The 288,358-nt window shown below is 40.2% G+C and overlaps 12 protein-coding genes and 2 long non-coding RNA genes across 21 annotated transcripts; 10 read left to right on the top strand and 4 right to left on the bottom strand.

Annotated features, from left to right (window-relative positions):
- The first annotated feature begins 1,440 nt into the window (after positions 1-1,440).
- LOC120720230 (odorant receptor 131-2-like) lies at positions 1,441-3,052 on the top strand. The gene is made up of 4 exons (XM_040009875.1): positions 1,441-1,714; positions 1,896-2,036; positions 2,320-2,584; positions 2,663-3,052. Exons 1-4 carry the CDS (start codon positions 1,569-1,571, stop codon positions 3,050-3,052), a joined length of 942 nt encoding a protein of 313 aa, XP_039865809.1. The 5' UTR covers positions 1,441-1,568.
- Positions 3,053-7,587: 4,535 nt separating this feature from the next.
- On the top strand, positions 7,588-14,930 carry LOC120720224 (odorant receptor 131-2-like). The gene is made up of 7 exons (XM_040009862.1): positions 7,588-7,861; positions 8,044-8,184; positions 8,467-8,738; positions 8,810-9,139; positions 14,102-14,288; positions 14,471-14,611; positions 14,894-14,930. Exons 1-7 carry the CDS (start codon positions 7,716-7,718, stop codon positions 14,928-14,930), a joined length of 1,254 nt encoding a protein of 417 aa, XP_039865796.1. The 5' UTR covers positions 7,588-7,715.
- An 11,306-nt stretch (positions 14,931-26,236) lies between these two features.
- Positions 26,237-48,070, top strand: si:dkey-43k4.5 (potassium voltage-gated channel subfamily S member 2). Of its 3 annotated transcripts, XM_040009695.1 has the most exons (10): positions 26,237-26,638; positions 34,417-34,598; positions 34,727-34,860; positions 35,739-35,903; positions 35,984-36,155; positions 36,782-36,865; positions 38,572-38,733; positions 40,070-40,153; positions 45,930-46,022; positions 46,848-48,069. In XM_040009695.1, exons 2-10 carry the CDS (start codon positions 34,428-34,430, stop codon positions 47,295-47,297), a joined length of 1,515 nt encoding a protein of 504 aa, XP_039865629.1. In that variant the 5' UTR covers positions 26,237-26,638; positions 34,417-34,427; the 3' UTR covers positions 47,298-48,069. The 3 variants fall into 3 exon arrangements, with proteins under 3 accessions (XP_039865629.1, XP_039865621.1, XP_039865640.1); XM_040009687.1 differs by lacking the exon at positions 26,237-26,638 and having other exon boundaries at positions 30,381-34,598; positions 46,848-48,070; XM_040009706.1 differs by lacking the exons at positions 26,237-26,638; positions 38,572-38,733 and having other exon boundaries at positions 30,381-34,598; positions 46,848-48,070.
- A 6,771-nt stretch (positions 48,071-54,841) lies between these two features.
- Positions 54,842-99,672, bottom strand: LOC120720051 (serine/threonine-protein kinase 4-like). The gene is made up of 11 exons (XM_040009661.1): positions 99,183-99,672; positions 89,342-89,422; positions 87,623-87,751; positions 86,469-86,583; positions 86,054-86,218; positions 85,681-85,848; positions 84,053-84,190; positions 83,420-83,548; positions 82,945-83,170; positions 67,174-67,334; positions 54,842-59,300 (listed from the first exon to the last, which is right to left on the bottom strand). Exons 1-11 carry the CDS (start codon positions 99,224-99,226, stop codon positions 59,142-59,144), a joined length of 1,515 nt encoding a protein of 504 aa, XP_039865595.1. The 5' UTR covers positions 99,227-99,672; the 3' UTR covers positions 54,842-59,141.
- Positions 99,673-100,646: 974 nt separating this feature from the next.
- Positions 100,647-105,916, bottom strand: LOC120720059 (cytochrome c oxidase subunit 6C-1). Its single transcript, XM_040009674.1, has 4 exons — positions 105,794-105,916; positions 103,312-103,426; positions 102,723-102,855; positions 100,647-100,760 (listed from the first exon to the last, which is right to left on the bottom strand). The coding sequence occupies exons 2-3, from the start codon at positions 103,414-103,416 to the stop codon at positions 102,730-102,732; spliced, it is 231 nt and encodes a 76-aa protein (XP_039865608.1). The 5' UTR covers positions 103,417-103,426; positions 105,794-105,916; the 3' UTR covers positions 100,647-100,760; positions 102,723-102,729.
- A 1,790-nt stretch (positions 105,917-107,706) lies between these two features.
- Positions 107,707-177,825, bottom strand: angpt4 (angiopoietin 4). 3 transcript variants are annotated; one of them, XM_040009633.1, is made up of 10 exons: positions 176,336-177,825; positions 122,443-122,598; positions 122,245-122,366; positions 116,324-116,408; positions 115,905-116,052; positions 115,705-115,814; positions 115,293-115,394; positions 115,040-115,206; positions 114,173-114,306; positions 107,707-112,081 (listed from the first exon to the last, which is right to left on the bottom strand). In XM_040009633.1, exons 1-10 carry the CDS (start codon positions 176,708-176,710, stop codon positions 111,921-111,923), a joined length of 1,560 nt encoding a protein of 519 aa, XP_039865567.1. In that variant the 5' UTR covers positions 176,711-177,825; the 3' UTR covers positions 107,707-111,920. The 3 variants fall into 3 exon arrangements, with proteins under 3 accessions (XP_039865567.1, XP_039865561.1, XP_039865576.1); XM_040009627.1 differs by having other exon boundaries at positions 115,705-115,817; positions 176,336-177,824; XM_040009642.1 differs by lacking the exon at positions 176,336-177,825 and adding an exon at positions 122,826-122,944 and having other exon boundaries at positions 115,705-115,817.
- On the bottom strand, positions 161,024-170,027 carry LOC120720044. Its single transcript, XR_005692778.1, has 2 exons — positions 168,747-170,027; positions 161,024-168,628 (listed from the first exon to the last, which is right to left on the bottom strand). It is a non-coding gene; the product is annotated as an uncharacterized LOC120720044 (long non-coding RNA).
- Positions 177,826-196,257: 18,432 nt separating the features above from the next.
- LOC120720013 (CMRF35-like molecule 8) lies at positions 196,258-202,420 on the top strand. Of its 3 annotated transcripts, none has more exons than XM_040009611.1 (7): positions 196,258-196,366; positions 197,512-197,844; positions 198,261-198,569; positions 199,457-199,564; positions 199,709-199,795; positions 200,415-200,464; positions 202,037-202,420. In XM_040009611.1, exons 1-7 carry the CDS (start codon positions 196,330-196,332, stop codon positions 202,325-202,327), a joined length of 1,215 nt encoding a protein of 404 aa, XP_039865545.1. In that variant the 5' UTR covers positions 196,258-196,329; the 3' UTR covers positions 202,328-202,420. The 3 variants fall into 3 exon arrangements, with proteins under 3 accessions (XP_039865545.1, XP_039865534.1, XP_039865551.1); XM_040009600.1 differs by having other exon boundaries at positions 199,457-199,570; XM_040009617.1 differs by having other exon boundaries at positions 199,457-199,570; positions 201,863-202,154.
- A 2,904-nt stretch (positions 202,421-205,324) lies between these two features.
- LOC120720005 lies at positions 205,325-211,361 on the top strand. Its single transcript, XM_040009589.1, has 8 exons — positions 205,325-205,722; positions 206,295-206,486; positions 206,826-207,125; positions 208,348-208,644; positions 209,771-209,857; positions 210,001-210,081; positions 210,286-210,341; positions 211,032-211,361. Exons 1-8 carry the CDS (start codon positions 205,620-205,622, stop codon positions 211,323-211,325), a joined length of 1,410 nt encoding a protein of 469 aa, XP_039865523.1. The 5' UTR covers positions 205,325-205,619; the 3' UTR covers positions 211,326-211,361.
- An 11,789-nt stretch (positions 211,362-223,150) lies between these two features.
- On the top strand, positions 223,151-229,761 carry LOC120719997. Its single transcript, XM_040009576.1, has 9 exons — positions 223,151-223,360; positions 224,019-224,318; positions 224,606-224,908; positions 224,998-225,306; positions 227,035-227,082; positions 227,207-227,278; positions 227,745-227,800; positions 228,377-228,692; positions 229,385-229,761. Exons 1-8 carry the CDS (start codon positions 223,327-223,329, stop codon positions 228,689-228,691), a joined length of 1,437 nt encoding a protein of 478 aa, XP_039865510.1. The 5' UTR covers positions 223,151-223,326; the 3' UTR covers position 228,692; positions 229,385-229,761.
- Positions 229,762-233,600: 3,839 nt separating this feature from the next.
- On the top strand, positions 233,601-246,464 carry LOC120719989. 2 transcript variants are annotated; one of them, XM_040009562.1, is made up of 8 exons: positions 233,601-233,815; positions 234,892-235,167; positions 235,489-235,706; positions 235,805-236,104; positions 242,876-242,920; positions 243,175-243,261; positions 243,556-243,611; positions 244,466-246,464. In XM_040009562.1, exons 4-8 carry the CDS (start codon positions 235,966-235,968, stop codon positions 244,727-244,729), a joined length of 591 nt encoding a protein of 196 aa, XP_039865496.1. In that variant the 5' UTR covers positions 233,601-233,815; positions 234,892-235,167; positions 235,489-235,706; positions 235,805-235,965; the 3' UTR covers positions 244,730-246,464. The 2 variants fall into 2 exon arrangements, with proteins under 2 accessions (XP_039865496.1, XP_039865487.1); XM_040009553.1 differs by having other exon boundaries at positions 235,389-235,706.
- Positions 246,465-250,792: 4,328 nt separating this feature from the next.
- Positions 250,793-260,892, top strand: LOC120719981 (polymeric immunoglobulin receptor-like). Its single transcript, XM_040009540.1, has 9 exons — positions 250,793-250,970; positions 251,217-251,522; positions 251,678-251,980; positions 252,070-252,378; positions 252,655-252,696; positions 252,907-252,978; positions 253,305-253,360; positions 259,125-259,151; positions 259,641-260,892. The coding sequence occupies exons 1-9, from the start codon at positions 250,931-250,933 to the stop codon at positions 259,710-259,712; spliced, it is 1,227 nt and encodes a 408-aa protein (XP_039865474.1). The 5' UTR covers positions 250,793-250,930; the 3' UTR covers positions 259,713-260,892.
- Positions 260,893-264,899: 4,007 nt separating this feature from the next.
- Positions 264,900-272,601, top strand: LOC120719970. The gene is made up of 8 exons (XM_040009531.1): positions 264,900-265,494; positions 268,599-268,790; positions 268,959-269,276; positions 269,361-269,675; positions 270,497-270,523; positions 270,721-270,798; positions 271,093-271,148; positions 271,577-272,601. The coding sequence occupies exons 1-8, from the start codon at positions 265,455-265,457 to the stop codon at positions 271,886-271,888; spliced, it is 1,338 nt and encodes a 445-aa protein (XP_039865465.1). The 5' UTR covers positions 264,900-265,454; the 3' UTR covers positions 271,889-272,601.
- A 14,569-nt stretch (positions 272,602-287,170) lies between these two features.
- LOC120714404 lies at positions 287,171-288,124 on the top strand. The gene is made up of 3 exons (XR_005691408.1): positions 287,171-287,255; positions 287,547-287,602; positions 288,026-288,124. It is a non-coding gene; the product is annotated as an uncharacterized LOC120714404 (long non-coding RNA).
- Positions 288,125-288,358: the final 234 nt, after the last annotated feature.

The following is a 288,358-nucleotide window of genomic DNA, read 5'->3' as shown; positions in this document are numbered from 1 at the left end:
ACGTCTGTCTGTTTAATGTCTTTGCACATCGCTCTGTGATTGCCATCTCTTTCTATCAAAGCTTCAGGATACATTAATGCAATATTTAAAATATGAATATTTCCTATTTTGTTGGTTTGTAAAGGCTGAAAGTTGTAAAAAGGCTTTTCTTCTGTTCATTTGTATATTTTCTCTGATGATATTAACATATAAAATGTGAATGTTGATGTATCAGCAGTGAAACAGAATGATTTTTAAATCTAATCATCTCTCTTTTCTTAGTGTGTGCATATGAACATAGTTTATGTTGTGTTTGAGTTACTCACAAAAACAATGTTCCTGCACTCCTAAATCTTTTATTTGTTTTTTTATAAGAGAGAACAGATTAGAAATGACCTCTGACCTTACTGTAAAGAGCAGATCTGAGCACAGGTGTGTGAAGGCTAACATGTTATTATAGAGTTGCCTTTTTCACTATAATACTTGTGCTAATAATAATAATAATAATAATAATAATGGATTGGATTTATATAGCGCTTTTCAAGGCACCCACCCTGAAGTTTTGAATTTTTTTGTGAAAACATATGAATGGTGATCTTTTTCAGAATAATGAACAAATACCAACAAGTTTTTGGACTTTAGAGATGAAGTGGTGTTTATGGCAGGATATTTAAAATTTTCGGGGCATCTGAAACTGCAGAGTGACTAAAAAGTGCTTATTACTCTTTTTGTTTCACTTATTTTCAGTCCAGTCCTTGAACCTAACGATTTCAGAGAAAGCTTTTGTTCTTTTCTTAAGCATCATGACACTGACCTATGAACTGTTCACGCATTATATAAAAAATCCTAACTCAAGTGATGAACCAGTGTTGTGTCTGTGCACAACAGACTTTAGACACTAGGACTTGAATGAAAAAGAAACATGAATCCAAATGTCACATTTGTCATCAGGATCTATGGAGGAGGTCAGCAGACGTGAGAGTCTGCAGCCATTTGTAAATCACAGCGGAGACGCTCTCATGGCTCTGAATTTTAACCAGTAGTGTTGGAAGATTTTTCAAAATTGATGAAATTATGACGCAGAATAGTATTAATAATATAGTATTAATAATTAATCATATTAATCTGGAAATCAATAGCTTAATTTCTCCATAGAAGACAATGATCCCAAACACATGATAAATATTGACTTATACAGTCATAATGTACTTCCATTGTCTCATTGTTTTTTACATGTTTTGTTTTTGGTGATATTTCAGCAAAATTCACCAAACTACATCTTATTAACATGTAACACAATGTTTGTTTTGATTTTTCTTTTGTCTGTTTTTCTTAAAATGAAATTCTTCCTTTTGTCATTTCTTTTAGTTTCATTCAAATCATGATTCTTGTTCATGATTTGAAAAAGAATCATGAACAACAGAATCAAGTTTCTGCTAAAAACATGTTTTATTTGTCTCAGTGGTTGCAATGAGTGAAAAACACCACTTGAACCTTGTGCTATTTGTGGAGTTGTTTCTCTGAGTTTCATCTTTCGTTCTGTTTTAGGTGAGTTCGGTTTGTCGTGTCCGAGCAGGACGAGGTGTGACATGAACACAACCAAACGCCAGGACAGCTTCAATGACGCCTTCACAAAGAACTTTGTCTCCTTTGCTCTCGGCTTCATCATCAACTACATTAATGGGATGTTTGTCTATACCTATTTTAAGAGTGTTGTCTTCCGGCAAGACCCCAGGTGTATCATTTCCTTCTACAAGATTTCTATCACATCAATTTCAATAATAAATCAAAGAAAACTGAGAGCAGGATGAAGTTTGTTATTATAATTTGATATTTCTGCTACCTAACATTGGGACTGTTTTTTGCATCTGTTGCCTCGTTTGCTCTTTGGTCCTCTCCTGTCCCGTCTCCTGCAGGTACGTGCTTTACATCCACCTGGTCATCAATGACATGATTATGCTGACAGTTACTGTGATGCTGCAGATCCTCACCTACACCGTCCCCCTGAGCTTTGCTCCCTGCTGTGTTATAATACTCATCTCAATGACAACCAACAAGTAAGTATCTGTGCGAGAGACAGTATAAACAGTTTGTACATAGCCACTGACCATATTATTAGGTACACCTGAAAACTGTTAACATACATGAAGCGTGGGTGACAAAATATTCACTACGCTTTTAAATGAAATGCAGTATTCTGCTATTATTTGTTCAATTAAAGTGGACAGTCAATGTGCACTTTAAGACAGTCTGAGCTGTACTCAGACTGTAGGGAGAAAGAGCGAATCACAGACGTCATAAACAAATATAAACCTGTGTGTTCTAACTGTCTTCATGCAGGAACAGTCCTCTGAATCTGGCCGGCATGGCGGTTGAACGCTACATTGCTGTTTGCCGGCCTCTCCATCACTCTCAGCTCTGCACGGTGCAGCGAGCGTACGCTCTGATCGCACTGATCTGGGCTGTCTCCTTCATCCCCTCCATCTCAGATGTCATCATCCTCCTCCTCGTCCAGCCCCTCTCTGTCTTCACGAAGAACGTCATCTGTTACCCCTCCTTTTTGTACAACACACCGTACCATGAGACACAAAGTCTGGTCGTCCAGGTGACATGTTCGTTTTCTACGTTTATGGCTCAGTTTAAATGATTGGTGGATCAAATGAACTTGAATTCTCTCCCTCAGGTCCTCCTGTTTTCTTTTGTCTTCCTCACTTTGATCGTCACCTACATGAAGGTCCTCTATGCTGCTCGGGCAGTTTCTTCTTCTAACCAGGCCTCTGCCAAAAATGCTCACAACACTATCCTGCTGCATGGAGTCCAGCTCCTCATCTGCATGCTGTCATACATTTCTCCCTTGATCAACCTCATTTTAGTCACAGCCTGGCCCCATAAGAGGACCATAATCATATTCACCACCTTTCTGTTCACCAACCTGCTTCCACGTCTGCTCAGTCCACTCATCTATGGTGTCAGAGACCAGAAGCTCAGCAGCCACTTCAGGGTTCACTTTGGCTGTAAAGGTTTTAAATCTAGAGGGAAGAGCAGGAAGCGCAGGGTGCCAGAGAAGCACTGACTCTAAACACACACTATACCTAAAAAAGTGTGGTTTGACCCGATTTATCCAGTGAGCACAGACGTTGATTTTGGTCTGAATCAGGTTTGTCCAACTCCAGGCCTCGAGGGCCGGGTCCTGCAGGTTTTAAATCTCACCCTGGGTCAACGCACCTGATTCAAATGATTAGCTCATTACCAGGCCTCTGGAGAACTTCAAGACATGTTGAGGAGGTGATTTAGCAATTTCAGTCAGCTGTGATGGATCAAGGACACATCTAAAACCTGCAGGACACCGGCCCTCGAGGCCTGGAGTCGGACACCTCTGGTCTAAATGAAACAAATTAATTGACATTATGCACATTTTTATGTAGGTGCAGTCAGAATCAAATCAAAAAATCAAATCAAAATTTATTTATATAGCACATACTAAAACAACAGTGTTGACCATAGTGCTTCACAGTCAATAAAAACATGAGACAGTTAAAACAAACAATAGAGGAGGACAACAAACAATAGGTAACAACGCAACAAGCTAAAACAGCCAACTAGACAGAATCAAAAGCCAAAGTAAAAAAATAAGTTTTAAGACGTAATTTAAAAGACTGGATAGACTCGGCAGTGCGAATATGAACGGGGAGGTTATTCCAGAGTCTGGGTGCCACGGATGCAAAGGCCCGGTCGCCTCTCGACTTCATTCGAGTCCTAGGTTGTGCTAGGAGCCTATGGTTGGATGATCCAAGTGCCCTGTTGGGATTGTATGAATGGAGTAAATCAGAAAGATAACTGGGCGCTAAATTATTCAAAATATTAAAAGTGAACAAAAGAATTTTAAAATCTATACGATATTTAATAACAGGGAGCCAATGTAATTTGGCTAAAATTGGAGTTATGTGTTCATGAATTCTCGTACCTGTTAAAAGACGCGCCGCTGCATTTTGAATTAACTGGAGCCGGCAAAGAGAGGAGTGTTGGAGGCCCGAGTAGAGGGAGTTACAGTAGTCCAATCTGGATGTAATAAATGCGTGGATAAGCTTTTCAAGATCTTTTAAAGGAAGGAACGGCTTTGCTTTGGAAATCTGACGCAACTGGTAAAAGCTGTTTTTTACCACAGTGGACACCTGTTTCTCGAGTTTAAAAGAGCCATCCAGGAACACTCCGAGGTTTCTTACAGTGGACGAAAGATGGCTAGCGAGAGGGCCTAGGGCATCAGCTAACTGGTCTAGCGGAGTGTGACTACCAAAGACTATGATTTCGGTCTTATTCTCGTTCAATGTAAGAAAATTATGTGATAACCAAATTTTAACTCCATGCAAACAGTTGAACAGAGGTTGCAAAGAAGCAGTCACATCGGATTTCAAAGGTAAATAAATCTGGATATCATCGGCATAACAGTGAAAGGAGATGTTGTGTTTTCTAAAAATTAATCCCAACGGCAACATGTACAAAGAGAAAAGAGCAGGACCGAGCACGGACCCTTGAGGCACACCACAATAAATAGGGGCAGAAGCCGAGGAGTGTTGCCCCATAGCAACAGAGAACGACCTCTCTGAGAGATAGGATTTAAACCAAGATAAAACCGTACCTTTGAGACCAACAACATGTTCCAATCTTGATAGAAGAATGTTGTGATTAACCGTGTCAAAAGCAGCAGACAAGTCAAGTAAAACTAAGACCACAGAATATCCAGAATCAACAGTTAAAAGAAGATGATTAAAGAGTCAGAAGAGTTTGGGGCTAAAACTTGCCTACAGTATAGATTTGTACATGTACCCTGTCAGGCACACAGCTCTGTCAGCTCTGGCTGCAAACGCAGAAGCCCCACTTGCTAATCAAACATTCTGATTAAGAGGGGCAGCCAATCAGAAGAAAGAAAGCGGGATGAGACAAATGATGAACTGAGTGTAGGGTAGGATTTGTTTTGAACTTTGAATCATGTGAAGTTGCTCAAGTAGAATCTGTGAATAACAGTGTGGTGACAGAAGCATTACAGCAGGTTAGGTGTTCCAGTTATCAGAGAAGATGACAGAATTTCTTATTGCACCGCACGTAAAATTCTGAAAAATGTTTATGAACAAAATAAAAAGAGAAGCAAAGACGTCCATCGACCCAGACTGAGCTGTAAAACTTCATCATGCACACTAGATGCACACTCACATCCTGGGCCTGGTTCTTTTGGAGCTTTGTTCCTGTTAAAAGAGAGTTTTTCCTTCCCACTGTCACCAAAGCGTTTGCTCACAGGGTGTGGGTTTTCTGAATTGTAAATACCTGATCATGCTGTTTGAATAAAACCTCATTTAGATCTGTCATAATATTCTTGCACAAGATTTCTGATAAACAAACTCTGTGTTCACAACTACACACAGTTTTCAAAACATAAATGATAATCCACCCTCTGGCCTGCAGCTCCCCACCTCTCCAGGATCATCTCACATCACTACGGCAGCGAAATCTATATAACCACACGTCTTCCTGTTCCTCTCACTTCTCACACGCAGCTGCACAGCCCGTTACATCAGCACAGGCCAGAACGGTGTCGTGTCGAAGTAAGTCGTTTTTGCTTAAAGACTTAAGAGTAGGAAGAAGTGACTTACATCTGCTGTCTGCTGTCTTTTAATGCTGAAGTTTTGAATTTTTTTGTGAAAACATATGAATGGTGATCATTTTAAGAATAATGAACAAATACCAACAAGTTTTTGGACTTTAGAGATGAAGTGGTGTTTATGGCAGGATATTTAAAATTTTTCGGGGCATCTGAAGCTGCAGAGTGACTAAAAAGTGCTTATTACTCTTTTTGTTTCACTTATTTTCAGTCCAGTCCTTATCATTAGTCTCTGGAGAAAAGTTCAAAATGTTAATTTTCAGTGAAGCTTTTAAGGGTTGTATCATGATGTAGGTTAAATGATCGAAATGAAAGGTCTGAATTTAATCTGCATTTGGACCCAGACATGATTTCTTTTTGTGACAAAATAATTTCCAGCATTTCCATCTTGGTGTGGTTTTTCCTGACTTTATGGTCTTCAGCATTTTTAAATCTAATCATCTCTCTTTTCTTAGTGTGTGTATATGAACATAGTTTATGTTGTGTTTGAGTTACTCACAAAAACAATGTTCCTGCACTCCTAAATGTTTTGTTTGTTTTTTAGAAGAGAGAACAGAATTAGAAATGACCTCTGACCTTACTGTAAAGAGCAGATCTGTGCACAGGTGTGTGAAGGCTAACATGTTATTATAGAGTTGCCTTTTTCACTATAATACTTGTGCTAATAATAATAATAATAATAATAATTATAATGATAATAATATAAAACATATCCATAGCATGTACTTTTACATATTCCAGAAATGTGTCTTTTTTTTTTTTTACTATTGATCAAAGATTTATCATTAATTAAAGATGCAGTGTGTAATTAATAACTGAAGAAGCTCATTAGTAATAATAATAATAATAATATAAAACATATCCATAGCATGTACTTTTACATATTCCAGAAATGTGTCTTTTTTTTTTTTTACTATTGATCAAAGATTTATCATTAATTAAAGATGCAGTGTGTAATTAATAACTGAAGAAGCTCATTAGTAATAATAATAATAATAATAATAATAATGGATTGGATTTACATAGCACTTTTCAAGGCACCCACCCTGAAGTTTTGAATTTTTTTGTGAAAACATATGAATGGTGATCTTTTTCAGAATAATGAACAAATACCAACAAGTTTTTGGACTTTAGAGATGAAGTGGTGTTTATGGCAGGATATTTAAAATTTTTCGCGGCATCTGAAGCTGCAGAGTGACTAAAAAGTGCTTATTACTCTTTTTGTTTCACTTATTTTCAGTCCAGTCCTTGAACCTAACGATTTCAGAGAAAGCTTTTGTTCTTTTCTTAAGCATCATGACACTGACCTATGAACTGTTCACGCATTATATAAAAAATCCTAACTCAAGTGATGAACCAGTGTTGTGTCTGTGCACAACAGACTTTAGACACTAGGACTTGAATGAAAATAGAAACATGAATCCAAATGTCACATTTGTCATCAGGATCTATGGAGGGGGTCAGCAGACGTGAGAGTCTGCAGCCATTTGTAAATCACAGCGGAGACGCTCTCATGGCTCTGAATTTTAACCAGTAGTGTTGGAAGATTTTTCAAAATTGATGAAATTATGACGCAGAATAGTATTAATAATATAGTATTAATAATTAATCATATTAATCTGGAAATCAATAGCTTAATTTCTCCATAGAAGACAATGATCCCAAACACATGATAAATATTGACTTATACAGTCATAATGTACTTCCATTGTCTCATTGTTTTTTACATGTTTTGTTTTTGGTGATATTTCAGCAAAATTCACCAAACTACATCTTATTAACATGTAACACAATGTTTGTTTTGATTTTTCTTTTGTCTGTTTTTCTTAAAATGAAATTCTTCCTTTTGTCATTTCTTTTAGTTTCATTCAAATCATGATTCTTGTTCATGATTTGAAAAAGAATCATGAAGAACAGAATCAAGTTTCTGCTAAAAACACGTTTTATTTGTCTCAGTGGTTGCAATGAGTGAAAAACACCACTTGAACCTTGTGCTATTTGTGGAGTTGTTTCTCTGAGTTTCATCTTTCGTTCTGTTTTAGGTGAGTTCGGTTTGTCGTGTCCGAGCAGGACGAGGTGTGACATGAACACAACCAAACGCCAGGACAGCTTCAATGACGCCTTCACAAAGAACTTTGTCTCCTTTGCTCTCGGCTTCATCATCAACTACATTAATGGGATGTTTGTCTATACCTATTTTAAGAGTGTTGTCTTCCGGCAAGACCCCAGGTGTATCATTTCCTTCTACAAGATTTCTATCACATCAATTTCAATAATAAATCAAAGAAAACTGAGAGCAGGATGAAGTTTGTTATTATAATTTGATATTTCTGCTACCTAACATTGGGACTGTTTTTTGCATCTGTTGCCTCGTTTTGCTCTTTGGTCCTCTCCTGTCCCGTCTCCTGCAGGTACGTGCTTTACATCCACCTGGTCATCAATGACATGATTATGCTGACAGTTACTGTGATGCTGCAGATCCTCACCTACACCGTCCCCCTGAGCTTTGCTCCCTGCTGTGTTATAATGCTCATCTCAGTGACAGCCAACAAGTAAGTATCTGTGCGAGAGACAGTATAACAGTTTGTACATAGCCACTGACCATATTATTAGGTACACCTGAAAACTGTTAACATACATGAAGCGTGGGTGACAAAATATTCACTACGCTTTTAAATGAAATGCAGTATTCTGCTATTATTTGTTCAATTAAAGTGGACAGTCAATGTGCACTTTAAGACAGTCTGAGCTGTACTCAGACTGTAGGGAGAAAGAGCGAATCACAGACGTCATGAACAAATATAAACCTGTGTGTTCTAACTGTCTTCATGCAGGAACAGTCCTCTGAATCTGGCCGGCATGGCGGTTGAACGCTACATTGCTGTTTGCCGGCCTCTCCATCACTCTCAGCTCTGCACGGTGCAGCGAGCGTACGCTCTGATCGCACTGATCTGGGCTGTCTCCTTCATCCCCTCCATCTCAGATGTCATCATCCTCCTCCTCGTCCAGCCCCTCTCTGTCTTCACGAAGAACGTCATCTGTTACCCCTCCTTTTTGTACAACACACCGTACCATGAGACACAAAGTCTGGTCGTCCAGGTGACATGTTCGTTTTCTACGTTTATGGCTCAGTTTAAATGATTGGTGGATCAAATGAACTTGAATTCTCTCCCTCAGGTCCTCCTGTTTTCTTTGTCTTCCTCACTTTGATCGTCACCTACATGAAGGTCCTCTATGCTGCTCGGGCAGTTTCTTCTTCTAACCAGGCCTCTGCCAAAAATGCTCACAACACTATCCTGCTGCATGGAGTCCAGCTCCTCATCTGCATGCTGTCATACATTTCTCCCTTGATCAACCTCATTTTAGTCACAGCCTGGCCCCATAAGAGGACCATAATCATATTCACCACCTTTCTGTTCACCAACCTGCTTCCACGTCTGCTCAGTCCACTCATCTATGGTGTCAGAGACCAGAAGCTCAGCAGCCACTTCAGGGTTCACTTTGGCTGTAAAGGTTTTAAATCTAGAGGGAAGAGCAGGAAGCGCAGGGTGCCAGAGAAGCACTGACTCTAAACACACACTATACCTAAAAAAGTGTGGTTTGACCCGATTTATCCAGTGAGCACAGACGTTGATTTTGGTCTGAATCAGGTTTGTCCAACTCCAGGCCTCGAGGGCCGGGTCCTGCAGGTTTTAGATCTCACCCTGGGTCAACGCACCTGATTCAAATGATTAGCTCATTACCAGGCCTCTGGAGAACTTCAAGACATGTTGAGGAGGTGATTTAGCAATTTCAGTCAGCTGTGATGGATCAAGGACACATCTAAAACCTGCAGGACACCGGCCCTCGAGGCCTGGAGTCGGACACCTCTGGTCTAAATGAAACAAATTAATTGACATTATGCACATTTTTATGTAGGTGCAGTCAGAATCAAATCAAAAAATCAAATCAAAATTTATTTATATAGCACATATTAAAACAACAGTGTTGACCATAGTGCTTCACAGTCAATAAAAACATGAGACAGTTAAAACAAACAATAGAGGAGGACAACAAACAATAGGTAACAACGCAACAAGCTAAAACAGCCAACTAGACAGAATCAAAAGCCAAAGTAAAAAAATAAGTTTTAAGACGTAATTTAAAAGACTGGATAGACTCGGCAGTGCGAATATGAACGGGGAGGTTATTCCAGAGTCTGGGTGCCACGGATGCAAAGGCCCGGTCGCCTCTCGACTTCATTCGAGTCCTAGGTTGTGCTAGGAGCCTATGGTTGGATGATCTAAGTGCCCTGTTGGGATTGTATGAATGGAGTAAATCAGAAAGATAACTGGGCGCTAAATTATTCAAAATATTAAAAGTGAACAAAAGAATTTTAAAATCTATACGATATTTAATAACAGGGAGCCAATGTAATTTGGCTAAAATTGGAGTTATGTGTTCATGAATTCTCGTACCTGTTAAAAGACGCGCCGCTGCATTTTGAATTAACTGGAGCCGGCAAAGAGAGGAGTGTTGGAGGCCCGAGTAGAGGGAGTTACAGTAGTCCAATCTGGATGTAATAAATGCGTGGATAAGCTTTTCAAGATCTTTTAAAGGAAGGAACGGCTTTGCTTTGGAAATCTGACGCAACTGGTAAAAGCTGTTTTTTACCACAGTGGACACCTGTTTCTCGAGTTTAAAAGAGCCATCCAGGAACACTCCGAGGTTTCTTACAGTGGACGAAAGATGGCTAGCGAGAGGGCCTAGGGCATCAGCTAACTGGTCTAGCGGAGTGTGACTACCAAAGACTATGATTTCGGTCTTATTCTCGTTCAATGTAAGAAAATTATGTGATAACCAAATTTTAACTCCATGCAAACAGTTGAACAGAGGTTGCAAAGAAGCAGTCACATCGGATTTCAAAGGTAAATAAATCTGGATATCATCGGCATAACAGTGAAAGGAGATGTTGTGTTTTCTAAAAATTAATCCCAACGGCAACATGTACAAAGAGAAAAGAGCAGGACCGAGCACGGACCCTTGAGGCACACCACAATAAATAGGGGCAGAAGCCGAGGAGTGTTGCCCCATAGCAACAGAGAACGACCTCTCTGAGAGATAGGATTTAAACCAAGATAAAACCGTACCTTTGAGACCAACAACATGTTCCAATCTTGATAGAAGAATGTTGTGATTAACCGTGTCAAAAGCAGCAGACAAGTCAAGTAAAACTAAGACCACAGAATATCCAGAATCAACAGTTAAAAGAAGATGATTAAAGAGTCAGAAGAGTTTGGGGCTAAAACTTGCCTACAGTATAGATTTGTACATGTACCCTGTCAGGCACACAGCTCTGTCAGCTCTGGCTGCAAACGCAGAAGCCCCACTTGCTAATCAAACATTCTGATTAAGAGGGGCAGCCAATCAGAAGAAAGAAAGCGGGATGAGACAAATGATGAACTGAGTGTAGGGTAGGATTTGTTTTGAACTTTGAATCATGTGAAGTTGCTCAAGTAGAATCTGTGAATAACAGTGTGGTGACAGAAGCATTACAGCAGGTTAGGTGTTCCAGTTATCAGAGAAGATGACAGAATTTCTTATTGCACCGCACGTAAAATTCTGAAAAATGTTTATGAACAAAATAAAAAGAGAAGCAAAGACGTCCATCGACCCAGACTGAGCTGTAAAACTTCATCATGCACACTAGATGCACACTCACATCCTGGGCCTGGTTCTTTTGGAGCTTTGTTCCTGTTAAAAGAGAGTTTTTCCTTCCCACTGTCACCAAAGCGTTTGCTCACAGGGTGTGGGTTTTCTGAATTGTAAATACCTGATCATGCTGTTTGAATAAAACCTCATTTAGATCTGTCATAATATTCTTGCACAAGATTTCTGATAAACAAACTCACAGTTACCAACTACACACAGTTTTCAAAACATAAATGATAATCCACCCTCTGGCCTGCAGCTCCCCACCTCTCCAGGATCATCTCACATCACTACGGCAGCGAAATCTATATAACCACACGTCTTCCTGTTCCTCTCACTTCTCACACGCAGCTGCACAGCCCGTTACATCAGCACAGGCCAGAACGGTGTCGTGTTGAAGTAAGTCGTTTTTGCTTAAAGACTTAAGAGTAGGAAGAAGTGACTTACATCTGCTGTCTGCTGTCTTTTAATGCTGAAGTTTTGAATTTTTTTGTGAAAACATATGAATGGTGATCATTTTAAGAATAATGAACAAATACCAACAAGTTTTTGGACTTTAGAGATGAAGTGGTGTTTATGGCAGGATATTTAAAAATTTTCGGGGCATCTGAAGCTGCAGAGTGACTAAAAAGTGCTTATTACTCTTTTTGTTTCACTTATTTTCAGTCCAGTCCTTATCATTAGTCTCTGGAGAAAAGTTCAAAATGTTAATTTTCAGTGAAGCTTTTAAGGGTTGTATCATGATGTAGGTTAAATGATCGAAATGAAAGGTCTGAATTTAATCTGCATTTTGACCCAGACATGATTTCTTTTTGTGACAAAATAATTTCCAGCATTTCCATCTTGGTGTGGTTTTTCCTGACTTTATGGTCTTCAGCAGCTTTGGACATGGATATAATGTCTTTACATTAAACACAGCAACATGTTGTAATTGCCTGGCTGCATGACAACAGTGGTGTCCTGTGGTTTGCACCACTCAAAGCTCCAGTTTTGAAATTAGTAATCTGACATCATCCTGTAGAGGACAGATCATATTTAGGGGGCTTAACAGAGCCAGCAGGCCCAGTCAGGGAGTCAGCAGGTGAGAGGCTCTGACGTCTGTCTGTTTAATGTCTTTGCACATCGCTCTGTGATTGCCATCTCTTTCTATCAAAGCTTCAGGATACATTAATGCAATATTTAAAATATGAATACTTCCTATTTTGTTGGTTTGTAAAGGCTGAAAGTTGTAAAAAGGTTTTTCTTCTGTTCATTTGTATATTTTCTCTGATGATATTAACATATAAATGTGAATGTTGATGTATCAGCAGTGAAACAGAATGATTTTTAAATCTAATCATCTCTCTTTTCTTAGTGTGTGTATATGAACATAGTTTATGTTGTGTTTGAGTTACTCACAAAAACAATGTTCCTGCACTCCTAAATGTTTTGTTTGTTTTTTTATAAGAGAGAACAGATTAGAAATGACCTCTGACCTTACTGTAAAGAGCAGATCTGAGCACAGGTGTGTGAAGGCTAACATGTTATTATAGAGTTGCCTTTTTCACTATAATACTTGTGCTAATAATAATAATAATAATAATAATAATAATAATATAAAACATATCCATAGCATGTACTTTAACATATTCCAGAAATGTGTCTTTTTTTTTTTACTATTGATCAAAGATTTATCATTAATTAAAGATGCAGTGTGTAATTAATAACTGAAGAAGCTCATTAGTAATAATAATAATAATAATAATGGATTGGATTTACATAGCACTTTTCAAGGCACCCACCCTGAAGTTTTGAATTTTTTTGTGAAAACATATGAATGGTGATCTTTTTCAGAATAATGAACAAATACCAACAAGTTTTTGGACTTTAGAGATGAAGTGGTGTTTATGGCAGGATATTTAAAATTTTTCGCGGCATCTGAAACTGCAGAGTGACTAAAAAGTGCTTATTACTCTTTTTGTTTCACTTATTTTCAGTCCAGTCCTTGAACCTAACAATTTCAGAGAAAGCTTTTGTTCTTTTCTTAAGCATCATGACACTGACCTATGAACTGTTCACGCATTATATAAAAAATCCTAACTCAAGTGATGAACCAGTGTTGTGTCTGTGCACAACAGACTTTAGACACTAGGACTTGAATGAAAATAGAAACATCAATCCAAATGTCACATTTGTCATCAGGATCTATGGAGGAGGTCAGCAGACGTGAGAGTCTGCAGCCATTTGTAAATCACAGCGGAGACGCTCTCATGGCTCTGAATTTTAACCAGTAGTGTTGGAAGATTTTTCAAAATTGATGAAATTATGAGGCAGAATAGTATTAATAATATAGTATTAATAATTAATCATATTAATCTGGAAATCAATAGCTTAATTTCTCCATAGAAGACAATGATCCCAAACACATGATAAATATTGACTTATACAGTCATAATGTACTTCCATTGTCTCATTGTTTTTTACATGTTTTGTTTTTGGTGATATTTCAGCAAAATTCACCAAACTACATCTTATTAACATGTAACACAATGTTTGTTTTGATTTTTCTTTTGTCTGTTTTTCTTAAAATGAAATTCTTCCTTTTGTCATTTCTTTTAGTTTCATTCAAATCATGATTCTTGTTCATGATTTGAAAAAGAATCATGAACAACAGAATCAAGTTTCTGCTAAAAACATGTTTTATTTGTCTCAGTGGTTGCAATGAGTGAAAAACACCACTTGAACCTTGTGCTATTTGTGGAGTTGTTTCTCTGAGTTTCATCTTTCGTTCTGTTTTAGGTGAGTTCGGTTTGTCGTGTCCGAGCAGGACGAGGTGTGACATGAACACAACCAAACGCCAGGACAGCTTCAATGACGCCTTCACAAAGAACTTTGTCTCCTTTGCTCTCGGCTTCATCATCAACTACATTAATGGGATGTTTGTCTATACCTATTTTAAGAGTGTTGTCTTCCGGCAAGACCCCAGGTGTATCATTTCCTTCTACAAGATTTCTATCACATCAATTTCAATAATAAATCAAAGAAAACTGAGAGCAGGATGAAGTTTGTTATTATAATTTGATATTTCTGCTACCTAACATTGGGACTGTTTTTTGCATCTGTTGCCTCGTTTTGCTCTTTGGTCCTCTCCTGTCCCGTCTCCTGCAGGTACGTGCTTTACATCCACCTGGTCATCAATGACATGATTATGCTGACAGTTACTGTGATGCTGCAGATCCTCACCTACACCGTCCCCCTGAGCTTTGCTCCCTGCTGTGTTATAATGCTCATCTCAGTGACAGCCAACAAGTAAGTATCTGTGCGAGAGACAGTATAACAGTTTGTACATAGCCACTGACCATATTATTAGGTACACCTGAAAACTGTTAACATACATGAAGCGTGGGTGACAAAATATTCACTACGCTTTTAAATGAAATGCAGTATTCTGCTATTATTTGTTCAATTAAAGTGGACAGTCAATGTGCACTTTAAGACAGTCTGAGCTGTACTCAGACTGTAGGGAGAAAGAGCGAATCACAGACGTCATGAACAAATATAAACCTGTGTGTTCTAACTGTCTTCATGCAGGAACAGTCCTCTGAATCTGGCCGGCATGGCGGTTTGAACGCTACATTGCTGTTTGCCGGCCTCTCCATCACTCTCAGCTCTGCACGGTGCAGCGAGCGTACGCTCTGATCGCACTGATCTGGGCTGTCTCCTTCATCCCCTCCATCTCAGATGTCATCATCCTCCTCCTCGTCCAGCCCCTCTCTGTCTTCACGAAGAACGTCATCTGTTACCCCTCCTTTGTGTACAACACACCGTACCATGAGACACAAAGTGTGGTCGTCCAGGTGACATGTTCGTTTTCTACGTTTATGGCTCAGTTTAAATGATTGGTGGATCAAATGAACTTGAATTCTCTCCCTCAGGTCCTCCTGTTTTCTTTTGTCTTCCTCACTTTGATCGTCACCTACATGAAGGTCCTCTATGCTGCTCGGGCAGTTTCTTCTTCTAACCAGGCCTCTGCCAAAAATGCTCACAACACTATCCTGCTGCATGGAGTCCAGCTCCTCATCTGCATGCTGTCATACATTTCTCCCTTGATCAACCTCATTTTAGTCACAGCCTGGCCCCATAAGAGGACCATAATCATATTCACCACCTTTCTGTTCACCCACCTGCTTCCACGTCTGCTCAGTCCACTCATCTATGGTGCCAGAGACCAGAAGCTCAGCAGCCACTTCAGGGTTCACTTTGGCTGTAAAGGTTTTAAATCTAGAGGGAAGAGCAGGAAGCGCAGGGTGCCAGAGAAGCACTGACTCTAAACACACGCTATACCTAAAAAAGTGTGGTTTGACCTGATTTATCCAGTGAGCACAGACGTTGATTTTGGTCTGAATCAGGTTTGTCCAACTCCAGGCCTCGAGGGCCGGGTCCTGCAGGTTTTAGATCTCACCCTGGGTCAACGCACCTGATTCAAATGATTAGCTCATTACTAGGGGTGCAACGATACACAAAATTCACGGTTCGGTTCGATACTTTGGTGTCACGGTTCGATATTTTTTCGATACAAAAAAATGTTCATGCCTTTTTAATTTGTCATTTATTAAAATTATAAATATATATTTTAACTCAAAAGTACAGTTTTTAAATTTAACCCTAACCCTTGTGCGTGTTTTTTATTTTGACAGCAAATGCGCACCTGCGGACCACTTATGTGCAGCCCTGGTTATTTAGCTCATCATATTGCAGCCACAGAAATTCTTTTGTCCATGAAACCATAAAGCTGCACTTTCTTTTTGCCTTATAGTCTGATTTGTCATAACTTCTCCATTTTGTGGTAAGCTTTTCTTTGGCTGTCACTTCTTCACCCTGACCTGTCTTATTTGGCTCAGCAGAACTGAAATGCTTTTATACACGCACTCACATAAGCTCAGCGATTCTCTGCGCGATCAACCTCTCACATGTTTAAGCTGCGGGAGATTTCACTTGTCATGTTTGCATAGTAAGCTAACGATTAATAAGACGATGTCAGAGGAATTGGTGCACAAATTATCATCACTCACAGATCAGTGCTGTCGCTCACTATACACAGTTCGCACGATTGCAAAGTGAAAGCAAAAAAACAAGCGCAAATTCAAACGCGACTTCAATATGTCACATATTGACAGTGGCTCACCGATGCCAATGACATAATTACCCAGCTACATTTCTGAAAGAATGCAAAAGCATTGACATATATTTTTCCTACAATAGCCCGACGGGCAGGGCAGAGATAGATTTTGGTAGCCCGACTGAAAAAATCGCTAGCTCCGGGACGTCGAGCTAGCGATATTGCAAGCCCTGTATCTGATTGAGGAATCACTCATCTTTGGAAAACAGAGTTTATTACAGAGAAATGGCTCTTTCCAAAATAAAAGCTATACTATCCGCTTCTTCTGGGCTATATTCTCAGCAGCATAAGGAGAATCATGTGCTAACAGCTGTCTAAATGACTCGGCTAAAGTTAGTAGCATGCTTGTTGTTTTTGTCTTTGCACTAGGATGATGTCGGCATAAATGTGCAGTCATATTCGTTGTGTTCCCACTAGTGCTTTCAGGTTAATCTCGTTGAAATGACCTTAACGCCACAACACGGCAAATCTCCGTTAACGAGCTACCGCCGATCGCTCCGTGCATGGGACTAGACGGCAAACACGTTAACGAGCTAATTGCGCTAACACACTAGTTCACACCAATGTAATTGAGCATTGCATGGCACATCCAACATACTGTTTTACTTTAGTCCATGACTCGCTTACCTTCAGGGTCATACGTCACATGAAAACCAAAATAATTCCAAACGCCAGATCTGAATGTTGCAAGTAGAGCTTAACTTCTGTCTCGCTAGCTTGCCCTGCTCTCTTCCTTCTGACTATGCTGTCTGTGTTGAGCGCTCAGTGGATCTGCGCTCGACAGTGCAGCCTAGGCGGAGTAGTCGAACACAGATTCACTGAGCGCTCAACACAGACAGCATCGTCAGAAGGAAAATTGATAAAATAAATTACAAATGTTGTATTGTTCGATACATATGCGTACCGAACCGAAAGCACTGTATCGAACGGTTCAATATCGATACGAATATCGTTGCACCCCTACTCATTACCAGGCCTCTGGAGAACTTCAAGACATGTTGAGGAGGTGATTTAGCAATTTCAGTCAGCTGTGATGGATCAAGGACACATCTAAAACCTGCAGGACACCGGCCCTCGAGGCCTGGAGTCGGACACCTCTGGTCTAAATGAAACAAATTAATTGACATTATGCACATTTTTATGTAGGTGCAGTCAGAATCAAATCAAAAAATCAAATCAAAATTTATTTATATAGCACATATTAAAACAACAGTGTTGACCATAGTGCTTCACAGTCAATAAAAACATGAGACAGTTAAAACAAACAATAGAGGAGGACAACAAACAATAGGTAACAACGCAACAAGCTAAAACAGCCAACTAGACAGAATCAAAAGCCAAAGTAAAAAAATAAGTTTTAAGACGTAATTTAAAAGACTGGATAGACTCGGCAGTGCGAATATGAACGGGGAGGTTATTCCAGAGTCTGGGTGCCACGGATGCAAAGGCCCGGTCGCCTCTCGACTTCATTCGAGTCCTAGGTTGTGCTAGGAGCCTATGGTTGGATGATCTAAGTGCCCTGTTGGGATTGTATGAATGGAGTAAATCAGAAAGATAACTGGGCGCTAAATTATTCAAAATATTAAAAGTGAACAAAAGAATTTTAAAATCTATACGATATTTAATAACAGGGAGCCAATGTAATTTGGCTAAAATTGGAGTTATGTGTTCATGAATTCTCGTACCTGTTAAAAGACGCGCCGCTGCATTTTGAATTAACTGGAGCCGGCAAAGAGAGGAGTGTTGGAGGCCCGAGTAGAGGGAGTTACAGTAGTCCAATCTGGATGTAATAAATGCGTGGATAAGCTTTTCAAGATCTTTTAAAGGAAGGAACGGCTTTGCTTTGGAAATCTGACGCAACTGGTAAAAGCTGTTTTTTACCACAGTGGACACCTGTTTCTCGAGTTTAAAAGAGCCATCCAGGAACACTCCGAGGTTTCTTACAGTGGACGAAAGATGGCTAGCGAGAGGGCCTAGGGCATCAGCTAACTGGTCTAGCGGAGTGTGACTACCAAAGACTATGATTTCGGTCTTATTCTCGTTCAATGTAAGAAAATTATGTGATAACCAAATTTTAACTTCATGCAAACAGTTGAACAGAGGTTGCAAAGAAGCAGTCACATCGGATTTCAAAGGTAAATAAATCTGGATATCATCGGCATAACAGTGAAAGGAGATGTTGTGTTTTCTAAAAATTAATCCCAACGGCAACATGTACAAAGAGAAAAGAGCAGGACCGAGCACGGACCCTTGAGGCACACCACAATAAATAGGGGCAGAAGCCGAGGAGTGTTGCCCCATAGCAACAGAGAACGACCTCTCTGAGAGATAGGATTTAAACCAAGATAAAACCGTACCTTTGAGACCAACAACATGTTCCAATCTTGATAGAAGAATGTTGTGATTAACCGTGTCAAAAGCAGCAGACAAGTCAAGTAAAACTAAGACCACAGAATATCCAGAATCAACAGTTAAAAGAAGATGATTAAAGAGTCAGAAGAGTTTGGGGCTAAAACTTGCCTACAGTATAGATTTGTACATGTACCCTGTCAGGCACACAGCTCTGTCAGCTCTGGCTGCAAACGCAGAAGCCCCACTTGCTAATCAAACATTCTGATTAAGAGGGGCAGCCAATCAGAAGAAAGAAAGCGGGATGAGACAAATGATGAACTGAGTGTAGGGTAGGATTTGTTTTGAACTTTGAATCATGTGAAGTTGCTCAAGTAGAATCTGTGAATAACAGTGTGGTGACAGAAGCATTACAGCAGGTTAGGTGTTCCAGTTATCAGAGAAGATGACAGAATTTCTTATTGCACCGCACGTAAAATTCTGAAAAATGTTTATGAACAAAATAAAAAGAGAAGCAAAGACGTCCATCGACCCAGACTGAGCTGTAAAACTTCATCATGCACACTAGATGCACACTCACATCCTGGGCCTGGTTCTTTTGGAGCTTTGTTCCTGTTAAAAGAGAGTTTTTCCTTCCCACTGTCACCAAAGCGTTTGCTCACAGGGTGTGGGTTTTCTGAATTGTAAATACCTGATCATGCTGTTTGAATAAAACCTCATTTAGATCTGTCATAATATTCTTGCACAAGATTTCTGATAAACAAACTCACAGTTACCAACTACACACAGTTTTCAAAACATAAATGATAATCCACCCTCTGGCCTGCAGCTCCCCACCTCTCCAGGATCATCTCACATCACTACGGCAGCGAAATCTATATAACCACATGTCTTCCTGTTCCTCTCACTTCTCACACGCAGCTGCACAGCCCGTTACATCAGCACAGGCCAGAACGGTGTCGTGTTGAAGTAAGTCGTTTTTGCTTAAAGACTTAAGAGTAGGAAGAAGTGACTTACATCTGCTGTCTGCTGTCTTTTAATGCTGAAGTTTTGAATTTTTTTGTGAAAACATATGAATGGTGATCATTTTAAGAATAATGAACAAATACCAACAAGTTTTTGGACTTTAGAGATGAAGTGGTGTTTATGGCAGGATATTTAAAATTTTTCGGGGCATCTGAAGCTGCAGAGTGACTAAAAAGTGCTTATTACTCTTTTTGTTTCACTTATTTTCAGTCCAGTCCTTATCATTAGTCTCTGGAGAAAAGTTCAAAATGTTAATTTTCAGTGAAGCTTTTAAGGGTTGTATCATGATGTAGGTTAAATGATCGAAATGAAAGGTCTGAATTTAATCTGCATTTGGACCCAGACATGATTTCTTTTTGTGACAAAATAATTTCCAGCATTTCCATCTTGGTGTGGTTTTTCCTGACTTTATGGTCTTCAGCAGCTTTGGACATGGATATAATGTCTTTACATTAAACACAGCAACATGTTGTAATTGCCTGGCTGCATGACAACAGTGGTGTCCTGTGGTTTGCACCACTCAAAGCTCCAGTTTTGAAATTAGTAATCTGACATCATCCTGTAGAGGACGGATCATATTTAGGGGGCTTATCAGAGCCAGCAGGCCCAGTCAGGGAGTCAGCAGGTGAGAGGCTCTGACGTCTGTCTGTTTAATGTCTTTGCACATCGCTCTGTGATTGCCATCTCTTTCTATCAAAGCTTCAGGATACATTAATGTAATATTTAAAATATGAATACTTCCTATTTTGTTGGTTTGTAAAGGCTGAAAGTTGTAAAAAGGTTTTTCTTCTGTTCATTTGTATATTTTCTCTGATGATATTAACATATAAAATGTGAATGTTGATGTATCAGCAGTGAAACAGAATGATTTTTAAATCTAATCATCTGTCTTTTCTTAGTGTGTGTATATGAACATAGTTTATGTTGTGTTTGAGTTACTCACAAAAACAATGTTCCTGCACTCCTAAATCTTTTATTTGTTTTTTTAGAAGAGAGAACAGATTAGAAATGACCTCTGACCTTACTGTAAAGAGCAGATCTGAGCACAGGTGTGTGAAGGCTAACATGTTATTATAGAGTTGCCTTTTTCACTATAATACTTGTGCTAATAATAATAATAATAATAATAATAATAATAATGATAATAATATAAAACATATCCATAGCATGTACTTTTACATATTCCAGAAATGTGTCTTTTTTTTACTATTGATCAAAGATTTATCATTAATTAAAGATGCAGTGTGTAATTAATAACTGAAGAAGCTCATTAGTAATAATATTAATGGATTGGATTTACATAGCGCTTTTCAAGGCACCCACCCTGAAGTTTTGAATTTTTTTGTGAAAACATATGAATGGTGATCTTTTTCAGAATAATGAACAAATACCAACAAGTTTTTGGACTTTAGAGATGAAGTGGTGTTTATGGCAGGATATTTAAAAATTTCGGGGCATCTGAAACTGCAGAGTGACTAAAAAGTGCTTATTACTCTTTTTGTTTCACTTATTTTCAGTCCAGTCCTTGAACCTAACGATTTCAGAGAAAGCTTTTGTTCTTTTCTTAAGCATCATGACACTGACCTATGAACTGTTCACGCATTATATAAAAAATCCTAACTCAAGTGATGAACCAGTGTTGTGTCTGTGCACAACAGACTTTAGACACTAGGACTTGAATGAAAATAGAAACATCAATCCAAATGTCACATTTGTCATCAGGATCTATGGAGGAGGTCAGCAGACGTGAGAGTCTGCAGCCATTTGTAAATCACAGCGGAGACGCTCTCATGGCTCTGAATTTTAACCAGTAGTGTTGGAAGATTTTTCAAAATTGATGAAATTATGAGGCAGAATAGTATTAATAATATAGTATTAATAATTAATCATATTAATCTGGAAATCAATAGCTTAATTTCTCCATAGAAGACAATGATCCCAAACTCATGATAAATATTGACTTATACAGTCATAATGTACTTCCATTGTCTCATTGTTTTTTACATGTTTTGTTTTTGGTGATATTTCAGCAAAATTCACCAAACTACATCTTATTAACATGTAACACAATGTTTGTTTTGATTTTTCTTTTGTCTGTTTTTCTTAAAATGAAATTCTTCCTTTTGTCATTTCTTTTAGTTTCATTCAAATCATGATTCTTGTTCATGATTTGAAAAAGAATCATGAACAACAGAATCAAGTTTCTGCTAAAAACATGTTTTATTTGTCTCAGTGGTTGCAATGAGTGAAAAACACCACTTGAACCTTGTGCTATTTGTGGAGTTGTTTCTCTGAGTTTCATCTTTCGTTCTGTTTTAGGTGAGTTCGGTTTGTCGTGTCCGAGCAGGACGAGGTGTGACATGAACACAACCAAACGCCAGGACAGCTTCAATGACGCCTTCACAAAGAACTTTGTCTCCTTTGCTCTCGGCTTCATCATCAACTACATTAATGGGATGTTTGTCTATACCTATTTTAAGAGTGTTGTCTTCCGGCAAGACCCCAGGTGTATCATTTCCTTCTACAAGATTTCTATCACATCAATTTCAATAATAAATCAAAGAAAACTGAGAGCAGGATGAAGTTTGTTATTATAATTTGATATTTCTGCTACCTAACATTGGGACTGTTTTTTGCATCTGTTGCCTCGTTTTGCTCTTTGGTCCTCTCCTGTCCCGTCTCCTGCAGGTACGTGCTTTACATCCACCTGGTCATCAATGACATGATTATGCTGACAGTTACTGTGATGCTGCAGATCCTCACCTACACCGTCCCCCTGAGCTTTGCTCCCTGCTGTGTTATAATGCTCATCTCAGTGACAGCCAACAAGTAAGTATCTGTGCGAGAGACAGTATAACAGTTTGTACATAGCCACTGACCATATTATTAGGTACACCTGAAAACTGTTAACATACATGAAGCGTGGGTGACAAAATATTCACTACGCTTTTAAATGAAATGCAGTATTCTGCTATTATTTGTTCAATTAAAGTGGACAGTCAATGTGCACTTTAAGACAGTCTGAGCTGTACTCAGACTGTAGGGAGAAAGAGCGAATCACAGACGTCATGAGCAAATATAAACCTGTGTGTTCTAACTGTCTTCATGCAGGAACAGTCCTCTGAATCTGGCCGGCATGGCGGTTGAACGCTACATTGCTGTTTGCCGGCCTCTCCATCACTCTCAGCTCTGCACGGTGCAGCGAGCGTACGCTCTGATCGCACTGATCTGGGCTGTCTCCTTCATCCCCTCCATCTCAGATGTCATCATCCTCCTCCTCGTCCAGCCCCTCTCTGTCTTCACGAAGAACGTCATCTGTTACCCCTCCTTTGTGTACAACACACCGTACCATGAGACACAAAGTGTGGTCGTCCAGGTGACATGTTCGTTTTCTACGTTTATGGCTCAGTTTAAATGATTGGTGGATCAAATGAACTTGAATTCTCTCCCTCAGGTCCTCCTGTTTTCTTTTGTCTTCCTCACTTTGATCGTCACCTACATGAAGGTCCTCTATGCTGCTCGGGCAGTTTCTTCTTCTAACCAGGCCTCTGCCAAAAATGCTCACAACACTATCCTGCTGCATGGAGTCCAGCTCCTCATCTGCATGCTGTCATACATTTCTCCCTTGATCAACCTCATTTTAGTCACAGCCTGGCCCCATAAGAGGACCATAATCATATTCACCACCTTTCTGTTCACCCACCTGCTTCCACGTCTGCTCAGTCCACTCATCTATGGTGCCAGAGACCAGAAGCTCAGCAGCCACTTCAGGGTTCACTTTGGCTGTAAAGGTTTTAAATCTAGAGGGAAGAGCAGGAAGCGCAGGGTGCCTGAGAAGCACTGACTCTAAACACACGCTATACCTAAAAAAGTGTGGTTTGACCTGATTTATCCAGTGAGCACAGACGTTGATTTTGGTCTGAATCAGGTTTGTCCAACTCCAGGCCTCGAGGGCCGGGTCCTGCAGGTTTTAGATCTCACCCTGGGTCAACGCACCTGATTCAAATGATTAGCTCATTACCAGGCCTCTGGAGAACTTCAAGACATGTTGAGGAGGTGATTTAGCAATTTCAGTCAGCTGTGATGGATCAAGGACACATCTAAAACCTGCAGGACACCGGCCCTCGAGGCCTGGAGTCGGACACCTCTGGTCTAAATGAAGCAAATTAATTGACATTATGCACATTTTTATGTAGGTGCAGTCAGAAGATTTTGTGGCTAAAACTTGCTTACAGGATAGATTTGTACATGTACCCTGTCAGGCACACAGCTCTGTCAGCTCTGGCTGCAAACGCAGAAGCCCCACTTGCTAATCAAACATTCTGATTAATTTGTTTAGGATTTGTTTTGAACTTTGAATCATGTGAAGTTGCTCAAGTGGAGTCTGTGATTAACAGTGTGGTGATAGAAGCATTACAGCAGGTTAGGTGTTCCAGTTATCAGAGAAGATGACAGAATTTCTTATTGCACCGCACGTAAAATTCTGAAAAATGTTTATGAACAAAATAAAAAGAGAAGCAAAGACGTCCATCGACCCAGACTGAGCTGTAAAACTTCATCATGCACACTAGATGGAGCCCTCATCACAGACATGCAGGAGCTTTCCAACATGGAATACTTACTGTACAGACTCGCTGTGAGAGATAAGACTTCTGTTTTATTTACTAGCTAAATGTAATTTTTGATTTGAAAATTTCCCTTTGATTGCCTAAATATTGAAATAATGTACTACTCATATACCCTTACAAAGCAAAAATAAAGAACACTCAGTAAACAGGTCAATAACGTTCATAATAAAGTGTAATAGTAATAATGATATGTACTTAATAGTATGGACAGGAAGGTTACCTTTTCACAAATGTTTAAATTATGAAACTGAGTGAAATATCTGTTGTTACAAAACACAATTTTTCCAGTCTGGTATGTCAAAAACCCAGGTCTGCACACACTGCGCTTATTATTTCTCAGGAATGTGTTTTTCCCATGTTTCCTCATAAAAAAAATTTGTGTAATAAAAAGGTAAACAGAACATTTAAAAATATATGAGAAAAAATATAAAAGGAAAGAAGTATGACCCATTATCTCAATGAAATGCTCATTTCTGTATTATAACTCCAGCGTGCAGCAGATCAGTGACATAAAAAGATTGTAGATGTGCAAATGATGAGAACACTTTGTGAACTGGACAGTTTTGCTGAATATTTGAATCAATTTGGAATCTTACTGAATGTCATCATGACTCATATTCCAAATTTCTGTGTGTCACAGCTTGTGCAGAATAAACCTTTGTAATGGTTTACGGCACTCGAATAAACAAATGAACAAATACATCTATTTATAAATTTATTATGAAAGCAATAGAGACTCATGCTCACATGCTGAGATTATGAGGTTGTCAAATGTAGGTAAAGAAACTGATACGAAATGAGCTAAAATTAGTCAAATTCACAAATCAGGATAGTGAGATGATGCAGGAAGGAGGAGAAGAAGCTCAAGATCACATGTGGGAAAAAAAAGTTGCGGAAAAGATGTAAGTGGGCATATAAGCCTGTTACACTGTGGGCCACACACAGCGCACTTTGGTTCAGACCTAAAACAAATCGGTTTTCTGTCAGTATAAAGAAGCTACACATTTAATCCCTGAGATATCTTAATGTAAGAAAAAAGTCCAACTAGGAAACTTACTCTCAGTTTTTCTGCACAACAAAGAAATGTTGCTACAGCAGATAAGAGACATCTGTCAGCACATCACTTTGGGCTTAAACTGCAAGAAATAAATATGTAAAATTATAGAAAGTAGCTCATCACCCAGAAAGTTTTTATTAAATCAGAGATTTTTTTTATGTTTATTTATTACATAATTACTTTGGTGCTGTATGAATAGCCATTGAGAAGGTCTTTATCAGTGCAACGAGTTGTAAACATTTATTAAATTATAGTTCAGATTCAGGTAAACACAATTTTAAATACAGTTTATGCTTTCCTTCACATTTTCCAGTGGACCGGATTGGAGTCTTTCTTGAGGCAGTTATGGCCCCCAACCCTCATGTTTGACACCACTGATTTAAGCAGAATTGAACACGTGACACAGACACTGTTGGCAATACAGTGAGGAAGTGTTTTAAAGTTTATACCTTAATAAGAAAAAAGGTAAGTCAGCTGTTCACAGCTGCAGTGTGTCCCTGCTGGGATATTAAAGCCTTAATGTAGGAAATAAAAGTAAATTAATTAAAAAAAAAAGAAGAAGAAGAAAAAGAAGAAGTGGCATTTGGGACTTTACACGTTTTTATCACACACACACACACACACACACACACACACACACACACACAGCTTACATCCCAGATGTAAGATATAAGAGATATTACGATGACGGTGTTAGAGCCGGTTTAACGCAGCTGCGCTGATTCTCCGCGGACAGATTAAAACTTTAAAAACAGCCTCGCTGAACTCTGAATAACCGCTGAGCGCCGCAAACGCATCATAAAAAGTCTTTCATACAGGAGACGTGTCTCACTCGGAGATCGGCTCTTGTTACGGAATGTGACGGAAAAAGCCGAAGACCGCCTCCGAGAGAGAAGACGGACCGATGAGCGCTTCAGATGGAGGAAAGCTGCGCGCGCACGGCGCACTGTGACAGCCCTGCAGCAGGAGGCTGAAGTTTCCAGCACGAGGAGGTCGCGCGGGTTTTACAAGGTTTCTTGTTTGTTTTCCAGCGATCACATCTTTTTCAGAGGTGGAGGAGTGAAAAACTTCATCATGGGGTGAAGATGACATCACAGGTAAGTCGCATTAAAACACACCAGCATCTTTTTTCGTCGCGTGGTCTTAGTGAAATAGATTTAAAGTGGCAGCTCCAGTTATCCCAGTTTACTCTGGGAAGTTTCGCCCTTTTGTTTGCAGCACTGCTTCTCGCTCACGGAGGGAGTTTGTTGTTGAAGATGCTTTTTCCCCACCGCTGTGATTCCAGGCTGCAGGTGCTGAATTATAGATCAACTTTATTTCTGTATGTGCACCAAAGCAGCTCCCCGGAGAGCTCAGCATGTAATTACAGACACACCGAGGCTCCCAGTGTCTCACTCGTATTTAATGTGGGGGGCAAGAAAATATTTAAAGTATTATTTAAGATTTCATTAACAAGCTGTGGAGCCCTTAGTGGGCCTATTCTGATCTTTGTAAATTTCCTGTGGTGTATACTATTTCAGTGGATGTTCATACTAAATATGTAAAAACTTAAATAATATTCATCCCTGTCAACCACAAGCTCAGACTGTCTGAAACACTGAGGTTTCAGACAGTCTGAGGTTCACTCAGCACTTACATCCCTAAGAACTGTCTCAGGGACAAACCTTCTGTTTGCAAGGGGCAGCCAATCTGAAGAAAGCCATCCTGTACATGACAAATAAGGATTATTTCAAAATCTGAATCATGCAAAGCCACTGTGGTAAAGTCTGAGAATAAACATCTGAAGCTGGAAATGAGCATAATAAGCCCATTTTAATACGACAGATGCAGTGCAGCGGGTAATAAAGAGCTATGTTTGTTTCATTTAGTGAAACAAAATCTAAAAAATGGGTCAGCTCTAGGTCAGTGTTGGTGTCAGAAACAGAGGCTTTGAGGAAATCTATCATTTTAGAGCTGCAGTGGCTGAACAGTGTTTCCAGATAACAAAAACAAACATACTTTAAAGTTATCGTGGGGAGTTTCTTATCCTGAACAAACTCCTTCGAGCTAAAGTCAGTTACTGAGCGTCGGGAGCAGTTTACTCTAACAACAACATAATCCAGGCTCAGTGAAGGCTGTGTGATATGTCTGTGACGGTTCTCAGTCATCCAGGTCATCGTAGTCTAAGGAGCTTGGAAAGAAAAGCGTCTGGACTTCTTTAGGTTGCTTGAAGACGTTTCACCTCTCATCCGAGAAGCTTCTTCAGTTCTAGGGTCAAATGGTGGAGAGTCCCAGATTTAAGCCCTGTGGGAGTTTCCCCCTAAAGAGAGACAAAAGGACCCCCTGATGATCCTCAACCTAATCACATGAGCCAAGGTGTGAAAACGGGTGTGGGTCACAATCAGCCAGGGTTTCAGGTGAGTTCATTGTGAAACCTAGTCCAGGATGTGAGTGGGCATTAAGGCGTCTGGGAAGGGATCTCCCAGACACTCTCTGATACACCGGCTACATCCCCTATGTATCAGAGAAACTCAGGAGAGTTTTCTCCAAGCATGACATCCCAGTGTACTTCAGACCCAGCAACACACTCAGACCGAAACTGGTTCACCCGAAAGACAAAACTCCCAAACACAAACTTCACAATGTGGTGTTTGCTGTACAGTGCAGCGAGGAATGCCCAGACCTCTACATTAGAGAGACCAAACAGCCACTTCACAAGCGCATGGCACAACACAGAAGAGCCACCTCCACAGGACAAGACTCAGCAGTCCATCTGCATCTTAAGGTCAAAGGTCACTCTTTCGAGGATGCCAACGTTCACATTTTGGACAGAGAGGACAGATGGTTTGAAATAGGAGTGAAAGAAGCATCTATGTCCACTGTGAACGACCATCTTTGAACAGAGGCGGTGGCTTACGACACCAACTGTCCGCCATCTATAATCCAGTTTTGAGATCCTTTCCCAGACGCCTTAACGCCCACTCACATCCTGGACCATCTAACCTCAGGAATTCGCATGATAGGGTGGGGCCAGGTTTCACAATGAGCTCACCTGAAACCCTGGCTGACTGTGACCCACACCCGTTTTCACACCTTGGCTCATGTGATTAGGTAGAGGATCATTAGGGGGTCCTTTTGTCCCTCTTTGGGGGGAAACTCCCACGGGGTTTAAATTAGAGATGGACTGATCTGATATTACGTATCGGTATCGGTCCCATACTGACCTAAATTACTGGATCGGATATCGGAGAGAAATAAAAAATGTAATCCGATCCGAAGTATCACAAAATCACCTCACAAAACGCGCTACTTGGCGTAACCCAGCTTGGCGCATCGGAGCAGTATGTGTCACGTGATAGAGCGGCTGTTGTCTGCGACACCTGTCGGCGGTCTGTTGGAGCATTTGGAGCCTCGCTACATGCTTCCTAACCGCGGCATTTCATCTTGGCAAAAACTTTCCCAGAGAAGTAAAGCAAGTGTGTAAGTTCATCCCTGAATGTTTGCAGAGTATTTCCACGTTAAGCTTAACAACTGATATATTGAGCCACAGCTGGACTGACCATCGGAGTTCGATACTGAGGTGAAAAGGAAGCGATTTGTCCTGTATTTCAGCTAGAATTAAAAAATAGACACAAAGCTGGAGTTATTCTGTCTTTGCTGCGCAGTTGCATCTGCTCTCATTCACTCCCCCTTTCTCTCCTGTTATTACTTCAAACATGAAACTGATCAATGATCAGCTGATCGGGTTTTCTGCCGCAAGTCCGTCTTTCTTGTTTGTTTATCGCCCACTTTGCACTAGAAAGAGGAGACCAGCGGATAAACAACAGCAGCACGTTTAAGCGTGATAAGCTGTTGTTAGAATGTATTTATAAAAGCTGCTGGTCATGATGTCGGTTTGGATATGTGGTGAGAGGGAAACATGAAGATGAAACCAGGAGATGTCCTTACTGAACCATCAGAGCTGAACAGGTGATGGAGAAACAGGTTTACCTTTTAGGTGACATGAATGAGTTGAAGGGAAGTTATGAACTGTTTCTGAGAGACAAATAGCACCAGGATCCCTTTCTGTGTCGCTGACAGCTGGTAACTGTGCAGGGGCGGGTCTAGCAAAGTGTTGCCAGGGGGGCAGGTACGGCATTAACAGGGAGAGGGGGGCACAAAGACATACTTTTCTTTGTTATGTCATTTAAAAACTTTGAATAAATAATTATCTGAATCTTTCAACAAAAGAGGTCATCTGATTAAATGTATAGAAATCCATTATTGTATATAGTAACTAATAAGTCTAATATACACCCAGGTAAGCTACAGTACATTTTCCTTTGGTACCATCTGTGCAGTCTGCAATTCTGTTGAAGAAAGATGTTGAATCTATTTAATTATTGTAGAAAAATAATTGATTTCTGTGCATTTGTTTTACATTTGCATTAAATTCAGGTTGATTACATCGATTAAGGGCGGGGGGTGGTTCCCTAACATTTTTGCTGGGAGTTTGCAACCCTATTAGTTAGGTAGGTAACTACTCTTTAAAATACCAGAATAGGGAGGATGGTGTAGGTTTAAATTTATTAGATTGATCAGTGTTGCTAAACTATAAAATGTTTTGTGTGTAGTGTATTTTTTGCATACAGGTATAACAGAATAGCTTCGGTCGCTTGTTTTATAAAGCTTAAGTATGAACTTATACAAAATTGCAGCGAGATATTTATAAAAAACAGTTTTATTGATTACAAAATACGCTATATCGGCTTCATATCGGTATCGGCAGATATCCAAATTTATGATATCAGAATCGGTATCGGATATTAAAAAGTGGTATCGTGCCATCTCTAGTTTAAATCTGGGACTCTCCAGAGGTGAAAAGTCCAGTCGCTTTTCTTTCCAAGCTCCTTACACAAGGCTGTGTGATGAGTTTAAGAGGTCCAGTAAGACACTCCTGAGTTCAGATTATTTTGTAAGTTTTGTTTACATTCAGCTTTTATCACTAGAGGCCGTTTTCAGTGGTTAAATACTCTTGCCTCATCAGTTTAATGCATGGAGGCATTCGGTCGTTGAATCTTTCGAAATGGATTTCTGAACATGCATCAACTTCAGAGAGGGACCGTTAACTCTCGTGGTTTCACAACAATGTATGCATTTACAAGGATGTGCCACAAAGAGAGCATAAACAATTATGAAGGATGAAAAATAACCATAAAACCAACCACATGAAACAAGAAAACACAAGAGAACCACAAAGACCGACCATAAAAAAAACAGACAATGACCATGCAGAGACAAAACATTCACATAAATACGATTAACTAAAAATCACCAAAGAAACCAAACACAGCAAAGAGGAGACCAGAGATTACAGTGAAGTATATCCGAAATATATCAGCTGTGCATTACTGCGTGGCTGGATTCTAATGTTTCAGCAGCTGAATGTAATGTTGGCGTTTTCAGACTGAAATCATATTTCATAAATTATTCATGGACAACTTTTAAATAAACATGTAGCTACACACGAATTCAAAGGGATGTAAAAAAATCTGTTTTTCTGTTAAAAATGTGGTCAAGTGTAAAAGAGCGTTATATAGTAACGTACATGGAAGTATTATTATTATTATTATTATTATTATTATTATTCTTGTCCAGCGCTCTGTGAGTTCTTACACCCGTCTCTGAGTTTGACCCAAACATGCCGCTGACGGATGAAGACAGATTCCAGCTGCGGTGAAGCGAACAGTAGCCAGGACGTGTGACCATAAATCAGTGAGCTGAGCGAAGAGAAACCTGATTAAATACCAGCAGGAAGACAGTGAAAGATTCAGGAGCAGATGAAGTCAGAGCGTCCTGGTTAAAACGCCATTATGTCCACATTAGGTTAACACCTGTCTGCGATTCCTCGGGCGATTTCCTACACTCGGTAATTAGAGGCTGTGTAACCTTGTTACATTACATTATAGCTACACTTTACCTGCAGCGAGGCACTTACTGCAGCCTCACAATGGATGGATGGATGGATGGATGGATGTCCTCGGTCCTGCTAGAGTGAGCACCACATGAGAAGCAACCGTTTGGATATTTACACCTGTGCTGCCTTTGTTTCCCCTGCAGCATCTGCTGCCTGCTCCACTCTGTGTGTCGAGGACGGCCACACAAAGGCTCAGAAATATAAGGAGGGTGTACACTGAGGGAATATCAGTCACAATCCAAACTGGAAGCAGCATTTTCTGTCTGAAGTGCATCTGACCTATTAAAAGTGGCTTAAAATATACACAACAGTTTAGTACTGATGTGACCATGTGACACATGTTTAACCAGATTTCCCCACATAAAAGCAGCCTGACACGTCGTCAGCTCAGACTGATGACTGCAAAAGTCAAAACACAGAAGATGAAGAGGAAATGTGTCTGCGAGTTAGCCCAGCAGGGATACTATTACAAGGAATAACTGAGCATAATTTTTTAAAAGCAACACAGTATGGCCTTAAAGCCTCACATTATTAGACTGCAGTATATATACTGATGGATTTTTGTGTTCCCTTTAAAGACATCAGTGAAAAAAAGAACAAATTGGTGCAGAAACACAAGTTATGAAGTGTCAGGTTCAAAAGTTTTTTGTGGGGGAATCCTCACCAGACGTGCCGTATAATATCCAGCTCTAGTCGTCACATGACGCCAAGTCTCAGCCCTCAGACAGGTCTTTGAAAGAGTGTCACGATAAACTGTTGTGTGGTGTGTTTGGGGGACGGCTGTAAATTGTAGCTCCAAAAACACGAGTTACACTCAGCTCAAACTGGAGATGATGGAGTGAAAATGAAAACAGTGCTGCAGACACCTTCATCCTCACAACCTTTACTTGTTGCTAAGCGATATTAATGCAATTCTTGGCAACTAAACAGGACTGAATTATGTTTTCCTGGCGGTCATGTTACCTTGGTATTGTTAAAAAACATCTTAAATCACAGCAGGAAGATTTGGGAGACGCTGATAGCATCACAGCACTTTCCACAATTTTGGGGGTTTGATGTGAACTTTGTAATTTACTCATCTGTTGTCTGATTTCATTGTGTAGCTTCTTTTTGTTGTGAAAGTATGCGCGCTGTGTGGGTGTTTGCACCGGGAGTACAGTAAATGAGCACGTGTGGGAGTTCTGGCTGCATCGATATATGTTTTTTTTTTGTTTTTTTAAACTTGATGGAGAAAGTTGCAAGAAACCATGAGGTCAGAAGAACCGTTTTAAATCTTCTGCTTCTTGCACAGAAACACTTTGAAAATGTGCAAACTGTGGTTACGCTTAGATTAAGTCTGGCTCTCAGCCAGTGCTCGTTGTGTTTTGTGGTCAACATGAAAATGTCTCTATGTACTTACATATTAGTTTCTGCCCCCCTGGTCTTAAAAGTGCATTTAGAGGAGCAGGTGGAGTTAGAGGAGCTAGAATTTTAAAAAGAAGCTCAAACGTTTGGAGCAGAAAATAAAGCTGAGACTCTTCTTTGTTACACGCTCTTCATGGGGGGTTTGATGAGTGCTGACTCAGCTTGAGATAAAGAAGACGAAGATTAAGAGCGAGAGATGAGTCATGATTCAGTCAGATGCACATTAACTGTCAAACGATCACAGCTTCCATTAAAATGTTGTGTCTGTCATCAAAGGGGTCGTATTCAGCTAATTTCCAGCCCCAAGAATAGCTCTGAGTGATCGCACTTCAAAACAATCCTTGTTTATGTCATGGTGAAACTTCCAGTTCATCCTCTGTCTGAAACCAGACGATTTAGCTCCTCCCAGCTTGTTTCTGATTGGTCGCTCATCACAAACTGAAGGTTTTGGGGAATATATTATTTTCTATCCCCATCCATAATGTCCAGGATGGACATGGGTGGAGATGTCCACTCTTTATGACATCACAAAGACCCAAGAGCAGAAAAAACTGTGTGAATCTGAGTGTTTAGCACAGTCTGAAGCCTGGAACATGTGACTCATAGAAGGAAGGAGGAGAAGGATAAACTGTGCAGGTTTCCTCTACCTGTACATGACGTATAGATGCAAGAACAAGAATAAAACTTGATCGTCAGAGTGAGTGATAGTAGAACAGAGAGGCATTATTTATCATTGTTAGTGATACTGAATCGCAGTACTTACTCCTCACTAGAAGGCTGCGGTTGCCGAATATAAAGCAGCTCTCATGTAACTGAATCTGGACCGTAAAGATCGCGTGTACTCAGAAAACCATGCGTCGATAAATTCCCTTTGAAAAAAAAACGTTGACAAATGCCTCTGAGCTTCGGCCCAGCAGAACCACGGCAGAAAACGCCGATTTAAGTTAGGAAACGTCACTTTGAATTGGCTTTTCCACCTCTGATGTCTTTTCCTTTTAAGATGATTACATTTTAATGCTTGTTTTCTCTCGCTGTCTCACTCATGTGTCTTACTCACAGATTCACATGTGAGACAAGACTCAAGAGGGGGGGTAATGAGAAGTCTTCACAGAAACTGCTGCAGATCTGTGTTTGTGTCCTGTGGAGATTTAATTCAAAGCTGAACTGATTTTTATGTCTGAGCACAGCTTGGCTGTTTGGGTTTTATCCATATACGTTCACAGTTTTTGAAATTAACCAGCAATTTTATCACAAATGACTTACACAAAGGGAAACTGTTGCAGCAGAGACATGCGGGGATGCGGTGAAAGGAAATGAATGGTGACAGATGGTTGAGTATACTGGCATGATGTGGTAAATATGTTGGAAAGGGTATGTTTACAGGACTCAGGCTAACACACTGATAGATCAGACTCACAGTTTCTTTTTTATCTACATCGTGTCTTTTAATAATGTAACCACAAAATGAAATGTCTCTAAAAAGTGTCACAGCGGTGTTTTTCAGTTTGTGTTCATTTCGTTGTCTTTGTGTCTCAGCTGATCTAACCATGGGGAAGGAGAGTCTGCCCAGCTGGGCTCACCAGGACTCTGACGAGGGTCTCGTCCACGTGAACGTCGGAGGTCTGAAGAGGAGCCTCTGTTCCAGCACGCTGAAGAAATTCCCAGACACCAGACTGGGAAAGCTGCTGGCATGTGACTCAGAGGAGGCCATACTGCAGGTGTTTGGGTGTGAGCGGGATACGACTGACACGGGACCTGATGGATTTTTGCTTGACTTGCTAAAAGCCCACCTGCTTCTCTTCTTCTTCACTCTTCCTCTGTCGTATTCCCACCTTTCCTGCTACAGGTGTGTGATGACTATGATGTGCAGGAGAAGGAGTTTTACTTTGATAGGAATCCCGGCCTGTTCCCTTACGTCATCCACTTCTACCAAACTGGAAAACTTCACATCATGGAGGAGCTGTGCGTCTTCTCCTTCAGGTCTGTCTGAGCAACATTCATTTTAACATCCTCATCCTTCTGCATCCCAGAGAACCTTTACACCTGTCATACCAATCCAGCTGTAACTGATTGTAGATGTTTGTGACTCAAACAAAGGTTTTAGTCTGTTCAGTTTTTCTTGGTTTATCTGACCTGTAATCAGACACAGCAGCTGCTAACAGACTTCACTGTTCATTGTTGCTTTGCATGAAAAACTTTAAAGCCTAAAAACATAAACAGTAAAATGAATTCATCAACTCTACACAATCGTGTAAAATTTAAGCAGCTGATCCTTTAAAAAAGTCACAAACCCAAACTACTAAGACTAAGTTGTAACATCTCACCTCTTATTCATGATCTCACACACTGAAGCACTGCTGTTGTGCACAAATGTGACATCATCTACAGTCACTGAGCGTGCAGCGCTGGTGGTGGAGGCTTTGATTGGTCCCGTGTCCTGGACATGAACGCAAAGACTGAGCTCCACGGTTGGATTGTTTTTGTTTTACTTTTCTTTAACTTTTGTTAAACTGAGGTTTGCTCAAAAAGCCTGTTTGGTTACCTTCAGGAACACATCCTGGTTTTCACACCAAAGCAAATCTGCAAATCCTGTAGTGGATCTTCAGGTGTGTCAGTGTTATATTTGTGCTGGAAAGAACAAGCAGAGATTTAACGTGAATTAGGCCTTTGGCCTGCTTGCATATGTCCTTTGTTTATGCAGCATAATTATAGGAGTCATGGATCCATTTAGTGCACTAATAACATTGGAAGCAGATGAAGAAAAAAAACACATGGAAATCATTTTATTTTGATGTAGTTTGTACTTTTCTTTTAATACTGCATAGATAACCTTGATTTGGCTTCTATTCCCCGAACAGCCAGGAGATCGAGTACTGGGGCATCAATGAATTCTTCCTGGACAGTTGCTGTAGTTACCGTTACCACGACCGCAAACTGGAGAGCAGCCGACATCGCAGCTGGGACGATGAGAGCGACGCCAGCAGCGTAGACACATCTGTGGACGAGATATCCGACTTAAACAAGTAAAAGACACACAGCTGCACTTTCTTTCTCCTTTTTTTAAAATAAATTATTAACTCGCTGCCTTTTTCCACCCTCGCAGAGACATGCAGCACTTCCAGGAAGTGCGTTATGGGAACATCAGGAAGTGTTTGTGGTTGACGCTGGAGAACCCGGGATACTCCATCCCCAGCAAGCTCTTCAGTCTGCTCTCCATCGGAGTGGTGCTCACATCCATCTCCACCATGTGTATCAACAGCATGCCAGAGTATCAGGTGGGTACGGCGAGCTGGAAACGTGGAGACCAAACAACACGGTTCAGTCAGCTTTCAGCAGGAAGCATCTGTTGGCTTCATCGGGCTGATTTAGGCTCAGATGAAGACAATTAGAGTATTTAACCCTTTTCATCCACAGTTTCATTAAAACAGTTTATTTGCTCTCAGAGTCAAACTCAGTGAAATCAAATAGACAAACTAATTTTGTGTGACTTACACTCGTCTAATATTACCAAAGATGTCTTTCACAAAGAGCCTTAAATCCGCTCTGAGAAAGACAGAAAAACATGCTTGAAGCAACCTTATGAACTGAAAACAAAGTAAAAAACAGATAATTGTTTGCATTTGCATTTATTACAACAGATCATTTCTGTTTAGCCACCATGTGTCTGTTTCTCTTTTCTTTGGCTCTAAGATCAGCGTTCATGCTGAACTGAGCATTCTACCTTTGATGTCTGTTAAAGCAAATCCTGTCGTTGAAAAGATACATGAATAAAAATTTCTGTTTGTAATTATTTCAAAATAAAAATATCTAATGGGCTCTCAAATTTTAATACATTTGAAATCACTAAATGTTTAATTGAAAAAACTTTTAGAAACTGTCCTCTGTCCTTTTTGTCTCCCAGACTTTTGATTCTGATGGAAAGTTGATTGAAGAGCCGACCATGCAGGCGCTGGAGGTGTTCTGCTCCTGCTGGTTCACCTTCGAGGTGAGGTGATTAAAACTAAGCATGCTGTGAACTGTTTTACTGTGCACTAAAAACTCACTGGGTCTAATATTTGAGGTTGTGTATAAGGGCATTTCCCATGCATGTCAATGAGAAGAAAAAAAGTAATAAACTTAACTGTGTATCAGTTAAGCAAACAATAAAGATAATATGCTTTAAAATGATCATAAATATGTATATGGCAGTTTTAATCTCACGCTGGAGATTTATCAAAGGGAAGATGAAACACAGCACAGAGTTTAATGTCTTTGCAGGGATGAAGGAAAAGGCACTTTAAATACTCCTGAAAGATAGCAACGTGCTACACGGTGAAGGCAGGAAACACAGAACAGAGAGGATCACTCCGAAAATATACGGAGCAGGAAGTGGAAAAAAAACCAGAGAAACAGGTCGTGAAGGAAGACACGGGGACAACTTCACAAAGACTAACAGAGTAAATACAGCAGAGAGAGAAAGGTACACAAGGAGGGAATTAAACTTATGGAAGCCAAGTGAGGAAATACCCTTCAAAATAAAACAGGAAGAACGTCAGTTTGAGGTTTGAGCCCGACCCACGTTCCTTTACTGTGTATCTTTCCCCGCTCTCTCTCCCCTCTTTACTGCTGTCCTATCAAATAAAATACCCGTCACATAAATCTTTAAAATAAAGAAGGAAGTAAAATGAAAGGAAGACAAAGAACATCACACAAAGACGCGGGGAACTCACGAGACACAGAGACGCCGTCTCTCCAGCGCGGGCCCAGACCCGCCGTGTTCCCCAGGAGGAAACAAGCACCAAAGGCGTTTGGAAAGGGAGGGGGGATGAGTGTGTGCATATCAGTGTATATGTATGTGTGTGTGTGTCCAGAGCTCTGCTGAGACAGTGTCCTTCACCCTGCCAGGCTAAGTAAACAGTCTTCCAGCCAACCCAGGTGGCCTTGCATGGGATGGGAAGAACAGTCTAAACACAGTCGTTATCAGGGTGTTTTGTTCGGCTCCAGCCTTGAGCCCACAGCTGGCGCCGAAGGGATAGCTGCGTTATGATGGTGGTTTTTTCTTTTGTGCAAACAACTCATGAGAATTTCAAAGCTGCTCTTTAACACTCCAAAACCGACACTGGCCTCTCAATCTCCGGTTGGAGAGCCGCGAGCTTCTCCATGATGTTATCAAACTTACGCTCCGTGGTGTTGTCATTCTTGTGCTCAAAGAGCAGATTCTGAGAACTCACGACTGCAGTGAGCTGCTCCATGATGTGATCCAATATACGCTCAGAGGTCTTATTCTGAGTATTCATGGCAGCTGTAAGCGTCTCCAAGCTCTTAACCGTGCTGCACTCAGTGAGCCCATTTTGAGAAACTCACGCCTCGTCCCATCGTTTCAATCCCAGCGGGCAGCCTTGGGGGGGTTTGAACAGCCGGTTCTGCTTTCTTAATTATTCGATAAGCCAGGGCCAAGCCAGCTCCGATCAGCAACAACCCTGTTATCATGGTTCTGAATAGGTCGATATCTTCAGCATCCTCGATCAGTTGATCATTCAATTTGTTTGACTTGCATCAGTTTAATTTTATTACTTTGTTTAAACCAAACACAAATTCCAGGCACAGTTAAAATACCTAACCCTAAATATTAGGCCCAAATATGTCAGTGCTGATAGAGACGCTGAACACAGAGGACAGTGACAAACGCTGAGTGTTTGTGATCTCTTTGAGGTCGTCACGCGGCTGCTGCTCGCACCAAACAGGAAGAAGTTCTTCCATCACCCTCTGAACATTATTGACATGGTGTCTGTGGTTCCCATCTACGTCACTCTGCTCTTTGACATGACTCTGGGATCCGAGTCCGAGCTGGGCAACCTGGGACGACTCATACAGGTCTGTGCTGTGGATGTGGACCGCATGCTGCTCTGGTAAAAATGTAATGAAGGATTCGTCACATTTGTCATAATCGCTCAGTAAAGGCTGTGATAGTTTGTATTTATGGTGACAGTGTCTGATATGCAGTGTTAATCTCATCAGTCCCATCAAAGAGCACACTGTTAATATTACATGCACCATCTGTGGAGGTTCTGCTAGCCTCAAACTGTAACGCTGAGACAGTATTAATAACTGCAGACCATGTAGAGTGAGATCACACAAGCAACAACAACCAGTTCTTGGACCACACTCATTTTATATTACACACGATGAAGAGAAATCATAAAGGAAGTCAATGTAAGAGTGTATGCTTACTCACAGGTCTTAATGTCACACTTAAGATTCTCCTGTAGCAGGAGGAAACTAAGGCTTATGGATTGTAGCTCCATTAGTCTGATATATTTCCAGGTCCTGAATGACAGTCTAGCATTTCATGGATCTGTGCGGCTAATTAGTGCACAACTATGATACATGTGTAACTGGAGCTATTTCTCAATCAATATTTCTAAATTGACAAACAGATTCAAATGCCACAACACAAAACCTGCTCTTTATAACAACGACGTTCAGTTCATTTTAAATTTAAAACATCCGGGTCAGGGATTTTTTTAGGGTTTTGTTTCACAATCGAGTAGCTTTTTATGATTCCCAGTTCAAAACAGTTATATTTAATGAGGCGCCTCCGTTCACCCACTGTTCAACCCTTTATCACACCAGTATCATACTGGGCCTGGGCTTATTTTATCATTGTGGCTGTAAAATTATAAAATAATTCTCATCTTTCAGGAACCATTTTTTCTGTAGCCCAGTGTGGTTGAGGAGTTACAGTAATGTGAAGCTGATTTTTCCATGAATGCTTTGTGCTTCCCTGATACCCCAAATATCTCCCTAAAGCTCGTCTTGTCTTCTTTCTGAAACGGATTGAATTTTGTCTCTAGCAGAAGCAGTAACAGAGTTACTGTCATTTAAAGAGCACTAAAAATAAAATGGGCCTGCTGCTGAGCTAATGCTAGGGTCTTCAACACCAACATGTCTTTGATGCAACTTCCTTCCGATTGGCTGTTCCTCGCAAACAAAAGCTTAGAGCACATGGTGGGTGTGGCTTCTGTGCTCATTAGAAAAAAACCCGTCTGAAGCTCGCGGCGATTACGCGTCCGTACACTGACCCCGTTATTTGAAGCTTCGTGACTCCACCGTTGGATCAGTGTAGTGAATGTCTGCAGCTGCTGCCGTGCAGCCAGAGTTCGACTCTTTGTAAAGATTCAGACTCATAGTCCACTCTGTGTCCTCTCAGGTGTTCAGGTTAATGAGGATCTTCAGAGTGTTAAAGTTGGCGCGACACTCGACAGGCCTGCGATCACTGGGAGCAACACTGCGGGTGAGTGGGGACTCTGTCTGCTCACACAGACACACAAAGTTTTGTAATGTGTGGATCCCATACACACAGCGACATTAACCGGCCGTACAAACAACGTGACTGATTTTTATTTTGTAGTTTTGTGACATTTTGTTCTGTTGACCTTTCTGTAGACGCCTCAGATACAGGTTGATGGATTGTGAGCAGATCTCAGCTGATGTGATGCACACTGTTTTGGAGATGACGCACAAAAAAGACAACGGAAGGAAACTTAAGTTTGCATGTGGGCTGCAGTTTTTAACACAAGATCTCACTGATGTTCACTTGTTGAGTTTAGGGGAATTGTCTCAGTGTGTTTGAGATGGAAGAAAAACAACATTAGGAAACACATGACTTAGCAATTCCAATTAGCTAGCATTGCTGTGGATGGTTTATAATTCAAATCATGCTTTCAAGGTATAAGTTGGATTAGCGAGGTCATCTGTAAAAGTCTTGAAGCTAGCACAATTTATGATGGCAACATTTACACTTTAAGTCATGTTTACACATTAATCTGCTCAGAATCTCTTTATGCAACCTTTAACATCTGATGGAAACTTGGTTTAATATTCTAAATCAGTCCAAGCAACCTTTTTGTGTATATTGTGTATGTTTAGTATCATGTGTAATGTATCAATGACACCAGCGGGGAAAATGGACGCACCATCCCAATTCCTAAAAAGTTGGGACGCGGCGTAAAATGTTTTTGTAAACCTCATAGACCCAAAGTTTATTCACCGAGAAGCTCAGAGAGACCGTTTCTAAGAAGTAAAATATTCCAGAATAATGTCTGTGAAGGTTCTCAGTCATCCAGGTCATCGTAGTCTAAGGAGCTTGCAAAGAAAAGCGTCTGGACTTCTTTAAGTTGCTTGAAGACGTTTCACCTCTCATCCGAGAAGCTTCTTCAGTTCTAAGGTCAAATGGTGGAGAGTCCCAGATTTAAACCTAGTGGGAGAATCCCCCCACAGATGGTCGCGTCCATTGTGAGCGACCATCTTTGAACAGAGGCGGTGGTTTACGACACCAACTGTCTGCCATCTATAATCCAGTTTTGAGTTCCCTCCCCAGACGCCTTAACGCCCACTCACATCCTGGGCCATCTGACCTCAGGAATTCGCATGATAAGGTGGGGCCAGGTTTCACAATAAGCTCACCCGAAATCCTGGCTGATTGTGACCCACACCCATTTTCACACCTTGGCTCAGGCGATTAGAGGATCATCAGGGGGTCCTTTTGTCCCTCTGTGGGGGGAAACTCCCACTAGGTTTAAATCTGGGACTCTCCACCATTTGACCTCAGAACTGAAGAAGCTTCTCGGATTAGAGGTGAAACGTCTTCAAGCAACTTAAAGAAGTCCAGACGGCAGGTTAAAGCTCTATCGTGCAAACAAGAAGCCGTATGGGAACGTGATCCCGAAACGCCGCCGTCTCTCATAGCTGATTAAAATTGGACTGAGGCAACGTGAAAAACTGTTCTGAGGTCAGACAAACTGAAATGTGAAATTCTATTTGGAAATCATGGATGCTACGGCCTCTGGACTAAAGAGCAGAGGGAACATCTGGCTTGTTATCAGCACTCAGTTCAGAAACCTGCATCTCTGATGGTATTACATATGCTTCCATCCAGACGACAACTTTTCCAGGGAAGGCCTTCCTATTCCCGCAGCACAGCTCCTTGGATAGAGTCCAAGTGCTGAAGTGGCAGCCTGCAGTCCGGACCGTACACCAACTGAAAATCGCTTCTCGCCTGCTGCACATGCCGTCCATCTGAGGATTAGTGATTAGTTTTAAGACCCGCTCGAGCCAAACCTCTCAGACTGTGATCAGTCAGCATACCTGTTAAGCCACTGACCTGCAACAGACATCTTTCCCAGGATTTCCAAGCTGGTCTGTGTGCACTGAGAAAGGAACTGAGGAAACTTACCTGCCTGTCCACCCGCCACCGCTCCTCCCGTCCCTCCGAGGATGTCAGGATAGTCTAACCACTCCTCTGCTCTGGCTCTGACCGAGTCTTCTCTCCTCTGTTGACAAAACAGCCGGCTGAATCACCGTCCTGTGATTCATCAGCCTCAGGTCCTGCTGCCTTTTAAACCTTGTGTAAATACACTTGTTAAACAGCTCTGTCGGTTGCTGGGTTGTGAATGCAGAGTCCAGAACTTCAGAGTCTCCTTTGACTTATGACAGCTGGTCTCCTGAGTTCCCAGATGTTTATGGACTCATAATGCATGCATGTGGGAATGCACGGCCTGTCCCAGGATCCTGAGATGGACTACTGTCATCAAATTCAAAATGAGCATTTATTTTTCTTAAAATTAGATATTTTGTCAATTCTATTGTGAACATAATCTGATATTATGAAAATCCATGTATTTTGTTTTATTTGACATTTTTTGGAGGTTGGAGTTGTTGATGAAGGATCAGGGACCATGCTGCTCCTCCTGGTTTTCATTACATCTGCACATTGTGTTTCCGTCTCGTCTCCTATACCGTGAGCTTGTTCCTTCCAGCAGAGGATTATTAAAGCCTTTATTAAAGTGCAGCACCACTTTAATAAAGTTCCTGATCCGTGACCGGCATTTGAAATGAAGCACTGAGAGCTTATTTGGTCTCTTTCCTGCATATCAAGTAATGAAAAAGCCTTTAACTCAAAACATTAGTTTAATGTTTAGTTTGATCTTGAAAATGGAAAACAAAACATTTCAGAAGTAAAGCATAATCTAATGAAAAAGCAGTTCTCTGAAAAAAGACCAGCTTCATTGTGAATTGACTTTTACTGCTGCTTATTTGTAGAAATGCTCCATTTCTCAGATAACTCATTTTTTTACTCCACTCACTGTTTTTTGCATACAAAGTTTTTTTTTCTCTTAGATTTGCTTTTCATAGTGCAAAGGATCCACATTTCTTTATTTTTTACACTTCTTTTTCAGCACCATCCTTCTTCATTTTAATATAGCTGACATTTGTTTCCTTTAAAGCAGGGGTGGGGGCCATTTCATTTTTTACAAAGTACCGTGTTACTAAGCCTCATGAGGTTTCATGGCTATTAATGCACTCACCACAAAACTTGCACACATTATTCTGTCTGTCTGTGGTCGTGTGAGAGCTGCTTGTTAAGGACTCAAACTCTGGGGAAGAGCGTTAACGTTGAGCTCTCAGCTCATCATGTTTAGCATGTTTCGAACTGTAATGGCGCCGGCGCCGCGCCACAAACTGGGCACAGCTTGCCTTTCACCTAAACAAAGAAAAACATCAGGTGTCCATTTTTCCTGGAACACGCAGCGTTCTGAATCCACCTTCATTTTCATGACAGCTGCCAGGATTCATCCTTTGTTGTCAATCACGTAATAACGTACAGCACGTGCTGTATTCAATTCAATTCAATTTTATTTATATAGCGCCAAATCACAACAAAAGTTGCCTGAAGGCGCTTCATAGGTACAGAGAAAACCCCATCAATCATATGCCCCCCTATGAGCAAGCACTATGGTGACAGTGGGAAGGAAAAACTCCCTTTTAACAGGAAGAAACCTCCGGCAGAACCAGGCTCAGGGAGGGGCGGGGCCATCTGCTGTGATTGGTTGGGGTGAGAGAAGGAAGACAGGATAAAGACATGCTGTGGAAGAGAGACAGAGGTTAATAACAGACATGATTCAATGCAGAGAGGTCTATTAACACACAGTGAGTGAGAAAGGTGACTGGAGAGGAAAAACTCAGTGCATCATGGGAATCCCCGGCAGCCTACGTCTATTGCAGCATAAGGGAGGATTCAGGGTCACCTGGTCCAGCCCTAACTATATGCTTTAGCAAAAAGGAAAGTTTGAAGCCTAATCTTGAAAGTAGAGATAGTGTCTGTCTCCTGAATCCAAACTGGAAGCTGGTTCCACAGAAGAGGGGCCTGAAAACTGAAGGCTCTGCCTCCCATTCTACTTTTAAATACTCTAGGAACAACAAGTAGGCCTGCAGAGCGAGAGCGAAGTGCTCTAATAGGGTGATATGGTACTACAAGGTCATTGGCTCCCCGTGTGTTTCAGGATCGATTGTAAAGTTCTTTTATTGGTTTTTAAATGTCTTAATGGTCTCGGGCCGTCTTATCTCTCAGATTTGCTTTTACCATATGAACCCTCGCGGACCCTGAGGTCCTCTGGCACTGGCCTTTTGATTGTTCCTAAAGTCAGGACACATGCTCACGGAGAGGCAGCCTTTCAGTGGTATGGTCCTCGTCTGTGGAACAGCCTGCCGGAGGAGCTCAGGGCCGCAGAGAACGTACATGTTTTTAAGAACAGGCTCAAGACCCAGCTTTTTAATTTAGCTTTTATTTAACGTTTATTTATTCTTTCCTGTTATTCTATTTACATTATTAATTTAGGTTTTACCTAATATTTATTGATTTTATTCTTATTCTTTTTTTTTTTTTAACTTCTTACTCTATTTATATTTATATTGTATCTTATTTATTTTATCTTTTTATTCTGTATATACTCTTATTACGTCATATCTCCAGTGTTTCCTCGGAGGGCGCTCTCTGCACCGGGGCTTTGATCGACCGTGGCTGCTGGGGCTCTGGGGGTCCTCCCTCCTGCTGTGTGCCCAGCCTGGTGGCTGCGGTCTGTGACCGGCTCCCGGTGCAGACGGCTCCCTGTTATAGTGTTTCCTCGCCTGGCTCATGTGTGCCCAGCCCAATTTTTACTCTTTAAGTGTGTGTGTGTGTGTGTGTGTGTGTGTGTGTGTGGGGGGGGGTATGTATTCACGATCGTTTATGTTAATGAGAGTGTGGGGAGTGAGTTGGAGGGTGGGGTGGGCTGCTTTTAACCATGTAAAGCACTTTGTGCTACATCTTTGTATGAAAAGTGCTTTATAAATAAAGATTGATTGATTGATTAAGATAAGATGGGGCCTGATTATTTAAGACCTTGTATGTGAGGAGCAGGATTTTGACTTGGACGTAGATAGCCGTCTGTTTTATCTCAGAAAACTAATGACTGTCAGTGTTTTTTTTTCCATATTTTTTTATTCATGCTATAAGTTACATATATAAAATATATGCATGTTATTGCTTTGCGGTCCGATTGAAACGGTCTCGCACGCGACCTGGAGGCCGGACGTTCCCCACCCCTACTTTAATCTGTGTTAAATTCTGCTGTGTTGTCAGATTGTGTTGCTCATTGCTTTCAGTAAGAAGTTCATGTGATTGTTTTCACTGATTGTTGGCAGGATTATAAAAAGTTATGGGCAGAGTTCCCTAAAAACGTTACAGGAGACGGGACACATCGCGTCAAAATGTCATAAATACATATATAACTGAAATAAGAAAATCTCAAGAATGTCAACAGATTATTACAAAGTGATTTCACATCTAGATGTCCTGAAACCAGGAACTGAAGTCATCCATTATATGGAGGACTTTCAGCTTGGTGGAGGAGTGCGGCAGTCGAATACAAACATTTTTAGTTTTCGAAATCAGTATTTCCACATGTTCTCTTCTAGTCTTCTTAGAAAACCTTCTTTTATGAGTTTTTATGAGGAAGTGCAAAACTTTAGAAGTAGAGTCACATTTACAGAGACAAACATTTTGTCAGGCGAGCTGCAGACACAAAGTTCACATCAAGAAAAAACACAGATGAGTGTTTTCTCCCGCTGGGCGGGAGTGGCGGTGGGCGTTTGGCTGTGACGCTGTCACAAACTGAACCTCAGTTATTGGATCGTGACTGATGAGGCTTTGTGCACAAACACATCTCAACCCCTCCATGTTTTATCTGCAGCACAGCTACCGTGAGGTGGGCATCCTGCTGCTCTACCTGGCCGTGGGAGTGTCCGTCTTCTCGGGTATCGCCTACACGGCTGAGTATGAAGAGGTAAAGTTTGACTGACGTGGGGTCGCGTTCCTCACTGGTGGAAATCATTTCACTTTTAGTTTGTGTTCAAATAAATTCTTTGAATTTGCCTTTTAAAAGTTTAACATCTTAGTTTCAGTGATTTCAGTGTCTGTTTGGCGTACGGTTTTACAGCCATCATCAGTTTACAGTTTGAATGTTTCCAAAACTTTCTGAGCAGTTTAAATTCCTCTCAGTATAAATGTCGGAATGCTAACACGGCGATGAACGTAGCAAACATTACATTGCGAAATGTTCGGCGGATGCTACGGTATGAAGACGGAAAACATGGCTACACACTTCAACCAACTACTCAGTTACTTTGTAACAAAGTCTTTGTGTTAATACTCACTCGTGTTCCTCCGGCCAATGAAATCCTTGAGCTGATTTTCATGACATTTGGCTAATTAAAAGGCTTTGGCTCACAGAGTGTTTTACTTTAATTAGTGTCGTTAGACGCTGATAAATCCTTCACAGCGTAATCAAGCTGTTAGCTTTGCTTTGGTCTGTAACAAATAAAAATATCAGTGAGTGAACAGTCGAAGTGGCAGTTTCCTGTTTTTCAGGGATATCTGTGATGTTGGAAGACACACCTGTTGGTGTAATTACTAATGATTCAATTCAAAGAGCACATTAGTCCGTGTGGTCAGAGGTTTGTCTTTATTTAATCTCTTCCTCTTGAAAATTAGAGCTTCAACTTTGTTCTGATAGATTTTATATAAAATCTAAGTATTTTATTATTTAATTGTGTTCTTCACATAATAATATTAATACATCTGAAAATCATCCCTCTGTGTCTGATTCCAGGATGTGGGCCTGGACACCATCCCGGCCTGCTGGTGGTGGGGGACGGTGAGCATGACCACAGTGGGTTATGGGGACGTAGTGCCGGTCACGGTGGTCGGGAAGTTGGCGGCAAGCGGCTGCATCCTGGGTGGCACCCTGGTAGTGGCGCTGCCCATCACCATCATCTTCAACAAGTTCTCCCACTTCTACCGTCGCCAGAAAGCTCTGGAGGCGTCGGTGAGGAACAACAACAGCAAGAAGATGAGGATGAGCTGCGAGAATGTGCCAGAGGAGGATGAAGAGGACGAGGGGTCAGACGGGGACAGCTGCTGCCTGGACGATGATGATATTGATGATATTGAAGAGGACGATATAGATTATGAGGATGAAGGAGGTGTAATAAACTATAGTTATGTGGAGCATCCATCTTACACGTCGATAACGAGGAAGAAGGAGCTGCATCAGCTGTGATGAAGAGCTGATGAAGAGCTGATGAAGAGCTGCTGAAGGCAGGAGATCAAAGCTGTTCAGATTCACTTCCTGCCTCATGCATGACGTGTTCATATGGAAACGATGACTGCATTCATATTTAATCTGGCTTTTATTTAAAACAAGGCAACACAAGAGTGATCTGTACGCTTCAAGTTTGACCTTTGAACTCATCGAGCATAAACAGGAGGACTAAAGTCCAGGAGGGCTGGGATTTGATCAGATTTTGGGGAATTTAAAGAAATCAGGAGTTGGAGGCATCGTGTTGTAAATTGGTTTTAATTATTAGCTTTGGGTTTCCATGACAAACCTACGTGATGGACGGTAGTTTGCTATTATTCGTGCATGTGGGCAGCTTTCAGGGTGGAAATTTGTTCTTTCTGATAATGAAGTTTTTATGTAGCTGTTAAAGATAAAACACCCAAAACAATAAAATTACATAAGGAGAGATTAAACACGAAGGTCTGCTCAAGAACCGAATCAATTGAGCCTTAACTGAGCTGGACTGAAGAGAAATAGCATGCACGTGTATGAAATGAAACGAATAAAAAGATTATGAAAGTCTGAATTGTTATTTTGTTCTTGAAGTAAAATGTATAAAGGTAACATTTGATAAAAAAAAAAAAGTTGGTCAACTTTGTAATTTGAAGCCTCAGTGGGAGCATTTTTGTAGTTTTCTGCAGGTAGAATAAGAAAAGTTAAGCTGTGTTTAGGTTAGCATAAAGACTGGAAAGAGGTCAACGCTAGAGTGACCAACCGTCCTCTTTTCCCCGGACATGTCCACTTTTCATGTTCTGTCCGGTTTTTTTGTTTTTTTTTGAGATGGATGAAAATGTCCGGGTTTTCCTACAGGCCTACAGAGGACTCATACAGGGAGTGCAGAATTATTAGTCAATTTGTATTTTTGAGGAATAATTTTATTATTGAACAACAACCATGTTCTCAATGAACCCAAAAAACTCATTAATATCAAAGCTGAATGTTTTTGGAAGTAGTTTTTAGTTTGTTTTTAGTTTTAGCTATTTTAGGGGGATATCTGTGTGTGCAGGTGGCTATTACTGTGCATAATTATTAGGCAACTTAACAAAAAACAAATATATACCCATTTCAATGATTTATTTTTACCAGTGAAACCAATATAACACCTCCACATTCACAAATATACATTTCTGACATTCAAAAACAAAACAAAAACAAATCAGCGACCAATATAGCCACCTTTCTTTGCAAGGACACTCAAAAGCCTGCCATCCATGGATTCTGTCAGTGTTTTGATCTGTTCACCATCAACATTGCGTGCAGCAGCAACCACAGCCTCCCAGACACTGTTCAGAGAGGTGTACTGTTTTCCCTCCTTGTAAATCTCACATTTGATGATGGACCACAGGTTCTCAATGGGGTTCAGATCAGGTGAACAAGGTGGCCATGTCATTAGTTTTTCTTCTTTTATACCCTTTCTTGCCAGCCACGCTGTGGAGTACTTGGACGTGTGTGATGGAGCATTGTCCTGCATGAAAATCATGTTTTTCTTGAAGGATGCAGACTTCTTCCTGTACCACTGCTTGAAGAAGGTGTCTTCCAGAAACTGGCAGTAGGACTGGGAGTTGAGCTTGACTCCATCCTCAACCCGAAAAGGCCCCACAAGCTCATCTTTGATGATACCAGCCCAAACCAGTACTCCACCTCCACCTTGCTGGCGTCTGAGTGGGACTGGAGCTCTCTGCCCTTTACCAATCCAGCCACGGGCCCATCCATCTGGCCCATCAAGACTCACTCTCATTTCATCAGTCCATAAAACCTTAGAAAAACCAGTCTTGAGATATTTCTTGGCCCAGTCTTGACGTTTCAGCTTGTGTGTCTTGTTCAGTGGTGGTCGTCTTTCAGCCTTTCTTACCTTGGCCATGTCTCTGAGTATTGCACACCTTGTGCTTTTGGGCACTCCAGTGATGTTGCAGCTCTGAAATATGGCCAAACTGGTGGCAAGTGGCATCTTGGCAGCTGCACGCTTGACTTTTCTCAGTTCATGGGCAGTTATTTTGCGCCTTGGTTTTTCCACACGCTTCTTGCGACCCTGTTGACTATTTTGAATGAAACGCTTGATTGTTCGATGATCACGCTTCAGAAGCTTTTCAATTTTGAGACTGCTGCATCCCTCTGCAAGATATCTCACTATTTTTGACTTTTCTGAGCCTGTCAAGTCCTTCTTTTGACCCATTTTGCCAAAGGAAAGGACGTTGCCTAATAATTATGCACACCTGATATAAGGGTGTTGATGTCATTAGACCACACCCCTTCTCATTACAGAGATGCACATCACCTAATATGCTTAACTGGTAGTAGGCTTTCGAGCCTATACAGCTGGGAGTAAGACAACATGCATGAAGAGGATGATGTGGACAAAATACTCATTTGCCTAATAATTCTGCACTCCCTGTATGTGCAACATCATCCCCGAAATGTGGTGTAAGTGGTTGTTCCCCACGCACAGACGGGACAGAGCACGGAGCAGCGCGCTGAAAAGATGCCAAAGCGCAAGTGCATCAAGAAATTTCTCTTGTACCATCCCAGTCGGAATAAATGGGAGGTGGAGTGCACTGTGTGCAGAGCTGGCACAGACATTTGTGTGTCTAACAAAGGTGCCAGAGATCTTGTTGCTCACATGGACACAGAAAAACGTAAAAAGGCTGCGCGAGGCGAAAATTCATCTAGTAAGTTGACTGAGTTCTTTGTTACACCTGGAAAAACGAGGGTGCTTGTATCTGGAGCAGAAGGTGCACTGACATTTTATACTATGAAGCATCACAATAGCTACACATCCATGGATTGCACTAGTGTGTTGCTAAAAAAACAAACAAAAAAACATTTCCAGACTTTAACACAACTAAAAAAGTTCAGCAGTGCCGCACCAAGCCTGAAGCTATTGTCTCTCTTGAAGCTATGAAATCCAGTACGGTGACATTTCTCAGACTTAAGTAACCATGGAACAGAGAAAATATTCCCAATTTGACTGGACGAATGGTGGCGTGCAAACAAAGTTAACTGAGGTTAGAAACGCCAATTTTTTTAATTTTTTTTTTTTTTTGCACTTGTTGACTTGTAAAAGCCTTTATGACATTTTTTATTTCACCATTCATTAACCGCACAGAGAAGGCATCTTTTAAATATGTTAAAATTTTCTTTAAACAAACAGTATTATTAAAATTCTTCATAACTGGGCCAAGTGTCCTCTGTTTTGGAAATCAAAATATGGTCACTCTAGTAAATGCAGTTAGCCCACATGTGTCAAAATCAGTGTGACTGACTGACCTACAGCTTTACTGAGTGTAACGAGAGGCCAGTGTGCACCGTGTCACTGTTATGTTGCTGAGGGTTGTGTTTTAACCCAAACCGCGATCTTTAATAAACCTAATCAGTGACTGAAAGAAGCTGAAAGAAGCGCAACCAAGTCCCAAATGACTCGGACCGCTCAGGTTCTAACAGACTTCGTAAACTGTCTCTGAAACTGGGCCGTTATTTTGTCACATTCAGTTTAAAAAGACACTAAAGCCAAAAGTCACCTTATGATTAACAGTGAGATGCAGGCAGCATCTGAAAAACCAGAATTATCTCTGAGAACTGACTGAAAAATCTCACTGAGGTGTAAAAACCTAAATTGAACACAGATTTTGAGTGTGCTATAATAAACATGGTTGTGGATGTTTATAAAAATCCTTCCAGACGTTTCAGACTGGCTCAAGAAGGTGCACAAGACCCTCTCTGTGAGGAAACACAACTAACCAGACAGATGACGCTTCAGTTCATCTCCTGGAGGGTGATGAGATGCAACGTTTAGGCTCTGACTCAGGACAGCAGCTGAGCTGAAAACCGTAAAATCATAATCTGTTGCACAGAAGAGCAAATACATGAAACTCAAGAATAAATCATTTAAATTTGGGTCATATTCTAAAGATAAATAAAGATATACTGCATCTTACAGTATTTATAGATTCCTACAGGCCTGTTTCAGTTTGAGATGCGTCATTGGTGTTTGTTTAGTCATCACTTTGTGAAACGTCAAACACTTTGTACTCGTAAATGAACCAAACCTGTCAAACTGTCACTAAAAGTCAGTTCTGACGCTGCTGAGAGCATCAAACTCAGCATTCACCTGAGCTAATGTCTCTTTCTTTTTAATTCTACTAAGTCCTTTTCATGTCCATCTACTCTTTACACTCAGTTTATATTCAGTGTCCGTTGGGCACTTTGCTCTCTCCCTCTCTTCCTTTTGTTTTCTTTGTCATCATATCAAATGCAAATCAAATGTCCTTTAAAACTTGTTAGTCATGCAGAACAAATAATGTCAATAAAGTCAAACAGAAGATTAAAAGGCACGTGTTAAAGAGAGAAAGGAAACCTGAAGTGCTGCATTTATAAAAGCACTAAAGATGTTTCTTAAAATGGAGACAAGTTAATAAAAAAGGGAAAATCTGAAAGAGAGCAAAGGAAAACAACAGAAACATTAAACTCATCAAAGAACAAAGTTAAAGACAAGACATTTAATGAGGTGAAAAGATACTTTCACAATAAAAAACAGCAAATGAAGGATAACCAAAACTCTTAAACATGACAGCATGAGCCTCAGTGCATATTTCTTTTATAGTTTTATGTAGCAGACGGTGGACGACAACACTGTTCTGGCTCTGGACTAACTTAAGAAGCTGTTAACAGAAGAACTGGTTTAATATTTAGTTCTATTCTAGTTCCAGTTCACTCACCTCTGGTTTACTTACTATAACAACTTTCTTTCTGAGAGGACTGAAACCGTTAAGACGTCTTAATGAGAATCGGATTTGGGTGAACTGGCCCTTTAAGTGTCACCTCTCTGCCAAAGACAAGCAGGGTGAAATTTCCGCAGGATGAACGACATTAAGATTGTTCTGCAGCTTAGCTTGAGTTTCACATAATGGATGCTTGTGTCGGACGAGTCTCCGGGCAGGATTCCTTCCAGTCTGACAGAGAGCTGATGATCCACAGTTTGAAGCTGTGCCACGTCGAGTTGGGGCTGAACGCTGTTGTCTGTTTGAAAACGTGGAGAGAAACTGAGACAGGTTTTTGTCATCATTTGAAAAAGCCTCGGCACAATGTTTCTCAGCCTAAACACAGTGCAACATCTGCCTTTTCAGCATGATGAGAGTGTGTTCAGGACTTTGGAAGAAAAAGTAACAGATGAACTGTAAAGTTTCAACAGGAAACAATTAAGGGATTAAGGGAACAATCAGTCAGAGCAGTTAAGCATCAAGGACATCTCTCTGTCCAGTTAGGAAGCAAAAACTACTCCCACTCCACTTCAGCTGCTTTGGATCAAAGTGGCATCAGGAGCCCTGGAGAGGCTGGACTCCATTAAAGCAGCACAGGTAGTCCAGCTCCTCTAGGACGGCACGACCATTCAGGTGCCGTCAGGGTTTGTCAGTCTCAGAGAGAGACATCCAGTTCATTTAGTTCAATTCAATTTTAATCATGTAGCTCCCAATCACAGCAACAGTCAGACAAAGGTGGCTTATCCAGTCAACCCCCGGAATTTGTGGGGGTTGCGTTCCTAGAGCCCCTACGTTCCTGGATGTGGTCAATGAAAAGGCCATGAATGCCTATTTCTATAGTTTGAACCCTAAATATGCAGGTGGGCAGCATCTTAGAGCTTTAGGAAGAGCAAAAAGCACAAGAACACTCAGCAACATGCAGCAGGTTGGGGGGGGGGGGGGGGGGGGGGAGGCTCTACAGTGGGGGGGCAGTTGCCCCCTCTTGCTCCCCAGTAGATCTGCCCCTGTGCTGGATGTCCTCTTTCTAGGAAAACTCTCTCTCTCTCTCACACACACACACACACACACACACACACACACACACACACACACTTTCTGTTTATTTTTGTCGGGACAAACAGCACATCTGCAGACAGACTGAAGGAGAGAGAGATCAGATTCGTGACCGGCTGATTAAAAATTCATTTCTGCTATTTTGGCTGACAGTCAAAAGTCTGAACAAGGAGAGGAAACAAGAAAAAGGGGGACGAGGCGTGCCTAAAAAGTTTGGGTGTTTGTGATGGATCTGATAGGACACGAGAAAACTTTCAGAAAGTGCAGAAGGCAGTGAGAGTCCTGCAGCCAAAGCTGATGATGAAGGCAGAGCATGACTGTGCAAACTGGAACATCGGTTATTTCATCAGATATAAAATCCAGTATGGAAATACTGACAGACAGTCACATGTGTACATTTAGCCACGTAGAGTCAAGACGGCCTGCTGAAGCTCCAACTGAGCAGCAGGTCTGAGTAGTTCAGAAACTGCTGATTACAGGGAATGGTTAAAAAAAGAGCAAATATCCAGTGAGCAGAAACTCTGTGTTAATGTTTGATGTCAGAGGTCAGAGTAACAACATTCAGATGGTACGCTCATGCAAACATGAAAGCAAAGACCCATCATGTCTCTTATCAGAGGTTCAGGCTGCTGGTGGGGTGATGTTGGGCATATTTTCTCAGCATACTTTGGGTCCCTTAATACCAACTAAGAATTGTTTAAACACAGCAGCCTACCTGTGAATCGCTGCTTTCAGCAGGATCACACCGTGTCCCAAAGCTCAGACCATCTCAGACTGGTTTCTTGAACATGACGATGACTTCCCTGCAGTCCGGTGACCGCCACAGTCACAAGATCTCCGTCCAGGCGAGCACGTTTGGGATGTGCTGCAACAGGAGAGTTACATGAAGGATGCAGCTGACAAATCTGCAGTTACTTTGTGACGCTGTCATTTCAACATGGAACAAAATCTTTGAGAAGTGTTCTTTATATTTAATCTCTGCCATGAAGAATTGAAGCAGTTCTGAAGGAAAAATGGGGTCCAGCCTGTTACTGCCAAGGTGTACCTAATGAAGCGTCTGCTGCGTGTTTACAGTTACATTTGATTTAATTGGAACTTTAATAAGAATCTATATGTACAAAAGTAAAAGCAGCATCTTTTATTGCTTTAGTTTTTTATTTTCTTTGTTAGACAAGCAAACAACAAAAAACCCACAAAGGACACAAACCAACCAAACACCAGTGATCTCAAACACAAGCTGACTTTAAGGCCGACGCCAACAGGAAGCAAACTCAGATCCTGACATGCTCAAACAGATTTATACAAAAGGCAGAGACACAAGACGGCAGAAAGATTTTCACTTAGATTAACTTCTAAAATAAAAAGTAATCTGGAGTTGCTGAACTAAAGCAACATTTCATGTTTTTCTCTGGTTTTCTTTGTTTTGTTCGTTTGTTCACTTTTTTCCAGGAATCCAATTCTGGTCTTTATTTGACCCAAAAAATGTTTGTGCTTGAATATTGAGGTGAAATTAAACAGCTAGTTATAAAAAACCAGCACGAAACAAAGAGTTAAAGAAAGAAATGTTCACAAAACAAATGTAGAGATTAAAGAGAGCCTCATTTTGAGTGTATGGATTTATCCATGAATCACTCGTTGAGTGAACTGACATGCTGCTCAGTTTTGTTTTGTTTTTTAAACTCAAGCATGTAAATTATATTAAATCAAAGTAAAAATTCAACAGTCTCAAGGCTGAAGAAGTTTGGCTGTACCAAAAATAAACCTGCAAATGCTTTCTGATGTTTGTTGTGGTTTCCATATTCAGCAGTTTATGAAGAATCAGTCAAAGGTTGGGAAATCAAAGAAGCATTTAAAAGTGTCTCTGTTACATTAAAGGAAAAAAAAAAAAAAAAAAAGAGGTTGTCTGGTCTCCAGTGACTTCGACTTAATTTCAGGCAGCAACAAGCAGCTCATGCAAATAATTCAACAACAACAATCAGGCGCCATTATTTTAAATATGTGTCCCCTTTTTCTGAACGTCGAGGGATCAAAACCAGTTTTTATATTCTGACAGCCCCACAGTGCATCCACAGTTGGTAGGACAAGGCAGAAAAAGCTTTGCCTGTAACACAGCAGGAAATGAATTGTGCTCATGAGTCATCATCTTACAGAGAAACACAGGAGACACCAACCAGCTTAAAGGGGCGGTTCAAACAAACTCACAGGTTCTTCCTCCGGCCTGCACTGATATCCATCCACCTTTATCAGTTTGGTCTCAGACATGCCTACAGCTGCTTATTACTGCAAAGTAACAGGCTGATAAAACACGAGCATGTCAATGACTGTAACCACAGACCTGATGGATGATCTGCATCACAAAAAGGCTCAAAAACAGTGTGAACACAGAGAAATGATCCAAATTAGCTGAGCTGTAGACAGACAACGGTCAGCTACAGCTTCCCAAGGTGGACAATTCGAATTTCAAGCCACAATCAAATCCAAACAGACATAAAGGAAAAGTGAACCCACTGTACAGTTCTTATGAAGGATGAAAACAGCCACAGAGGGCAGAAACATTTCTGCAGCAGGCTGTTAACATGTTTATTTCTGCTATGATGCTGCGGACCGAAAGGAAACTGGCCATGTGACTAAAACATGGCTGGTGGATAAAGAGCACCGCAGGCCACAGGAAAATGTGCACATTGTGGATTTGAACCACCCGTTAAATACAGCATTGTGTGATGAAATCCAGCTGAAGGGTTTCCCTCTGGAAGCAGCCGTTCTCACATTTTTTCTAAAGTCCTGTTTTTGACACTGAACTTTTCAGCTGAATGAATCAAAATATACACATGCAGCCGAGTGTTGCTCATATATACAGACGTGACCGTGTATGAAGGAACTCTGAACCATCTACAGCGTTTTCTAATTGGTTCTGCCATTATTTCACAGCCCTGAGGAGTTTTTATGACCTGAGAAGCTCATTTTCATCCGGACACACACACAAACCGTCACCTCGCCGACTGACTGCGTCACCGCTAAACCTACGTAGAAAAATATAAACCGTCCCTTATTTTCTCTTGTGCTGGACCTCCTAAAGGAATGTCAGAAGTTAAGTCTTCTTGGCACTTTTTCAGGAGCGGCCTCGTCGAGTCCGCTGTGCCAGATCAAACCCGGGGGGATAAAAGCTTTGTTGAATCTGCTCCATAAATCTGTCAAACCAGGTCTGTTTTTTTAGAGCTTATTTTAGGAGAGATAAAGAAAAATACTGGATCTGAAATGAAAATCCAAACAATAAGAAGGGCACTGGTGGTTAAACAAAAAGGCAAATGTGCTCATATTTCACATTTTGGTGCAATCAACAATCAGAACATCAAAATCCAGAAGTTTTAGGATCCCAAACTTCATGTTTTACTTACAAACCATCATCTGTGCTTTCAAAAAATGACTTTGTGGAGAGATGGAACAGTTACCAAGTAAACGGATATAAGAAAGATGAGATCTCCTCGTCTATCGTCCACTGTCAAACATTTATAAGGAGACATTAATAAATGGTTCCTAACACACTGTAAGTGCCCACGATACGCTCATTTACAGTTTCATCGTTTCATTTTGCAGCAGACTACGTCTACATGTTTAATGTTAAAGAAAGCAGGATTTTCCTCACAGGCTTCACTGATACAGAACCTCTGGCCCTGCTGTGATTGGTCACCTGTCTCTGCTGTGATTGGTCACTTGGCTAATCGAGAATAAGGCACTGTCAGAGAACGTCTTTGTAGGGAGTCGTGCTGAGACGATCCAAAATGAAGGAGACTTCATTGAGCTGCAGCCAAAAATGTAAAATTTGCAGGGTCAACATTTTTGATAGACGGGCAGGAGAGTGTATATAATTCTACTTTCTCTCTCTAAATATTTTTAAAACAAGCTCAGCTGAAGTAAAATACCTTTTTGTAAGTATTAGAGACGTGACAGGAGCGTGCACCACGAGTACAGCAGCTTTGATTTCAGTCATGAAGCGAGCAGGAGAGATTTTTAGATACAGTCGCCTTCAATCACCACCGGCTGCTTCTGTTTGTGCTGTGGTTCAACCACACTGCTCTGGGAACGGGCATAGTCGAGGAGGCCGTCCTGACCAATCAGCACGTTTTTAGCACAAGGCGAATATTTTAACTCGAAAGAAAAAAAAAAATTAAATGGCCTGAGTGTAATTTTATTTTATCAAAAAACAAACAAACACAAAAAAGTAAAATGAGGGATTTTCTGTGTAGAGCACAATCATTTTAGCCCCCGAGCTCCACACACTCCACTTCACTCAGGAAAATCTGTCTACTGCCCCCTGCTGGACTTTAGGGAGTTTCTCTACAACGAGTTTTGCTTCAGTTTAGCGAGAACAGTGAGCGAAGTTCATCTGAGGACGAGTCAAACCAGCGGCCAGGCGGCCACTGTGCCCCGTGCTACACTCAGAGACCCACTCAAACAAAGGAAACGTATAAAAAAATAAAAAGGGCACTTCATTTAGTCTGCATGTCGACAACAATAACTCCTCCTGTGCTGTAATGACAGGATACTGATGACGTACTGTAACACTGGAGTTATGAATGTCGACACAAACTGGAAACACTTGAAAATGTCTTTTAACTCCTAATTTACAGTGTGTTAGAAACATTTACTAAATATTGACATAGTTCTACAGATTTGTAATTTCATGTAGCCAGATTTCTTTTTTCTTTTCTTTTTGATCATCTCAACCTGTCAGATTCATCTTCTGACCCACAAGCCGACAGACAACCGAAACCCAACCGAACAAACCAATCAGAGAGCAGAATCATCACCTGTGAACTGTAAACACTCCTCATTAACTGGCCCAAGAGCTGAGATGACGATCGCATAATCTTATAAATATATAAAACTGGAAAAAAGTGAAATGATGTGCTCTACAAAGCAAAGAATACGTCTGGTTCACGAACCACACTCTGCACTAACTGATCCCATTTTTCTGTCTTCTTTACTGAAGTAATTCTGCAGGCTGGCTTCATGCTGCAGCTGCAGGAGTGAGAGAAATGTGCTTCAGCCCACAGAAGATCAAAGACAAAAGAAAAGATCTAGTAACAGTTTGGTCGCGAGGCACAAACACAAAGTCCGATATAATGAGTAGGACTTCAATGTAACACCAAGTTATGAAATGTAGAAAACAGAAACGCAGGGACATGTACCAGATTAGAGAGTTTCCTCAAGCAGCTTTGAAAGAAACCTTAGCTTTGGAGTTCAGAGCAAACTGTGTGGAAACACAGAATATGTGCAGCATCTCTCAGATGACCAGTCGAGTGGAAGAGGAGAAAAACTGGTTATCTCCTCTGCTTTTAGCTGTGAATTCAAATTCAGTGATTTGTTGTCTTTTAGAGATCTTTGGAAAAGCAGACGTGCCGACAGAACCCGGTTTTATCCACTGTCCATGTTACATTTTTGTGCATTTTTCAAGAATGAAGATTCATCCTGTTCTATAAAACACCTCGCTGTCAGACGCAGAAACCTAGAAAAGCTCAGCAGCTTCACCAACAATGATGGCAAGAAGTTAAGTAATAGACGAGTACCGAAGTTTAACAGTCAGCAGTTCAAATGATGATGTACCACATGATTACAGACAGGACCTGACGGTCTCCAGGTATGTTCACCTGTTCACCTCCTTAAAGCAACTGTGTGCAAGCTTGAAATAAGCAGAAAGAAACTCGAGTCCAAAACTGCTGCTGATGATACTGAAATGCAAAGAAATGTCACAAACAGAAGGATCATGGATCTCAAGCAGACAAAATAAATGTCAATGATATTCAGCTGAACAGCTTTTCTACAGTTTTTCTTAGACAAAGGTCCAAAAACTCAGCAGGCAGACGTCCAACCGATAATCCTCACTCCCCAAACGTCACATCACGCAGAAACTCCAGCAGCCTCGGTGACGTTCCTCCAAACTGCTGCGGGAAACGTGAGAGAAATCCTTCAGAACTTCTCAGAAGTTCGGCTGCCTTCGTTTTTTGGCCTCGATGGCGTCGAGGATGGGCTGCCTCTTGGCCTGGTAGCGCTGGCGGATCTCCTCGATCTCCTGCTCCATCTGAGGGTCCAGAGAGGCGAGCTTCAGCCGCAGATCCTCCACCGACCACGTGCTTACCTAGAGGAGAACACATTGAACTATGTTAAGGCTGCTGTTCTTATTCATCAGCATCGAGGACCTCGGGTGTGTGAGACGGAAAGTCAGGGCACCTCATTAAGAGCAAACATTTATTTTCCCCGAGTTTGACGAGCGTTGACTTTCAGGCTCCTCTCATGTGGAACCAGCTCACAGTTTGGCTTCAGACTCCCTCCCTGCTCTCACCTCTCTGCTTTAAATTATAGTTCAGGCTCAATGAGGTCACACTGAGTTGGTCACATTTACAAATTTCAGAGAAAAGTCTGAAACATTTCATTATAAATGCGGAAGATTCATTCTCATGAACTAAAAAACAAAAAATAACGGTTATCACGTTACGAGAAACACAAAGTTTTCTGAACACTGAACGTTTGTCATGAGTGAACTCTCACGGTCAGCTTTTGATACACACAACGCGTCACAACGACATTCGAAGCAGGATTTGATGACTTGAGGGTCAAAGATCAACGCGGACGCAGTCCATTAGTGGACGCTGACAAAAACCTTTACCGCGCCCTCAAAGTACGTCACACATGACAGCAATAACCAAAGTGTCTGATGAAAGTATCTATTTTAGCAGCTTTCAAAGGATGAATCTATTGACTTGTATTCAATCCCTCCTCTCTCGGCTGCCGGCCTCAGACAGGGACCTGGTGCTTGCTTTAGCTTTTCCCCAGGGGATTCCCCCTCTCAGCTTTTACCAGCAGCACAACACTCTCAGGCTATTTATTACCCAGAATCAATAGAGCTAAAATAACGCCGCCGTTTGAGTCCACTAGACAGATAACCGTGAACAAGGGAAGGTCCTACAACTGGACTCCAAAAAAGCGGCCAAAAGGACCAAAAGCTCACATCAACATTTGCTGCTGATATGTCCAGTTTATTCAATATATTTACAGTAATCAATCATGAGTATTGCTTACAGGAATCATCCAACTAAAGCATTTAAAAAATGGGACAAGACCTTCTTTGATTTATGGACTCATCAATGAAGAAGTAAAATTAACCAACAAATATATTTTTTATGTCAGAAGCATTTTAACTTTTGGAGAAGGCAGCTTAATTATTAAACTAGCCAATAAATTATTAATCGGTTATTAAACTAGCCAATAAAAAAAATACTCACTTATTGAATAAATGATGAAGTGCATCAAAGCAGCAACGGGAGGTTTTAACTGGAATATTAAGATGTGACCTTCGGAGCTTTATCAGTACTTTTGCTGATCAGCAGGTTCAAACCCAAAGTGAAAGTGTGCTTCACCTAAACACAGACGCACATCACACCTGTGCACCTGCTGCTGTTATTAACAGAAGGATCGCTCGGCTCCTCCCATCACAATCCTCAACACTGAAACCTGCTTGGACTCCAGCGGTCGGTGCGCTCGACTTCACAGCCGACTGAATTCATTCAAACTTCAACACAAATTAAAACTTTGACGACTTCTTCACTTAAACCAATAAAATCACCTGATGCACTTTGACACATTTGACACATCACACTCTTGACTTTGTTGTAAATTTCGATGCCGGGTTTAGGGAGGAGTCCCTCTTTAAGGATGCGGTCATTAAAATGAAAATATGAATTATCCATAATGTTGTTATGAGCGCATTCTTTTCAGCTGCAGCTGTGATGCATTATTTTGTTGAGCAAACAACTACAAAGAAAACACACTTTGGTTATGAAATATTTAGCACCTGAGCTAACTGCTTACAAACCGTCTGCTCTCTCGGCTTTTCCACAGCACGCTGCATAATTTGACCAAAAACACAGAGCCGCCCTCTAAAGGGAACGACATCAAAGCACTCGGTGGCTGTACAAGAAGAATGGGGGTGGGCTTTCCCTCTCCACCTATCCTTATCAAACCGAAGGGTATTTAAGGCTGCTGTGTGTATCTGTAGTTTTCATATTTTGCTGTAGTGGTAAACCCACAGCTGAATTCTCCCTTTTCAGCTCATCTCAGCACTTTTCTGCCATTTTAATTCCCTTTCATGCAGAAACAGTTCTGCGAGATCTCAGCAGCCAAACACGAGTTTGCAAAAACAGTGGAGCATTCAGCAGCTGAAGAGCTAAAGGATTTCACTGTATTGTTGGCTGCAGATACAAAGCTGCTCATCTGTTCTGACATTGTTGCAGCTCGTCCTGCCAGCTCAGAGCTTTCTATGAGTACACAACTTCTTAAGTGTGCGCAGACCACAAACGGGGCTTTGCTTGTAGAAATGGATGTACCGTCACAAGAACTAAAGATTCCATTTCAAACAAACTTCAGTGCAGCTTCAAGAGCAATCAGGCTCACCAACAGCACTATTCTCTCATCTGTTTCAAACTGTTCTAAGCAGGACAGCGTTATAGAGTCAGTCTGCTCAGGAGCAACCAGAAAGAGCACACTGCCCCATCAAGTGTTTCCTCACTTCTTCACTCCGGGACAGATTTTGTTCGATTCACATCTAAACATGAAATAAACAATATGAAAAAGCAGAACAGCTGATTACTGGTAATAATGTAACTCAGTATTTCAGTTCACCACAGAACTAATGTAACAGTGTTACCAGATTACTTATTCTCAGTAAAGCATTATTTGCATGATTTTTTAAGTAAGGATTAATATGCGTTACATTACTTCTCTTGAGTAATGACTGAAACTATAGAAATGATCAGCTGTGTCAAAAACCTGCGGCAAATCCAGAAAACGAGCAGCACATCAGGATGCTTTTCACTCCCTTTCTTTAAAGCTGTATTTACACTTTAACAGCAGCATTTCATGTGCTGGGTTCTCTAAATGGGGCTAATTATCACAATCATTAATTAAAGATTGCAAACTTTTGCAAAACAACCCAAAACAAAACAGAACTTCGATATCTCCGTGGGATCCTGATATCGGATCTCACTGTTGGTCAGAGTAAAATTCAAAGTAAAAGTTGTTCTGCTAGTTCATCAGGCCCTGCAGAAGCACCAGGCTCTAACTGCTCTGGCACAGCGGTCCCCAACCCCCGGGCCACGGACCGATACCAGTCCGTGAGTCGTTTGGTACCGGGCCGCGAGAGTTGAGGCTCGGGTGTGAAATTTATGGTTTTCAGGGTTTTTATCGTTAACTCTGTTTCCCTGGGTCTTTTTCCGTGTTGTAGTTGTGTCTTATTTTGAAAGAAATATTGATGTGTTACCATAGCAACCAGAGAGCATTAAGGGGCAGAGAGGAGGATGTTACTCTCAGTGTTGTTGGTGCAATTTCAGGAGGACGCTGCTAATAAAGTTACACAATTACACATGTTTCTGAATTTATGTTTATTTTTATATTTACAAAATGCCAAATACCAGTTTTTGTCTTGGTCGTATCATTTTATTTTGTTGTATTTATCCACGACACCTTAAAGGCCGGTCCATGAAAATATTGTCTGACATTAAACCGGTCCGTGGGGACCGCTGCTCTAGGGTTCTCTGAGCCTCGATCACACAGAGGTCAAAAGTTGAGCCATAGACTCCGAGTAGCTGAAGCGAGCCTTCTGTTCAATAGCTGCTTTCATTCCAGACATAAAGACTCAAACAGGAACCTCTGGAAACAAATCCATGTTCATTAAAGCAGTGGAGAACGTCTGATTTTCAGTTAAAGTACAGAAATCTTTAACAATGAGCGCCTGCTGGCTCTGGCTGTACTCAGACATTCAGACGTGTTCCCACCAAGTCTGACTCCCTCTCGAACTATGAAACGCATGACGGCTCCCTGGAAGAGGTTTTGAACCCTTTATGCAAACTTTCCATACATCCACAAGCTAAAGCTAGGGTACTCCTAGTGCTGGTGTAAGACACGGATAAATGGGAGGGTGGTGTCAAGAATGACTAAATTAAATGGGTTAACAATAACTGTTCCCAGTGCTGATCACCAGCAGGGTGTTTGAGGAAACTGCTACTGGCTGAAGGTGGAGGAGGCGGGGGAAGGCACAAAGGAGGGACAACCTACTGAAGGAGATACAGAAGCCTGGTGTGACAGAGGATGAGGATGCCAGGGAAAGGTAATAAAGAAAAGTTGAAAGATAATGTCTGCTGAGATTATAAGATGAGTCACTAAAGCAGGGGTGGGGGGAACTCCAGGCCTCAAGGGCCGGAGTCCTGAAGGTTTTAGGTATCACCCTGGGTCAGCACACACGAATCACATGAGTAGTTCATTACCAGGCCTCCGGAGAACTTCAGGACATGTTGAGGAGGTCCTTTAGCATTTAAATCAGCGGACACCTCAAAAACCTGCAGGACACCGGCCCCTGAGGCCTGGAGTTCCCCCACCACTGCACTGAAGCCGCCATCAGGAAAGCAAACAAACTCCAGTGGTCTGTGTGTGTGTGTGTTCGTGTGTGTGTGTGTGTGTGCGTTGGCATGTCTCTTGAAGTTGTTTAACAGTTACGTTTTGACAGATCATGTGACGGATGAGGGCTCATTAGACAGTGACTGGTTTCAACCTGCATCCGCTGACCGTCTGTCAGCCAAGAACATGGACTCCTTTACATCTGAAGAGGAGAGAGAGATAGAGCGAGAGAGAGAGAGAGATAGAGAGAGAATGGAAAAAAGCAGCAGGAGGGATGAAAAAAAGAAACCAATAAGTGAAGAACAAAAATAGACGGGAATGAAAACAGAGAAAAAGAGAAAGCGCCGGGTGGTGCGCGGGGAAGGTTGTTCTACGTCTTCTCATGAATAATGCAGGTTAGTGCTTTCCTCCATATGTTCTTATGCTGCATTGTCACACTACTAAGGAGGTTAGAGCTAAAACCACAGCTCAAATGGTAAATATTAATGCAGGACAGCTATATATAGACCTTAAAATCCTATACAAGATGATGACACACCTTAAAATAAAGGTGAAAGGCGATTTATGCAAACACCTCTGCCATGTACGATGGGGATACTATTAGCAAGGGTCTACAGAGACGAGAGTGAAAGAGCAACCCTGCGCGGGAAGAAATAAACCTCGAAAAGATTTTAAAAAGCACATGTATAAATCACAAACTGCTGGAGTTTTCAACGAGCCTACATGACTGTCCCGGGTAAGAGCATTAAAAAAACATCTGATAGCAAAATACAAAAATAGAAGAGCCGACATATCTAAAATTAAACACAGTCAGCATGCGGCTGTCAACAAGCTGTCTCAGTGTATTAGAGATCCAAAAAGAAATTAGCTTTTTATCCTCACATTTGAAAGTCTAATGGAACAATAAATCCCCCCCGAGTGGGATTGGAGTCTTCGAGTAAAGCCGACTTGATTTTCCCCTAAACGCTGCAGAAACAGCTTTACTTCTGCTGCCATCAGGTCGTCTCTGTACACACAGAGGTTCAGTGCTAATTGTCAGTATGTTCATGCACCGCAGACACAGAAATACTCAGATCCTCTGTGCTACAAAACACAAGACAAGTTCAACTTGTGAAAATGTCAGTATTAGTAAAACCTGCGTTTATCCTCCGTGCTGTTGTAGTTATACTAAAATACAAAGATTACACTTTGAATAAACAGTATTGTGTAATAACAAAACTAACTGAAACAAACAAATCAATCTGCTCCTCTATCAATTTAAAATCCTGCGTTGCCTCGGTCTCGCTCACACTCACTCATTTCCACTGCTTGCATCCACACTCTGATTCATTTGGTCACCACCTGCTGCTCGTGGTCATAATGAGGGCAGCACCTCATTACCAACCCCGAGTGAGCTCTCCACCTTTAAACTGGCTGATGATAACAAACACATTTAAAACAATGCAAACCACAAAGAGCAAACCCCCCCTAGAACCTAACGGGAACTTCCATGTGTCCAGTTATGAGCCAGCTGCTCTACACTTCCTGTAAATGTGCAGGTCCTGTTCCTCAGTGTTTTGGGGAGCATTTCAGCTCAACGCAGTCTCTGATCAAACAGTGTAGACAGGAAGCAGCTGTCATGTACTTCCTCTTGTCTATAAATGCATGCTGCTTATATTCCTGCGTGTTTGAGTGCAGATGTAAATGTTTAAGCCAACTCGTCTCCCTCGAACACACAATCCAAAACTTTTTCAAGTCACTGAGAGACGATCTTCTTACTGAACGTGTGCCTGACAAGCATCAAACCTGACAGCATGTAGGCGTCACAGCAACGAGCGATACACCTCTCTGTGATGATCCTCTGTGTGTGTGTGAGTGTGTGTGTTTCTTCCCTCTTTCCTACATCGAACAGTTACAATATTAAAGATCCAGGAGAACAAGAGGGAAAATCAGGGTCAAGCAGCGGGGAGCCGTCACTGTCTGTTAGTGTACCGACTTCAAACGCACAGTTGCACACATGTAAGTGCATTCAACACACACACACACACACACACACTTGAAAATTATGAGGTCATACATGCGCAAATTCAGCAGAACACACGTCTTTGTTCTTTTATGGCTCAAACAGCCGCTGTGAAATTCAGCGTTGTACATAATTCAAGCAAAGCTTCACCACTGATAATAAATTCTGCAAAATACAATTTTGCTTTATTGTTTTGTTTGTTTCTTTTTAATAATTTCGGCTTTTAGGATTCGGTGCCTACCTGCAGTATTTATTTATCGTTTTGCTTTCTGCTGATGCGTCGTCTGAACAGCTAAAGGTGAAACGGCAGCTGGGTGACCAGGTAAGAGAAACCACCTCGCAGTTAAAGGTCACATATTCAATATTTAATTCCAGCAGCAGGAGCAGCCACGCGTCCAGCATAAATGTCTCTGAGCGAGACAAACAACCTCTGCTTTTTCGTTAACATGATTTCATCTGAGGCATCAGGCTCTGAAAAGTGAAGCAACTCAGAAGCTAAAATAAACTAAATTTTAACCACTTTTAGAGCTTTGAATTTAAATTCTTTAACCTAAGACCCGAACTCTTCCATGGCGTTTTTAATTTCTCTTTGCTATTTGGGCTGATTGGCACTTGATGAATGTAAAAACAAAGAATTACCTGATTTTTGTTTCTGAGAAAAATGAGATCCACATATGAGGATATTCATTTTAAATTTCGATAGAACAGTAGCAGTATAACGTCCTCGTAAGTGGATATTAGGCCCTTGGAGAGCAAAATTGAGTATTTTGGTCTAGACATCACTCATTGTTTATTAGACATCTCCACAGGTTGATCTGAAGACATCAGACATATTCTGAGAGGTTCTAAGGAGCATTCAGCCCGATCCATGTTGTGATTAACCTCCGCCCTCCTGCCCTTTCTCTATGGTTTAATCTGAGTTCTGATTAGCTGCAGAGGCTCACCTGCATGCACATAAAGCCAAAGGAGAAGGTGCAGTTGGGTTAGCTCCATCTCCTCCATCCGCTTTGGTAGTTTCTTATTTATTTTGTTCATTAATAATAAGTTCATGAGCTACTGGCAGTTTTCAATCTTCACTAGTTTAGTTTAGTAACTTTATTTTAGGAGAGAAGCCTGAATCACACGGCTCATTGTGCAGCTGGTTCACCGTCTTCATCTCCATTACTCGTGTTGCTTTTGAGAGCAACCTGACTGCAGACGGCAGCAGCGCACTTAAATACACACACAGTATTTGTACAGGTAATATTTACCCTCGCCCATCAGATTTATGGTTTGAGTGTTTTCTTACTTTCAAACCTGTGTGACTTTTCCTCGTATTTAATCAGTATTTCACTTAGATACCAGGAACATTCCCAAAATGAAGACCTCTACTTTTTATTGAAAACGAAGCAGCTGGTGGGGATCATACCCCTGTGCTGTGTTCATGGTGCAATTTTAAATATAGTTCCTGTCACCTCAGTGCATGTACTGATGTGAATTCAGTAACATCTACAGGTGTTCAGTGGACCAGCTAACGGCTTCACAGTAAAGTGTAACAGTGTGCGCCACGTTTCCAGCTCACCACTTCAAGATCTCCTTCTCCGGGCAGTTTGCGGTTATCGGCGTTGTTTTGTCCTTTTCCTCCTCCGTCATTATGAATGTTCGCCTCCTTCTCCTTCTGCTCAAAGTACTCCAGGAAGGACGGCTTGGCAGGCTTGGCAGGCTGCATGGTCTCATCTCGCCCTGTAAAACAAACAGCAAGTCCAACATTTACTTTACTGCAGATGAGTCTTAGACTGTGAGAGCGACACACACAGACTCCATAATGGACTGAAATCTCGACGTAGCTTCAGAGACACCGCACTGAAACACACCAGCAGGACTGCTCAGACCTTTGCTGCTGTTCTTGCAGCGGATGACGGGTTTGCTGGAATCGAGTGTTGTTGAATTAAATATTTCTTGGAAAAGGTAAAGTGGGGCTCTGGGAGTTCAAACATGGGGGATGCTGTGGTTTTACAGCAGTGTTTTAGTGAACTGCAGCAACACTGGCAGCTGTTAAGATATTTCTGTGACTGTAATTTACATGTACTCCCCTTTACAGACTGCATCCATTCATTTTTCCTCCTTATTTAGAAGCTTTGTAGAAGGAGAAGATCCTCCTACAGTCAGTCACATCAGAAATGGAGACGTGCGAGCATTACTGCGTGCTGACAAAGTGCATAATAATTCAAACTAAGGCAGAGCATTTGATGTTTTTATGCACTAAACTGCTTTCTTTTTGCACTTGGTTTAAAACAATCATTCACTTTACCACAAACTCGTTTTCCTTGTAACTCAGTTTTTCTGGTGATTTAAGTAAAACTTTTATAAATGCAAATCAGGATCTGTTCCCGGCAAAAAAGGATTAATTGTAATTCAAATTCCAGGATACAATCCCCAGGATTCCTCCATTACACCTCCATACCGATACCTCCACTGCAGAAATGTATTTATCCAGAGCTTTAGTCAAACACTGAACCAAAAACGGTGCAAACACAAATGTCAGCAAGCATCTGCCCTGCTCAAAGATCCCTGAGTGGATCCATCACCCACAGTCACAGGTTACTGCACTCTAGCCTCAGCATGAACGTGAAGGCATAAAGAGGATTTTCCTTCAGGGATCAATGAAGTGTTCCATTATTAAGGCAGCAATAAGCAGGGAACAAGATTATCATAATATATGTGCATTAAAGTGATACCAGTAAGTGACTTGCTCAGGTACTGATGGCTTTACGGCTTTTAAAACTCTGTCAGTGGAAAAAAGATGGCAGAGGCTTTAATGTAACACTATTGAACCAGATAGAGAGAGGAGAGCACCTCCAGATTTTAATGCATGTTACAGGAAGTGCACGGCATGTGATGGAGCCCATTAAAAAAAGCCAATCACTTAGATGAAATATTTTAAGACTCGCTAACGAGTGCTAAATTAATAATAAATGGTCGGGAAAGCAAATATTAGGGTTTGGAAACTGGATGTTAGGAAAAGGCAAACAAACAACACCCAGGGTTCTGTGTCTGTGTTTTGGAGCGAAGTTTAGGGGTATTTTAGATTTTAGATTTGCCTCAAGTGTTGATTAGCATCTTGTTTCTTTCGAAGCATGAACTGTCTCACTGACATGTCAACAACAACAACAACGACAAAAAACCCAAAAACAAACAAAAAACAATAGCAGCTGTCTATTGTTGACAATATATATAAATAAGTATAAAACCCAGACAAACAGTAAACAGAACAACAGCAGGATCTTAAGAAACACTTGAGGTGATAGCAGGAAACACGTCATGCTTCGATGCCTTTTTCTTTTGTTTTTGGTGCTCATTACAGATTTTCTCCAAAACACATTTACATTTTAGATTACTTCAGTGTAGACTTTTTAAAAAGACCTCATCATTTCCAAATTATTTCCATTGCTGTAATGAAAACAATGTTAGCTTGTAATTTTAACGAACCTAACAAAACCTGCCCCGGAGACCAGGATGTAGATAACGAGTAATATGGCTCAATTTTGTTATAATTACATCGACCAGTCGGAAAATTCGCCCAACCTAAGTAATTTTATAATATACACACTGTGTGCTTTTGAGTGCACGTGCATGGAAAAGTCAGCAGCTACATGGACAATTCCAGAGGAGTTACTGACACGGTTTCTGGTTCACTGAATAAAAATGTCCACACCGTCAATTTTACCCAAGCGAGAGGAAATCGGCGAGTTCATGAGTGTCGTTGAGCGTTTGATTCATGGCTTTAATAAGCTCCTGCGGTCTTTACACACCTACATTATGCACAGATTGCAGTGTGATCAGATAGCACTGCTCTGCTGTGATAACAGAGATCGTTTCTACTAATAATTCTCTACTTTTTAAAAACGATCCATCAGGTTTATCCTTAAAAAGCTCTTTATGTAAGAAGTTATTCACAGATTTATAACAGCACTTGACTTACTGAGCCTCTCCTTTTAGACGTGCTGGAAACTCTGATGTCATAGTAGGAGGACATTAGAGCTGGTTAGTGTGTGTGCGCTCACTTAAATAAATTTATGGACAGCAATTTATTTATTTATTTATTTTTAAATGGGCAAGTAATAACTGGGATACGCTGACTGTGACTCAGGCTTGTTTAATGCTGTAATGGCTGAAGAAATATGTTGATTTTTAACCAGGTGGTTGTGCAGCTTTACGTCACACAGGCTAAAGGTGTTACTGATGTGATGCTAAGACTTTATTTCCTCATATTAATCATCTAAAGTGATTCAAATCTGTTGTTTACTCCCTTTACTGTTTACGGTCAGACACACACACACACACACACACACACACACACACACACTTTTCTAGGTGCAGACCAAATAATTACTATAATACATGAAATGTGTCTGCATGACTCCTGACTGTGCAGCAACCAAACTACAGCAGGTGTGCAGCTACACTGCAGAACTCAGAAGGTTCTCATCTACATCAGCGGTCTCCAACCTTTTTTGCGCCACGGACCGGTTTATGCCTGACAATATTTTCACGGACCGGCCTTTAAGGTGTCGCGGATAAATACAACAAAATAAAACTAGTACCGGTACCGAAAAAAAATAAGATTTATTCATAACACACGTGAAAAGACCCAGGAAAACCGAGTTAACGATAAAAACGATAACAAAATAACGCTGAAAACCGATAAAAACCCTGAAAACTATACACTTCAAACCTGAGCCTCAACTCTCGCGGCCCGGTACCAAACGACTCACGGACCAGTACCGGTCCGAGGCCCGGGGGTTGGGGACCGCTGATCTACATGACATATGATATATCATCACATTGCCTTACACCCCACCCAGCAATGGGCTAAAATGATTGTTTTTAGCAAATAAACATATCTCATTTCTAACTTTTGTTTTTTCAATGTGAATAAGTATATGCCAATTATTCCACCAACACAGAAAGCAGTACTGCAGCACAGGCATGTAATAGTACTTCTAAATCAATACAGTCACAACATGTTGGAAGATTGTATAGATTTCTATGAAAACTGTTACCAAACGCTGTTTTCCAGTGTAGACGTGATAAACTTGTTGTTTTTCATCCATTTTCAGAATTTTTTGAAAGGACTCTACTAGTGGGAGCAGAAAATAGTTTAAAACTGAATGAATAAAAACTCATTCTCTTAATGTTCTCAAGAAAACATCACTCTCTTAGATAAAGGTGTCAGATTCTGATCTGGGTGAGATATGTAAGCTCTTATTGTATTTATTTCCAGGCGCGTCTGCCTCCTTATCACTCAAATGCAACAATGAAGAGGGGAAAAACTTGTTTTTGTCAGAAACAGAAAGGCATCCGGCGATTACCTCCACCTCCACTCAAAGTGTTTTGCTTTCTTCGTAATGGTGACTAATGGCTAACATCGCATCAATAATCTCACTTGGGGCTCCACAGTTTGTTTTCATTCAAGCACAAAATCAATTTAAAGTCTAGTGCCCCCCCAACAAGAATTAATGAATGTTCTTCTTCATTTGTGCTGCCGGGTGCCTTCTCTCCCAGATGAAGTTGCCAAGGGCACACACAAAGTCATTGTTTAAGAAAGCTAACCACAGCTACCGACAGCTACCCGCGGGCATGTTGGGAAAAAAAACCTCTCCTGATAAGGAATTTTTCAGCATAATGCAGTTCCTCGGAGACCTTTACTCACCTGAGCTGCAGAATGCAACAGGTCTGTATTTAAAACGAGAAATTATAGTAACATTGAATCTTCACACAGTTGTTCTAATTTCCACGAGTGAAGCTTCAGTCTGTTCAAAACCAGCCAGCACTGCACTCGTGGTGTCACAGTTTCACTAAAGTAACATGAAAGCAAACGAAGCATCAGTGAGCCAATTCTACACAAAGAGGAACAAACACAAAATTAACTATTAATGTTGGCTAACATCGATTAGCTTCCTCCAAACCCAGGTGTTCAACATAAATCCAATGCTCCATGTGTGAGTGGACAGAAGGCTTTTATTGTGAGACATTTGCAGGCATGCAGCTGGATGTAGTGAGGGGGGCAGCCTTTATTTAAAGACTTTTACTTCACTCTTGGTTTTCTATTAGAGGAAACACTTTAATCAGATGACAAAAGGTCAGACCCATAAAAATCAATGAGCTAATGTTACTTTGATCCTAGTTTGTTATCTAGTGCTTGGCATCTCCTGTTTGGTAACTTGAGGAATTATCTGACTGGACAAAGACTTTTTCCAGCTGTGCACCACATTCCTTTAAATGGACATGCTGCTTGCAATGCCATGTGTGAGGAAGTATGTTACAAAGCATTCTTTATGTTTTAGACCTTCACTGTTTAGGACAACGTTGGTCCAACTAGTGGGCAATCTCAGCTCTTACTCTGAAAGTTCAGTCGCTGCTGTAAAGCTACACCTGGACCTTCCTGTCAGGTGTTTCCATACCACCTGGCTCACTGGCTGGCCACTCTTATGGCATGTTTATGGTAATACGTCTCATTTACAAGGTGACGGGGGGAGAAATGCCTCTGCAATTACTAAAACATGACAATTTTTATTGTAAGTAAACAAAAAGACTATTCCCAGTAGGGCTGTGCGATATGACCAAAATCTCATATCCCGATATTAAGACGTCCGATAACGATATAAATCACAAAGATGTAACATTTTCTGTAAATTCTGTGAATCTCGGGCAGCTCGACTTGCGTGAAGTGTTTCCAGCTGCGCGTCATGTAGCTGGAGTCGAGCGTTTTAACCGATGCATGAAACGACACATTTTTAGACATAAGTTGTAACGGCCGCCGTTTTCTTTGTGAGTATTTATTACACGGCGTGCTGCGGGGAAAAGCCTGTTCTAACGTTTGAGTCTAAGGTTTATTTTTTTGCTTCTCAACCGTAAACACTCTGCATCTTTCACGTGATTCCGTTTATTTTGAAAAGTCTCAACAGGATCTTGAGCTTTATTGTGAAAAGTTTATGTGGAAAATAAACAAGCGGACACGTCGTGGTTTTACCGTCGTTGTTGCTAACGACAACGCATAAAAACAGGCCCTTGTCCGTCCGTAGTGTGGTTATATTAAATATAAGAGAAAGAGAGAACTTCTAGAAATGAATATAGCCACTACAGTGACCATCAGAACCATGAAAAAATATTGCCGTAAACAGTTTATTTTGCGACACCACGAAACAAACGATAGCGTAAAATGAAACGATAGATGTTTTTATATAGTCATCCGATATATATCGTTATATCGAAGAGCCCTAATTCCCAGTTACTCTCCAAAAAGTTGATTCTGTTCATCTGGACGTAGCGTTTTGTGGGAGGAACATTTCGTTACTCATCCAAGTGACTTCTTCAGTGGACGTTCCTCCCACAAAACGCTACGTCCAGATGAACAGAATCAACTTTTTGGAGATTTACTTTCCTGGATGAGAGAATGCATCAACACATTCCCAGTTACTGTGTTAGGAAAAGTCTGTTTTCCCAAACTTCTTCAGGTTATCTCTCAGATGTGTAATTCCATTCAAACGCTCACTCAACTTAAGCTTAAAACAGCAAACTCCCGAAAAACCACAAAGACATGACGAGGGTAAGTGTTAGACTGCGAGTGTTTAAATGTGAGGTTTTCAAACATCATTTTTCACTTTCAAAACTGCAGCCGGAGACGAGAAAAACAAAAACCAAACCAAACACTTGGTCTGTGGTCCATCTTTTATGCAGCTGTCCATGTTTGAATGTTTTATAACACCCATTACCCTTACACTTTAACTAAACCACTTTTTTGAGGAGATACTCACACCTAACCTGACCCACACTGTGATCCACATCCAGCTTCTGTGCAACACAGCCTTTTAAATGAGTGAGAGAAACATCAATAATTGATAAAACTGATGACGACACTGGCAGCAAATGAGCAAAACAAGAAGATTTACTTTAATTATCCCATATTTGGAAAATAATTGTGTTAACAGTTGAAACAACAGTAAAATATAAAGTTTATGCATAATGAAAGTAATATGAAGAGTCAAATGTAGAGATAAAAGTTAATGAATTCTTTTATTTGATCTTTCTCAGCCTGCAAGTAAATTTTCTGTCATATTTGTTTGATCAGCAGACACGGGAAACTTATAAAGAGAGCTGAGCGACACAGCAAGAGTCATGACTGGCTTTGTGAGTAATTAATTTGACCAGAGCCGCCGCACCCAGACTCCACACGTCCATCACCTTTAATGAAAAGATTCTTGTGACATTTAGATCTTCCATTTATTTTCTACTTTCTGACAGCAGATGCTGTAGACTGCAGCGGGGGGAAAAAATGGGGACACTCTGATCTCTTTTCCCCCCCTTTACTGGAAGCAGCAGCCACCAGAATATTTCATACCAATTGAGCAGCTGATTGAGACATTAAATCTAACCGCTGCACAGACACTGAGCGGCTTGGAGAGGCAGCCTGACTGCCCTCAGCTGATGAGGCCTGTACCAAAAAGACAAAAATAAAAGAGTAGAAGAAAAGCATTCTGCCATTACCGTTTGTCACCCACTGACAAGCCCATTATTCTGTCCTCTCTGCTCTGCCACTGATCTGCTTTGCTGTCTGCTGGGTCTTTTCTGACCAATTACATCATCACTGCAGTCGCATCACTGCAGGAAGTCGACATGGTGGCGTTTACTTTGAATTAAAAAGTATAAATAGTGGCCTGCTTTTTATTTTTGTAGAACTTTGTATAAGTTTAACGGTTTAAAGTAAAAAAAAATTGGTTTTATTAGAACTTGGATTTCAAGAAGCTTGCTGGGATGTAGGTTTTAGCTGCGCACCTGGGAGGACACCTCGAGCAGGTGGGCTGGTGACATTCACAGGTTATTTTAAGAGACTTTATTTCCTGGATTCTATGCATTTAAAAACAAAACAACAACAATGATCTAATGCTCATCCTGGGCCGCTTGATCTCAGTAAATCAGATAACAGGATGTGGCAAGGTCTCACTATGGGTTCACCCAAAACCTTGGCTGAGAGTGACTCGTTAGGTAGAGGATCAATAGGGGGTCCATGACCCTATTGGGAACACTCCCAATCTGGGACTCTCCACCAGACGCTCTCAGTACTGAAGAAACTTCTCGGATGAAACGTCTTCAAGAAACTTAAAGAAGTCCAGACACTTTTTTCTTAGACTACGATGATCTGGATGACTGAGAACCTTCACAGACAACCCAAAGTTCCTTTTCTAAATCTGCTTACTTGTATGTAAAGAAAATTACAAGAAGGCACCAGGTCACAATTCAGCATTGGAATACAGTTAGGCTCTGTGGCTTACTGTAACTACTCTCAGCTTTTCTGTTTTTTGTCTCCAATGACTTGGGAGTTCTGTCTGCCTGTGTCCCTTTTCTTTGGGGAAGTGACCCGCCTGTTCAGAACCAGTAAACTTAATAACCTCAGACAAGTTTATGCTCAACTTTGAAACTTTTTGCATATCTAATACATGTCACATTAGGGTTGTGCAAATGGATGATGATTACGGGGACTGATGAAGGTCAGAGCGATCACCAAAAGCTCATTACTCAAATACTGTTTTCCTATTCCATCCATATGAAATTCATATTAGCCTACAGACAATATGCTTTTCTACAGTTTCATGCCATCAAGTCTGAGCATGCTCAACAGTTAACAGAAGCTTTTGTTCAGGAGAAGAAACCAGCACCACAAACACCTTCTGCTGGCGTAGCCGGCGATCCGTATGGACATGTGTCACATATATCCATGTTTTGGGGTGTTGGATCATTAGAATTAACAGCTAAGGCTGCAGTCTTTAACCTACAAGTTTAGGAAAATACAGTTTCAATTTAAAGCCAAGGAAGTGCGTTCTACGACTTTCCACAACAAAATTAAACTTTAATAACACAAAGAGCTGTGAGAGATGAGCAGGTTTAAAAAGCTCTTCTGTCTTTTTAACGAGGATCCGTAAAGAGAAGGTGGAGGAAAATGCACTGCCCTGCTCATTTTAAGAGTACAGAGTTTACTGTGTGATGGCTGTGAGTTGCTATATTAGAAAATGTTAGCGACATTAGAGAACACTGTCACAGCTCAGAGTTAGAAAACTCTATTTAAATAATTTAATGGCGCAGACTACATCCACTTCAGATGACAAATGGAAAGCCTGAATCGGTCTCAGATCACACTGCCTGCCACTCTGCATGTTTGCATGAGAGAGACAGAGGGAAATGTCAGAACTTGCCACATGTTCCCATTTTGTGTCTCTGCGTTATGGTCGAAGAGCACAGACTACATCTTTATAGCTTCATACTTGTCTCATTAAGAAATATCAAAGGAGATTAAGGTGACTTTCTGACATAAAATCAGAGCCTGTGGTTAGAATATTAGTTGCAATTAATGCGTTGCACTTGCATGCTTCCTCCAACCAGCTAATTTAAAGTCAACATCATCTCTGCCTGCACTGTAGTGCAGACTTGGGAGGAATTTATTGAAATGTCTGTCAACTAAATCTACTTCGAATATCAATGGTCCTGCAAAGAGCTCCTAAAACAGGGAGGTTTTATGTGTACAGATGTGTCCATAATCACCACTTACAAGATGAGTGCCAGGGATTAATGCACTAATTCAGTATCTGATCACATCTGAAACACAATCTCTGAAATAATGCCTCCTCCTGCTCCTCAGTTACCATGTGAATAATGGACAGAAAAGTGTCTCTGCAGAACAATAAAACGGCTCAGTGAATCTCACCTTTGGCTTTATCATTTTATCTCAATATTATACAATTTGTGTGACCTTTGTCCACCAAAATCCTCTTCTGGGTCAGATTTTGTCAAGTTATTGATTTGATTTTTTATTGATTAGCATTCAAATATCTCAGTGAAGACAGAACAAAGATCTACCACAAAGCAAGAAAGCATGAGACAAGGCTAATCAAAAGGTATTGGCTGAAGCGTTTGCTTATTACGCCAACCCTTTAACAAAAGATCTTTTTGCATGCAGCTCCTGTACACAGGGCTCGAAGCAAAGAATAAAACAAAGCAAAAACAAAGCAAACAAACAAACAAGAAAACAAGAAAACAAAAAAAAAACAACAACTTTCCACCACACGAGTAACTGCATCAAAGCAAAAGAACCAATAGGTTTTTTTTTTTGCTCTTTTCATTCTTGATTTATATATTTTTCTAATACTCTATTTTTAAACATATTTTTAAACAAGGAAAATGAACTCCACCTTTTTAAATCACTGTCATAACTATTCCACAGGTTAACTCCTCTAACAGAAACACATCTCTGCTTTATATTTGTCCTCATCTTGTTTTTTTTAAAGAAATCTGTTCCCCTTAAGTCATATTGACTCTCTCTGACTTTGAACAGCTTCCGAGTACTGCGGCAAAGCAAGTTATTTTGTGCTTTATACATTATCTGTGCCATTTTATATTCAACTAAATCATAAAATTTCAGGGTATTCAGATTAATAAACAAAATGTTAGTTGGTTCTATATAGTTTGATTGGTTTATAATTCTTATAGCTCTTTTTTGTAACTTGAAAATAGGAAGTGTGTTCGTTTTATATGCATTACTCCATATCTCCAGACAGTAAGTCATATATGGAAGCAACAGAGAACCATAAAGTGTGTATAATGATTTTTTGTTCAGGACATGCTTTGTTTTATAGAGAATATCGATGGTTTTTGACATTTTTGTTTTCACGTGGTTTATATGAGACTTCCAACTCAGCTTATCATCAATCATCACTCCAAGAAATTTATTTTCGTACACTCTTTCAATTTCAATTCCATTAACCCTGATTTTAGATACATTTTTCATTTGTCTAGTGCCAAAAATAATCAATTTTGTTTTCTTTATATTTAATGATAACTTATTTACATCAAACCAGTTTTTTAATATATTTAACTCCTTTTCCGCTGTAGTCAGAAGCTGTTCTAGGTTTTTACCTGAGCAGTACAGAGTGGTATCGTCAGCAAACAATACACATATTAACAGTTTGGAAATGCTACATATGTCATTTATATATAATATAAATAATTTAGGGCCCAGCACAGAGCCCTGAGGAACACCACAAGTTACCTTCAACTGCTTAGATTTTACATTATTGAATTCGACATATTGATATCTGTCATCCAGGTAACTTTTCATCCACTTGTATGCTATCCCTCTTATGCCATATCTCTCTAGTTTATTCATTAATATAGAATGATCAATTGTATCAAACGCCTTTTTTTAAGTCTATAAAAACACCAACAGTATATTCCTTATTATCTATTGCATTAGATATCCCTTCAACAAGTTCCATCACTGCCATTGAAGTGGACCTTTTCACTCTAAAGCCATATTGGTTATCACTTAGGAGATTATGCTTCTCAATATATTTATCAAGTCTATTAACAAATAACTTTTCTAAAATTTTTGAGAACTGTGGGAGCAGTGATATTGGCCTGTAATTGGTAAACTGACATCTCTCTCCGTTTTTATTGATTGGAATAACTTTTGCTATTTTCATTTGTGAGGGAAACACACCAGTTTGAAAGGACAGATTACAAATGTATGCGAAAGGTTGCACTATATATTCTATAATACTTTTAACTAACATGTCAATACCAAAACAGTCAGTGGACTTTTTATTTTTAAATGTCTTCACAATGTTAATTATTTCTCTATGAGTTACAGCACCAATAAACATGGAGGACACATTCTGAGTAATATGTTTATTTAGGTCGTTATTATTTCTGGAATTTCTTTTGCTAAATTAAAGCCAACATTTACAAAAAAATCATTAAATTCATTTGCAATGTCTTTAGTTTTATCAAGCACAATATCTTTATCTTTTTTAAAATAATCTGGATAATTCTTATTTTTTGAGCCCTTTTTGATTATACTGTTTAATATCCTCCATGTTTCTTGTGTGTTACTTCTACTTTGCTCCAATAATTTGTGGTAATATTCTTTCTTACTTGTTCTTATAATATTTACTAATCTATTTTTATATAACTTGTACTTTATTTCAGCATCTTTTGTCCTCTGTTTTATGAATCTCTTATATAGATTATTTTTCTTTTTACATGCATCTTCTATCCCCTTTGTGATCCATGGCTTATTTGATCTGTGATGCTTTCTAGTGATTTTCATTAAAGGATAGTGTTTTTCATATAGTGAAATTACAGTTGATAAGAATGCATCATACGCACTATTTGAATCTTCATTTGCAAAAACCTCATTCCAATTGTGTTCCTTTAAGTCCACCTGGAGGGCAGCAATGGCTCGTTGTTCTATGTCGTATCATATCAAATATTTGATTCTTTTGTTTCGTTTTAATCCCAAAATAATTTTGAAAATTTTAAATTTACGATCTAACTACAAAGTTAGATCGTAAAAATTGCAATATTTCTACCCGTTTATCCATTTAAATGTAGATCTGGCTGAAACTCTACGAGGTTTTCTGTCCCGTACAGTTTTCAGGAGATGAGTTTCTAATCCAGATTCTAGTCAGACACAGTTAAGGGCTAATCACTGCAAATTAAAATTCCTTTTATTTTTCAGTAGCATTAGGGAGGATCAATAACTGATCTAATATCTCATCTTGATCTTCAGGGCCCCTTCAGCATCAGACCAACAGTCATTAGCTTGGGACACACACAGCCACCCTCTGAGGAGCACATTAAAGAGAAGAGAAAAAGGCACACTCGCGCGCACACACACACAAACACACACACACACACACACACACACACACAACTGAAGGACACTGGAGTTGTAATGCAATTATGAATTCGAAATGTTCCAGTGTTAATGCAGTTTAAACCGCTGCCTGTGGAGATCCATACTAACCTGATATCAGGACGTCTGACCGGAGACACACAGTGTGTGTGTGTGTGTGTGTGTGTGTGTGTGTGTGTGTGTGTGTGTGTGTGTGTGTGTGTGTGTGTGTACGAGCATGTGTGATGGAGACTCAATAAATTCACAGTGGCGTTGTGGCAGTGTACGTCTGTACATCTGGTCTCATATGAGAGTGTGGTGTCTTGCATTAACAGTGACTGTGAGCATCAGTGTGTCAGTCCAATAAAGCCTGTTACTCCAAGTCTTCAACAGTTAAGCCCTCAAAATAATTCAAATTACACCTGAAAGTCGACTTCTGGAGTCATAGTAAACAGCACGTGGTGGACAGCGTTGTTTATGATGAAACAGCCAACCATGCCGTTACTGTGCGGGTCAAATATAGACCGTTTATTTCTGTAACTACGTGTGGTTGGCAGTCAGAGCAGTTCCAGTTTCTTGAGCTTGTGCAAAAATACCAGCAGTAAAAATCTATTTCCCTTTTGAACTTCAGTTAAATTCTCATTTCAAAGTCTGCACAAACAGCCCCTCGCTTTTATTCGTCCATCCATTTTCTTCCACCTGGAGGCCAATTTCATTCACACCTATGGACAATTTAGAAACACCAACATGCATGACAGGGGGGGGGAAGTCAGAGTCCCCATGTACATATACAGGCCCACGGCAGGCCAGGGGATTCAAACCAAAGACCTCCTTGTTGTGAAACGACTGCACACATTAACTCTTGCAAACAGATAATGTTAATTTGGTAGTCGTCTTTGCTCTTGACATGAGCTGAGATGATAGAGATGAGTTGCTGTAAGTGAGTTTGGGCTTTTATAGAGCAGTGAAATGCACAAAATAAAAACTATTAAAGTCATTTAACCTGAGATCCATCAACATTACACTGCCTTTTATTTATGTTCCTGTTGTGGGAGGTCAGAGTCTGGACTGAGATGGCTCACAGACTAGCTTTGGCCTTTGGGTTGTATGTCGCTCATGTGAGTATATCTGAATCTAAAAGGTCTATTTCTCCACAGATGGTGGTTCCAGATTACTTTGATTTTTTTCTCATCAGGGCACTGGAGAATTGCAAACTGGTCCAGTGAGCACCTGAATGCTGCCAGTTTGTGTCAGTGGTAGTAAATGTGGCCAGCGCTCCCCTGGTTTGAAAGTAACTCTCATTAGATGAAGTGTAGGAGTTGTGATATTTGGCCACGAACTTCCACAGTAGCTTTATTTTCATCAGAGCGTATTCTGGCTGCATATTACTGGAGTCACGCAGAGCTAAAGCAAATATACACTCACGCACACGTCAAGCGTCAGCGTGCTCAGTGTCTCATTGGGGTTAATTCTTTGCGTATAAAAACAAACATAAAACACGCCCACAGACCGCCAGCACTGATCAACTCAGTCCAACTCTTATTGAGAATCTGTTCCAAAGCACCAAATACAGCCAACGCTTCAGCTCCCACACAGTCGACAGACGCCAACAGACCGATGCAGCACCAACACATCCCTGAAAGACACTCCAGCAGGTCTGATCTTATTCATCTTTTTGTTCTAACTCTTTGCCCTCTGGTTTTGTTTCTCTCGGGTGAACTGAGTCTGGTCCCTCAGGTTATGTCAATTAAAGGTTATAGCAAAGCTTTTGGGGGAGCGCACAGGCAATGCTTGAATGGCTTAAGGTTTACTTCAAAGGTAACTGAAACAAAAACATACAGAATCAGTCAAATCAGACAAGAAGAGAAAAATTTGTGATTTTCCCCTAAAAGTTACACATTTATTAAACACGCAGCTTCACATAATTTCGCCTAAACAGATCAATCCAGAGCATCCACATGATTAATGCCCATGCCTCCTCCCACCAGAGGACTGCACAAACAGGAAGCTAATGAATATTCTGAATAGATTGCTGGGAATAAAATATAAATACATTTACCTACATTGACTGGCCCAATAAAACAATAGATATACCTGCCCCCACACAGCTGAAGCTGTAATAAAACCTCTCCTGCAGCCACACAACTGGCCGTTGATTGGCTCCCTGGATGCAGAGGTGGGCCAACTGCCAAGAATCGCACTACATAATTCTTCTACTTCTACTCGTGGTTATCTGAGTGCCACGTGTCTCTCATATATTTTCACAGGTTATATAAAAAGACAAGAAATAAAGCAGAACTACATTACCCAGAATCACACGTGACCATACAAAGTGTTAGTGTTCAGGACATCACTGCTGCTAACATCACACACACTGAGCCATTAGAAAAAAATCACTGTGGTGTATAAATCAAACATGGAGCAAACTCTGCTGTTACTATTCGAGGCCTCTGCTGACACGCATCCCGCCCGAGTTCACCAGCAGCAAGTTCGTGCTCGTAATTTAGGAATTAACGGACACACCCAGAATTAGGAGGAAAGTCACTGTGGTACGAGAGTTCAAGCCTCTGGAGGAAACATCCTCAGTAACACCGACACACACAACACAGTGAACCTGTCGGTTCACAGCTCGGGCACAGTCTGCCCCCTCATGGACAAATTAAACACTACAGCTGCATCTTTGGATATTATGGCTAAAAAATGACTGCGTTACACCTGCAGTCATTCCAGCCTTTGAATATTCTGAGCTTTTTGTTTCAATTTCAAGCATTTTGCATGTTCTGCAGAACAATGCATATACATGAAGGCATTATTAGTTTCATTGTTGGTTCAGTTATAATGTGTGGTATTTGTCTGATAGACATCCCAGTGTCAGTAAACATGCACCAAAGCTCAGGCTTGTTTTCTTTAGTTTTGTAAGTGGCCATTAAAATCTCTGTTTTTATTTCGGTTTTGTTTGCACACCTAGTTCAGCTCACTCTATTCTCTGTCATAATCCCGCTGGCCTGTCACAGAGGCAGAATATCACACAGTGCATGTCCATGAACACGGTTCTGAATGTCTCGATCTTATTATTCTAACCCTGAGTGCATGAAAGAGAGGGATGACGTGACACTGATGCTGTCTGTTTAAAAATAATGCCAAAGCACGTCATCATCTGGTTCCTCTTACATGTTTTCCAGTAAACTGAGAGCTAATTTATCACTGCATTTATCAGGCACAGCTCCACAAATGTACGAGCACATTTCACTGTAGCTAAAAACACACTGAGGAGTGCAGAGCAAACACTTACCCAATTTAAATATTTAGATTTCAGCACTGAGAAGTCACTCGACTAATCTCTAATTCATTCTGCAGCGAGACAACCAGCTCCTCAAAGCCAAAAATCACAGAGAAGCAACACTACTACACTACTACTATTATACTACTACTACTACTACTACTACTACTACTATTATACTACTACTACTACTACTACTACTACTATTATACTACTACTACTACTACTACTACTACTACACTTTGTATAAAGTTAACTTTGATTACGATCAGAGGCCAGAATTTAGTTGATTTTGCAGCCCTCATCGGTCACTTCAGCATGCATGTCATGTGTTTAGAGGGACTTACTTTTCATAGTGCCAGCATCTTCATCATCATCATCATCGTCCTCGTCATCATTAGAGTTGATGACCATGGTGCCCAGCTGTGACTGCAAGGTTCCCGTGTCATCGTGTTCAATCATTGTTCCTGCAGTGCTTCCAAGAGAACTTCCTAAAGAACTGGCAGCCCGGATGGTTCCTGAGTCACCCGTACCTGCCCGAACCATCGTCCCCTGGTCAACCTCATCTTCGTCCTGAAACACAGAGGCAGAGGGCAGCGTGATTTAATGCTCTCCAACGGCAGTTACAATATCCAGAAAGGACATGTTTATAAATATGAGTCTGTGTTTAGCTTTGGAAAGTTAGAAATCAAAAGCTCGTCAACTACAAAAACACTCGTAAGTTAACGTCTTCTTTAGCTGCAGTAACTTAAAAGCTGTAAATGCTATCCTATTGATATTTAAGGGCTGATGGAGACAATCTGTGACTCTTCAAGTCTGTACCGAGTTCTCATCGTCGTCTGCATCCTGCTCTCTTTGTTCTTCCTCCTGTCTCTTCAGTTTGATCTCCATGGCGTCTGTGATCAAAGCTCTGAGGATGGAATTGGGCTTGGCCGATTTAATAAACGGATGCTGTAGAGGAGAAAGACACGTAACGCTCAAACCAAACGTTTATGGGTTTTGACATTAGTTACAATTAGAAATGATCCATGAAAGCTAAAGCACGACCACAATAGCAAATATTACAGCAAATACTACGATTATGTATAATATGATGTATTAAACTGAAATTCCAGCCAGCAACAAAACAAAATAAAATGTTAAACAATATCAAAAAAAATAAAGCTCATTAATGTAAAAAAAGAAAATATTCAAAAGTCAAATCAAAAAAATTAAAAAATTAAAAATAAAAATACAAAAAGTTAAAGAGCAGGTCACACAATAAAACAGAAATAAAAATAATAAACAGATTAAAAAATGAGCACAAAATGTTTTAATAGTTATTACCTCATTTACATAGTGTGGCTTTAATAATTAAAAATCTAATTTAAAGATATCTAAAGGTTTGAATGTTTTCTGATCACACGGTCATCCATGACACTCGGTCTGTTGTCAGTTACAGGATTGCTTCGTTACCTGTAACAGCTGTGTGGCCGTAGCTCTGTTTTCTGGGTTCTTCACTAAACACTGGCTGACAAAGTCCCGGAAGCCCGGAGACCACAGATCCGGGTTCCGAAAGGTTGGGGGAGGGTTTGTGGGAATCATGAAGATGGCCTGGAAGAGGAAACAGTTCAGCACACTGAAGGCAAAACCAGCTAACCATCACTGTTCAGCTAAATACAGTAATTCATGTCACACTCCTTAGTTTCCTCTCTTTGTCTTCTCTTACACACACACACACACATACAGCTGTTATTATTTACATACTAACATTTTTTGGGCTTACACACACAGTGCAAACACACTTGCACTGCTTTCTACTAGAGATGTAGAAAGCAGCTGGTATCTGTATTTGTATTTGTTGAGGGGGGAAAGTATTTGTACTTGTATTTGTATTCAAGTAAAATTCAAAAAAATTTGCGTTACACTTTTAATTAACGTAATAGTGCAAGTATTCTTTAATTCTATCCTTCATAATCATTATGGATATGCAATATTAGTTGATGTTTTTCCATAAATCCAGCAATGAACATGTAACAAGGAACGTCATTGAAAAGAAAATAACATAACAGCCATTACCTCATCAGTGGTCAAACCAACAACTGATAAAATACCATTATGAAGATTATGAACCCACCACCACCCGTCCTGTTGGAGGAGACTGAACAGACAGCGAAACTGACTTGCAGGGGCAGAACATGGCTGTGATGATGAAGTGGTGCTTGTGGGGGGTTGGCAGACAGTACCAGGAGAGGATGCTTTAAGTGCATGTGATTACGCATAACAGATGTTGACAGATGTTTGATATGTGTGCCTCTGCTGATCTGACTTTTGCACACATTACATATCACTTTGGTTTCATCTGCAGCACTGACTGAATGCTTCCACACAGAACTTGATCAAGTTGTTTTGGCTGGTGGAGGACCAAGAGGTGGCTCAGCAGCAGCCACACTCTTTTCTATTTTGTTGCCCAAATGCATGTAGGGAGTTTCAGCTAAGTTCATGTGTGACGGGAAGCTATGCTAAGGTTAATTAGGTATAGTAACTTAAACGTATCATATAACTCCTACAAGTGCATACAATTTGACACAGCTACACAAAGCATCGTTTTAACCTTTTAAACCAAACTTTAATGTTACTCTGTCAACAGCCTATTTTTAAATGACCGAGCTAACAAAGCTACGTAAACAGAGCGAACATGAGTTAAAGTTACCATTGACCATTGAGAGCACTGACTGCAGTCGTCAGTAATGCAGCGTAATGGAATAATCTCTCGATCTTTGCAAAAGTTATAAACTGCCTCCGGAACCCAGTTAAGGTACAAAGAAATATATTCAACAAAAATAGTGACGCAGTTCAGCCTTTTTTCACTCAGCCGAGCCTCTCTGTCAGTCACCTCTTCCACTCACTCATCCGGTCGTGCACTGCGGTCTCATAAGGAAACTCAGCTTTTTGATATAAAGTTTTTCTTGTTCCCGAATACAAATATTTTTTCAAGTATTTGTTCAAAATAAGTATTCGTAAAAAACACGTGATTTGTGCCTTTCCGAATACCGTGTTCGGCTCCACCCCTACTTTCTAGTGGACTATAACATGAGCCGTACCCTCATTGGGTGTATGTCCGCGTAGGGTGGCTTGCCCTCAGCCATTTCTATAGCCGTTATTCCCAGAGACCAGATATCTGCCACACAGTTATATCCGATCTCCTGTATGACTTCTGGAGCCATCCAGAACGGCGTGCCGATGACAGTGTTTCGTTTCGCCATCGTGTCCTGAGGAAGGATGAAGAGAAAATAACATAAAGTGAAGCATAGAAGGTTAAAGCTTCTACAACATTCAAAGGGCGGATAGCATCTTTATTCAGCTACTGGTGTTTAATTGTGTTTTCTTTCTATATTAAACCAGATATAACAAAACATTTAAAACACATCAAACACACATCATATGCATTTACAGTAGCAGATTGTTTTCTCTTACTGTGAGCTGTCCAGCAACTCCAAAGTCGGCCAGTTTGGCCTGACCCTCCGAGTTCAGCAGGATGTTGCCTGCTTTGATGTCTCTGTGGATCTTCCTCATGAAGTGAAGATACTCCAGACCTTTCAGAGTGGACTGAAGGATGGTGACTATCTCCTCTTCTTTGAGCTACAAGGCAAACGCAAGTAACATTAATTAGATTCATGTATGCAAAGCAATGTTCAAACAAGACGTAGCACTGATGTGGAGGAGGCACGTCTAAATATTCTTAAACTGAAACCGTAGAGATGCATCAGACTAACATTCATTTATCGAAAACCTTGAAGTCGTGCAGAAGCCTTACACACACGCTGTGCTCCATGCAAACTACATGTGAGTGAGTGTGCGTGTGAGTGTGTGTGTCTGGGTGTTACATTACCGTCTTGTTACGTATTCGGATGATATCCAATACGGACCCAGCGCCACAATATTCCATGACGATCCACAGGTCTGTGTTTTTGAAGTAGCTGCCGTAGTAGCGCACCACGTGGGGACTGAACACAGGGACATCGGTGAGTCAGACCACATTCATCCATTTATTTCAGGATGTTTGAGATTCAATGTGCTGCTTTTATGCTCAGTCAGGCTACGATTCTCTCCCTGATGAAACTTATTTCCTAAAGTTGAGCTCAACATTAGCAGGAGACCTTATGAAACGGCCAGCTCACGTCTGAGTTGTGGTGCAATCACACAGGGGTGAAGTGAATTTACAGACATCTGTGGTTAGTTTCAGAGTGTTTGTTCAAGTTTAGTTATTATTGTTTCAAAGTGTTTAGTTTTGTGCTAACTCACAATGGACTAAAACTACCACAGAACCTCTGAGGTTGATGAAATATTGTAATAGTTATTTTGTTACTACATGTAATACTTTACTGATCTCACTATTTTTCTAGTGGAAATCACAGTTTGTATTATCTGCAGATCAGCAGACAGAGTGCTGTAGTACAGCATCCCCAGGCCCTGATGAGGTTTGTGAGTCAAAGTGAAAGTGTCGCTCACGTTTGAAGAACACTCTGGGACTGCTGGTACTTTGTCTATTTATAGCTGCTGCAGCAATGAATGAAAAACCTCAGTAAACACTTTTATATCACAGACTCTGCAGGTCTGGTACACTTCCCAGTGAGAAACAGACCATAATAATGTGTTTCCCCTGGAGAATTTTATAACAGTCAGTTGGTGTGGAGGTGGGGCTGTCACCTTATGGGAAAGCCCCCCCAGAAAAACTTAATGAAACTTTCTAAATGTTTCCGCAGAGGCTGAAATGACTTACTGTAAATGTTTCGAGACAAAAGTATCTGCTTCACTGCTTTTCAGCAATTTAACCAAACATCTACGCCCACACTTCTCTTACGGGGGACTTTTTTTAATCCAGTTTGAGGTCGTGTGTAATTACAGGGCGGAAGGACGTGTGCAAAAGATGAGCGGCAAAACGCTGACCACACAAAACACCAAGTCACACCAGTGATGCTCTTACTGCCTTTGGGTTTTTCTTATGTTTCATGGCACACGGATCGAGTTCAGTAACGCATGTACCTGTTACACTGCTGCATGATGGAGATCTCCTTGATGATCTCTTGCAGATCAGACTCCACAGGAACTTGTTTGATGGCTACGATCTCCCCTGTTTCTTTATAATGAGCCTTAAATACGCAGCCGTAAGACCTGCAGGAACACAAAGAGAGGCTTAACATGTTCTTTTGGCTGTTAATGACTGAGATCAATGAGCAGACAGTTGTTATCTCCAAGTTTAACCAAACAGTATCGAGCCACACCCAAGAGTTGGTGAGGCTGCTCGATTATAACAGAATTAAAATGATTTTCATTAACTTAAACACAGACAGTTACTGAACTTATAAACTTCATTTTAACAGATTACATTTACTGAAAAAGGAGAGAAGCCTTTTTCTTTTTCAGTCTAAGGGATGCTCGTCTGTCCGTGCTGGCCTTTACAGCAGGATGTGTGAAGGTGCACAAAGCAGTAAAAAAGCAGAAGCTGTGAGCTCAGGTGCTTCGGAGGACCTGCATGACGGCCAGCAGGTGGGCAACAGCGGCCCTATATAAGTCATAATGTCCGAGTTCCCAGTCGGGCTTTTCAAATGGAACGATCCCTCAAGTTGGATTTCCAACTCGGAAAGTCAGAAGAGCCCCACGAATCCTGAGTTAAGGATCCAACAGTGGATGGAAAATGGTCAAAGCTAATCTGTGCTTTATTAATATTGATCTGTGAATAGCTGTAACGTGCTACGAAGCAACAAATCCTCTTTTTCCTGCTTTTCCAACTGTATTACTGGAACACACTCGGCTCTGAGGTGAAAGACGCTGAGCGATCTAGAGACAAACGCACCTGTTAACGATCTTTCCACAGGTCTTCCTTCAGAAACCTTGTAACTTTTTCTTTCCCTAGATAAACTCTTTCGTTCAGTCATCTTGTACTGCGCTTAACTAGACAGCAAGTGAAAAGCACGCCTCTGTATAGGAGAGCGGTGGGCTTCATTTCTAACACTGGAAAAATATGAGAGGGTTGTAGCAAAACTGAATAGAAACTGTGAACCTTTTATCCTGATTATTTTGTTTTCATAATCGCTGGAAACCAAAATTCAAGTAACTGTCTAAGAAGAGGTCCTTCTTCTCTTTCTCCACTGAAAATAGCTCTCGGGGGGTTCCCACACTTAAAGGTGTGGCCGCCCAAAAACTGTCTGCGAGTTCCTGCAGTGGAAAGACTTCACACACACATTAATTAGTGACTGATGTCAATAGTAAACATCAGTGTACTATTCAATTTATTTCATTACTTTCCCACCAACAGTTTTTTCTCACTTTGACAGATGAAGCACGAGTGAGAAAAAACTGTGATATGAGCATGAAAGAAAACGGGCATGAAAAAAATAGTTTCATTAAAACCAGCGTTACTAATAAGACGTCTTTACTGCAAAAGTCGAGCAGCACTGAATGACTTTGATTAGTTGCAGGATCATTAAGAAATGTCTGGAATCAGCTATGACGCGTGCAGGCGAGGAGTCAATCAGCCGCTCAGAACAGGAAGCACATTGAGAAACAGGATATGAAGAGGCAATGTTGACAGGCAACAGAGGAGGGCGGAGCCTAAAGTCTGACAGGAACAGAGATGAAATGAAGCAGAAACAAGGACAGAGATACGGAAAGGACCAGGATGACACATAAATACAGGCAAAGTGAAACTTTGCTCCTGTCAGGACCGAGGTGAGCCTCAGACTGTACGGCTACATGACTCACCCTTCACCCAGCTTCTCCAGGACATCAAAGACTTCCTCTGGCTGCTTGGTGAGACTGTCCTCGCTCAGCTTCTTCAGCTGTCTGCAGTGACAGAAAGAACAATTTTCAGGATTTTTGTTCGTGGTTTTTGGTTATTTGTCTCATCGTTTGCAGCACACGATCACAGCTTTTGTACACTACATGCCTCTAAAGCACTTTAGGACAACTCCTGCTGACCTAAACTGACACTCTGTAATATTTTTTTAATGTGAAAGTGCCAGAGCGTGCCAGTAATTAACACCTGAAAGTCAAAAAAAAAACAAAACAAAACAATTGTAAACACATTAATTTGGTGCAGGATCTTTATTATTATTATTATTTTTTGTTCCATTTTCCACCCTCAAGATAAAAAAAATGTTAAAAGCTTAACATTTCAAGGCCAACATTTTATGCAGTAATGAAAACAGTAAATACATTTTTTTCCTTCCAACAAAAGCATGTGTGTAATCTGAGAGAAGACTTTATTACTGAATTGAGCCTTCTTCTGAGTGCTGATCACGTTCATTCTCTCCTGAAACATTAAAATATCTCCACAACCTTTGAACTGAAGAGACAAAAATATCTCTACGCAAACAAAAATAGATCCAACATGTCCCAGATGCAGCTTGTGATGAGATATTTTAGGATAACTGAAGATCCTCTGCTCACAAGTCCATGGGAATAAAATAAAAATGCAATACTATGTTATAATAGCATTACTTCTAAAGTTAGGCTAAGTAATGCTAATATGACGTGTTTATCACGATATTATAAAGGGAACACCCAGACATGCAAGCTTTAGTATGAAATGTGGTCACTTTAATTTTTTTTAAAAATTAGCATTAATTTACAAAAACAGGGTCACTTTGAACTCCTGCTGATAAGCAGATGAATACACCTACATATTAAGGGTGCAACGATACTCGTATTGATATTGAACCGTTCGATACAGTGCTTTCATTTCGGTACACATATGTATCGAACAATACAAAATTTTTAATTTATTTTATCAACTTTTATTCTGACGATACTGTCTGTGTTGAGAGCTCAGTGGATCTGCGTTCGACTACTCCGCCTAGGCTGCACTGTCGAGCGCAGATCCACTGAGCTCAGCGCAAGCTAGCAAGACAGAAGCTAAGCTCGTTGCAACATGGCAAATTGATCTGGCCTTTGGAACTATTTTGGTCTTCATGTGAAGTATGACCCTGAAGGTAAGCGCGTCATGGACAAAAGTAAAACAGTATGTCGGATGTGCCACGCAATGCTCAATTACATGGGTGGGAACTAGTGCGTAAGCGCAGTTAGCTCGTTAAGGTGTTGACGCCGTCCAGCCCCACGCACGGGGCGATCGTGCGGTAGCTCGTTAACGGAGATTTGCCGTGTTGTGGCGTTAACGTCATTTCAGATTAATGCTGACAGCACTAGTGGGAACACAACGAATATGACTGCACATTTACACCGACATCATCCTCGTGCAAAGACAAGTGGAAGCAGACAAAAACAACAAGCAGCATGCTACAAACTTTACCCGAGTCATTTAGACAGCCGTTAGCACATGATTCTCCTTATGGGGACCTGATATGTTTAATATGCTGCTGAGAATATAGCCCAGAAGAAGCGTATAGTATAGCTTTTATTTTGGAAAGAGCCATTTCTCTGTAATAAAGATGAGTGATTCCTCAATCAGATAGATTTATTTTTTTTATTACTTTGTTGTTTCAACAACATTAAATTTAAAAACTGTACTTCTGAGTTAAAATATATATTTATAATTTAAATAAATGACAAATTAAACATTTTTTTGTATCGACAAAATACCGTGAATTTTGTGTATCGTTGCACCCCCAATCAATCAATCAATCAATCAATCAATCCTCTCTCTCTCTCCACAATTTATACTTTATATACAACAAAGTAGATTACTGATGTTCAACGAGCCTCTGAGGAGTGACTACACTTGTTTGACCTGATATAATTATGACAAAGAGTCTTTGTTACTCTAAGATTATAGATTTTCTAGTTATTTGTGGAGACATGAAAAGTTTATTTCTAGATTGTTAAGAGGCAATTAAACAGATCAAGTTCTGTAACAAGTTACTTTTTCTACAAGTACTTAGTACAGTAGAGGAAGTGTAAAAGACTCTTGAACAGGTCCGTTCTTTTTATTAATATTATTAGAAAAAAAGCACAAAATAGTGGAGCAACATCTGTTAGCAGTAGATCGTTTTCAACTCAGAATCTTTTCTATTAACTAGAAGCTGTTGGGAATGTTATGATTTAAGTAATAATGATGGCCTTCACTCCGAGACTCTGAATCACAGCAGCTGTAAAACAGAGTGGCAGCTTCTGCTTGGGCAAATAAACTATGATTACTTTACTGCTGAGTAATAACAGGGAAAAAACGGTAGCTGGCTGCTGTGCTGAGACTTCAAGCGTATACCTGAACTTACCTGGACTGTATTTACACTTCTGTGAGAGAATTTAAATCCAACTCAGTGAGAGCAGGTCTCATTTATTCCAAAAACAACTGACCAAAGATCCAGCCGAGTCATATCCTGAATAATCTGCTGCCTCCTCTCTCGTTGTATGTTACTTGCGTTTGTCTAAATTTTGTGTTCCGAGTATTTGGATTAGTATTTATAGTATTTAATGATTATTATTGACGTCTGAGGGACACTGCAAAGCCAAAGCAATAAATGCTGTGTGTTGTTCCAGGGCTCATACTGCATGCTTATCTCTGTAGAAATAAACATTCAAGTATAAATAAATAATTAATAATGAATAACACTAGTAGGGGTTAGTGCAGTTCGAGCCTCTTAGTGACTCTAAACAAAAAGGTTTATCTTATTTCTTTAGCCACAATTAACACTGACCGATTTCAAACACTCGACCCAACACAGCACTCAGATATGAACACATGAGGACTATTTCCATTTTAATCTGCTCTAGTTTGAATTGTGAGGCCTGATATTACAAATGGTGACTGTTATTGCATCTACAGAGTAAACAGAGATGTGTTTTATTGCCCTTTTTATAAGTGTGCATTCATCAGTGGGATTACACAAAAACCTGACCGACAAACTTTATGCAAAGTTAAGGACGCGTGACGTGTGATCAGAAGAAGTCTGGAGCAGATCAGAAGTGTGAAAATTATTTTTATGGTCTGAGCTCAAAAAACATCATACAAGATTTTTTTTTAAAGAATAAAATCCAAAAACAAAACAGCAGAGATGGCAGAGAAGTCTTTACAACACAGAGAACATCTCTTTAAGAATATACTGGACGCTGAGAGCCGGTCTTTCTCTCGGTGTCTCAGGCAGCCTGATTTGTGAGTCTGTGCCTCTCTAAAGCCAGCAAACCACATTCTCTACCTCACACTGCCCAGCACAGCTCAGTAAGCCAAGCTGTCCAGTGTATCAGCGTCAAGCCACAAAAGAGAGAGTGAGAGCAAATCATTGAGATGCTAATCTACCACAGCAGCCCATGATCTGCTTTTCAAATGAACTTCTAAAAACGCATGTGTGGATCTGCTGAGGCCAAAAGACCTGGACTCCTGCTCCTATTACTAAATTTAAAATCTTTTAACCTAAAATCTCCTTTCCTTGTATATGCTTCAAGTATGTCTATTTTTCCTCTAGAAATTCAGTCACAGTCCGACTGATCAGACTGATTTGTTCACTACCAACGTCTGCTTATAATATTCTTCCATATTTATTAAAACACTGAGAAAGAAAACCTTGTGTTTACATTTTTTTTTAAAGCGGCTGGCAAGCAGCTGTGATGGTGATTAATGAAAACTTTCACACACGAGTGAAAGTTTTATCCCAAGTATCCCACAAATAAGAGGATGCTAACAAATACCAGCAGACATTGCATATTAATAACATGAATAACAGACACCGTTAAAAACAATGAAAACATTTTTTTATTAAAACTCAACGTGTATCAAATTGATCAAAGCAATGTTAAACAGGGGTGAATGTATTTGGCCCAAATGTTTCCTCTAATCTGTCAGCCACAACTCCGTCACACGTCTGCCTCGTGTGTGCCAGATGTCAAATGTGTGTTTTGACATTTAGACCACATGTGGCCGACCCGCTGCTCGGTGGAAGTCACATACAGCCTGTCTCCTGTCATTTGGGGCCACGTCAGGCTCAGGCAGACATTTGCTGGTATTCTTACTGAGACTGCCGGTTGGAAAATTTTTACATTTCGCCCAACCCTGGTGTCTACTCTGTATATTCAGTAAGTATATGTATTAATATACATATACTTAAGTATAAAATATGAAATGTATCATCGTACCCATCAGTAACATTACTGGACAGTGTTAATTTAAAAGCATAACACTAATATTTGTGTCTAAAAAGTGCTATGTTTCTTTTAAAGACCCTTTTTAAAGTCTACCAGAAACTAGACACACACAGTAGGACCTGCTTCCCCAACTATATTTGATGAGCATTAAAAACATGGTGCCAGGTCTTTTTAAGCATAGGAGTGAAACAGGACTGTAGCTTTTTACATCTACATGGACCAATATTGTTCCAATCATTACTTATAAAATCTATTTCCTTTTCCACGCCTGCAGATGTGCATATTAGGTTACCCCATGATTCTAAATTTGTTGCAGGTGGGACTGTGAGTGTGAATGATTGTCTCTCTGTGGAAGCCCAGTGATGGTGGGGTGGTCTGCCATAGGGCTGGGCGATATGGCCTAAAATTCATATTGCGATATAATTTGAAGCACGTGCGGACTCCCGGCAAATCATTTTCAAACCCACCGCCGTCTTTCGCTACTCAGGTTAAACATATATGAGTCACTTAGATAACTTCAAAATGTTATTGTTCGGCTTTTTTTTTAGTATTTTATTTGTTCCTGAGTAAATCGGTTTGGCTGAGATTAAAGTTATAGTTTTTACACAGCTGAATAAACGTCAAGCAGACAGCTGATTATCAGAAGTGTGAGATGCTGGAGAATTTACTCCGGTGTCCTGTTATATTTTAGATAGCAAGGAGTTTATTAAACTTCACCGAAACAATCTGCAGATTTCATTAAAATTTAATAAACTATCATCTTGTCTTTATTTTTAGTTAGCACAGACCTGAAACACTTAAAGCTGTAAGCTAATGATAGTTATAAGAGCAGATGCTGCTGGTGCAATAAGCTGTACGTTTTACGTCCAATGGATGATGAAGCCACACTGCTTGATGGATTGTCGGAGCATTACTGCTGTATAGTGATGCGCGAATCATGAACGAATCGTTCAATACTCGAGAATCATGATTCACAAGCCCAACTGACTCACTGACTCATCCCCGTTGCTGTTAGAAGCAATATATCTAGCTTATAATTACAACTGTGGAGAAAAACACAACATCCAGTATCTTAACAAAAAAATGTCTGCTCTGAACTGGAAGAAAAAACCCTGAGTAGAAGCTCACATCAAGACAATAGCTCCACGGTTCACAGTAGCATCGCTCTGCTAACATGCTAACAGCACATTTGAGCTACTCACCCCCTCCCTCCTGGCTCACAGCTTCATCTTTTTCTTGGTTGGCAACCAATGTTAAGGCGCATTACCGCCCCCTGGCTCACAGCTCAGTGGACATTTAGATGAGAAAATATATATTTGACACATTTAAGGAAAATACTAATAAAATAAAAATAAACAAAATAAATGTTTATTAAGCAATTTTGATAGGAAATTGCTTAATTTTAGAAATGTTTTTGCTCTTTTTTGCTCTATAAAATAGTTGTTTTCTTTTAGAATCATTCATCTTAGCAGTAGGATTTACATGAAAAGAGAAACAAATTAAGTTTGAGTGAAAATGTACATTTTTTGCACTCTCTGGTCAACTGACTCAGTGAATCAAATGATTCAAAAAACCCGATTCACTTTGGTGAATCACTCATTCACCAATAATAATCACTCATTAAAACTCGATTCAGTAAAAATAATCAAATTTACCATCACTACTGCCGTAGTGAGGATCTTCGCGGAATAATCTGGGTCCAAAACTCCGTCCGCTCCAGGTCCCAAAGTCAAACGAACACTGAGAGTTGAAAACTGTCTAAATTCTTTCATCTATAATTAAATCATCAGCGTTGCTGCTTTACCAGGTGTAACAATTAAGTTTTACATTCATGAAAACAGAATTTATTCAATTTAATGGAGTTAGAAGTTAACAGGAAGTTAGCTCGCTAGTTTACACCTAAACATTTCATAGCATGTTCTGACTGAGAGATTTGTGAAACTAATTAAAACGTACAGCTCTGCTACCACTTCCAACATAAATGAGGACAGAAAACTAAACAGCAGTGACGTTTGCAGGGTTACTGAAGTTGGACTACCTGGTATATGATGTTGTGCTACGTGACTGCTAGCGACACAGCTATGTTAGCATAACATTAGCACAGTAAAGCTGGAGGATGAACGCCAACTTTTTTCCACTCGATAAAAGTTAACGTGACGGATTCTGGTGGTCAGGGACAAATGCAAGCAGGATGCTGTACACGGGCCAAACTTCAGTCAGGAGAACAACTGAGATTATTCATCCACAATACGAGGTTAGTCATTAATATACTGCAACAACATGAGAATAGAGCAGCTGCGAGAGAATTCAACATTAATGAATCAATGTTACGGAAGTGGAGGAAGCGCAGTTTTTGGATTTCCCCATATTTCAAAAGTGCTTCATCTCTTTGCTATGACTGTCGCCCGCCATAATTTGCAGATGATAATGGTTGTAGCCGCTGTAATGCTTTCGACCAAAACAGGTGCAGCTTGATGACATCATCAACATGCGCTATCGCGATAGAGCGGTATAGTCAAAATCTCTATCGTTGGCCAAATTTATATCGTTTCTATCGTATATCGTTTATATCGCCCACCCCTAGTCTGCCAGCCACCAGCCTCCCTGCAACTGCAAACTGGATAAGCAGCTAAGAAAATATTCGACTGGATGGGTTTAGGTGATCTGCTTCAGGAGACGATGAAAATAAAGTAAAAGCAACATAAAACCCTAAAAATAATATACCAAGTCATTTTTTATATCCTCAAATGAACAAACAACTCATCCTTGCACTTTTATTTTGAAAGACCCGTCACTCTTAACACGCTAGGTCCTTCCCATCTCTTGACTTCCTCTCGGCAGGATGTTATTGTACCACACCTTAGTGTCATTCAGCTGCTTCTACAGGGACTCTTTATCCAGGTTACAGGTGGAGAACAGACTCATGTACCACCGCACTGAGCTCGCAGAGCAAACGACGACTATCATCAGCAGCTGCAGGGCAAGACTGTGGAGTCCATCCACAGGACGACAAACTCAGTAGAGCAACAGTGGATTTTGTTAGCCTGTTACTGATCTGCACAAAGTACTTGCTTATTACGGTATTTGCAGAGGAAGGCCCCATAAAAGTATTTATTTAATAATTCATTTAAAAGAGCACGACTGTGACTCCCCCACACACCTGAGGGTGACACTGAAATACATCAGGATATACAAACATGATTTTATAACTGAACACAAAGTCTAACCCAGTCTTGCAATAACAAGGGATGAAACCAACACAAAAGTCCTGCGTTACGTCAACGCAATGAGGAAACAGTGGATGAGTGAGTTAAAATGATAACATAAGAGCGGCGAGTTTTACCAGCATCCTCCTGATAAGAGGGGATAATAGGAACCTCTCAGTTCCTACTGTCAAACACGCTGAGCTCACAAACCAGTTCCCACAACAAACAAGTTCACGTCTGTTATGAGCTGCTCAACATCAACATACAGAGTGATGACAGCGAGGAAAGAAAAAAAAACAGGATGCATTTTTAATGAAGAGTTTGTTGTTTAGTTTTCATTATTCTTCTTCTCTTTTTTATTTTTAGCATTTATGGTGTTTCAAGGTGAAAATGTCTCTAAAGCTGCTCAATAATGGAAAACAATCAGTTATTTTGGCTGATGCTATTTAACACGATTACTCAGGCTTTAGAAAAATTGTAGATTTGTTATATTTCAAATAAGAAATGATGCACTGCTTTCCCTGAACTTTAATTATAATTCAAACTAACTGTTGCCACAGCTTAATAGGGAGCGAATCTGAACTTGTTTGGCACAAGACAGAGACAAAGGTAAAGAAAGGAGATGTATAAGGCCAAAACAAGAGCATCCTGAAATATGTTTTCCATACAATAAATAACTTATATCCTTAAAATATTCAATATTCTACACATACTATAGAGAAGCATCAATCACACTGAGAAACTTGAACCAGAATTTCGTGACACTTTTGTTTGATTTTAGTCACTTTCGGCTGATCAGTTAATTTTTTTTTATGTGCTTTATATTGGTGTAATTCTACGGAAACTAAGACTTTGATACAAACAGCCAGAATATCACATCGAAGCTCTAACTTCCCGTACCTTAATACCAGAGTGGAACTAGACAAGTGAATGCTGTGACGTTTAAGGACAGCTCACGAAACGAGTGAACTGCAAATACATCATCATAATGGAGGGTTTGTTTTTTGGTCATGAATAACTGATCAGGCAACCAAGACTTTCCTGTGTTTTGTTATTCATCTCAAGAAACCAACGCATTAACTAAACTATGGTTTTGAAGAATGTTTACACCACTATGACTTGTATTTTATATGTGTTTTGGTATTTTATAGCTTACTTAATATTGCGAGTACCTGCCAAAGGATTGTGGATGGGAAACATTTAATTTGGATACAATTGAATTGGTACAAGTTTTATGGGCATAGCACCAAACGCATAATGACTAAAACTAATCTAAATTTAGAATCTCAGAGAAAAGCAATTTTTACCTATATTTACAACTTTAACTGAACAGGACATTAAGCCACTCCTGTCTACATATTTTTGCACATATACAATTATACCAGTTTCCTTTTAAAAGCCTAGTCACACTATCACACATTTCACAACTTCATATCTGAATCAGGTTATCTGCAGTGTAAATAAAAGATCTGCAGGTGCAGAGACACAGCAGCCACACACAGGAGCAACAAAGCCCCGCATGAATCACACTCATTTCATTAAAACGTGTTCTTCTAACCCCTGTATCATTCTTTCCACCTGCCACAAACCCAGTGCTGTGGACACCCCACACACTCACACGAAGTTTCACACACACAGCTCTTCTGTTAGAATTACTGCGCGTTTTATTGACTCTGAGCTGATTCAGTAACAACCTGTTGGAGATTAAAGCAGATAATCCGAGATCTTCAAAGAGATTTACGGTATTAAATTAGATCACTGGGTCTTTGATAGTGACAAGCCCAAGGATTTGACACAGCAGATCAAGTGTACACAGGCGGCTTGGTTAATGCAATAAGAGCTGGGATTGCGTCGTACTGACAGGCCACTATTTATTTAATCAATTAAGACAAAAAAAAAAAGTTCTGTTTGCAGCTTCTTAGGTGAGAAACGTTTAAGGTCTTAAGGAATCGTAAGACTGACTTTAGACTTTTTGTTACAATTTCTGGATATTGTGAAAGAACAACATATCAGAACAGACTCTTTTAAGACATAAACTACATGTAGGACAGCACGATCCATTAAAGTTACCCATAAGAAGACTACAGGGGACATGGAGAAGCTTTAACGTCGTTTTAACTTAATGTCTGTTTTATCGTACAGTCGGTTATGTAATGCTACAGCCTCATTGAATAGATACCAATTGGCCGGAAGATTGCCACTCCACTGACAAACTTCAATGACTGCCTGCTACCGTTAGACTGATAAAATCAATGAGATGCCAGCCATCAAAAAGCCTGTTTTCATTCTTAGCATAGCTTTACCTGCGAGGGTTATGCCTCATCTGTACTTTGTCCTTGTAGTCCATGATGTCCTCTTCAGGAGAACCAGACTCTTCTGGATCTTCTGGCCTGCAGTCAAACTCGGGGGGAGCTGGCCAACGTTTCAAAGCAGACACTCGATGCTAACAGTAGCAGACCGCTTAATGCTAACTCGCTCGCTAACTGGCTAGCAGCAGCTAGAGGGACACTTAGCCCGCTCCTCCGCCTCACAGCAGCCTCCCCGCTGCCGCCGCTGCTGCCTGATATCCGCCAAAAATACAACGTCCGGTCATCATTCTGCAATACAGGCTCCACACACACCGCGCGTTTCTTCCAGCTGCCGTATTCTCATCACTGAATTCATCCTCCTCTCCCGTCCTCCAACTTTAGACTTGTTTGACAGACCGTTTGGCAGCCGCTGTGACATCCACCTGAAAAAACCAGGAAGTGTAGTAGAAGGCGGTGCAAACAAAGACTGCGGTGCGGGACGCGGCCAGCAGGGGGCACCAGATAGAATCCATCCATCCAATACACGACAGTTGTTCAAGAATGTTGAAAAAACAATTATAACACCGAAACATGATAAGTTACTAATATTATATAAAGTTACCGTGTTCTGTTTCTGTTCTTCATGTTTGGAGCGGGGCATGTTTTGGGTCGTTGCTGTGTAGGAAAACAGACCAAAGACCCAGACACAGATTTACTGCTGACTGCTTGAGATTTTCTTTCAGAATCTTCACACATCCTTTTTTCTTCAATACAGTTCTGTTAAATTTCATTTATAGGGTGAAGTCTAGTGATAGTTTTCTTTGAGACTACAATTCCCAACTCAGTCCTTTAGTCTTTAGAAACATTGACTACTAGCTTTCTTTCTTCCAGAGTCTTTGAAATCGTTCACTCCCTGCCTCTATCAGGTTTGTTCTGTAGTGAGCATCTCTTTAATTTCTTCATAATGTATTAATTATTATTAATGTATTAATTAATAAAGTTTGGAAATGTTGTAATAACTTTGTGTATCTATCTCCTGCTTTGTGAGAATTAATGTCTACACTGATTTATTTTAATCACACTGCCTTCTCGGGTGATAGATAAACCTCGAAGGTTTTATGCCATGTATAAGATAACCCTCAGTTTGAACTTGATTTTGGAAGCTTTGAGCATTTTCAGTAGACACAACCTCAGCATTTGTAATGCGCACACTTGATGCTTCACCTCAAACGTCAAAGCATTTTCAAAACACTCCATCTCAAAAATGTCAAACCGATTAGAACATTTGACAGTACAGTGAGGCAGTCAATAACAAATACAGAGATACAAAAGATGCATGTGATGCTCATTAATATTGGAGTCCAGTCCAACCCTGTCATTGTTTATGTTTGTTTATCTAACACTTCAGTGAGATTCAAAGCTTATTTTGAATAAATCACAAAGGCAGATGTTTGATCATTAATAGAATAGTTTATTTTATTTGAATGAACAAAAACAGCAAAGCGACGTTTACATCTGATCAGTAGGTAACGTCAAGGTGGAGGTGGAGAGGAACCATCTTTTAGACCAGGAATGAACAACAGGGAAGCAGAGCTGGAGGAAGGAAACAACCAGACATTAGAGATGCACGTGGTTTAATATGTCAGTAAGCACGCTGACGAGCACGACAAACGTTTTGTTTAAATTAAAAAAAAAAATACTATTCTTACTGAGCTAGTATAAAATAAAGTACTATTCCAGCTTACATACAATTTATAAAACTTAAATTAAAAAAAATCTAAGATTAAACAAAAGCTGTATACAAAACATGGATGCAGCCACCATGACATCACCTATTGGCTCGTAAAGTCACCGTCTCACAGATGTTTTGAAACTTTACGTGCCTGCGAGACGCGGACCTGACTGAGAAACGGAGTGATGCTGCGAGCTCATCACAGGGCAGCAACTTGTCATTCATATGGTAGCCCCACCCTTAAGCAAACCTTGCTGTATCATCCATTTCTGACTCCATAATTTATAAGAACGGCCGTCATGTTGTATTCAGTGAGACTTTAAACAACTCAGAGACCAAACTCCACAGAGCCGACCGTCTTTTTTCTAAACACTTCTCTTCAATCTGAATTCTTTCCAGTCAGAGTCGGCGCCCCCTGTTGGCCTTTAGAAAACATACAAATTCAAAGGACCTCAGCAGCAGGCACCAAGCTGCGTTCATAATTAAACGTAACAGTTTCACTAAAACAAAATCTGAGCTTGCAAAAGAAAACATCTGCAATATTGTGAGATGGTCCATCTCCATGTACTGTGTTACTCATGCATAATGTGCAGCTGTGAAGCTAAAGCCTGATGAAACTGAACTGCTTTACTTAACACTCAGCTTCAAGAGTGAAGTGGAAATACTTCAGAATAATGGAATTTATCATTTGTTTAGGATTCAATTAAGATCACACCTGTGGTAAAAAAGAAAAGAAAAAAAGAAAAAAGAAAGAAAAAATAATTTTTTTTTTAAAAGACTGGGATCTGCATCATTCTTTTGAAGAATTGCTACAGCACCTAATATGAAATACTTTCCAACAATGTTGTTCAGCGATGCACAGACAGCCTTCAAACACTTTCTTGAAAACATGGCTGCTGTAATGTTTGTTTGCATGCCAATAAATCTGATCAGATCCACTTTCCCTATATTTAAAGCTAGCTGTGTCTCTTGTTCCAACCACAGATGTGAACTTTTTCCTTTGAATATGCAGCCCTGCTCAGTCACAGAAACTGCCCGTAAACAAGAAAGACGTTGTTACAAACTGCAGTAATAATAAATTCTCTATATCTGCACATCTCGTATCATTTTCAGAAAATATTAAAAGGCTAATCTGACATATCGTAAATGAAAGTTTGTGTTTCCATGACCTGCTTTAAACTAAGAATATTATCTTCAGGAAAAAAAAAAAAAAAAAAGCAGAACGTTAATGCTGATGGAAACACCATCATATCATATCATATTAGCACTTTATATAGCCTCTGTAGAAACTATCTACACCCTCACTTATCTTAACTGCACTACTGTATAGCTCTGTGTAAATAATCATTCTGTACATTCGATAATCTTTAATCCTACAACTGTTTACAACTTGCACAGTTCCCATTTCTGTATAGCTGTATATCTCAGATTCTGTAAAGTTATTTATTTCATATTCTGTATAGTTTTTCATATTTATATCCTGTTCATAGCCTGTACATAGCTTGTACTCACTACAGCCTGTACATACTTATAGTTATAGAATATTCACAACATACTTCATACCGTGTACATTATAACATTCCATAATAGACCCATTTCTGTAATATACTCACATATCTATATTATTGCTAATATATATTGTAATATATCTATATCACTAAAGCACTTCTGGATGGATGCAAACTGCATTTCGTTGCCCTGTACCTGTGCATGTGCAATGACAATAAAGTTGAATTCTATTCTATTCTATTCTATATGTTACACTCCATATGATACCGAAGTTTGAAATGACAATATTTAAAGCCAAGTAATGAGGCCCTCACCGTGGCTTTACTTCCCAGTGGGCTGCACACTCTCAAAGACCCCAGCTTCCCTCATGGCGTTGAACTCATTGATGGCATCGTACTGCTTGTAGAAGTCTGCGTACGCCTGTTTCTTGGGCTCTGTCACCGTGTACTGTGGGGAACAACAACAAAAATATGACAGAACTTACTGCAGGTAAAATTAGTATAACTACAGAGATAACAGAGACTACTCAAAGTATTAAAAGTGAAAGTAGGATACTCACTATCCAGAAGAGTAAAACTGGTCACAATAAAAAAAAAAAAAACCTCTATATATTATATTACTGTATTTATTTGTCAACATCAAAAATGTCATATCCTTTAAATGAACGATTCATTGCATCTTATACACTGATCTGAAAAAAAGAAGTTTAACTAGAAAATAAATGTGATGAATAAAATATGATGACAACAGAAGAGCCAATCAGCTGTCTGCTGAGCTGTAAGTGGATCTAGACACTGACAGGACATTTGATGTGTTCCTTTCATCACGGCTGTGTCATTTTTTATCTTAGCATCACCATCAGAGTTGTGTTTGTAGCCGCCTGAGTGTGTGTCATCCTCTCACCTTGAATGCAATGGCAGCTGTTAAAGCCAGAGTGAAAGCAATGGGCAGGTGAAACCTCAGTCGCTTTGCAAGCAGCCCCCTCATCATTGGCTTTGGCAGAGACATGATGAATCACCTGCAGAGGGGAAAAAAAATACAAAAAAAATATAATTTTAATTTCCCCCCAATTATTAAATTCTGTACAAATATCAGAGAGAAAGAACAAAAGTACTGTCTTTATATCATTTCACTTTAAAATGTTTAAAACAATCATTTCCTGGTTAGTGATTAGAGTAAAATAAAAGCTGTAAATACACTGAATACAAATCATGGTGTGTGTTTTGATAAAAGTGGATTTATAAAAATAAGATGCATGTAGTTTTATAGCTTCCATGTTTTACCATTGCCACCATGGAAGTTTTAATAGAGACAATAAAAACTGCAGTGACGACACAGAGAGTGACCGTGGAAGGAAATATGGGAGAAAACGTGGATGAGACTAAATGGCCTGCACACAAATTTTATGTATATCCAAATACTTCAGCACACTAAAAGTACCAGCATGCCTGTTGCCAGCATGCTTTGGTGGCTACTGTGACCCACTCAGCAAGGGGGTCAAAGGTGAAAGTACAAAGTCAAAATATGTTGGAATTGTACACATACTGAATACTGCAGTACATACAAAGTAGTTTTTAAATGCAGTTTGCTAAGCAGACAGTTTTGAAAACAATGAGACTCGTCCCTGATTCACCACAAAATTTCACCATGTTGGCTTTATTCTGTAGTTTTGCTATAATAAATGGACTAAATGGGCTTCTAACATAGCCCTTTCTTAATCTGAGCAATCCAATCATTCACCCATTCACAAGCACTTTTTCCAATTACTTTTCTATGCAATTGCTTTCTAACATTCACACACATTCATACTATGACGGATGCATCAGAGAGGAATTTAGGTTAGTATCTTGCCCCAAGGATATCTGGAATGAGGACTGATTGCCTTGGATTGATCCACCAACCTTTCGATGAGTGCATGATCCGTTTCTACCTTTCCACCAAAACGCATTTAACAGAAACTGAATTTAATGCAACTTTATAAAATAAACTTGATCAATTTTTAAGACAAAAACAAAGATTTTAATTTGTGAAACTCATTTTTGGATTTTTAGACTATTAAAGAACAGAAACCCTGTTGGTGACAAACCAAGGCTGCAAATCTCCTCACTGGAGAAACTGAAATCTGAAAATATCTTCCATAAGACACCCTTTTTCCTAAAAACTGACACAACAATTAAACTCACTATTTGACTAAATTAACTTAGTAATAATAAAACAAAATCGGTACATTTTCCTTTAATTTTTCATTTTTGATAAATAAAAATACATTTCATACAGTATATTAACCCTACTTAAACATAATGTGTAAAAAACACATTTATCTCAGTCCTGATTTTTTTTTTTTTAAACAACGCAGGAAAGTTTTAATCTTGAAACCTTGAAATGCATGTAGACACTTACTCAGGCAGTTATTCTGAGTCATTTCATAGATTAAAGTTAATTTCGGTAGTCACCAAAATATAAAGACTATACAAATAAGAACCCGACTAACATTTGATATATCTGCTTTAAAAAGGTGTCATAAACGCTTTATTCGGCTGGAAGTTATACAGTCCTCTTTGTTGGTGCAGATTTAAATCCTGGATTCTTTAATGGTCATGTTTCCACCTCACGTCTCTGGCACCAGTTAATAAATAAAAGCAGGTAAAATGACCCATCTGAGGCTCCTAATTCGCCTGAAGGTCGTTAGCAGTCACCCCTAAATGAACCTGCTGTTCTCAAATCCCTGCTTCACCTGAACTAACTCAATACGACATACAAGATCCAAGACAACAATAAAATATTGAAAACACGCAGAATGAAATGAATCCGTGTGTGTGTGTTGGTGTGTGTGTGGAGGATCGCCATTACACATGGCTGCAGAGTCAGGTCTGCACTCAAGCGGTGTGACCTTAGTCCCATTACTACCTCTGACGTGTGCCCTCGTTTACACTTAAAGACTCTTAAATAATATCTATATGCATTATCGAAGGGCTTGAACGGGCTGATTTTGATTATTAACGAAGTAAAATCGGTTTGACGCCACCAGCTTCGGCGCAGGGTCAGAATAACGTTAGCTCACTGGCGACACTTAAAAAAAAGTAATTTGCTTTCTAATACGACCATTTCTTTATCTATTGGTGGGACAAGCTATACCAACACAGCCTGCATAAACTAGCATGTATTGTTGGACTACAGTTTATAAGAGTAACAGGCTTTGTGTTAGCGCCGAGGTAGCTTTAGCTGTACACAATGACAGCTAACCAGCCCGCGACAAAAAGAAGAAAGCAGAGAAAATAGGATAAACTGTAATAACCTGGAAGATATCAGCCATCTGAAAATCAACATATTATATACAAAATTCAGTGTAAGAATATAAACGTTTTCCGTTTTGACAGATACTCACAGGTTGGATTCACGACCTTCACAGAAACCGCTAACGCACTGCAGCTGCAACCGGAAGAGATTCTGACGGGACGGCGGAGGGACAAACTTAGGTGGAGTAAAAGCGAAGTCAGTCAGTCAGAGCAACTGAGGTCACAGAAGGCAACAACGACAAGGTGACGTATGAAAACGTTTTGTATGATATTATTTGTAAAACTATTTTATCTTGTTTTGTTGTCTCGCATTATGACATCACATCAGGAAATGGATCTTTCAGTATATTGCTTTGCATTTTCAGTTCTTGTCAGTATTGTGGAAATTCTCTCAATTACAATTACAAGAATAATTAAAAAGACTAATACTAGCACTGAAAAAAACTAAACTAAAACGGCACTTTTCAAACAATAAAAAAGTAAACTGAAACTAAACTGAATTATAAATACAAGTCACAATGAAATAAAAAGAAAACTAATTATAAAATACAAAACTAAGTGAGATTTATTAGGTTCAGTTATACCTGTGGATGTATAGAAATTTCTATGAGAGAGGGCAATGGACTTTCCCCACTAGATCTCTTTGGGAATAACTTTGGGGGGTGAGATGCGGCGAAAAAGCTCTACAGATGTGATGTTTGTTTTGAGAGTGTTGATGTAGAAGTTTTAAGACGATCAGAATGTGCTTCACTGAGTCTTTGTGGATCAGAGAAAACAGATGTTAAGAGAGGAGCTGTGGTACTGTATGGGGAAGGTGGGAGTGGCAGAGAGGTGTGTGAGAGGGTGGTGCAGGACATGTATGAGGAGGACAGTGACGCAGTGATGATGTGTGCTTTATGAGTGTCAGGTCATGGATTCATGCTGGGGGTTGGGGGTTACACCAGGGATCTGCTCTGAGCCTCTTCTTGTTTGCAGTGACCATCCCATTTCACAGCCTCACACTTCCAGCCTTCTCGGTCTTCGGAGGAGCCGGCCCACATAGACCGCAAAGCCTGGGTCCTCCGAACGATGCAGCCCCTGAATTGAGACACCGCTAAAGTTAGAGAGGCAGAGATAGTTTGGACATGTGCAAAGGGGGGTTAGTGGATATATTACATAAAGGATGGTGAAAATGGAGCTGCTGGGCAGGAGCAAAAGAGGAGGACCACAGAGAAGATTTAGGGATGTAATGAAGGAGGATATGCAGATCCTTTGACCAAAATTTAGCTGTTGTAGTAACAGAGTCTGACCACAAGAGGGAGGCAGAACAACACAGAATGGTTAGAAAACAGAACAGCGACCAAGAAGTGTTCACCTGTGGAGCCTAACAGCTTGTGTAGTATAATACTATATAAATATTAAATGTAATAAATGAATAAAAATAAGAACAGAAAAGCAATTTATAGTATAAGATCAGAATAACATAATACTTACGTTTTATTTAAGAAGGCTGCAAGTTCTTCATTCATTTATTTTATCATTCATTAGTTTATGTAAGTTATTATTATTATTTTTACTAATGAACCATAAGAATGCATTTTAAATTCTCTACTTATTTTCTTTTACTTGTATTTTGTTTGTTCTCACTTGGTGTTTAAACTGTTTGCTGAAATTTGAATAATAATATATATATTTTTTGATGTGAGATGAGAGATTGTTACCCTAACCTGAAAAAACACGAATGATGCAAATGATATTTTTCCTCAGGCTAATTTTAAATCTATAGAAAAATAGTTGTTATTTAATATCTATAAGTTCAGTAAATGCAGGATTGAGATAAAACAACATTATTTCAATTGCAAGGAAAGGTTTCTTAAACTACAGATTCCAAAGGTCATAGTGCCAAAAGTCGGTATATTCTAAAATGATAAGATGTAACAGCACATCTTTGTAAGTATTTACTGAAAATATTATTTACTGTCATTGTGATTTCAGGTCAAAGAGGAACATCACACAGTGAAAGCAGTTTTTAATAACATACTTTATTGTACAGCTGCAGGCTGCTCAGTGTTAAGTGGACAAGCATCACTACATGTGTGCAGTACATAAAAAACAGGTTTAACCCTGGAAAAGTGAAACTTGTTAAACGAGCCTCACTGCAGAACAACATCCTGTACAAAACAGAGACACCAGCCACACACTCCACCCGCCCTCAGCTTCACTCCTGTAAAGTGCATCTTAAGACCATAAAGACCATGACATCAGAAGGATTCATTAAAAGACTTCAAAAAACTGCAAACTACTTAATGGTCTTCACAAATTAATGGTCTTCACAGATTCCTCAAGAATAATAAGTCGGGATAATTAACTTTTTAATGATAATAATGACAATAAACCTGAAATGCTGTGGTTGCTGGAGACGAGATCAGGTAAGAATTTCATTTGTGATCTTTGGTGTTTGACTGAGAGTGCACTCCTGCCTCAAACCACCACAAACTCGTAGTAACTGAATTTGATGAAGCATTAAACATTCTTGCAGTTTGTGTGATAACATGTTCAAATGTTTTTAAAAAGTAAAATGTGTCATATATGTGTCATAAAAAAGTTAACTGATTAGTTCATATATATATATCTATATATATATGTTAGAATCATCCCCTGAATACCAAATACCAAAGACACGGGATTGAATTTTCTCACACCCACACCCACACCCACCCACACAACCTAGAACAAATCTAAAACTGATACGAAAGCTGTAATGAAATTCTTGACAGACGCCTCTTTCCAAGCTCTGTTTTAGTTAGTGTCAGTTACTCGTGGTTTAATGTAAAACTTGTTACGTGTGTGTGTGTGTGTGTGTGTGTGTGTTTGCACGGTCTGACAGATGAGACGAATGACATCAGTGTTTCTCAGACGTTTTCTGGCGTGCCTCCCCCATCAGAAGCCAAAAATGTTCACGCCCCCACACTCCTACAACATTTTTCCTTTATTTATTAAAAACATGACCCAAGTTGACTTTTAATTACACAAATGTCAACCTGATAGCATTAAAACATGTGTTTCTTTTCTGAACATAAGTTATATAATTAAATTTTAAGCTTGATTTATCATCCTGTGCTGAATCTCTGCGCTCGTGTGTCTGCGTTGCTCTGCTGATGTTGGACTCTGATGAATTTTAAACGGCGTGAAAAGTAGAGAACTTCAGAACTGACTGAGTTTACGCTCGTGTTTAAATGATTATTACACACGCGTTTACTTTGGCAGACTGATAGCTGTTGCAATTAGCACATTGCCACTGTGAGCCCATTAGATCTCATTCAGCAGAGACATTATCCTTGTGTTAATCAATATGATGTTGTCACTGCATGTTACCACCAAGTGGACCATAGATGCTGCAGTTCACGCAGCTACAATGTATCAACTGCACAATTTTAATGGAGCCTCAGTTTCACTGCATGTTATCTGGTTGCCCGGCTGCAGGGGCCCACAGATTGAAAGCGCCTTCATGAGACAGAAAATGAGAAATTCACAACCAGAAATCATAAAATCATATCTTGTAAATCATTTATTGTTTGTATGAGAGCGATGGGAATTTAGTTTTTTTGTGCAGTAATGAAGAGCAGAGACCAACAAGAGACAAAAAAACAATATTGTTCGCATTAGGAAGATAATTATAGCAACAATACTTTGCTTCAGAATCTGGTAAATCACTGGCGTGTAGTTCACTTTCACTGAATTCTTTTCTTTGCTCATCGTTCAAAACAAAAACAGCTGAAAAAGGTTGATCTGCGTTTTGTTTGCTTCCTTTCTTCCTGTAAAGTTCTTTAAGTGTTGACATATGCAAACATGCGATTACTTATTCATGAAAAAACTCAATCTGCTTGCCATTATTTCTTGACCAATAATGAAAACCAGAGCGTTCAGGGTCTCTCCAGCTGCGTGCCTCTGCATGATTCTCTATTTATGATGCACAAGCTTCAATCAACACTGTGCACGGTAAGTAGAATCTGAGATGTGCTGATTCGGCATCTAAGACGTCCCACAATTACGTCCAGGCTCACACGAGGACCCAGGATGGACCGTCCACCACCGCCCAAAGGAGGCGAGCGGGAAGAAAATCATCTTCTCCTGCTGGACATCATCCGCTGTGGCTCCTGATGTTGTTCCAGCTAATCAGATCAATCCTCAACGTGACTCTCAGGTTTCATCAGTTTGATCTGATTCATGTTCTGGCAGTCACACCAGCTTTACCGTCCACGTTTATAAAATTGTTGATAAACATGTGGAAACACTGGCTTCCTTTAAAAACAGTCCAAGTAAAAGTGGGTTGTGAAAGCCAACTCCACTCTTTGCTCAGTCACATATCTCTCAGTATTAAGCTGTCCGTGTAATAAACTCCAATATCCTCACTGCTTGTTTTCTCGCCGTATATTAACGTTTTCTTAAACATAGACGTTTTCTGTAGAAAGACTCGCAGCAACAGAAATCACAGGACAAACTCATAGAGGTCATTCAGCCCTTACAACAAAAACAAGGTTGTAAATATTTTTTGCTAACTCACCTGTTTCAGTATTTGGAGGCTTGCAGGCTGCTGTGGCTGCGAGCTGTCATAGAGCTGCTGCTCAGAGTCGCTGCATCATGTTTGCCATCCTGCTCCCTGTTGGAGCAGTTTTGATCTGACAATTATCTGACTAATAGCCTGGCGTGCTGTGTGGTGCAGGCTGTCCAAAAAGTTTGCGCTCCAGTTTTGATGAGTGAAATTCTAGTATTTGAATAGTGTGTTAGCAATTTGCAGGGATGTTTGAGAGATGAAGCTCCTCACCAAGATTTCCAGGAATTGGTAACTCAGAACGCCACCCTTTTATCCAAGTATGGCCACTTCTGGCTGCAAGAGCCCAATATGGCAGGGACCAAAACGCTAGCGCTGAGGTTTCACAATCACACTACAAAAATGATGGGTTTGTATAATTTGCTTCCCTGTGTACCATCTGGAAAGTACATTTTCAGAAATCTGAAGTCTCTCCAGTCTTTTGATATCTGTTAACAAACAATCACTGTCTGTTGATTAACATGTTGCAGTGCTTCCACATGCAATGACATTTATGGCACACGTAATGCAATTGCTCACCAAAGATCAAAAACCAGCCAATCACTCAAACCTCTCTTCCATTGTTGTGCTGGTGCAGACTGTCCTCATCTCAACAGATCTGAGAAGCAGACGTTGGGTCCATGGGAAGGTGATATGGCAGCCAGAGGCCGTAGCACCTCCCATAGACACGGACATCAGCTATCTAAATCTTGTCTGTGTTTCGGTGCCGGTCATAGATAGTGGCACTATAAACACACTGATAACATCAAAGAGAATCTCGTATTCCCTCCTAAAAAAGTAGGTGAATACCTTCATGCTAGCCACAGATTTCAATTCAGATTTGTGGATAATATTATTTATTCCTATTTACAGTCTTTATTAGACAGTGACAGTTTAATGGGGGCAGCCCAGGCTACAGTAGCGAACTCATCCTTCAGTAAAAACGATGCCTGTTCTACCAGGTGAGCTATGAGGGTCCACATTCATGCCTTTTACCATTAAACACATTCTCAAATGTCATATAGGAAAGTACCGTGAAGCTGCCAGTATGCTCCAGCTCTGGAAACCCCTCAGTCACCCTTTCTGTACCAGCCGGGGTGGAGTGACTGAGTACCACAGAGTGTACCTTTTCCAACCCAAAAGCAACAATCCAACCCACGTCTCAAGCGAATGGCTGGCTGTGTGGGTGAACACTTTTGGCACTTCTCATGTGTACAAACCAGCACAACCATTTTAATAGCTTCCAGCACAGACTGGCTGAAAATGTGTGTCGTTATCATCATATTTAAAGGACAATCACATTTCAAGCAGACGAGATATGTTCTTACATGATCCATCCCTTATTTTCCTCAATATGATCCTTGGTTATGAAAACAAGTCCAGGAGACATGTAACAAACAAGGTCCTCACGAGTCACATGACTTTAACCATTATTGTTTTAAAGTCACTATTTCCTCAGTTCAGGGCTGTACCATATCATATCCAAGAGGTGTTTTAGGGTTGTACCGTGATGGCGGTGAAGGTGGGAGCCATTGTTTTGAAGCTTTGCTATCATTAGGATGGTATTTCGGAGGAGTTGAAGGTCGATACCGCTGTGGTATTTAAGCTCCGTTGGATCAAACCATTGTGGAGGGTGAAAGGTGCCTTTAAAAGTCGTAGGGTCGTACCATCATGGAGGTGGCGCGCAGGGAGTAGCTGGGACCTTTGAAGTGGTGCCACTTGATGCCGTTAAGCTTCCTGATGTTATGGCCGATGGAGTAGTACACACCATTTAGGTTGGAGAAACCGCAGGCATCAAACCACCAACCTGATGGAGGCAAGAGGGAGTGAGAAACAAAAGCCAACTAATAACACTAATGCAGTAATAAAACAAGCAGACTGCAGTGGTACAATTTTACTTTAGGATTCATTCACTATCCACTATTCATTCACTCTCACATTCACACACTGGTGGAGGCAGCTACAGTTGTAGCCACAGCTGCCCTGGGGCAGACTGACAGAAGCGAGGCTGCCATATCGCGCCATCGACCCCTCTGGCCAACACCAGTAGGCGGTAGGGTAAAGTGTCTTGCCCAAGAACACAACGACCAGGACAGAGACAGCAGGAGGATCGAACCGGCAACCTTCCGGTTACGTATAAGCTTCCCAACCCCCTGAGCAGATATTAGCAGATATCTATATTTTTGTGATGCACCCATAAAGTTTTTGAAAGCAGCTTGCTAACTGAGCTTGCCAATAAATATGTTCACAGACATAAATGTTCACCACAATACTGAAGTGCCACTTGAGTCAGTGTCACCGACTCACGGGCGCCCTCTGCTGCCCTAAAGCCAATTTGCACTTAATTTCTATTGAAAGGGAAGAATAGAAAGCAGAACAGTTCCCTGCATTGATTTTGGTCAAAGTTTTAAAGAGTCTAGAAACCAGTGAGTGATGTCACTGTGGCTGCCGTCTTTGATATACAGCTAGTGCTTTTTGAGTGAGTGGCATGTCCTCTCTGATATTTGTTTAGTACTGAGAATGTCATTCTGAAATAATCACACAAGACTCGTATCTGTAGTTTCTCCACAGAACAGGACACAGAACAGGACACATTTCTGTTTAAGCTTCATTTAGATTTATAATTATGTTTGTTCTAAGCCTGCAAACAATTAGAAATGTTCGACAAACATAAAATGTTTTTAACAGTGAATATAAAAGCAATAAAATGTCAGCAGGGGGACCCACTGGGATCTGTTTCTCAGTTTTGTAAATAAGTGACACGTGTCCGAAAATAATACTTTAATTCCTGATCTCAGGATGTTTTTTTTCTTTTAGAAAGTTTATATCATTTCCATATTTGGGGGTCATTTTCAAAGTCTGACTGAAATTTCTCCGTGAGAGAAAACTGTAGCTGTACATGTTTGTCTGTTCTTCGTCTCTCTCCTTACTGTTACTCCCCTCGGTTTCTTATTTCGTCTGTGTCACTGTCTCTCTTTCACTCAGTAAATTGCTGTGATTTTAAATGACTCACTGTCTAATGGTGACCACTGGCGTCTTTTTCTCAAAGGACTTGACGTTTTGCCGAAACGATTAAGTTAATTCACAGCCAATCGAGGGGAGTCTAAAGAGCTGTTTGTCTTGGCGTTGGCGTGAGATGAAGGGTGGTGCAGTGAAAGATGATGGGGACAGATGTTTGAAAGAGCAGAACTTTGGGGGGCAAACACTGCTAATTTTGATCTGCAAACAGCAAACAATGTATTTGTGAATCATCATGTGTGTTTTATTTGTTATGTCAGTAGTAAACTTTCAATAAATGTATCCAGTTGTTTCATGGTTTTCATGGTTTTAAGTGAAATTGTGTCTTTGCAACACAGACTACATCCAAGAACGCTGAGGTGATTGTTGCGGTGATTTTGTGCTTTATAAATAAATTTGAACTGAACCTTATTATTTTTTAATTCAGGTGTTTTTAGCCCACGTGCTAAAGGTGTGTAAAATCATGTACCTATCTATGCCTTTACAGACATTTGTGAAAGACGGGCTTGTTCTAAAGAGCTCACTGAAACATGCTCCATGGTTTCAAACATGGCTCCACGATCGTCCTAGGTCTTCCATGACCGGCTGTAAGTTGTGTTGTTAAGTGGAAATGTTTACGAACCACAAGAACTCAGCCATGAAGTGTGAGAGCATGTAAAGTTTCAGAGCGGGGTCACAGAGTGCGTAAAAGGCCCCACGTTTATGGCCAAGCAGCTCCTGCAGGTGGGATGACCCAGAACTTTTGTCCATGTAATGCATGCAGTGTTTCTATTTTCTCAAAAATATCTTAGTATCTCAACTCTATGGAGTATTTCCAATACATAATCTCATTTATTTCATTTGTTTGCTTTAAACTGCTGACGAACAGAAAAGCTTCTACCTCCAGTGAGCATCATGGCACATTTGCAGTGTTCACAGTTGTCGTTGTCTTTGTCTCGGGTGCTGAAGCCGGACCCGTGGGTGGTCAGGCTGCTCTGCTTCCCTGCTGTGCCACTGTAACCTCTCAGATACAACCTGAGGGAGAGGAGACACACAGGAGGATAAGATCTGATGAAACAAACACTGATTTAATCTTTTCTTGTAGACAGGACGTATTTACAGTACATCTATGAGGCAGTTAATCCAGTGGATCACCATCTGGTGACTCTGTTTTTGGCAGGACCAAGTGTGTTGGTCCTTCATGGAATTCACTGAATTCTGACCACCCATGGGTCCGGCTTTATGGAATTAATGGAATTCCATAAGGTGTTTTTATAAAGCTGTGTGAAAATCTTTCTGTTGCTCAACACAATCACAGACGAGTGCATTGACTCACTGAAGCGTGCCAAAAACAGTTCCGCAAGCTGAGCTGCAGTGTTATCAGTTTTCATCAAATTAACAGCAATTTTCACAACTAATAAATTATAAAGTGTTTTTTTCCCCACAGACTCTCTGAATAATGCAACATCTCATTTCCTCAGCTGACAAGATCAACAATTTCAGGACATCATTTTTGGGGTTTATGAATCTGTGGTTGAACCATGTCATTAACAATTTAATTATAATTAATAGCAGGAAAATAAATCGCAGAGTTACAACACAGCAGCATTTCCAAAACAATCAATATTAGTCTGTTCAAGTTTGAATATTATACACGCCTTCAGATGTAATCAGCAGCTTTTTATTTTCATTATTATAGTAAAAATAAACTCTAAAAACTTTAAAGTAAAACACTGTCTGTGTGTGTGTGTTTGGACTGCGGTTGTACCTGTACTGCTGTCGCTCACTGGTCAGTGTAAATCGGTCATAGTGGGAGTGGGCGGAGTTTCCCTCCCAGTCCATCATCTCCACCCTCATAGAGTAGACACCTTGATTAGTCAGCAGGTGCAAAACTTCATTACCCATCCAGTGCTCGCCCAACACGTCCCCAAAACCCTGCAGGGAGAATCATAAGAGGAGCACACTTTACACTGATAATGACAATGACAGGATAAATCCTGGTGACTGTGACACAAACGCACCATTTTGTACTCCCTCCAGCTCCTCTGGAAGTCCACGCTGCCATTAAACCGTCTCTGGAAGACTGTCCAGCCTCCACCACTCGTCTCCATGTCACAGTAAACCTTCAGGGGGAGAAACAGAAATGACTGATCATTAACTACCAATGATGATTTAAATTATATTAACTGTAACTATTAGAATCACATTATTCTAAATACAAAGACACTTGAATATAAAGACGGTTTCTCTTTCTGTTGAACATTTTGAGGTCATTTAAACATAATCGTTGAAGCTGATTATTAAGGGCAGTTGTTAGCTAGCAGGAAACAGATGACAAAAAAAGGAGTTTGATAAGAAAACTCCTGTTAAAGCCATTTTATAAACATTTTAATGTACAAAAATGTTTGCACATGTTTGCTGTTGAGGCGTTACCTGCACAGGTTCAGTCCTGTTGCCGATGTAGATGTGATACAGGCCGCTCACATAGTGACCGGCCTTGTAAGCATCTGCACAGTCCCTCCACATCTGGGTCCTGGGAGGCGCTGCTACATCAAAACGCCAGAAGATTGTGAGAAATATAAATGTACTGTGTGAAAAATACTACATGTGTACCTCTGTGTGTGTGTGTGTACCTGTAGTACTAGCCACCATGTTAAGGAGCGTGTGGACAGACTCCATCAGCTGCGTCTGTTGTCTCTGCAGGGCGGTGTTGTTGGTGCTGGCGACTCTCAGCCGCCTCTCTAAAGACTCGATGGCCGCCATCTGAGTCCTGATGACGGACTGAGCCAGAAAAAAGTTTCACTGCTGTTTAAGCACTTTCTGCTTTTTGGTTCTCCCTCGCCAAGACAGCCCAGATTACAGCAGTGAAATCATCATCTACGTGCTTAAAACTCTATAATTAACATTTATCACTCAAGTTTAGAAGCTTGTGGTTTTTAAACCACTTGGGTTTGCAAATATCACGTGAGGCAAAAATCCATGTTGATATTTGATTTCATAAACTTAAAAATGTTTCTGATGGTGATATATAAAATTACAAAGGTTTACTAACTTGAAATCTGTTCTTCTCCTGCCTCATGTCCTCCAGCTCTCCTCGCTGCTTAGACTCCAACATCTGAACTTTGCTCTCCAAATGACTGAAACAAAAGAAAAAACAACTCAGCTCACAGCAGCACAGTTTTTGTTTCAGAGCTTTTTCCCATAAAGTAAATCAAAGAAACTGCAAAAATGCTTTGATTGCATAATTTACACAAGTCAAAGACAAAGTAGATCTTTGTGTTTTGATGATACAACCAACAAAGTTAATAAAATGCTCTGCTGTGAGTTTTCTGACTCGTGTGTTATCAGCTCTATGCATGCTGTTTGCTTTTAACCAGGTTAGACGGCCGTGGCCCTAAAGTGCAAAACAAAGCAACAAAAAGAAAAACAGAAGAAAATCTCAGGAAATAAAACGAGACTTCACTTTAGACAAAAGTTTATTTTCTTTATTCTTGAATGAATAACAGTCTCAGTCATCCCGTCAGAGGACGAGAGTAATGGTGACGTTTCCTTTTATCAAGAGTCATGTTGAACTGTGGTGATGTGAGGGTTTTGGGTGCACAGGCTGAAAATCCTAACTGGGTTTGCGTACGCAGTCCATCACTTCATGCTTCTCATTCTGCTCCTCTGCTATATTTTTTCTTATACGTTGCACTTAGATTAAAATTTTTCATATCTGGAAATGTGAATACAAAGACTTTCTGTTATAAACTCTGCTGTCACACTATTTTTTGTTGTACTAAGGAAAAATGAGACTCAGTAATATCATCACAACAGAAATAAGAAGCCTCCTTAAACATAAGAGATGCTGGTGTCCTTCGCTGCACGCGGTTTCGCAGTTTGCCTCACAGTTCAGATGTGAGTCAGTAATTGTTCTGTGATATTTGCAAGATTGCACAAATTCCACTGTCTGTATGAGTCTTTTAAAACCTGAGGACTAATATTATTTTTTGGGAGATCAAGTTTTTGTGCAGGTTGTTTTTTTTCTTTCTTTTTCAGATGCAAAGAGAAAAGCTGCCTTTCTAGTGCTGCAGGCCTGGTGTTACACAAACACTTGTAAAGAAATAATGGAAAAGGGCCCAGGAGATTCCACACTTACAAAACCAAAATGTAAACTAGAAGGGTTCTGGAACAGCTCACTTTATTCAGTCACGATTTCTACCCTTGTAATAGCTTTACACGCATGCAAACAAGCAGCATAGGACGGAGGAAGAAATGAAGGCTTTCCTGAGAAATCCTAATTACATCCAAGTGAAGAGCAGGAGCAGCAAAATCTTGATAAAAACATTAAGGTGGTCTGAAAGACTATATTCTATTCTGTTTTTGATGGAGCGGAGTTTTTACCTCCCGAATTACTCCCGTATTACTCATTAGCGAAGCTGCAGCAGCGAAATAAAGATTAATATTGCGACCATCATTTCTGGTGCCAGATCAGACTACAGTTCTCGTTATCTGTGCAGCTGAACCAGCAGTAGAGCTGCTGAAAATAGACTCCAGCCCACAGTTGGGTCAACAAAGTATGAGCCAAATGAATGAAACCCGATGAAGGAGTGGCAGGAGTTTCAGAGGGGAACGTGGGACACTCGAAGTGGCTGAACTTCTAGTTCAAACTCGCTAAGAGTGCGTTGGTCTGCAGGAGTCCGGTGGAAAAATGTTATCTTCTTTTAAATGTTTCTACAAATAAGCTCCATCTAAGTGACTTATGTGGTGAAAATATGCTGAATACACACTAACTACTGGCAGCCATTATCAGAACACTTCTTTTAAATATAGTATTAAATAGCTGATGAGGAAGACTCAGACTTTGAAGGGTCAAAGTTTCTCCATGTGGATCCAACACCCATGCTCATGGCCTTACACTGTACATTAGTGTTGATCACGGCTGTTGGTTCCACCAAAGCCACCAAACAGCCAGGCAATAAAAATCCAACTGACCACTTCTCACTTCTGTCTTGATAAACACCTTTCTGGTGGCACTATGGGCTCAATCACTGCGTTGCAAGTCTTATTAGATGTAATATGATGTTCATTTTGCAAACGATGGTCCCAGTTAGTGTGGAGAAGGACGGGACACACGTTGTGATTGACAGACTGCATCCATGTGATCATGCAGTGGAGGGGTAGGCAACTCCAGGCCTCGAGTGCCGGTGTCCTCCAGATTTTAGATCTCACCCTGGGTCAACACACCTGAATCAAATGATTAGTTCATTACCAGGCCTCTGGAGAACGGCAAGACATGTTGAGGTGGTGATTCAGCAATTTGAACCAGCTGTGTTGGATCAAGGACACATCTAAAACCTGCAGGACACCGGCCCTCGAGGCCTGGAGTTGCCCACCCCTGATGTAGTGTCTTTGTCAGATCCACGCCTCACTCATAACATCTGTTTTTTAACAAAAAAAACAAAAAAACACTCAGCTAAATGCTCCACAATAAGATGTCGTGTCTTTACCGTCAGAGATTAGCGTGTTAGCATGCTAAGTAGCCAACCATACAGTCTCTTGAGGCTGATTCAAAGGACCATTAATTCTGCAGTTTTTTAGATTTTAAGATTAAAAATTTGACACATAATTTCATTTAACATTGTTAATAATCTCTGTCTCTCTTCCACAGCATGTCTTTATCCTGTCTTCCTTCTCTCACCCCAACCAATCACAGCAGATGGCCCCGCCCCTCCCTGAGCCTGGTTCTGCCGGAAGTTTCTTCCTGTTAAAAAGAGTTTTTCCTTCCCACTGTTGCCAAAGTGGTATTTCACAGGGAGTCATATGATTGCTGGGTTTTTCTCTGTGTATTATTGGAGAGTCGACCTTACAATATAAAGCGCCTTGAGGCGACTGCTGCTGTGATTGGCACTGTATAAATAAAATAGAATAGAATTTAATTTAGCATACAGTAAACACTTATTTCTTACACACTTTCTACATAAATAAGTAAACTGATATCAAGAGGATTTAGGCTTCAATACTCTCCTGTAGTTCTGTAATACGTGAATATGACTCTTACAACCACACGTCCACTTTCTGAGAGGTGTAGCTGACATAAGTCAGACGTGAACCACCATCATGCTGTATCATGCAGCTCGTTTACAGCGATGACTGATGTTATTCTACATTAGCAGGTGAGACTTTGGTCACATTAGGAGCTGAAACACGCTATCAGCTTCTGCTTCTGATCACTTCAACATGCTGACCCGCACATGAACGGGGAAACGCTAATGTGGTGTGGACTGATGGGGAGCCACTGATCGCTGTGGTTTGTGCAGCATGAGTGAAGTGGTGTGTGTGAATGTGTGTGTGTTAAAATGTGTGTGCAAAGTTTATGTACTCTTGTAGATTCAGACAGCTGTTTTACTGAGGTCTCAAAAGTATGCGAGCCAAAAATGTATTGTGTGGGTGTTTATGGTTTCAGGATTTCTAGAAATCTCTACTCCTAGAAATCAGGAGCAATCGGGCACAAAAGACACAAAGACGTCAGTTTTGTTGACACAAACTTAGACACGGTTGCTAATAATGTGTTCAGTGATGCAATCTACTTTGGCTTCAGTTTGAAGATGAAGCTGGATAAAGTCCAACTTGGGACTTTAACAGATTTCAGATCTGTATCATGTCATCTGACATGTTATCAGCTCTTCTTTGATTGCATTGTCAGACTGGTTTGGTTGCCCATTTTCTGTATCTGGACCAAACATGACACCTGCATTTGTTTAGAAAGGTCTCATCGCCTTATTTCCTTCATACGTGTCAAAGTAAAATCCACATGAAAGCCAGGACGATGGGCTCCCAGCAGAACATCTCACGATAATGAGATGATCAATGTTACTGATTTGTTATCGACTTCTTTGTGCTTTTGATGTTGTGGCTGATCATCAGCGAATGCTCCGCTTGCACCATAGTCTCACACACCCGCACTCTGTTTGTCTGTTACTGTAAACATGCTCGATAATTGCTCTGCATGTTTTACTGCACAGTGCACGGTCCAAGTTCACCTCACAATGAAAAATGACAAAAATATTGTGTCTCCAAATATTTCTGCGTCTTGCAGTAACAGCTGAGGACATATTTACGTCGCTGCGATGATTTGCTTGTATTTCAGATGTTGTCACTGATAAGCTGCTCGTCTTTTTTCCTGTCAGGCTGCAACAGAATATGTTTTAGATGTTGATCTGTCTCGGGGGAAATCTCAGAAATATGCCACTGTTAAAGAGGCTGATCATGGACGCACGCTTTGAGCTGTTGAAGAAGCAACATTTTGACATCATGTCTAGAAGCAGATCCAGTATGTAGCAGGAATGCTAAATCTGTCAGCTACCTCGTGTGCACTGCAAAAAATAATGTATATAAGCCTTCTCCAGTCTTTTTTCTCTCTCGCTGTCGTGTCCGGCAGTGTAGCAATCAGAACTGTTTTCTGAATGCCAAAAAGATTTACTTTCACAAGTGGAGCATTACGGCATTTGTTATGATGGTGCACTTGACAGTCATATTTTATTAGAATTTTATTAGTATTTTTTATTTTGGATCATTACAACCATAACGGACAAGACCGGGGGGGAAGAAAAAAAGAAAGAAAGACCCAGCAAGCACAGTGCAGGAGCCCACAGGGGCTGCAGCACCGAGCACACAAAGCCTGATCCAACGACATCATCTGAACATGAAAAAATAAATACTTGACTTCCAAATACATAAAACTGTAAACAGGTGAATATACAGTGCTTATTAAATGTATTAGACCACCTGTAATAAATACAAGAACACACAATGTGTTTGACGTCTGTCAAAACCTCTACTAACTAAGAAAATAGCAAAATAAATCCACCTTTTTACCCAAACTTGTCATAAAATCAAGTAAAACCTTCAGTCAGAATATTTTTGTTTGTTTGATTTCAGGAACACTTGAGACAAAGATTTACACCCAAAATACTGACTTTTGCTTTTTAAAAAATTTACATTTTTATATGTAATTTATAACAGAAGTAGAATGTAAAATATAAAATTTAATGTAATCTGATAAAATTAAATTTACTTGATTGGTATACATTCAGCTTACAGCAAACCTATTTTTTCTTAATGATCATTTTCATAAATGAACATTTGATTCGATATATTTCAGCTACATTTTCATTAAAAAAATGGCTTTATTTTTATGAGGGCAAAGAAAAATGTATTAATAGCTACTAGAAAAGCTCATCAGTCATACACATATTATCCAATCAGTTTCATTATGTTTTGACAAAATATAACATTGGGATCCCGATGAGGTCATAGTATATAAAAGATAAACATAGTCTCCAGTTCTGAGAGTAAAGTCAGCGCTGAAGTGCCTCAAACCCAGATTCATTTCTCTGACGCCAAAAGAAGTCTAGTTTTATAAAAGTGCATGGGAAAACTACCCTCAGGCTAACCTGATCTATGACCTCAGTGACTTTATAGGGTCAGCTGCTAGCTGGAGTCGTAATGAATACAATATGATGTTCCTTTTGCAAGCTGTGCTCTGTATTAGTGTTAGAAAGGAGGTTATATGAGGTTCGGCTACTTTGCGACATGTCTCTGTCGTAGATGCGTATGATGTCAGTCTCACATGATCACTTGGCTGCTTTTAAAGGTTGTGATGTGCTAACTTCACTATTGCCGAGTTGTTCTTCTACAGAAAAAGAAATCCTGCCTCACTCCAAGAGGCTTCAATCCCTTCCTGTATTATTCTTGTTTCTTAACTAGTTTTGTTAACCGAGGTTTTATTAACTCGATTAACTCACAGCAGATGTTTTTGTTAATCAAATGTCCCCCAAAGGCCAATTCTGAGTCAGGACAAACCCTGTACAAGCATTCGATTGTAGAAAAAGTAGTCCTTTTAGCCTTTGTCTTTACTCAGAGTGATTTTAAATTGGTTTTATGATTAATTTCCACCTACGCAGACGCTGACGGAACAAAAACATTTCCCACCTGTTCTTATCTCGCAGCCGGCTGATCTCTGAAGTTTGCAGTAACAGTTCCTTTTCCAGCTTGTTGGTGGACAGAGAATTCTCCAGAAGCTTTATCTCTATCTGAGATGTGTGGTTTAGGACCTGATGAGAAACAAAAACAGAGAATAAACTCACAAAAGTCTGTTTTCAGATGACAGGTTCACTGGCAGCTCCTTACCTTTGCTTCGACCACATGGAGCTTGCGTGTCTGCTCTGCTGTGTGCGTGAGCAGGTTCGTGCCGATTTCCAGCATCGTGGCCGTTTGGTTGTGAACGACATGCGACTGCATGTTGGCAACGTCACGCCTGTTGTTCTTCTGAAGGAAGTTCTCCAACTGCACTCAATGAAAGGGAAAAGCAAGGTGTCAGAGTCTGTTATATGAGAGGAAGATGAGAAGTAAAACTCTAAAGACACAAGAGACACAAAGAAATCCATCCAGTGCACATCCAGTCATCACAGCGGAGTCATCCACCCAGAATCAAACAGACCGACTTCAAACTAAACGATTTTAATGACAACAGCGATCCCTTCAAGAATGAGGTGTGTTATAGTACAGCTGACCCTAGAGCAGTGGTGTCCAAACCCAGGCCTCGAGAGCCGGTGTCCTGCAGGCTTTAGATGTGTCCTTGATCCATCACAGCTCATTTAAATGGCTAAATGACCTCCTCAACATGTCAAGTTCTCCAGAGGCCTGATAATGAACTAATCATTTGATTCAGGTGTGTAGACCCAGGGTGAGATCTAAAACCTGCAGGACACCGGCCCTCGAGGCCTGGAGTTGGCCAAGCCTGCCCTGGAGTAACTTGTAGCATCTAAAATGAGTCTCTCAGAACCAAGACGACACTGAGCATCAAGATGAAAAGCCTCTGCTCTCCAAAAAGATCACTGGTGCCTTTCTGCAGTTTGCTGAAGTCATGTGAACAAGGCTGAACAATGTTTTGTGTTTAAATTAGATTAAAAGTTTCTGATTTGGAATGAGAAGTGTTTGGAGGAAAAACACAGCATTCCAACATAAAACTGTATCCCACCAATAAAACACGGAGCTGTTAGTTGGATGCATTAAAACAGGCTTCTTGGCCTGAAACATGAGATCAGTGAGCCCAAACTCGGGAGCATAAGACAACTCTTTATTGCACAGTCATACTTCGTACAATAGTACAATGAAATTGGAATATTGTGGGTCATACAGCAAGAGAACAACACGTCCTCTATCCTGCACGCTCTATAAACCCCTACCCTCCAACTACAAACCCTTCCAGTATTTCAAGTTTGTAGTGGTAATCAGCATGCTAACAGCTCAGGAAAAGCTTTAAGAAAAACAGCACACAGTATTCAAGCCAGTGACTCAGGACTGAGGCTGAAACCCTGTAGGATGAGCCAACCCAATGAGGAACCAATGTTCAACCCACAGGATCCAGAGCAGCTGAAATATTGCAAATTTCTGCATAAATATGAACGCAGCACCATCAGATTTTAGTCCTAGAAGACAAACCAACTAATGAAAGGAAATTAAAATGTTGGACTCTTTGTTTATTTAAGAAAAGGATCCGATATTATTATTATCTGTGAGGGTAACAGTTTAAGAGCCTTTGTTTTTATTACTTGGCGTGATCCACTTTTAGTCCTTTATAATGCCCAGAAAACATTCACGATGTTGGCGAGTGTCCTCCCATAAACGCTTCACTTTTGTCTTTTCACAACATTTCTGCTGGATTAAAGACTTTAACTTGGACTTAGTCGTGGACGACTTGTTCATTTTTGCTGTTGATTTGCTCTTCGGGGACACTGATGGGGAAACTGCCATTTTTGGTGTTATCCCAGTATACTATTCAGTATTTGCTGAGTGTCTGTCTCAGCTACAACCACTGGGATTCATCATCTGGAACCCACGAGTGTTCATACAGGTGCAGGGCAATGCATGGATAAAAAGACACAGAGCCAATAAAACAGAAAAGACGAGTATGTGATGAAAAGCTAATGAGTAAGTTTGAGGTCACGGCTAAAATAAAATGACTTGTGCTGAGTCTTTCCACAGTTCAGCAGTGAGTTGTTTTATTCTGGAAAGCCACCCACTCAGTGTATCAAGTTCACCAAATCCAACATGTTAATAAAACATGTCAGGGGGTCTGGTATATAAAGACGCAGGACTCTCCATCTCTGGGAATATCAACCCATGCCAGCTCGCACTGCCATGCTGTAATCTTCAACCCCGACAAATAAATAATCTATCCATCCAGCCATCCATTCGTGCCTCAGTCTCCACGTCCTCAGGATGTCAGTGCCACTGAGAAGAAGGAGTTGATAAATATACCGCTGGACCAACAAACAGATTGGTCCCAGTGGGACGGCCAGTAACCAGCGGAGCAAAGTTCAGGCCAGAGTGCCCAGAGCACATTTGGCTCTGGTGTAGATCACTTTTCTTGCAGGGGTCTCGTTGCAAAACCTAATTTGTTATTCCCAATAGTGACATTTTTCAAAGGTTTAACTAGTGTTTAAAGTTAGTTGGGGTTTGGCATCATTGTTTCTTTTGTGTTTCATTATCACATTTTTGCACAGATATTTTTAAAAAACGTGTTTGGAGAGAAAACAGATTTACTTTGCCTAAACTGAAAATCAGCTTGATGCTCCGTCTTGAAAAGCACATGAATGTCTGTATTTCCCTAAAAAATCAAGAAATGAATCGCAGGGATAATCTCATGTGCTCAAATCAATACATCAGCATACATGAGCATCGTGTGCAGGTGATTGGGTCGAGCACGTGGACAAAATCTATGAACATGGGTTTAAGCAATGCCAGGATTTCAAGAAATGATTAAAAAAACATGAACCCTGATCAAAATTAGACTTTAGATCAAACTAAATTAACTAGTTTTTGATATAATGATAAACAAATGCCAACAAAAGACAAGTTGGAGACACCAGTTCCATTGGCTAAAGTACTATTAATCTTAAAATGAGACCAGTATCACCAGGCAGAGCATGGATAGGACTGTAGTGTAAGTGATTACATTTCCTTAAAGACTTTCCTGAAATCAGTTTAATGTAATTTATTGAAGTATTTGTGCTATTTTCTTCATCTGTTCCACAGTATTTCATAAATATTGGGGGCGATCGTGGCTCAAAGAGCCCCGGCTCAGACAGTCTCGGTCGTTGTGTCCTTGGGCAAGACACTTCACCTACCGCCTACTGGTGTTGGTGCAGAGGGGGCTGATGGCGCGATATGGCAGCCTCGCTTCTGTCAGTCTGCCCCAGGGCAGCTGTGGCTACAACTGTAGCTGCCTCCACCAGTGTGTGAATGTGAGAGTGAATGAATAGTGGAAATGTAAAGCGCTTTGAGGGCCCCGAAAAGTGCTATATAAATGCAATCCATTATTATTATTATTGCACTCCATGCTGTTTATCTTAAAGCTTTAGTTACCTGTTATCAGACCTTTCGTATCATCATTTTAATATTTGCATCACCCCCTGTCATTAAAACACGTGTATGCATGTATGACAAATATTATGATTTCCTATGGATCCCTCCCCACCTTTGATAACCCAGACTATGCCCCTGATTATGTGTCAATAATACATTTTCTTTCATTTTAAATACTCTCCATAATGGAAAATTGTTCCTTCCTGATGCTGCCGACGAGTTCATGTGTAAAAAGTGCTTCAGACTCTGGCTTTAACTCACTTGTTATGACTGCTAAACACTGACAGGTGATTCATTTTTAATAAGTACCGCCTGATTTTCAGCAATGTTTTCATGCTTTTATTCCCATCAGCTGCCGATGTTATCCTGGTTGATTGACCTTATCATGTTCATCATTCTTCACGCATGCTGACGCCACTATTACTCATTTTCACTAACCAATTAAAGTGATTCCAGTGCTATTATGTTTAGTCTGCTTCAATTCGGATTCAGATTGAACAAGCATCGCTCTGTTCAATCAGAAAATTATTTTACAAGTGGGGAGATGCCTATCGGAGCGGTCACAAATTCGAATGGCCTTTCTTAGGGACTTTAGTGTGAGAGAGTAAATCGAGCTAACCTGGACTAAAGAGAGAGGGGAAAAATCTGATGCTTTGTCTCAGCGAGAACTTAATCAAATAATCAGCAAAGGAGAAAATAGCTGGAACGAGCCGGTTCATTTCTCCCTCCTGCTCTGCTTCCTGAGATGCCGTGCAGATAAAAGTTTGATGAAAGCCAAAACCTCCACCTGGCTGCTGCGCAGTCCAACCAGCAGAGCCAGAGAGGCCGAAACAGACACAGTATGGACAGAAATATGCGGCTTATGTGTGAGAGCGCGACTAAATACTCTTGAGATTTAAAATTAGTTCTTGGTTTTGTTCAGTCCCCAGAGACAGAGCATGCTTACTTCCTGTGTGAGGATACAACCACACGCAAAATAGTACTTCCTTTTAAGACTCACAAAAACTGGCATATATTTATAAAAACAGTCACACACACACAAACACAATTAGCTCTGCGCTCACAATTGCACACTACACAAGCAGAGCCTGACCAGCGAGCCCTGGGATTACGCACACAACCCCACGTATGGAGGGCTGGTTTCTAAGACGTTAACTCAAACCACATGTTGGCTTTGCTGTGATCTGGCCCTCTGGGTGACTTCACAGGGGACAGAGGGGAGAAGAGTGGGTGGGGGGGGCGCTGGGGTGGGGTCGCCAAACAGCCTCGATTACACCGAAGCACAGGCAAGTAGCACCGATAGCGATCTGGGGTAACAAGTGCACCGTGCGTCGCTGGAGTGTGTCGGGGTCTGAGTTGGCAGCTGAGGATGCGAAGGTGCGCTGAGGGACTGAAACATGGCTGCCGCCGCCCCTCTGCTCAAACAGCTAAAATCAGCTCTGTGTTTATCTTTAGTGCCGAGTAAGGAAGCAGTGTGACGTTTGAGTGCAGTGAAATGTGAAGTTTGGAGGTCAGCTCGCCATCAAAAACGAGGGTTTAAGTCCTGTTTCTCAACAGTTCCTTTCCCCATGACCACAATCGTTTTAAGCTTGAGTGATTCACCTAATAACCCCGAAAAAACTTCGGTTAAGCAAATATTTGACGTTGAATGATTGCTTGAATGTCCAGTCAAGGCGTTTAGTTGACATCGCTTCTGTTTATAAGGAGGAAGATTTTCTTTGCAAAGCAGAATTTTTGTTTGAGGTCACAGATGGAAAGCTGTGCTGACCAGCCTGAAAGCTAAATAAGACTGCAGGTGCCAGTGGGTAGCAAAATGACGATATTATCAAGTGTAAATGTGGAAATATTACCAGCATGTGAGCACAGAAATTCACGAGTACAGGAAAAGATTAAAAGTTTTCTATAGAAGTGACTGTAAACCCTGTGCAAACATAGACACACACACAAAAAGCAACAGAAGACATTTAGATATTTAACTTTAGTGTTTGTTTGTCATCCACGACTGCAGTGCAGATGGCTCTCCTAATTCAGACCTTCCCAGCTATTAGCCTACATAATGATATATTTTGACTTGGACAAACATGCTGAGTTCGATCCAGCTGAACAGGAGATAAGAAAGGCACACTTGCAGATCGTGTTATATTATTGCAGCATGCCTGTAAGTATTAGAGCGGCCAGATGTTTTGGCTGAAAATCAGAACTTTATAAACCGGCAGAACGAGCCAACAGCCTCAGGCTTCATTTCTGAGCACTGCTGCACTGTAGGCAAATATATCTGCCTGCGTGGTACCCGACCTTTGCTCTCTCCTCTTTTTGTGCACTCGCCAACTTTTGTTCTTTCCCCTCTGTGCTCTCTGTGCATGCCTCATGCATGAACTTGACTCCAGGGTCTCATGTGCAGAGGATCATAATCAGGATACTTCATCACTTTTTGTTTAGATAACTGCATAACATTTATAAATTTAAATAAACTCTCTTTATTTGTGAAGATCTGTGCAGTGATGAGCTGCTGAGTGAAGTTTTTTCAGTGGTTGTGCCTGAGGTGTGACACCTGCTAATGCTGGTCTTTCTGATACAGACAGGAATCCCTAAAGGTAGTCTGGACAGAATTTCATTTCCTTATGAAGCTCCACAGTGTCGGGACACAACGCAGATAAGCACAAAAAAATCTGATTAGGCTTAGTGGGGGGCAAAGCAAAGAATTTAAAAATATAGTTGCATGACAAAGTTAAAAACCGTAATTGCTGTTAAGAGGAAACCAAGTTTTTCCTGCACGTGCGGCAAAAGTTGACAGTTTAACAGCAATATTCAACCTGAGATTAAAAACACAATTTATGGACCATATTTGCTTTACCTCCATGAAAGCCATCAACGCAAAGAGACATTTGGTCAAGATAGCTCTATTCAATGTGTTTCGTTGCCTTTCCAGAACCTCGCACCATCAAACAAATGAATACTATAAAATCTGATAAATATTCTTAGTCACTAAAAGTAAAACAGAACAGCCAGTCAGGATCTTCTGCAGACCTCTGAGGTAGCTGCAATATAAACTATTCAAATACTTCTACTTTGCACTACGACATTGTAGAAGTTTTATTTTTACACAAATGCACATGTGAAAATGATGTGACAGTAATAATAACATACTTTCCAATTTAAGAGGTCACTGTCAGTCCATACTGTGCCTGAGAACATCCGACCCATAAAGACGAACACTTCCAACATGAGCTTCCCAAACAAAGAGCCCGATGCTTCCTTAACAACAGCTGCTTCCCACAAGCTCAACGGAAAATTGCTGCTGTTCAATAATTAATAAATATATAATGTGTATGAGAGGACAGCGAGGAGCACATGAGAGGACACACGCATGTCACTGCTTCCCAAAACAGCCACATTTAAACCAAAAAAACCTTAAAACATCTCATCATACTCTGCAAGAGGGTTTGTGTGTTTGTGTGTATGTGTGTGTGTGTGTGTTTAGACATCGTTGTGAGGACAGAAAATTGGCATGCTACTATACAGTCACTTATTGGGACCATGATCAGGTCCACACGAGTTTGAAGGCATTTTTGAGACTCAAAATGTGGTTTCAGGGTTCAGGCACTCATTTTTGATGGTTGGGGTGTGTGTGTGTGTGTGTGTGTGTGCATGTGCGTGCGTGTGTGTGTGTGTGTGTGTGTGTGTGTGTGTGTGTGTGTGTGTGTGTGTGTGTGAAGGAAGAGAGTAGCTAAGACGGTCCTTTAATAGAGTGAATGACCAACGGGGAGTCAAAGACACAAACTGAAGTGTACTTTTGACCAATATTGTACAGTAATGAACATGACATAAATAAATCCACACATACCTTCATTTTAAGTTTAAGGTAAAACTCTCTAATATGTCACAAAAAAGCTAAAAGTTTCTAAAGTAACTTTCTTCTTGCCCACAGATGTGTGATGTTGTTACTCAGCAGCCTGAACTGGACTAAAATAAGATATGACATAATGTTGAAACAATATAATAATGATTAAATAATTTGATGTTAATTCAATAATATGCATTATCCATATGGTATAAAATAATAATATTGATATGAAATGTGTGTTTGTTAGAGGAATTTATTTTGTTATTTTAATATTTCAAAGGAAAATCATGTCTTTGTTTATGAGGTGTTGGTTGGCTCTGTGCCGCATCGTCACTGCAGGTTGAGTCTGGAGTCTGTGCTCGGATTCCCGTGTCTGCGTGGGATTCGTCCGGGTTCTCCGTTCTGCCTCCCACAGTCCAAAGACACGCGTGTTAGGTTATCTGGAGATTTTACATTGTAAATTGAGTGTAATTGGTCTGTGCTGGTCTTCCTGATGTACTGGTGACCATGATGACCCCACCTCTCACTCTAACAGCCCCATTCCCAGCTTTTAGGATAAATCAAGTATTCCTTGTTGTCATTAGCTTAGACACCAGCCTCCCCTCATAACCCTGAAGTGGATAAGAAAACTGATGAATAGTTGGAAATTATTCCAGGAAACACTAAAATAATGCATTCTTTTATTTACTTTATATTTATTCAGTTTGGCATCTTTTAATTTTTTCACATGCACCTCTTTTCCTTTTCTGTCTTGTAGCTCAGTCTGAGGTTGCAGTTATCATGTTTTATTATTCTCTCGCTGTATTTCTCATTTACACCACCCATGTGTCAGTCAGCTCATGCACCCAGACTGGAAACTGCTTTCAGTCAGCTCCTATTACTTTTAAATGTGCGATATAAATAACAGACTTGACTTTACTGTACGTGGACCCGTGGTGATTATTGCTGTCACCCCCTAAAGGCACATTTTGAGTCGTGTTCTTGTAAAAGCGGAGCTGTGAAAGCTACCACACGATGAAACCTTCAGACTCACTACAAGCCTCATTAATGTGTTTTCCATTGAATTCACATGCCCCGTGTGTCCCACTAACCACACGCACTTTAAGGCATTCCCGTCTTCCTGTCAGTTGCTAATCATCTGTAAGTGCTGTCGTGTTTTTTCACCTGTCCGAAGCTGTAAAAACCACAACGTGCTGTTTTCATTCCCCACGCCTCATATGTTCCATCTTTAGCACATCTCCTGACAGGTGCTTTCAAAAACACCAGAGCAGCAAGAAGATGCTTTGCACATGGTCCTCTAAGGGAATATACAATAACACCCTCACGATTACAGGAGTGGTAGGTTATAAAGTGTGACTTTTACAATTGTACTTAATAATTTGAAGAGCCCCTTAACATGAAGTTGTAACTTCACCACGTCCCTGACACAAATTTAAAAATACATCTGACCCCTGATTTGAACCTTGCAGTTCATCCAGACTTCACAGACCAGTTCATTGCTCCACTTTCATCCCTGCACCTACACTTCCTGATAACAGCTCCTGACCTTTATACGCCAATACTTCACTTCAGGTCTCCACATTCACATTCTACACTGACACGAAAGCAAAATAAAAAAACATAAAAATGTTTTAGAATGTCTGCAAACCTCCACATACTTCATTTAGGACATCTTCTTCATCCCTAAGAGCCTTTTTGGTATTTGCTGTTGGTCCCTGGGAGATAACGGTCCTCTTTTTGAGACTGAAAAGGTCTGTGTTAGGAAGACGGAGGAATGAGGGTGGTTCACAGGTCTTTCAACCAGGCTGCCTTAGTCCTGTTTGCAACAATAACTTTGTATACTGCAAAACAAACCGCCACCAAAGGACATCTGAGGATAAAAAGACAACGAGCAAGAACACGCCTCTGATGTGTCACATCTGAGGAACTTGTCTTTAAACAAAACAAATGAGTCTGAGTTTGGAATCATGTAGTTCACCAGCTGAACTCATTTTTAGGTTCAACAGTGTTTTTAGCAGACAAAGGTGAATGAATTAGACATGAATTGAGCTCCAGTTTGGGAAAAAGCCTTGGATGGGCCTGACACAGCCCCATGTACTAATGAGAAGTGAAGAAGTGAAATGATTGAAAAAGGGGAGGAAGGGTGGGGCATGAAAACAAGAAGCTTTTAGAACTGGGGGAACTGGTGTATGTGAATGTTATGTGTTTGGGGTGCTTATCGTTGTTACTGGGTGCATTCAGGTCTTTATTACTGTATTTCTGACACGTACTGTGCTCACTGGCATTCCAGCTAGAATAATTTAGTTAATGATGATTCCCATGAGTGACGCTCATGCAGGCGCTGGATGGGACAGCTTGGGGGTCCTGTGTGTTTTAGTGCACAGACAGCCTGCAGAGTGCAGCCACGCTGAACCAAAGTGCTTGTGTTTGTGTATTTGCAGAGCAAATGAACAAGTAAAGAGAAACGATTCCAATCTCATGCACGCCTGGAAGTGTCGTTTTGTCCAAGTGTGCAACATATAAATAAGAACCGGAGGTTTTGAGGCGTGGCCCTACTCCTGAAATTCAGATACTTTATCGCCAAAAAATGAAATGATCTCTAAAATATGTCTGAGCACTCCGAGATTTCTGGCCACCTACATATCCAAGGTGGGACTCCTCATGTGCTTTCAGGTCCCAAAATATGAGACTTCAGCTTTATCTCTAGTTAAAGTCAAGATTTGTTGTGTAATCAGGTGGGATGCAAATGATGCTGTCATTTTCAAGTCAGTACTTCTGTTTGCAGACACATCTGGAAACACCAAACTATTCTGTTAATGTCTTTATAGCATCTGTATGAGTGATATCCTCGAGCATCTGAAGTGAACTTTTATCATGGGTAAAAATGAGAGATTAAGTCTAAAGGGACCTGAATACCCTGCTAATCATACTTCATAGTCCAGGCCCAGGTGACTACAGGAGGGGAAAAGGTGGATTTACAGCTAAATTACTAAGAATGAGAGCGTATATTCATTCCTCTCATTCATCAGGGTCACTGTGGTTTCTTTTAAATCTGGCGTGGACCTCACAGTTGCTTTGGTACCAGGCAAAGAGTGCAATGGAAAAATCTCCAGGGGATGACAATTCACTTGAGCCCTTTTTAACAAACTGTTATGTGTTTGTGTTGACTGTCTGCAAAATTTGTCAGGCCTTCAAAAATCTCATGGAGGGAATGTATGCAAGCCACAAGTGTCTAAATGTGTTTGATGTGATTGTCAGCAGTTTTTAAATCACTCAAACTTTGTCCAACAATATCTTTAACCGACTCTTCTGTTGCACTGACATCTTTGTTAGAGCAGACATTTATGGATGTGCTCGACACACAGTTCATGTTCCAGCGCTCAGTTTGCAGAGAAGAAAACTGAATGAAAAACAGATGCATTTTTAACTTTCATTTTCTCTACTCAAGCCTGAGTGTCTTTTAATCCTTTTTATGGGAAGTCTAAAATTATGAAAGAGGTAGGAGTGGGAAAGTGGTGATGTGGGGCCAGATTAGTTATTTTAAATCTTGTTCCCACAGGACACCAACAGAAAGACTGCACCAGGCATGGGACAAACACAAACAGCACAGATCCTGGTGCAGTGATGCCCAGTAATGGCTTTAGGCTACAGTTGGAACCATTTTCTATGCGAGGATTATTTATGCAAATGTTTTTCTTCAATGTCAAACACCCCAAAAAAGACCACTGTCATCTCATGGACCAATTTCTTACACACATATATGTTTCACCAGAAACAAGTTTACAACTTTCCCCCTTCATGTTCAGCTCTTTGTGCATCTCTGACCTGCTTCCAGCTCGGCTGTGCTTCACCACGGACCTCAAAGTTGCCCAAAAACACATTCTGTGTCACACTGACTCAACATGTTCATGTTGTGAATCATCACAGGTTTAGAGCTCATGTAATTTGCTGGAAGGAACAAACCGGGGATGTGAGAGACTCTCACCACAGGCTTTTACTGCTGCATCCAATCCTGACTGCTCCACTCTACAGGAGTTCATCCCCATGACTTTGACTTCTACAACTTCTTCTACAATTCAAGATAAAGGGTCACCATTTTGGCACGAGTTAGAGGATCCTACATGCACCAAAGATAAGCAAGAGCAAGGTGCTCAGAACAGGAGTGTTCTTAAACTAGCAGCATAGATGTCCAAGCAGATGATGAGCACCATCGTGCAGTCATGCAACAAAACAAGAATAAAGGTGTGTTCAAACCCAAGTTTTCAAAACTGCATGCAAAACTGTAAACCATCGAATACACATCCATCCGAGCTGAAGACGTTTGCACGATGTGGTAGCGTCTCAGCCGAGACTCTGAACTGTGGGTTCTTCTGAGATCAACGTTTACAAAAACATCCTGTAGTCAGCAGGCTGGTGGACAGCAGGGCTACATGGCACATAAAGGTATGTGATTCATACAAAAATGATGATGGTGATATTTGTCAGAAGCCGGAAATGATGCCATTCACTGCGACTACAACATTCCCATCTGTGCTAAATTTCATGGCAGTGTTTTAGTCTGAACGGGCAGATGTCTCAATAGCCACACTTTAAATACGGCAAAAAATTCCAGCATTAGTAACTTTTCTCAGAAACAGACCACCGGTTACTTGGAATTTTTGTCATTGGAGATCAAATCGCAGCCAGGATAACTCACTGATGACTCCAGCTGCAAAACAAACACCCACATGACAGGAATAGATAAGAAAAGATAAGATAATAAAAAAGAAAACAAAAGAAAAGCTTCCTGTTTGACACGCAGTGCATCACAGCTCTCTGTGTCTGTGTAATGAAACCCTCCACTGTGTCACTAACCTAAATATTAGAGTTTAATGACCTTTTAACTGTCTGCTGTGTGTTACATCCACAGCACTGAAAATACGTCTGAATGCCTGCGTGTGCAAAGTGAACGAGCGAGTAAATCCATCCACAACATATACACACATGACCGTGCGTCTCAGTTAGCCTACCGGGTCACCGCTACACCCCCGCAAACGAGCTACGACAAATATCTCAATCATCTCAACACAATCTGGACCAGATGGGCTAAGTCAACACAGTGATGTGTGTGCGCATGTGTGAGTGTGAAGTTGTGCAGATGTTAGTTTTTAAAGTGCGAGGGGACAGTAGAGCCTCAGCAAGCATGACTGTGGACTCTGTAGAGGCTCCATGAAGCACAAGAATCTGCCAGGCCCGTCAGAGGGCAAAGACACAGCAGGGGGAGAAACAACGGGTTGGGAAAGAGGATTTTGCAGCTCCGCTTCGAGGCCAGAACCTGTCCTGCTGCGTGACTGTCTGGTTCATATATAAAGACAGCCCACAGGGGTTAATGCTCTGATGTAAAATAGAGGGTTTCAAAAGCAGCAGAAGAATGCAAACATAGAATATAGTTATAGTTGAGCCCAGGCTGTGATGGCTGCAGGTAAGGTGTAGGAAAATAAATGAGCTACAGCAGCTGTTATTTCCGCACTCACCGTGCTGAACATTAGCTAAACTGCACGGACAAGATGGACATCTGAGGCGCTGAAAGGCACGTCTGTAACATTACCTGCATGTCCTAATCTATTTACTATCACAACAAATAAAGTCAGTGTTTAATATTAATGACCAGTGTTGTCACCGTCAGCGTGTATGAACAGATGGTGCTGGATGGGCGCCACTCGATGACGGACTTATTGCTGGATGATAGACGGCGTGGCTGATGTTAGTTTGGTAGAGCAAGAAGAAAAGTGATTGCGGTTGTGGATGTCGCAATCCTCGGTGGAGACGGCAAACAATGGTGGAAAGAGTCAGAGAGCTGATCTGTGGTCGCAGAGGTTTTGTCCTCTCAGGACAAGGGTGTCAAACATGTGGCCCAGGAGCCACAGCAGGCCCACTGAAGGGTCCAGTTTGGGCCTCTTTAATGGCTGTAAGTCTGAGGTCAGTAACTATTGCAGGGTTTCTATTGAAGTACGCTGATATTCTTGCGTATGTCTGTCCTATAGTGTGGTGATTTACATAATGTCTTGGCAGGCAAATTGTTCATCATTCGGTTTCAGGCAGAGACACAAACCCTTCCTGTTTGCATCGGGTTAGGCATCCAGTCCTAAAACTCTGAAAATTCAAATATGCCTTGTGACAAGTGAGCAGCCGAACGTCGCTCTGTTCTCGTCAGTAAAACACCACAGTGGAAATATCTGGCAAGTTTAAAGTATTTTTACAGTCGAAACGTAGAAAAACACCAATAATTTTGAGGTTTTCAAAAGTGCTGGCAGCGTTAATCTCGTTAAAGTGACGTTGACACCACAACCGCAGTAATGCGGCAAATCTCCATTAGCAGGTTAACGCGGATCGCCCCGTGCGTGGGGCTGGACGACGCTAACGCGTTAATGAGCTAACCGCGCTAATGCATTGACGCCGTGCAGCCCCACCCACGGGGCGATCTGCATCATGTTCACCTGATATGTAGGGTTTTCTAAAAAAATCTTGGCCATGGCCGAAGGGCAAAATTGACTCTTCAGAGATCAGATTGTGCTGCATGTAGCTGTAGTTTTATCTTTATTAACTCAAGGAACAGTACAAGAAATACCACAAAAATCTTTAGTTTTTCAACCAGTGACACAAAATCAGGAGAATCTCAGATAAACCTAAAATTAAAATCACAAATAAAACAGAAATAAATTCACAAAACATAGTGTGGTGTTTCTATCCCCTTTTCTATCTATATGATCAGCTCCAAAACAGTAAATATTTTGTAGACAGCAAGTAAACTTTTGGTTCATAAATCACATCTTCATGTGAATAATCAGCGCACACACATTTGAGCATGATCTCTTTCTGGACAGAACAATGAACGGAGCTTTTCAACACATCCTTACAGCACATCCTTATCCAACCACAAGCTGAGAGAAGAGTACACCAGTTAAGAATTAAGTTAAGTTAACCTAACCACATGCATGTGTTTGGACTGTGCCTCAGAGTGAACCCACACAGACAATGGGAGAACATGCAGACTCCACACAGAAACATGGATTTGAGTCCTGTGAGGCAACAGTGCTAACCACTGCACCACAGCTTTATTCATACTGCACCGACTGACAACCACTAACCTTTAGACAAGTTGTTTAATGACCCGATGATAGCGGTGTGCTGCACTTATGACAGTGGGGAGGAAGAACTCCCTTTAACAGGGAGAAACTTCCAGCAGAGCCAAGATGGTCGACACGAGAGAGAAAACAAAAGCTAATGGACTCCAGTAGCTGTATATAAATGCATGCACATAGTAAGATAGAGAAGAAATATGATCTGTCTTTGTGGCCTCTGATTGCAAATGTGTGGGCATGAATTACAAAACCAAAAGCACAGTTTATAAACCAAGAGTCATAAATGCCTCTCTTTTTCTCAGCTGACCCTAGAGGGGCTTCATAGCTCTGGCTCCGGTTAGGAAATGACCGAGGAAATCTGCTGAAGGTTGCGTTAGGGCTCATAAAGGGATCTGGGGGATTTTGGGGATGCAATCAGGAACCAATCCCATGAATGCTTTAAATTAATTACATTTTACTGGATTCTGAAATTGCTGCAACATTCTGGAGCAGCTGAAGTTTGCATTTGTTGTTTGGCCACAACAGCACGTTACAGTCTACCTGGGACTGTGAACACATGCTGAATAAAAGTTTACAAGTGTGAAATCAAAGTGTGGTTTGCAGAAATGGGAAATGCAGAGAACCTGAGGATGTGGGGCTGAGTTGTTGGCGATAACAGCTGCTGACTTACGAGTTTCTAAATGACAGGACTGAATTGCGAATAAGGGCTCAGAATTTGGCCTTCGGGGGTCTGCTGTGCTAATCATGTAACTGAGACGTTGTGGGTTTGAATCTGATCCAAGACTTTGGTCTTTCATGCCCTCTCCCTCACGCTCTCCTATCCTTCCTGTTTGTCCTCGCAGTCTGACTATGAAAGAAGAAAGCCAAATGTACTCCCACACGTCCTAAAAACTTTCATACGTCTGATTACGATCAGGGCTTTGGTTTTGACTACCTGCTGTCCCCTAAGAACCGTGGAAGGAGAGCAGATAAAAATTTGTGTTCACTCATTTGTAGGGCAATAAAAAAGGAATGTTTCAGCCTGTGAGTGGTTGTGATGCTTGGAAACAGGCCAGCTGTGTACTTGATCATCTGTCTTTGGAGGGACCATTTGAGATCTGGGGAGTGTGAACATTTTCAGAGGATTCTGGCTGATCCTCCAAGAACTATATAAGAATGCAGACGTAGTTTTATTGCTCAGGTTTGTGTAGGGTAACAAATGTTTATGGTTACACGTGCTAATCCAGTGGATGCGGCCAATGTTTCTAACTGATGGAGCAGCGTTGCCTCATGCGTTTCAGAAACAAAGTAAATAGGAAAGGAATTAGAGAAGAAGACTCCCATTCTGTTCCATCACCCTCCTACTCCATGACTTACCTCTGTGAGTGTAACGCAGTGCAGAGTCACACTTGTGGATAAGCTTTAGGACACCTTCTGCTTTCTCTGTTGGGAACAGGAGCTTTCAGTCATCGTTTGTGAATTTCTGCTGCTCTCAGACGGATTCGGATCATGTTCTGGTCAAATTTCACCGAAGCTTTAGCAACTTTTAATCATCCTGTTTTTCTTTATTATTAGCATTTATAACAATGAAATAAAAGAACAAATGTGACACACGTCTCTAACCCTTTAATACGAACTGCAAAATACACAAGAGCCACAAGAGCCAGATGTAGCCATGAGGTACAAATCAAAACTCATTTACGCAAATTAAAAAAATATTGAATTTCTTCTACTTTTTTAATTGTGAGAAGGTTCAGGAAACACAATTTTAAATATTCTGGTAATTATTTCAGGGTTCAGGCTTTACACAAAAAGTTACCATGCTCACAGCCAACAACTGATCCACTAACAAACCAACTGTTTCTCCTATTTTTCGGTGCAATACAAGTCACATATGAAACACCTACAAAAACACTAAGCAACACAATGGCTACACTAAACCAAACTGCCTGACATTTGCATGCATTACAGAGAATATGGGTGATATAATTTGTTTCACAAAGCTCCCTTTCCCTCCTCAGAAAGCGACAGTGGGAGTGAGACAAGTTTTTAATGATTTTAGTGAGAAAGAAAATCTGTGGATTTATGCAAAGACAAACACAGAGAGCGACGTATGAAATGAAACAAACAAGGAACAAGTTTGAAACACCAAAAAAGGATTTTAACAGCCCATCCATAATTTAGTTACCACTGCAGTGAGCAGACGATGGCGATTTCCATCATCACTTGTTTGGTGATGGCTCTCTGTTCTGGGACCTCCCTGCCTTACATGGGAAGCCTGAGGCAAGGAAAGCAGCAGCAGGACCCCCTCTCAGTGCGAGGTATTTGTCGTACTTTAGTGATTTACACCAAAAAAGGTCTACCTGATGTGCTTGATGTGCGCGAGGTCTTCTTTATTGTGCGATGAATTGCATTTCAGTGACGAATCCTTTTGTGTACTTTGGGATGGTTCGACACACACAGCATACGTTCATCCTGCAGTTTATCAGCTTTTTAGCTGATTTACAGTATTCATCAGGGAGAGTTAATGACCCCGTTATACAGAGGGACAGAGATCTCCACCATTAAAAATCATGTTTTCTGTAAGTTAGTATAAGAAGCTGGGGACGCAGTATGTTAACAATGGTCCTCACAAAGACAGAAATACAAGTGTGTGTGTGCGTGTGTGTGTGTGTGTGTGTGTGTGTGTGTGTGTGTGTGTGTGTGTGTGTGTGTGTGTGTGTGTGTGCAGTTAGTGAGCTTCTGGTTGCTCAGTGAAAATCAGAGAAGGAGAGAGCCGGAGTGAGAGGGAACAAGAAGAGATTTTCCAAGAAGCCCTGCGTGGTTGTGGTCAGATTGGCGCTCAGCCACGAGTCACTGGGAATCTCTCCCTCTCTTACTCCCCCTCTTTCTACTTCTTCTTTCAGCCCCGTTCAGTCACACTCCCCATCTTTATGCTCTTTCACACATCTACCACCCTGATTCTCTCCATCATTCTGCCCCAAACTTCACAGTAATCGTGCCTGTTTTAATCCTTTTCTTCCTCCTTCTTCATCTCTTCTGTTCGTCTGTCCTCCCTTTGCCCTCGGCTCGCCGACTTCCACGGCAACGCTCACTATGGCAGCTCGCAGCTGTACGGTGACTAATGACTTTTTAAACTGGGATTTGAAAACAAAAGGAACCACCACTCACTCCCAATCTCTTAGTGGGACACACACACAAAACTTTATCCCCGTCCAGCTGATAAAAGCCCGTCTGCTGCACTAACAAATTTGGTGGCCTTTTGAACAGACCATAAATCTCACTTACAGTCTTTCTCTCGCTCGCTTTCCTCCTCTTGCCTATTTGTCACATAAAGCACCGGGTCTCAAGTTCTGGCTCTGCGCCACAAAAACGTCTCCTAGAGACGCTGAACAGGGATGTTTAAAGTCAGCAGCTCAAAACTGGAGCTGAGACAGACACCTGAGCCTGTTTGTTTTGCCCTGTGATGCGCTTCATGTGCTGGAACAGCACTTTGTGGAGATCAAATGCCCGTCACAACCTAATCGCTGGGGCTCTTTGTTCGCATATTGCTTTGCTCATGCTGACTACACAGTCTTGTTTTACCCACAATGCCATTGTCTTCTAAAACACAACTTTCCATGCAGACGATGTTAGCTTTTGAGAAAAGATGCCTTTTTCAAACCTCCTCGGTGAGGTGCGTCAGGTAAGTTCAGCGTTTCAGAATCATGTCGTGTGTTATAACACAACCTAAATATATACCTGATCTTGTCCAAGAAGTTTGGGTTTCTTGGCCTAACTGAACAGCGAACCTGCAACAGTCCCACTTTACCTTTTCCTTGATTTGAGGACATTTCCTTCTACCTGCCAATTTCAAATTCTACTGTAGGAAACTCGCAAAAGCTGTTCTCAAACCTTAGTCTGAATAAATGTTATAAATGCATTTGTAGGTTTTATATACTGGTCTGACTTTGCTCATGTGGCATATTGTAAACGAAATACAGTGGATATCCAGAAACTCCTCTGCATACTGTAGGTAGGAAGACCAGCTAAATGCTTTATCTCTTAGTTATTGTTGTAATTTTGTCGTTTAACTTCTGTTTATAATAACCACGATCATCACCATGATCGTCCAGCCAGGCTGGAAAACAGCCCTCCCACCTCTGTTCACCTCCAGTCTGATCCCACGTCTCACATGGGGCTCAAGCTTCAGCCTTCTCACGTTTAACCTACGCCAAAGACTTTTTTTGTTGTCAGAAGATACACTTCCCTTGTAAGATAATTGAAAATGCAGTCTAGTTTTATGGAACGTTTTATGGTGTAAAGTTACAGGTAAAACATCAAGACTGAATGATTTGTTCTCACTGACTTATGGCAAGACAGACCTGTGTGATTTCAGTCATGCGATGCAGGTCATGGTCTCATAACTTCAGAACAACAAACATGTTACAGCAGTGATTTCTCCTGGTGATGCTTAAATAAAAACATTGTTTTGAGCTCAGTGAAATGAAATTAAAGAAAAGAATACAAACTAAAATATTGTGTACTTGACTTTTATTTGTAATACTGAATGTCAATATTAAGAACCAGTCATATTACAGTAACAAACTATAGACTAATATAAACTAAGTACAAACACTTTTTTAACACGTTGTCATTTTATGCCTTTGATTTTTAAATAATTGAACAAAGCTTCTTGACTAACACTGGAATTTGTATTTAGTTGATTTTCTCTTTAGAAGATGTGAGTACGTCTGCTCAGACCCCACAGAGCTCACTGATGGTTTTGTCATATGTCGGCGTCCTGCTGGGTCAAATTTCCTTCACACAAAGTGGAAAAACAAAAAATAAAACCATCAACTGAAATCAGAATCATGAAACTCTCAGGGATCAATAAAAGACGAACGCTATTTCAGCTTCACGTGAGAGAAGTTTTCACTGTTTTTACAACTTTTTTTCCCTAAATTGAACAAATCTTTTTGACAGCTGCACGTATAATCATGTGAGGTCGGAAGTTTCTAGAGGCAGACCGCAACCCACACAGCCACTCATGTGTGTTCAATATTTCTTCTGTATAAGCTGCTATCTGAGTGTGGCTGATGCTTATAAAGCACTCAAACGCTCTAACAGCAGCAGATTTACGCACAGTTTGGGAGCCTGAAGTGTGCTCTTCAATGCAACACTGGACATATGTTGATCCACTCTGGATGTTAAACAAGACTCGTGTATTTACGATCCACAGCATGAGGAAGGTTTCTCTGCAGGACGCATGAGGTGAGGCTGTGATAAATCAGATTCTGGGGCAGAAAGCATCTTGTGAAAGGAAGAGGAAATGATCCACAGGAGGAAATGTTGCCTCATATCCAGAAGTTCAGAAGTATTGTGTATTACTGTCACAGCCAAAAGGTCGAGGAATTCATATACGAAGAAAACACGGACGCATGTCTGTGCACTGCATTAACCAAACATGAATTTAAAGTGTGAGATAACAGCCCATGCTACAGAAGATAAGAGGCTGTAGAGTCAGTACACGTACGAATGTAACCCCAAAAAGCTCAATGCTAATAAATTGTACTGCACATAACAGCATTTTAAGACAGGAAAAAGCGGGACAGATTATTATTTAGGTAGCAATACATGAAAAAATGAAACCTCAAATGACCACAGCCCTTTATGACTATGAGGGGGCAGTTCTCTTAGTAATCTACAGCTACAGAGGAGGTCATGTGACCAGTTTGGTTTGTCCGTTTGTTGGCTGGATTTGCTTGAAAATTCCACTAGCAGTGGTGCCCGGCTCGGCTTTGAGATGATTTATTTTTTGGAATTAATCCAAACCAGAATTATTCTTTAACATTTGTAATTTAAAACAAAAATGGTTCCGTTGCACTATGTTTTCACAAATATCAACTATAACAAATTGGTACGAGAAACGATGAAAAACATCATATCGATAATTGAAGAATAATTCAAGAAAAAGTCATTTGATCAGTTTTATGTCCTTGTGCATGGCGTGGAGTGAATTTTAAGGCTGAAGGTGAAGGTTTGCAGTCTCAGACTGTTTACTTCTGTTACCAGAAAGGGCAGTACTTACACGTCCCCTCGTTTCTATTGAAATAGCAAAACTTAGCAGCCTGAAAAAAAAAAACTAAAAAAGAAAACTAAGAATTTCACGCAGAGCTCATAGAAAAACACCAAAGATGCATTTTATAATATAACAGGTATCCAATAATTCCCTTGATACCATTTCATATGGAGAAGCTTTTCTGACATACAAAACGAGGATCATTCATCACCACGAGCTGCGTCCCGTTTCCTTTCACCACTCTACAAGTAAAGACTGTTTCTGCAAGGTTCCTGTGTTGATATTGGACTTCAAATCTGTTCAGAGAATAGTTCAAATTAATGCAACTCTTACGGACTACAGATTGGGAATAATGTGCGACCGATTTGATATAAACACAGTATGACTTAAAGTATAATTTTATTAGAAGTAAAATTCATTTTCTTATACTAAACGGCTGTGATTTCAAAAGTGGTTCAGAAAGGAAAAGTCCTCAGCTAGCCTCCGCTGGCCTATCAGAGCTGAGTTGTAAAAGGATCTCAGTGTATTATAATACTGCAGGAAGTACTGGTGCATCCCTGTGTTCACTGTGCTGACGTCTCATATGCTTGTTTATGCCTAAATATCTTGTTTATTCTTTTTATTCCTAAGATGTTGGTGGTCGTTTGGTCCATGGAAAAGCAACTGTGTTTACTTTATGAAAGGATGACAATCTCAAGTCCTCACCTGCTCGCAGGATCTCGATAACATCAGACAACAAACACACAGCTCATTAAAACTGCAGGAAGGAAATTAAGGTGGAGGAAATACACCTGTACTGCTGACCTGCAGGAACTGAGACGCTGCAGCCTTAGTCCACTAAACTTCATCATCTCAGTTACAAACATCGCTGTGTCCACAGGAAAAATTAACTGAATGTTTGGTTATGTATCCCAAACACCATGAAGCAGCACTGCAGCCAGAAAAAATGAAGCAATTGGTTCTCATCAACTTTATTTTATGTAAAAAGAGAGAAAGTAAACTTCATCATGTTAGAGAGGAGCCATTCTGCTGTTTTCAAGCCTCGTACTTTTATAACCAGAGTCTTGTGCCTGAGACTGCCTCACAGCAAGAAGGTCATTTCCACCGTCAGGCATGTCCCCTGTGCTTTTTCTCTCTGGACACTGGCTTCCTCCCACAGGTTAATTGGTGATGTGAGTGCTCTGTGTGTGAGAGACTGGCGACCTGTCCAGGGTGTACCCCGCCTTTCACTCTAAGACAGCTGGCATAGGCTCCAGCCACCCTGCAACCTGGACAAGCAGAATGGATGGATGGAAATCTTTTACGCTCCCTGGAGTCACACACTTGCAAAAGTAAGAACAATTTCATCAGTCAGATGGGTATCTGTCTCAACAGGATAAGAATAACAAGAGGTTTAAGCACTTGGCAGCTCTCTTGGAAATTGGGACATATACTGAAGCCCATTTTTAATAAATAAAGAGTATAGTTTCATTTCAGTGATCACCAGGACAGAAAAACTGCTTGTTTGGAATGACAAACCAAGTTTGTGTTAAAACAAACAAAACAAAATTCACTCAGTAGTTCATGGCTTCATAAACCTGTTAATTTTCCACAAGGGAACTTGGTCATCATGATGCTAATATGAAGTCATGAGTTACCTACACCTGTACTGTGACATCGATTAGAAAGACCTAACACAAACAAGTGAAAATGTTATGAACCTTGACTGTGAGCATGCAACCGAGCAGCAACCGTGATGCTTTGTTCATTCAGGACTCGTTAGCGCTACATCTCACAATGTCTCTGTTTCTACCTGCTCAGTGTTAAATACTGAAGCCAGGGATCGAACCATCAACCACCAACCTTCTGATGGCACTCTCATAGTACCCACAGGAACCCATTTTGTAAAACCTGACCTACTGTCACATAAAACAGATAATATTTATAATTCAATTTGATCTTTTTAGACTCTGTCCTCTTTGACTTTAGCGTCCGTCTCATAATCCGTGATGGTTTGACATCATAAAAACCTGCATTTGCTATGATTGGACGAACTAATCCCTTAATCCTGCAGTGAGGCTTCCTGACGCTTTGCTGTGGGCTGAATGTCCACTTGAAGTCCAGACGCTACCTCCCCAGAGAGCCTCACAAATTGAAACACAGACACAGAACCTCTCTACAGTATTTGTTTTCCCTCTAGACAAACGCTTTCATTCCAGAAAGTGCCATAAGCAAATCAACAAACCGAGTATCCTGCAGTACGCACAGAGATTCAACACACAAAACGTTCTACCCAGACGTGCTGTAAACACTTCCTCCCAGTTGTTTGTTCATGTGGAGCAACTCTGAGTAAAACAATTTCCCCCCCAGAACACACTTCATATTCTCCATCCTTAGCTTGTAATTACACAGAGGTGCAGGGTTAAGGCCACAGCTGATTGCGCCAGAAGATTCCAGTCGATTAATTATGTGTTATCATAAAGTCAGGACTGAGCCTCAAGTAGATTTGATGTTTTCTTTGCAATTCAGATGGTGCTGGCTTCCCCCAAACTGGGCCTGAGTGCTTTGACCCGGCTGCTCAGAGGGAAAGAGCAGCGGCGGGCCAAAGGCTGAGATTCCTCTCTCAGGCTCACATAAACAAACAGTGACTGGCCAACAGCACAGCAAAAGAGCTAAAGTACTGATAATACAGAAGTAATGCCACCTCAGTCATGTTGTTGCTCATCAAAAACACTTATTAAAAGTCAGTTACCAGCCTTTTCAGTAATATGCACGCATATATGTTAACGTACAGGCTGCTGTACTGGATAGGCAGGCCTTCTGTTAGTGTGGCTTATGTAAAGGGAATCACGTTCACATCAATTGCATCAGACCAGCTTAACTAAAAAATGACTCAACGCAAGCTTAAAATATGTGGCCGTTTAGTCCCAAAAGCCCCAACAAGAATCATCGTGACTGTGCAGTTGTGTATGAGAGAGAGTGAGGAAGAATCTGATTTCAGAATTTGATGTTAATGACAAAAGTTCCTAGTTTTAGTCTGACATTTGATTGATTGGTCAGACAGTGAACTGCTTCACGTAAAGGTCAAATCCAGCCCACTGATGAAACTGTGAAAATAGTAGAAAAGGAGGAAGTAGCTTGTTTCCCCAAATTCTGCAGCAAGAAGCTTTATATTGCAAAGAATGAATCATCGTGAGTGTTTTTAAAATCTGAGAGGATGCAACTGCACTTCTGGGCAAATAAGTTATTTAATAATTTATTTAAACAATGTAGCCAAATAGGAAGGTGACAGGTGGAAAATAGACAAAAAAGGGAATAGAAAGGAGAACACACAGGAGGTGAGCAATGAGACTAATGGACACGGGAGGGTGAAAGATTATGGAAGCAGAGACAGGATTAGATCTGTGCTGAGGGCTGCAGGGGAAGGAGGAAGAAGACACAGGTGCAATCAATTAGAGAAGAGCAGCGATGAGAAGACAAAGGTAGGACAACTGAGACAGGAAACGACTACAGAGAAACACGAGAGACGCAAACACAGGGGATGCTGGGAAAAAGCTAAACACCAAGAAACACAACAAAGAATATTAAATGAACTGAAAACAGGAACAAAGACTCAAACTTTACACAAAACCCAGCACCATGACAGAGAGCGGTCTGCACTGTTAATTTCATCTGAGCCAGAGGTCTGAATCATCTCGGTCTTACGGCCTTCCACACCACACCAGAGCACGGCGATGAAAGCACAGAGGAGCTATCATGACATGTTTTATTGATTCACAAAAGGCTGCGTGTGGAAAAACTGAGACGTGTTGTTTGAAGCGCATATTTCTCACTAAATCTGATTTGAAAGCGGACACGTATTTGTACATCTTCATACGGGAAGAAGAAAAGAAATCTGAGGCGTTTGGGTTTTGATTACAGGTTAGTATGCAATGATTTCACTGCTCCGACCACATTTGAAATCAAACTGAGCTGTACATGACACATGAACCGAAATATTCTTCATCCCACGGATTTGTTGGATGTCGGTTTGAGCTGGTTTGTGTCTCACTAATAAAGAAACATCACAGTCCGTGCAGTCTGCGACTAACAGTTTACATAAAAGCCTTTATACACCCTCACAATCACGGATTATAACTTATTTAAATATGGTTTAAGCATTCAAATGCCCTGCATGCTAAATGTCATTCATACAGCATGTTTCATTGTGAATCAGCTGCGTGGTCAAATGTTTCACTCAGCGTGGATCCCGAGTCCTGCTCGGTCATTGGGTGCCACATTGCTTGTTTGTGATGCTATAAAGGTCTCTGTGAGTTAAACTGTAAAAATAAACACTCTAGCTGACAATGTGCAGTCTCTGGGTTTCACTGGAACAAATGTCTTTGTAATTACAGCTGATTTCATATCTCTGTTTGCCATTAAGTAGGAAATGTGACTCTTTTTAACCTTCTGAATATTATAATGAAGACATCTGTATAAAACGTTTAATATCTCAACAATAAAGCTCTACTATGTGTGCACAGCTTGCACTACAACATTAATAACAGAAAAACTGGCCTTTGAGGCCAAAAACCTGATAAACCAGTGATCACTGCAGGACTGTTGGATCCCTGTTATATTCAGCCAAGTCAGGCAGGACACAGCCAAACACAGATGCGTAGGAGGACATCTGAGAGCCAAAGGGACCATTTGGCTTGTTTGACCAGAGTAATCAAGTATTTAACAAGCTTTACATCAACTCCCGGTCGAGTTTAGGAATACAGCAGAGGGCTTTTTGGACTCGGTCAAGCATAAGGCAACGAGTCCAGCTTGACCCTGCGAGACCGAACCAGGTTACAGGTCTGCTACAGTAATCTGGCTTCTACCAGGAACAGCATCTAACTGGGTTTATGAAACACTTACAATCATATCCATGTAATTTACAGGCTGCATATAAAAAATGGAGGTAGCCACCATGATATCATCCATTAGTTTTCAGGGCTGGATCAGGTGACCCTGAACCATTCCTTAGTTGTGCTGCTATAGGCTCAGATTGCTGCAGGTCTTATCGTGATACGCTGTGAGAAATTCTTCTCCACTCACCTCTTTTCACTCCACACGTGTTTCTATACCTGCACCATGCCATTGCATTTTTGTCCTCTTGCTCCCTCAGTCTGTGTTTTGTACTCTCTTCCTGTGCTCTCCATTCCCCGCCCCTTGCTGTATGGCAGCTGGGATAGACTCCCACCTAGACACAACCCTGACAAGGATAAGCAGGAGAGGATGGATGGATGGATGGATGGATGGATGCATGGATGGATGGATGGATGGATGGATGGATGGATGAATGGATGGATGGATGGATGGATGGATGGATGCATGAATGGATGGATGGATGGATGGATGGATGGATGCATGGATGGATGGATGGATGGATGGATGGATGGATGCATGGATGGATGGATGGATGCATGGATGGATGGATGGATGGATGGATGGATGGATGGATGCATGGATGGATGGATGAATGGATGGATGGATGGATGGATGGATGGATGGATGGATGGATGGATGGATGGATGGATGGATGGATGGATGGATGGATGGATGGATGGATGGATGGATGGATGGATGGATGGATGGATGGATGGATGGATGGATGGATGGATGGATGGATGGATGGATGGATGGATGGATGGATGGATGGATGGACTTAACTGAACTGGTTTTAGACCCCAGTTTGGAAGCTTTGAGGTTTTGTGTTTTGGACACCACCATGTCTTGTAGGGAGAAGTACTCTTCTTAGTCTCCCACTGCAGAATCAACTTTTTGGGAGAATCTTATGATTGTGGTCTATGCAGGGTGGAGTGCTAAGTTATCAATGAATGATAGCAACCTTGGTTATCAAGTTGCATTCACAGCCTATGTACAGAAGGAGATGTCTGCTAAAAAGTACTAAATACCAGACGGACACACTAGAATTTCACTGCCTAAAACCAAAATAAAAACATTTTAGTTCCAAACTCAAACATCATATTAGCATTAACAATGCTCCAAAACACACCAAGACCCCAAATACTTCTTACCTACTGATGCAGTTCTGGTGTACTACATTGTAAACATTTACTTCTATGCGTCTCTGTGCAGAGTCAGTTTTGCCTTGGTGCCTTTTGAGAACCAGCTACAACCATTTCAACCGATTTAAGAACCAAATATTCTTTAGTTTTATCTAATACAAGTCAGGACAATATTAATTAGGAGAAAGTCATGCTGGTAAATCTGTAGGCCACATCTGCCTGTAACTCCCACAACCACAATTGTGGGTCAGCAGTTTTGGAGTTTTACATATTGATGTAAATGTGTGAAAACACCTCAGTGGAAAAGGGTTAACACACAGTCTAGAGCTCCAGTTTACCAGTTCAGTCCACTTACTACAGCAAACAATTCCTGAGCTTCCTGTGCTGGCACACAGCAAACAATGGCATCCACACACCTAACTTGACAAAATCCAAACAAATAGACTAAAAACAGTCTGTGCAGCTGTCATAGAGCAGCAAATTAGCAGGAGTAAATCATCAAAATCATTTTATGTACCACAATATAAACGTGTTTATCATGGGAATCTATGAGATTTGAGGGTTTTTTTTAGCTAGCCTCAAGTGGCCACATGAAGAACAGCAGTTTTTAGTCACTTCCATAATGGTGAAGTTTCAACCAAAGCTTTAGCTTGATGGGTGCTGAGTGCAATTAAACTGCCCATCTGTGGCAGCAGATTATGTCGTGAATCCAAATGAGCCTTTGAAATGGAAACCTGTGTGATTTACCCTCATATAAATATTATGTACAGTATTAGCCTACGTCTGGGGCAGTGGAGGGAATCAGCACTAAAGTCGTTGGACCATGCAACACTGAACCTTCCCCTAAAACAACATGAATGAGTTAAGTGAACATGGTGGGGTGGGGTCACATCAAAGTCAAGGACAGTAAATCTCAGCCTAAAGTGTGTGTGTAGTGTTTGTGCTGGAATAAACACACGCCCCGTCTAACTGTGTTTGATTAAACTCTGATTAGAGTCGGTTAGATGTACAGTCGAAATAACGCCTGTTCCTGGAAGTGTTACGCCACATGATGTCAACACTGTTTGATCCACTTTAACATTAAATCATCTAATTATATATACTCCCCCATGATAAACTGAACTAACTATGTTATACATTATACACTCGCAGTCTTGAAAATCTCACAAATATTTATTTGCACGTGATTAAATGTGTGGTGCACTTTGCGCTCTGTCTCTTCTCAACTCAACAGAACATTTTCTTTGGATCAGGGAGGTGAAGACATTTTGAAAGCAGTGAATGTTTATGAAAAGACCCCCTGAGAAAACCAGAGTAATGGCAAATTAATGGTTTTTCAGTCCCACCACAGTGTCCTTGGATGTCTGTGTGATTATGAGAGCGCAGTTGGCGTGAACATGCACATCTTTCTAAGTATGTGCATGTTCACTCATTATTTTCTGATGAGATGTTTTAAAGTGTGAGGAACATGCAGAAGGACCGATGGAACAGCTGCTGAGATGTGATCCAGTGTTCATTACCAGTATGCATCAAATATTAGATCAGGGGATTGAATATTTAACATATAGTTCATTAGATTCAACAGTAACACAAATGCTCAACTGAGGTTTATTTGCTCTACCTGCTCTACCTCTAGAGCTCCAGAGCAGGTCATCTACTGATCTCTGGCTCCCCCCAGTCTGCATGCTAAATATCCTTGGGCAAAATATTAACCCCAAGTTGCTCTCTGATGCATCCATCGGAGCATGAATGTGTGTGAATGGTAGTTAGAAAGCACTTTAAAGCATAGAAACAGTGCTTGTGTGAATGGGTGAATGTGGCTTTGAGTACTCCAGGAGAGTAGAAAACTGCTATATAAGAATCAGTCCATTCACCATATTCATATATCAGCCTCAAGTCCTTCACAGAGTAAGAAAAATGATGCAAATATTGTAAAACTGTTCTGCAAAAATCAAATCAAAGTAAATAATTAAACAGAAAAATATATTTATTTTTAAATTAATCAATAAACATTTTTAAAATTGGTTTGGCAAATTTTTAAAACTTGAACAATGTTAAAGAATAAATAACACAAGAAATATTATTTTTGATGACCATGATGACTGACAAACATCGGACCTCCTAAATCGCCTCCTATGCAACACCCCGATGTGAGCCTTTTTCGCTCCACGTTGGTGCGTCGAGGCACCAGGACCATGTCTGACAGTATCTGACGCCCTGTTATGAGAACAGGTGGAGACCCCCTGAGCCAATAATTTATTATAGTTCAAAATTTAATCCCACGATTTTTCACTAATTTAACAAAAGCTGTGCTTATTTTTTTTTCAGCGGATTTCCATAAACTTTAAATACAACTCAAATGAAAATCAAACAAACATCTGAGCAGCACTTGGAGGTTTCAGGGGGAGCTGGAGTAATCTTCTAGGGAGTCAGAGTGTTTTTAAAAACAACGTCTGTCTCCTAAAGACGGCTGACGAGGTCTGACCTGCCGCAGGAACGAAGAGTCATCCAAGCAGTGGAGAGGGAATGGTGGCAGCCAGCTAGACCTGGGTAACCCGCTGCCTAAAGACTCAGAGGGAAACTGTCGATCCTTCCAAAGTTCAGCTATGCAGCCTTTTGACTTCCCATCATCTTGGCCCGAGCTGAGCTTCGCACTACTGAGTGTTTTTGCTTTTGTCTGATATGTACGTGGGACAAAAAATGGAGTCCTGCAGACAGAATCTGTGCAGACGCCCTGGAGCTGCATGGAAGAGTTTTATGCTCCCAGCAGAACTTAATCAGCTATTCCCTCCTAAGTTTACTAAGAAAATAATGTCTTATAGAATTACGTTACTTGTCAGTGATTGCCAAACCACCTGTTTGCATTTAATTTAAAGCCTTTAGTAAGTTTTTCTCGTTGTTCACCAGCCTCCACCTCTACTTCAATCTCCCCAGGTCGCCTTTGGGAACCTGTAAAATTAGTCTTATCTTTTCGATATCATTATCTACGATTTAGATAATTGGACTTAATGAAAGACGAATAAAGAGCTCGCTGCTGCTGCAGCTGGCACTGTCACACAGCACGTAGCTCTAAGTGGACTGAATTAATTGCAGTAGCTTAAGTGCTCAGTGACAGGTTGAATAATCATTACAAACACAAATGGCACGTACTGTATTACTCCAACAACACAAACACTCCAAAAGACGTCAGCGATGAAATATCGGTGTCCATCTCGAGAACTGGCAGGCTGTGTGTGTTTGATAGCGTTTTGTTTGTGCATTATTACACAGAGTGACTGATATTCACTCATTTAAACACATATTTGGCCGGCGGCTTCAAATAAAATCACTTTCACCCACAGCACTGCTCTAAATCTTGATTAAATACAGCATCGTTTTCTTGTTTAACTTGGCCACCTGTCTGAGCCGCAGAGAGAGAGTTTGTGCCAATTTGAAATTAAACTGAAAGATTTAACTGTGACTTTAAATGTCAGCATTTCGGCTTCAAATGCCGCAAATAAACGAACAGAAAATAAAACAAACATTATTTTATCCTGTAACATCAGCGAGTCCTGTGCACAGATGAAAAAGGCCTCTAAGAAAGTGCAAACAAATTTACATTAGAGAGACAGTTGACACCTAATCAAAGAATCTCACTTCACATTGTTCATATAACACAAACGAAACTTTTCTGTGACTTTCAAAACAGTCCATCATGTCAGTATTATAATTAGCAGAGTAACAGAACATTTCCACAGTTTTTATGTTCAGTAGCAAAAACAACTAAAGTTGTAATCATGAAAATATTCCGAAATAAAGATGTGGTGAACCGCTCACTGCAACTGCACCGATCGATTTAGATCAAATGTCCGTTAAGACAAATGGACCATGTGAATGACCCATTACAGTTAGCGGTACAATTTCATGTTTCAAAATTTAAAAATTGCACAGAGCAGCTCTACCTTTTCCTCTATTTGTTAACCCCGAGTGCACCAAGCAGGCATCTCTCTGACACTCGTACATGGACCCCCTGTCGTCACATTTACACGCACTGGTCAACGGTCATTATGTAGCATTCAGCGTTGTGAAGCCACAAATTTCAACACAAACCACGATGTTTGGTTAAATTTAGCCAAGTACTCTTGAGGTCTAAACTTAACTGCTGAGTGAAAGAGAAACCTAAAAGTCAATACGAAGAAAAAACTCTGTGAGTAAATACAAAGGAAATTACAACACTCAGTGAACTGAACAGTAGATGATCTGCAGCCTTTTCCAGCCTCCAAACCTCCAACTTCTAAACCTACTTTTTTAAGTCCTTTTAAGAGGACCTCTCCAAAAAGTAGATTCTGTTCATCTGGACGTAGCGTTTTGTGGGAGAAACGTTTCGTTACTCATCCAAGTGACTTCTTCAGTCTCAGCTGACTGCAGGTTTCCCCAATCTTATAAACAGTACATTTGCATAATGACTGAAACCAGCCCACTGAAGGAACAATGGGCTGGGAGGTCTTTTAAGAGGACCAATAACTCAGATCATTGCTGTTGTGGGCACATAAGGAGCCAATGTCACAAGATAAAACATGCAAAAGTCTATGAGAGGTATGAGAGGCGCCTGGTCAACATGTTAAATGTGACTGGAGTCTCTCAGTATTTACCTCCATAGTGAATGAATGCTGACATGGATGAACAGTCAGACAGCAGCTGTTTGTCTCGCAGAACGAACTGAAGGATTGTCACATGGCTAGGGATGGGTATCGTTTAGGTTTTATCCGATACCAGTACCAAACCGGTACTTTTGAAACGGTGCCGGTGCTTATACGGTGCTCAAACCGGGTGCTTAAAGAATGGAGAACACAAAATTGGTCCAAAAACCTCTCATGTTTAGCTGTTTTTTTGTAAAAAGATAACAATGTTAGCCTTTTCTGCAGCTATAGGGCATATATGGTATCACTCTTGACTGGAAGCAGTGCTTAAACAATGGAAAAAACACAAACTTTGTCCAAAAACCTCTCATGTTTAACTGTTTTCCCACTTTTTCTTTGGTCATTTTAGCCTTTTTTGCCCGGGTGAAGGGAGCATCTGCCATCAAACAAGAAGACAGCCGCATGTAACTACGACGGTGTTTGCTAGTTCACCTTACATGCATTAATGTAATAACGTGGTTAGCCTACTCAACGTAAATTACACACGAACAACCTTAAGCTACTCACGCAGAGAAGAACGGCTGCTGCTGCATCATCATCCGTCATCATTTCTGCTACACTGGCAGGGCTAGGGGCCAGGACTCTCCTCTTCGGGTTCTTGGGGGATGTTGCTAACTCCGGGTCCGATAACAGGCAACCCACCCGCAGTAGACGTGCACGGTGTGAGATCTCGCAGCAAGCTATCAAATACGGCGCATTTCTCGGCTTTTAACAAAATGCTATACGTCGCCAGGTGTTTCATCAGATTCGAGGTGTTAACTCCTTTGCACAGCATCACAGTATCGCCTTAAAGCACTTGTTGCTGCTGAGTTTGCATCTTTTGCTGTGAAGTACAGCCAGACTTTGACCGCTTCGCCTTGGGCATTTTTAATCTGTAGCTCTGCTCTAAAAGATCGTACGTACCTGGGCCCGCCTACTATCCTCGGAAAGGTAAAATGATTGGCTAGAATCCAAAGTGTGTGACATCTCAGGAAGAAAAAGCACCGAAATGTGTGCTGCTTTTCGGTCTGCCATAATGGCACCGGATACCGGTACCCATCCCTACACATGGCCCACTCACTGTTACAGCACCGTCTTACTACATGAAATTATTGTCGCTTAATTAAACCACCCTGCTGCCGTCACTCAGCACCTCTTTTTTACATCCTCCACAGAGATTGAGTTTCTTTCTTTCTTTGTTAGTAGAATTCCACAAAAAGTTATGGATGATTTGCATGGAAATCCTACAGGAGGTATGGCTTGGCCCAACCTCCTCAAGACATGATTAACTTTTGAGGTCAATCCAGATCTGCATCCAGGAATTTTTGGAAAGATTGTTTTTTTTTACCATAATGAAGCAGAGCAAAATTGGACATTTTGAGTCATACCTTAACAAATTCTAATAAAATTAAAAAGACATCATCTTGAGCTTCAAGAAAATATCAAAGACTAATGGGATCCAGACATCCTTCCTGATCCAAGTACTCAATTCATGTCTGGTATAGAGAGATTGTTTGGCCGCAGATGATCCACGCAAGTGCCAACAATGTACATTCAATTTTCAACACTATCAGCACAACAGGTGCCAACTAGAAATGCAACTGTAAATAAAACACAGCCAGTATGTTAACACTGTTTAACATGGTACATGGCCTGTATTTGTATAGCGCTTTACACATCCAGTCATCCACCCATTCACACACTGGTGATGGCAGCTACATTGTAGCCACAGCCACCCTGGGGCGCACTGACAGAGGCGAGGCTGCCGGACACTGGCGCCACCGGGCCCTCTGACTACCACCAGTAGGCAACGGGTGAAATGTCTTGCCCAAGGACACAACGACCGAGACTGTCCGAGCCGGGCTCAAACTGGCAACCTTCCAATTACAAGGGAACTCCCAACTCTTGAGCCACGATCGCCCCATAAATAATTTAGGACAAATGCCACACATAAACACTGTATGGATCAGATTAAATGTTTTTTAATGATACCCCTGTTGATCTAACACACACACACACACACACACACACACACGGACAGGCACACACACACACACACACACACACACGGACAGGCACACAGATCTAATGGGAAGCAGTAATGGGAAAGTTGCTGACTGTTGGTTTGTTTGTTTTCCAGCTGTTGTGCTGACAGCAGCTTTTCTCTGGGAAAAGCCAACTGACAAATAACGTCAGAAAAAAGGACATCCAAAGGGAATCACAGCAGCTGATGAGAGCTGTGTGTGTCCATGCGTGTGATCCGTGCAGCATTTTTGTGTAACCTTTTCCGTTCTTATTCTTTTATATTGCTGTTTGTCTATGTTTCTTATGAACCTGCTTCATCTGTCAACACATTTGCATGTCTGTGTGAGAGACTGAGACCGTACATTGGTGCATTTTCACTTTGTTTTCATACATGCACGTAATCAGAGTACTTCATTGTGCAACAGATCAGCTGATTAGAAGAAAAGTGTGTGTGTTTTTGCAACTTATCTTGGTATCTGGGTTTACTTAAGTGCTATTAAAAAGTCTCAGAGCTTTTGTAAAAATCAGTGAAACAAAAAGCAGCTGCAGATCATAACACGGAGAAATTATCCAGAATTATGCTATGGATTTGCTTGTGAACTCACTGTGTTACAACAACATCACACACTCACAAAGTTGTGTTCCCCTCAATTCAGAGTACATTATATTGACTTTACAGTAGAGTAATTTCTTGGAAACTATCCATAATTACCAAGTAATCACTAACCCCGATCCTAAATCTAGCTGCCACCCTAAAATGTAACGATTTGTGCAAAGCATGCTTTTTGTCCCCAAAAGAAAGTCCTCCGTGTTGCCTGTATAATTAAACATATATCCATACTGCACGTGCCCCGCAGCTACTATAAGCTCTAAGTCAGTGGCAACATTTTTTATGCAGGATTTATGGTCATTCATAAACCAGAAGTAATGGGGATGCACAGAAAAAGAAAAACACAAGTGAGAAAGGCAGAATGGCGACAGTGGAAAGTCTTCATAGTTTATAGTTTCAAGCACGAACAAGAACAGCTCCCATTTTTGCTCGAGAAATGAAACTGGTGACCATCCAGCAGATCTACTCCTACTGTTGCAGGTCAGTCTGACTGTGACCTGATAAGAATGACAGTTTTATTTATAGGTTTTGTGTTTGTGATGCTGACTCTGTGGTGGTTAGGCTGCCCTAGTTATTGGTTATATTTCACGATAACGCTCCAGTTATTTGGCTGAAAGCATTGGAGTCATTATTATTAAATACCGTAACAAAGATTATTCTCTGCAGATATTTTTAACTGTCTGTTTGTTCTGCCCTGAAGAGAACCAGCGCTACATCTGGTGCAGGTTCTGGATTAGCCCACCAGGAACAGGAACTGCTGCCACCATCTGCAGACCAAGCGTGTAGAGCTAGAGTCACAATAATCACATTAATTACCTGGATACTTTTTAGCGAAAACACAAGAGAAGAAGAGCCATGTTTAACTGGATAGCACTCTACAAAAGAGAAGAGAAGATTCACTCTTAGATGGCGTTTGTCTCTGAGATGATAACAAAATTATAATAAAATATAACTGATAAAATAGATCCAAGTAAATTGTAAGTGTAACACTCGAGATCATTGACAGAAGTAATGTTAGATAAAAAAACACTTCTAAGGAGATCTTGTATTGAAATATTAATATTAGGGATGAAACCCCCAAAAAATTACCATCAAACCAACAAGTCTACAACCAAGAAACACTCAGATATGATATGAAAACATTACTACTAAAGTCCCCTTATTATTATGTTATGACAAATTAATATCTAAAACATTTTTATTTTATTTTTTCCTGCTTATCTGAAGTCAGGTTGGGTCTTAAGTCAGGGAAGCGCAGACCTCCTTGAGCTCATCCAGGGAAACCTTGAGGCGTTCCTAGTCCAGCCAATAGATTTGATCTCTACTCTGGGCCATCCTCTTGGTGGGATACCCCAGAAGACCTTATCCTGGAGGTGCATGCCTCAACTGGCTCCTTTCGATATGGAGCAGCAGTGGGTTTTCTCAGTCAGTCTTCCTGATTGACTGAACTCATCAAACTGTCTTTTAGGGAAATTTATGGCTTTGCGTTGACAGCATTAAATTAGAAGGTAATGCGAGCTGTCTGTCTGCATAGCAGCGACATCGAGTTTGATCTGAAGCAGAGAAAGATGGTTTTAAAAAAAGGTGCTGTGGATACTTGTAGTTTGAGATTGACTTCCAGGGAAATAAAAGCTCCGTCTTGGCTCTGAGCTGAGACGTGAAGCAGCTGGTGTGCAGCAGATGAAGAGGCTGCGGCTGAAGTGATGCTCTGCAGTAAAGTGCTGCTATCACTGCCTGTCTGAAAAACTGATAGAGAAGAAACCCTGTATATTCTCATCGCAACATAGATATTTTTTTATTGGATTTTCTGATTTATTTATTGATATATAGTTAATACATCTTATGGCACAACACCCTTTCCAAGATTTGATAGGGAGAATTACATATTAAATATTAAATATTTTTCCTTTTACATGAATTAGATTATAACGTATAACTCACATTTATGTGTAATCTTCAAAAGGTATTCTTCACTCTGATACACATGTTAGTGATGATACACAAGAAGTTTTAAATGAGAATATATCTTTTTGATTTTCTGCCATCACTCCTTTTCAGATAACTTGTGAAGTATTAGATCAGGCAGGAATGTTTATCCTGCCCTAACAGAAATGAATGATGAGCTTCTAAAGCTCATCAGTCTATTTAAAACAAAACTGTTCACAAATCTCAATGATCCAAACATGACATGTGAAAAAAGGGTGTCAAAACTAAACAGAGAAGAGAGATTTTGGAGTTGGAGAGGAAAACGTTTTCTGGTTCTTTAAACAAAACACAGAATGCAGTGAAAGTCCATCTACACCCAGGCATGACACCAATCGGCCATCTTGACTTTGCCTCCAACAAGACCAAACCTCTATCGGAAGGATTGTGGAAAAGTTTCAAGTCTTTCGCCTCAATTCTTGGAAACAGGTGTAGAGATTTACTGAAACATACAAACAGAAATACAGTAAACTTTGTCATATTACAACGAGCTTGAAAGTCATTTGGTTTGACCACCTTTAATCTTAACTCTCTGAGCCAGTCTTCAGTAATAGTTCTCCAAGCTTCTTGAAGGACATTCAAAGCTGTTTTTTCTTTCAATGTTTCTGCCTTTTGGTCCGTTCTGTGTCAGGACGGTCCCACACTGCTTCAATAAAGCTGCGATCTGGGCTCCAATCTAAGACTGATAATCAATCAGAGGTTTTCCAGATGGTATATGCCAGAGCCTCTGCAATGTTTTACAGATGGCTTTATATGCTCTCTGTTCTACTTCTCTTCTGGCTTCATCTGTACATATTGACAATAACTTGAACCACTGATTTTCTGTCCATTTCTTGTGTACCTCAGTCTTCACTGACAATGGCCTTTCAAGGAAGGGAACAGTACCAGATGAATCTGTCAGCCTTTGCTTGAATTTTTCCCTATTTTTTAAGGACATGACTTCAGTTTCTGTTCATCTTCTTCTTGATTTGTCCTCCACTTGTATTAATTTTTTAAGCACACACTGCATACCATCTAGAGATCAGTTTTCAGCTAATAGCTCTTTGGGATCACCTTACTACTAAAAAAATAAAATTTTAGGCTGTCAAACTGTGTTGTCTTTGGCATTTTTCATCGATTCAACTAAAGAAATGGGAACAAATGGTGTGTTTTTGCAATTGGAGGCTAGTAACCTCTCCTCTGGAGAGGAGAGTTCGTCCGTTAGTTGAACCTTGGATACAGGAGGAACAATGCGGTTTCCATCCTGGTCGTGGAACACTGGATCAGCTCTTTATCCTCTCGAGGATGCTTGAGGGTGCATGGGAGTTTGCTCAACCAGTCTACGTGTGTTTTGTGGACTCGGAGAAGGCATTCAACCGGGATGCTCCAGGAGTACGGAGTGTCTGGCCCATTGCTACGGGCCATTCAGTCCTTATACGACCATTGCAAGAGCTTGGTCTGCATAGCCGACAATAAGTCGGACTCGTTCCCGGTGGGTGATGGGCTCCGCCAGGGCTGCCCTTTGTCACAATTCTGTTCATAATTTTTTGTACAGAATTTCTAGGCTTTCACTTTGGTGGTCTCAGAATCTCATTTGCTTTTCGCAGATGATGTGGGCCTGTTGGCTTCATCAGGTGATGGCCTCCAACTTGCCTTGGAACTGTTCGCAGCCGAGTGTGAAGCAGTGGGAATGAGGATCAGCACCTCCAAATCTGAGGCCATGGTCCTCAGCCGGAAAAGGGTAGAGTTCCCACTCCGGGTCAGGGACAAGACCCTGCTCCAAGTGGAGGAGTTCAAGTATCTCGGGGTCTTGTTCGCAAGTGATGGGAGAAGGGAGCAGGAGATCAACAGATGGATTGGTGCTGCGGCTGCAGTAATGCGGATGCTGCACCGGTCCCTTGTGGTGAAGAGAGAGATGAGCGTAAAAGTGAAGCTCTCAATTTTTTTATGTCCCTACCCTCACCTATGGCCACGAGCTGTGGGTAGTGACCGAAAGAACGAGATCGCGGATACAAGCAGCAGAAAATGGGTTTCCTCCGAAGGGTGGCTGGCCTCTCCCTTAGAGATAAGATGAGAAGTTCGACCATTTGGGAGGGGCTCAGAGTGGAGCCGCTGCTCCTCCACATCAAAAGGAGCCAGCTGAGGTGGTTCGGGCATCTGACAAGGATGCCTCCTGGGCGCCTCCTGGGTGAGGTGTTCCAGGCATGTCCCACTGGGAGGAGGCCCGGGGCAGACCCAGGACATGCTAGAGAGATTATATCTCGCAGGTGGCCTGGGAACGCCTTGGTCTTCCCCCGGATAAGCTGGAGGAGGTGGCTCGGGAGAGGGAGGTCTGGGCTTCTCTGCTTGGGCTGCTGCCCTCGCGACCCTGCCCCGGATAAAGCGGAAGAAGATGGATGGATGCTAGTAACAAAGTTCCTAAAGACACAATAATGACATAATTGCATTCCTTAGCCTCTTACCCCCAAATTTTAACCTTCAAAACTAAGTTCCTAAAACTTACCTCAACCTAACTCTAATTTTATCCCTAAAATCAAGTCTAAAGCAGGCCTTTAAAGAATATGCAAAACGCCATCTAGTTTACAAGCCATGCTAGTCCAGACATCCAGTCCAGTATCTCTTAAAGATACTGAGCTGCATTTGAGTTTGGTGTCAGCAAAGTTTCCAGAAACTGAAGCTTTGAGTTTAAATTTTGCAATTTGCTCTCTGCATTGAATCATATCTGGTATTAATCTCTGTCTCTCTTCCACAGCATGTCTTTATCCTGTCTTCCTTCTCTCACCCCAACCGGTCACAGCAGATGGCCCCGCCCCTCCCTGAGCCTGGTTCTGTCAGAGGTTTCTTCCCGTTAAAAGGAAGTTTTTCCTTCCCACTGTCGCCAAAGTGCTTGCTCATAGGGGGTCATATGATTGTTGGGTTTTTCTCTGCATCTATTATTGTACGATCTACTGTACAATATAAAGCGCCTTGAGGCGACTGCTGTTGTGATTTGGTGCTATATAAATAAAATTGAATTGAATCGATTTAAAAAATGTGTTTTTTTTCCCCAAAAAGAAAACATTTTGCCACTATTACTGTAATTCTTTAAATAAATGATTTTCTTCTCTTCCTCTTCTTCAGTCTGTATCTCTGCAGGTTTGTTAGAAGTGTGTCTCCAGCAGCCAACACTTCTTTGTGCTGACAGTTTCAAAGAAGAAATTAATTCTTATAGGTTTCCTGTTTTGTGTAGAAAGAAGGTCGAATTCTTTGGGGGAAAAGTATAAAGAAGTCATGAGTGCCTCAAAACACTTTATTCTAATTTAAAAAACACTTATCACAAGTCCAATGCATGAGAAGCCATAGACTGTATATAAAAGATAGAATGAACTGAAACCACAATGTTTCCCAGTCATCTCTGGATTCTGAGAATCCTCCACTTTAGGACCCCCACCTATATTTTCTGGAGTTAGGCATGGTCATAATTAGAGCAAATGGTGGAGTAGTTACCGTGATAATAAACGGTTACCTTTATTTATTGACCCTGACTGAAGACTGAGAACTCTTTCTCTCTAGACTTTATTGTATTCTTGAGAACTATCAATAAAACATTACCTAAGGCCCTGAAATCATAAGCATCTAATCTTTAAATATAGAACAACTACATCTTTTATGCCACATTCTCAGAAAAATATTGACCTAAAATTGGTTTTGCAACTCTGTATTAATGTATTTGCATTTTTCCTCCCTCTCGCTGTTTCTGTCTCACAGTTCCTCTCACCTCCCTCCCCCTCCTTACATTTATCTCTGCTGACTGTATCTTCGTCATCTCCCCCCCCAGCGTGCTTGCTTGGCTTCACTGTTGTGATTCATGAGTTAACAGGCGACATGTCTGAAAGTGCTGAACTATGTCCTCCTCTTCAGTTCCCCCTCCCTTGTTTCCTCGCTGTCTCTGTTTCTTTTAAGCACTTACCCTCCTTTTAATCCACTTTGTCTCTTCCCACTTTTAAACTGTAGTGTTTTATCATGACAACGAGCTGAATCAAGACGGCATTAAGTCAAACCCGAATTCCACAGCGAGCAAAGGCCTGTGTTGGACATTATAACAGCACGGACTTCCTCCTTTAGCTCATCTATTAATGTCATCATCTCAGTCTCATTAGGAAGTAGCTGCTTTCTGCCTTTCAGTCTGGTTTCTATATGAACTGTCATTACTCATGACAGCATGTGTACGTGAAACACATGACGAGAAGAGCTGCTGTTATGAAGAACGAATAAGAACAGCATTCTGTACGAGGTCAGGGAAATATTGAATGCATATTTTACTAATAATTCAAGAAATCATGTCCATCTGTTCTGTCTCGAGAACCACAGAACCACAGTGCTGCTGGGGCACGAGCAAGTGGGGTGTTGATTTGGATGAGTGGTACTTATATTTTGATTCAAATAAATCCTTCATGGTCAGTATTTCAGAGACGCAAAAATATTCTCATGATTGCTTTGCCATCTTTGTGATGACATCCACTGACAAATGCATCCTCACTCTGATAACTCTAAAACCGATTTTATTTCTGAAAGTCTGAAGCAGGAAGGTGGGTGGGGGGCAAAATGTCACCTGCTCAAAAACTCAAAGTAGACATGACAAAGACAGATGGATGTATTTTATTTATTTTTATCTTTGGTTTCCGGTGACAAATGATTTCAGTTCCTCAGTCCTGTGGCAACCCACAGTTTTCCAGCTGAGGTACGCATTCATGCTTCCCTCAAAACAGCAAAGTAACGATTATCCATGAAAATATGGTCTTTGAACTGTGCACAAATTATTTAAAAGCTCAAAAAAGCAAAATCTTGTAAAAATAATTTAACAGCATTTTGATGACATCTTGCTTTTGTGGTTTCTTTGTTGAAACAGGATGAGGTTTACTAATGTTTTTGAAAGGGAAGTATTACTTTGTAAACTTTGTAAACTCTTAAAGATGGTAAAATGTTCAGGAACTAATCAGCTGCGAGTTTTCATTCTGTGATTAAAAAAATGTGTTTTTTCTTCTGAAGAGAACAAACAAACTTGCCACTGTTACTCGAATCCTTTGAATGAACGATTTTCTTTTTCTTCCCTTCCCTCTGCGTCTCTGCCAGCTCGTTTGAAGTGTGTCTCCGGCAGCCAGTGAGATTCACTGTGTCGATAACAGTACGACAATCAGTGGGAGTGATACAGATGTCCGAATTGGCTCCCACTAAAAAGAAACCCCCGAGTGAGTCTGTTTCATCCTTTCCTTCTTCACGGGGCGGTTAAAGTCGTCAGTAACCAGGTCTGAAAATGGGCCACATGTGGTCACAAAGCAGCTGCGATTATTTTGACCTGCTGCCGCTGAAAACATGACAACAGATATGTGCAGTAGCAGCCACATGTTGCATGTAATGACTTACTTTAGATTTTATAATCATGTCAATGCAAAAATTGGTAAAACACAACACAAGGACCTGCTTCTGAGCCACAATAGCTGGAGCAACCATTGTTGCACTCTACTAGTTAAATTTAATGTCATATTGCAGACAGTAACTTCAACAGTGGATGAAAGCCACTGCATGCTTCACATAAGCATGGTTCCATTTGTTTGTGTATTTCTCTACAGAGAATCAATGCAGATCGTTTAACAGTGAAATTTACCAGGAATAGGTATGAAAAGGCTTTGTTTTCTGTTTGCGTCACTCATTCCACAGTGTCGTCTGACTTCAGACAGACAGGTTGATGTCTCGCATGCAAATTAGCAGTGACTGCGACCAAATCAGTCATATGGGGGATTTAGGTGAAGCGCTGCTTTGCAACCAAATTCATTCTAGTGAGGCCTATGCAGGAATTACAGACATTAGCCCAGACAACTGCACTGTGGGTCACCTGTGATTCAACATGTGAAGTTTGAATTCATGCTTCTCATATACTCATAGATGCACAAATTGTAATACACAGTAAAGGTATCAGACAACAACAGCAAGCTGTACCAGAGAGCGTTCAAGAGAAAGTCCCTGGAGGCTAACTACAGAATGCTGAGCAACATTTAAAAGGATTGCACAATTTCCAACATAATATCAGCACCAAAATATTCAGAAATTCTCTCCAGGTAGATTTGTGTAATGAAATCAAACAATTTCTGACAGAGGCTCAGACGGTATATTCACAGGTGTCAGACTTGCAGACATTTTCAAGAAGTACCAAACAATATTATGTTATTAATAACATGCTCAAGGGTTATTTTTCCCTCTCCTGCTGCCGTACTAACTAACTGCTGATGGCATTCAGCTGCAGAATAGTTTCTATAGGAAACACATCACTGGGGTTTTAACAGACTGAGTCATCCTCTTATTTAAAGCTGCAGTGGGCAACGTGGATATGCGTCAGTGCACGGAAACAACATAATTTCAGCATATTGTTTTTAAACTGTCTGACAGGAAAGAACGTCTGCACCTTACCTGGGCTCTGCAGTAAACTGGCCAATGACTGTTCTGTTTTCACAAAAGTATTTTACTCCACATTTCATCCTGTGTGCTTTTTTTCCTCTTCCTTCTAATTTGCTGCTTTAAGTTATTGTTATCAGATGATCGATATTAAATAACCGGCTTTAACGTTAACAGTGCAGGTGTGGAAAGTCTGAAATTACATCAAGTTTGAAATTGTGGACCATCATGTGTAGGGTGGAAAGAATGGCATTCGTTGCTCCAGAAGAGTTTGGACATTTGCAGAATTTAGTTCTGAAGTTGTTCGTGTTGAACAGCACAGCCTCCTGCCTTCTGTTCAACTTTTCTTCTTTCATTTAACATGTAACAAATACTGTGCAAAGTACCAGGCGATGCAACAAAAATGATTAAATTTTGACAAACTGACGAACTCCAAACTGCCAATTTTGTGTTCCAGTGAAAACCCATACCCTTGTTTACCTTCCTTTGTGATTCATGTCACTATATTTGACAAGTAGTAAGAACAAGCAGTATGTTGCAAAATTCAGGAGGGACCATGTATCACTATGTCATAGTTTTTAAGCTCAGTGTAGCAGTCACTCTGAATGATGCCTCTCTTGATGTCAGACTCTCATGCAAATAAACAATCCACACACCCACAAGCAGAAACACACACTCTCCCACTCATGACCACAGCCTCATCCCCTGTGAGTGCATTTCCTGCACTGTTACCACTTTTTATGTTTCTAATTTCTACTTTAATAGCTATTCTGGCCCTTGTTTTACTACATTGTGCAACTCTGTCTCTTTTCATTTGATTTACATCCCATAAACTCAATAAGATGAAACTTTAGAAAGAAAAAAAAATGTAACGATATATTTTGTTCTTAGGTTTGGTGATTGCTGTTATTAAACTGTCGAGATCCTGGTGTCGATGTCACAAACACAGAAGTGTGTAACAGAGGCCCTTTGCTCTGAGACTCTGGCCTTTACACTATCAGATCATGAACCACGAGCGCTTCAGCCGGCGCACAGCAGTCAGATCTTTTTATTAACTGGTTTTGAAAGACCCAAACACAATCCCGCCTCCCTGCTGCAGATCTCCATAAAGCATAATCAAATACATCATTGTGGTAAAAGCATTCCCAAAGATTCCCATCACTGCAGCCAATTCTACAAAAATCATTTCCCAATTATTCTCAACGGGGAAGTAAAGTCGGAAACAAGAACCCAAAGTTGTTAATCTGAGGCCTTCGCACAGATGTGAAGACAGACGGCAGAACACCACGGCAAGATTTCAAATAGTCACTAATTGGGCTCAGGCCACACTCACCGCTCCATCCTCCTGATGTTAGTGCTGCTCTCTAAAACGGTTATTATCACTGAGACACCAAAACGCCACTGAAACAACAAGACCAGAGGAAACCCTGTGCATAATCATGAGACACAGAAGTGATCTGACAAAATAACATCGTATTCTGCAAACTCAAGGTCCCAGAAGTCATCCTTAGAGATTTCTTTTTCCTCCTGAAGGAAAGGTGTATGTCATTTAGTCAGTTTGTTTTGTGTGATGGTCGACACCAACAGCAGAGCATTTTAGTCGATAAAGGGCTTGGACATGAATTGAGCTGCGGTTTGGGGAAAGCCTGGAGGGGGACTGGGGTGGTTCCCAGGCCTGGTAGATCCACATGTACTAAATAAGTGAAGTGAAGAAGTTAAAGAATTGAAAAGGGGAGGGAGGGTGGAGCACATAAACCTGAACAAACAGCTTGTAGAACTGGCGGGACGTATAGATAAAAACCAAAAGGAGCGTTTTTGGAGGCGTGATCCCTTCCCGTACCCCCTCACCTGTATATATCTGCACCTGGTGTCTGTGTGTAAATAAATTGTGAAACTTTAAGACGGTCTGCCTCCGAGTCTCTCCTGAGCCTGACAACACGCGTCCATGTCTTAAAATCACAATGACAATGACACAAAAATATGAATATACCACACTAGATATCCATGTAACATTGCTGACATCAGCAGTAATGGTCTAGGAAAATAACGCACATTATCGGGGATTTTAATATTGACATCTTTTCTGCTGACGACAGCATAAAACAGTTTGAGTATAGCCTTCACCCTTCAGGGGAAGTTATTCTCTCTGAGCGCTCTTGTTTTCATAGCACACATGATAATATCATAAATAATCGAGACATTGTTGTTTCTGTAAACATCTGAACAGTTTCAGTTAAAGGGTTTCCCTCCACTCCCTTACACTCGCATTTCAAGAATTATTCATTTGCCAGAAAAGACAAACCACAAGACTTTGCGGTAGTGCAGTGGTCAGCGTCATCACCTCACAGCAAGAGGGTCGTGGGTTTGAGTCCGCTGGTCAGCTGTGGTCTTTCTGCTTGGAGTTGGTATGTTCTCCCCATGTGTGCGCTCAGAGTCATACATGTAAGGTTAATTACTGATTCTAAGCTGGCTGTAGGTGTGTGGTTGTCTGTCTTGCTGTGATCAGTTAGCATCCTTGTCCTATGGCAACTGTGACAGGCTCCAGCTGAGCGTAACCCTGAATTGGACAACATGAAGAAAATGGACTGATGGACAAAACAAGCAACGGTCAAATTGTTAATATGATTCACATTTTGTATAGAAATCGTTAAAGTATTCATGTTCTTAGTTCTATCAGCTACAATACAATGAAGTGAAAATTTGATACTCTTGCAGCCCTCGTACAAATATGCTATATTGGTCATACAAATCCAATAATAGTGAGGTCATAAAAAAAACTCCATTGCTGCTGAATATTCTAACTTATTCTCCCCACAAAGTCTTTGATGTCTCATCTATTACTCAGATTAAAATCACAAACTGAAACTATGAAGTTAAAGCACAGAATCATCGATCGATTATCAGCAACGTTTACTTCCTCTGAGATATTTGTTATTGCGTCCTCTTAAAGATCAGATAAGAGTCTTTCAACATCGCTGCAATGTTAACGATGTATTTAGGAACAAGTAGCAGCTCAATAAGAGCCGAATTGTCAGCAGTTGTGTTTAGACTGAAGGAGGCTGACTGGGAGATAATGGGGGTCATTACGCTGTTATTATTGCTGTCAGTGGGGTCTGCTCAGAGCTGTTTGATGTGTGGCTGTGAAGGATGATGGAGCACAGGGCAGTAGCTCAAAGACCAGGTGTTTCTCTGAGCGAAGATCAAAAAGTACTCATGAAAGCTCCTCAGTGTAGTTTGTTATTACCCCGCTGGCTGTGCGTCCAGGACATGTTTTGAGTTCAGAAAGCACTTTAAACTGTACAGACATGTTGTTCAATGAAGCACGACAAAGAGTCACTGAGTGTGGCGCGTTTCTTCCCGTGGCGTCAGATAACCATCAGATTCTGCCTGTGTGGGTCTAGTCACACACCAGGTCTCCTTTGGTCACTGATAGATAGCGTCACTGTGCTCGGGGCCAAAAAGTCCATACTGGGACAAAAGTGGGTGGGTGTGTCAGGTTTATCAGACTGGTTGGGTTTAAGCTGGCCCTCCACAGCAGCACTGTCAGGTATAATGTCTCCCAAAGTAACACATTACTGTACATGTTTCAGTAGTAATGTAACTATACTGGCTTGAGTAATGACATCACAATAACAATAATGTTATTACTTGTATTAGGTTCTTAATAGTGCCATTATCTGACAGTGCGTTTCAGGCCATTTTATTGAGTAATGCCATAAAAAGTAAAGTAAGTTACAGAGTAGTGTAACAAACTACTTTCTTTGGATAGTAATTAGGTAACGCACTGCAGTACTTTTAGGAAAAGTAATGCGGAATGTGTAATATGTTACTGTTTTTGAGTAACAGTGCCCACACTGCACACTTCACAATGAGAATGTCGGATTTGGGCTGGAAACCCATCTCACTGGTACCATAGCTCAGGGTGCCGTGTGCTACATGATCAATGATCTGATCATGATCAATGATCTGATCATGTATCAGCTCACAGTTCCAGGTTGGATCTTCTCTTTGGATTTTTACTTGTGAGTCAAATCTTGACTTATTGTTAAAGTAATTCAAAAGCTGTGATTTTATTTGATTTTTATGAATAAAGTCTAAACATTTACCAACAAACATAAACAACTATGCAGATATTCTTTTACAGGTGTTCATGACGGGATAAAATATCTGGAAACTAATTGACACAACTTTTTGTTTTTGTCTTTATTTGCACATTTACATACTTATAAATGGTAAATAAATGGCCTGCATTTGTATAGCGCTTTACTCAGTCCTTAAGGACCCCAAAGTGCTTCACACTACATTCAGTCATTCACCCATTCACACACACATTCACACACTTTATACGCATATAAAGAGTTTGTTTTCCCAACTTTGAAGTACTTCAGCACTCTGCAAAGATGCGTGTTGCTGTTGATAAAATGTTTCCAATAATTTATTTAAATTATAATGGAAACATTCACTAGCTACGTGCTCCCGACATGTATCATAAACTGGCCTGTAAAACAGCTCATAATGGAGGCCATATGAAGTATTTTAATTTGAGCCAATTTCTCAATAAAAAATTCATATTTTCCATAAATGCAGAGTATTTTGAAATAACATTTGATGTCATGCTGACTTAATAAACATAATTTTAATGCTCCGGGACAATCCTCGGGCTCATATAGTGAAGCATGACTAATAAAATATTTATCCTTTGCTATAAAATCAAACTTTCTCCGTCTTATCCCACCACACTTTTCATAGCTGCTGCTGCTCTGGCTTAGTCTCTCTGCAGAGGGTTATCATCAGCAGAACCTTTGACCACATCAAAGCATGGCATGGTAGTGGCAGCAGTTGATAACCGTGCTGTGATCTAACCACAGTGGCTTTCCTGTTTCGTTCTCTTCGTCTCTCAGGCACGGCTTCATTTGAAGTCAGTCATTTGGCAGAAAACTAAACAAGCCCCCTGCTAACTACCTCACTTACTTCTGTTTACAGACCAGATTTTGAGAAAACCACCAAACGGCTGCAGAGGCCAAACAGTGTCAGAGTGAGTGGTAACACTTGAGATAAACACATTTGCAGTTTACTGTTGCCGGTAAAGAAAAGTGTGCATTATTTTATTCATATAGAAAAGATTAAAGAATAAATAAAAGCCATAAGAAGAATTTTTAGGTACAATACCTGATTCAAAAAATATTTTATTGTTCTTTATTGTTTCACAGAAATATAAAACAGTAATAAAATTATAAAAGTTAACTTTTCATAAGCAACCTGCAGAAGCAACCTGAATTTGCTTTTCGAGACCACGTTAGTAAACTTCAAACCAGAGCTGTTGTGTTGGAGTCTGCTCTGTCTGCGTCAGTTCGCTCATTCAAACTGATTATAATTAGTGCTGTTGATAGCTTAAGTTCAAGGTCCTACATTAATATTTCTTCAGGATTGATCCATAATTTCTGCCAGGAGGGAAACAGAAAACAGAGCCAGGTCCAGAGCTCTGTGCAGCATTTCCAACACAATCACTAGTGAGTGCCCTGAGTTTACTCGTCCCTAAGGACCCCAAAGCGCTTTACACAACCAGTCATCCACACATTCACACACTGGTGATGGCAGCTACATTGTAGCCACAGCCACCCTGGGGCGCACTGACAGAGGCGAGGCTGCCGGACACTGGCGCCACCGGGCCCTCTGACCACCACCAGTAGGCAACGGGTGAAGTGTCTTGCCCAAGGACACAACGACCGAGACTGTCCAAGCCAGGGCTCGAACCAGCAACCTTCCGATTACAAGCCGAACTCCCAACTCTTGAGCCACGATTGTCCCAGTCTAGTCCAAGACTACAGAGTTGGAGTCAGTCTGGCTACAGGATGAGACATCTAAAAGATATAGAGGACCAAAACAGCAAGACTATTTATCTCTATTCTTCATTTATACCGTTAAAGCTAGCCAGTGGAAATGCTAATGATAATGGCCACAACTACGTTTACCAGTTAGTTGCCGTTTGGTCGAGAAATTGTAATTAAATCAGTTTCTGTTTGTGGTGTGGCTGTTATAACAGAACAGTAGACTACCTAACAGATTCAATGACCCACTGCTGTGGCATGGTGAAGTCAGGTTTGTTGGCTCACAGCTGTTCACTGATGCCATTTCATCTTCTTGCAACACTGCATGAGCAGCTGCCTCTTCTGCAGTCTGGATCTAACCAACGTTACAGACCACAGCTTTAAGGTTTTGATTTGTGACTTCCTGAGCCCCGAGAGAGGAGTTTTGAATACAAGAGAAACACAAATACTGAGAAGGAGTTGAACAAATAGAGTGAGTCCACTGTGCGTCAGTTAAGAGGGTTGGGGGAATTAGATACTTCTCTGTGCTTCGACCGAGCTCTGTGATTTAGAAGCAACACAGCTGTGGTTCAGTAGAAACCTCGGCTGTATGCAACTTAACACTGATGTTATTACTGGAAGGTGACAAATTAAAAGAAAAATATCAGCATTGGGATGGATGCACTTCACAGCAGCAATGGCCATCATTTATATTCAGCTGTTAGTCCAAAGCAGAGTGACCATCACTGGACTCAGTGAGCAGCCATCACCACCATCATTCAAATATAAAATTATACAGTTTGGAAGTCAGCAATAAGGTCCAGGTGGCCCGGAGCATCAACGCCGAGGAGGACGGACGCTGCTCCTGTGGCAGCGCTAAGACACTTTAGGCTGTGTTTTAGCTAATGTGCCTCCTTTTCTACTCATGACAGTGTTTTGTTTTTGTTTTTTTGCCTGTACTTTCTGTAGATAAAAACTTAAACGTTATTGCTGTGCACTTAATTATCTGTTCTCTTGAAACCTGATTTAGTGTTTTCTTCTGCAGGAGACTTTAAATACTTTTGAATGGGTATTGGTTTCTAATTAACACCAACTTCAAAGTCTTGGTTTCAATGCACAACATAAAAATCTGTTTGTTCAAAGGATTAATTTATGATTAGGAAATTTACTTTAACTCTGAACCTTTGACTCGTTGATGCTTTGATGGTTTATCTTTCTGAAGGGAGGACAAGAAACGGAGACAAAGTCAGCAAAGAAGAAAGAAAGTGGAGACGTTATCTTTTAACTGAACTGAATTAAAGCTCAGATGAGGTGAAGGTGACAGCTTGCACCGATGTTCTTAAGTGAAACACCGATTAGATCCCGACAGCTGACCCTAACTCCACCCCTAAGGTTAAAGGTCACTGTTGATCTCCTGTCGGGGTGCTGCAGACCTCAGCTGTGGACTTGACCCGAGTCTCCTCCGGGCTTTAACATTGTGGGTGGCAAACACACACATGCTCACACACAAGGCTCGTTGAAGACGTTGGAAAACTCTCAGAGGGTTAATCCAGCGAAACACTGAATTTACACTCAGATTAACAGCCTTCCAGAAAGCAATTCCATCCCTCCAACAGCTACCACGAAAACAAAAAAGAAACACTCAACTATGGTGGGCAGCAGAAACGATAAAACTCTTAGTCGCTCCATTTACACCGGAATGTATCTAAAGCCACAATTTAATGTATCCACTGTAATCGCAGCAGATCTGCTTTAAACTGTTACAATGAGGAAATCTGATTCAAAGACCCTTTGGTATTCCAGCAGGTTGCAAAGGTGCAAATTTTGATCACGTGACCACCATTAAAGACACGTAAAGAGTGCACAACACAGGTGACCCCCCCCCCCCCCCCCCCAAAAAAAAAAAAAAACCCCAAACAATTTATGAAAAAACTGACAGAAAAATGATCTTTCCACATCCCTGCTTCTAAAAACAGGCATTTTCTTCAGCACAGGCACTTTTACTCATTTTCTTCCAATTATTTCTTTTTGCTCAGCTGGCTTTGAAAAATGGATTTAACCGTTTTTAAAAGAATAACACTGATATTAATAATAAAGCGCCAATAAAAAAAGCCCAACCATGCAACTGTAAAATACACTGGCACTAGTACATTTTACATTTGTTCACTAAAAACAGGTGCAGCAAACGTTCTGAAAACATTAAACAGTTTGTAATACCACTGCTAAAGTGTACGCAGCGATCAGCTGGCAGCTACAAAGCAGCGCCTCCCGTTAAGTCTTAATAGCACATGCACGGGACTTTAGTCTGTTTCAGAGGCTCGGCTAGTTTTGGCAGTCAGGGCTCTGATATTGGGAAATGATGTACTGAGGAAAGATCAGTGGAGTCACTGACATGATTTAAGCAGATTTAGTGGAGATAAAGTCATTGAGAGTTCAGCCATGTTCTCTGTTTGAACAGGAAAAACCTGCTAACATCTGCGTGGGCTTGATAAACCTTTTCCAGTAATATTTAGTGGTTTTCCTCTGAAATGAGTTTCTTTGCATCCCTAAAAGTGTTTGAAGCACAAATTAAAATAGATAAAATTACTATGAAATGATTAGAAATAACATGATAAAGCACCGGTTTCTGTCAAATAAGGAAATAACCAATGTTGTCAGTGTACACGGAGCAACCATTGTCAAAGCCACGAGTACTTACTCCACCAAAGTTAAATTCTTAGCCAAGGTGATGGTAAGGCATCCGATCATTGCTACGTATCAAAGACTGAATTCTGACAGAGTCTAGTTATAAATCAACAACTGACGTCAGTAATTTGGTGCTAAATAACATTTTTGCTTAACTTTCTCACATCAATAAATAGTAATAAAGGTGAAATTATGACATATGTTAAAGTGCAGAATATTAAGGATTACTCTGGAAGTACAGCAGGATGGTGGTTCTGGTAAAAGACTGGAACTCAAAGATCTGCTACTGGGAACCAGACAGTCTACCTTTGTTTGAGTTTTCCAAACAAAAATCCTCTTTTCACTAAACTACTTACCTCAATTTCTCCTCCATTTCTCTGCGGCTCTTTCCTCGAGACCATTTGCACCACCTCGCTTTGGTTTTGCGTCTGACACATCAGCACGCTAGCTAACAGCCAGCTGAAACAACTTTTTTTAAGCAGGCCAAAGTTTAAGGCTCTTTAGTCACTTCCTAAATTTATTAGGATACCAGCCTGTTTGAAAATTATGTGAATTGTGATACATTAAGGAAGTCGCAGATTTTTCTTCTCTCCACAGAATTAGCAGCACATGTCAACTTTGCGGTGGCCGTGACGGATGCAGCCAACGTCTTCAGAAAGTTAAATAAATCTGCCAAGACAGCAGCGTTATTCATGCAGCTGCTGTCATTCTACGAAAGCTTTAAATGATTCTAATGATGATGAATGGGAACTCCCTGCACGCAGATTCCTTTAGAAATGTTTTCTTTAGCTAATCTTATTTAATGGATCAACATCTCCTGCTGCAGCCAAATCACTTCAATCTGCACATCAGCAGGCGACTGACTGGAGGTTTAACTGTGGGGAGGCGATGGAGGAGAGAGGTAAACCCAGGAAGATGCTGTGTGGTCTGTCTTTAAAGGGATCCAGTTCATATTTGGGTAGAAGATTGATAAAAAAAATTTACAGCTCAGATTTAAATACAAACTGTGTAAGTACATGAAATTGATTTGATTGGTATATTTGAATAAGGGAACCAAAAGGAAACTTCTTCAGTCATCCATTCTCCGTATCAGTTCATCAGTGTTGTGCAACCAAGAGTTTGCAGTTCATTTCCAGTTTGAGAGCTTTGTGTTGTTTCACTTTTACTTTTGATTTCTTTATTACATTTTATCTGACAGAGATGATGCATTTAACATAGTTTCAGTATAGAGCATAAAACCTACACAAACGGGGACGCAACCGATTCTAAAATGCTTAAATGCAGTCGCCCCAAAAATCCAACACCGTGCAGCTCGACCTGGGTGTGTCGGATAAAAGCTGATTGGTTGAAAAGAGGGGCAGAGCAGGAAAGAGAGGAACGGCAGAGTTTACAAATTGGGGGAAGTATGGGGAAAAAACAAAGCTAAAAATAAGTGTCAGCAGTAAACACGTTTCACGGTTTTTAAACACTCAGGTTCACTTCAGTGTGCGTTATAAGTTCACTGCACTCTGCAGCAGGCTGAAGGAACAACAACACCACGATAAAAAAGCACACTGCAGCGAGTACACGGCTACAACACGCAACCTGCAAAGTAATCGTATGACGACCGCAGAACCCGTTCAAGATACTAGAAACGAGACTTTTCTCACTATGATGTGACATCACAGCTTCAACGCCAAAAAGCACCTTGTGAGTATCGCAGGGCGTCAAATCTGCGAGTGAGAACAGACTGACCTTCCACTGAGCACAGTTGGTCTTAATCCTCTTTTCCACCAAAGTGGTGCTGTGACGGCAACTGTAGAAAACCAATCCACACGTTAAGGTCTGAGAATCAGCAGCATGCAGAGGTGGATTTCTTGTGGTCCGCCCTCCTGTGGCTACCAGTGTTGATGCTTCCAACAGTTTTGGCACAAACACTGATCTGAATGTTGTTGGCTTCAGATTAGGAACCAACACCAAAGTAAGAAGCATATTAAATTAAAGAGTGAGAAGACAGAAACTCTTCTGGTTGTAACTAAAAGTCTGTTTGTAAACGATTGGTTGGGTAATTCTCTTTGTATCATCAGTTCTCTGATCTCTCCTTCATCCCAGGTTAAGATGTCAGTCGAGTTTTCGATACCACCTTAAATTTTGAAACACAGATCAGTAATCACAGCCTGGATATTTCTGCTTATGTAATATCAGTCGGTTGTGTCCGTCCCTCACAGCTAGCAGTACTGCTATTCTTGTACATGTGCTGGTTACATCTTAGATTGATTACTGTAATTCTGTCCTCTCTGCTTCACTGCACAAAAGTCTCCATAGACTTCAAATTGTTCGAAACTGTTTATGTCATTTCTTGAACATATAACTGCTGTGCTCCAGCAGTTTGATTGGAAGCCTGCAAAATATTGCTTCATTTTAAGATTCTGCTTCTGATTTTGAAGCCTCTCCATTACCTCTGATGTGCACATCAGTATTCCCTCCTGTAGATCCTCCTATGTTACCCTCACTTTACCCTCACTTTAAAGATTTCACTTTTTTCTCTCTCTTGATTTGTATTGTTGACTTTGTAATTTTATGATGTATTGATGTAAAGTTACTTTTTGCGTCCTATGATTCAGAATGATGATTCAGTCAGCAGCCCGTACTTTGAAAAAGACCAAAGCTATGATCTGTGATGAAAGAAAAACTGGGAAAGTGGTAACATGATAAGAAATGTAATGGATGGATGCTTAATTTCATCATACAGCAAGGATTTCTGCATCAATCCTGCAGCACAAACGTGAGATAATGGAGGAACAATGGCATTACAAGTGCTCAATTACAGCGCTGACTGCGCAACCAAAGCTCAGCTGAAAGTAGATTAGATTAGACAGAATTGTAGTTTGTAAGGACAACAGAAGGGAACACACTCATTGTTTTTCTCCTGATTGGAAGCAGACACCACATGTCCCAGAGTGATTACCTGGAACTTTGATCTCTGGCCCACAGATCACCACACACCAAAACCTAAACTGTTTCTGCTGAAAATCACACAGCTGCTGGAGCTCGAGCGGTGTTGCTCTGACATTACCACTCACTGGATGGTTTTCATGCTTTTCTTCCTATCAAAGAGTTCAGTGCTCCATGATAACACACCCATCATCATATGTGGTAACACAAATACACACACACATTCTCTTGATACTTGCAGTCTCTAATCACCGTGTTATTTTGATTCCACTGTTATGAATGTACCCATTGGTATTATGTTGTGGTATTTGTGGGAAAACACAAGAAAAGAAAGTTCCTGTATAGTTTTACAGATGTTTTCTGGTGAATACTTTCATTTCTCCCGAGTTAATCAGGATCGTAAACACAGTTTTCTTTTCCCTTTCTCAACATCTGTTATAAATCTGTAACTTTATGTTGACGTGACCTTTAATGGAAAGATAAGAAGCCAGTTTGTGTCTTACCTTCTGCAGCCACTGTGTGTTGTTTTCCATCGTGCTCTCCAGGTGTTGCAGTTTCTGAGCCGACCATTCGCTGTCAGCAGGCGGCGAGTCTCTCTGAACGACACCTGGCCCGCCCTGAAAGCCACCATAGTGTTGCGTCTGTGATGGCGACCCTCCACCGGGGCATCCGTCCAGCTCTGGCAGGATGAAGGTGTAGCTGCACTGGCCGTGCTGGATGCGGTGCAACTTCCTCCTTTTCTCGCCGGCGCCGCCACCACTTCCTCCTCTCCTTCTTCCAGATACTCCTCGTTCTGCGCTGCCTGCATCAATGACAGCTGACAAAGTCCAAAGGAGCAGAAGGACCAGCAACCCCCGGCTGAGACTTAAGCCTTTCATGACACTCTCTTTAATTATATGAAAGTGTTTATTTCTCAGTGCAGAAGAGGGTCAAAGGAAGCTCATTCACACTCTGACCCCGATTAAGTTTAGGAAAACGTCTGTGTGCAGGATATGAACAAGAGTGTCAGCACAGTCTGTCGTTAGTTTGATCTCCTCTGTTTCAATCACGGTTTTTGGAAAAGAAAGCTGAAAGCATCTCTGGCCTCACACTGAATGGTCTCCTTCATTTGTGGTGACGATGTCCAAGGATTCCTCCCTCCTCTGTCTTCGTTGTTTGGTCGTAATCGTGTTTTCTGAGGCCGGGTTCTTCAAGGTAATAAAGACTTTTTAGGGCTCATATATTAGCTCAACTGATCAGCTGTTGCATTTTTTTTCCTTAAGGTATCAGGTGCAGATCCAGATCCACTCTGCAAAAAATATGGAAGAACCCAAAGCTACAAATTTAAAAGCAGAAGTAATGTGAAGATGATGAGCAGTTGTGTCCAAACAGTCTGTGAAGCTGAAGAGCTAAATATCTTTGTACTCCCACTCTTCTCTGGTGGCTCCAGTTTTAGAAGTGGCTGAAGGGAATTGCCTCTGCCCCCTTCTTATCTGCGCTGGCTGAGAAGAGGAGGAATGAGAGAGAGAAGAGGGGAGAGAGGAGGGGGGAGAGAGAGAAAGGACGGAGGAGGAGAGGGAGGAGTGGACGGACAGGAGACCTGAGGGAGGTCTGTTAGAGTACCCTCTCTCTGTTAGTGGGCTGAGACGAAATGAAAGGAGGAAGGAAGGAAAGAGTGAGAAGTAGCCAGAAAAGAAGAAGAAATGTGAAGATTAAGGGAGTGAAAAAGAGTCAGATAAGGAATACAAATGCTGAGAAAGACAAAGTTTGAAAAGAAACTTAACTGCTGACAGACAGAGAAAAGACACTGAGAAAGAACGCGATAGAAGAAGAAAGAGAGATCTAAAAGAGGCTCCTGTAATCTTCTTTCCTGACTGATCTCTCAGTTCTGAAGAAAATCCTGATGCCTTGTATGGTCATTCAAACGGAGCTGGCAGCCAGAGGCATTTCACTTTGTCCACTAAACACAACCATGCTCGGGGACATCGTGGGACATCAGGAGGCCAAGGAAACCCACGCAGTCTACGTACTTAAAGCTGAAATGCTCTCTCAGTCGCAGGATGTACCTCCTCAACGCCTCTCATCTGTCCACATGGAAACACATACAAAGATTAGTTCCAGACTGATGGCTTTGTCCCCGGATGATGAAACACAAGCTCTACATGTGGCGGGACAATGTGCGCTGTCAGTTACAGAGTTTATTTGCACAGTGACAAACTGTTTTGCAGAACGCAGATAAAATTCTTTGATACGAGCCACGAGACAAACAGATTTCTGCGAGAGAATGAAGCCTCCAAAACAGGTTTAGAATGGCAGCTCAGCGTTAGGCGATCAAAGATTGAATGATTCTGTTTTGAAGACTGTGTTTCTGCAAAGATAAAGAGCTGCTCCCAACATCTTACCACCGACAAGTTATTTATTTTGACATAAAGCAGTCCTATTTTCAGCCCGGCCTGACCCCGGTCTACTGTTACTGCCACATGCGTCTTAATGTTTTTGTCGGGACCGGGTCACTCACTTAATGTAAGCCAATTGGTCCTTTGGGGGAAAGCAGAGAGGTTACACTTCTGCTTCAATCGGACATCATTCTCATGTGAACGGGGGTGGACGGAGAGCCTGGTGCACAGAGCTGCACAACATAGATGAGTCCTCTAATTGCATCATTTCTGTTTATGTTTTAAAAGGAAAATGTTTTTTATTGTGGGATTGTTTCGGTCTCACTTATTCTCATTCTTTCATTTCATCTGCTTTTCTGTCTGCTCATGTATGGTACAGGTTTTTATTATGTTCTCATTTATTCATGGACAGATTTTGTTTATTTGTGATGAACTCTGACCCAGACAGAGCTGTAAAAAATGCTAATGGTTGATGAATACCCCTGAAAAGCATGATGTTTCATATAATCCTTATACTATCCTCAATATGTGGTGTGATCGCAGTCAGTGAAAAATAATAGAGATACATACTGTCCTGCCCCTAAATTGCTCTCCCTTTCAGTTTAATATTAAATAATAAACTAAGTTATTAGAGAGGAAGTACTGTGGCTGTTTATTCAGAGCATGCAAATCTGAGAATTAGCACATCTGCACAACCCTGATTGTTTTTTTCTTTCGTGTCACTTGTATTGATCAGAGTTTGGTGCTACACTTGCTAACTGCTTTTCTGTCTCACTATCTGCTCCAAACAGTACGTCTTATCACATACTGATTAGATCTTTTAATCAATGTAAACACTGTGGACACTGATCTTTACTTAACCCTCATCCTATTGACATATTTTACATACATACTGGACCACAGACTGGGTTTACTCAGGACCCCAAGAATAATTGACTGTGAGACACAATCATAATAGAAAAATAAAAATGATAGCACATCTCATTTTTTCTTAAAGTTATGTAATGCCATCTTTCATTATTATTATTATTATTATTACAAAGTTACTATTCATTTGCATATGTCATAAAATTATAATCTAAACTTTTCTATAATACAATTTGCAGCTTCTATCCCATCTACAGTCCATTTTATTACTTAAACTTTGACTCTTAGTTTGCAGAAATTTCAAGTAAACATTATTTGTTTTAGTTATTTGATGAAACCTGTTCACGGCTCATTTTAACCACAGTATAAAATAAGTGAAACAAACACACAACCAGACAGCCCAGAGATCTAATCTCTCCTGCATGTCCTGGGTCTGCCCTGGGGCCTCCCCACCTCCTTACCTCCTCCCGCTGCCGCTGTCCAAAACGTTTCACCCTGAAGGCTTTCTCGTCCCCTCTGCTGGCTTCTTTGGCTTCGTCCCTCCCAAATGACCAAACTCCTCACCTTATCTCTTTCTTTTCTTCTTTTTTTTTTTTGCCTGTCCCATTTGGTTCTTTAGCCATCAGAATTGTTGACTGAAGACCAACAAGGATACCCAATGGATTTACTTTGCCAAATGGATCATCACGGCCATGCCGTATTAGTCCATTTGATCGACCTTTGTTGTTATTATTTATTTTATTTTATTTTCAGTTGTTACAGACGGGACAGACATGACTGAGGGATAGGAAAGGGAGAAAGAAAGATGAAGGAAAAGAAAAACAGAAGGGGAGAGGGACAGTGAGAGAGGGCACTGTTTTTTCAATCACTACCTGGAGATCATAAAATCTTTGTGATCAGCTCTGTCTTCACCAGCACACCGGTACAGTGTTCATGTTACTGTAGATGCTGCACCAATCCATCTGTCAATCTCTCACTCCACTCTCCCTTCACTTGGGTGCAAGACCTTAAACAGGTACTTAAGCAAGTACTTAAACTCAGAAACTCGGGGAAACGACTCATCCCTGAACAGAAGTGGGCACTCCATCCTTTTCCAGCTGAGGACCATTTCTCATCCCAGCCATTTGATACTCAGTTGCAAACCACCCCACTGCAAGTTGGAGGTCGTCTTTTGATGAAGCCAACACAACCATCATTTGCAAAAAAGCAGAGATAAGACCCCTGAGACCACTGAACCCTCCAAACCTTGGCTGAGCCTAGAAACTCTGTCCATAAATATTGTGACTAGAGTCGGTGACAGACTGACTGATTACCGGCGGTGCAAACTAAGCTCTCACTGTGGCCGTGCACGGAACAGAACTGACTGAAAACAACTGAGATAATCAGACACAACAGTCAATTATAGCATCCAGTTTACCTCATGCAATACTCGGTGACATGGTGGCATGTTACATGCAGAGCAGCCAGGCTTCATGTTTATGATTCAGATGCAAAGGTAAAATCTCTCCAGCTCTCCTTTTTGTGTGTGGCATGACCAGGGCATGCCCCAGCTCCCTCAGGTACAGTAAAGCCAGTCATATGCCCAACGTTCTAATAACCTCCAGTTTGAGAAGTTCCATATTCAGATGGTGAAGGCAGCAATGGCAGCTTTTCTTCTTTAAAATGGCAGTGTCCCAATCCACCCTGACTGTGTCTTTATGTCTTTATATTTAGGAGCCATTGTAAATATAAGATCTCCAGTGTGGTTTTGTTTCCTCCTTTGCTTCAAATCACGGTGGAAGAGCCTTAGAACCAGAGAAATCAGTCTGTACATGGTCTTTTATTTTGAAAATTCACCAGCGTGTTTGAGCCAAGCTGCTTTTCTGAGCCTTCCAAAATCAGCAGCTTATTCTGTGAGCAGGGGAAAACTTCCAAGGGGAAGTGTCTACAAAGCTTACCCTGTAGGAATTAGAAAAAAGTTGAGAAGAAGTAAAACTAAACAGGAAACTTGAGAACCAAAGATTACAAAATAAAACAGGAAATGAAAGGACAGCAGCCAATACAAAATTTTCGGATAAAACAAAGGTTACTTTATGCATCTTTTGTTCTGGAAAAACTGTTTCTCATTATTTTAACAACGTTAAAGAAGTAGACATGGATGTCATGACGCAACTACAAAGCCTCCCTCGGTGAATAAGTAAACTAAATTTGATGAGTCAGCTTGGAAGGTTGTTCCTCACTGTCAGTGGAAAATTTGTCAAGTTACTGAAATCAGATCATATCTCATACAGGCAACTTTTGTGGAGCCAGTAAATCTTGGGGAGAAGATTGGAACAACATGCTATAAGATACTCCTGTCCTGTCCAACTCTGGGTCGTGCTGGTACTCGTCTGGACTTTTTTCAGGCTGATATCAGAGGCAGCAGAGGGCACATGAGTCATGAACCAGCCCTTTCACCTTCTCTCTGTGGGGACGGATGGAGAAATGAGATCTTTCCAGTCTCCTTTTTGTCCCTCTTATAAACTTCATGTTTATCTTTATTTGTTGGTCTGGCTTCTTTCTTCTCTGTCCTTTCGTGTTATTGGATGCATGAAGTTTGGTAGTTTAGTCATGTTGTCGCAGCTTTCATGACTGAGTGTTTCCAACTCTCTGATGATGTTTGTCAGAGACTGTTTTGGCCAAAAATGAAGACTTTGTGTATCTAATCTATATTGGGACAAAACCATAATGCTGTTTCCATTACATGTTTGAGAAGAAACAGCGATAATCTTTATTTTTGCCTAATGTAGTTTGACTTCTTCACTATGAACTCAGTCGCATCACACTTTAATGCTTTGTTTTGATTTTACTTGATGTACTTTTAAATATCTCACATCATTTAGTTATGTTATTTCCCATCCATTTATCGAGCCAGAAAAGATTACTAGAGATAAAGCGACAGAGGGGCAAATGAAAACTGGACAAAATAAGGAGAGCCGTGGAGACAAAAAGATTCATTGAAACACAGATTCAGGCAAACAGAGACAGAAAAGGAGAGCGGAGGATTTCCTGTCTCGAGGTTTCAGACGATGAGTCTGTGAGAGAATAGGCATCCTGCCGCTTGTGAAGTTTTACTACAATCTGGAGGATCATTCACTGCCCAACAGAGAAGAGAACAGACAAATATGACGTGCATTTCACATTTGCACTGAATGATTAAATATTCTGTGTATTTCTGCCTGTTTAACAGCCAAAGAATTCAAAGATGAGGCACAAAGTTAACTTCCAATTAATACAGTTAGACTCCAAGTCTCTGACATCAGGAGCTCCGTCTGGTTATAACCTGATTCACTTGTGCCTTGAACTGTTGTTGTGTTTTGGTGCTATATGAATTTTTTTTTTTTTTTTTTTTTTTTTTTGTGTCCCGTTTGGATCTATAGCCATCAGAATTGTTGTCTTAAGGCCAAGAAAGATGCCAAGCAGATTTATTTTACCAAGTGGATCGTCATGGCCTTGCCATATTGGTCCATTTGATTGACCTTTATTATAATTATGAATTTATTTTATTTTCAGTTGCTACAAACGGGACAGACATGACTGGAGGATAGGACAGGGAGAAAGAATGAAAGAAAGAGAGGGAGAGAAAGAAAACCAAATGGGAGAAGAGACGGTGAGAAGGGGGGGAAGAAAAAAAAAAAAAAAAAAAAAAAAAAAAACTCCTGGGTCACCTGTATGGAGAAAAAAAACAGAAGAGAAAGCAAACAACAAAGAGCAACATAATAAATAAAAAAAACGGCACCATCACAATAAACTAGCTAGTAGTAGATAGCAGTAGATACTAAATAATAAACGATATTGTGCAGCACGCAAGATAGACAGCGCACAATGTGCTTTGGGGCAGCAGCCAAGAAAGCTGTAGTCCGTGTCTGTGAATACCCGTGTGTACACCTGTGTGCATACCTGTGTGGATCAGCATGCTTGCATTCCAAAGGTTTCTCCATGTAACGATCTGCTAGGGAGTGTGGGGGGACCACAGCCCCGTCCTCCAGGGTATGAAGCAGGTATGGAGGAGATCAAAACTCCAGACATCCAGAGGCCCCCAGAACACAAGAGACCATGGAAGACCAACAGAGGGGCAGCCGCGCCACTGTCCCAGTAAGAGCTGAGGAGAGTCCCAGATGAGGGCTCACTCAGCAGCCGCGGAGCAGAAGCCAGGGGGAGTTGCAGTGACGCGCCCGTGAGCTCCGCCGGCAGCCAGCTGTGCCTGAGTGGCCGAGAGGCCGGGGGCACCCCACCTCCGAAGTGGCCCGAGCGAGCCCCAGGCTCCAGGCCCCGATAAGCGGCCGCCAAGGAGTGAGCCGGTGTGTACCCGGACGCCCACCCCCAGACACAAAGAACCACCAACGCACCGACACCTGAGGGAGTCCGCCACTGGCAGGGGAAGTGGTGGTGGGTGGAGATAGGCCTCCAAACCTTGGAGGGCCTGAGATGTCCCCAGAGAGGTGGCGTCTGATACCCAACCTGACATATAGACACAGACATACAGGCACACACAGATACAAACATCCATTCCCACCCTCATACTCTCATATGCACTTACTCCACACTCAACCAACATGGAGACAGACATAAAGAGACGCTGTACACACGATCACACTCCCCAAGCGTACTCTACGAACCGGGTCTAGGTACCCTTGCCCCTGGAGGGGGGAACTGCACCCAGACCCAGGTGGTGTTACCCTTTTCCCTGCGGTGGGGAGAGGCAGACCGCCCCGACTCCGCAGCAGCAGGGAGGCCCCACACTCCAGACCGCAGTCGGACGGCCAACTCCTCCTCCTAGCCCCCCCGCTCCAGCAGGCCGCAGAGAATGGGGGTGAGAGAAGACTCCAAACCTCCCTCCACCCGCTCATTGTAGTGTTGATGCATGTGTGTTCTAAGGTGCAATTAAAACCCAGGAGGGCATGGAGCTACCTGCCAGAGAGCAGCAGGTAAGCGCATAGTCCCTCCTGCTAGCCCTCAATGTCTACGTGTATTCAAAATTGAGAGGTGGGCAATGACGCCAGGGGTGGGGTGTACACCCTGATGGTAATTCTGACTCCGTGTATCGTGCCCACCCCCAAGATCCTATATGTATGCGTAATGAGAGTGTGAGTAATGTGAATGTCTAAGTTGTGGGATAAAATTGAGGCAGAGGCAGCCAGAAGGGGACGGGGGGGGGTAGCCTCCTCTGCACCCTGGTGACATACCCCTACTCCAAGGCCCTACATGTGTGGGTGGTTGTGGTGGAGCGGGAAGAGGGAGGCAGCTGGAGATGGGGAGGGAAGGAAGGGAGGGGCAGGTGACCCCTCCCTGGGGCCAGCTCCCCCGCTGACCCCAGTAGGCAGGTGCTATATGAATAAAATTGAATTGAATTGAACTTGTTGATGATTGTTTTTGTAGTTGACCACTGGTCACTAGAGTGGTCATTCAATGTGACTCAGTGATACTCGTACATGTTTGAGATATAATTCTTTGCTTTTTTACATGTCGTGCATTGCTATACTTTACTTTAATTTGCTTTGCTCTTTGGACTACTTTTAGATTATTCAACAAACACACAACAACACCAACAAACACTTGAACCCCAGATGCATTCATCTGTATGTGTGTGTGATTTAAATGTTTATTCAAAAATAAAATGCTGCGACTGCTCAGTCAGAGTAGAAAATAAAGTGAATTTGAGCCTCTCTGTTACCTGTTTATAGACAAGCTTCAATTGGAGTTGGCACACGCTCCACCTCACTGCTAGCTTTCTATTAGCATCATAGATTGTAGAGTTGTTTGCATTCGTAGGTGTCTCTCGAGCTTTAATGTCATATTTACAGGTGTAGATTGTTCTTTCAGGATTGAGTGCAGTTTGTTCTTTGCATCACGTTGTTTTCACTTCTCAAAAGTCATAGATCTCTCTGCACATCACGCGATTTAAGCTCAAATGATTATTACTGAAGGCATGTTTAAAGATCCTCCTTTTCTATCCAACAAAAAATCCAACATGATGTTTCACACTGTAGGTGAACTTTGTAAAGTATCATGTATAAATATAAAAAAAATAGACAAGCATTATAGACAAGATATAGACATGTTTAAAGTCTACATCAGGTTCATAAGTGTACATTTCAAAATGTAAAACATATATCTGATTATTTTTGACACAAACATTAGCACACAAAATCCAGCCCTTTGTTGTGTCCTGTCTGTTTATTCAGTGCCAATCTTTGCTGTTTCTACTGTGTGAGAAAAAAACACACTTGTAATCACTGCAGATGAACAAACACATGGCTTTTCTCACATTGCTTGGAAAGGTTGAATCTAAACAGAACTCAATTAAAGCTGTCGCTACCAGCTGTGACAACACTGCATTTAAGTTTACTGTAGCAGCTCCACCTGCTGCTGTCTAATAATCAGGTGATGGACATTCAGACGTTTCTGCCAGCACCACATTTAACGGGGTTTGGTCCTTTGTGCTACATGGCACGATGAACTGGAGGGAGGCCAAGGTCTCAAAGGCACAAAACAACAAGTCCAGATGATGTTGGTTGTTAAGGCAAACATGGCACACAGTGTAATGGTACCAGAGACAGCACACAGCCAAAGATTTTATGTTCCAGCCAGGAAAGCTGAACACAAACCTAAACAACAGCAGAGCACTTTTACCACATCCAGCACTCATTGCCAAATAACAACAGACCGCACCAGAGGATGGAGACGTGTTCGCTTACACCAAAAACACGAAGACAAGTTTAAATGGAAGAAAAAGCTGCACTTGTGTTTGTTTGAATCAAAGACTAAGTCCTTACTTAGATGAAGTGAAATTGTTTGAAGAGAATGCATTATATCTTTGCTTATTTTCTGTTATATAGCCATACAGGTAGAGGATGATCATATTAAACATGTAACAAGTAATCCATGTAATCCTCAGCCTTTTCTTCTCTTGTAGAACCAGTTCACCCCCGAAAAGGTGCTAGAAAGAGGGAGGTAAGTGACAACATTAAAAGTAAGCAAATAAATATCAAATGTCCATGCCATCGGAGATGTGAGCGGAGGAGGCGAGGAAAGGATGTGATGCAAATGTGAAAGGTGAAAGGAGATGAGGTAAAGGGGACAAAACACAAAACATGACACATGATTCCTTGCATCTTCATTTTAAAGTGATGCCAATTAAAAAGCTGCACCACAAAAGGTTTTTGTTACAGCCCAACACTTGATGTCAAATGTAACAAATGTAGCAAATCTAACAAATGTAACATCTGTAACAATCTAACAAAGATCACAATATTCTTATCTTTAATTAAAGCAACTTTTGGATAACAAGGAGGAGTTGTTCAAAGAGTAATGCCCACTGATTTTCTATTAAAGCTTTGTCCCATGACTGTTTTTTATATTCTGAAGGTAAAAGGATACACCTGCATACACAACAAGATGCAGGACACAACTAGTCTTGTAGTAAAACAGGAAATAACCAAAAACATAACTGATACTGAAACACAAGACTAATCCTAAACTAAGGACAGGGGAACGGTGCATATAAAAAGAGTAACAGTATGTCTGGAGCTCTATCACTGTGCACTGCAGCATGTGTAATACTGTGTGTCCACACAGTGACTGGCGGGCACAGTCAGCAGGGTGTGGAATAATGTCTGAACCTGCTGGTACTATGATGCTGTGATGGACGAGGTGATGATCCTCTGCACACTTTCTAACAGTCAGCACCTGCAAAAACAGTGACAGGCTGCAACCTGAGAAGCTTTGACTCATTAAAGGAAATAACAGAGGGAAGGTTTTACACATGCAAACTGGATGGAAGAATGGATTGATGACAGGATGAATGGATAGTTTGTGTCTACTTTGCTACGATAAATTCATTACAAAAAAATCTTTCGATCCAATTCAGTTTTATTTAGATCGCACTAGTGGCACGGTCTTGGGTTTAGGGCCCAGTATTTTGAGTTTTTAAAATTTCACTGGTTTTGTTTCTAGTCTATTATTATGTTTTGGTTTCCTTGGCGTTTATGAGTTTTTCCTGATTGCTTTTAGTTTCCTGTTGTATTAGTTTGTGTCTCTAATTTAATAATAAATGACTTGAGGTTTATTAGCTCCCTTCCTGTTCCCTTTGTCATCTCCCCGTGTTTTGTCCGTTTGTGTCTCTTTGAAGTCGTGTCTCCATGTTTGTTAGTCTTTGTCTCATCTCTCTGTGTCCTCCCTAATGTCCCATGTATGTAGTCGGTCTGGTCTCTGTGTCTGAGTCAGGTTTGCATCTCTGTGTTTAGACCTTCCTGTCTTATTTTGTCACTCTCTTGTCTTGTGTTTAGTTCTACTTGCCTCATCATCTGTGATGTTCCAGGTTTTATCCCCACTTTGTCTTTTCTGCTTGTTACCTGCTAAGTGTGCATATTGTGTCCATCTCCTGCTGTTTGTTGTTGCATGAGGAAGGATGCGCATCCCTTAGGGTTGTGCGATGTGACCAAAATCTCATATCCCGATATAAGACATTTATTGTCCGAAAATGATGTAAATCACAAAAGTTTAACATTTTCTGTAAATTCTGTGAATCTCGGGCAGCTCGACTTGCGTGAAGAAAAAACATTGCCGTAAACAGTTTATTTTGTGACACCACGAAACAAACGATAGATGTTTTTATATCATCATCCGATACATATTGTTATATCGAACAGCCCTAGCGTCCCTCATGCTATGATTCTGATTCATATAGTTTAGTCTTCCTATTCTGGTGATTTATGAGTTTCAGCAATAAACCTATTTATTATTTTCACTCTTTGCTTCCGGAGCCCCTCTTCTGGGTAACTCGCCACACAGTGTTACCCATAACAGCCAAATCACAGCAGCCGCCTCATGATGTTTTATGGACCCTAGCTCATTTTTATGCCATCCATCCATCTTCTTCCACTTTATCCGAGGCCGGCGCAGGGGCAGCAGCCTAAGCAGAGAAGCCCAGACCTCCCTCTCCCCAGCCACCTCCTCTTGCTTATCCGGGGGAACACCAAAGCGTTCCCAGGCCAGCCAAGAGATATAATCTCTCCAGCGTGTCTTGGGTCTGCCCCGGGGCCTCCTCCTTGTGGGACATGCCCAGAACGCCTCACCCAGGAGGCGCCCAGGAGGCATCCTTGTCAGATGCCCGAAACTCCCCAACTGGCTCCTTTCGATGTGGAGGAGCAGCGGCTCCACTCTGAGCCCCTCCCAATCGACTGAACTTCTCACCCTATCTCTAAGGAAGAGGCCAGCCACCCTTCGGAGGAAGCTCATTTACGCCGCTCGTATCTCGTTCTTTCGGTCACTACCCACAGCTCATGACCATGGGCGAGGGTAGGGACGTAGATCAATCGGTAAATTGAGAGCTTCGCTTTTATGCTCAGCTCTCTCCTTCATCATGACGGACTGGTGCAGCGTCCACATCACTGCGGCTGCAGCACCAATCCGTCTGTCGATCTGTGTGTGACACTGCAATAAAATGTATATGCTTTAAGCTGCTGTATTGTTGTGTCTTATATTTGTTTACATGTAAGCATTATGAACTGTTTCTGTCATGGTCCAGGGTCTTTGACCTGTTTCAGTTGTTTCATTTGTTGTTTGCTTCTTTGAAAGTATGAGTTAATCATCTTCTAGTTTCTGAACACGTCATTTTCCAGTGACTCTGAGTTTGTATTTATAGTTGTGGATTTCTGGTCTGTCCTAGTCTCTTCTCTGTGTTTTGTTATTCCTTCAGTCTCCCCGGTCATGTCTCCATGTCTGTTTCTCCTTGGTCTCAGTGTCAAGCTTGTGTGTCTTAGTTTGTTTTTTCAAGTGTGTGTTACTTCTTGTTTTACTCGATGGTCTCCTGTGTATTCTGTTGCTTTTGCTTCCCATGTCTAATTTCTCTGGATTAGTGTCAGCTGTGATCCCACCCTTGGCCTGTTCCCTCATTATCCTCCTTGTGTATAAATTGTCTGCATTATCCTCTTTTTTCTGTTATATTCTTCCCATATTTTTTCCTTCTTGTGTTAAAGGTTTGAGTCTTCCTAGTTTTTTTTTTGTTATTTTGTTCTTTAGTTTAATAAAACTACATATTCGTTTACTCCCTTTCTTCCAAGTCCTGCGTTTAGGTCCTACCTCTGCCAGCCACACAGCCGCCATGACAGTTTGATTTTCTGTCATAGAGCAAAGAGGTGAGAAATAGGAGCCGTCTTTGAAAATGTAGCAGAAGAACATTCTCACATATCACTAATTATATTTGCCTATGGGAACTGTTCTTCGTCAGTTAATTCAGTTTATGATTGATTGAATTAAGTTATTGTAAATAAAGGGTAGGAGAAATATAATCATTAAAATAGGGATTATGCTTTTCATATCCACAAGTCCGCTTGAGTCCCAGTGATTTAAATTTCATCATTAGAAGGTTAGCAGGATAGTTAGCATGATGATACACAATGTATTTAATCCATATCCAGACATATCTGATGTTTGCACCGTTTAATCAAGAAAATCAAACAGATTATGTGAATATTCAGTTTTAGCTGGTTGACACATTTTACTCATACACTGAATCACACAATAACTGCTCACTAATTAAGTACTTTACATTATAATACACCAACTACAAGGACGTCAAGCTAACTTCAAGGAACGACGACTTGACTGTTTGAGTCTATAACAGAAAATAGCCAAGAACTAGCAACAGATTTACATTTGCCGCTGTGATACGCTTTAACCGCAACTTTTAAAATCCCAAACTGTAACTTGCGCCGTAAGCTGACGTGTACCTCACTTGAATCAACTACATGTTGCACCATTTATCGAGCCAGTTTTTGAATCAATTGGAGGAGAACTGATTAGCTTGAAGAGAGAAACTCCACTGACAACTAGTGTTTTGGCCTTGAAGTTGCAGAGAAAACTGAGGTCTACATTCAAGGAAGTGCCAAAGTTAAAATCAAGCTTAAAGAGATTGATAAGATACAATTTCAATATGAAGATCAACAGGAGACCGAAAATCTGTTTCATCTTCAATGAAAAAATGATCCAACCTACAAATTTGGTCCACTTCAGCCCAGAGTTAACCAAACATCAATATGATTCTCAAAAAACATTCTGTTGTTACCAACTGAACACCGCTGACCATGAGCAGGTATCATTTCAATGGTCTGTTTTTTTTAAAGTTATGTGGTACAGAAAATTCAAAATGTAAAATAAAACTGCCCTGGGGCGTTTTCTGTTTAGCTTTAAAGAGATAACAATGTGATATTTTATGAAGCAGTCTCATTGTTAACGTACAGTAGCATGTAAATTATGATATCTCCTACCGTCAGTGTTTCTGACAGGAATGCTTTCAGTGAGGGAGTAAAAGCATATCTTTCCTTTAAAAAGTGGAATTTACTGCAGTTGCATCCTCAGAAAAACCTTTTAGAGTCTAAAAACTTGGCATAAACTGAGGAAGATTTCCCACCACTGGGATAATCATGTTTATACAGCATTATCTGCTTCATTCTAACTGTATCATAGAAGTTATTTAATGTGTGATAACAGCAGCTATGAAGATTAACGAGGTCACTTAGCGAATTAATTATTCAGGAAAATGTTTTAAAAAGGAGTTATAAAGCGACTGGTGGTAATTCACTAATTAAATCTCTATAATTGGAAAGATGTTGGTGGATTATTTATAAAGAATTTAACACATCCTCGTTTTCAGAGTGTCTGGCTCTGTGGCCAGTCAGTGGCTGGGCTTAGACATGTGGGCAGGGTAAATGTATGTTTGACAGTTATAGAGAGGAATTTGTAGGAGGTCAACCTGCAGCCGGTGGTTCCTGACAGGCTTTTAAATCCTTGTGTAAACACACTACAGCTCCCCAAACTGCAGGGTAACATTAACCCTCATCAATCAAACTTCACCACACACTCTCAACACATCGCAGTGCTTCATGCTACAATCTTAGCACATAGACATTTGCTCTTCAATCATAAAGAAACCTAAAGGTTAATGCTGTTATAAATCATTCTTCTGCACATTTTCCTTCACAATTAGTGTTGAAAAAAGCCTGAAGATGTATAGTAACTGTACTATAGTGGAAAAGCCTGAACTGTTTGATGAACTGGTTTTATTATTTTCTCATGCTTTTTATCCGTTTAATAGTCGTCTTAATTTGCCGATCTTAATTTTGTTGTTACTTTTTGGATGTTGTTAATTCTGTCAACCTTCAAAATTACAAAATGAACTGTTTTCATTTTTCACTGGTTGATTAGCTTCAGGAACCAAATGTACTTGTTTATGGCTCAGTCACAACAGAGTAAAACTAGGATGTCAGCCTCTTTGAGAAAAAATATTTTTTTGCTTTGTGATCAATTGCAAGTAGTTCGGGTGAACAAGATGTGTTAATTGCCGAACATGTTGCAATCAATCTGAATCAGTCTGCAGTAATCAAGGCTTTTTGTCTGTGGCGTGTCTCGTTGTAGTAGGTGACGGGACTCAGCTGTTTATATTCTGGTTGTATTCTGGTTATATTCCTATATAAAAGAAGACAGCTGAGCACATAGTGAGTGGTATTTTCAGTTAAATTGCAGTTCTGCAGCAACTTTGTATTTGCAACTTTGATTTATCAAAGTTAAACACTGTATTATCATCAACGGTTTAGTCGCCATTAGTATGGCGTTATTTTTGTGCCACTATTGACCCTGTGCACGATAAAATGCTAACTTCCTGGTTTGAGACTGGATGTGGGGTTGTACATTTCCGGTATAGCTTTACTTTGCGGTCAATCGCTACTGCGAAGATATACTCCAAGATCATGTCCAAAACTCGAAAACGGAAAGATCGCGTTAAGTTACAAAGAGGAGAAGGTGGGAACACTCACCGCTGTTGTGTCATAAAAAATCTAATGATCAATTTTGACGTTTAAAGAGTTTAGATCGATCAGTTGTTTACATCACTCAACACAAGCAGAACTGCATCACTGCAGCAGAAGACACATCGTCCACATTCAGAAGCACATCTCTGTGTAGTGACAGTTATTATGATTTAAACAGGCAAATGTTCAGCATTCAAACTACAGGTGAACAATAGTCAAACCAGATGTTCCCCGTTATGTCGATATCAGCTAGTCAAGTACACACCTACACAGCATGTTAACAAACCGTGAAAAAAAAGCCACACAAAAAATGAATGATTGCTGGTAATGGTTTCTATACATTAGTATGTACGAAGGGTATGTTGTGACTTACCTTCAAAATTACAGCGGTCCCTCGCTATAACGCGGTTCACCTTTCACCTCGCTATTTCACAGATTTTTTAGTGCAAGTTTGCATGCTTTTTTTTTTTTACGTCACATTGTGTCCTGCGTCCTGATCGCTGCAGACGATCTCCTCCGTGCTGTCTCTCCTGTACAGTACAGAATCGCTGCATCGATCGCTAGCAGTGTGACTGAAGTGCAGTACTGTATGTCCACGATGTCCACGAAACATTTTGCACCGTCAAAAAATAAAATTGGTTACTTGATTTCACCTATCCCTGGTTATTTTTAGAACATAACACCCGCGATAAACGAGGGACCGCTGTTTACAGATACTGAGAAATATAACATTTGAATCCCTTTTCTCTTTTGCTCTGAGGTGCAGGGGAAAAATATCGACAAATCGATGAACATCATTTACAGATATATTGGGTAAATGCCCACGACATCTATAGAAATGTAAATCGCCGCTTGATTCATTCATTTGCTTAACTTGTTTTGGACCGTAAACAGGGCGCAAATAGGACACCGGAAACAAAGCTCCCCACAGGAGTTTCCGCACCAGTTCTGTTCTCCAATCAGCTCAAAATGACGAAATGCAATATCCCAGAATGCATTTCGTCCAAAACTCAAACGAGGCAGTGGCGGAGGAACACAGAGTGGCGGAGTTTGAAATATTACTCTTTCTGGGTCACAAAATAAACTTTTAAGATATTTTCATGCGAGAATGGTGCTGTGTAAACTTCTAATATCTGCTTGATTCATCAAGACATCACATATTTGCATAAGAGCTCTAACGTTTTCAGAGACGCCTGTTACCCACCAGCTGACCACATAGCTGGACTGGCTGTTGGGCATACCGGACATTTGCCCGGTGGGCTGATGGTGATTTTTCATTTTTATGTTTGTTTGTTTTTGTAACAGTATAAACAATGAAAGGTGGTGGATTAGCCAATTGGTCATGATCAACTCTGGGCTGGACCAATTAAAATACATCCGTATTGAGAGGAAAAGGAACGCGATTAATCCTGTAGTTCAGCTAGAATGAAAAAAAGACAAAGCTGGAGTTATTCTGTCTTTACGCTGCACAGCTGCCTCTTCTCCCCTCATTCTCTCCCCTCCCCCTCTCTCCTGTTGCTACTTCAATCATGAAACCGATCAATGATCAGCTGATCGTCTCTCTTGTTTGTTTATCAACCACTTTGCGCCAGAAACAGGAAACCAGCAGATGTTGCACTAAACAACAACAGCAGCACGTTCAAGCTTGATAAGCTGTTGTTATAATTTATTTAAATTTTTTTTTTTAATTTTTCCAAACTCGTAGTATAGGGACGTGTTGGGTGGCCGAAAGCGTAATATACTGACGATTTGTCATCGTAGCATTGTTGCATGTTAAGATGGTGACTGACTGTGAGTGGTCACAGACCTGATCCCTGTCTTTGAAGCAACAAAACTTTTAAATGCAACAAGAGTCCTGCTTCGCTGCATTCAGTCTTAATAATGTTATTGTTGCAGTCTCCAACCACAGTTGACCTTATTGAGACTGTTGCTTTAGGTTTAGACCTGAGAAATACTTCATTAGCTTTCATGGTATGAAACAGCTGCAACAAACAGGACAAAACACAAACTACAGGAGAGAGTAAAGAAAAGTTAATGAATAGCAAGAGAATAGAGGAGAGGTGCTCAGTGCATCATGAAAAGTCCCACAGCAGTGTCGACCTATAGCAGCAAAGGTTTAAAGTCACCTGAGCCACACCTAACTGTAAGCTGTAAAGATTTAGGCCAAAAGTACTGCACTAGGTTTTGACAAAAAAAGTACAGGGTTAGGAAAAAGTAGGCTTTGATTATATGGATGGATATATGGATTATAACAATCTGCAAGAAGGTTGTCAGTCCCGTACGAGTTAACAGGAGTGCCCACTGGTAATTTGTATGAGAGTGATAACCACTGATAACAGCCATTCAGTCTGGTGATGTTTCAAGTGTGTAGAAGAACCCAGCTTAATGACAGACCTACTTTCCAGGTACTTATTATTCTCAAAAAGGAGGCCGTTACCATGATTCCACAGAAAGGAATTAGTTTAGGGACTATCAAAGACCGATGTGCATGGCCTGAAAATACTCATGTACATTTACACTTTGCAAATTTTAGGACATGCTGACAGCACCTAAAGGTTAATAAAACAAGTGTTTGAATGTTGATTTATTAATGTCAGGACTGGCTTTAGCACATAATAAACTCAGAAACTTTACTGCCAAATAGTAACAGGAACAAAAAATAGAAACAAAACAAACATATCATCATGCATGCACTTGCTTGCCTCTTTATAGCCTGTTGTTCATCACTCTAACAGACTTGAGCTTTTACTAAAAGCCCTTGTAATTGTTCTTCTCACCAGCAGATCATAAATAACCAATAAATCACAGCCAGAGTCTTTATAAACCAATCAGCTCTGCATGTGTGTGTAGTACAGCACTTGGCTCTGAGGACCCCAAACCATATAAAATCTCTTATCTTATCTATGTTTTCTTTCCAGATTGGCTGGCAGTCACACAGGTTGCAAACACACTCGTAAACCATAAATACACACTCAGCCATTGTTCCATGTTTCCCTTGGAGCAGATGATGTATGTTATCAGACTCCAAAACCATGACATGGGCCAAAAGCCATTAGTGCTGCATGAAATAAGGGGGTGTCCCTCCTAGTCCACACAGCCAAGATACCCGCTGAGGATTGTCAGGAAAAATTATGCGTAGTATTAGTTATGACAGATGGGTTTAAATTGTAGGTTTCAACACAATCTACACAATCTGCTGGTGATTGTGGAGTTCGTATGAGGACTGTTTGGTCCACTCATCCCTGTAGGATGCTTCTTTAATGGTGTCTTGTGCAACAGATGCTATTCACTCATTAAACTCCAGTAATGCCCAGTTTCAAACATTCACACACGCTAGTAACATATTGTTACAGTCCATTTCTAGTCTGATCAAACTTTCTCCCTCTTCACTCAATCGTTGTTCATTTATCTCCATTTCTGTGTCAGTACAATTTTCTGTTGGTTCCCAGGCTGGTGCAGCAGGTGGAAGTAAATGCATCATTCAAGTTTAAGGATTTACTGCAAAAGTTAAAAAGCCACTTAAATGGTGGAGGTTGAGTTATGGAGTGGGTAGATCAGGCTGGTGAGTTTTCTTTGCAGAGATGAATCTCAGGAAGTATTTGATGATGCTGTTGACAGAGCGCTCGTCCATAGAGATCCAACAGCAGGAGGTCCTGCCACTGTCACATCTCAGACACACACACACATGCTACAAATTGAAGTCAGCTAATTGTACCTTAACTACACAGGAAGAAGAAAGCACAACTGATGTCTTTCTTCTTCCTTTTTATCTGCCCATGTGGACTACTAGTCGTGGTCTAAACTTAGCACTTACTTTCATAGCCTGGCCCTGTGATATAGTGTAAAGTGTTTTGTGGATCATCTTTTGTGAGTTGTGCTGCTGCGATAACAGTAATCATGATTTAACAATGACTAATGACGAGTTTAGAAAACTGGGTCAAGTAGTAGGTCAACTTTTTCATTTTCTAAAAAGTATTGTCACAAAAACAGAAGGTCGAAACGATGCTTTGCTATGTTTGTATGCAGTTGTTGTTATTATCCATAAAGCGGGTTCTTTAGCTCAGTTTGTGTGTGGACACACGTAATCAAAGTGAGACTGCACTCAGCTGCCACTCGTACCACACTTTTAAAAATAACAGCTGATGAAACAAGCTGTGGTTTTGTGTTTTTGTGCAATGGGCAGTGAGTTAAAATGAGTCACATCCTGTTTTCTTTCTATAGTCTAACTTTAAACTAGATTATGTAATTCTGTAAAAACCATATAGACACTGAGGAAGAACTACATATTTCATATCCTTTTTTAGATAATCATGACGTTAGCAGTTTCCTCTTTTTTCTGGAAACAAAGTGGCACTATAAAGTTCTAGACGACATCGCGGAGACGCTTGAACAAGCGCACTGTTTGGACTCAAAGAGACGACCAAAATAATGAAGCTCCTGCTGCTCATCCTCACGCTGATGACAGGTAAGACTACTGATTACTAATATTACACATTCATTATTATAACTAATTTCATGTATATGATGACCAGAAATTGTTGCCATTTACAGTCATGATAAAAACAAAGTAAGCTTTAAATTTTAGATTCTGTAAATCCTAAGGGTTAACATGTCACAACATAATGAAAGGTCTTAATATTAGGTATAAACAGCCTTAGATGAACAACGACACATGATTTATTGCATGACGTCATTTCAGAGAAGACATCAGCAGTGATCTTAGAGAAGCAACTGCTGCTGCCCATCAATTTGTGAAGGGTTTGTAAGACTATTTCAAGTCATACAATTTGAAGTCCATCATTCAAAATTTAGAGTGATTATTCATGAGTGGAAAACACCCAAGAGAGCTGCCAATCTTCCCAGAGGTGAATGTCCCAACACCTTTATACCAAGGTCATCTGCAAAAACTGCTGGACATTAATTTAAATGTTTTCTTCTTCATTTGTTGATTCATTTTTCAAACATTTCTCTGACTTGGAGGTTTAGAAGTCTTATAATCAGAAAAATGAGCAAATTGGAAAAAAGTTGAACTGTGCTGTGAGAGTAGTGGTGCCACTCTTAACGACCTTGAGCATCTACATGAAATGAAAGCCTTCCTGATAGACCGAAAATACGAAAAGATCAGACTAATGATTTAATCAGGTTCTTCCATCAGGGGCAGAGGTTTGGTCTCTAATATGTACAGGGGGGGTGGGGGACTCCGGGCCTCAAGGGCTGCCGTCCTGTAGCTTTTACATATTACCTTGGTTTAACACACCTGAATCAAATGATTGGTTCATCACCAGACCTCTGGAGAACTTCAAGACATGTTAAGGAGGTATTTTTTTGCCATTTAAATCAGCTATGTTGGAATGAAGGACACAGCTAAAACCTGCAGGACACCGGCCCTTAAGGCCTGGAGTTCGCCCACCTCTGGTGTAGAGACCGTCCCAGCTTCTATTGTTTTGAGAGAAGAGGTTTTGACCAATTTTCAAAAAGCAATAAATCACAAACCTGTTGAAAAAGTTCAACATGCAGTTTACTCATAGTGACGACTGTGTAACAACATCATCTCTCTCAAATCAGAAATAATAAAAATATTCAAAACAACTTTTTGTCTTTGATCTGCAGGTTGTGCTGTCGATGGTGATGATGAAGATGGTGTTGATGATAAAGATGAAGTGGAGGCATGCAAACAAGGATGGGTTCAATTCATCTGCAAATATCCTGGAGCAAAAAAAAAATATGACCACGTCAATGTAGTTTTTCCCAATGGAACAAGCTTACGAAGCTCTCTGAAGGATGTTTGGGAAGATAAAGGCAGATTTTCTCTGTACCATGATACAAAACATAAAACTCTCATGGTGGGCATCAGAGATCTTAAACAAGCAGACTTTGGGAAGTACAGATGTGAATTTGATCAAAGCTCAAACAGATTTCCTGTCATAAAGAAATTGGATTGTGGTAAGAAATGTGATTGTTATTGTTGTTGTTGATGTTATTAGTACAACACAAGAAATGAATAACTAAAAACAGATTTCCTCACCTGTATTTTGGTATTATATAGTTTGTTTCTATCACACAACATAAATCATAGTTTGGAAATGTAAAGATTTATTACAGATTACAGGTTAAACGCATGTTTACATTACTTTGTTTGTTTTTTAATCTCAGAAGTTACTTTACATCTCAGACTTTTGAAAGGAAATTTCACAGTTTGCTCGTGTCTTCATCTGTTTCACACCTTTGTCAGCACACGAGGAAGTTAAAAATGTTAAAGTAGTGTGCGACAAAGTACAAGTTACATGTTGTGATATAATGAAGAACATTCAAATACTTTATTGTCCTTGTTTGGGGGGTTTGTCTTTATTTTTATACAGAAAAGTGCCAGCAGCCATTTACTCAAACTGTGACCAGAGCAGCTAACATCAAGTGTGATTATCCAGATGATGATTTCAAGTCCGGGGTCCAGTTTTTCTGCAGAGGGGAGAATTTCACCTGTAAGGATATTGTGTCAACAAAAGGTCAGAGGTTAAACGGGAAATTCAGACTCACAAACACCAACAGTGGCTTCAACGTGTCCATCAGGGATGTTTCCTCACAGGACGCTGGTGTCTACTGGTGTGGAGTGGAATCAAAGGATGGAAGCTACAGAGTTTCAGTCAGACAAATAAAACTGAAGGTTGAAGGTGAGAAAAATAATCTAGTATGTGTGTTTCTATTTATGTGCTCCACATGTTTTCATGTCTTGCTCAGGTATTAAAATGCACATCAGTCATAGTAGAAACTCCTACAGTACGAGATAGAGGGTTTTTTTTGTTTTGTTTTTTTTGCATAATCTGGTCAAAGGGTTTGACTAGTTTCTAATTATTTGCAGGGAATGATTTAGTCTGTTATTTACATTTTTAACATTTATTTGTTTCATTTCTTTGCCCTCTCTTGTTGATAGCACATCTCTTTTTACACACACACACACGCACGCACACACACACACACACACACACACAGTGTGTGCAATGAGTGCATTGGTTCTCTTTTGTTGATGTTCTTGACAATCTAACAGTTTTGTGTACAAATGTTGAAGAAAGAGGAACATATAGCATATTTGATAGAAGAATAAAAATTAAATGTTATTTAGAATCTTTAAACAAAGAGTGAAACAGGACATTTCAGACACACAACCTTTGTTTTCGGACTATTCTTTGCTATTGAAAGCTCATTATAAATGGCCAAATGTGAACAAATAATCCATGTGAGACAAAAATTCTTGCTTCAAAATCCTCTACTTTTTTCTAATGTTTGATCTATAAGTAATGAGAGTAACTCAGAGATGATATCCCTATTATGGTCATCTAATACATTTAAAATAAATACAGGCAGTAAAAAACTGGTACAATCATTTCATTGTATTTTATATATTATGTCTCATGAAAAAAGAAACTAAACTTGGCAGCGATGTTTCCAAATAATGAACTTTTTTTATATTCACTAAATATTGTTAATTTATCTGTAATAATGGCAGCTTGTTAATTTACTATTGTTTCAATGCACAACTTTCATACTTTTGTGTACCCAGACCCCTCCACTACATCCTCCACTACATCCTCCACTACATCCTCCACTACATCACTGAATCCTTCATCTCCAGCCACCAGTTCTACAACCCAGACACCTCCTGTGACTGGTCCCTGTGAGAAAGTGCTCTTATTGATAGATTAAAAGAGTCTGTCAGCATATTTATGTGAATTCTATTAAACTCACAGTTCTAGCAGACATGTCTGTGTTTACAGCTCCATTGTGGGGTTTCTTTCTGATTTTTGTCTTACAGCTGGTTCTCCTTTAACTGTGGTCATCACTGCGGCTGTCCTCGTTGCTCTCCTGCTACTTGTGGTTATTGCGGTTTTCACCTACAAATGTAGGTAAAATATAAATTTAAAATGCCCATTCTAACATAGTCATGTATAAAGTATCTAAAATATATTTACTTTTCAGTAGTCAGACACATTCAGCGGTTCATATATTAGTCAATTAAATTAAAATAATTCAAATTCAAAATTCAAATTTTATTTGTCACGTACACAGTCATACACAGTACGATATGTAGTGAAATGCTTGGACAACTGCTCGTGACCTAAAGAAAACAAAAAAGGAAAAGGCTATGAATAAGATAGGAAATAAATATGAAAAATTAAAAAGGGTAAATTTAACTAGGAAGGAATAAAATATAAATTAAGGTTAAAAATGAAATAACTGTACAACACAAATTAGAATGAAGGGTAAATTTAACTGGGAGAATAAGATAAAAATATGTAAATTAAAGTTGAAAATAAAATAACTGTACAACAAAATACACAATATGGAACTATATAAGAATGTATGAAGAAATATAAATAAATATATACACAATAACAGCAGCATATACACAATAACAGCAGCGTGATTTAAGTAATGAAGTGAAAACAAGTCTGTCAGTTTGGACAGTTTTTTGTTAGTTAAAGAAAAATGTTTTTCACCTTCTTATTTTTCTCTGTCAGGTTTTTCATGGTCAAAACACAGAAAGAATGGAGAGGCACAGAACAAAGAAGTATGTATACATGTCTGTGTGTGTGTGCGCGCGCGCATATATATATATATATATATATATATATATATATATATATATATATATATATATATATATATATCTCTTAGGGGTGCAACGATACACAAAATTCACGGTTCGGTTCGGTTCGATACTTTGGTGTCACGGTTCGATATTTTTTCGATACAAAAAAGGTTCATGCCTTTTTAATTTGTCATTTATTAAAATTAGAAATATATATTTTAATATAATATATTTTAGTACAGTTTTTAAATTTAATGTTGCTAAAACAACAAAATAATAATGATAAAAAAAAAATCTATCTGATCGAGAAATCACTCATCTTTGGAAAAGAGAGTTTATTACAGAGAAATGTCTCTTTCCAAAATAAAATCTATACTATACACTTCTTCTGGGCTATATTCTCAGCAGCGTATTAAACAAAGTTTAGTTTGTAGCATGCGTGCTTGTTGTTTTTTTCTGCTTCCACTTGTCTTTGCACTAGAATGATGTCGGTGTAAATGTGCAGTCATATTCGTTGTGTTCCCACTAGTGCTGTCAGCTTTAATCTCGTTGAAATGACGTTAACGCCATAACGCGGCAAATCTCCGTTAACAAGTTACCGCGGATCGCACCGTGCGTGGGGCTGGACGGCATCAACACGCTAACGAGCAAACGGCGCTAATGCAGTAGTTCCCACCCATGTAATTGAGCATTGCGTGGCACATCCAACATACTGTTTTACTTTTGTCCATGACACGCTTACCATCAGGGTCATACTTCACATGAAAACCAAGATAGTTCCAAAGGCCAGATCTGAATGAGGGTGGGGGAGGTTCAATTTCGGGTAGCGTTGAGGCAGTTGCCATGTTGCAACGAGCTTAGCTTCTGTCTCTAGCTTGTGCTGCGCTCAGTGGATCTGCACTCGACAGTGCAGCCTAGGCGGAGTAGTCGAACGCAGATCCACTGAGCGCTCAACACAGACAGCATCGTCAGAATAAAAGTTGATAAAATAAATAAATAATTTTGTATTGTTCGATACATATGCGTACCGAACCGAAAGCACTGTATCGATATATCGATACGAGTATTGTTGCACCCCTAATATATACATATATATATATATATATATATATATATATACACACATATATATATATATATATATATATATATATATATATATATATATATATTACATTATTATTACATATATTGTTTTCCCGTGTAAAAACTGTTTTTCAGTAAAATTTCATAACCAGTCTAAATCAGGTTTACACATACGGCATTTAACAGGACAGTGTGTGCACTTTAGTGAAAACCTGTTTGCAAGAAACTCAAATATAAAATCAAGTTTACATACATGTTGTTGTCTCTGGCTGCTGCTGGTTATGTTTACAGTGATGCCGGTTTCAACTGCAGTGCTCCTACAAGCCCCTGAGCTGGATTTGCACCTGGGCAGTAATTAGCAGGTTTTAGTGATAGAGAGCAATTCCATTTTTTAAGGTCTTTAGTACATGTAATGCTTACTATTAAGATTGGATATAAACCTTTTTTGTGTTTGTCATTTTTTAGGATAATATCTATGAGGCAATACACGAGTCTTCCCAGAAGTCCGTCACAAGACCTGCAATGAAAACAGTTTATGCCACTACCAACTTCCCCACAAACCCATCTTTCTTCATGCATGAATCCAAAGTCAACGTTAAAAACATCTCTGGTGAGGCTGACTCTGATACAGATTTTAGTCAGTGGAAACCAGGCCAGCATGATACGAAGTCTACAGCAAATCATCCATCCAGAGTTTCAATTGACAATTTCTACTCCCTGTTGTTGCAATGCCACTGCGGCACTGAGAAGGGTTAAGTCCTGACTGCTCCTCTATTTACTGCTTGCTTTCTAGCTATTAAAATTTGATGATCTGGGAAATTTCAAACCTTTTCTTGATGCATCCAAAATCTATAAGAACTTTTCAGCTGTACAGATCTAGGGCAGTGATCTGGGTGGGAATGAATGTGATTATTTTGCCAGATCCTATGTTATTTACGTTTATATTTTTTTCCTTTATTTCACTTTTGTAATCCTTCTCTTCTCTATTTGTTTATATGTATGAAGGAAATATTCTTAATAAAAAAGCCATTGTTTAAAATGATGATCTGAAAAATGTAAGATGTGAAAAATATGCAAAAAAAACATTAAAAGAATAGAAAAAAAATCTGAAAGATGGCAGAATACTTTTTCACAGCACTATATTAAAAAATGCAAGCCTATTATAGGCCAGAAAAGGGAAGACATGGTGTTGTTTGCCACCCACAGTTACCTGGACAGGCAAGGACAGAGCAGGCATCTGCCCCCCACTGTTGATCCAAACCAGCAAATCTACTTAAAGATATTAGGCTACGTTCACACTGCAGGTCTTAATGCTCAATTCAGATTTTTTGATCAAATTCGATTTTTTTGTCTGCTCGTTCACACTACAAATAAAATGCGACAGCAAACGTGCTCTAGTGTGAACGCTCAAAGCGGCCGCATGCGCAAAAGAAGACGTCACATACAACGCGCTCTGTTTAGACCCAGAGCAAACAGTATTGTTTGACTGATGGCCTTAATATAAAGACTTCGGACTTTAGGTTTCCCAATTTTTACTTTAAGTTATTTTGTTATTTACATAATAATGTAAATAACCTAATAATGATCCTTATTCCTGTTTTAGAGGAGCGGTGCTTCAAAGGATAGCTGCAGATTTCTGTCAGAATCTGCAGATTATACAGTACAAAGAAAATGTTCACGTTGTCTTCCCAACAGTTTCACTGACATCTACACTGGATGGCCAGGAAGCATCGCGGTGTCTTCTCCGGCGCTGATAATTAGTGTCTGTCTTGTGTCAGTGAAATAAAAGACGGATTTAATCCGACTTGACCATCAAACAGCAGTCGCTTTCTGAAACATCAGATATGTATCGGATTCAGCACCACGTACGAAAGTGACCCAGATCGGATTTGAAAATATTGGATTTGTGCCGTTCACACTGTCATACCATGATCGGATATGGGTCGCATTAGGGTAAAAAAAAATCAGATTTGATGCGCTTTCACCTGCAGTGTGAACGTAGCCTTAGTGTCATGGTTGGCTGTGTGGCAGGCAGGCAGGAAAAAAGGACCCAAAATGCAAGACTCTCAGAGACAGGACTTAAACTGAAAACACAGCTTTATTGCTGGAAAAACTTTCTCATAAAACAAAACTCAGAAAAGCAAAGCAAAAAACAAAAGAAGACAAGACTTAGAACAGAGGTGCCAGAAAAATGGACATGACAGACACACACCGTGTTAAGGGTACAACAACAGAGAACACAGGAAAACACAGGGTTTATATACACGGGGAGTAATCAGGGAATGGGCCACAGGAGGGAGACACAGCTGGGAGAAATTAGGCTAATGAGACAGGGGAGCAGTAAAACTGAACACACACTGACATGAGACATTCCAAAGTAGGTTGCCATTTTTTTTAATCCCCATCCTGACACAACCCCCATGGGATGTGTTTCCTCCCAGGATGAAACCATTCATGTTTTTAAGCAATTCTTCTTCATCGTCATATTAATGATTGTACCTTTTTATTTTGTTCTTTTCTTTCTCAGTTACAGTTTGTATTGTAGTTGATTTGGAAAATTTAAAAAAGCTTCTGATGATGCTATTAAAAAAGTTTTGCATTTGCATCTCGTGTGGTCTTCTCAGTTTATTACAAACTGTATGTGTTTAAAGACTAAAAACAATATTTAGTGCTTGCACCAATGCATCTGAATACATCAAGACTTAACATACAATACAACATATTTACAGAGGATGGTGCTGTCAGACTGAAATCAATAAACAACAATTTTAGTTTAATTGTTGTTTAAGATTTATAATTACAGTAGGACACCATGACCCTGCTTGTCCTGAAAAACACATTTTTGTAATAAAAACTCTCTCCACGTCTGCTGTCGTCCCTGGTTTTTAGTTCTTTGGAGCTTTGCATTCTTGCTTATTATTAGATGTTTTCTCTTTGTTTAGTTTGGGCTTTATTTTCTTATTTATTTATTTAAATTCATGTTTCATGTTTTCCAATGTCATTAATGGTTATTTGTTAAAACTTCTTCACATTCTGCGTTTGGCTTCTTACCCTGTCTCACTGTCTGAACGTGCCCACCTGTGTCTCCTTCCCCCAGCTGCTGTAAAACCTGTGACGCTTAATCAGACTGCATCAGCCTTATCAAATATGCCAATCCTGCACTTAATTTTATAAACAATGAACGTATAGTATAGTCATGATGGAATGGTGCAAGGACCCATACAGAAGTCTGCTGGTTTTGGCGTAGCACCTGCCAGAGCAGAGGAGTTGGACAGAACCTGGTGTGATGGCTCTGCGATGATTTTGCCTGCCTGTTTCCTGACTGGATTTGAATTGAGGGCAAGTCTGCATCAATAATTTCTTTCTATAGAGCTCACTGTCCTGTTTTATGGCTGATCCAAATTATGCAGTGATGGACGAGCAGACTGGATTATTGCAGTATATTTTACTAGGACACTGTGGATCCCAGAAACCTGAAGGTTTCCACAGCAGACAGTGCTGTTAAGTAACTTCATGGGGGACAACGGCTCCTCCTGTCATCTCTCTTCGAGTTCTGAGCATAATCATCTCTAACTGCACCACAAGGCCAGCTGTTCAACCCACGACTGTATGCAAACTCATTGCTAATGAGTCAGATAACTGTCATGTCACGGCTGCAAACTGAACTGCAGTCGTTTGTGTAGAGGGAGAAGAGCAGACGAGAGGCCACACCCCTGAAAGGGGAAGTGCTGATTAACACCAGCCACACCTGCTGCTTCCTGTCTGTTAGAATAATGTGCGTTGTCTTCATGTCTTCACATTTTTAACTTTTTTGTGATCTCGCTCTAGCTGTGTGTGTCTTTGCCTGCCACACACAGCGTATCATGACATAAAACTACAGCACTCAAGCAGTTTGTCTTTCATGCAGTCTGGTCAACAGTAGCAGGTGAGGAGTAATCAGGAGTTCGTAGAGAGTGTTAGGTTGAGGCAGAAACACGGCGAGGAAGAGGAAGATGGGGGCAGGGTTACTTTTAGTTTGCCCAAAATATAAACTGAGGAAACCCCAGACATGAAAAGAAGAACTCAGAGTTTCAATTTCTTAAAGATGACTTCAGCATTCAGGACCAACAACATGAAAAGCAGTTTCCTGCTCATTATGTTCCTGCTGACAGGTAAAAACTCTAACTATGGCTTTATTACTGATATTAGAGACAGAGAGATCTGTTACTGCATCTTAAGCAAGTAGCTTGAATCAGTACATCCTGTGGGCTGGTATAGCTACAGCTCTCTTTGAATATCTTGAACATGAGCTTAACAGACTCACTGTTCCACTTTTTTAACCACGGCACATTTTTCAACTTAACAAACATAAGCTATAACCAGATAATGCGTTATTATTTTCTGCACTTCGTTGTACTGCAGGAGTGAAAGTAAAATTAAAAGTGAGTGACGCTCCTGGAGGTTTGAATTATCCAGCTAATTAAAAATATGCAATAAAAGTCACAGCAGACATGTTTTGGCCTCATCACAATTATAGAAAAAGATGGAATTAAGTCCAAATACAGTTGCGAAAGTTCAGATTTATTGTTTTTATTATTGATATATGATAATATCAAATAATATGGTATTAATTAATCTTATTGATGTACTAATGCAGACAGACTGTGTTAGAACGTGTCTTTAGAGTTTTGTTTGAACCTGATTTATTTTAAGTGACTGAGGTGAAGTAAATATTTGTCCTCAGCCTGTGAGATGTCACAACAGAATGAATGCAGAACATGGGTTGAAGTCACCTGCATGACACTAAAAACTAAAGAAACACATTATATAAAGTGTGAAATCAACCAAATCCCAAACGGGGTCTTCATGGAACTTAAAAGTGAGGAATCCTGTAAGAAAATGTGCAAAAATTCATCTGGCAAAGAGAAACCATCTGGTAAGAATTTCATTTTTGAAAATCCAGTCATCTTATATCTAAAGTTTTGCTTATTTTAATTTAAAAATGTCAAATGTAAGAAACACACAAAATTAGTTTAGTTTTACTTTTTTTCTCCAGCCTGAAAGCAAAAGTCTGACAAGTCTAATTACTAAATGATTTTCTCCTCCAAGTCTTCATTTTTAATAAGTTAAAGTTGCATTTAACAGTAAAAGGCAAATTTAATGAAAATTAAATAATTTACAACTTCAAATACAATAATTTGGATAACTCATATGACATACACCTTAATGTATTTCATTTGATTATTTGCTCATTTTACCTTTTTTTCCTTTGTAGTGAAAAGCGTATGCCTGAAGCAATTTAATCAAATTGCGTACAGAACAACTAAAACCATGATCAAATGTGATTATGAAGGAGACAACAAACCATTTTTTTTCTGCAAAGAGACTAACTCTGTCTGTGAGAACATGGTAGAATCTCCTCGACAGTCAAACAGCAGATTCACTTTCACAAAGACAAACAGAAACTTCATCCTGTCCATCAGTAACGTGTCCTCACAGGATAAAGGTGTCTACTGGTGTGGAGTGAAATTAAAAAAAGAGGTCTCGCTCCAAAAAATACAACTGGATGTGGAACGTGAGTAACTCTCGTAATGTCTTCCAGTTGTTCAAGGTTCAAGGTTCTTTATTTGTCACATGCATAGTTATACAAGTATAACACACAGTGAAATGTAGCCTGACACGCTCCTCGACATGTGCAAAAATGTGTGTGAGGGGGGGGAAGAACATTATATATATATATAGTAGGCCTATATACATTGGGTGAATGTGCAGTAGTAGCAGCAAGCAGGTGAATTCTGTACATTAATATGAATAGACATCTGACTATTTTACAGGATAGACAATATAAACATATTTAAAATTAAAGGAATTTGAAATGTACATTGTGCCTTGGTTTAGTGTCTGGAAGAGAGTCCTGTCTCAGTCAGTTATAGATGATGTGAGAGGGCGGGTGTGTGTGTTTAGAGCATGGATGGCTTGGGGATAGAAGCTCCTCTTGAGTCTCTCTGTCCTTGCCCGGAAGATGCGGAACCTTCTACCAGATTGCAGAAGTTGGAACAGTTTGTTGCCAGGATGGGACGGGTCCTTCAGTATCTGCGCTGCTCTAGTCCGGCATCTCCTGGTGTAGGTGTCCTGAAGCGGGGGGAGAGCAATCCTGCAGCAGCGTTCTGCTGTACGGATCACTCTCTGGAGAGCTTTTTGGTCCTTCACACAGCTGTTCCCGAACCACGATGTCATGTTCTGTGTGAGGATGCTCTCCACAGCGCCTGTATAGAAAATCCTGAGGATCTTTGGAGAGACCCTGAACTTCCTCAGTTGTCGTAGGTGATACAGGCGCTGCCTAGCCTTTTTGGTCTGGACCTGAATGTGGGCAGCCCATGTCAGGTCTGAGGAGATGTGGACACCAAGATACTTGAAGGACTGCACCCTCTCCACTGGAGCTCCATTGATGATAATGGGCTTGTAGTCTCTGTGCTGACCCCTTCTGAAGTCCACCACCAGCTCCTTGGTCTTGCCGACGTTCAGCTGGAGGTGGTTGTCCTGGCAACATGATGCCAGATTCTTCACTTCATCCATGTAGGCCGCCTCATCGTTGTTGGAGATGGCACCCAACACCACTGTGTCGTCAGCAAACTTCACAATGGTGTTGGAGCCATGGGTGGCCACACAGTCTGAAGTGTAGAGGGAGTAGAGCAGTGGCGAGAGGACACATCCCTCTCAGTTGCAATTTCTATTTTATATTAAGGCATGCCTAAATACAGTGTTTTCAAGTACTTGCTTTCTTCTGTTTTCTACAGCTATTGCTAATTTCACAAGATCACCAGCTGCTGGTCAGAACTTCACATACTGGTGTAAATGCAAAGAGAAGGCCTCACCTTCAAAATCAATCTGTAAGGGAGACGATCCATCTATATGTCAAACTCTAGTAACGACCAATGAGCCTGACAAGAACAAGAAGTTTTACATAAATGGTAAAGACAAGACAAATATTACTGTTACAATAAGAAATGTAACAGCAGATGACAGCGGGACATACTGGTGTCGAGCGACAAACAACAACCAACAAATCTGCAACAGACTGATCCTGACTGTAGGTGAGTCACGCTGTTTTATTCTGTGGGTGTTATCTGACATGTTCACAATGTACAGGATATTACAGAGCAGTAATAATTCACATAAACTTTATCTATAATAACAACATACGTTTGTCCTGTTAAATTTCAGCCAATAAAAAGTCTTCTAAAGTGAAGACTTCTGATATCTGATAATAAAAACTCAATAAACCCTTTAATTTTATGTAAAGAAGCAAACCAGGAAAACGTTACATGAGAGGAAGTGGTTTGATACAGAAAGAGCTTTAAGACAGTAACGTGGCCGTGTTCAGCCGATAACCTTTTGTGTCATTAAGGACTGAGATTGTACAACTAAAATGATTTAACATTAACTTTAAAATAACTACACAGAATCTTAAATCTGTGTGCTTCCACAACTTTCAGTCTGCTCTGATTGCAGACCTGTGAGACCTGCAGTGAGTCCTGTATATGCTGCGAAAGAATCAGTTCAACAGGCTCTGTATGGTTTCATCAGCCACTTTTAGAAGTCAGTCCCATTACTCTAAAACAGACTACCAAGCATACAGAGTACCTACAGCAATGCTGCTGCATTTGTTTTCATTTCCTGCTCCTCCCTTTGAGTTGTGGTGTGTGATGTCTGAAAATTATCAACCAAAGCTAAAAATCTGCGGTTCCAGCTTCGAGATCAGGGCTTAAAAGAAAGATAGACATTTACACAAGTGTGAAGAATCATTAAGATCAATCATCAAGAATCATTATCAACGGTTCTAAGTGTCCCAATGAGCTATGAAAGTGTGATGTCAAGCTATGAACATTAGCAGGATCCTAAATTCAAATAAATGCAGCATTAATCAGTTTTTTTTTCATGCAGTTAATTTCTGCTGCATTAATTGTGTGTTTTTGTCTCTGTGACAATAAACCATAGGTAAAAGTTGGATCAGGTCAATTTTAGAAACTACTGACAAAAATTTGGGATTAAAATGTATTATTAAGGTCCTTGTTTTAACAGAAGGATCAAAAAAGAAGAAAATTAACTTTTTAAACTGACACATTTTGTCTTATTTATCAAATTAATTAAAATAAAAATCAATAAAAATTTCAAACATTTTCATAATTACAACTTCCTTGACGTTCATTTTTCTTTCAGGATCACCAACAACATCCACGTTTACCATTTCATCAACTACAGCGACGACTACAGCGGCGACTACAGCTGCAGCTGCTGGGAGACGTGGTGAGAGAGGACTTTTAGTTTGTTTTAGTTTTTACTTTTTCATTTAAGTAAAATTCACTTTAAATTCCTCAGCATAGAAATGTGTGCGTCACAAACGTTTTCTTTTCAACTGATGCTGAATATGTTTCCGTTTTATTTGTGAGGCGTCTCTGAGGCCATCATTTCTGTGATCGTCTGTGTGGCTGTGCTGCTTTTTGTGATACTGATGATCCTAATCTATAAACGTAAGTTACTGTTTGTTTGCACAACATTACTAGATATGCTAATTTGTACCCACAAACCACATTCATGTACTTCCTTATCTCACACTGTCTAAAAACACAGCAGCAAAAGTATCCAGACATTACTTCATTAAAGCTGATAATCTTTGTAAATGTCCACTTAAATCCAAAACATAAACTTTGCTGTCTTTGTTTTCTGTTTAACAGGATTTTCACGTTCAAAAAACACAGGAAATGGTGCAGCAGCACGCCGCACCAAAGAGGTTTGTGTGGAAATGTTGCTTTTTTTTTACTGTGCAACACTTCTGCAGCAAACAAGATCAAAACCTCGTTTTCTTCCCAGTGTGTTCATCCGAAGTTCACCGTGCACAGGATCTCTTTTCTTTATCTGGCTTCACTTTCCCAGTCTAGGTGTCAGCATGTTCACATGAAGGAGGCGCTGTTGGCAGCATGTCACTGATCAGGAACAGTTTTAACCCCGTTCATTCATCTGCAGTCACAGCTCATGGTCATTAGTTTTTAGTTTGCTGTCTTACCTTAGACATAACCAACTCAGCATAGCCAGTGTTGGGAAGGTTACTTTTAAAATGTATTCCACTACAGATTACAGACTACATGTCCCGAAATCTACAGTGGGATGCAAAAGTTTGGCCAACCTTGTTAATAGTCATTATTTTCCTGTATAAATCGATGGTTGTTACAATAAAAAATGTCAGTTAAATATATCACATAGGAGACACACAACGTGATATTTGAGAAGTGAAATGAAGTTTATGGATTTAAAGAAGCAAAGACTTCACCATAAACAGACATGTAAATGTTATTTCCACACACAACAGTTGTGTAGTCAGAGTTCTCTCACATGACCAAAAATAATGATCATATTACTTCAGTAAAGAAATCAAATACACTGCTTTAAAAAAAAAAAAAAATTTCTCATTCTTCCCGTGAAGGACTGTACCTATGAGGAGATACAGGAGCGCCTCCAGCTGCCAGACTCAGAAAATGCAACAAACACAATTTATGCCACCGTCAGCTCTCCAAACCCTGTGCCCTCAACACATTATGCTACCATTAACTTTCAAAACTCCGATAAAGCTGCTGCTGAGACAGTCAGACTCGGCTACTCTGCCTGTGAATATTCTACTGTGAAGTTTCCCAAATGTCGAACTGACTCGAGTGACACCCAACTGTACCCGCCGACCGAGGAGCCGCTCTACTCAACAGTCAACAAGCTAAGAAAATGAGATAATTTATTTAAAGAATATAACAGATTTATGAATGAAAAATAATGTATTTAGTGTTTGAGTCACAGTGATTTTGTGATGGTGTTTTGGTGCTGATCTGTTCTGAGATCTTAGATTTTATTTCCCTGTGAAGATGATTATTAAAGCCTATCAGGAAGATACGGACCTGCCTCTTTCACAGGAGGAGAAGCCAACAAAGAGGTCAAGTGCTTTTGTACCACACTGTGGTACGATACACAACATCCACACTTAGAGCCACTGACTTTAAACACAATGAATGTGAAAGTATCCTAAGCATCTGGATTGAATAATAATATATCAAAAGAATTAGCTGTTATTTATAACTTAACTCTCTACAGCACAGCATTGCTGCTGGTCAACAACATGCCCAGTACATGTGAAATGAACTGAGACAACCAATCAGAGTGTTGGAAAAAGTATCAAATTTCAGTCCTATAAGATGTTCGAGTCACTGTCGAGCAGTATTAGGACGGTGGGGCATCCTGTTCTGACATATGGTCACAGGACCAGATGATGTGTGAAGCTGCCATTGTAAGTGTAATTAAAATGACAAACTGTAAATAAAAGAGTACATGTGAGTGTAAGAAGATATAGAGGGTTTTTTCAGGTTTCATGCTGTGTTTTCATTTTGAATGTTAAAAAAAATGTTTTTTCCTTCTTTCCGTTGCCCTTGTGTGATAAAGGGAACTTTTTAAGGGAGCCATATGTAATATACACACACACACACATATATATATGCATGTATGTATATACCACTCCTATGTTCTTTGTCCCACTTCAGTCTAAGATCGTCTGTAACCATGTAACCAAAACTATGAATTGTAATTTTAAATGGTTTAAAAGTATATAGAATAGCATATGTAGGCAAGTATATTTCTCCTTTTGTTATCAAGAAGCAAAGACAGAAAGGGGAAAAAAAGAACAAACAGGGCAGGGCTTGGTGGTTGAATCATCCGTCCCCACCAATGCCAAAACCAAATCTACGCCCTTGGACTATAAAAGTCAAAGTGAATTGAATCAAGAGTAAAGATGAGGATTCCTGTGTGCAGAGAAACAAAAAAGTGATGCGTCTGAAGTGCAATGTGCACCTCTGTTTTACAGCACAGAACTCTCTCTTCAACACTTTCTATTGTTTTTATTGCTTTCAGTTGTGTTATGATCTATGAGTTATGTTTATATATATACTGTTGTTGCACAATATTTCCTCTAAGCAATGAAAAATATCTTGAAGAGGTTGTCTGGAATACATTTTTTGTATCAGTCAGTAAATGATGTTAAATCATTTCCAGCATGTACCATGAAAATGTGTGCAGTAGTAGTTAAACAGTTTGCTTGACTTCAATATTTTCATGCTTAAATATATCCACGGTGCTGTGTGTATCGGACATATTGTTTACATCAGTGTTTTTGCTTTGTAAGAGATAATTTACCCCTGCTGTACATAGAAACCGCCTGGAAGCTGTCCGTCTGTCTACGGTGCAGTTTTATGAGTTATAATGTGACCAGTTTTAATCGGGGGGATAATTTATCATGTTTATTCAACAACTGTTTGTCAGTTTTATATTTGTCATACATTTCATTAAGAAAACACGAACTGCACGAGTATTCTGTCTGTGATACTAGAATCAATTTGTCAGTTTGTTACTATTCTCCTTTTAATGAGGTTTTTAATGAGCAGCGGATACAGTAGATGGCAGCATTGAGCTCTTGGTTGCCTCAGAAAACACAACCTAAAAATCTGTGGCAAAACAGAAAAACAAGCAAGGGCAAAACTACTGGTTCATAACTAAACAAGGCAGAGGACACCAAGAGGGGGAAACACTGAGTAGCGAAAGACCGCGTGGGGCCTGAAAACGATGTGCAGGGAGTTCGCTGTTCCCAACGGCTCTAGTGACCCTCGAGCTCCCGGCTAGCTATCAAGGAGCACTTCGGAGCACTTTTGCAAATATGTGATATCTTGATAAACCGAGAAGATATTTGAAGTTTACACAGCTACATTATTGCCTGAAAATATCTTAAAAGTTTATTTTGTGACACAAAAAGAGTAATAAGAGTAATATTAAAACTTAGTAGCTGCCGCCATAAAAAATCAGAGTAGAAACTTATATTTTTTACTGTAACAACCACAAACATGTTTAATGAATCACATTTCATAACTTTAAATGCAAATATAAATGGTCAATTTTAAAATCATATGCACAAGTTTTGCAAACCACAAAGTTATTTGCAGCCATTTACCTTTTACCCTTTTTTATAACCATTTCAAACTATTTACAGAACAATCAGCTGTTCTGCATTCAATAAGATGTCACACAAATTATTTGTGCCACTCCAAAAATTTATGTCCACTATAAAGGAGAACATCACAGCCTGATACCTGCAGATCTATCATTCCTGTTTCTACCTGGGGACAGTCGCCTCATTGTTCCGACACACAACACAAAACTATCCACAACACTACACACTAACTACACAAGACAACACATGAACTACACTGATTACTTTATTCTTCCTCAGCCAAGCAGCAGCACTCATGTGATTGTTTTGCCCTCTTAGCTCCAGGTGTTGTGCCAAAAAGAGATCCCTGCCAGAAAGTGATTGCCATCCGGAGCGCGCACAGCTGCTTAAAGCTGTAGCGCCCAGATTACTTACAGCTACATCTGATATAAGGTGCTGTAAACTGATCACAGCTTCAACCGTTTGTTTGTTGAAAAATAGTAACGCGACCTCACCGCATTTTCTTGTTAGTAACGGTAACGGCGTTGTAATGATAGGAATAGTAATTAGTTAGATTACTCATTACTGAAAAAAGTAACAGCGTTATTCCCAACACGTATGCTGTGTGTTTTCTCAATGCTAGTTCAGAGTCTGTTCCTAGTTTTTGGTTATGCTTTCTGATTTTTTAGTGTTGAAATACCTACAGCAGTAAAGTTGCCTCTCTCAGTTTCCCCCTCTTGTGTTTGGGTCCTATCCTGCCTGCTGAACATGAAAAGATGTGATGCAACGCAGGTTTTAAACAGCTGTGAAAATCACTGAATTCTATTGAGTCTAATAACAGATTAAATGCCATGTTGAGGCTGTCATTTTTAGCATCTACATGGATGTTAAAATCACCCACAATAATTATTTTATCTGAGCTGAGAACTAAATCAGATAAAAAGTCTGAGAAATCAGACAGAAACTCTGTGTAAGGCCCAGGTGGACGATAGATGATAACAAGTAAGACTGGTTTCTGAGTTTTACAGCTGGGGTGGACGAGGCTAAGCATCAGGCTTTCAAATGAAGCTTGGCTTAGAACTGAAGAAGCTTCTCGGATGAAACATCTTCAAGAAAAGTCCAGACGCTTTTCTTTCCAAACTCCTTATACTACAACGACCTGGATGACTGAGAACCTTGACAGACATTTTGCAATTCATTTGTTATATATCGAGCTAAAAGGCACGGCTACAACACAAAAACACAACATTTCAAAATTGTTCACAAAGAATGAAACTGAACAAGAAGAAATAAAACACTTGTATGTTTTGTCATACACCATAATTATGCATTCATATTTATTTTAACTAATTTAGATCAAACTGGCCATTTAAAACAAATGTAATAAGAGACATTAAAATAAATAACTGTGTGTGACTTTTGACGTCTGACATGATGTGAATATTTGTCTTTAGGTTGTGAGCGGATGTCAGAAGCAGCACCCTGCGAAGAAGAGTGGGTTAAATTCATCTTCAATCAAAAAACAAATGGAAGATTTCAAATGGAAAAAGTTGTTAATCTTCCTCAAAAAAACAAAATAAACTCTGGCAAGTTGATCGTCAAGCAGCTTAATAATGCCGACAGCAACGGAAAACAATCCAAAGACACAGAATTTGAAGTTGGTACGAAGTTGTGTTTTTTTTTTTGGTCCCATAAAAGAAACTTTATTTGCAATGTTAAATAAGATAAATGTAATGACGAGTAAAATATCTGATACACACTTTACTGTGTTTTATCTTGGTTTTCTTTTTTCCCTTTAGATAAAGATGGGTGCCCCAAACCATTTAATCAAACTGCATACAGAAATAATAACACCACCATCACCTGTGATTCTCCTGATGGCAAATACAAGCCCGCTTTTTTCTGCAAAGAGGATAACTCCACTTGTCAGAACGTTTTACCAAAAAGCCCTTCTCCACAGCCAAACTGGAGAATCATGTCAACAAACACCAGCAGCAGCATTTCCATCAGTCATGTGTCCTCACAGGATGCTGGAGTCTAGTGGTGTGGAGTGAAATCAGGTGACAAAGAGTTTTTTCTTCAACAAATACATCTAGAGGTTAAAGGTGAGTAATTCACATCTTCACCCTCTTATGTTTCAATTTTATATCAGGGCATGACTAAAATACTACATGTTATAGTGCAGATGTAAATGAAGAAGTTACATGTTACTGAAGAGCTTTATGATAAGAACACAGAAGGCAGAGAATTTACTCCCAATACTGCAAAAATGAACTTGAATTTGAATTTACTTATTTAAAAGGGACAGTGCAGTTTAACATAGTCCAAGTACAAACATGAAACTGATGTAACGCACATAAGTTTATAGCTATTGCTAATTGTCAACAATTGTCCCTTGTTGGGCTTACAATCAAAATAGATACATTTTACAATAAAGCATACACTTTCATAAAACCAAATGACATAATAAATACAATTACAGTTAATAGACAATAAATTAAAATAATATTAAAATTAGTTAAAATGGCTACATCTCTGATTTACCTTTAACCAAACTTTAACCTCCAATGTAAAGGATCTGATGTCTGTAATCAATTTGATTCTGGTTGGAAGTGTGTTCCACAGATGGCAACGCCTTTATAGAAAAGCTGACTGACCAAATGTAGATCTGCGATATAATAGCTTGCAGTTGCCGTTCGCCTTGCTCCTAGTAATACGATTACTATCTTGTCTCTGGATGTATCTATTGAGACACTCTGGGGGCCATCCTATTTATACATTTAAAGACTAATTTAAGAAAACACAAATGATTAAAACTCTTAAAACTAAGTAAGTTATATTTCTGTAAAATGTGACAGTGATGCCACCGAACAGAGTTTTTATCCATTATTTTTAAAGACTGGTTATATAAGGACACCACAGGCTGAATTATAGATGGTGTTGCTTGGGTCCAAACTGTCATACAATATGAAAAATGAGAGAATATCATGGAATGCATAAATAACTGAGCCTAAGTGGGTATATAGTGCCGAATCAACTTAAAACAATTCAGATTAGCGTTGACCGTCTTAGAAATCTTCTTTACATGCTTGTCAAATTTATTCCCAGAAACTTAAAATCTTTGACCTTTTTTATTTCTTCGTTCCTTAACTTAATTTTAAAATCATCAGATGAACTTCGTTTCCTAATAGAAAAACACATAGAAACTGTTTTTTTCTTTATCCAATACAAGATGATTATGTTCCAACCATTGTTGGACATCATTTAGATGAGCCGTTAAGGTGTCTGCTGCCTCGCCAGGTGACTTAGCTGGTACGTGTATAACTGCATCATCTGCATAAAGTTGGCAGCTAGCTTTTGGACAACTGGCAGGCAAATCATTTATAAACAAACTAAATAGCAATGGGCCAAAAACAGATCCTTGGGGAATACCCATTCTGTTTTCCAACATGGATGACTTTTCTTTATCAACCCTCACACGCTGCTCTCTTTTGTGAAGATAGGACTCAAACCAATCAACTGCTTGCTTTGCAAAGTCAAATTTTATCAACTTGGAAAGAAGTATGTCATGGCCAAGGAACACTGCACCCACAACATTACCATTATCCAAATTACACTTAATATTTTCAACAAAATAGCAATTTGCCATTTCTGTGGAAAATTTTGGTCTAAAACCAAACTGCATTGGATGAAGCAGTTGATTAGTCTCTAAGTAATCAATTAACTGTGCTGCCACAACCTTCTCAAGCACATTCGAAAGAACAGGGAGTATGGAAACTGGATGATAATTACACATCAAGTCACGCTCGCCTCCTTTAAAGACTGGAGTAGCTACAGCCCCTTTCCACTCATGCTAGAATGCTAGAAATTATAAATATGTTTGCAACAAAACATTTTTTCTTTTAATAGAAACATTTGAAGATCATTTTAAAATAACTTTATTGTGACGTTAAAGGATAAAGTAAGACATGTTTGAAGTATTTTGTCGAGGTCCAGTTTATAAAAAGCTGTGAAAAAATGTTGTTTTTTTAATGTATCACTCTGAAATGTTTTCAGTGTTTTCAATATATTTTTAGAGTATTTTACATTATTAATATTTTCAAACTTTACTTTTGTAAAATTCCTCAACAGAGACCTTCTGGATGGTTAAAAAAAACAAACCTGTGGGTTAATATTTTCTCTTTGGTCTTTCTTTTATTTTACAGATGGCTTAGAGGTTATCATCAGTGTTACTGTGTCTGTAGCTGTGCTCCTGCTGTTTCTGATAGCACTGATCCTCATCTACAAACGTAAGAATGTTCGCAGTTTCAAGATATTTTTTTATTTCATTAAATTAATGGTCTTTGGCAATTCCGAGTTAAACCAGATTTAAATTAAAACCAAACTATGAACTACTAATAAATAATTCTGCTTGATTGCTATTTTAGGAAATGGTGCAGCAGGACGTCATGTCAAAGAGTTTCGTGATGAAATGATTGCTTTTTTTTACTTTTATTTATCAAAACTGAGTTGAATTGAAAATCACAACAGCAGTCACCTCAGGGCACTTTACAGTGGGGCAAAAAAGTATTTAGTCAGCCACCGATTGTGCAAGTTCCCCCACTTAAAATGATGACAGAGGTCAGTAATTTGCACCAGAGGTACACTTCAACTGTGAGAGACAGAATGTGAAAAAAAAATCCATGAATTCACATGGTAGGATTTGTAAAGAATTTATTCGTAAATCAGGGTGGAAAATAAGTATTTGGTCACCTCAAACAAGGAAAATCTCTGTCTCTCACAGACCTGTAACGTCTTCTGTAAGAAGCTTTTCTGTCCCCCACTCGTTACCTGTATGAATGGCACCTGTTTGAACTCATCATCTGTATAAAAGACACCTGTCCACAGCCTCAAACAGTCAGACTCCAAACTCCGCCATGGCCAAGACCAAAGAGCTTTCGAAGGACACCAGGAAAAGTATTGTAGACCTGCACCAGACTGGGAAGAGTGAATCTACAATAGGCAAGCAGCTTGGTGTGAAAAAATCAACTGTGGGAGCAATCATCAGAAAATGGAAGACATACAAGACCACTGATAATCTCCCTTGATCTGGAGCTCCACGCAAGATCTCATCCCGTGGGGTCAAAATGATCATGAGAACGGTGAACAAAGATCCCAGAACCACACGGGGGGACCTGGTGAATGACCTGCAGAGAGCTGGGACCAAAGTAACAAAGGTCACCATCAGTAACACACTACAACGGCAGGGAATCAAATCCCGCAGTGCCAGACGTGTTCCGCTGCTGAAGCCAGTGCATGTCCAGGCCCGTCTGAAGTTTGCCAGAGAGCACATGGATGATACAGCAGAGGATTGGGAGAATGTCATGTGGTCAGATGAAACCAAAGTAGAACTTTTTGGTATAAACTCAACTCGTCGTGTTTGGAGGACGAAGAATACTGAGTTGCATCCCAAGAACACCATACCTACTGTGAAGCATGGGGGTGGAAACATCATGCTATGGGGCTGTTTTTCTGCCAAGGGGACAGGACGACTGATCCGTGTTAAGGACAGAATGAATGGGGCCATGTATCGTGAGATTTTGAGCCAAAACCTCCTTCCATCAGTGAGAACTTTGAAGATGAAACGAGGCTGGGTCTTCCAACATGACAATGATCCAAAACACACCGCCCGGGCAACAAAGGAGTGGCTCCGTAAGAAGCATTTGAAAGTCCTGGAGTGGCCTAGCCAGTCTCCAGACCTCAACCCCATAGAAAATCTGTGGCGGGAGTTGAAAGTCCGTGTTGCTCTGCGTCAGCCCCAAAACATCACTGCTCTCGAGAAGATCTGCATGGAGGAATGGGCCAAAATACCAGCTACTGTGTGTGCAAACCTGGTAAAGACCTATAGTAAACGTTTGACCTCTGTTATTGCCAACAAAGGTTATGTTACAAAGTATTGAGTTGTATTTTTGTTATTGACCAAATACTTATTTTCCACCCTGATTTACGAATAAATTCTTTACAAATCCTACCATGTGGATTCATGGATTTTTTTTTCACATTCTGTCTCTCACAGTTGAAGTGTACCTCTGGTGCAAATTACTGACCTCTGTCATCATTTTAGGTGGGGGAACTTGCACAATCGGTGGCTGACTAAATACTTTTTTGCCCCACTGTAGGTCACAATCAGCCAGGGTTTCAGGTGAGTTCATTGTGAAACCTGGCTCATGTGATTTCCTGAGGTCAGATGGCCCAGGATGTGAGTGGGCGTTAAGGCGCCTGGGAAGGGATCTCAAAACTGGATTATAGATGGCAGAGAGTTGGTGTCGTAAACCCCCGCCTCTGTTCAAAGATGGTCGCTCACAGTGGACATAGATGCTTCTTTCACTCCTCTTTCAAACCATCTGTCCTCTCTGTCCAAAATGTGAACATTGGCATCCTCGAAAGAGTGACCTTTGACCTTTAGATGCAGATGGACTGCCATTTCTTGTCCTGTGGAGGTGGCAAAATAATTTTGGAAATTGTTGCACTCATTTTGCAGTTTCATTGGAGACAACTGGGAGACTTCCTGTGCTTAGATCTGCTTTAATGTGTTTGCTGCTCAGTGACTTTAATGTGATTCACATCCTGTTGTCTTTACGTAGGCTGACTGAAACTAAAAAACATGGGGGACAGTGGAGGATATGTCATCACCCTTTTCATAATTCCTGTTTATAATGATCACTGCTGTTGTTATCAGGTCTGTCATTACTCTGTAAAACTTTTTCAGTTTTAGAGGCCATAAAGCTATTTCATGTTTACAGTTTGTAGTTATAATTTTCAGTTTCAGAATCTGCAGACAGAGGGATTCGTTTTTATTGTAGTGGTCGCACGGTGGGTGAAATAACAACTTTAATTTAAAAGATGTAGTTTTGATGATATTTTATATGTAAAATATCAGATGACTCGTGTAGTTATTCCTGTAATAAAAATGAAAACACTCAAGATTTATTATAAAACAGAAACCAAACTGAGGTGCTGCTTCTCCACTTCCCACATTAAACCAAACTGTTTTGGCAGAAGATAATAATTCAATAGCAATTAAATAATACAATATGACATATAACCATACAAAAACTGGCACATAGCAGCTCACCTGTATCATATATTCAGTGTCAAAGCCCAGTGCTCCCATGTCTTAATGAAGATACTGTTACTATGCCACAAGTATAAATGTACACTTCTGTCTGACACACTGGTACAATCACATTAACACCATTTGACAAACATTTCACTGTGACATGTATGGTTTCAACAGAGAGAAGTCTAAAAACATGTCTCTGCTTCATCGTGGTGAAGAGTGACCTGATCGTAAAAGCGACTCTCGATTTACTGGTGGATCTACGTCCCCACCCTCACCTCTGGTCACGAGCTTTGGCTGGTGACTGAAAGAATGAGATTGTGGATGCAAGCAGCGGATATGAGCTCACTCTGAAGGGCGGCTGGCCTCTCCCTTAGCGATAGGGTGAAGAGGTCAGCCATCAGGATGGGTGGCTGGCTCCTTCACATTGAAAGGAGCCAGTTGTTGAGGTGATTCGGGCTTCTGACTAGGATGCCTACTGGGCACCTCCTAAGTCAGGTGGTCTGGGCATGTCCCACTGGGAGGAGGACATGCTGTAGAGATTATATCTCTCGACTGGCCTGGAAACACCTTGATGTTACCTGGGCAAGCTATAGGCGACTATAAAAAAAAAAAGCTATAAAAAACGATACGTAAATCGCTCCGTGTGCTCTGCTGAAATAAGAATCTGCCTCCTTGTTACCTGCTTTGACCTGTTTGTGACAATCATGTTGTGTTATGTTATGCCATCATCACACTGTTATCCACTGGACTTTTTTTGATTTTAGGCCAACTCATTACCACAGTGAGTAGTACCACGGGGTCAGGGGTGGAGGGGCGATTTTTGAATGTATACTGGTAAAAAACACATTTGTTGGGATGTTAGAGACTGGAACTCTCTACTGTGCAGTTTTTGTTGTTTGCTTTTCTAAAGTTGTGATCATGTAGTGTTAAAGTTTCATTAATGTTTGCTGGTTTTATTGTAAGTTGATGACATGACAGTGGATATTAAATAGCATTAAATGAATAAAAATAAATGAACTCTTTTGTCCTTCATGTTATATTCCTTTAAGACAACAAACAAACATATTTTAAGAGACTGTGATAGTAACAATTTTTGCAAAACCATGAGAGCTAACCGATATGGACAACAAATACAAGTCTTGTGCACATTAAACCTACAGGAGCTGTTCAGCTACGGAAATACCACAAAGCTCCAGGTGCAGTTTTTTACTGATGGTGTTTGCTGATGATAATGAGAGAAGAGGTGTGGAAGTCTGCAGCCACTGAGTCAGTAATGTTAGTCGCTGTTATGCGCTGTGGCCTCAGCAAACTTCATGTGACCCTGGTGCGAGATGAAACGATGGTGATCATGCACGTTTTATCTTTGCTTTTAACTTAATATGCTTTTAGCCATAGAACCAACAACCCTTGAACCTGTACGTGTAAAAGGAAACATTCTTGTAAACCACAGGAAACATCAGAGGAAGTGGTTTGATACTGAAGGGTGGTGGCTAATTTTGTGTGTTTGAGATAAATTACTACATGCAAAGAGATTTTGAACTCTAATGAGACTACCTATTGTAATGAGATATATAAATAAAGTATATACGTACTGTGTAGTATAAACCACAGGAATAGTGAACTGACTAAAGGGATTTCGTAACATAAAAAGGGCAGATTTTTAGAGTAGAATACAAAAGAGTAGAATATGAGTAGAGTATAAATTATCTCAAAAAAGAGGTATTAAAAAAACTCTTGTCTTAGCCCCAGTGGGTCTGTGATATGAAGGGAAACTAAGCAGGCTTTTATTTTTGTACAAAATTATCTCTGAGATTACAGTTAGCTGAAGCTGTTGATGCAAGCTATCATTTCCCAATAAGCAAAACCAGCTACTCTTTTAGTTTAGTTAAAAACAGCTTTTAAAACTAGAGGTCTTAAATCTGCAAACCTGGATCACTAAAAAGGTCCGAACCTGCAGTTTCTCTCTCTTTTTAAATCAAATGTGCAATCGAATGATCCCAGGAGTGAAATTTCATAAAGCATTAAGTGTCTGAATCATCCCAACACTGAATTCTTGTTTTGGTCATGAAAAAATATTCAATTTAGTTACATTTTTTGTAAATGCACTTTAAATTGTAATGCACACATAATAAGACACTGGAACTGATTTTAATGTATCTTTAAATGGCTCATTAGTTGTTTCCAGGACATAATTGTACTTTTTTAGACACTGAAAGGATTTGCCAGTAATTGACAAAATCTTAAATATGTGAAATGCTTCAGATTTTTCATGCTGCCCATAAAAACATGTAAAAAGTATCTAAAGTATGAAAAAGAAAGTCGATATAATAAATGCTACTGCCACAACTGTTGGACATGACTGCCACGCTGTCACAGCTTTCCAGTTCAACCAGGGAAATTTTCACCAACTCATTCACACTGACGCACACAGCATTTATTTCCTGTTTACCGGCAATCAAAAGAAGTAAGTTACACAGAGGGAGGAGCTGTGTTTAAGGAAAAAAATTAAAAAGGACAGACAGGAAGGTGGGGTAGAAAGTTTAAAATCACATACGGGTGAAATTCAAGAAACAACCCTGGAGCGTCTCAGACAAACCAGTGAAAGCAAACAAGCCGAGGATACATCAGACTGTTAAAGAAGCATCAGCACGCAGCACGGTGATGTTACTGCTACTACTCATCTTCTCACTGACAGGTAAAAAGATAACTAACACTTGTTAATACAACAGACTACTGAATGTTACATTACAATACATATGCTGCTGGTGATTATGTGTTTTGGATTGGTTTAAGATTATTATTTTTTATTTTTTTTTTTATTTTTTTCAATTTCTTACTTTTTAAGTCTGTTCATATATTTTAAAAATGGCAAAAAGGTTTTTACAACTCAAGCAAACAATCACATTTTAATCATATATGATATATAAATAGAAAAACTAAAATTGTGCTCATGCACTTTAATAAAATATACCATCTTATAAATGTTAACATTAATTATGTGCACCATTTCTTTTCTTTTACATAACACATTTTCACCTTGTTTATTAAAGCTTTTAGGAAGTAAAACGTCTGATTGGATAATCTCGGGTCGTACCATCTGAACATAGCACCCTGAGTCTATCGCTACAACAAACACTGAATTTAAATAGTTACATGGATGAGACATCATGAACCAGGCAACAAATCAAAAGCAGGTCTTAGTGTACAAATATCTTTGTGGTATAAGAAGTGCTAAAAATTGTATTTCTCTCATACATTTCAAGAACAAACATGCGTGCATGAAATTAATGTTGACTTTGACTACGTGGCTGCAGCTCCAGATTCTTACAAAGAGATTTTTTTTTCATTTTCAGGTTGTGAATCTGAAGTGAGAGCATGTCACCATCGATGGGCTGTAATCACCTGCAAATATCCTGAAACAAATAACACATATCAGTACACTGATGTAGTTCTTTCCAATGGAACACCTGTACAAACCTCTAAGAAGGACGTGTGGGAAGAAAATGGCAGATTTTGCCTCTACCATGATACAAAAAATAAAAATCTCAAGGTTGCAATAAAACATGTTGAAGAGCGAGAGTTTGGGAAGTACAGGTGCAGGTTTTTTCAAAGATCGAACTTATCTGACATACAGGAAGGAAAACTGGAGACTGGTAAGAAATATCATCATCATCACCATCATCCTTGTGTCAGACACCAGACGAGGCACACACAGGAAATCTGAATATTTGATTAAAAAAGGTTTCGGAAACACTGGGAACTTTTTTTCTGGCTCATGAGCAGCCCTGAGCTGCAGTACGAGCTTTTCTAAAACATTTCCACAGAGTCCCCATCTATTCAAAGTAATGGAGCCAAGAACATTTCAAAAAGTCACCTGAACATAAAAGAAACGCGACAAGTCCTTAAAATAAACTGCTTTAATTCTCTGATTTGTTTACAGAGCATGCAAACTGCCCGCGAACATTTCTCAGCGTGTACAGAACAGCGAACAGCACCATCACATGTGGTTATCCAGATGTTTACGAGTCCCACATAAAGTTCTTCTGTAAAAAGAAACATTTTGCCTGTGAGGACATTTTATCAACGCCAAAAGGGACGTTTACTCTCACAGGCAGCAGCCGTGCCTTGAACATTTCCATCAGTCATGTGAACTCACAGGATGCTGGTGATTACTGGTGTGGAGTAAAATCAAATGATGGAAGTTACAGATTATCACACACACAAGTACACCTGAAAGTTATAGGTGAGTATTCCACATGTTCAGTCTCTGAGGTTTAAATGATAAAAGCTGGCTGATAAGCTGAAGGCAAATATTTGTCTTTTTGTCTTCAGATATTGAACCTTTGACATCAACTATTGGGCAGAACTTCACATACCAGTGTAACTACAACCAGGATGCCTCCACATGTATAAAATTCATCTGCAAAGGAGAAGATTCAACTGTATGCAAACAGCTAGTAACCAGCACAGAGCCTGACGTGAACCAGAGGTTTATAATGAAAGAGAACAGCGGGAGTATCACCATTACAGTGAGAGAAGTAACAGCAAACGATAGTGGGATATACTGGTGTGGAGCAAGAGTCCCTCACAAACACAATCAAACACATGACGACTTCTTTGATGGATTTCATTTGACTGTAGGTAAGTTGTGCTGTTTGTTGTGTGGGTGACTGTCAAGATCAACCTATCAAAGAAAATATGTCACTTTTTAAGACATTTGCTCGTAGTCAGTCAGAAATCAAAAGGAAATGTGAGGTAACACAGACTGTTTTCTCCTGGACTATAAGTGGAATATTTGGGCTATGCTACAATCATAATTAACAGCAATAGCAGTGTAATATTTTGTGATATAACAACATCGCGTCTTTAGTTTCCCTAGTGCACATAAGAATGGATGGAAAATAAGAAAGGCTTTAAGGTACTGGTTAAAAAACTTGACCCAGGATACAACATCATAAATAAAAGTTTCTTTTAAATTTTACTGTGTGACAGTCCTGTGCAGGCTTAACCTGTAGAGTTACAAGGTTTAGTAACAAAATACCAGCATTTTAAATGTTATACTTAAGCTAGGACACTTTTGTCTTTGCATTTGTCTTATGTTGCATCACCACATAAGTCCTCCTTTCCCAATATTGTGTCATCAGTGATAGCAAATCCTTGGGAAAAGTGAAAAATGCCCTAATTATATTTCCCTTATATGCAGCCTGCAAGCTGCAAGCAGATGATGAAATTTTCCCTTTTCTCTAACATATCATCAGAAATATCCCAAATTTCCTTAAAATATGACATCATTTTAAAAGGTTGATCTCCCACCCCTACTAACTTATACTTAAAAGTGCAGTCAAGACTTTAGTTAATTATTTAACATCAATATTATCGATAATGATCTACACCAGAAACTGTGTTTTAAAAATATACATTGGTTTCTAGACTTTTGAAGTCTGACTGATAAGGTTTTGGGTGCCACCATGTTCCATACACTGTAACAATGAAACACACAGAAACACATCTGCTTATTAGACTGCTAATGCTAGCATTCTATTACCTGCATGGCGTGCACCACATAGCAGGCTGTACAAATCTGTTCAGTCACGCACACCCCAAATGCTACTGAAAGGTCTGGATCAGAACTAGCGAAAGTCAGGTCAAGGGATTAATTAATAGGTGCATCATTTGCATCGGTTACAAAGTCTGCAAAAGCACTTGACAAAGTTAACTCTATGAATGTAATAACCTCTGAGGCTGTTGCTGTTTATGCTTCAGTCTTCCTGCACCACCTTCACCACCTGCAGAGGTGTGACGTGAATATTTACAGGTTTATCTTGATGAACATTCATTTTCCTATATATATTTAATATGAAGGGGAAATCTCAGAACACAATACTTTTTAGAAAAACTTTTCCCTCACAGTGCAGTCTTCTTGATATTCAAGGAAAACATATAACACGTTCACAGCGTCAGTGTTTTCACCTGGGGAGGGCACTAGTCTAGCTTTTAGTTTATTACAACAAGTCCTAGAGTCCATCAGCCTTAAACATCTTTACTTAGCACAGTTTAATCTGCACGATATCTGAAACTCTCTGTAACTAGCTTTACTGCAACAGAAGAATTTAGCTTAGAGATGTTATTATAATGTCTAATGTCTGTACTGCTGAACCTTTGACGATATGTTGCTGTGCAGGATGTGAAAAATGATTTCAAAATATTTCTGTCTCAAAACAAACAAAAAACCAAACAGATTCTCATCGTTTGAGCTTTTTCTTAAAGGAATAAGACTTAATATTCAAAATTGTGTGTTTTGCATATTAACGCCAGTTGTTTCAGTTATATAAGACATACGACTTTCTGAACACTCTCCTTTTCTTCAAGGTCTGACACGAGGAAGTATTCTACATCCACATGTGAATAAGAATTTTGGTGAGAGTGTACATTTACTATCTCGCAGAAAACAAACAGACATTTTCACGACGTCCTCGGGCAGTGTTGTGTGATGATTGCATGTGAATCACTTTCCTGACTCTTTTTGTTTTTTCTGAGGCAGTCGTCGTGTTGATCGTCTGTATAGCTTTTCTGCTGCTGATGGTTGTGATAGTTTTGATCCTTATTTACAAACGTAAGTTCATTTATCACTTACCTTCATTTTTACACCTATATCTAATCATACATCTGGCAGAAAGTTGCCGTGAGCAGGGGCGCAGACAGGTGAGATTTCCAGATCTAAGATGTCAAGACGGAGTGAGCAGCAGAAAGCGGTGGTTAGTTTCTAGCAGGTAAAAAGTTGGCGAGAAGGACCAGTGACAGAGGAGGCCGACCAGCGCTATAGTGGTACTAACAATCTGGCGGAAAGTGAAGGTCTCAGCCGGTCCTTAAATACTGACAGGTTATTACTAGAGATGAGCCGTAGTTGAGGGAAGTTGGATGTGAGAATCGGAGCTTCCGGAGTGCATTGTGGAAAAATATGCCAAACAGCAACACACACACTGGATCCTGACAGATGTCAAATGAAGAGCTAGTTAAGTCTCAGTTCAGTGACGTGTCGAAATGAATCTACGTTGTTCTGTTTCTTTTCGATTTCTCAGGCCTTTCACCTTCAAAGGATACAGGAAGTGAAGCAACAGCACAGTATATCAAAGAGATGAGTGAATGGTGCTCTATGTGTGACTGTGGCAGTGTGCTATGATCCATGCAATCACAGGGAGGTTTCTGATGCAGTACCATATACTTGGCTGCCAGCAACCACGCCAACCAATCAGTCAATGCATATTTTTTTCCTAAAGATGTGGTTGCCAGGGGGGGTCACTGACACCTCTCTAGTCCACTGTGTCCAGGGAATTAGCAGTTTCCTGGCAACTGCCAGCACCAACAGCAACCAGTCAGAGAATACACATGAAAGTAGAGTCACTGCCACATCATCACTCGCCAGTCTCTAGACCTGTGCGGCCGAGGCCTGAGCTTATAATACCTGCTAACACTGACTGATTGAAAGCTCTCCCAAGTAAAAAAAATAGTGAACTGATTTAATGGATGCATGATTAAAAATCCCTGGTTTAGCTTTTTTGGCCATTTTATTTGCCAGCGTTCTGAACTAAGCATTGCTTAACAGTTTTAGCAACACCAATTTGAATTTCAAGATGTACAGGTAATGATTGATGGTAAACCTCATCAAATATAAACAGTTCAAACTGTAATTTCTTCTCCTCTTTCTGGCAAGGACAATATCTATGAAGAAATAGAGGAGCATTTCCAGAGTCCAGGCTCAGAATATGCCACAAACACAGTTTATCTCACCGTCGATCATCCTACAAACCATCCTGCCTCACTCCATTACTCCACCATCAACTTTCCGATCAGCTCTGACATAGCTGCTGCTGAGACACTGATCCTCACACCCAGCTCATCGGCCTGCAAATATTCGACTGTGAAGCACAGCACGAGTCTGACTACGTCGACTGCCACACACCCACTCAGGCCTCCACAGGAGCCTCTCTACTCAAAAGTCAACAAGTTGAAGCCAAGACAGAAATAAGGTCTGTGAAGAAATATGAAATACATTGACTGATTTATGTCAAATCGTGTATAGTAATTTAAAAAAAAACAAAGAGGTGCAAAACAAGTGTATCAAAATGTTGGCAACATGCTCCCAAACTGAAAAGGAAGTGCGCTGACGTAGAGCTTGACATGTTTTGAAACCAGTCTGATAAGGTGAAACTTGCGGTGTTCTGTTGCGTAGATAAATTCTGTCTACATTTCCTTCCTTGAGGTGTTTTTGGTTACAAAATATGAATCTGCTTGCATGCGTTTCTTGTTTGTCCTTGTGCTTTCATGAATGCTGGTATAGTGATAGGATTCACACAATACTGTAATATTTTTATGGTCACAGTTCCCACATTTCTTAGTGGAATCTTGTGATATTTGGAAATGATAAAAATAGTTAAATCCAAGATTTGGAAGGAAATCTATTTTCAAATCAAACTGGAAATGTCTTTATTCTCTTGGTGTGGTTATGTTTAACTTAAAAGACTCCATATTCAGCAAAAAAGCCTTGATCATGTTCATGTTGCAGCAAGTCAGAGTAAGCCTTTACCTCAAACTGAATTAAATAAAAATTACAGAAAATTGTATTTAAATACACATAGCAGCATCATTTTTAATAAAATGACATCAGGATGCTGAGCCTCCACTGGTTTAAATCTGCACTCTCCATCATTCTCCCTTTTAGACTCTCAGTGATGCGATCCACCCCTGTCAACCTCAAACCCACCTCAGCTGGAGCCATCCAAACCTCAGTCTACATCCTCACCACCACCACCTGGACTCTGGTGGGTCCTGTCCTAAAACTGCTGGGATTGTGTTCTGCCATGATGAGCTGCTGGAGTCTGACTGCCAAATACAATCATTTCTCTATGTCAGTAAATCATGTTCTTTTAAGTGAACTCTCCTTATTGAAGCACTTTTGAGACACATCCCTGGTATCCTTTTAACAACCCCACAGACTGCAGTGATGGGAATAACGGCGTTACTTTTTTCAAGCAGCTGCGCGCGCTCCCGCGGACGGTAATCACGATCACTGTCTAGCACAACACCTGGAGCTCAGGGGGCAAAACAATCGCATGAGTGCTGCTGTTTGACTGAGGAAGAATAAAGTAGTCGTGGTAAGCCAATCACGTGACCACTTAAAGACAAAGCAACAAGGTGATATATACCAGTTTATAAACTGTGTTGATAGTTATGATAAAAAATATATACGCGGCGTTTTTTCCTCAAAAGTTTCGTCACGTTTACTGTCTAAGGACAGCGCAGCGAGACCTCTCTGCTTATGAGCAAAAAAACAAACAAACAAAAACAGGGGAAGTGTTAGGAGTGACGGCGAGAGAGAGAGAGAGAGAGAGAGAGCGAGTTTTGAGATGAGAGATTAGCGTGTTTGGAGTGTGTAGTTCATGTGTTGTCTTGTGTAGTTAGTGTGTAGTGTTGTAGATAGTTTTGTGTTGTGTGTCAGAACAATGAGGCGACTGCTGTCTCCAGGTAGAAACAGGAGTGATACACCTGCTGCTGTCAGACCTGCAGGTATCAGGCTGTGATGTTCTCCTTTATAGTGGACAGAAATTATTTTTTTGGAGTGGCACAAATAATTTGTGTGGCATCTTATTGAATGCAGAACAGCTGATTGTTCTGTAAATAGTTTGAAATGGTTATTTAAAAAATCAAGGTAAAAGGTAAATGGATGCAAATAATTTTGTTGTTTGCAAAACTTGTGCATAGGATTTTAAAATTGACAATTTATATTTGCATTTAAAGTTATGGGACATCTGGGGACATCTCAGGCCCTCCGAGGTTTGGAGGCCTATCTCCACCCACCACCACTTCCCCTGCCAGTGGCGGACTCCCTCAGGTGTCGGTGCGTTGGTGGTTCTTTGTGTCTGGGGGTGGGCGTCCGGGTACACACTGGCTCACTCCTTGGCGGCCGCTTATCGGGGCCTGGAGCCTGGGGCTCGCTCGGGCCACTTCGGAGGTGGGGTGCCCCCGGCCTCTCGGCCTGGGGCTCGGTCACTCAGGCACGGCTGGCTGCCGGCGGAGCTCACGGGCGCGTCACTGCAACTCCCCCTGGCTTCTGCTCCGCGGCTGCTGAGTGAGCCCTCATCTGGGACTCTCCTCAGCTCTTTCTGGGACAGTGGCGCGGCTGCCCCTCTGTTGGTCTTCCTTGGTCTCTTGTGTTCTGGGGGCCTCTGGATGTCTGGAGTTTTGATCTCCTCCATACCTGCTTCATGCCCTGGAGGACGGGGCTGTGGCCCCCCACACTCCCTAGCAGATCGTTACATGGAGAAACCTTTGGAATGCAAGCATGCTGATCCACACAGGTATGCACACAGGTGTACACACGGGTATTCACAGACGCGGACTACAGCTTTCTTGGCTGCTGCCTCAAAGCACATTGTGCGCTGTCTATCTTGCGTGCTGCACAATATCGTTTATTATTTAGTATCTACTGATATCTACTGCTAGCTAGTTTATTGTGATGGTGCCGTTTTTTTTATTATGTTGCTCTTTGTTGTTTGCTTTCTCTTCTGTTTTTTTTCTCCATACAGGTGACCCAGGTGTTTTGTTTTTTTGTTTGTTTGTTTTTTCTTTCTTCCCCCCCTTCTCACCGTCTCTTCTCCCCTTTGGTTTTCTTTCTCTCCCTCTCTTTCTTTCATTCTTTCTCCCTGTCCTGTCCCCCAGTCATGTCTGTCCCGTTTGTAGCAACTGAAAATAAAATAAATTCATAATCATAATAAAGGTCAATCAAATGGACCAATATGGCAAAGCCATGATGATCCACTTGGTAAAATAAATCCGCTTGGCATCTTTCTTGGCCTTAAGACAACAATTCTGATGGTAAAGATCCAAACGGGACACAAAAAAAAAAAAAGTTATGAAATATGATTCAATAAACATGTTTGTGGTTGTTACAGTAAAAAATATAAGTTTTTCTACTCTGTTTTTATGTTTTTGTCTGATTTTAGATCAATTGTGTTAATACAGTATTTTTGGTGCCCACTTGTAATATAAGTTGGATTGTAGATAGGGGGCAGGGTTTAATAAGAATATTTTCTTCTTCCTGCTCCTTTTCACACATGGTTGTAGTGCTTTGTTGATAGAAAGTGTGGTTGGTTTGTTTGATCTGTTGTACCAAGTGTGAAATAAATAAATAAATGAAATGAAATGAAAATACAGTTTGTCAAAATGAAAACATGACTGTAAATTCAGACACGTGAGGTTGTGCTGAAAAGAATGACACCAAACAAGACAAATAAATAGTTTTTAAAGGTGAAATGTGGAGGGAAAATCAAAAGTAGTTAAAAATGGCCAATTATACCCTGGAACCCAGAGGGTTAAACATTTTTTTTAAAGTACCGCAATAGTTACTTTTCAAGTGATTAATTACTTTTAGAATATTGTAACTCAGTTACTAACTCAGTTACTTTTTGAAGAAGTAACTAGTAACTATAATTAATTACTTTTTCAAAGTAACTTGCCCAACACTGACAGACTGTACATATGAACAATTCACAAACGATTTCAGCGTTTGTCACTTGTGCCAATATTGAATGATTTGCATTTTACAGGGATCACAGAAAAACCTCTTGGTATGTTTTACTGGGGAGAATGAGACCGATGTGCTGTGGGTGCTACTTTTTACGACATCTGAGGTTAGTTTAACACAACAAGATCACTGTTTAGAGCAAAAATAAATTACTTAAAAACACTGTTTTTGTTTAACTGGTGATATTTCCATGCATAAGGTTGATGGGGAAGTGGCAGCAGGCACGTTTAGACAAAGCAGTGAGAAAATGTTCTTGTCTCATCTTTCCCATCATATTGTTCTCACTCCAGTGTTATTTGAGGGTCGCCAACCTTGCAGCTAAAGCATACAGTGTACATTATCTGTACTGAGATGGAGTGAAGTCCAGTCCACTAATGCCACCTGCAGTAAAGAGCCATTATCTAGAACCAGATTAACTTCCAACACATCTTTACTGGGCTTACTGATCAGATTTTAAATCCCATTTCATGTACCATACATCTGAAACTTTGAACACTTTTCTGTTCCTGCTTCTTGTAAATAAACTATTACCTAAATAAAATGTTGTTGTGTATTTATTTTGAGCTGACACCAATGAGAAAACACGTCTGTTTATACACCTTGAGCTTTAGAAATCATCACTCCTATCATTTGGTTCTTAGTTCTTACTTGGTGGTACAAGCAAGAACTAACCCAACTAACATCAACTGTACCAACCTGATTCAAACCTGTTTTTAATATCTATAATCAAACAAAATGATATATATATGACATATATAAGTATGATGGGCCGTCTGGACCAAAAATGCCAGGGCTGGTTTGTTTTTTTGCCATGTCGGAGTTGCACAGCAGTTGCACAGCAATCAGCAGTTAAATTAACATGTCATTTGTCGATCTAGACGGAAAAAAGTTCTTCAAAATTAGTTTGAAAATTTCATGAACGATGCAAGCTGGTAGATTGGGAAACCAGCAGAACCATCATAGATTCATTTATATTAATCATAAGTACAATTCATCATAATATTAATATCACTACAGCTTTACTACTACTATATTTATAGTATAGTAGTATAGTTGCAGACTTTTTTTCCCCATAAAGTTAGCTTAGTACTGTCAAACAGGAGCCGCCTTTATATGTTGAAATCCATGAAGCTCAGTTTACATTACTGAACTGTGCAAACAAAAGAAACCCGTCTCCTTCTAACTGATAAAAGCAGTTTTCTATAATACCTACAAACTGCTATTTTTGTCACCCAGTTTCAAGACTTCCCGTTAATCAAAGCGTGATATGATTCTCCACCACACACGCCATTTATTTCCTGTTTACCACCAATTAGAGGAAGCAACATACAAAGCGGAAGGAGCTGTTTAAGACAAAAAAAATGGACAGATTGAAAAGTGGGGCAGGAAGATTTTAGGTAACTTAAAACCGAAATTGATGAAAGATCACTGCAGACCAACAGACCGAGGAGGGAAAAAGATATCAGGAAACAAACCGCAGATAAATAATTCAGACTTCAAGATCTTAAACAAACATCCAAAACCAGATAATGAAGTTTCTGCTGCTACTCGTCCTCTCAATAACGACAGGTACAAACATTCATTTGCTAACACATTAACACTCAGAGTGTATCTGAATGTATAATATTATAGATAACAAACGTATTTTTGATGTGGTGTAATCTTTTTTAAGACCGCTTAACACTAAAGGGATGCAAACTGTATGTAGAAACAGTCTGACAGTGAACCTGAAGGAAATCCAGCTGCAAATAATAAAATACTCAGACTCACAAACTGAACAATAATTTTGAAAAGACACTGTACAATATTTTAATTTACTTAAAAATTTGCTGTCACATACACACAGTTGTGATAATCATAAACACACAATTAATGATGAATTTAAACATTTACATGTGGTGCAGGGACAATTCTTAATATGTGCAAATTTTATAAAAATCATCATGTTAAACATATCACTGTGGTGCAAATATATTATTTCTGTGGGATAAGAAATACTAAATAATGCCTTTCATTCTTCTTCATCACTTCATCTACTATCTAGTAAAAATTTAGTAATTTCTGTGACACAAATGTCCATCTTTAGTTTTTTTTTATGTGAAAAAAATGGGTTCACAGTAAAAGAAAACAATCTCTGCATTAACAAACCATTTCTGTTTTATAATTATAGGACGTACATTTTTCTGTCACTATTTTATTATTATTATTAATTATTTATTACAATATAAGCTCAAATATTTGTGCTGACAGCATTTCTTTATTAGGTCCAGAAAAACTGAGACGTGCTGGACTGGAAGGGCATTTTCACTTATGTCTGAACCATGAAATGATTACCAGAATATTTTTTTTAACTGGAGCATTTATTAAACTTTCTGACAATTGAAGAAATACTTTAATTTGTATATTTGCTAATTCTGGCATTTTTTTTCTGTTTATTACTTAAAAATGTATTATGCACATTTTTTTTTTAGATTTTTCAAGAGGACTCACACTGATGATATAGAAGTCACAAAATCTCACATATCAAACATGAGACACTATAGAGGTTAAGATCAAACCGGACTGCGTGTGGCTGACAGTGTAAAATGAGAATGAGATTCCTTTTGCAGAATATGATGTAATATAACTGTCTCTTTGATTTGCAGGTTATGAAGTCAGCTTTGGAATGAAAGCATGTCACCAAGGATGGTTTCAAGACACCTGCAAATATCCTGAAATAAATAAATCACATCAAGACAATGATATAGTCGATTCCAATGAAACAACCACTCAAAGCTCTGAGAAAGATGAAACTGAAGGCAGATTTTACCATGATACAAAAAGGAAAAATCACCATGCAGCCATTAAAGACCTTAAAGATAAGTGTAAATTAAACCGAAGATCAAACTCGACTGACAGAAAAGACGAGAAACCAGAACCTGGTAAGAAATGTAGCACATCTATCATTATTATTATTAGTAGTAGTAGTAGTATTAGTATTATTATTATAAAAATGAACTGGATCATGAGAGACGTAAGAGATCTATTCCCCATGTATTTCAAATCATTGCCAAAAGACTTAGGAAAATTAATTTGAACATGAAAGAAACATTCCAAGTCCTCATAAGATGACAAATATTTGATTTCACTGTTTTCTTTACAGAGCTTGAGAGCTGCCAACGAACACTGAATCTCATTTTGTACAAAAAAACATGTGACTCTCCTGGAGATGATTACATGTCTGGGTTCATGTTTTTCTGCAGAAAGAACAATTTCACCTGTGAAGATATTTTATTAACAAATCATCCTAATCCTCAAAAGTCGAAAGGATTAATTATTCTCACCAGCCATGGCTTTAGCGCCTCTATCAGTCATGTGTCCCGATGGGATACTGGTGTCTACTGGTGCGCAGTGGTATCAAATGAGGGAAGATTTTCACTCAAACGAGTAAAAATTAACCTCTCAACCCCAGCGCCCCCATGTGAGTATTACGCATTTTCAGCTTCTGAGTTTCAAATACACGAAAACAAGTCTCAAATATATCATGTTTTTCTTTTTTTCTATTTTCTACTCCTATAGATGCAATAAAGAAATCAGCCACTGTTGGACAGAACTTCACCTACTGGTGTAAATACAAACAGGATATCTCCTCACTTAAAAAATTTTTCTGTAAGGGAGACGAGCCATCTATATGTAAGCCTCTCATAAACAACAGAAAGACTCACATAAACAGGTTTTCTATGAGTGATACAAAGAATAAAATTACTATAACAATGAGAGAAATAACATTAAATGACAGTGGGACATACTGGTGTGGAGCAGAAAGACCCGACAACCAAACAAGCAACGTTTTCTTTGGCAGATTGTTCCTGACTGTAGGTGAGTCACGATTTTTATATTATTTCAAATTATAATGAGTCACTTTGAGATGTACAGTAAACCACAAAAGGAGTTCCATGACAGGGATTCTTAAAACGTATTTAAACGTAGTTTCTAACGTAAAAAGCTAAAGTTTGCCCAAACATCAAAGATGGATGTGTCCACTGACCTGTCATCTGTTTCTTTCTAAACTTTTTAAAAGTCTGAATGTTTGGATTTTGGACACCATCAGGTTGTTTTTTGGAACCAGAGGTGATCATACTTACATAATATGATGGAGTGCAAAATTATTAGTTAATTCTAGCAAGCTGCATTTTTGAACTATATGACTGCAACACACAAATATCTGTTCATCAATGCTGAGAAAGACTATAATACTATAAATGTACTAATGAAATAGCGCAAACGTGGATGATCTGCACCACACAAAAGGTGCTGCAGTCACAGCAGCTGCTAACTGTGAGAAATGCAATCATTATTTTAAAAAGAGTTACCCGCATACAGCTGATGTGAAGAAAGGGATTTTTAGTAGCAGCCGTCCCTGTTTTAAGACCGGATGTACAGTTGTACATTTCCCGTAACTTTATTTTGCAGTCAGTTGCTACTGTGAAGATGGACTCCAAAATCATGTCCAAAATACAAAAACACAAAGATCGCATTAAAATTACAAAGAGCAGAAGGTGGGAACAATCACCATTGCTGTGTCATAAAAAATCTAATGATCAATTTTGACGTTTGAAGAGTGTACAATCGATTGTTAGTTTACACCACTCAACACAAGCAGAACTGCATTACAGAATCAGAAGACACATCGTCCACATTCAGAAGCACATCTCTGTATAGTGACAGTTATTATGATTTAAACAGGCAAATGTTCAGCATTCAAACTACAGGTGAACAATAGTCAAACCAGATGTTCCCCCGTTATGTCGATATCAGCTAGTCAAGTACACACCTACACAGCATGTTAACAAACCGTGAAAAAAAAGCCACACAAAAAATGAACGATTGCTGGTAATGGTTTCTATACATTAGTATTTACAAAGGGTATGTTGTGACTTACCTTCAAAATTACAGCGGTCCTTCACTATAACATGGTTCACCTTTTGCGGCCTCGCTATTTCGCTGATTTTTATTAGTGCACTTTTGCATTTTTTTTTTTTTTTTACAGTGCATTGTGTCCTGCTTCCTAATCAGTTGTAGATCATTGTCGATCTCCTCCGTGCCGTCTCTCCTGTACAGTACAGAATCGCTACATCGATCGCTAGCAGTGAGACTCTGAAGTGCAGTACTGTATGTTTGTAAGTTTCCCCCCAACAAACACAATGCCGACGAAACGTTTTTCAAAGGCACCTGAGGTAGCATCCAAAAGGCAGAGGAAGCGCAAAAAGTTGGACTTCTGATTCGTTAGTGTTGAATTCTCTCGCAGCTGCTCTATTTCCATGCTCTGGACCTGAAAACAGGGTTTGATCTTTGGTTTCATTCAATAATACTGGACTTATCTTTCTACAAAAGGTTTGAACCTTGAGAGAAACAAGAGAGAAAAGTGTGAAAATGTTCATGTCTGTATGGGAGAAGTGTATAAAGTGTGTAGTGAGGGGTTTACAGCCTTAAAACATCTAAAATAATTGTAAAAAATAAAGTTGCCTACTTTGTGGATTTCACCTATTGTGGGTTATTTTTAGAACATAACACCCTCGATAATCCTTTCTCTCGGGGGAAAAAAAATATCACGATGAAGACGATGAACATCATCTACAGATATATTTGGTAAATGCCCAAGACATCTAGAGAAATGTAAATTGCTGTTGATTCATCCATTTGGTTGACTTGTTTTGGGAAACCTGACTGTAAACAAGGCACGAATATCGCACTGGAAACAAAGCGCTGTACAGTTTTCTCACCGGAGGCAGCATATGCTAAGGTGCACATAGTCTATTAGAGGAACTATAGATTGTGTTAGTTCCACATTGGCATCATTTATTATCCCCAAAGTTTGCTGCTTGATCAACACACTTAGTCTTGATTTTAAACCACATGGTCCTTCTCTAAGTGGAGTGACTGAAATAAATAATTGTTTGTTCTCACTACGAACATGATAAACTGATTTCCAACCAAGACCCATTCCTGTAAAAAAGTCAGTTCTGTTATTATAACTCTAACAGCAACACAGCTCAGCAGTAGCATGTACAGCTGCTGCTGTTTTTGTTTTCATTTCCTGCACCTCCTGTAACCCACAGAAACACAATAGCAGGAAATTATCAGCCACAACTGACATCGCTTCAGTTTTGAAATTCTTTTTTTAAATCTTTGTCTTCTGTCATTTAAAATGTAGTTTAAATTAACCTCACCAAGTTCACATTTTTCAGGGTAATGCAACACTGACAACGACACTTCCTATCCATAAAATATCGTCTATTTTTTCAGGGACACTGGTTTGACACAGTGTAGTTTGCGGACTTCTTCAGTGGTTTTCATTACATTGTAGGCTCCCTGATAGTCAACACTTTCCAAGATATTGGGGTTTTCTTTGTTTTGTTTTTAATTTAAGGTGATTCTTTAAGTGGCTCCATGATGCAATACTTTACAAATGCATCTAAAACAAAAAAGATTCTCAGTTCATGAGTGGGAGGAGACACAAACTGCAGGGTTACATCAGCAAGGGTGTCTGGTATAATAACTCAAGACATGCCAAATCAAATATCTGAAATGTATTTAAAAGTTGTTTTTTAAAGTTTTAAAAGCAAAAAAAAAAAATGTTTAGCAGTAGAACTCAATGATATAGGTTTTTATTTCATATGTTTCACTTATAGAAAAGAAAAGGCTTTAATGACGAGGACTGTCTCTTGTTGTTGAAGGCTAGTCTTTCATGCAAAATTTCAGGGTGCAACATAAAAGCACACAAACTGTCACAAAGCATCTTTGTACTGAGTTGAGCAAAAGCATTTTTAGCATTATAAATCACCGTGCATTTTAGTATTCATTCATGTTGCTGTACCTAGAGTACTGTGTGGAAGTCTGAGGTAACACACACACACAACGTCTTTATAACTATTGTGTAAACCTCAGAAAAAAGCAATCAGGATCATTAATCAAGCTGGATTTAGAGACCACACTAATGTTCTACTTTTAAAGACTAAAATCATGAAGTTCATGGAATTCATAAAATATAAAACTGCCAAATTATATACATGTATAATTATTATAATTATGTTATGTTACTCTGTTATGTACAGGGGATGTTGTTTTCCACAGAGAATAACCTGGGGCGAAATCTGAAGACTTAATGATAACAGTTAAAACCTGTTGTGTTTCCATTTGTGGAGTAAAACTGTGGAACATTGGGGGGTTTTTTTTATTTTAAAACCTGCTTTTAGAAAAAGAAGAAATTAATGAAATTGATGACTGATAGTATACATTATTATGCAAATTCATATCAGATTCCTATCTGTATCTGTTCGGTCCCGTACACCCTGGTTAAATAATCAATCTTGTGGTCTTCTTTTTTTTTTTTTTTTTTTTTTTTCCTGTCCCGTTTGGCTCTTTTGCATCAGAATTGTTGTCTAAAGGCAAAGAAAGATGCCCAACGGATTTACTTTACCAAATTGACCATCCCAGCCTTGCCATAATGGTCCATTTGATTCACCTTTTATTGTTTATTTTATTTTCACTTGCTGAATACGGGACAGACTTGACTGGGAGAAAGAAGGGGAGAAAGAAAGAGGGAAAGAGAAACAGCTGAGAAGAGGGACGGGGGAGAAGGGCAAAAAACAAAAACCAACAGAACGGGCAGAGAAAAAAAAATGCATATATCAATCACCTGGATCACCTGCTGAGAAAGAAAAAAGAAAACAAGCAGAAGAGAACAAGAGTAATAGAATAAACAACATCACAATGATATATGGGAATATGACAGTAAATACTAAATATTAAACATTATTGTGCAGCACATAAGATCAACAGCACACAGTGTGCTTTGAGGTAGGAGCCAAAAAGCGTGTAGTTTGTGGGTGTGATCACCCGTGTGTACACCTGTGAGCATGGACGCGCTTGTTTTTTGTTTTTTAAAAGGTTCCTTCATGTAATGATCTGCTAGAGGGTGTGGGGGGGCCACAGCCCCGTCCTCCAGGGCATGAAGCAGGTATGGAGGAGATCAAAACTCCAGACATCCAGAGGCCCCCAGAACACAAGAGACCAAGGAAGACCAACAGAGGGGCAGCCGCGCCACTGTCCCAGAAAGAGCTGAGGAGAGTCCCAGATGAGGGCTCACTCAGCAGCCGCGGAGCAGAAGCCAGGGGGAGTTGCAGTGACGCGCCCGTGAGCTCCGCCGGCAGCCAGCTGTGCCTGAGTGACCGAGCCCCAGGCCGAGAGGCCGGGGGCACCCCACCTCCGAAGTGGCCCGAGCGAGCCCCAGGCTCCAGGCCCCAATAAGCGGCTGCCAAGGAGTGAGCCGGTGTGTACCTGGACGCCCACCCCCAGACACAAAGAACCACCAACGCACCGATGTCTGAGGGAGTCCGCCACTGGCAGGGGAAGTGGTGGTAGGGGGAGATAGGCCTCCAAACCTTGGAGGGCCTGAGATGTCCCCAGAGAGGTGGCGTCTGATACCCAACCTGACATATAGACACAGACATACAGGCACACACAGATACAAACATCCATTCCCACCCTCATGCTCTCATATGCACTTAATCTTGTGGTCTTCGACAGAGTGGGTCAGAGCGTCTCTGGAAGTTCACTGGTCTGGTTGTCCATCGTGAGCAATTCAAAGAGCTTCTTCACTTATATAACGAGTCTGTGAAAAAGGCTAGATCCTCTTATTTCAATAATCTTATAAATCATCATAAGAATAACCCAAGAATTCTATTTGATACCATCAACAGTATTGTTTCTCCTCCAACTCAGCAAGTTACCTTCTGATTAAGATTGCAATACTTTTCTCCATCACTTTGTAAATAAGGTGATGGACTTGAGATCCCAAATCTCCTAAAGTGCCTCTCCTTATGAAGATGCCCCTCGGTGTCCTGGGTCATTTACTTCCTTTCATCCAATCACACTTAATGATTTAATTACAGTGATAGGTAAAATGAAATCCTCACCATTACTTCCCTTTGTCCTGTCTGGGACTCTCAGCAGCATTGGTCCCACATTGCTATCCGTCATCAACAGCACACTGAGGCAAGGTTGTGTTCCATCCTATTTTAAACATGCTGAGGTAACTCCTCTATTGAAAAAACAGAATCTAGATCCTCGCTCTACTAGTAATTACCAGCCTATTTCAAAATTGCCATTTTTAAGCAAATTACTGTAAAGAAATGTAGAAAATCTGTTCAGGTCCTTAGTATGCAGATTATAGATTGCTGACCCTTTTCAGTCTGGCTTTCAAAAGCATCACTCCACTGAGACGGCTCTCTTAAGGGTCTATAATGATTTATTAATGGCTTCTGATGCAGGGGATTGTTCTGTGATCATTTTGCTTGACCTCAGTGCAGCCTTTGATACCATCCATCCATTCGCTTCCACTTATCCTTGTCAGGGTCGCAAGGGGCGTTGGAGCCTATCCCAGCTGTCATAGGGCGAGAGGCGGGGTACACCCTGGACAGGTCGCAAGTCTGTCGCAGGGCTAACACACAGGGACAGACAATCATTCGCACTCACATTCGCTCCTGCATTCACACCTATGGGCAATTTAGATTTTTCAATTAACCTATCCCCACAAAGTGCATGTCTTTGGACTGTGGGAGGAAGCCGGAGTACCCGGGGAGAACCCACGCTGTGAGGCAACAGTGCTAACCACCATGCTGCCTTTGATACCATTGACCATAAAATTCTACTTTACAGGTTGAAGGTTTTGGCTGGCCTATCTGGATCTGCCTGGTTTTCTTCCTAATTATCAGATAGGACCTTTTCTGTTAGGACTGACAGGTTTACCTCTAACATTACCCCCCTAACCTGTGGGGTTCCACAGGGTTCAGTTTTGGGTCTATTATGATTTTCTTTTTATATTCTTCCTTTAGCTGGCATAATTCAATCTTATTATGTCTATGCCGATGACATTCAGCTGCATATGTCCTGTAAGCCTCACCAGCTGGGTAGGCTGTCCACCTTAGTCCAGTGTTTAACTCAAATCTCTGATTGGCTTTCTAACAATTACCATGTTTTAAACAAAAATAAAACAGAGACCATGACTGTAGCTCCTTAAGAACTACAGTCTAAAATCAGTCAAGTTATTGCCTCTTTCTTTCCTTCTGCCAAGTCAAATATTCTAAATCTTGGAGTAAGCTTTGATTCTTCTCTGGACCTCCTTCCTGCTTCTTTCATTTAAGGAACATTTCTAAACTCCAACATATGGGTTCCTCAGCTGAATTATAAAACATTGTTCATGCATTTGTGTCATCGTGTTTAGATTATTGTAGCGCCCTGTTTACCAGCTTGGACAAATCATCTCTTTCTCGCCTCTAAGCTATACAAAATGCAGCGGCCAGGCTACTACCATGCTCTAGCAAGCGTGCTCACATTACCCCCATTTTATATTATTTACACTGGCTCCCAATAGATTTTAGAATTCTTGTTTTAACATAGAGCACTAAATGGCCATGCCCCAGATTATTTATCCAAGCTTCTTATAAAATACACCACTGCCTGTTGTCTTCGCTTCCAGGCTCAGAGTTTGTTGGTTGTTCCCCGAACACGACTGAACATTGCATATGCATTTATATTTGATTTGTTTGTCTTATATGAAGAAAATAAAACGTTTGTCCTCATAAACAGATGGGCCTGCAAACACAGCACCTGATGCAGCTTCTAAAAGTCATGGTAAGAGATTACACTTAATGTTTTAATTCTTGGTTGTCACTACGAACATGATAAACTGAGTTCCAACCAAGACCCATTCCATACATTTAATGTTTTAAAACTGTTGCTGAACACGAGTGAGGTGAAGATGTTCACGAGGTTTAAAAAGAACAGTTTCATTTAAATTTCTCTACAGTCTCAAATAAAATTGCACAAGCGTCCACAGTCTGGGAGATAAAGCCATGCTGACTTTTTGTTTGCCTTCATTTCCTCAGATGTAGTGATTGTTGTGATCGTCTGTGTCACTTTGCTGCTGCTGCTGCTGCTGGTGTTTGTGATCGTCTTGATCCTTATCTACAAACGTAAGTACATTTTATTATTCATTTGTGCAGCAACCATCTCTTCCTTCCCTGTGTTTTGTACATATGATGTCTAAAATCCCACAGCAGACAGGATGATGTTAGCAGCTTCTATTCATTTTTTGTTTGCTTTTTGAAATTGATATTTTAATATGTAATATGTAAATACTACATTATCAATGAAACTCTTACAGTTCTTTCTTTAAAGGTCATTGAGCTCGTGGAAGAAATCGAATTAATTTTTATGAGATTTGTAGAAATTTGTTCAATTTGCACTATTTCTTTTCTGTTTGGCAGGAATTTCAAAATTACAAAACACAGGAAATGAAGCAGCTGTACAGAATATAAAAGAGGTGAGTGACTTAGGCTGTGTCATGTGTCATGTCTGCTCACTCTATTGTATTGTAATGTATTAGTATTATTAATGTAATGCCTCAGAAGTCAGATGGTTGAGCTGGGAGTGTCTCCTCAGTTGAGCTTGTTACAGTAACAATAACTAAGCATTAAGTTGGAAAAGCAGAGAAATGCAGGATTTTTCTCTCTTTAGAAAAGGTAGAACCTTCCATTCATCAGTGCTTGTTGTTTTTGTTTGAAAACACAGCTGCAGCGCAGGTCAGTCTGTAGTGTAGAGGGTGTAGAGCAGTGGGCTCAGCATACACACTCGTGAGGAGCCACTGCTCAGTGTACAACTGGAGGAGAGGCGGGGACCTCCATAGAGCTGTCATACTTGGAGAAACTACACAGTGAGGCCAAAACCACTTTTTGTTCAGGCGTTTTAATCCTGTATTGGTGATCATTATAACGTGGTAGTTTATGGAGATTACCTTGCTTTTGGGGTAAGATGCAGGTGGAGAGAAGCTCAGGTTTCTGGCACTTTTGGGTGGGGATTTTTCAGCTGGGTTGCTTCTTGCTTTCATGTGATGAAGCCCATTTTACCAATAAAAATGTGATTGTTAGAGGAAACCAGTTTCTTAATGATCTTGTGTGAATATGCTCAAGAAATTATGACCTAACCGTTGCCAGATCAGTGCATCAATGTTAAGTTGTAGCCAGCTGGCTAACTGCATCTTGCTTGATAATGTTATCACAAGAAAAGTCACAATTGAAATGAGTTGGCCAGGAATTTTATTTGCACTTTGCATGGAAAAGGCTTCCTGTTAGATCAAATATAAACTGTTCAACGGTGTGTTTTCATTCTTTCCTGCAGGAGAATATCTATGAAGAGTTCCAGGAGCACCTTGAGTATCCAGACTCAGAAACTGCAACAAACACAGTTTATCTCACTGTGAATCCCCCAAACCAGCCTGACTCACTGCATTACTCTACCATCAACTTTCAAAGCAGGTCTAACAGAGCTGGTGGTGAGACACCGACTGTCAAACCCAGCTCCTCTGCCTACAAATATTCTGCTGTGACGTTCAGCAAACGTCCGACCAACTCATCTGTTAATCAGCTACACAGGACCTACTGAGGAGTCTTTGTACTCCAGAGTCAAAAGGACGGGAAAAAACTAAAACGGGAATTAGAGTTCATTTCTCTTGTTAGAAATGTATAAATTACAGAACCTGTATGGCCAAGAATTCAGGTCATTACATCTGTGTTATTACATCAGTCCATCTAAGACTGACACCAAACGTCTTAGATGTGGGCTTGATGGAGACAGAAATCACTCAACTAATGTGAGGACTTGCGATCTTTTTACACTGATCCATACTGAGCTCTTAGATATCAACTGGTAGAGTCCCAGCGATACAAGGCACACTTGATGCTGCTTCGTTTGAACAGGCGTTCCCGCTGACCAGCCTGTTTGGACTTTGGGATTAGACTTGTTCAAGTTTAAACCCATCATGGGTTGGCTCAGGCAGCTTGGGCTGGGGTGTAGACGTGTGTTTCAGCTAACTAACATTAGCAAAAGTCAAAATCAGGTTACTGTAAATATTATTTTAGCAATGATTTAAAAAATCCTAAACAATCCTGATTTATATCTTTCGATCACTCAGTGTCATCTATCTGCAAAAGTGCACATATTTCTCTGCTGTACAACCACAGTGTGATTCTTGAAATCAACAAAAATCAAAAATTATTTCTATAGCACATAATAATGCAACAAAGTTGATCAAAGTGCTTTGCAGTTGGTCAGACCAATAGTATAAGACAGTTAGAATAAAAACAGTGAAAAGGAGGGCAAGAAAACAATATGGGTAAACAGCATAACTAGCCACGGAATTACCAACTAGTTTGAATTAAAAGCCAGACTAAAACAATAAGTTTTAAGATGCAATTTAAAAGACTGGATGGACTCGAAGGAACAAATATAAGGAGCGAGGTTATTCCAGAGTCGGGGTGCTACGATAGCAAAGGCCCGATCACCTCTGGACTTCAGACGAGACCTCATTTGCATCACGAGCATCTGATTGGAAGATCTTAGTGCTTTATTAGGAATAAACAAATGGAGGAGTTCAGACAGATAGCTGGGAGCCAAATTGTTTAGAATTTTAAAGGTAAGCAAGATAATTTTGAAATTGATACGATCTTCAACAGGGAGCCAATGTAAGTTGACTAGTACGATTTGACAGCTGCGTTTTGAACTAAGTGGAGCCGGTGAAGAGAAGAGAAGAATATGGGCGGCCTGAGTAGAGGGAATTTCTTCCCTACCTTCCCTTTTTCAATTAGAACTCCCAGTGGCTCCTTTCATGGAGGAGGAGTGGCTCTACTTCAAGCCCCTGCTGAGTGGTCCTCACTTTATCTCACTTATCTCATTTCTATCACTTTTATCCACAATCACATTCTTTCATTTAATGACTGAAAAAAATTATAATCAGTTATTTCTGTACCTTAATAATAATCATATCCTCTCACAGCATAAACTTGGTTTTCAGATTGAAATACTTCCCAACTAATGCTCTCTTAAAATCCCGTGTTCTCTGCCGATCGTGGTCATCTTAAAGTGGTGATAGTTGTAGGTCTGACTAAAGCTTTTGACTTGGTTCATTTTTCTTTCTTTCTCTCTTTTTTTTTGTGCCTGTCCCGTTTGGATCTTTAGCCATCAGAATTGTTGTTTGAAGGCCAAGAAAGATGCCGAGCGGCTTTACTTTACCAACTGGATCATCATGGCCTTGCCATATTGGTCCATTTGATTGACCTTTATTATAATGATGTATTTATTTTATTTGGTTTTCGGTTGTTACAGACAGGACAGACATGACTGGGGGATAGGACAGGGAGAAAGAATGAAAGAAAGAGAGGGAGAGAAAGAAAAATAGAGCGGGGAGAAGAGATGGTGAGAAAGGGGGGAAGAAAAAAAAGGAAAAACAAACACAAACACCTGGATCACCTGTATGGAGACAAGAAAAAACAGAAGAGAAAACAAACAAGAAAGAGCAACATAATAAATACAAGTTCATTCTTCTTTCTTTAGATGAGCTTAGTGTTATTGGTCTTTCCCAGCATGCACTGATGTGGTTTCAGTCTCCTCTTTCTCTTATTGCGCTTCACCAGAGATGATCATTGTTTTCATTCAACATTAGACAAAGATTGTCTTCATTTTCTTGATATTGTATATATATATATATATGTTTTACAGACTCTGTCATCTTACAGACTTACATCTTCACCTTGGTTTAAGACATAAGTTTGTAACATACCACTCGTACCAAAACATCATTAAATGTAGTGACTTTGACTTGATTTTCTTATCTTGATTGTCTAAAACAATTTTTTTGTTCCTTCTGTTTCAAGTCGTGCTCTAAAATGTTCTGTTGAGATCCTCGTTAAGGTCTCTTTTGTACTGACAGAAGTTTGTGAAAAACCTTTATGTTTTAGGTTCCTGCTGTTTGGAATTTGTCACCTTTAGTTTTTTGTTTGTCTTTAGCAGCTGAATCCGTTGTTGTTTTTCTGAATTAGTTATATATGATCTGCCTTTGTTGTTTTATGTGTTCTGTATTGTTCTGTACAAATGTTTGTTTAGACGTTGAGGAGTTTATCCCATTAAAATGAATTTGAAGGAAAGAGCTTAAAAATTAATTCCTGGTTGCTTCAAAAGTTTCTGAGCAGAAATCTGCCCTTGATCATGACAGGGTTGAAGCTTCATCGATTGCTGTTTATTGTAAATCATGTTTATATTTATGTCAAGCTCCATTTGTGTATTTTTTGTTAAAGAAAAAAGAGATCATAATGTATTTTAAGATGTTCAAATGTTATTCGGCAGAGGAGGTGTCCTTAAAGAATTAACCTGTAATTATATGTCGATTTGTTGACTGTATAATAAAGCAAGTTTCACGTAGCCGTGATATCTGTCCATCGTTCAGTTTCATTTAACATCAATCATCAGTTCAAGCAATCAAATGAAGTCCAGGAGTCAACTCTGAGCATGAAAGAGTGTCGTTGGCAGTACATGACAAACAATTATAAAACTTGGACAGGTGAGCTGTCAACAGAGTGATATATTTTAGAAAATAAAAATCTATATATACCAAGAGGTTAGACACATAAATGCAGACTTCACAACCAAAGCAGCAGTATGTTAGAATAGTGCTGTGCAGTTATATAGCATTTATAATAGCTCTTTGAACATAGTGTTAGGGTCTGTAGTGAGATTAGAAAATCAATATACAAAAATTGTAGCCTTATTCTTTCAGCTGCAACCCAGAGACGTTAAACAGTCTGAGAGCAAATAAACAGCAAATACAAAAACAGAAGTAAAGTACGTGGGTATTATTCACTACCACACTTTTTTTACATAAGATTAGTAAATACAATGTTTAGATGTCTTATTTTAGATTCATGTCATGTCGGCCTCGAGCCTTTTTAAAAGATGTAGTTGTTTTAACACCCCCCCCCCCCCCCCCTTTTCTTTTAATGCTAGTTTTCTCTGTGAAAGACAAAGACTCTCTTCCAATAAACTCGCAGCATCTCTAAAACTTCAATAAACTCAACATGATTCCGAAATTATGTGGAATTCATTTCTCTTTATAGCCCAATTAAATGCTGTCTACATTTCCTCCACTGAGATGTTGGTGGCTAGATAATCTAAAGAACAATGTTCTGAGTGTTGCTTTCATTTTGCTTGTCTTAGCTAGACTCAAGCTATTTGATGAGAGTCCTGGTTCGAACCCAGGCAGGAGCTGCCGTGTGATCTTTGTGGGGTTTTTTTTTTTATGTATTTTTGTACATTAAAATGTATTTAATTAAGGAAGCCATGGATTTTTACCTCTAGCCCATACCATGAATAATTGAATAACTAATTTTCATGGAATGTTTTTGTAGCATCAAAGCAGCAAATAAAGCAATCTGATGCTGTTAACCCCAATAAGCATGAAGAGGCCATGACTGAGGGAACCAAATAGTGGAATTCTGTTCCAAAGACTTCTGATGAAAGACGAGGTGATGGGAGACCCATGCACCAACTTTTTAAAACATATTCCTGATATCAAATTCATCCTTAATTTATATTTTAAAAAATAAAATCAGATTTTAGATATTGTGTTTGTGGAAACGGATAACATATAATATAAAAAATCTAAAATAGATAATATTTGTTTTACTTGTTAAACATGCAGTTCTGTAAAAGAACACATGCTGTGAGAGACGTTTCCCTTTCTTTTTGATAATCCTTTTTATTGTCATCACCACTGCTGTTACCAGTTGGATTATCTGAGTTGGAGTTGATCAAGGCACCAAGGCAAAGTTGGAGGTCCAAAAAAAGGTGACCAGAATTTTGTTCTCTTAAACTTGAAGCTACACATTGGAGAGCCACTGAGTAAGTATTGGTTCTAGTTTGAGTTAAATAAAGTTGATTAGATAAAGAAATGTTTTCCCAGTAAAAGCTTGCTCACTTGCACATTGATCGTTTCAACACTTCTCTTCTTACAGTCACAGCTGTTAAGAGGCTCAGCAGAGAGAAGCAGATGAAGGTAGGAAATTGGGCCCAAAAGCAGGACGTTGATGAAGAGCAGTGAGGCTTTATTTACAGAAAAACACAATGTCCAGCATTCAGCACTGTGGCTCCCGTGGCGATTCCTCCATGAATCTCACACAGTGCATGTTAGGTCTAATGTCAGAGCTCGCTGGCGCAGAGGTTTGTCACTGTGGACAAAAGCAAGACACTCCGTACGGTTGTCACTTGCTAGCGAGGGAAGTCCGGCAAGATGTTGAGATGACTTCAAACTGATTCCCCTTGCAGGCTCTGTTATTGACCACCGTGGGTTATACAAACACAGTGAAACTGGTTTAAATTGGTTACACAATGTAAAACCCATATAGTGTGCCATAAAAGCTAAGTATGTGTTTGTATGCATGTGCGAACATGTGAATGAATGTGTCTCTGTATTAGTGACTTCCTGCCACACAAAATATGCTTACAACTGTTTAACCATATTTCCTAGTTATCCAAAGGTCAGCTCCCCACACCTGGATACGGCTTAACTTTAATGGTTCGCCATAAACACTTACCAACAGCCTCCCCCACGCAGATGTAGGTGGGGGATAAGAATAGAAACAGAAGAATAACTTTGATCATACAGTTTGAACCAAGGCAAACAAATTTAAGTACAATAATGGCAACATTTAACAATTCACTCTAACACTGCAAATATTCCTAAAGATGAAAAGATGGCCACTCCCAAATCCAACCCGTGACTTCTCTCTGTGGTAAGACGCTCCACTCTGAGTCCTGGTGACACAAACACACACACAGTTCAGCAGGTGATCTACAATTGATAGCGAGGTCATTACTCATTGAAACATATAAGTCGACGGCTGTACTTAACGGGTTTCCCATATGGAAAAGATATATATATAAAGTTTGTATCTGTCTTGTGTGAAACTTGTATGAAAAGCATATAAGACTGAAAACAGATAAAAGATCCCTTGAAAAATTATATAAATGAAACTTGTATGTTTTGGATACTTCCTAAAACAATATATGAAAGTAATGACAAAGTGGCCACTTTCATGAGTAAATCATATGAGCCTTATATGAAGTTTTTTCTATTTCTTTTCCATATGGGTTGACTCAAGAATCCCGCACTGCCTGGAGCTCAGCCACACTCTTAGTTTGCTCCTGATGAGAGTAATCTGCTACAGCTGGCTGCAGGTGATGAGCAGCAGGTGTGGCTGGAACACCACAGGAACAGGAACACTTCCGAGTCGCAATCCCCCTGGTCTGTGTGTGTGTGAGGATAATGGTACATTAAACGTACCATTATCCTCACAAAAACATGAAAAAGATCTGGATACTTCATTATGTATTTAATGACACATTAAGCACAGAGTGTTGTTAAAAATGAACCGAGTCTCCTGCCCTTAAAACCTAAAACGTTTCAGTCTGCAGTGTAAAGAGATTCATTTACTTATAACTGATTCCATTCCTAGTTTTTATTATAGAACTATTAAGTTATTTCTGATGTTCAGTCACATGCTTCTACCAAACTGCCCTTTTCACACCCAAACGAGCCACTTAGTTCCTGTTTAATGCAAAAAGTTGTGTTTGTGTTTGTCAGACGGGGCGGTGGTGAATGGGCCATGAGAGGAAGAGGGAGGGGTGGTTAGAACGGTAGGAGTGAAAAATTTTGGCCACAAAAACTGAAAATCAGCAAACAAAACTGCCGAGCAACAGACTGGAGACACAAACTGAAGACAAACAACGAAGACATAAAGCTTCAAAACCAGTATAATGAAGTTACTGCTCCTACTCATCCTCTCTCTGACCACAGGTAATACGATTACTAACAATTGCTTACAGTGATAACAGACTTGAATATTAATTATTAAAGTTTTTTTTCAACACATTTTGTTCTAGTTTGTTTTAGTTCTAGTTTGACCTTTCTTAATCTGTTCGTATAAAAACGATGTGTAAAATTCTACGGTAATACAAAAATCATCTATGATTACACAAAGCTCGAGGCTCACAAACTCAAAAAAGGTTGTAAGCATAGCAGCTTATTTTCTTTCATTTTCAGGTTGTGAGGCTGAATCTGAAGTGAGAGCATGTCACCATCAATGGGCTGAAATCACCTGCAAATATCCTGAAACAAATAACAAATATCAATACATTGATGTAGTTCTTTCCAGTGGAACATCTGTACAAACCTTTAAGAAGGACGTGTGGGAAGAAAATGGCAGATTTTTCCTCTACCATGATACAAAAAATAAAAATCTCAAGGTTGCAATAAAACATGTTGAAGAGCGAGAGTTTGGGGAGTACAGGTGCAGGTTTTTTCAAAGATCGAACTCATCTGACATACAGGAAGGAAAACTGGAGACTGGTAAGAAATGTGACACCTGTTCAAATAATAATAATAATAATTATTATTATTATTATATATTAATCAATTTCCATAATCTGCGAGTCCTCATCGATTTAAAGTCACTGCCTATGGAGCTAAATTTTAAATACTTTATTTCTCTGATTTGTTTACAGAGCATGCAAACTGCCTGCAAACATTTCTCAGCGTGTACAGAACAGCTAACAGCACCATCACATGTGATTATCCAGATGTTTACGAGTCCCACATAAAGTTCTTCTGTAAAAAGAAACATTTTGCCTGTGAGGACATTTTATCAACGTCAAAAGGGACGTTTACTCTCACAGGCAGCAGCCGTGCCTTGAACATTTCCATCAGTCATGTGACCTCACAGGATGCTGGTGATTACTGGTGTGGAGTGGAATCAAATGATGGAAGTTACAGATTATCACACACACAAGTACACCTGAAAGTTATAGGTGAGTATTCCACATGTTCAGTCTCTGAGGTTTAAATGATAAAAGCTGGCTGATAAGCTGAAGGCAAATATTTGTCTTTTTGTCTTCAGATATTGAACCTTTGACACCAACTATTGGACAGAACTTCACATACCAGTGTAACTACAACCAGGATGCCTCCTCATGTATAAAATTCATCTGCAAAGGAGAAGATTCAACTGTATGCAAACAGCTAGTAACCAGCACAGAGCCTGACGTGAACCAGAGGTTTATAATGAAAGAGAACAGCGGGAGTATCACCATTACAGTGAGAGAAGTAACAGCAAACGATGGTGGGATATACTGGTGTGGAGCAAGAGTCCCTCACAAACACAACCAAACACATGACGACTTCTTTGATGGATTTAATTTGACTGTAGGTAAGTTGCTTGTACAATTTATCACTAATTCTTAACATGTTTCTGTTCTATTGAGTTTCATAGAAGTCTTACAAAATAATGTTAGCAATAATATTTAATTTATCTCTTGCATTAGGTAAACATCTTTTATGTCTCACTTGTGCAAGAGATGGTTTTAATTAGTATCTTAAAAATACAGAAAAGAAGTGACAAAGCTGGATTAAGACGTTCACACAGTTTATGACAACATAAAGAAAAAGCTTTAACAGTGAGGACTGTGGTTTTTCTCTGAAACAGGTCTTCTAACCACTGCAACCACCGCAGCTCCTCAGAGTTCTGGTGAGAGACTTTATTTAATTTATTTAATATCTTAAATCTGCTATGAAAGCAAGTGCTGAAGCTGGATTAAGACGTTCACGCTGTTTATGAAAACATAGAAATAAACTGATGATGTGAAAGTCTCAAAACTTTCAAAAGGTTTATCTTTCCTATGTTCTTCAGCACCGGCAGTTGCTGAATAATTTTCTGGTCTAAATTTCTGTGATGTAGTGATGACCTTGATCCTACGTGTGGCTGGGTTGCAGCTGATATTTGCAATCATTTTATTCCTTATCTATAAACGTGAGTACATTCATTTTCATTTCTCAAAAATAAGACAATATTGAGATTCTTCCATATTTTGCACAGATAACATCTAAAAATCAACAGCAGACAGAGTGACATTAGCAGAGTCCCCAAATTCTCCATCCCATGATATATGAATACTTCTGAATACAAGTTATGATTATCTTTTCAAATTTCTTGTTAAATCAGATTAAATCAAAATAGAAAATGGTTCAGTGATAATGATCAGTGCAACTCTGGCAGTTCTTTTTCAGAAGCAGCCAGTGGAGGCAGCTGCTTATCAGTTTAGTGAAATGTGTTTATTTTCTCTTTTCACTTTGCAGGATTCTCACATTTAAAAAATGCTGAAAATGGAGCTGGAGCATCGTATGTCAAACAGGTGGGTGGCTGTGTCTGACATGAAGTATAGTTAATGCAGCAATGTTTTGATACAACCATTAGTTAACTTTTTCATGTATTAGTCATTTTTTATACTGAGGAGAGAGCAGCATCGGTACAAAAAACAATGATGTGGTGGATTTGGATGAGAGGGGAGAGTTATCATAGTGAGTAAGCTGAATCCATGAAAGGATGCACTATATGGATTTCAGTCACCCAAATGAAACCACAGACTTTCTAGTCTTTTAGTAAAACCATATAATTTGTCAGACAATCAACTAAAAACTCCCCAAAAGCACAAAAAAAATCAAGAAATCCAGTTCATTACCTCTTAACTAGTAGAGAACATTCCAAACTAAACCTCCTCATCAGCCTATCCAGTATGATAGGTATGAGTATTCATCCATCACCTCTGTGGATTTGTCATCCTGAGAGAAACCACTCAGTGAGGGTTTATTATGGTGATGTTGCTAAGCCTCACTGTTTAATGAGTATTGTTGAGAGTAGAGACAGCAATGTTGTACCAAGTGATCTAAAATAACTATGTAGTGCTATTTCACATAAAAGATTGCACTCATAAATGCAGCAATTTATAAACAACCAATTAGTTAAAACAAAACTATTTTCCACACAATGAGGAAGTAACGTTGATTAAATTTTAGGGACATAATTTTATTATTGACTCTCCTCATCAGGCCAGCTATTAATCTCTAACTGCATGGACATTATTTAAGCTCGTATCCAAAAAAATAGAAATAATGTTGACATATTGCTCAACATGTCTTGCAGCCTGTCTGAAGAGATTAAATTACACACCCTGCCTATGTTTCCTCTGCTGAGAGGTTTGTGGCTATGTAATCCATCAGATAAAACTCCAGCGACATTTTACATCAAGATGTTCTGAGTCTTGCTTTCATTTTGCTTGTCTGAACTAGATTCAAGGTACTTGGTTAGTACTGTTGTCTCACCAGTGGAGATTCTAGAGTCTGTTGTAGCTCAAGCAAATATTAAGAGGGGGCACCTCGATCCAGTGTTTGTCACCATTATGTTTTAAATCCGACACCAACAACAAGCACAGACCAAATTCAAATTTTATTTGTCACATACACAGTACAACATGTAGTGAAATGCTTGTGTATGAGGCAGCAGACGTAGCCACGCCATTCCAGGGCTTGGTTTTAGCATGGGGGGTCTAGCCAGGAGACCCTTACTGGATAACCAGTTGCTGGTTTTTTCTACTATCAGCTTGAAAAACACAGCAATTAGTGCATGTAGTAGGTGTTAAAGGTACCACGCTGCAGTGTTTTGAATCACATCTATCTCAAAGACTCCAATTTGTGCATGTAAATGGAGAGTCCTCTTCACACACTAAGGTTAATTATGAAGTTCCGCAGGGTTTTGTTCTGGTACCATTTCTGCTACATTATACATGTGTCTGTTAGGCAGTATCATTAGAGGGCATAGTATACATTTTCACTGTATACACACCGATTAGTAACTGCAGGCATGTCTTAAAGTCCGGGATGGCCTCTAATTTTCTGCTTCTAAATTCAGATAAAACTGACGTTATTTTACTCGGCCCTGAAAATCTTAGAAATATGGTATCTAAGCAGATTCTTACTCTGGATGGCATTAGCTTGGCCTCCAGTAACGCTGTGAGGAATTGTGCAGTTGGTTTTGACCAATAAATGTCCTTCAACGCACATCTTCCAAGATGGCGCGGCCACGTCCAGACGCCTTCCTGACCACTCCGCTCCGACTATCCACTTTTCTTGTTTTTTACCTATTTTTTGCTCTGGTTTTCATCCCAAAATCCTCTAGTCTTATAGTTTACGACAGCGGATCACTTATAAACATCGGTGCCAAGGTTGCACATCTAATCTTGGACACTTTTAAACCCGACCCTTCCTGGCCGCCAGAGATTCTACGCGGCGCGGAGAACAACAAAGGATGGGCCGCTCATCCGAGGCGCAGAACAAAGAAGCGCCGGGGGAAACACGCTGGTATTAGGAACAGACTGAGACAGCAGGCGCATCGCGCACCACTGCCCAGTATCCTACTGGCCAATGTACAATCCATGGAGAACAAGCTCGATGACCTAAGAGCAAGGGTCACCTTCCAACGTGACATGAGGGACTGCAACATTCTGTGCTTCACGGAGACATGGCTGACCCCCACCAGGCCGTAACTCCGTCGAATTCGTTCTTTGTGCTCCGCGCGGACAGAACGGCAGAGTCGAACAAAACCAAAGGTGGGGGAGTGTGTTTCATGGTAAACAGAAAGTGGTGTGATGCCAGGAGCATTTCTACTCTCTCCAGTGGCTGCTCGCCACATCTGGAGTTCCTGAGCATTAAGTGCCGCCCTTTCTATCTGCCCCGTGAGTTCACCTCGGTCATCGCCACGGCGGTCTACATCCCACCCCAAGCGGACACAGGTATGGCTTTGTCCGAATTACATGATGTTCTGAGCTCGCTTCAAAACAAGGACCCGGGCGCAGCCCTCATTGTAGCAGGAGACTTTAACAAAGCAAACCTCAGACAAGTCATGCCAAACTTTTACCAGCATGTCTCGTGTCCAACGAGAGGGGATTGAATTTTGGATCACTGCTACACGCCATACAAGCAGGGCTACAAAGCTGTCTCACACCCGGCTTTTGGGAAGTCTGACCACAACGCCATCTTCCTCATCCCCCAGTATAAACAAAGCATACGGAGGGAAGAAGTAACCACGAGGGAGGTAAAACGGTGGACTGCCCAATCAGAAGCTACGCTACAGGACGCACTCAACGACGTAGACTGGGACATGTTCAGAGCATGCGCAGTCGACATCAACGAGTTTACGGAAGTAGCAGTATGCTTCGTAAATATGCTAGCAGAGGAGATTATCCCCACTGCGAGAGTCACCACATTCCCAAACCAGAAACCGTGGATGGACAGATCGATCCGCACTGCAGTAAACGCCAGGACCGCCTCCTACAACGCGGGTCTCGCCACTGGCGATATGAGCGCCTACAAAGCGGCCTCATACGGCGTGCGGCGCGCGGTGAGAGATGCTAAACGCCGGTACCGGGAACGTGTGGAGTCCCGCTTCCACCAGGGCGACACACGGAGTATGTGGCACGAACTACGCACCATTACGGACTACAAAGCCAGGGACACTGCGCCGATCAACGCCGACTCTGCATTCACCAACGAGCTGAATCAGTTCTACGCCCGTTTCGAGGTTAGCCAGGCGGCTAATGCTATCTACCGCCTGACTACCGAGGACAGTGACGTCATCAGCGACAGACCGGTGACCAGCATCGCGGAGCATGATGTCCGAGCGGCACTGAGGAGAGTGAACACAAGGAAAGCGGCGGGGCCAGACGGCATCACCGGCCGTCTGCTGCGCTGCTGTGCTGACCAGCTAGCAGGTGTGTTCACTTACATCTTCAACGAGTCCCTGGCGAAGTCTGTGGTCCCCACATGCTTCAAAAGATCCACCATCATCCCTGTGCCCAAGAACAGCAAACCCTCATCCCTGAACGATTACCGGCCAGTTGCACTGACCTCGGTAGTAATGAAGGTGTTTGAGAGGCTGCTGAAGAACATCATCTCCTCCTCCATCCCAGACACCACAGATCCGCTGCAGTTCGCCTACAGATCCAACAGATCCACAGAGGATGCCATCGCCCACGTCCTACACACCACTCTCAGCCACGTGGACAAGAAACAGGGTAACTATGTGCGAATGCTGTTTGTTGATTACAGTTCAGCGTTTAACACAATAGTGCCCTGCAGACTGTTCACAAAGCTGAGGGATCTGGGACTTAACAGCCGTCTGTGTGCATGGGTGTTGGACTTCCTCACTGGCAGAACTCAGGTGGTGTGGGTGGGCAGGTGCTTCTCCAACAGCATCACCATCCACACAGGAGCACCTCAGGGATGTGTCCTCTCGCCACTGCTCTACTCCCTCTACACTTCAGACTGTGTGGCCACCCATGGCTCCAACACCATTGTGAAGTTTGCTGACGACACAGTGGTGTTGGGTGCCATCTCCAACAACGATGAGGCGGCCTACATGGATGAAGTGAAGAATCTGGCATCGTGGTGCCAGGACAACCACCTCCAGCTGAACGTCAGCAAGACCAAGGAGCTGGTGGTGGACTTCAGAAGGGGTCAGCACAGAGACTACAAGCCCATTATCATCAATGGAGCTCCAGTGGAGAGGGTGCAGTCCTTCAAGTATCTTGGTGTCCACATCTCCTCAGACCTGACATGGGCTGCCCACATTCAGGTCCAGACCAAAAAGGCTAGGCAGCGCCTGTATCACCTACGACAACTGAGGAAGTTCAGGGTCTCTCCAAAGATCCTCAGGATTTTCTATACAGGCGCTGTGGAGAGCATCCTCACACAGAACATGACATCGTGGTTCGGGAACAGCTGTGTGAAGGACCAAAAAGCTCTCCAGAGAGTGATCCGTACAGCAGAACGCTGCTGCAGGATTGCTCTCCTCCCGCTTCAGGACACCTACACCAGGAGATGCCGGACTAGAGCAGCGCAGATACTGAAGGACCCGTCCCATCCTGGCAACAAACTGTTCCAACTTCTGCAATCTGGTAGAAGGTTCCTCATCATCCGGGCAAGGACAGAGAGACTCAAGAGGAGCTTCTATCCCCAAGCCATCCATGCTCTAAACACACACACCCGCCCTCTCACATCATCTATAATTGACTGAGACAGGACTCTTCCAGACACTAAACCAAGGCACAATGTACATTTCAATTCCTTTAATTTTAAATATGTTTATATTGTCTATCCTGTAAAATAGTCAGATGTCTATTCATATTAATGTACAGAATTCACCTGCTTGCTGCTACTACTGCACATTCACCCAATGTATATACTACATATATATATATATATATAATGTTTTTCCTCTACACCCCCCCCCCCCCCCCAATTTTTTTGCTCATGTCGAGGAGCGTGTCAGGCTACATTTCACTGTGTGTTATACTTGTATAACTATGCATGTGACAAATAAAGAACCTTGAACCTTGAATATTAAACAAATATGTAAGACTGCTTTCTTCCATTTGTGCAACATCTCTAAAATTAGAAATATCCTGTCTCAGAGTGACGCTGAAGAACTAGTTCATGCATTTATTATTTCCAGGCTTGACTACTGTAATTCATTATTACCAGGATGTCCTAAAAAAAAAAACCCTGAAAAGCCTTCAGCTAATCCAAAATGCTGCAGCAAGAGTCCTGACAGGGACTAGAAAGAGAGAGCAGATTTCCTCTTCATTGGCTTCCTGTTAAATCCATAGTCAAATTCAAAATCCTGCTCCTCACATACAAGTCTAGAATAATCAGGCCCCATCTTATCTTAACGAAGTTATAGTACCATATCACCCCATTAGAGCACTTAGCTCTCTGACTGCGGGCTTGCTTGTTGTTCCCAATCCTTCAGTTTTCAGGCCCCTGTTCTGTGGAACCAGCTTTGGATTTGGGAGACAGACACCCGCTCTGTGTAGGCTTAAAACTTTCCTTTGTGCTAAAGCTTATAGTTAGGGCTGGATCAGGCGACCCTGAATCCTCCTTAAGTCATGCTGAGGTAGGATTCACCCCCAGCATGTTGCAGCAGATGGCCCCGCCCCTCCCTGAGCCTGTTAAAAGGGAGTTTTTCCTTCTCACTGTTTCAAAAGCATTTGCTCATGTGATTGTTTAATTTTTTCTCTCTTTTCTTGTATTACAATATGCTTTTTATTCTGCTTTTTATTGTAGGATAATGGCAACAACAAATACCTTGAGGTACCTGTTTTTACACACACACACACACACACACACACACAGACAGACAGACAGACAGACAGACAGACAGATAGATGCTATTCTACTACAGATGACAAAATTTAGGTACTGTTTCATCATAGAAGATTGAATGTCATGAACCTTTAGCCATGCTAAAAGAGGAATATGTTAAGTTAAATTCAAATTTCCGTTCTTTTTTATAAACTTAACGATGTAGTTTTAGTGCCAACAGCTAACAGTATGTTATAGTCGAAGTATAAAGGAAAAAAAATGAAAGGAATCACTGAGTGAAGAGCAAAACATTACTTCAGAATGCTGTGTGGCTGCCTGTGTGTATACCTTATTGTATGTATTCTCTATTGTCTCAAACACAGGTACCCAGTAGTAACAATTTGGTATAATTATTATTTTAGTTGTAATTTGTAGTGCAGTTTTTATCACAAGTGTTGTGACTGTGTATAAACAATGTTTGTCGTTCTCTTACTGAAGGTCTGTGCCTGTGAGGATACACAGGAGCACCTCCAGGTGTCAGACTCAGAACATGCAGCGAACTCAATTTAAGTTAGAGCCAACCTTCACTCTGTGCTTTCTCGCCACATTACGCAAACATCAACTTTCAAAGCTGTTCTGTCAAAGCTGGTGGTGAGGTACTCAAACCCAGCTCCTCAGCCTGTGAATGTTCTACTGTGGAGTTCAGCAAATGTTCAACCAGCCCGACTGCCTTTCTATCAGCTAAAACAACAAAGGGGAATGTTTTTCTGATTACTGCGCATTGCCAAAAAATGAGGTTTAAAGTTAACACAGTCAAACAAGAAATACTTTTTATTCTCAGAGTTCATAACAGAGTTGGGCAAAAATAAATATCATTTTTAAAAATACTGCCCTTTGTTCCTAGAATAGTCTGTAGAACAAAATAAAACTGTCAGAACTTGTTACTGTGACTTAATAGACTTAATAGTTTAAGTCAATTTAAAGGATCAACAAAATAGATATGAGACAACGAGATTACTCTTAAAATTGATTTGAAATTCATTGTTTTGTGGTTGGGTATGGGCTGGTTGTATTCACTCACACATGTACTGTTTAGCAGCTGTATTTGTGTGACAGCTGATTTTTGTAATTGTTACAATTTCTCCTCCTCTCGTGGGCACATAAAATGTTACTAAATAAGGAGAAATAAAAAACACAAAGAATTTAACACCCTGCTTCTGGCTTGATAAGCAAAAGAAATTCCATAAAAATTCCTCGAACACGTTTTAAGACCAGAGGAGACGTTTTAGAGCGGTGGCCCCCAGGTTGTGGAATGCGCTCCCTCCATCATTACGTTGCCTTGATTGTATTTATTCTTTTAAAAAGCAGCTTAAGACTCATTTGTGCTGAACGTTTGACTGTGCTGTTTTTATGTATATCTGTTTTTATATTACTGCGAAGCACTTTGTGGTTTTTATCCTGTACAGAGTGCTATATAAATAAATTGAATTGAATTTTTCTGACTGTAATTATTAGGAATAATAGGATTTTCAGCTAAAGCAATATTCACAGTAAACAATAAAAAGTCATACCATTCCCCTGGTTCTTTCTCTAACGTCTTTATTGTTCTACTAAATCTCAACTTTAGCAATTTCTTGTAAATGTTTTATAAAACTATTCGTTGGTGCTTAGAAAGTAGTCAGCCTAGACCCAGTGCGAAATCTGGGTTGTAATACAGTGCTACAACCCTGCTACAGTTAGCTCTGGGATCACAGCCAGGTCCAGCTGCTGAAGACAATCATCAGCTTCCAGTCAGCAAAACTGTTGGGTCTGCGCTTCAGCAGGCCTGCTAGTTCAGACTTATTCCTGTGAACAAAGCAGGACAGAACACTTTAACCGTTTCTTAACTTGCTAGCAAGTTAAGAAACTTGCGACCCCCCTGCAGCCTTTTATTCTGTGACACAGTTTACACAAACACCTACTGTAAAAAACCCCTATGGTGCGTCATAAAACTAAGGCACTGTGTGTGTGTGTGTGTGTGTGTGTGTATGACTGGAAGCTGATGATTGTGTGTGTGTGTGTGTGTGTGTGTGCGTGTGCATGACTGGAAGCTGATGATTGTGTGTGTGTGTGTGTGTGTGTGTGCGTGTGCGTGTGCATGACTGGAAGCTGATGATTGTGTGTGTGTGTGTGTGTGTGTGCGTGTGCATGACTGGAAGCTGATGATTGTGTGTGTGTGTGTGTGTGTGCGTGTGCATGACTGGAAGCTGATGATTGTGTGTGTGTGTGTGTGTGTGTGCGTGTGCATGACTGGAAGCTGATGATTGTGTGTGTGTGTGTGTGTGTGTGTGTGTGTGTGTGTGTGTGTGCATGACTGGAAGCTGATGATTGTGTGTGTGTGTGTGTGTGTGTGTGTATGCATGACTGGAAGCTGATGATTGTGTGTGTGTGTGTGTGTGTGTGTGTGTGTGTGTGTGTGTATGCATGACTGGAAGCTGATGATTGTGTGTGTGTGTGTGTGTGTGTGTGTGCATGACTGGAAGCTGATGATTGTGTGTGTGTGTGTGTGTGTGTGTGTGTGTGTGTGTGTGTGTGTGTGTGTGTGTGTGTGTGTGACTCCCTGGTGATCATCTCCCCTCACCCCTGTATGTGGCTTAGCTTCCTCCAAAGGTTTACCCTGTACAAACACAGGTGAGGAGATAAAGAGCAGGAAGTAAAACATCCTCACTAAATAAGGACACGAGAACCTTACTTGAAATGTCTGCAGGTAAAAACTATAGCTAACTGTCTCCCCCACCATTCAGCAGGCCGGGGAGGGGAACAGAAACATAATGTCTTTGATCACACAATTAAAGTAACACAATGACAACATTTAACAATTTCAACCTAACAAAAACCTTTTTTACGCAAAACTACAAAATTAATTATGACAGGTTTTATTAAAGAGTTAAAGAACCAGAATTTCAAGTTAACGTCCTGTTACTTGATGAGATTATGAACCAAAATTAGATTGTTATGATCTTAAAGATACATTCTTTAATAAAACATGCATTATAATATATCAGAAGGAATTTTTAGCATTTTGAAATACATACATACTAGGGGTGCAACGATACACAAAATTCACGGTTCGGTTCGGTTCGATACTTTGGTGTCACGGTTCGATATTTTTTCTATAAAAAAAAATTTTTCATGCCTTTTTAATTTGTCATTTATTAAAATTATAACTATATATTTTAACTCAAAGGTACAGTTTTTAAATTTAACCCTAACCCTTGTGCGTGTTTTTTATTTTGACAGCGAATGCGCACCTGCGGACCACTTATGTGCAGCCCTGGTTATTTAGCTCATCATATCGCAGCCACAGAAATTCTTTTGTCCATGAAACCATAAAGCTGCACTTTCTTTTTGCCTTATAGTCTGATTTGTCATAACTTCTCCGTTTTGTGGTAAGCTTTTCTTTGGCTGTCACTTCTTCACCCTGACCTGTCTTATTTGGCTCAGCAGAACTAAAATATATATCCTGCTGCTTTTACACACGCACTCACATAAGCTCAGCGATTCTCTGCGCGATCAACCTCTCACATGTTTAAGCTGCGGGAGATTTCACTTGTCATGTTTGCATAGTAAGCTAACGATTAATAAGACAATGTCAGAGGAATTGGTGCGCAAATTATCATCACTCACCAATCAGTGCTGTCGCTCTCTATACACAGTTTGCACGATTGCAAAGTGAAAGCAAAAAACAAGCGCAAATTCAAACGCGATTTCAATATGTCACATATTGACAGTGGCTCACCGATGCCAATGACATAATTACCCAGCTACATTTCTGAAAGAATGCAAAAGCATTGACATATATTTTTCCTTCCTACAATAGCCCGACGGGCAGGGAAGAGATAGATTTTGGTAGCCCGACTGGAAAAATCGCTAGCTCCAGGACGTCGGGCTAGCGATATTGCAAGCCCTGTATCTGATTGAGGAATCACTCATCTTTGGAAAAGAGAGTTTATTACAGGGAAATGTCTCTTTCCAAAATAAAAGCTATACTATCCGCTTCTTCTGGGCTATATTCTCAGCAGCATAAGGAGAATCATGTGCTAACAGCTGTCTAAATGACTCGGCTAAAGTTAGTAGCATGCTTGTTGTTTTTGTCTTTGCACTAGGATGATGTCGGCGTAAATGTGCAGTCATATTCGTTGTGTTCCCACTAGTGCTTTCAGGTTGATCTCGTTGAAATGACCTTAACGCCACAACACGGCAAATCTCCGTTAACGAGCTACCGCCGATCGCCCCGTGCATGGGGCTAGACGGCCAACACGTTAACGAGCTAACTGCGCTAACACACTAGTTCCCACCCATGTAATTGAGCATTGCGTGGCACATCCAACATACTGTTTTACTTTAGTCCATGACTCGCTTACCTTCAGGGTCATACGTCACATGAAAACCAAGATAGTTCCAAACGCCAGATCTGAATGAGAGTGGGGGAGGTCCATGTTGCAAGGAGAACTTAACTTCTGTCTTGCTAGCTTGCCCTGCGCTCTTCCTTCTGACTATGCTGTCTGTGTTGAGCGCTCAGTGGATCTGCGCTCGACAGTGCAGCCTAGGCGGAGTAGTCGAACGCAGATTCACTGAGCGCTCAACACAGACAGCATCGTCAGAAGGAAAGTTGATAAAATAAATTACAAATGTTGTATTGTTCGATACATATGCGTACCGAACCGAAAGCACTGTATCGAACGGTTCAATATCGATACGAATATCGTTGCACCCCTAATACATACATACATAGTTGTCACATGTGTATCTGCTGGTCTTGCAGTGACCCGTGGACAGTATTTATTTTGGGCTTTCAGTCAGTGTGTTCAAAGGGTTCAACACAAACCACGGGACAGCAGAAATAAAAATGTCTGTAAGGCTTTTTTCTCTTCACAAGTTGAACTTCTTCATCAGTCTTTTAATCGTGGTGTTTAACAGAGCTGACAAAATAGACACTCTTCACTAAAGTAGAAGTACAAACATTTATCTTAAAAATACTCTGGTAAAAACTGAAGTACTGGACCAGCTTCTTTATTCAAGTAACTGTGAAAAATTACACACCCTAGAAAGTGCCCAAAATATTTTGAGTTTCGTGTTTTCAGAACTGTGTACATACATGGTGTATGTGTATACATTATAAACATATCTAATATAATTATATCTATTAAAATTATATTGTATGTCTTCTATTTCTTTTCATTGGGGTCTCGTGTCATGTGTAAAAACATGATTTACTGTTTATCCATCCATTCGCTTCCGCTTATTCTTTTTCGGGGGGCGCTGGAGCCTATCCCAGCTGTCATAGGGCGAGAGGTACAAAAAGTGTGTAACTGTGCAAAAAGGTGTGCCATTAAATGATCATCTGTTTTGCAAACAAGATTGCAAGAGATACACAAACTGTATTAAACCCAATTTAAAAAAGATGGTTGATTCAGTGACTTTCCCTAGAAAATTGAGAATTTGGTTCAGAGAATGAAAAGCAGTGTTTTAGCTGTGTCATGTGAAGGCTGTGTGCAGGCAGGAGTGGTGAAATGGAGGACCTACAGTGCAGACTCCAGAGACAAAATGTGAACTCAAAAGTAACAAACTTCAAAATATAAAACTAAACTCAGGCAGAACACAAAGCATGAATGAGGGTAGATCACGACACTGACACAGAGAAACACGGGGCTAAAATACACAGAGGGAGCAATCAGGCAATGGGTAACAGGAGGGAAACACAGCTGGGGCAAATCAGGCCTAACGAGACAGGGGAAGCAAAACCAGACACATTAACATCAGACATCACTTCAAAGTAAAACAGGAAACATAACACAGAGATGTGGACTTGACTCGGGGATACAGCAACTATGAATCACAGACAGAAAAGCAGAACACTAAAACTCTAACAAAACCCACATAGAGAACCTAAACTAAGAATAATCCTATGACCCATAAGACAAAGCTAGAATATAATGAAATAACCAAATCAAAGAACCAAAAACACAAAACACTGGGTGGACGACCCAGGCACCCTAACAAGCTGTCCATCTTTCTCAAACTTACACATACCAATAACTTCCTCTTTACTAAAAATGAGAAGATGGCAGTGTGTGATGTTGAAAGGGGGCATTAAAAACAATTTCAAAATGAGAAGTACAAACAGGAAGGAGCAGCAAGAAAATGTAGGCTCCATAAACCATGAAGTTAAGAATAGACACTGGAGAGCAACTCAGCAGCCAACAAGCGAATGGGAACTAACTGCATTTGAATACTTAAGTCATAAAGATTTTAAAGAACAAAACAAACATAATGAAGTTACTTCTACTGCTCATCCTCTCACTAATGACAGGTAAAGAGATTACTAACCCTGATATTATATAATAATGAGTGCTGTACTGTATATTACATTATATGTTCTTATTATGGTGTTAAATCATACACAGTAGGACGTTTGAGTTTGAGCTTTTTATTTTCTGCTTATGTACTGTCTTCATAACTTATAATAATTTACTTTGAAACAGGCCATCTTTTGGCAAAAATAACGAGTTTTCACAGAGTTAAATATGATTTGCAGACCTCATTTAATCCTCTAGTAAAACTAACTTCTGATGATGCTGTTGCTACTACGATTGCTTTAAGCCAGTTTAGAGTGCAAAACCAAGCCAGGCTGAATTCAAAGTTGATGCCAGCCATGGGTGAAACAATGTGGGAGACAGAGGATTACAGAAGCAAATAGTCTGAGTTCATTTTTAGCTGTTTTACAGCTTTTTTTAACCTCATTTAGAAGAATTAGACGACTCTAACACTTAATTTCACATCTTTGTTATTTTTGTGAAATTCCTCTTTGCCAAGATTTTAATTGTAGTGTGTAATGTCCTATGAAATGGGCACTCATTATATACACTAAAACACAGTGTCTTCAAACTAGAAGCGTTTAAGTTTCTATTTTATTTAAAGTGTAAAGTTTTTTGTGTGTGTGTGTTTACGTCAGAGGTTTTGTGTCCAGGTTTAGGAAACGCCCCTGAGCAGATGTAAGAGGAAACCACAGATTTGGAAAGGCAGAGAGTGAATAAAAACAATTTTAATGAACAATGTGCTTTAACAACAACAGAACTCCAAGACAATAGAACAGGAACAAGAACTCAATGGCATCAAACAGGAACAGAAGAACACAACCAGTAAAGGCAAAATGACACACAAAAGCAAAAGGCAAAGTAAAACTGTAATGACTTTCGGCCTCAGCAGGTTCATCCTGGTTGGCAAAAGGGTCTGTGTCCTTCTGCTGAGAAGCCTCTGAGCTGGGCTGGTCTCCAGGCCTTGTGACGGTGTGTTGCGATGGTCAAGAATCGCAAGATACGGGTCATGCTCTGCCATTTTTGCCTTGAGCAGCAGCCTCTTTGCTGTCTTCACTGCCGATGCAGCTTTCCCATTTCTCTGAGGGTAACCTGATGAAGATGTTTTGTGCTGGAAGTCGACAGTCGACTAAATCTCTCAAATTCACCAGGCGTATACTGTGAACCATTATCTGAATCTGAAATTTCTGAATGCACATAAGCATTCTTTGCAACCGTTTGGGTTTCTTACAATGGTCTCTAAGGGTTTGTGATCACTGTGTACTACCACTTTACAACCATGTGTACTGATGAAATTTCTCCATACAGAAAACTACAGTTTTCTGGGCATAACCTTGCTCTGTACGTGTAAGTGCTCTACTCGCAAAAGCCACAGGCTTACGCTTCTGCACAAGTGCTGCACCGAACCCTTTGTCCGAAGCGTCACATTGTACGGTCAGCCCAGATACTACTGCCTCCGGGCAGTAGTATCTCAGGACTGGAGCCTCTGCTATACTCTCTTTCCGTCTCTGGAATGCGTCCTTGTGTCGAGGTGTCCAGTTCCACTCACTGTATTTGTGTGTCAGTTGTCTCAGTATGTCACAGTGGTCAGACAGATGTGGGCAAAACTTTGCTAAGTAGTTCACCATACCTAACAGTCTCTGTACTGCCTTCATGTCTGTAGGTCTGGACATTTGCTCTATAGCCCTAACCTTCTCTGGGTCTATTTTCAGACTGTTGCTTGTCAGCTGACGTCCAATGTACGTAGTCTCCTTCTGTTCAAGTTTAAACTTTTCTGCGTTCAACTTAATGTTTTTCTGCCTGCAATGAGTCAAAAACTGTCTCAGCTTCTCGTCATGGTCACGTACTGCTTCAGCATCTGTGTCTCCGTGGTCAGTAATCAGCACATCATCTGCAATGACGTAGATCCCTGCCAGTCCATCCAAAGCTTGTGTGAGCTTTCTCTGGAACACTTCCGGAGCTGGACTTATCCCCATCGGCATCCTCAGCCATCTGTAGCTTCCAAACGGAGTCGAAAATGTTGTCAGGTAGCTTCACTCCTCCTCCAATTTCACGTGCCAAAATTCAGTCTTCATGTCGCAGACAGTGAACACTTTAGCCTTTGATAGATCAGGCAGGGCTTTGTTTAAGAGTTTTGGATCAATGCACACCGTTAAGTTCCCAGTCTGCTTTTGGACCACAACCATCCCACTGATCCAGTCTGTGCTGCATTCTACTGGTGTGATGATCCCTCTGCGCTGAAGATCTTAATGCTCCTTCTTTAACAGAATATCTATTTCCTACCCAACGGGGTAGTAAGGTTTATTAGCAAGTCATGTGACAACAACAACATACAGCCTAACGTTCCGGCCCAACACTCACTTACTTGTGTCACACTGTCACACGTGTACACATGGAGCCCGACTTATTAGACAGAGGTCTCTTTACTACGGTTCGGAGCTGTAAATTCCGACACCACTTCACATTTAAAGTGAATCTGACCTGCCAGCAAACAAGCTGCTCTCAGCTGGAAGTAAGTTCTTTTTAAAAAACTAGCGTTAGCCTAATGCAACTAACTTGTTTTAGTTGTGGTAGTTACCTGGGTTATGTGCCACTAAAGTATCTTTGATGTACTATTGCTGTCTGATTTATTACTATTAATGAATGTTGCATTAACAACCTGCTAGCTGCAAATAATCATGTGCAGTTATGAAAGCAGACAAAAAGAAAACATCACTGATACAGGAATAGTTTTCTATGAGATCGCTGCAAAAAGTGCAGCCTTACCTAATGTCCACCTACTGTTACTCATTTTAAATAAAGATTTAAAAATCTAGTCGGTGTTGGTATGGCGAATAATCTTCAGTAATAGTAATAAATCACACAGCAATAGTACATTCATGTAGTTGTAAAAAGCATGATCATATATTAGTAATCCCAAGTATTCAGAATACGTTACTCTCATTGAGTAACAGAATATGTTGCAAAATACATTTTGAGGCATTTATTCTTTAATCTGTAGTGGAATACATTTTAAAAGGAACCTTCCCTAAATACCATCTTCGGACACCCCTCTGGGATTTTATTTCAGTGGCCTTTATCATGTGAATGTTTGCTTTAGGTTGTGAGCTGCTGTCAGAAGAGAAGATTTGCACAAAAGGATGGGTTGAATTCACCTGCAACCAAAACACAACTAGAAAATGTCAAATGACTAAGGCTTCAACAACTGAGCAAAACACTCTCAGAGTGATCATTAAGCAACATCAGACGAAGAATTCATCAGCTGACAGAGAGGAATTAGAATTTAAAATTGGTAAGAAGGAATAATTTCTTATTCACATTCATATATGCTGTGGCTGATTTTAATTCACATTGGTCAACACATTCATAGTTTGGATTACTGTATCTAAATAAATGGATCATGTGAGCCTTTCCTTTCCAGAGAAAAAGACATTTGTGAGTAATACTTTTTTTTCCCCAGCAAAACAATGCCCAAAAGCATTTCATCAAATCGCATACAGGACAGCTAAAACCACCATCAGATGTGATTATCCAGAAGACAAAAAGTCGTGGATCAAGTTTTTCTGCAAAGGGAAAAGTTTCACCTGCGAGGATAATTTATCAACAAAATCTTATCCAAAGTCAAACAGGACATTCACTCCCTCAAACATCAGCCATAGCTTCAATATGTCCATCAGTAATGTGTCCTCTCAGGATGATGGTATTTACTGGTGCGGCGTAAGATCACCTGAGGGGATTCATCATGCTGCACTCACAAAAATAAAACTAAGTATTAAAAGTAAATAACTTGTGTTTTCCACTTTAAAGGTTTACGTTTTATATTTAGGCACTACTAACGTATGTTTGCCTCTGTTTTCCACAGATATTAAGAGCTTCACAAGATCACCAGCTGTTGGAGAGAACTTCACATACTGGTGTAAATATAACCAGGCTCTCTCAAATTGTACAAAATTTATCTGTAAGGGAGAAGATCCATCTATATGTAAACCTTTAGTAAGCACCAGAGATCCCAATAGGAACAAGAGGTTTTGGATGAATGACAATAAAGAGAAGAAAAATATCACCATGACAGTGAGAGAAGTGACAGCGGACGACAGTGGGACATACTGGTGTGGAGCAGAAAGCACCAATGAACACCAAAGTAACAGGTTCTTCAACAGATTGTCCCTGACTGTAGGTGAGCCGTGCTATTTTATTATCTGACCCTGGGTCATAATGCACAGCATATTAAAGCAGGCTCATTTTGCACATATATTTTACTTTTAATTCATTATTTATAATGTTTTGGTTTTTGCAGTTTTAATAAAATCATTTTAAAAATAAAAATATTAAAAAATTAAGACTTTTAATCGTAACTGTTAGCAAGAAAATGACTTTAAAAGAATTTAAAAGAAACAAAAAGGTTTGACACAGAAGAAAAGAGGATGTGCTTATACTCGGCACTAAAAATGTGTGTTTTCTGATTATGAGGTATTACTACATTAGGTTAATAAATGGTAAATGGACTGGTTCTTATATTGCACTTTTCTACTCTGAGCACTCAAAGCACTTTATACAACTTGTTCATTCAACAAATCACACCCATTCACACAAGCACTTTTCTAGGTTTTCAGTGCAACCTAACTTACATTCTTACACATTCACACTCTGATGGATGCATCGGAGAGCAACCAGCGGTTAGTATCTTGCACAAGGATATTTGGCATGCAGACTGGGATCAAACCCCATCGAACACAAGACTTTTACTGGCTAACTTCACTTCACTTTGCTAACATTACATTTCGTAATGCCACTTTAAAAAGTGGAGAGGAAAACGAGATGGTAACCTCTAAGCTGGTGTCTAAAAATTATAAATATTCTTTTTTTTCCAAATTGATGATATTATTTTATCATTTAATTAAACTCTGTTAATCTAATGCCTCAAAGTAGAGTCTGAATGCACATTTGTTTCCTTCGGTTTCCACCAATCATTTATGTCTGCTGTTTTTTCAACTACAGGACCCACTGCATCTGCTGAGTGTCATGGTGAGAGTACATGTGGTATCCTAAAACTTCTGCAGCTTATGAGAACTGGGAAAGTTTGTGGATGTTCACATAACAATTTTTATTTTTTAAATTTCTTAAAAACTGCTCCTTTCACATTTTCCAACAAAGACAGTTCGGGATGTCAATGCTGGGATGATGAATAATGCTGGAAAATTGTTGTTTAGTTTACGCTGCAGGCATTTCTGACGTTGGAATAGTTCTAATCATAATAACTGGGTTGGTGTTTCTGGTCGTTTTCATCCTTGTCTACAGACGTAAGAACTTTCACTAAATCCTTTGTACATCATCAGTCACACAAACATATTTGCTGCTTTTATCCAAAAAAAGAAAAAACACATCCCTGTACTTTTGTACAAATGCTATCTAACAATCTGCAGTATACATGATGCATGACATTAGCTGACATAGATTTTTTAAAGTTATGAAAGATATAATCTTTGCTGAGTTCTCATCATATCAGACATTTAAAAACAATCAAACTAGAAAAAATGCAAATCTTTAACAGATAATTTTGCTTATTTCTTGATTTTCTGCTTCGTCTCTGCCAGGAATCTCCTTTTCAAAATGCAGAGGAGCTAATGCAGCATTGCAACATGCCAAAGAGGTTAGTGTGGAATTTAAGTTTGTTTATTTATTTATTTTCATGTATAACTGGTGACAATCCAGGAAACATAGTTGAAATGTCTCCCCAGTTAAAACCTCCTGGACTGAACTGCAGACACACAGATGTTGGCTCATAAAAGCTTTTCAGGCAGACGTCTGTTATAAAGGATGAAATATATTTCACATTACGGCAATAATGAAAGAAAATATATATTCCTTTAAAATATATTTTACTGGCAACTAATGATTACAACTAATCAGCACATTGCAACATAACCTGCCGCAATGTTTTTTTAATCATTTTGAAAATGATTGTAGGGTGTATTTATCATAAAACATGACAGCAATAAATCATACAGATGAATAAACATCCAAAAGTTTTATGTGATTTTATATGAAGTTTTTAAACTATATTTTTTTATTTTGTAGTTGAAGGACTGTACGTATGAGGAGATACAGGAGCGCCCCCAGCAACCAGACCAGCCAGAAAATGCACTGACCTCGATTTATGTCACTGCTAGCGTCCCCACAGATGTAGCTGCCTCACCACTTTACGATTGCATCAACTTTGAAAGCTGCTCTGACAAAGCGGGTGGTGAGGCGCTGAAACGCAGCTCCTCTGCCTGTGAATATTCTACTTTGACATTAAGCAAATGTCCAACCAACCCGACAATCACTCAACCATCCAGACCTGCAGAGGAGACTCTCTACTCAGTAATCAATGAGCCTGAGCCAAAATGAAATGTGCTTTTTAAAGCGTGTTATATTCTGTGGAGCTGGGCAGGTGTAGGTGTGTGGTGCTGCTCTTTCTTCCACTCTCTCTCTTTTTTCTCTCCAGGGCCCACATGCCGCTCTTTTCCCCAGTCGGCACCTGGACCCACTCAGCCATTAACCCCGACATTATAAAATCCAGGTGTTGTTTTCTAGTGTATGAAACCGAGGTTGAGCGAAAGAAGAGCCCGGTAATGTATTTTGGAGTTGTGTTTGTGGGAGCAGTGTTGAAATCTAGTGATGGGCAAATTAAGCTTGTTTTGAAAAAGTGTTTGTTACCCACTTTTTCAACACAGTGCTCTTTGGCGGCATCTGGTGGCCAAGAATGTGAAGAGCAGCTTGAATCTATAAGGAAAAATGAACTGCTAATGATGCTCACACTCGAGCTGAGTTGGCAGCTACTACTGACTACTGTTGTGGTCCTCTTAATATGTCTTTGGGGGTTTTTTCTCTTTCTCTTTTTTGTGCGTGCATATTTCTTATGTATGTTTTTGGTTTGGCTTTTGACTTAAGATAACACAACGTTATTATATTTGCTTTTTTATTTAGTAATAGCAGAATGTCCTCCTTTCCTGGTGAATTGTGTCATGTTTTTCTTTTTGTTTTGATATTGATATAACAGCACTGCTGTCTCTTTGTGTCGATAAGAATAAAGTTTATAATTTAAAAGTTTCTGTATTATTTTGCTTGTTTCTTTCTCTCCCAGCTCTACTTTTGATGCTCCCCACACCCTCCTCGGGCCTCCGTCTTGGGGACATAACAAAGAGTTTAGATGAAATCTGCAAATGATGTCATAATTGGTGGAACGTATTTCCCAGAAGGATGACTGGCTCAGTGATTTTATTTAGCACAATGACTGGTTCATAAACTGTGAGCTGGTCACACAGACTGTAAATAACACATTGTGTGGAAGAAAGAAAGGGTCATAGATTCCTTTATCAATTCATCTATCAGTAATCGATCAGGGACTTAAAAAAAAGAAACTAATAACCAGAACTTATCTAAACTAAGAACAAATCAGTCTGCTTTGTGCTGTCGACTCAACCACTCAATTAACTTTTACCAGGCCATTCTTTGACTCTCATCTTACTGTCAGTGACAAGTTAACAGGTCTGTATCACAGTGATGCAGTTAGCATCACTTCCTGCTTTCAAGATAAGTGTTTTTCTACATGTCTGTGGTCATGCAGCAGTTTATTTGTGCCACTTCTTGATCCCACAGGTTTTTAGTTGGAAGTTAACTCATCATTATTTTTGCTGCATTGCCAACACCAACCTCTCTCAGAGTTAGAACAGTTCCTGCTCCTGGCTCTGCTTCTGCAGAAATGATGCAGGCTCATTTGAGCTTACAGGGTTTACAGATTACATCAATTTACAGATGAAACTGGGCCTTAAACATCTGGTTTGCAGGATGAAAACGACAGATTTTGTGACGTGAAATTAAAGATTTGATTAAATTGGCTTGGTTAGTGATTCACATTTACATTACTACTATAAATATTCTAAAACGATTTTAGAGTTCAGCAAACTACCTGACGTTGTGAATGAATGTGGTGGGAAACATGTCGCTTTCCCATCATTCGACATGTTGTCTTCGAGGTGTTTTCAGTCGAGGTTTAAGAGACTAAAATATTTTCTTTCATCTCCAGTTCAGACAGTGTTCAAATTTTCTGGAATCAGTGTCATTCGACATCATGTGGTCACATACAAATAAACGTTGCTTTGCTTTTGTGAAATATTCTTCATAGCCTAACCTTGACGTGATGGTGCAGTTAAAACTAAAAGTATGAAGCTATTTCTGTTGTGTTGTCTGATCATTTCCTTTGTCCCACACAACACTTACCTCATCTTTACTGCCAACGATAAGATCGTAACCTATGACAAAATAACATTAAACAGAAAAGTTAGTGTGAGGAAACTTTAGGTATTATGTGACAGAAATTTAAGCGACCAACAGAAGAGCCAGCGTGACAAAAGGAAGCTAACTGCAGATCTGAAACCAACATAATGAACTTACTGCTACTACTCATCCTCTCACTGACGACAGGTAAAAACATTACTAACACATACTTACAGATATCTCACACTAAGCAACACTACATATACATATGTGACACAGATGTCTGATTATCTATAGTGTTAACTGTATGAGAAGGGGTCCTACCTACTAAACACAGAAAATTCAATAACAGGACATAACAGGATACTAACATTTCTCTTCGATCTGCAGGTTGTGCTGCCGATGGTGATGATGAAGATGGTGTTGATGATAAAGATGAAGTGGAGGCATGCAAACAAGGATGGGTTCAATTCATCTGCAAATATCCTGAAGCAAATAAAAAATATGACCACGTCAATGTAGTTTTTCCCAATAGAACACGCTTACGAAGCTCTCTGAAGGATGTTTGGGAAGATAAAGGCAGATTTTCTCTGTACCATGATACAAAACATAAAACTCTCATGGTGGGCATCAGAGATCTTAAACAAGCAGACTTTGGGAAGTACAGATGTGAATTTGATCAAAGCTCAAATAGTTTTCCTGTCAAAAAGAAATTGAAATCTGGTAAGAAATGTGATTATTATTATTGTTGTTGATGTTATTAGTACAACACAAGAAATTAATAACTAAAATCAGATTTCCTCACCTGTATTTTGGTATTATATAGTTTGTTTCTATCACACAACATAAATCATAGTTTGGAAATGTAAAGATTTATTACAGATTACAGGTTAAACGCATGTTTACATTACTTTGTTTGTTTTTTAATCTCAGAAGTTACTTTACATCTCAGACTTTTGAAAGGAAATTTCACAGTTTGCTCGTGTCTTCATCTGTTTCACACCTTTGTCAGCACACGAGGAAGTTAAAAATGTTAAAGTAGTGTGCGACAAAGTACAAGTTACATGTTGTGATATAATGAAGCACATTCAAATACTTTATTGTCCTTGTTTGGGGGGTTTGTCTTTATTTTTATACAGAAAACTGCCAGCAACCATTTACTCAAACTGTGACCAGAGCAGCTAACATCAAGTGTGATTATCCAGATGATGATTTCAAGTCCGGGGTCCAGTTTTTCTGCAGAAGGGAGAATTTCACCTGTAAGGATATTTTGTCAACAAAAGGTCAGAGGTTAAACGAGAAATTCAGACTACTCACAAACACCAACAGAGGCTTCGACGTGTCCATCAGGGATGTTTCCTCACAGGACGCTGGTGTCTACTGGTGTGGAGTGGAATCAAATTATGGAAGCTACAGAGTTTCACTCAGACAAATAAAACTGGAGGTTGAAGGTGCTGTGGGTTTATTATTAATCATGTATCATATATTTAAGTCCATATATCAAACCAATTAAAAAGTCCAGGAAACATTATTTCAGGATCTAAGAGTCAAAACATTCTGGTGTGTTTCTGTGAGGGACCAGTGTTACTTTACCTGATGCATGTTTGATGTATGTCTTAATCTTCTGTTGGACAAATACAGTTAAATATAATTCTCACTGTTTGTTTATAGAGCCATCAAGAGCATCACCAACTTTCACACAGTCAGCTGTTGTTCCTCACGAGAGCTCTGGTAAGAATCCATGTTTGTCCACAAAGGGTGTGATGACTTTGAAGTCTCTAACATGGTCATGCGGGCCCTGTGTGAGAGCACTTTGGGGAGACATATGTCCAGCAGAGGAAGTCTGTAGTCAGAGAAACCCACACTGGGCATGTGGTCATGAAATGTAGCAGCCTATACCACAGGCTGACATTTTAGTCCTCCAGTCAGATACTGCTGCTGCAAAGTGGTCTGCTATATTTATTTAAGGGTTTAGGCATGCCTAGATTTAGGAGAGCATATGCCCACACTCTAGGTGTAGACTGCCCTACTCGGGCCCAGATATGGCCCAAATTACACACAAGTGCTGGGACCCACAGTGCAGGTCACACATGTGTCTCTTGGTGCATTACCACCAGTGAATGGTATGGAGCGAGGACCACAATGTTGCTCTAAGGGTTTCACCAAATTCAACTGGTGTATTTATCTAAATTATATCTATGATGGGTCAGTGTTACTTTTGCTACCTGATGTATATTTGATGTATGTCTTAATCTTTTGTTGGACAAATACATTTAATTATAATTCTCACTGTTTGTTTATAGAGCCATCAACAGCATCACCAACTTTCACACAGTCAGCTGCTGTTCCTCACGTGAGCTCTGGTAAGAATCTGTGTTTGTCCACAAAGGGTGTGACCACTTTGAAGCCTCTAAGCCAGCAGACATGGTCCTGTGGGTCTGATGTAAGAGTATGTCCAGCAGAGGTAGTCTGTAGTCAGAGAAGCCCACACTGGACTATGTCACCATGAAATGCAGCAGCGTATACCATTGGCTGCACATTTTAGTCCTTCAATGAAATACCGTTGCTGCAAAGTTCAAGGTGGTCTGGTACATTTATTTAAAATGGCCATAATCTCTCCTTTGTTTAGGCATCCCTGCATTTAGGAAGGCATATACCCACACTCTAGGTGTAGACTGCCCCACTTAGGCCCAGATATGCCCCAAATCACACACAAGTACTGGGACTCGGCACATGTGTGACCACAGTGCAGGTCACACATGTGCCTCATGGTACATTACCACCAGTGAATGGCATGGAGCGTGAGCTGAATTTAGATTAATTACAGCTCGATTCCTAAAAATGTTGTTTTGATTGAGCATCATAGGGCTGTACAGCGGTTCCTCGTTTATCGCGGGAGTTCTAAAAATAACCCAGGACAGGTGAAATCCAGAAAGTAGCCAACTTCATTTTTTACAATTAATATAGATGTTTTAAGGCTGTAAAACCCCTCATGACACACTTTATACACTTTTCTATGACAGGCATGAACATTTTCACACTTTTCTGTCTTGTTTAAACTCTCAAAGTTCAAACCTTAGTAGAAAAATAAGTCCAGTATTATAGAACGAAACCAAAGATCAAACCCTGTGTTCAGGTCCAGAACATGGGAACAGAGCAGCTGCCAGAGAATTCAGCATTAATGAATCAATGGTACAGATGTAGAGGAAGCAAGAAGAATGAGTTGAGTAAAGTTTGACTTATCTGACTGTTTTGTTTCGCTTAATGTGCCTTATAATCCGGTGCGCCTAATGGTCTGAAAAATACGGTAATTTCTACGTTCCTTTAGCACGTCCAGAAGTCAGACTTTTTGTCTGATAGTTATCATCTTCCTCTGCTTTCAGCAGACAAAACGGTGCGAAAAGGTTCATCGACATTGTTGTGTTTGTTGGGGAGAAAACTTACAAACATACAGCACAGTACTTCAGAGTCACGCTGCTAGCATGGAAGAATTATGTAAATTTGACAAGCTGAACGCATTTTGTACTGAACAGGAGACACAGCACGGAGGAGATGCAGAACACAACGTGTTGTAAAAAACAACAACAACAACAACAACCCATGCAAAATTGCACAAGAAAATCCGCAAAACAGCGAGGTCTCAAAAAGTGAACCGCTTTATAGTGACGGACCACTGTATTGCCCAAAAATATGTTTAAACAAAGTGAATATGAACTTAGTTGAACTCTGAACTGAGCTGATTCAATCTCACATAGAAAACTGAGTTTTAAGTTCCAGAACATTACAATTACAATGACTTTAATGTCTGTGTTGTTAATTAACACTTGGGAATCTACCAGGGATCAGTCCATTGTTTAGTCCACCTCAGCAGGTTAGCACAGAAAGAACTGGTGCAGATGCAAAAAGAGGTCATGCAAAGTCCACACAGAAAGATGGTCCAGTCCTGCTGTGAGACAACAGTGCCAGCTACTGCATCGAGCTTTTGAATTTTAAACATTATAAAGTGTCGCCTGAAATTAGAGCAAATGCAATAAGACAGTTGATTTATGTGCCTTTGAGATTAGCTAGACTCAGTAAGACTGTTTTGGTGATTGGTTGCGGAAAAGATGTTGACATTTTTATTTTATTTTGTTTCAACATGTGAACATATTATAAAAGTAAATGCTGAGTTTGAATCTGTAATTCTCTAAAGACAATTAAAAACTATATTTAGTCCCGTTAAGAATCTTAAAGTGATTTCAGACTCATCTTCACATAGTTTGAAACATGATGCCAGCTGGAACAGACATTTTTCCATCAGTGTCTAAAGTTTACAACCCTTTTGTTTATTTTGCAGGTGTCTTCGAGCTGCTCATTACTGTAATGAAGTGTATAACTGTGCTGGTGCTTCTGGGAGTTTCAATCCTTATCTTCAAACGTGAGAATGTTCATTAATCTCTGTCAAATTGTAATTGTGTGACAGCAATAATGTGTGTGATGGTTATTATGTGTTGTTGAGCTAGAAATTCAGTAGTAAAAGTTTTAGGTAAAAATGTTTTACCTTATTTGCAGTTTTAAGTCCAATTTGTCTGAATAGCATTTATTATTAGGATTATGAATCAACTATTTCAACAACATTTTTCGTTCTCTTGTTGAAGGACTGTGTGTCCAAGCAGATACAGGAGCACCTCCAGCAGCCAGAAGATGCAGCAAACTCAATTTGTGTCACTCCCAGCATTCCCACAGGTGTTGCTGCCTCACCACATTATGCTAGCATCAACTTTCAAAGCTGCTCTGGTAGTGAGCACTGAAACCCGGCTCCTCTGCCTGTAAATATATATTACAATCTGAAATTAAGCAAATTTCCAAACAACCAACTGTCTCTCAACCATCCAGACCAACAGAGCAGAAGCACCACTCAGCAGTCAATGAGCCTGAGCAATGATAGACATAAGGACAGCTCTGCCACTTAGTCATTTTTGAGGTTATTTAATGTAAACAAATGTTGTACTCATTAATATCCATAGATTAACATGTAATTACAAACAAATCTGGGCAGTTTATAATGTGCCAGCTGGTTAACTGCTGCTGAATATAAGCAAAGATGATGACAAAGCGATACTCGCCATGGAAGGATTTCTTGCTCCTGATAATGCTCCAGTGCTCTGCAGAAAAACCCCGCTCAAAAGCCTTACACACCTTGGCTAACTCCTTAACTCCAACATCCCTGCTCTCCTCCCTCTGGTGTTCATTGACCTGTCGCTCATTCAGTCTTAACTTAAATCTGACCTTGCATTTTAAAGAGCTGTACAAATTATTCGGACTAGTGTGTACCACCTCCAGGAGCACCGAAATTAGACTTTAAAGTCCACGATTTATAAGTTCATCCACCAGGATTAATGTAATTGGGCCTCCACTGAATCTTTCTTACTTTGAATTGTTGTTTGGCAGGAGACTGTGTGTTGGACCTACTTAAGGAAAACTTAGAGTAAGACCCAAGCTCAAGGAAAAGTTGCTTGGCCTGAATACTTTGCCCGAGGCCAGGAATTTCAGCAGCTTATGTTCAACCTGCAGAACTGTGCAGGTGGACAGAGGGAGGGACAGTATCTGGAGTGGGCAGTTAAATGGTAATGATAAATGGTCTGGTTCTTATATAGCACCTACTCTTTCTGAATACTCAAAGTGCTTTTTCTGTGTAAGTGTTTTCTGTCTAACATTCATATACAATCATAATCTAAATGTACGTGTGTGTCACAGAGGCCGAGATTTGCTACAAAAAATATTTTATAATAATGCATGTTTTAAATGGTCATGAAAGCCATTGTTCATATTTACATTTCATGTTGTGTTTTCCTTTTTCTTTGCTTGTGCGTATTGTGCTGGGTTTAATGTCACATCCTACTTTCTTATGTAGCCTAAATGTGAAGTTGCTTTAAAAAGAAAAAACAGGAATACATCATGTAGTTCACGTGCCTGTGTATTGTCACCACTGCTGTTGCCATGTTCCACAGTAATTAGAAAAACTCGTAGCTTCCTGCCGTTACCACTGCATTTAAGATCTGTGCAGGGCAGCTGAAACCCATTCAGTAATTATGCTGTCACCAGAGTTACTGAACTTCAATTTGGGGGGTGGTAATATTGGAAATGTCATATTGAACATGTTAGAAAAAAGATGGTTAAAAATATTTATATTTCGAGTAATGTCAGAGATACTAGATTATAAGGCAATGCATATTTTATATTTCTCACTAATTTCCCCCAATCTCAATTATTGTGCTGAAGTGTGGGGGAATACATATATAAGTAATATAAAACCTTTATACTTGTTACAGAAGAAAGTGGTACGAATGGTTCATAATGTTAAATACAGAGATCATACAAATGAACTGCTTATAAAATTGAAATTGCTGAAATTAGAAGATTTGGTGAAATTACAGACATTATTAATTATGTTCAAGGCAAATAATAATACATTACCTCTTAAGTTACAAAGCTTGTTTGTATTGTGATTAGGAAGTGGGGACAGTGAAGTAAGTTTTATTTTAAGCATTAGTCTACCAGGACCACAAATCACAGCAGCAGTCGCCTCAAAGCACTTTATATTGCACAGTAGATACAATATTGTATTATACAATAGTCCTATTATTGTACAATAATAGATACAGAGAAAAACCCACCAATCATGTGACTCCCTATGAACAAGCACTTTGGCGACAGTGGGAAGGAAAAACTCCCTTTTAACAGGAAGAAACCTCTGGCAGAACCAGGCTCAGGGAGGGGCGGGGCCATCTGCTGCGACCGGTTGGGGTGAGAGAAGGAAGACAGGATAAAGACATGCTGTGGAAGAGAGACAGAGGTTAATAAACAGATATGATTCAAAGCAGAGAGGTCTGTTAATACATAGTGAGTGAGAAAGGTGACTGGAAAGGAAAAACTCAATGCATCATGGGAATCCCCCGGCAGTCTATGTCTATTGCAGCATAACTAAGGGGAGGATTCAGGGTCACCTGGTCCAGCCCTAACTATATGCTTTAGCAAAAAGGAAAGTTTGAAGCCTAATCTTGAAAGTAGAGATAGTGTCTGTCTCCCGAATCCAAACTGGAAGCTGGTTCCACAGAAGAGGGGCCTGAAAACTGAAGGCTCTGCCTCCCATTCTACTTTTAAATACTCTAGGAACAACAAGTAGGCTTTTTTTACGAATGAAAACTGCCTGAAAAGAATAGTGACTGCCGCTCCCTCCCTTTCTTCAGCGTACCGGGACGCGGAATGCGGGGAGGAAGGCGAGGACTTCGCTGGATTTCTTAGTTCTTTGTGACTTTTATACCGTGGCGGATGCCACTGGACTTTTAATGTTGTGTTTTATTGATTTTTATTGTGTTACCCCTTGGCCAGGGTTGTTTTAATTCATTTTACATTTTTAACTATTTAAATATAATAAATTATATTTTAATCGTGTGCTTTCCCTTGGCGGCTCCACTGCTCTGTCCGTTTGGAGGAAGGTTTCCTTCCTTTAGAAAAAACACTGTGGAAATAAGATCACCTTCCCTCCGTTACGTATAAGAAAGGAGGATTATCAGTGTTGAGCTCATTGGCATGACTTGTAATTGACAAGTTGAGCAAACTGTTGTTTCCTTTTCTTTTTTTTTTGCAACTAGGATGGTGACAGTGATCATGTTGAAATTTCAAAAGAAGATTTCAGAAAACTGTGGTAGTTTACATTCACTTTTTATGCCATCTGTTTTACCACAATGGTTCCATGTCAGTTTTTCATCAGGCCAGATATGAATCCACAATGCATCTGTGCAAAAACCCTAAAAAACACATCCATTCTTAACGTCCTTCACATCCACCTTAAATCAATTTGATGTGCTCCATGTATAGCAGTATGCATGAAAACATTTGAACACAGACAAAATTCACTAGCAAAAACTCTAAATGCCCATTCCCTTTTCCAGCAAAGTCACTATTCCACACCCCACTTATCAGAAGATACCAGTGAGATCATGTGGCATTCAGCTCACATTGATCAGTTTGTTCACTGTATCATAATGTTTCATGCACCACTCTGTATCTGTGTATGTTTATTAAGTGTTACAGTTTGATGCCGATCTGATGCCCGTGTCGATGAGCGCTTGGACCGACATTTTGTCTCTAACACTTTATTTAACCAAGGGCTACTGGCAGACAGGATAAAAGACATGCTGTGGAAGAGAGACAGAGATTAATAACAGATATGATTCAAAGCAGAGAGGTCTGTTAACACACAGTGAGTGAGAAAGGTGACTGGAAAGGAAAAACTCAATGCATCATGGGAATCCCCCGGCAGCCTACGTCTATTGCAGCATAACTAAGGGAGGATCAGGGTCACCTGGTCCAGCCCTAACTATATGCTTTAGCAAAAAAGGAAAGTTTGAAGCCTAATCTTGAAAGTAGAGATAGTGTCTGTCTCCCGAATCCAAACTGGAAGCTGGTTCCACAGAAGAGGGGCCTGAAAACTGAAGGCTCTCCCTCCCATTCTACTTTTAAATACTCTAGGAACAACAAGTAGGCCTGCAGTGCGAGAGCGAAGTGCTCTAATAGGGTGATATGGTACTACAAGGTCATTGAGATAAGATGGGGCCTGATTATTTAAGACCTTGTATGTGAGGAGCAGGATTTTGAATTCAATTCTGGATTTAACAGGAAGCCAAAACAGGAGAAATCTGCTCTCTCTTTCTAGTCCCTGTCAGGACTCTTGCTGCAGCATTTTGGATTAACTGAAGACTTTTCAGTGAGTTTTTAGGACATCCTGATAATAATGAATTACAGTAGTCCAGCCTGGAAGTAATAAATGCATGAACTAGTTTTTCAGCGTCACTAAGAGACAGGATATTTCTAATTTTAGAGATGTTGCACAAATGGAAGAAAGCAGTCTTACGTATTTGTTTAATATGTGCGTTGAAGGACATGTCCTGGTCAAAAATGACTCCAAGGTTCCTCACCGCGTTACTGGAGGCCAAGGTATGCCATCCAGAGTAAGAATCTGGTTAGATACCATATTTCTAAGATTTCCAGGGCCGAGTACAATAACCTCAGTTTGATCTGAAATTAGAAGCAGAAAATCCCAGTGATTATTTGCCATTCACTTTGACACCGACACATTACTACCTTCTTGATCTGTGCAAAAACAAAGTTTTAATCTAATCTAATCTAAGTTTATGTCTAATCATAAAAGTAGCTACAAGTTCTTTTTCTTAAACAAATATAATTGCAATACCTACAATAAGTACAAAAGTAACAAATCTAGCTCCTCTAGATGCAGATGTGCACACGAAGCAGAACAGGCCAGCTCTGGCAAGTCTCGACTGGTCCCATTTTCAGTCGCCCTAATTCAGTTTCTAACAAATGGGTCATCAGCCAGCTGGAGCTAAGCAATCATACACACACAGTGGCGGTCCTAGCCTGTTTGGCGCCCTGGGCGAACACTCCCTCTGGCGCCCCCCGCCACACACACACACACACCACACACACCACAACACACACACACACAAAACAGGATTGTACATAACATAAACTGTTGTCGGAACCACACACACACATGAAGTACATATGTGTATGCATTGTATGCAAACGGCTACCAAACAGCCATCATAATACATCATAGAATGAGAACAGGACAAATCAACAACTGACAATGACTAATTAATATTAAAATCTGTAACATAATGTTTGGAGTTTAGTCTGTTACTGTTGCTATTTTTACCATTTCTTCTTGGGGCAACTGTAACGCACATAATTTAGGGATTAATATTAAAGTATTCTGATTCTGATTGGTTCAGGATGAGCTGCCATTATCCAATCACACATCTGCTTACCTGTATCTTTTTCTCGTTTCTCCTCCTCTTCTTTTCTATTTTTTCTAAACTGAGCACCTGATGACTTTGAACTTTTTGTCCATCTTTCATTGGTTTTAATTTTGCACTCCAGTATGAACACCCATCCCCCAACCCGAGGATCACCACAACATAACCTAATAGACCTACAGCTTAGTTCACAGATTCACTTTGTCTAAGGTGTATTTCTGGGATTTCGCACAACCCAGGATTCAAATCATGAATACATAATGGGCTTGGATTTACATCATTATGAATGAAATGTGCTCTATTTGGAAGCAGCCGCCCCCCCTCCCTTGTGTGTGACTTTAAATCATGAAACTGTAAATTTTAAATTGTTATTGATCCTTTACCCCGAGTCCTAAAGTGTATATTTATTTTCTTACTCTTCTTATATTTATTGTTTGTTACTTGCACTGCTGTAACTGGAGCCTCGTCGTCTCGTCTCTCTCTATATACTGGACTGTATGAAGCGGAGATGACAATAAAGTTTACTTTGACTTCAGCAGCGAGCAGGCGCACCGAGGGCTCTCGCGCTCACTTTTCGTGTATAGAATTTCGAAAAAACATCGGTGCAAATTATAAGTCTGTATCATGTCTGGTGTTGTCGTGTTTGTTGGTTTGTTTTTATTTTGTTTTATTTTGCGAGTTGGTTATTAGATGCTGCCCCCCCGCCCCGCCCTCTCCTCTCGTGCAGCAAGCAGCAGGCGCACCTCGCAAACGAAGGGCGCCCTTACTCCCAGCAAATGGGCGATAGAAAGCCGATCGGTGCCTATGCCATTCCCAATATTCGCTGGCTGATGTTGGAGCAGCATAAGTACGAACAATTTTTTATTTTGCCGATGACCGTAATGCCGCCCCTGGCAACCGCCCGTGTCGCCCGTATCAAAAACCGCTACTGATAACACAGAAGAACAAATGAACAGTGAAAGAAATGCACAAAATTATAACCTGGGTCATAAAACTGTCTTGCAAATCCAAACTGGGAGCTGGTTCCAAAGAAGAGGGGCTTTTTTTGCTCCTGCCTTACTTCTGCCTTCTGTCTTTAGAATTATTCACCACATGTAAATCATTGGGGAAAATATGCTTCACTGTGGGAGAGTGGTTAGAGTTTGCAAAAAGATTCAATAATATTTGCAAATTGTGTCTAACTATTGGAAAACTATTGCGTGTCAAGAGTGGTTCTGTTTCACAGACCACTTATTTCCTGTTTGGTCCTAAAAGATGTAATGTATAAGAGAGTGAGTGTATACTCAGAAAGTGCAAAGGGGAAGTACAGACAGAAAGTCGGAAGACTAAATTTTGACCAACAGACCGGAGAGACAAACTAACTGCAGATAAATAAGCCTTCAAACCCAAACCAACACGATGAAGTTACTGCTAATGCTCATCCTCCTACTTATATCAGGTGAGGAGATCAGAACACATGATGCAATAATAACTATGTTGTAAATTGTTATGTTATGCATTTTTAATCCCTTTTGCATCATTGCCTCGAACAATTAACATTAATATACGATCCTCCTTCTGTGGAATTTGCCTGCAGACCAAACCTCTTCTGCTTCAATTCTGTTTTTATTTTTAGTCTTTACTCTCAGAGCTTTAAACACCACGAGACTGCAGCAGAAACTGATGAAATACTCGAGTATAATCAATCAGATTCTCTGTCAGGGCTCTGTGTGCGGGCAGGCGGAGAGGAGGATCCAAGCGCAGGACTCGAACACAGAATTGTAAATCAGAACCTCAGCTTTATTGCTGACATGAAAACCAAACGGAAGTGATGTGAATACAGAAACCAAAGAAACACAGGCATAATCTGAGGGTACAACGCGACACCGAGCATGGGAAAACACAGGGCTTAAATACACAGGGTAGTAATGAGGGAATGGGCAACAGAAGGGAGACACAGCTGGGGGAGATCAGGGCTAACGAGACAGGGGAGCTAAGCTGCACACACTAACATAAGACAAAGACTTTCACAATGAGACAGGAAACAAGAATCACTAAACCAGATGCAGCAGACATGACACTGAGAGACAGACTAGACACTGAACAGAAACTGCAATACACATGAGAACCCAAAACCTACGAACTGATCCCTCACCAAGAATAACAGAAACAGATCCATAATGATAATAATAAACAAAGCACCAGAACATCAGAAAACAATCCATAATGCAAAAATAAACCAAAACATAATAAACTCAAAATACTGGGTCCAACGGACCCAGAACCGTGACATTCTCCAGTTTCGTAATGATTGAGTTTTGATATTGATAAATATTTTAATTCACGCAGCAGCTTTCTGTTCTGGATTTAAACGCACTAAGTTTATTACTATAATTTAGAAGCTATTTTCAGTTCTTTTAAATTATAGTAACAAACCAAAGTAACCAAATTGTTACTTTAAGCTGTTAAACAGCTTTGTGTCACTGCTTGTCTTGATTGCCAATGTAGGGTAAATAATTCTAAATAAAGAAAGATACTCTGGGTGTGATCAACTCGCGTAACAGTGCACGGCCCAGAACTCACGCATCTCATATGACCAGAAATAGAAGAAACTTTTAGTATTTATATTCTGGATTTTTTTTTGTTACATTTATTAAAAAAGATGATTGATGATGATGATGTCTTTAAGATGATTGCATCAACCCCTGTGATTATCTTACAATGACTGACATGATGTGAGTGTTTGTCTTTAGATTGTGAGTCAGAAACGAAGAGATTCACATCAGAATGGACCGAATTCACCTGCAACTGTCAAAAAACACCTGGAAAATGTCAAATGGTCCATGTAGCTGATCGTAGCTCAAAACCTGAAAAAAAGACTCTCAGAGTAATCCTCAAACAAGATGAGAACAAGGACCCCAAAAAGAACGATGACAAAAAAGAACTGCAATTTAAATTTGGTAAGAGACTCGCTTTCAAATTCAAGAGTTTTTATTTGTTGTTTGTTTGTTTTTACTGTATAAAACAATATTTTATAAGAACCATCAACAATGAAAAAGACAAACAAAAAAGCTTCCAATAGTAAAAATTGTTACTTTTTATCTGCCAATTCAAGAAATTACACTTATTATTAATGCACAATTTATTTTTTTAGAGACATTTTATTTACTTACTCATTTCCTACAACCATTTTGTTAGAATTGTTTAAGTTTTTCTTTGTTGTTTTTTCTTTGCAGAGGAAAATGGCTGTCCAAAGCAATTCAGTCAAACTGCATACAAAACAGCTAAAACCACCATCAGATGCGATCATCCTGAAAATAAGTCTGAGTTGTGGTTTTTCTGCAAAGAGAAATCTTCTGTCTGTAACAACATTTATCAGACAGAATATCCTTTCACACAAACACATACAGTGTCTCCATCAGTAATGTGTCCAGTGAGGACAAGGGTGTCTACTGGTGTGGAGTAAAGTTCACTGAGAACAATCATCATGTCGCACTAACAAAAGTAAATTGAAAGTCGAAGGTGAGTAAATCCTTTCACATTTTCCAACAAAGACAGTTCGGGATGTCAATGCTGGGATGATGAATAATGCTGGAAAATTGTTGTAGTTTACGCTGCAGGCATTTCTGACGTTGGAATAGTTCTAATCATAATAACTGGGTTGGTGTTTCTGGTCGTTTTCATCCTTGTCTACAGACGTAAGAACTTTCACTAAATCCTTTGTACATCATCAGTCACACAAACATATTTGCTGCTTTTATCCAAAAAAAGAAAAAACACATCCCTGTACTTTTGTACAAATGCTATCTAACAATCTGCAGTATACATGATGCATGACATTAGCTGACATAGATTTTTTAAAGTTATGAAAGATATAATCTTTGCTGAGTTCTCATCATATCAGACATTTAAAAACAATCAAACTAGAAAAAATGCAAATCTTTAACAGATTTTGCTTATTTCTTGATTTTCTGCTTCGTCTCTGCCAGGAATCTCCTTTTCAAAATGCAGAGGAGCTAATGCAGCATTGCAACATGCCAAAGAGGTTAGTGTGGAATTTAAGTTTGTTTATTTATTTATTTTCATGTATAACTGGTGACAATCCAGGAAACATAGTTGAAATGTCTCCCCAGTTAAAACCTCCTGGACTGAACTGCAGACACACAGATGTTGGCTCATAAAAGCTTTTCAGGCAGACGTCTGTTATAAAGGATGAAATATATTTCACATTACGGCAATAATGAAAGAAAATATATATTCCTTTAAAATATATTTTACTGGCAACTAATGATTACAACTAATCAGCACATTGCAACATAACCTGCCGCAATGTTTTTTTAATCATTTTGAAAATGATTGTAGGGTGTATCATAAAACATGACAGCAATAAATCATACAGATGAAAAACATCCAAAAGTTTTATGTGATTTTATATGAAGTTTTTAAACTATATTTTTTTATTTTGTAGTTGAAGGACTGTACGTATGAGGAGATACAGGAGCGCCCCCAGCAACCAGACCAGCCAGAAAATGCACTGACCTCGATTTATGTCACTGCTAGCGTCCCCCACAGATGTAGCTGCCTCACCACTTTACGATTGCATCAACTTTGAAAGCTGCTCTGACAAAGCGGGTGGTGAGGCGCTGAAACGCAGCTCCTCTGCCTGTGAATATTCTACTTTGACATTAAGCAAATGTCCAACCAACCCGACAATCACTCAACCATCCAGACCTGCAGAGGAGACTCTCTACTCAGTAATCAATGAGCCTGAGCCAAAATGAAATGTGCTTTTTAAAGCGTG

This window comes from Simochromis diagramma, unplaced genomic scaffold (genome assembly GCF_900408965.1).
Source record: "Simochromis diagramma unplaced genomic scaffold, fSimDia1.1 OVJJ01000320.1, whole genome shotgun sequence".
Lineage (NCBI taxonomy): Eukaryota > Metazoa > Chordata > Actinopteri > Cichliformes > Cichlidae > Simochromis > Simochromis diagramma.
Note: the sequence above shows the minus strand (reverse complement) of the source record. Positions and strands in the feature narration are given on the sequence as shown.

Excerpts from the sequence above, each read along its gene's own strand:
- LOC120719970 (XM_040009531.1), top strand. The coding sequence starts at position 265,455 with ATGAAGTTACTTCTACTGCTCATCCTCTCACTAATGACAG. Across the intron at positions 269,277-269,360 it reads AATAAAACTAAGTATTAAAA|ATATTAAGAGCTTCACAAGA; the intron begins GTAAATAACTTG and ends TGTTTTCCACAG. Across the intron at positions 270,524-270,720 it reads TGCATCTGCTGAGTGTCATG|GCATTTCTGACGTTGGAATA; the intron begins GTGAGAGTACAT and ends TTTACGCTGCAG.
- LOC120719981 (XM_040009540.1), top strand. The coding sequence starts at position 250,931 with ATGAAGTTACTGCTCCTACTCATCCTCTCTCTGACCACAG. Across the intron at positions 250,971-251,216 it reads CATCCTCTCTCTGACCACAG|GTTGTGAGGCTGAATCTGAA; the intron begins GTAATACGATTA and ends TTTCATTTTCAG. Across the intron at positions 253,361-259,124 it reads GAGCATCGTATGTCAAACAG|GATAATGGCAACAACAAATA; the intron begins GTGGGTGGCTGT and ends TTTTTATTGTAG.
- LOC120719997 (XM_040009576.1), top strand. The coding sequence starts at position 223,327 with ATGTTACTGCTACTACTCATCTTCTCACTGACAG. Across the intron at positions 224,909-224,997 it reads AGTACACCTGAAAGTTATAG|ATATTGAACCTTTGACATCA; the intron begins GTGAGTATTCCA and ends TTTTGTCTTCAG. Across the intron at positions 227,279-227,744 it reads TTTGATCCTTATTTACAAAC|GCCTTTCACCTTCAAAGGAT; the intron begins GTAAGTTCATTT and ends TCGATTTCTCAG.
- LOC120720051 (XM_040009661.1), bottom strand. The coding sequence starts at position 99,226 with ATGGACTACAAGGACAAAGTACAGATGAGGCATAACCCTCGCAG. Across the intron at positions 83,171-83,419 it reads CAGACGACGATGAGAACTCG|GACGAAGATGAGGTTGACCA; the intron begins GTACAGACTTGA and ends TCTGTGTTTCAG. Across the intron at positions 67,335-82,944 it reads AGATGCTGGCACTATGAAAA|GGCGAGATGAGACCATGCAG; the intron begins GTAAGTCCCTCT and ends TTTGTTTTACAG.
- LOC120720224 (XM_040009862.1), top strand. The coding sequence starts at position 7,716 with ATGAACACAACCAAACGCCAGGACAGCTTCAATGACGCCTTCACAAAG. Across the intron at positions 8,739-8,809 it reads TCTGGTCGTCCAGGTGACAT|GTCCTCCTGTTTTCTTTGTC; the intron begins GTTCGTTTTCTA and ends TCTCTCCCTCAG. Across the intron at positions 9,140-14,101 it reads CTTCAGGGTTCACTTTGGCT|GTGAGTTCGGTTTGTCGTGT; the intron begins GTAAAGGTTTTA and ends GTTCTGTTTTAG.
- angpt4 (XM_040009627.1), bottom strand. The coding sequence starts at position 176,710 with ATGAAAGGCTTAAGTCTCAGCCGGGGGTTGCTGGTCCTTCTGCTCCTT. Across the intron at positions 115,395-115,704 it reads ACAGGACTGAACCTGTGCAG|GTTTACTGTGACATGGAGAC; the intron begins GTAACGCCTCAA and ends CTCCCCCTGAAG. Across the intron at positions 112,082-114,172 it reads TGCCATGATGCTCACTGGAG|GTTGGTGGTTTGATGCCTGC; the intron begins GTAGAAGCTTTT and ends TGCCTCCATCAG.
- LOC120719989 (XM_040009553.1), top strand. The coding sequence starts at position 233,776 with ATGAAGTTTCTGCTGCTACTCGTCCTCTCAATAACGACAG. Across the intron at positions 235,168-235,388 it reads AGACGAGAAACCAGAACCTG|AGCTTGAGAGCTGCCAACGA; the intron begins GTAAGAAATGTA and ends TTTTCTTTACAG. Across the intron at positions 235,707-235,804 it reads CTCAACCCCAGCGCCCCCAT|ATGCAATAAAGAAATCAGCC; the intron begins GTGAGTATTACG and ends CTACTCCTATAG.
- si:dkey-43k4.5 (XM_040009687.1), top strand. The coding sequence starts at position 34,350 with ATGTCTCTAAAAAGTGTCACAGCGGTGTTTTTCAGTTTGTGTTCATTT. Across the intron at positions 34,861-35,738 it reads CTGTGCGTCTTCTCCTTCAG|CCAGGAGATCGAGTACTGGG; the intron begins GTCTGTCTGAGC and ends TTCCCCGAACAG. Across the intron at positions 38,734-40,069 it reads ACCTGGGACGACTCATACAG|GTGTTCAGGTTAATGAGGAT; the intron begins GTCTGTGCTGTG and ends GTGTCCTCTCAG.
- LOC120720230 (XM_040009875.1), top strand. The coding sequence starts at position 1,569 with ATGAACACAACCAAACGCCAGGACAGCTTCAATGACGCCTTCACAAAG. Across the intron at positions 2,037-2,319 it reads ATCTCAATGACAACCAACAA|GAACAGTCCTCTGAATCTGG; the intron begins GTAAGTATCTGT and ends GTCTTCATGCAG. Across the intron at positions 2,585-2,662 it reads CACAAAGTCTGGTCGTCCAG|GTCCTCCTGTTTTCTTTTGT; the intron begins GTGACATGTTCG and ends TCTCTCCCTCAG.
- LOC120720059 (XM_040009674.1), bottom strand. The coding sequence starts at position 103,416 with ATGTCTCTGCCAAAGCCAATGATGAGGGGGCTGCTTGCAAAGCGACTG. Across the intron at positions 102,856-103,311 it reads CAGCTGCCATTGCATTCAAG|TACACGGTGACAGAGCCCAA; the intron begins GTGAGAGGATGA and ends TGTTCCCCACAG.
- LOC120720005 (XM_040009589.1), top strand. The coding sequence starts at position 205,620 with ATGAAAAGAAGAACTCAGAGTTTCAATTTCTTAAAGATGACTTCAGCA. Across the intron at positions 209,858-210,000 it reads TGCAGCTGCTGGGAGACGTG|GCGTCTCTGAGGCCATCATT; the intron begins GTGAGAGAGGAC and ends TTTATTTGTGAG. Across the intron at positions 210,342-211,031 it reads CAGCACGCCGCACCAAAGAG|GACTGTACCTATGAGGAGAT; the intron begins GTTTGTGTGGAA and ends CTTCCCGTGAAG.
- LOC120720013 (XM_040009600.1), top strand. The coding sequence starts at position 196,330 with ATGAAGCTCCTGCTGCTCATCCTCACGCTGATGACAG. Across the intron at positions 198,570-199,456 it reads AATAAAACTGAAGGTTGAAG|ACCCCTCCACTACATCCTCC; the intron begins GTGAGAAAAATA and ends TTGTGTACCCAG. Across the intron at positions 199,796-200,414 it reads TGCGGTTTTCACCTACAAAT|GTTTTTCATGGTCAAAACAC; the intron begins GTAGGTAAAATA and ends TTTCTCTGTCAG.